The 284,981-nt window shown below is 49.8% G+C and overlaps 4 protein-coding genes, 1 non-coding gene and 1 pseudogene across 12 annotated transcripts; 3 read left to right on the top strand and 3 right to left on the bottom strand.

The window, feature by feature from the left end:
• Window positions 1-57,092: 57,092 nt before the first annotated feature.
• On the bottom strand, window positions 57,093-84,493 carry LOC113201173 (EEF1A lysine methyltransferase 2 pseudogene; annotated as a pseudogene).
• Stk25 (serine/threonine kinase 25) lies at window positions 84,158-94,790 on the top strand. The gene is made up of 12 exons (XM_026414795.2): window positions 84,158-84,312; window positions 84,434-84,521; window positions 88,437-88,667; window positions 89,333-89,389; window positions 89,848-89,956; window positions 91,197-91,354; window positions 91,441-91,626; window positions 91,757-91,902; window positions 92,193-92,307; window positions 92,521-92,592; window positions 93,620-93,756; window positions 94,234-94,790. Exons 2-12 carry the CDS (start codon window positions 84,492-84,494, stop codon window positions 94,271-94,273), a joined length of 1,281 nt encoding a protein of 426 aa, XP_026270580.1. The 5' UTR covers window positions 84,158-84,312; window positions 84,434-84,491; the 3' UTR covers window positions 94,274-94,790.
• A 202-nt stretch (window positions 94,791-94,992) lies between these two features.
• Window positions 94,993-191,719, bottom strand: Farp2 (FERM, ARH/RhoGEF and pleckstrin domain protein 2). Of its 5 annotated transcripts, XM_026414790.2 has the most exons (28): window positions 191,284-191,398; window positions 190,627-190,730; window positions 171,322-171,532; window positions 143,136-143,240; window positions 142,209-142,251; window positions 140,674-140,752; window positions 138,590-138,687; window positions 136,015-136,129; window positions 131,029-131,176; window positions 127,471-127,566; window positions 125,636-125,799; window positions 125,196-125,264; window positions 124,213-124,270; window positions 121,876-122,131; window positions 111,249-111,427; window positions 107,716-107,805; window positions 106,844-106,977; window positions 106,404-106,485; window positions 104,665-104,902; window positions 102,653-102,783; window positions 101,724-101,792; window positions 100,977-101,066; window positions 98,134-98,216; window positions 97,363-97,481; window positions 97,013-97,176; window positions 96,182-96,289; window positions 95,762-95,913; window positions 94,993-95,598 (listed from the first exon to the last, which is right to left on the bottom strand). In XM_026414790.2, exons 3-28 carry the CDS (start codon window positions 171,502-171,504, stop codon window positions 95,481-95,483), a joined length of 3,171 nt encoding a protein of 1,056 aa, XP_026270575.2. In that variant the 5' UTR covers window positions 171,505-171,532; window positions 190,627-190,730; window positions 191,284-191,398; the 3' UTR covers window positions 94,993-95,480. The 5 variants fall into 5 exon arrangements, with proteins under 5 accessions (XP_026270575.2, XP_026270571.2, XP_026270572.2 ...); XM_026414786.2 differs by lacking the exons at window positions 190,627-190,730; window positions 191,284-191,398 and adding an exon at window positions 191,643-191,719; XM_026414787.2 differs by lacking the exon at window positions 190,627-190,730.
• Window positions 141,797-141,869, top strand: Trnav-gac (transfer RNA valine (anticodon GAC)). The gene has a single exon. It is a non-coding gene; the product is annotated as a tRNA-Val (tRNA).
• A 2,071-nt stretch (window positions 191,720-193,790) lies between the features above and the next one.
• Window positions 193,791-222,660, bottom strand: Septin2 (septin 2). The gene is made up of 12 exons (XM_077791349.1): window positions 222,631-222,660; window positions 221,179-221,299; window positions 207,007-207,093; window positions 205,645-205,768; window positions 204,578-204,712; window positions 204,328-204,445; window positions 202,249-202,350; window positions 201,735-201,880; window positions 200,269-200,352; window positions 198,935-198,992; window positions 197,661-197,763; window positions 193,791-195,529 (listed from the first exon to the last, which is right to left on the bottom strand). The coding sequence occupies exons 1-11, from the start codon at window positions 222,637-222,639 to the stop codon at window positions 197,662-197,664; spliced, it is 1,086 nt and encodes a 361-aa protein (XP_077647475.1). The 5' UTR covers window positions 222,640-222,660; the 3' UTR covers window positions 193,791-195,529; window position 197,661.
• A 6,804-nt stretch (window positions 222,661-229,464) lies between these two features.
• On the top strand, window positions 229,465-283,172 carry Hdlbp (high density lipoprotein binding protein). Of its 4 annotated transcripts, none has more exons than XM_026414764.2 (28): window positions 229,465-229,583; window positions 254,405-254,469; window positions 256,064-256,176; window positions 257,885-258,042; window positions 258,860-259,075; window positions 263,522-263,728; window positions 263,853-264,068; window positions 264,652-264,858; window positions 264,986-265,093; window positions 266,192-266,296; window positions 266,529-266,607; window positions 268,126-268,265; window positions 269,380-269,484; window positions 269,667-269,780; window positions 270,423-270,509; window positions 270,614-270,745; window positions 273,293-273,511; window positions 275,093-275,314; window positions 275,393-275,611; window positions 276,014-276,152; window positions 277,119-277,264; window positions 277,816-277,920; window positions 278,165-278,299; window positions 278,945-279,088; window positions 280,325-280,510; window positions 280,801-280,917; window positions 281,024-281,152; window positions 281,290-283,172. In XM_026414764.2, exons 3-28 carry the CDS (start codon window positions 256,101-256,103, stop codon window positions 281,374-281,376), a joined length of 3,798 nt encoding a protein of 1,265 aa, XP_026270549.1. In that variant the 5' UTR covers window positions 229,465-229,583; window positions 254,405-254,469; window positions 256,064-256,100; the 3' UTR covers window positions 281,377-283,172. The 4 variants fall into 4 exon arrangements, with proteins under 4 accessions (XP_026270549.1, XP_026270551.1, XP_077647470.1 ...); XM_026414766.2 differs by lacking the exon at window positions 229,465-229,583 and adding an exon at window positions 229,929-230,025; XM_077791344.1 differs by lacking the exon at window positions 229,465-229,583 and adding an exon at window positions 230,043-230,494.
• Window positions 283,173-284,981: the final 1,809 nt, after the last annotated feature.

Below are 284,981 nucleotides of genomic sequence, written 5' to 3'. Positions count from 1 at the left end.
CAACATCTCTAGCAATTAGAGAAATGCAAATCAAAAGTACTCTAAGATACCATCTCACTCCAGTCAGAATGGCAGCCATAATGAAGACAAACAACAATAAGTGTGGCGAGGATGTGGGGAAAAAGGTCCACTCATGCATTGCTAGTAGGACTGCAAATTGGTGCAGCCAATATGGAAAGCAGTATGGAGATTCCTTGGAAAACTGGGAATGGAACCACCATTTGACCCAGCTATCCCTCTCCTCATTCTATACCCAAAGGACTTAAAAACAGCATACTACAGGGACACAGCCACATCAATGTTTATAGCAGCACAATTCATAATAGCTAAACTGTGGAACCAACCTAGGTGCCCTTCAGTTGATGAATGGATAAAAAAGTGGCATATATACACAATGGAATATTACTCAGCAATAAAAGAGAATGAAATCATGGTATTTGCAAGTAAATGGATGGCGTTGGAGAAGATAATGCTAAGTGAAATTAGCCAATCCTAAAAAAGCAAATGCCAAATGTTTTCTCTGATATGAGGTGACTGATTCATAGTGGGGTAGGGAGGGGGAGCATGGGATGAATAGACAAACTCTAGATAGGGCAGAGAGGTGGGAGGGGAAGGGAGGGGGTAGGGGGTAAGCCATGATGATGGAATGCAATAAGCATCATTTACCAAAGTACATGTATGAAGACATGAATTGGTGTGAACATACTTGATATACAACTAGAGATATGAAAAATTGTGCTCTATATGTATATTATGAATTGCAGTGCATTCCACTGTCATTTATATTAAAAAATCAATAAAAATTCTTAATTTCCCATGCCCATGTGGGACACTGATGCACCTCCATTTCTTGCATCCTCTGCTTTAGCCAACTTGAGCTTGCTTGATGCAATCATAGGAGTTGATAGAGGACCCAGTCCTGAGAAACAATGAATGGTAAAATTAAACTGTGGTAATACAAAGGAAAAGAGTAAACTGTATTGTTGCAGAAGTATTTCATACCAATAACTTTTCATACTTAAAACTTGTGGGAATGCATATGAAAAACAACTATTTTGATACTCAAAGAATAAACTCTAAAAAGTCTTCTGTTCCAAAAAAAATAATAAAATAGAATGGCTATGATTGGGTCTTACATCCCAAATAAAGATGAATGCTATATTCTGAGAATGGAACACTGAAATTTGTATTTCTCACATTTTTCTTTTCTACCTGTTGGTCTCGTTTTCATGTTTGTCCTTGTGCCCTCTGGCATGGCCATCCATCCTAGACATGTTAACTTTTGGGGGGTGGAAATGACTTTGCCCCTGGTTAGTCGTTGAGATGGCTGTCCTGATGATCAGGAGCACTCGGTAAGGCCCTGCCAAGCTCCATTGTAGCTGGTCTTCTTTCCAGGTCTTGATTAAAATTAAGAGTCCGAGCAGCAGCTCATAATAGTCATACCATAAAAAAATATACACAGAAAGGTCTCAAGTTGACTCAGAACAGACCGTGAATCTTACAGAGCTTTTTGTGATAATTATCAGGCACTCCCATGCAAAAACATTTCCTTTACAACCTCCCAGTTTGACTTAACTTTAGGAGCACTGACACAAATGCACATCTCAAGTAAAAGAGCCATTGTCTTATCTTCTATGTGTCCATGCACGGCTGTGTTTTACTCATACTCTCCTGCCAGGTGTTTAAGACCAAGGTGGTCAAAATCGACCTCTTTCCTCTCCACTGTTAGAGTCAGCTGAGATTTGTCAGGGATCACTCTTGGGGACTTGTGAGAAGCTTCTTGGCTCCTTCAGCTTTTCCTCTATCAGTTGTGCCTTCTTCCAGGTTGGGTCAGTGACTTGCTGACCACACGTGGCTTCCCTTGGAAGCATGAGAGCCATTTCCCTCTCCAGTGGTCCTCCTCTTTGCAGCATGTGCACTGGTTGGCTTTCTGTTCTCTAGGGTCTTCACTCTCCCCCTGCTAGGGAGATTGGGTAACTCACCAGAGTCACAGGCCTATAGAGGTGTCCTGTTGTTCCCTGGATCCTGGCTGACCTTAGAGAGCAAGGGCCAAAATATCAGCTTCTTTTTCCTTGGCCCTTTTACTTCCTTAACTTTGGTCTCCAAGTTTTAGTTTTAGACATCTAGCAGGCCAGTTTCACACAGTCTTGAAGTAGGAGTTCTGGGTTTTAAATTTTAATGTCTATAATTTCATAATTACCCTTTTCATTTAATTGGTCAGTATTAATCCTGGGAGTCAGCTTTATATCCTAGCATACTATAGGTGATGGTGTATTGTCTCAAATTAAATCAGGTTATTTTATTAGAAACAGTGGTTCTGCAAAACATTAGCAGGCAACATATTTAGTTTTACAAGGAAAATTCAAAATGATAGTAACAAGACCAAAAACATCCACTTTATATAATAGCTATGAACTATAATTTTTATAATCCTAAACCTGTGCTTAGTTATGTATTATATCTCTTGTCCATTTTGAGATAATGGAAATCTTTACAACAAAAATCTATTCTTTGAACATAACTTTAAATGGGCATAAGTCCAGCCTACTTTGGAGTCATCCTAACATGGAGTAGCATGAGAGGCAGAGCCCACCTTAGGTGAAGTGGGGTTTTTAACAAATAACACAACATTACATCTGAAACATGAATCAAAAAACTAAGAGAGCTCCTAAATTAATTTTTGTGGAAAAAGTAGAAAAATGCTTCCATGTTTTATCATGTCAACTTTTAAACAAATCATGTTCTCCTTATTAACTGTCAAAAATACCTTTTAATTCCTATCCCAGTATAAAAAGTAGCACAAAACTCTACATATATCTTATTGATAACAGGTTACCTTTGTCCAGTTACAGAACATTAAAGACATAAATAAGTCCCCAGTTAAATTTGCTATTTCTGTGTAAATCTGAAGGAGATTCCCTTTACAGCCCACTTTAGTCTGCAGAACCCCCTGGGGAAAGTGCTCTCCTAGGCTTTTAGAGGTGTACATGTTTAGGGTGCCTGGCAAAGCTGGCTCAATTCATGTTTTATGAATCTGTCCAGAAGAGAATGGATCCCCATTAATGCTTCTCTTTTAAGGGGTGTGTGTGTGTTTTCCTGGGGCAGGTTAACTCCTCCTTAAACAAAGTCTTGGTCACGCAGCCTCGATCATCTTTCTCAGTGTCCCTCTGCCCAAAGGGCCTCACTCACTTTTAACTCTCCCAGGAGAGCGGGCTTTGTCTCCTTTCACTGGGAGGCCTTGGGAAGGAAGTTGCTGCTCCCCAGGTGAGAATGTGCCTGTACATTTACTCCTGCACCACAGGTCCTACCCAGGAAAGGGCTGGACAGCCCGGCTTATACAAAAAACAACAACAAAACCCTGTGTCCCCCACCCCGAGTCGGGCTTCATTGGGGGGGTTGGAGCACAGGGATATTTCAGTGGGTTCCCCGCTGTCATTTGTAACCAGAGGCTCCTCTGGCCCCTTTTCGTACCCTAGGCATATTGGTATCCAATGGAGGAGCCCTTTCTATCATTTTCTTTAGGTTTCCTTGAAGATCCCTTTGCATAGGTGCCAACAAAACACAGGTGGACTTTTATTTCCATCCCTCCGAGGCACTGTGTACCATAAAGGCATTGTCAACTAGTGGTGAGGGGTTAGTTTTCCCCTCTGTCCAGTGAGGGTCACATCGACCTTACAGAGATTGTTACAGGTCGCTCTCTACAGAAATGAGCATGGCCCTGACATAGATGCCTGCATACGGAGACTTCAGTAGGCCCCGGTAGTTTACTTCTGGGGACAACAGGCAAAAACACTTTCCCGACCTTTCCAGAAGTGTCCCCTGTCCAAATGCGCCCATCAGCCAGATCCTAAAAGGGGAGACCCTTTTTGTCCCCAGGTTATAACCTAATAGTGCTGGAACCCTTTGCTGTGTCCTTTGTGACTAACAGCCTTCAGTCCCTGAATAAGATAGGATGGTTAACCTTCGGGCGGTCAGGGTGACGGGCCCCTGTCAAGGTTTTTCCCAAATGTAAAGGCCATCCTGTGAGGTCAGACATTCCAGTCCACTCCTCTGTCCCAGAGCGTGGGGAAATGCAAGTGGGAGTGGACCGGGATGGAGGTTACAGAGAGATTCAGCCTCAAGGACTGAAAGGGCACGGTCAATTAGAGAGTCACGGCCAAGCAGTGGTCTTGGTACCCTCCCAGGGCCTGGGCCTCTTAGGTTTCAACCCTCAGCCCCACACTCTCGTATCTGCTCAGCATGGACTCTGATCCGTGTCTCTGTCCAGAAGCCGTAGTTCCCAGACTAGCACACCAAGTGGGAGAACCCTGTGAGGTCCCCCCACATCCGAGGGGCTCCATCTTCTCTCATCCACACAGATCTTTCTCCTTTCATTTTTTGTCCTCTGTCACCACCCACAGATTTTATTTTTGGACCCACGAGACAAGAACCCAGAAAGAAATCAGGGAGTCCTCTAGCCCATAGAGATTCCATCTATCAGCAGGAGTGGTGAACTGAGCCTGCTACCAAAAGCTTGGTCCGCGTCCCCAATGCCAATCCAGTAATTAGGACAGTTTGGAGGAAAAAACAAGTTTTACTGCTTTGCTAGCAAAGAAGAAACACAGGGGACTCCTGAGCAGGAACAGGCTTTCCCCGAGGGGACCCAAGGCTGCGTTTCAAGGGTTCTTTGTGGGAGTTGCCATTGCCTTGTTAATTTGGGAGACAGTGATATCTGGGATCTTCTGGTGCCATCCCCAAAGTCTGGTTGGCTTCCTTCCCATGGAGAATGTGTGTTCAAGGAAAGATAGTCTGCCTAAAATGGGGAGGAAAGGCAGTCTGGTTCCCCCTGGGAATGGGGAGGCAGAGAGATAAAGGGAGAGAGGAAGGGAAAGAAGTGCCCCATTTTAACCACTGTTACAAGCCCTGTTCTCAAACTTTGGTTTTATTCCTAATGGAAAAGGGGACTGAAGAGGCAGGGCAGAGGTCAGATGCTCTTTATTAGATATGGAAGTGACCAACTAAATAATGAGGCTTGTGCAAAAGGAGTGAGAAAGCCATACATGGATAACATCGATCCTTTCCCAGTGTCAAGACGGGCCCAGGGAGGAGAGATCCCTCAAGTCTGGAATGACAGTACCTGGGAAGAGGCCAAAGCACTGATCCTTCCCTACACAAATCCATTCCCAGATTCTGACCACTGACCCCAGGCCCTCCATCTGGTCCAGTGAAGAGAAATCTCAGATACTGACCCCTGACCCCAGACACCCTCCCATTTTACCCAGTGAGACAGACCCCAAATTCCTGAATGAAAGGACACTCACAGACCACACCGCACACAAGAATCTCATGCAAGAGATTCTTTGTCAGGAGCATGGGGCAAACCAACAAGGCGAGAGCTGCAACTACTTCTAAAGAATGGATCTGTTTGCTCTAAATGCAATGATTCAGCTGTGGAACGTAAATTGTTAATGTTTAATGAAAAAACCCCTGTAGGAAAAACAGTCAAGGAAGTTTTTGAGAAATTAAATTAAAATCCAGAGAAGAAGAATTAATGTTAAGAAGACAGATTAGTGCTCGGTACTGGGCAACTTGTTCTTGTTCCTGTGCACAATGGTTTGCGCTCTTACTCTTGTTTGATTAAAATTAGTAGCCTCTCTTTTCAAGTTAGCCCCTTGCCATAACTGTGGCGCCGATTCTAGTCAGCAAGTCAAGAAAGAATAGTCAAGGTATAGGCCAATAGTCTGGGACATTTCTAACTATTATTAAAAGCTAACTAAGCAGGAACAGCTCAAAGCAAAACGCAAACTGAAAGTAAAAATGCTTGCTTATGGGTAAGCCAGGATACGTTCTTCTATTCTAATTGTAGCTACGTAAAAATTTTGTTTCTTTGAATGATTCCTGTTTTGTAACCACAAAGCACTGTGAGCCTGCCAAAATGAAAAGTATATACGAAACCTCACAAGTAAAGATGGGGATTCGGCACCTTCACTCTTGTGTCTGCGTTGTTCCTCCACCCCCTTTCCCGACTCCTCACCATCCGGTGGGTCTCCTGAGACCCCCTGTTGGAGCTGGACTCCGACAGAGCGCAGCCTGTCGGCCTCCAGAACAGCTTCATAGCCCACAAGAGGAATCTCCTGTGCTGCTTAGGGTTCATCCTCAGCTGGGTGGGGCTGATTGGTAGCAGGCACATGTTCTCACTTCAGAATCAAAACTTTGGAGCCTCTAGATAAAATAGCTCCTGACCTAAAACGCGAATCTGATGCCAATACTATGTAAACCCAGTCTCCTCCTTGTCCAGTGCCCCACTTTCCACCAGGAAAGCGGGTCCATCAGAGGGTGACTCCATTCCTAAATGAAGGCTTTTGGCTGATCCATGAAGTTTGCATCTGGCCAGTCTTTTTGTGCTGACATTTTGTTCCCTGACTAGGAATAAAAGTAAGGCGAAATTGACACTTCCCCTTCCCCTGCTGTTAAGTTAAATGACCAATGGGACCTGGAAGTGGCTGCTAAGCACTCAGCACCCCCAAGGATCTCTGGGGATGCTCAGCCACAGCTCATCAGCTACAGCTGAATCCCCAGACTGACTGAAACCACCCTACAGAAACCAACCCTCCACACCCTCTGTTTGGCTGAACAGCTGCTGGTATGCAACCTGTAACCAAGCCCAGCCCTGGGCTAGGTTTTTGCAGCCTTGCAAGGTTGGTATCAAATTCTTTAATGGTGCTGGAAGCAACATCTCTCTGACCCGCTTCTCCCCAGTCTTCCTTGTGCACCCTGCAAACCTCACAGTCCAGGGTCCTCCTTGCCATTATGCTTCTGCATCCACCACAGCCTCCTCATCTCTCGGGAGAGGTAAGACCCCATTCATCCAGTTTCTACCAAGTAGACACCACCACCTTGTGGCTAACTGGGACCCCAGGGGTCCCTCACCACAGAGATTAAGGTAAAGATGTTTCCCCGATCCCCAGTGGGGACAGTCCAGTCAGAGGCTGGCACACCAGTGACATAAGAGTGCAGAGGAGGCTTGCCCTCAGCAGTCACCTCAGTCAGGCCTGAGGTGACAAATATGTCAGTGAGTTCCCAGAGACACCCACTTGGGCTGTCTACCCATTGTAAGACCCTTCACTCCCATACTGACATAGAAATTAAATGCCTCATTGGGCTCAGCACTCAAATTTGGCCACAATACAAATTACATAATCTGCACTGATGGCTCAAATTTGAACCTTTGATCAACAAATTCTCCAAAATTTACAAATTACCTGTTACAGATTGGCAAAACTGTCTGGGATTTACAGAAGGGCAAGGCTGTCTGAGCCTTCTACCTCCAAGAATTCTTTTTCCTTCACTCAATTACTGCCCTTACCAGCGCTGCCAATCTTATGGGTTCCAGCAAGGGGCTATGGGAGGATTAGAAAATAGAGACTCAAAAATGCAGATTTTGAAGAGAATCCCAGATACCCACTGCTGACCCCAGACCCTCTCCCATTTCACCCAGTAAGACAGACCCCAAAGTTCTGAGTGCTTAAACTGACACATTCATTAATTTGTAAAGCAGACCCCAAAGTTCTGAGTGCTTAAGCTAACATCTTCACTAACCAGGTTACCTCTGAGGATAACCTATATAAGCCCAGTCCCCTCCTGGGTCCAGTGGCCCATTTTTCACCAGGAAAGTGGGTCTATCAGAGGCATGACTTATCTATTTAGCTGGGGTCAGGTGGAGCACTGCTCTGTGATGGAGAAGCAGGTCTAAAGAATTACACCAGCAATCTTTATTATGTGTGTCTCATTAATCAGATTAAATACTATGCAAATGTCATTCTTTGTACCCAGAAAGTTACAGGGCTGCAACATTATGCAGCTTTTCTGCAGCTGCATTCTACAGTTGCGATGTGCAATGTTAGGAGAATGGTGCAGCTCTCCAGAAAGTCCATTGTTCAAAGTGACTGTTAGGCAGGCAGGTTCAGGAGCAGCGAGCTGGTGAAACATTGTGGTTGTCTAGCAAGAAGGTTCCTCTATTAGCAGGAGCTGTGTGCCTGAGGTCAAGGTCGAGGCTGATCAGACTCCAGCACCCAGCCTCCTCATGGAGGGTGTTACCATAGCAACTAGGCATCCCCCACCTTTGCCCAGAAACTTTCCCAGGCACCAGGCATGCCACAGCCATGGGGCCATCTGGGACCCCGATGTCAGACCCTGCTCTCCCTTTCTCCGTCATCGCTCTCCGTAAATTACCAAATGCACCACCCTCTGTCTTTATACTCCTGCTGATACCCTGTTCCTCCCTGTCCAATTTATCAGCCAGGCTGCACCTGATTAACCATGAAAGACTTCACAGAGAAGAGGACCAGAGCCTCCAGAAGCAATTTCTAGACGCTGCTTTCAAGACTTTAACAATGGGGAAGACCAAACCAAACATACCCCAGGCCTCCCCCAGCCCTGTCCCTCTGTGGGCAACAGGGACACTGGAAGGTGGACTGTCCCCAGGGAAACCCTCTGGGAAGCTGCCACCTGAAGATGCATTGTGCACCCTTGGAAGTGGAGAAGAGAGTCAGGGGCAGTGGAGGTTCACCGGGCCTCCCCCACTCCCCACAGGCTCCCACTCTGACACACCACAGCAAAAGGGAGACGCCCCTTAGGGTTTTTAAGCCTCCAGGCCTGGAAGTGCAGCCAGCTTCCCCAGTCCCCTAATATGCCCATCCAAGGAGCCTCAGGTTACAGGGATCTGAACAGCCAAGCAGCAGGCAAATGTCCCCTACTGAGGAGACTGTCAGGGTGTAACTATCTGGTGAATCTCCTCCCTTAACTTGAATCAATTACCAAAGGGCTGATCATCACCCTCCATTCTGAGTGAAGTCCCAGCCCAAAGTCACGTAAAAGGAGCTTTTTTCCAAGCCCCTACCCTCCACTTTCCTTTGTAGCAACAATTTAACTTGTTTGTCACTGAGAGGAAGAATACGTAAACAGCCTCATTCTCAAAAGCAAGGGGAGATAAGGTTTCATGATTTTCTGCATACAAACCTGGCCTGACTACCATCCAGGGGGAAAGCATTAAAAAGCCCTAAGCCAGGGTTTCCCTGGCCAGAACCTGTCAACTTACATTGGAATGTGAATGGGGGACAGCAGGGGACTGGGACTGGGGGGAAGACCTGGGACTGGGCTGTGGCCCAGGGAGAAGATGATTTCAGGGTTCTCCTCTCTCTCTCTCTCTCTCTTCTCTCTCTCTCTCTCTCTCCCTCTCCATGAACTCATGCTAATTTGAAGCAAAAGGTAATTTATATGGCACTTTATTGAAATATTTAGTGGTCATGTCATATTTTTTAGGACTCTTGTTTTTAATTCTATATTTTTAAAAAATATTTTTAGTTGTCAACGGACCTTTATTTCATTTATTTATATGGGTCCTGAGAATCAAACCCAGTGCCTCACACAGTTAGGCAAGTGCAGTACCACTGAGCACAACCCAGCCATTCCGTATTGTTTGAGTTCATGATCTTGATTCTGTGTGCCTAAGTTAACGTTTCTGGTCAGGCCTATTTTATCCAACTACAAAGGCTTTATTTGTTTTGTTTTGTTTGTTTTGTTTTTATTCTGCTTTGTTCTGAGGCCAATTTGTGAGGGTTGCCTCTTAATCTAATAGGTCTCAATACCTGTTTGTTCTTGGCATTGATCTGTGTACATGTGTCTGTGTATCAAAACCAACATATGGTGTGCTCCTAAACTAAGATTAAAAAATATGGATCCAAAGACCTTTGATGCATGTGAGTTAAAAGGTCCAATTTGAACTGGGTAAACAAATGAGGGTAAAGGGTGTCTTTAAAGTGAATGCTGTTTGATACACTTGTCTGATACTGAAAAACACCCCGTTTATGAAAGACCCCCGTTTCCCTGTCCAAGGAGAATCACACGAAACACTGGCTGCAAAAGCACGAGGTGGTTTATTGAGACACAGGTGCCTGCGGGTGCCCAGCAGAACCTCAGCCAGAGCTTTGGTGAACTGGCACATCCGGCTTGGGGATACAGAGATTTTTATAGGGTTTGGGGCAGGTTTCGCGTGCGCGGGAAGCAACAGGTTTCTTATTGGTTTGTTTAAATCTAGCATATAAGCCACCTAGGGGGTACAGGTCAGCATTCCAAAAACCACAGGTCTGCATTCTATTCTTTCTGTTCCTGCTTATCTGTTCCTGTTTATTCATTCATGCCTCAGGATGTGGGTGCTCTGTCCTTTCTCAACCGGTTATATGGAAAGCACATCCTGCGCCTGAGCCTGTTTGTGACAAGCCCGGTATCTTGATTTCATATCTTGGCCTTAGGTAACTGGGCTAACTGGGCTAGGGTCTTTCAATACCTTTGAAGCCAGATTTAAAGTTAGGTAGTCGGTGTAGTTAGATAAATCGGGTCTAATACCCAGTGAAATCTAAAATGGAGGCCATGATGAGAATGATTCCAGGAAACGCAGGACAACTCATGGAATGTTAATGAAGTCCAGGAAAAAGTCCAAGGCCAGAGCCCATCCCAAAGAAGTGTTAATGAACAGCCCCCAGCAAACTTGAAGGTGCTGACTCAGAAGCCCTTCCTGACCAGATTACTTCTTTGGCCCACCTGTGTCCCACCCCTCGGGCCTTCCCACCTACATTCCATCACCAAAACTATAAAAAGGGGAGACAACTGCACTTCCACGGATTCCACCTCTTGGGTCCCCTTCTTCCTCTGGGAGAAGTCTTTTCTGCTGTCCTTTAATAAACTTCTAATTTCTACTCTGACCTTGCCTCGGCTGCTTCTTTGGTGTTATTCTTCAACATTGGGGAAGCAAGAACTGGTCACCGGCCAACAGCGGTAACATATTGGAGGCCCCAGACCGAGATTCTACACCGAGGTAAGTGCACGCACCTCATGTCTGTTTGAGGTGCATCTTTCTCTCTTTCTTTCTGGAGGGAAGGTGGGCACCCGACGGCTACTTAAATGCAATTAGTGCAGCCGCCACTCTTCAAGACTCGGGTGAGAGGTTTCCCGGCCTGGGCAGCTCTCAATCACCTGTTCGGTACAGAGCAGGTATGTTGGGTTCTGCCAAAGCCGCTTCCAACTTTTCTGTCTGGGCCCGGAGAGCAATTGGCGTGAGTACACAGTGTCCGGAATCCCAATCTGCCTCGGATGCGTGGAGCTGGAGGAAGGAGTTTGGAACAACTGCGGAATCCCGGTCTGGGCTACTCTCAGACGTTTCCTAAGGTTCCTTTCTCTTGAGCCCCCTTCTGACAGCCCCCAGGGGTATCTAGGGTGATCGGTAGATGAATGGCACTGAGGGAAAGCCCCAATCACATTTGCCTCCGTATGTGCTGTGCAACACTCCCAACCTCACATCCATTCCTCCTGGATGCTCCCCTTCCTTCGCAGGTCAGAAATGTGAGCAATTCAGGTTGCAGGACTGAGAAAGGCATGAGATAATTAGAAAAATCTGCCCAGGTTCCCTAGGGTGCATAGGTAACTTTCACTAGTCTGTTTTACCGCCCCAATGTTTAAAATGTGCTGTGTTCCTTTAGCTGCTAGAGAGGCATTTTTAGAATCAACTCCTCCGGTAATCTGCTACCTTACAACCAGTAGATATCCCTTAACCCTTAGGCGGTTCCTTTAGTCTACAGAGCAAAGGCAACAAAAGAGCACACGATTCTCTTTTGCAATGGGTTTTTAGTGGCCGGGAGGAAAGCAGTAAGGCCCTTAAGTCTGAATCCTCCCAGGGTCTCTGGCACAGGGCCAACTGAGACCCTAGCACTTTGCTAAAGGGGACCAGAAACCCCTTGGCAAAGCCAGGTGAGAGACAGGTTTTCTGGACTGTTTAGGAAGCCCAAGGTTAGGGAGACGTCCCTAAGGAGAACAGTTTTCTCCAGCGCAGCGTGGGCGCCTGAGTCCTGTTTTCTTCTCACTCAGACGGGAGCTTCTCTCTCCAATACGCCAGGTGCACCACTAGCCTGCGTATTGAAAAATTGGGATAGATTTGAACCTCAGACGCTCAAGAACAAGCGCCTCATTTTCTTGGCCTGGCCTCAATGCAAACTCCCTGACGGAGAAACCTGGCCACCAGAGGGAAATATCAATTTTAATACAATTTTACAGTCTGATAAAATTTACAAAAAAGGAAATGGTGTGAGTTGCCGTATGTTCAGATTTTCTTTGCTCTAAGGGATAAATTATGCCAACAGTGTAAAGTAGACTTAGCTATGATATCTGCCATGAAGATAAAAAAAATCTTGGACTCACGGAGGAAAAAGAATCAAGAGAAAAATTTGGGCTGATCAAAGTACATACCCCCTTCCCCCTTCAAGACCTAAGGCAGATAAAAACTGACTCTACTGGAAGGTTAGGAGATATGCAGATTGCCTGGGATCGGATCTATCCAAAGGAGCTAATCTTGCAAGTGAAAGGGAAACCGAGGAATTCCCAGCAGCTGCCAGAGCTATTTTCGCTTTGGGGAAATTTCCTCATTCTTTCCCTGCACTGTAAGGATTACTCCACCTGAATGCAGTAAAGTCACACTGAGACCCTTGATTTTACACCTATAGTTGCCCCTATGTGAGAACATCTGGTCCACTCATGGGGAAATCTAAGGTGCCACTGATAGGAGTCATAATTAAATGGAAGTTCAAAACCTGGAGAGATAGTTTATTATCTGGTCTGTTTTAAAGGTTATTATAGATTGTTTCTTGGGGATAATCTAGGTTAAATGTGTGTCTAAAAGATGATGTTTCATTGTAACAATCTGGTATCTAAATGAGTTTGAAGCATTGCATAATCTTGCAGTTAAAAGTTGGGGTTAGGTAATTGATTAGTTTGATTTCAGATAATTCATGCCTGAGAACTTAAATACTTAGGATAGAAAATTAAAAGAACTCTACTTCCAAGTTGGCAAGTAACTCCCAATCATTTATTTTTATTTTTTTCCATCAATTTTTGAACTGGGTAGCCTAAGAAGATTTCACTAGGTGTCCCAATGCATTAACTTGGGCAGGGATAGTAAATTATATGGTATCTGTTCCCCTCAGTGAGTAAGATTTAGGAAAAAAATGTTGAATTGGAACGTTGGTCTGGCTTATTGAAATAACATTGAATAGCAACAATCTTAAATTTTTAAAGCTTAATTTTGGATATACATGGTAGTGTGTGGTCCTTTTTAAAATTTTTTCAGGCGATTTAATGTAACTTAATACTACTTTAGGACCTTCAGAACAAAGAAAGTGACTTAATGATCCTAAAAAAATTTCTTCTGATGGTAGCTTTTATATTATTAAGATCCTATTTTCAGTTTTGTGTGAGCAAGTTTTTCTAGTGTAGGAAAATGTAAAGGTATGAAATTTTGTAAATTGTATCTTAAACTTATATCATAATTTTCAACATCCAAACCTGAAAATTGTGACTTATGGTTAAAATGCCTTAGGAATGAGGTTTCTGCTCAGAATTCCAGTTTTCCCAGTTCCTTCCAGACCTCAGCCAGGACTTAAGTTGATATGCAAATAGAAGAAGCCTGGAGCTCGGTAGGAGACAGATCTGAGGCCCAAGGGAAAAAAAAAGAGTAAAAGTGTCTTTTTATGGGATGGCATTTACTAATTACTGGCCTGTCAATTTTTTGTAGGACTTTTGCCTTTTCTTAGATTCTGTATTTTTTTTTTTTTGAGCTCATGATTTTGATCCTACAGACAAGTTAATGTTTTTCTGATAAGTTATATTTTTGATCAACTGGAGTTTTTTTAACATTGCAATGAGATTTCACCTGAGAAAGCTGCAAGGCCTTTACTATTGTGTTGTGTTACACTTGTGTTACGTGTTGTATGTCTGTATGTCTGTATGTGTGTATGTCCATATATCATGCAGTGATATGACAATTGATAGATATATGAGGAGCGCTCATGAAAAATTAAAAAAATGGATCCAAATATCTTTGATTCACGTGATTCAAATGGCTCAATTTAAATTTGGTAAATAGATAAAAAAGAGGTCTTAAATTACGCTTATAAGTTTTTCTAGGTGTTCAAAAAAGGCCCTAATAAAATGTTAAATCTGCTTAAATTCAAAAAATTTACAAGTATTTTTTCAAAATGTGAACAGAAGGAGGTTAACAGATAAAAAAAGAGGAACTAGAAGGTTCTAGGTATGGATTTAATAGAGGGAAAATGTGTTTCTGGATAAGAGTCTATATGATTAAGTAAGAGGGTTTAAGTAAGTGATATAAAAGTCTGTGTAAGTTTCTTATAAGTGTAAGTTTTTGAGCAAGTAATCTTAAAGAAATTAAACAGCTGGTTAAACAAGTGCTGTTGTTTTAGAGAATTGTGCTATGTTATTTCTTTAAAAGCTAAACTTGGTTAATATAAAAACATCAATGTAATTGGTGCCATTAATGTGTTCATATCTTCCAGGTATACAAGTCTATAAGGTAGAAGCTTTAGAAAGAGCATTATATCAAGCTGGTGTTCTAAAGTTGTATGGTAATTTTAGGCTTAAAAGAAAAACATGTTGGAAATCTATTTATATCATTTGTGTTCTATAACTGTACTTGTTATCAATAAGTTATGTAAAGTTCCATGTTACGGGCTGGGGATGTGGCTCAAGCGGTAGCGCGCTCGCCTGGCATGCGTGCGGCCCGGGTTCGATCCTCAGCACCACATACCAACAAAGATGTTGTGTCCGCCGAGAACTAAGAAATAAATATTAAAAACTCTCTCTCTCTCTCTCTCTCTCTCCCTCCTCTCTCACTCTCTCTTTTAAAAAAAAAAAAAAGTTCCATGTTACTTTTTACACTGAGATACAATTTAAATGTATTCTTAAGTTAATGAGAGCCTAATCTATGTAAAGGTTTTATTGCAGAACACAAAAGTACTTTGCTACTTTTCTACAAAAGGTTAAAAGCTTTCAGCCTTTCTTTTTTTTTTTAAAGAGAGAGTGAGAGAGGAGAGAGAGAGAGAGAGAGAGAGAGAGAGAGAATTTTTAATATTTATTTTTTAGTTCTTGGCGGACACAACATCTTTGTTGGTATGTGGTGCTGAGGATCGAACCCGGGCCGCACGCATGCCAGGCGAGCACGCTACCGCTTGAGCCACATCCCCAGCCCCATTTCAGCCTTTCTTTAATTCATGTTTTAGATGTGATATTATGTTGTGTTTGCTCAAGTTCACAACAATTTATGTAGGCTTTGTAAAATGATGTCTAAAAAGCAAAGATCAGCTTCAGAACTATAGTATTTAAAATTTATGAAGAGCCCCACCTTACTTGAGATAAGGCTCTATGTCCCATCTCATTGCATGTGAAAGTGACTATGAAAGAAGTAGGCCAGATTTCAGTACATTTAAAGTTGTGTCCAAAGGTTAGTTTTTGTCATGATTACCAGGATCTCAAACGGGGGATATACTCCACCAAAATTCAAGGTAGCTATTACATGCACTAAACGTTTTTACTCTTGATAATTTTATTTTGTAGTTTTCTTAAATGGTCTAAAGATTGCCTGTTAATGTTTTGCAAAGGTACTGATTTAAGAACACACAACCTGGGTTAATTTAAGATAAGGAGTTATCACCTACAGGAGAGAGACATTAAAGCCCAGTACTCTTAGTATAATTCTGTTGAAACTTATTTGCTGGATGTTTAAGATTAAGTTTTAAAATTAAAGTTAAATCAAAAGGGCCAAGAAAACCAATATTTGTCTCTTGCCCTCTGAGTCAGTCCAAATCAGGGAATAGGGGACTTCTCCAAAGAGCTTTGCAACTCTAGGCCACATAACCTCCTGATCAGGGAGATTAATGAGACCAATGGAGGACAGAAAGCCAATCAGTGCATTTGCTGTGAAGAGGAGGGTCATCAAAAAAGGGAGACATCCCTGATGCTACTGAGGGAAGCCACATGGTCAAGCAAGGCCTGGACCCATCCTAGCGCAAATGGCACTAGCAGCACAAATGGCACTAGCAGAACTGAGAAGCTGCTGTAAGTTCCCCGAGGACTCCCAGGGAAACTCAGCTGACTGTTAACAATAGATAGAAACAAAAGTCAGTTTGACTTGCTTCATCTTAAACACTTAGCAAAGACAGTCAAAGCCAAAACACAGCCATTCCTATGCATTTTAAATAATAATAGTTAAATGTAACTTCCATAAATAAGTAAACTGGAGGCTGCAAAAGAGATTCTCAGACAGGAATGCCTGATAACTATCAAAAGGGACTGCCAGAGTAGTTTTTAGTTTAAAGCCTTTATTTCTAACCTACACAGGTAGGCTTGGTGTTTACTAGTATGATTATTCAGCCGTAATAACAGAATTAAAGGTCTCTCTATTAGACACAGAGGTCATACTAATAAAAGGATTTTTGCAAGATCAGATGACATTAAATTATTAAACTATATCTTAAGGGAAAGGACATCTGTAACCCTAAAAGTTAAATGTTGTGTTTACATCCCTGACATTTCTGGCAATGTGACAAATATCCTTAAAGATTTACATGCTCAGATAGAAGCCATGTCCTCAGCAACTTTGTCATGGAAACAATATCTTAGCTCCTGGTTCTTGGTACTTCCTGGTGAAAAACATTGTTAGTCTTTGTCTTTGCCATCACACTCATTGGCATATTCCTGTGCTATGGCATTTATTGCTGCATCAATATTGTTCCAGTACTAATGAATTCTTGTTTCTCTTATAGGCCACCCACCACTCAAATGGCCCTCCAGCCTATTACTTCTCAATCGGACTTTTATCATGGACCACTCAATAGACCCGATTTTTTTTAAGGGGGACTCCAAACTGCTTGCCCCGCACCATCCCTTTTCAGCCTGAAGAAGCCAGAAAGATCTTATTCGCCCCCCTTCCTTACAGCAGTAAGTAGTTCCCAAATTAGAGCGGGGAATGAAGCCAGATTTAAAGTTAGGTAGTCAGTGTAGTTAGATAAATATGGTCTAATACAGAGTGAAATCTAAAATGGAGGCCATGATGAGAATGATTCCAGGAAACGCAGGACAACTCATGGAATGTTAATGAAGTCCAGGAAAAAGCCCAAGGCCAGAGCCCATCCCAAAGAAGTGTTAATGAACAGCCCCCAGCAAACTTGAAGGTGCTGACTCAGAAGCCCTTCCTGACCAGATTACTTCTTTGGCCCACCTGTGTCCCACCCCTCAGGCCTTCCCACCTACATTCCATCACCAAAACTATAAAAAAGGGAAACAACCGCACTTCCATGGATTCCACCTCTTGGGTCCCCTTCTTCCTCTGGGAGAAGTCTTTTCTGCTGTCCTTTAATAAACTTCTAATTTCTACTCTGACTTTGCCTCGGCGTGCTTCTCTGGTGTTATTCTTCAACATTGGGGAAGCAAGAACTTGTCACCGGTCAACAGCGGTAACACCTTGATTCTTATAGTCAATGAATAAATCAGATTTGACATACATGGGATTAATCTTCATAAATATATTTGTTAGAGGCATCTGATTAATTTACAAATTAAAATGCTAACTGTTAAATATAACATCAAGTACACTTCTTGAATTCCATGGGATGATATACTTGAACATTGTGTTTTCATGATTCTATGTATAAAGGGTCCAAAAATTTCAAGTTTCAATTAAAGTACTGTGAATAACAAAGTACTTTTTCTTATTAAAATGGAATAATTTGTCTAAATTCAGAAATTTTATAAGGGTTGTTTCAGAGCGTGAACCAAAAGAAGGGTCAACAGATAGGAAAGAGAAATTAGAAGGTTCTAAGTATGAAAATACATTTAGTAGAAGGGAAAAGAAGATGTTTCTGGCTAAGAGAATCTTGTATGATGAAATAAGAAACATGAGGATCCATTCAAATAAAGGTGAAAATCCAACAAGTGTATCTGTAACTAAGTTGGTCACATGTATGTGGAAGAATCAGTTAAAGCTATTTAAGTTTCTTTCCAAAGGTCAAATATCAATTATTGAAATAAAACCAAGGTTTAAAATATAGGTTAACCTGACAAAGATTTCTTAAAACATTAATTTATTATTTTTTTGAGGGAGAGAGAGAGAATTTAATATTTATTTATTTATTTACTTTTTAGTTTTTGGGAGACACAACATCTTTGTTTGTATGTGGTGCTGAGGATCGAAATCGAACCTGGGCCGCACGCATGCCAGGCAAATGCGCTACTGCATGAGCCACATCCCCAGCCCAAAACATAAATTTATTCTTAACACTATGTCAGTTAAAGTGTTATTCTTTAGAGCACCTTGTCTTAAAGGAATCAAGCTTACATAGCAACAATGGTCATTTTCAAGTATTACACTACATTACAGAGTCTACATTTTTCTTTAAAAGCTAAACTTGGGGTCATGGATCAGTAGTAGAGCACTTGTCTAGCATGTGTGAGGTACTGGGTTCCATTCCCAACACCACATATAAACAAATAAATAAAGATCCATCAATAACTAATAAAAGGGCTGGAGTTGTAGCTCAGTGGTAGAGCGCTTGCCTAGCATGTGTGAGGCACTGGGTTAAATTCTCAGTACCATATATAAATAAGATCCAAATACAACTATTTTTTTAAATAACTAATAAAATATTTTTTAAAAAAGCTAACCTTGGTTAATATAAAAACATCAGTATAGCATTCTACATACGTTCATATCTTTCAGGCATCCAAGTCTTTAGAGCAGGAGGGTTAAAAGGACATTTACCAAACTAATGTTTTCCAAACTAAAATTGTCTGCAATGGTAATTTTAGGCTTATAAGAATAGCAAATTTGATTGGTGATTTATTTATATCATGTAATGTTCTGTAACTGAACCAAAATCCTATGTTACTTTAATGGTGAATGTTTTCTCTGATAGAAGGTGACTGACTCATAGTGAGGTAGGGAGGGGGGAGCATGGGAGGAATAGATGAACTCTAGATAGGGCAGAGGGGTGGGAGGGGAAGGGAGGGGGCAGGGGGTTAGCAATGATGGAGGAATGTGATGGACATCATTATCCAAAGTACATGTATGAAGACATGAATTGGTGTGAACATACTTTATATACACAGATATATGAAAAATTGTGTTCTATATGCATAATAAGAATTGTGATGCATTCTGCTGTCATGTATTTGAAAAATAAAAGCAATTAAAAAATCTTATGTTACTTTTTACACTGGAGTAAAAAAGTAAATGTATATCTAAAAGATAATGAGACCCTAATCTGTTTAAAGGTTAATATAGTAAAACATAAAAGCATTTTGTCACTTTTCCATGCAAAAGAAAAGTTAAAAGCTCTCTTGGGGGCTGAGGTTGTGACTCAGTGGTAGGGTGCTTGCCTGGCATGTGTGAGGCACCACATTAAAAATAAAAAAGGTATTGTGTCCACCGAAAATTTTAAAGAATTAAAAAAGAACTAGAACATTTTACCTAAGATTTGTGAGGAGTCCCGCCTTACCTGAGATAAAGCTCTGCCACCCACCTTACAGCATGTCAGAATGGTTCCAAAACAGGTCAGCCTTCAGCTCATTTAAAGTTATGTTCAAAGGATTGATTTTTATTATAAAGATTACTGTGGTCTCAAACGGGATATAGTGTATAACTCCGCCAAAATTCAAGATAGCTATTGCACAAACTAAACATGTTTTTACTCTGGTTGATTTCATTTTGTACTTTCCTTGTGAACTCTATAACTATTGCCTGTTAATATTTTGCAGAGGTATTACTTCCAGAACACACAGCCTGGGTTAATTTGAGATAATAAACCATCACCTACAAAGACAGACAGGATGTAAGGCTAACTTCCAGTACTAATACGGACCCCAATTAAATAAAAGGGGTAAATGACTGTAGGTAATGCACGTTAAGGGTAAAGCTCAATTCTCCTACTTGAAGACTAGTGAGACTGGATTGCTGGATGTTTAGGACCAAGGCTTAAAGATCAAGGCTCAAACAAAATGGCCAAGAAAACCAATATTTGGCTCCTGCCCTCTGAGTCGGCCTGAACCCAGGGAACAGGGAACTTCCCTAAGAAGCTTTGCAACCCTGGGCCACATGACCTCCCAATCAGGGAGATTAATGAGACCACTTAAGAAGGAAAGCCAATCAGTGCACCTGCTGCAAAGAGGAGTCATTGGAGAAGGGAGATGTTGACAGCCACAGCCGAAGGGGCCCCAGCAAACTTCCAGCTGCCAGCAAACTTCCAGCTGCCAGCTGATTGGCTCCTCTGCGGTGATGCTCATTGGGCTGTTTCCCCGCTCTTTCAGACCACGGAGCTGCTTATTGGGGGACTTTTTTGGCTCCGCCCACGTGACCCAGCCAATTGGCCTCAAGAGCAGCAGGAGTGGGAGGTGGAGAGGCTTGTGTTGGGGAGAGGGGCTTGAGGGAAGCCGGTGGTGGCAGTTGGGCTCTGAAGGTTTTTCCTGAGGAGCTGTGTGGTTTGGTGTGTGTGTTCTAAAAATAAAGTTCGTTTCTTTTGACAAGTGGCTCCTGAATTGTGCCCAGCCAGACTTCGGCATTTGGTGGGCTGCATTGGGAATAGGGAACTAAGGGTAAGTGCTAAGGTAAATTGCTCGCCCCTGAGGGCAGGGCGAGAGGATGAGTAGCCATTCTAAGTTTCCTCTTTAGTTTTGCTTCATTTTTGTTTTAAGTTGCCTGTCCCTGGAGATGAGTGATACGGAAGAAAAACCTCTCACATCTGAGGAAAAACTATTTGCTTCTGAGGAACAGATAGGGAGAAAGGACGGATGCACATGTCAGGAGGATAGAAAGGCTGATAGAATGATTTTGTGTGGTTCCATTTTTATTTCATTCTGTCTCAGTTTTGTTTGGCGTCATCTTGTTGGGTTATATTATAGTAGAAATATGGGATCAGAAATTAGTAAAAAACAAACCCAATGAGTGTTAAGTAAATTCTTAGAGGAAGGAGGCATCCCAGTAAAATCAAGAGAAGTCAGGGCATACGTTGACACAATACAAAAATGTAGCCCATGACTTTTTTTTTTTTAAAGAGAGAGTGAGAGAGGAGAGAGAGAGAGAGAGAGAATTTTTAATATTTATTTTTTAGTTCTCGGCGGACACAACATCTTTGTTGGTATGTGGTGCTGAGGATCGAACCCGGGCCGCACGCATGCCAGGCGAGCGCGCTACCGCTTGAGCCACGTCCCCAGCCCTAGCCCATGACTTTTTAAAGAGGAGTTGTTGAATATATCACAATGGAACCATCATGGTGAAGATTTAAAAAGAATAGAAAAGAAAAGCCCAGGAAATCTGCCAGTTGGCACATTGACATTGTGCGTTGGTATCTTGTTTGCTTAGTCCAAAGCCTTCAGTTCAGACAAAGGTAGAAGAAGGAGAAGACATATTGATTCAAGTAAAAGAGAAGGTCTCTCAAGTTAGTCAGAAAGAGGAAAAGATTCAAGTAAAAGAGAAGGTCTTTCGAGCTAGTCAGACAGAGAAAGGAAGTTTAGAGCAGAAACAGCCATCAGGGGAAAAGTTACAACAGGAGACTGCTATTATCACCTTTCTATCACCAGAGGGCGTAAGTGTCCAACCAACAGCACCACCTCCATATGCTGGGAGGCACCCAACCCCCGCAGTTGATATTTGGGATCCTGAGACAGGATCTCAAAGATTAGCATGACCTGTATTTGAGGCAGGAGGGCAGTGAATTCACAATGCTTTAAATTTCAAAACAGTGAAGCAGCTAAAAGAGGCTGTAACATCCTATGGTCCTCAAGCACCCTTCACTGTAAGCATGGTCGAATCCATTACCAACTTGAACATGATGCCAGGAGATTGGGCTAATATGTGTAAAGCTGTGCTAAATGGAGGACAATACCTGTTATGGAAGGTTGCCAATGAGGAATTTTGCAAGGAGACGGCTAGGCGAAATGCAGCAGCTGGTTATCCTCAGAGAAATCTAGATATGTTGTTAGGAAAGGGACCTTATGAGGGTCAGCTTCAACAAATTGCATATGATCCTGGCATATACGCACAAATTGCTGTAGAGGTAATTAGGGCATGGAAGACTTTACAAGGACATGGAGGTTTACAAGGTCAGTTATCTAAGGTAATACAAGGAGCTAATGAACCTTACGCTGAATTTGTAGATAGGCTTATTCAAACAGCTACCAGAGTTTTTGGGAATACAGGTCAAGCAATGCCATTAATAAAACAACTGGCTTATGAGCAAGTGGATCGTTGGTGCAGAGAAGACATTAGACCATGGAAACATGAAGATTTAAACACCTATATTAAATTATGTAGAGACATTAATGAACAAGAGCAAGTCGTGGCAGCTGCAGTAAAACAGGCTTTAGATGCCAGGCCAAGAACATGCTACAATTGTGAACAAACAGGACATTTTAAAAGGAATTGCCCCATAGGAGGAGGGTTTAACAAAACTAGGTATCAAAGGAGTAGAATACTGGGTATTTGCCCACGATGTCATAGAGGGAGACATTGGGCTAATGAATGCCATTCTCAAACCACCATAGAGGGTACTCCATTATCAAAAAATGAACAAGGACCAGGTGTTTATCCATGATATCATGGAGAAAGGCATCGGGCTCCATTGCCAAAAAATGGACGGGGGGGGCCCAATGCTCTGGGGCCCAAGACCACAAATATATGGAGCACTGGAGGAACCCAGCAACCCCATCAGGGTAGTGCCCAGGACACATTGTCCATTAGATCCCTCATCAGACAAATGAGAGGGAGTGAAGGATTGGACATCTGCGCCTCTGCCAGAGCAGTACTAACTCCAGAGATGGGAGTTCAAATAATTCCCACAGGGGTAAAAGGACCTCTTCCCAAAGGCTTATTATTGGGACACCGCTCTTCTACTCTAAAAGGACTTATGATAAGTCCTGGGGTATTGATCCAGATTATGAAGGTGAAATAAAAATTATAGCCAGTTCTCCAAAGGGTATATCAGTAATTTCACCAGGAGATAGAATACCACAGTTATTAATAATACCCAGCCTACATGATAAATTTTCCACTCGTACTGTAGAAAGAGGTTCCAAGGGATTAGGCTCCACTGGTGTAGATTGGGCTATGCTTTCTTTAAATTTAGATTCTCCCCCAATGCTAAAACTAAATATTCAAGGACATGAATTTAATGGGCTACTGGATACAGGTGCAGACCTTAGCATCATATCTCATCAAGAATGGCCAAAACATTGGCCATTACAACAAGCCACTCAAACGCTTCGAGGCCTAGGAGTGGCAACTAATCCCCATAGAAGTGCAATGGTATTAGATTGGAAGGATCCTGAAGGATGTGAAGGAAATATACAGCCATATGTATTGGATCATCTTCCTGTAAATTTATGGGGACAAGATGTCCTAGATCAATTAGGTTTGACATTAACAAACAACATAAACCAAAACCAAAATGCACCCACTATTATGACTAGACAAGGTTTTAGGAAAGGAAAAAGATTAGAAAAACAAGAATAAGGTATAGCAGTACCAATACAAATAAATCAAGGAACGGACAGACATGGGTTGGATTTTCAGAAAGGGCCACTGAGACAATAAAAATTACTTGGAAATCAGAAAGACCAGTATGGGCTCCTCAGTGGCCCCTGACTAAAGAAAAGATACAAGTAGCCCATGACCTGGTCAAACAACAATTAGTGGAAGGACATATACAACCTTCTGTATCTCCCCATAATACTCCCATTTTTGTCATCAAAAAGAAATCTGGTAAATTGAGATTATTGCAAGACTTAAGAGCCATTAATAATGAGATGGTTATTATGGAATCTGCTCAATCAGGGATTCCTCAATTGTCTGCTTTGCCAATAACTTGGTATGTTTTAGTTATAGATATTAAAAATTGTTTTTTTTCAATTCCAATTCATCCTGAGGATAGTCCACATTTTGCATTTACTATCCCTGCACTGAATCATGAAGGTCCTGATCAGAGATATGAATGGAAAGTACTCCCTCAAGGGATGGCTAACAGCCCAACTATGTGTCAAATTTATGTTAACAAAGCAATCCAGCCACTTAGAAATCAAAATCCTGAACTACAAATATTTCACTATATGGATGATGTATTATTAGCACACAAAGATAAAAACACATTGCTAGAATGTTATGCCACACTTACAAACTTATTAAAAATTATAATCTAGAGATAGCAATAGATAAAGTACAATTAAATTTTCCAATTAATTATTTAGGAGTTCTATTATCCTCAACCATGGTCCGTCCACCAAAAATTCAAATACGAGTAGATCAACTCAAATCACTTAATGACTTTCAAAAGTTATTAGGAGACATAAATTGGATAAGGCCTTATCTAGGTATACCAACAGGAGAGTTGGGACCTTTATTTGATATCCTAAAAGGTCCATCAGATCCAAATTCACCCCAAATGTTAACGCCTGAAGCAAGAAAGGCATTAAAAATCATTGAAACATATATGGAAAATATGCATTTGGATAGAATTGATATAAGTTTGCCTTTATTTTTTTTAATTATACTACCAACAAAAAATATTCCTACAGGAGTATTTTGGCAAGAAAGTCCATTATTATGGATACATTTATCTTATTCTCCTAACACTATTCTTCCTAGGTATCCTGAGGCTGTAGGACAATTAATACTCAAAGGAATAAAAGCAGCAAAGGGAGTGTTTGGAATTTCTCCCAATAAAATTATTACTCCATATACTATGAATCAAATTGATGAGTTAGCTAATGAGTTAAATACTTGGGCAATAATCATGTGCAAATCTAATGTTTCATTTGATAACCATTTACCATCTAATCCTTTATTGTCTTTTTGGTCATCGCATCCTGTAATTTTTCCAAAAATGACAAGAAAAACACCTATCATGAATGCTCCAAATATATTCACTGATGGGTCAAATAATGGTACAGCAGCAATAGTTACATCTGATCAAACGTTTACATTTTTAGTACCCAAACAATCAGCTCAAAGCGTAGAACTTAATGCAGTATTACAAGCTTTTGTGATGTTTAAAGATTCTGTATTTAATTTATTTTCCGATAGTTATCAGTATATAGTTAATGCTATAGTATCCCTTGAAGATACTGGTAGGATTTCCCCTTCCTATAATGTTTTCTCTTTGTTTTCCACTATACAAAGTCTAATCTGGGTCAGAAAATATCCGTTCTTTATAGGACATATCAGGGCACATACAAGATTGCCTGGAGCCCTTAGTTTGGGCAATGATTTACCAGATAAAACTACACATGACATACATATTTTCTCTACACTAGAAGAAGCTACAAATTTTCATAAAAAGTTCCATGTCAATGCTAATACTTTACAAAAGCATTTTAAAATAACTAAGGAACAAGCTAGGCAAATAATAAAACAATGTCAAAATTGTGTGACCTTTTTACCACAAGTTAATCTTGGAGTCAATCCTAGAGGATTGATACCTAACCATATTTGGCAGATGGATGTCACACACTTGCCAGAATTTGGAAAATTAAAATATTTGCATGTTACAGTTGATACTTCTTCTGGATTTTTGATGGGCTCCCTTCATGCTGGAGAAAAATCTAAAGATATTATAGCTCATTGCTTACAAAATTTTGCCACTGTGGGCGTTCCAAAATAGTTAAAAACAGATAATGCCCCTGGTTATGCTTCTACCTCTTTTAAACAATTTTGCTCAACCTTTGGCATTACTCATATAACAGGAATCCCATACAATCCACAGGGACAAGGCATAGTTGAAAGAGCTCATCAAACTATTAAAATGTACTTATTAAAGCAAAAAGAGGGAATTAGGAAGGGGTATATATTCCCCCAAAGATAAACTTAAAATAACCCTTTTTACTCTAAACTTTTTAATTTGGATTCATCAGGACTTAGTGCTGTGGAAAGGCATATGTGTCCAAAAAATGTACATAAGCCCAAAGTACTTTGGAAGGATATTCTAACAGGACAATGGAAAGGTCCTGACCCAGTAATTGTCTGGAGTCAGGGTTCTGTTTGTGTGTTTCCACAGGGAGAACAGCAGCCGATTTGGATTCCAGAGAGATTAACCAAGGTCCTGACCCAGTGATTGTCTGGAGTCGGGGGTCTGTTTGTATGTTTCCACAGGGAGAACAGCAGCCAATTTGGATTCCAGGGAGATTAACTAAAGCAATTTCTACAGACCAAAAAGAAGATGATTTGGCTAAAATCCATAACAGCTGATATCCAAAACTCCAGTTTGACTATCCTTACATCTGCGACAGAACCAGGATGCTTTTTTCAATATCTATTTTATTATTGCCCTTTCCCACATCATGAAGTTCTATTTTGTTTTTTGAGCTTATACAGACCTAGGTTAATGTTTTGCTGATCAGTTCTATTTTTTGACTATAGAGTTTTTAAACATTGAAATGGAGATTTCACCTGTAAAAAGTTATAAGGCCTTTACTATTATGTTATGTGTTGTATGTATTATATTATGTGTGCACACTTGTGTTTTGTGTTATATGTTTGTATGTACATATGTCCATATATCATATATGATGTGCGCTCATGAAAAATGGATCCAAATTTTTTTTTTATTTACGTGATTTAAATGGTTTAATTTAAATTGGGTAAACAGTTGTTGAGGATTGTTTTAATATGTTAACAAAAAAGGAGGTTAACAGATCTGTTTGTTTACTTTCATCTTTCCTTTTCATTATATTTAATAATTCTGTTCAAGATAATGTAAATTGTTAAGAAAATTGTTTTCTTTTAGTGCCTTCTGGAATGTTACATATTTTTTTCTTTAGCCATTATTGCTAGAATTCCTATCTTCATCCCAGTGCCGGTGAAGGCAAAGATGAAACCAATCTACAGCTTCTGCAATAGCCATCACTGAACTGCTTGCAGAACTTGCCTGGACTATGTATCACTTGTATGCATTGTGAACTCACTTGTATGCATTGTGAACTATCTGTTGGTGCAGCGATTTGTGGTAGTGTTGGGGTATTTTTGCTGATGGTTTCATCAGTGGTACAATTTTTCCAAAAGGAGCTGTCAATTGGCTTGGTGTATCTTCCTTCCTTCTGCTTGTCATGGTCGTTCAGCAAAAATTTGGGGGCCAACAGAGGTGAGGCAAAGAACCTCACCCCCCACTGGTACAAAGACCTATCCATAGGTGTGGCTATATGCTGGACTGGTAGTCAATGACGGGTAAGATCCAATTGCAATGGTACCAACCTAAGACTGGAGGCTGACGCCTTGAGGTCAGCTCATCCGATAACAGGTAAGGACCATATGTACTATTGGACAACCTAAGGCAGGCACAGTCCCTAAGCCACATGCTTGTTGTTTAAACAGAGAGGGGGAGGTGTTGAGAGCCACAGCCGAAGGGGCCCCAGCAAACTTCCAGCTGCCAGCAAACTTCCAGCTGCCAGCAAACTTCCAGCTGCCAGCTGATTGGCTCCTCTGCGGTGATGCTCATTGGGCTGTTTCCCCGCCCTTTCAGGCCATGGAGCTGCTTATTGGGGGACTTTTTTGGCCCCACCCACATGACCCAGCCAATCGGCCTCAAGAGCAGGAGGATTGTGGGAGGTGGAGAGGCTTGTGGAAGCCGGTGGTGGCAGTTGGGCTTTGAGGGTTTTTTCCTGAGGAGCTGTGTGGTTTGGTGTGTGTGTTCTAAAAATAAAGTTCATTTCTTTTGACAAGTGGCTCCTGAACTGTGCCCAGCCAGACTGCAGCAGGGAGACATCCCTGATGCTTCCCAGAGAAGCACCTCATCAAGGAGGCCCTAACCCACCCTGGCAAGCAAATGGCTAAGAGGGCCAAGAATCTGCTCTACGTTTCCCAAGGGTGACCCCTGTGGGAACTCAGCTGACTCTTCACAGTGGACAGGAACCAGGTCCATTTGACAGGCTTGGTCTTAAACACCTAGAAAAACAGCTATAACCAAAGTACAGCCATACCTAGGCACTTTAGGGGAAAAAAAACAGTTCTTCTAAATAGAACTTAAGGTGTATCTCGTGTCAGTCCCATGGCCTTGATGTCCCCAAACTTTAGGTTTTTTTCTTTGTGAGGCTCATACTTATCCCTGCCTACCAAAATTAAACTGGCCTCTGTCCCTTAGTCTCCCTTATTCCTCTGACTGACATTTAACCCCACAACCAAAGTCCATCCATTCCAATAACAGCACACACCAGATGTAGGAGCTCCCAAATTTCTCCTACTCATAAGGCTAGACGAACACAGGAGCAACAGGATTAGGAACCTCTATTCACTGTAAAAAGAGTCAGCACAGGTTATTGCAGATATCCAACATATCACTGGTTTGGTACTGAGTTTACAAAATTAATTGGACTCCCTGGTATCTGTCATCCTGCAAAACTAGTCGGGAAAGAGAGCTGTTTCTATGTAAACCCAACGGGAGGGAAGAGACAAGGTTAAATAGCTCCAGGACAACCTGAAATATGGAAAATAGATCAATTCACTATTCTTGTTAATGGGTTTGTCATGCTGATTTTCATAATATGCACAACTGTGAGCATGGCTAATGGCAGAGGACTATTGGGCCCATATTCCACAGCCTGCTCACCAAGTAACATGCTTGATATTCCCCCTTCAAGCTACCTCAATGCCACCACTTTTTGCCTGGTTCTTTGTTGACTACAGGGTCCACCCAACAACTGTTGTTTAATTACTCAGGATTGTCCTCCTAACCTCCACTTTGCGTTTCTCTCAATAATTCATATTGTTACCACACCAAGCCTCAAACCTGGGTTCATCATGTCCCTGAAGAACAGGATCAAGAGGGAAGGCTCACATTTCTCACAGGCAGAGGCTTTCCTGCCTGGCAGAAAGTTAATGTTGACTATTCATTAAACAGATCCCCATAATCACATAAATTGTTACTATGGCCTGAATACGTCACACCTTATCCCTGAATCTTTCTGTTGCATTGGGGATCTCATGGGGGATTGATGGACACTCAATCTAGAGGTACAGTTCCCCATTCTTTCTTTGAAAAAGCAGGTGATGGTCCTATTTCGAGTCCCCAAATCCTTGTTTTGAAGGTTCGCCATCCTACAATTACAATACAAGAGAGAATTAGTAGCAAAGAGAACATGCAGAATGTTTAAGAATGTTTCCAGGGTTAAAGCCATTTAATTCTTTTTTAAAAAATATTTTTTTAGTGGTCAAGGGAACTTTATTTTATTTATTAATACATGGACTGAGACCCCCAACTCAGTGCCTCACATATGATAGGCAAGCACTCTGCCACTGAGCCACAACCCCAGTCCCTCAATTCTTTAAGTATTTGATCAGCTAAAGAAATAGGATCCAAAAAAATCAATCTTACTTTTTTGTATATCTTGAATATGATGATTAGAGCTCCAAAAGATCCAAGATGTTATTATTATTTTGCAAAATACCTAACAAATGGTTTTTAACCTTCTCTCATTCCCATTGGGAAGTATTGTATTTCACAGCAGTAACACACACATACTTATAGTCAGCGTGACATTCAAATGTTTTCTTGAATTTCAAAGCTGAAAGTTCATTACCAATATTTATGACAGTAGTAGCCTCTAAGACATTTAGTTTAGTCTCAGTCCTTTCGTCAATATTTATTTGATTATGAAGAGCCGTGGAAGTATTCTGAGCCAAATTATTAAGAAAATTTGCATGTTGAATATTTTGAGATATGGCCACTGAAGCTGTAACTGTTGAAGCAATAAAAGAAACTAAGGCAACAACTCCCACTATTATGAGTCTAAGAGTATGTTTAGGTCTTGCTAGCTGGGCATGTATTTTTTGTAAGACTTGAAAACCAGCATCAGTGTACCATGGCTCTGAAATATTAGCTGGAAGTAAGACAAAAGAGAGCTGATGAAGGATCATCGTTCCTTTTTCTCTATTATATCTGGTGATACAGTTAGTTAATTACATTTATTACATGTTGCAAGATATCTATCATCTTTCCTTTTAACTTTTACATTTCCAGTAATTAAAATGTAAGGAGATTGAACACAGGCCTGTAAGCCATAACAAGAACTTTTCTTACAGTTTTTGTACAAAATCTGGTAAAGGTTTGTCAGTAAAATGTAAGAATTCACCTTCGCTGAAGGTCAAGATGTTGCTAACAAATCCTCCAGGAGTCATGTTAGTACCCTTGCTCAATTGCCTTTTGTCAATTCTAGGAGACCAGTCAAAAATATACCCACTATTTCTAGACACCTTATGTTGTATTGGAAAAGTATACAATCCATCCACTGAGGAAAGGTGCCGATTTCTATTACAGAATGGTTAGGACAATGAGGTGTTTGTGGACGTTCTGGTGAGATGACTGGTTTGTTTTGAGAAAGTCCCATATTAATAACTGATATGATAAAAGGTTTTGAGTCTCCAGTAACAGTACAATTCATTGGTCTAGGTCTCCCAACAGTTGTCTTTTCCTCAAATGACACTTTGAGACAGCCAGTATGTTTATCATGGGACCAACACAAGGTAGTTGGACACAGAATAATTAAATCCAGTCACAAGATTGGTAGTAATATGAGGGTCTGTGAATCTTCTCATCATATATGAGTCATTAGCAAATACTGGGATGGATTATTCAGTCCACACTGCTGGGTGTACTAAAGGTGGGTCTGGAAAATATGTCCAATAAGTCTCTCTCTGATTCCCTTTTACCTGATAGCTCAATAGAACTAATATTGTAGCAAGCATCATCATTGGAGATTTAACTTTTTCTTGCAGCCTGAAGCATCAATTTCCTCAGGTCCTTCCATGAGGGTAGCTTCCTCATTCAGGTTCTCTGGGCCATCTTTCTTCTTCTCTTCCTTTGAGAGTTCTTTTATTTGAGGGAAATCAGATCTGGCATCTCTGGGTTGATCTTCAGTCATTTGAATCTTGGTTCTATGTTCTCCATGCCTGATGGCACATTCATGTACCCAAATAGGACAAAAAGCACCTTCAGGGAAAACACAGGCATGACCTCTACCCCACATAGACACTGGATCTGGTCCTTTCCATTGACCAGTCTGTAAGTCCTTCCACCAACTCAGCCTAAAGGGCCTGTTTCTGTGAAAGACGTGTCACACAGCTGCAGAGTGACCTTCAGAGTCACAATTTAGAAAATTTAAAATAAACAGAGCTTGATTGAGGTTGTTTTGGGGAGTCCTAGTCCTATTTCATATTTTTACTTTTTGTACTTGTAGCTTAATAGATAAATGAGCTTGTTCTACAATGTGTTGAGAGCCACAGCTGAAGGGGCCCCAGCAAACTTCCAGCTGATGATTGGCTCACAGTGGCCCCAGCAAACTTCCAGCTGCCAGCTGATTGGCTCCTCTGCGGTGATGCTCATTGGGCTGTTTCCCCGCCCTTTCAGACCACGGAGCTGCTCATTGGGGTTTCTTTTGGCTCCACCCACGTGACCCAGCCAATAGGCCTCAAGAGCAGGAGGAGTTGGGGGGGAGGTGAGAGGCTTGTGGGAAGCCGGTGGTGGCAATTGGGCTCTGAAGGAATTCCTGAAGAGCTCGTGTGGTGCGGCGTGTGTGTGTGTGTGTGTGTGTGTGTGTGTGTTCTAAAAATAAAGTTCGTTTCTACTTGATAAGTGGCTCCTGAATTGTGCCCAGCCAGACTGCGGCAACAATGGCTTGACCTTGAGGGTTGGAAAGAATACCTGTTTTGTGGTCAGTACAAAACTCTTGGCAAAATTTTTGAAAAGAAGAGCTTACGTAAGCTGGTTCATTATCAGTTTTAATGTGTAAAGGACATCCTAATACTGCAAAGGCAGCTAAACAATGAGAGATAACACATTGAGTATTTTATTTTGCTTGGGCTGTGGCAAAGATATATCTAGAACAAGTATCTATAATTATGTGTACATAACATTGTTTACCAAATTAAGGAATGTGAGTTACATCAATTTGTCATAATTTATTTGGTTTTAATCCATGGGGATTCACCCCAGATGGTAAAGATGGAGTATGTATAACACACTGGGGGCAGTGTGTAAAATTTGACAAGCTTGCTCTCTAGTAATATTGAAATTTTTATGTAAGCTAGAAGCATTTTGATGTTGCAAAGAATGCAAAGCTTGTGCACCATCATACAAAGAAATTTGCTGACAAACAGCAACCAATTGTGGGACGCCATTCTCACACGTGATCGGGTGCCTCCCGTTGAGGGTCTGAGGCACTTTGGCATATGTCGAAGTTTTTCCCGTCCCTCTCCTGATGAGAGAGCCCATCCGTGTGGGGGTGTGCCTGACCACTGACCCCGGGGACCCAATCGCTGACCCTGACCTTGGAGTGCAGCCCCCCCTCAACCTTCATTGGATGGAATTCTCCCCTGAATCTCTGGTTCCCTAATAAAAGGCTACTCCCCGGCGTGCTCGCTCTCTCTCTCCTGCTAGCCCTGAGTAATCCTTGCTGCCCTGCTGGGCGGCTAGAGGAGCGAACCAGAGAGGGGAGCCGTCTCGGACCTAGCAATAGAATTAAGGTAATTGAGTCTTGTGTTTTTATTTCGATCTCGTCTAACTAACTTTATGCCTAGAACCTCATTAATGAAACCACTGCGCAGGCCGCGTGGTAGATTTGGCGCCCACGAGGGGGGCATTCTAGATTAGTTAGATTGAGTGGGAGCGCGCTATAAAGATAAGGAAAAAAGATATAAGGACAAGGAAAAAGGAAATAAAGAAATAAAGGAAAAAGATAAAGATAAAGGAAGAAGTGACATTGGGTCACAAAAGTACCTGGAGTTATTGAAGGAAAGAGACGTTAAATTAATTAAAATGGGAAATTCAACTTCTTCTGATAAGGAAATGTACCTGACTATTTTAGACAGTATAATTAATCAGAAAGGGAAACAGATTAAGAAAACTCAGTTATTACAATTTTTAAAGATTGTAGGTGAATATTGTCCTTGGTTTTGCGAACAGGAATCTCCAAATTTACTTACTTGGGAGAAATTAGGAAGGAAGTTACAGAGAGTTTGTATTTCTAATGAATTACCTGGAGGCATTGAAAATATACAGAAAACATGGACAGCTCTAGAAGTTTGTCTTTTTAAATATATGGGCCAGAGTTCGTGGCCCCCTGAGGACCTTTTAAAAGGCATTCAACGAGCTGTTAGGTCTATTCAAATGGAGAATCAGCCTGAGGCTAAGTTAATTCCCTTTCCCTTAAGCCCTTTAAAAACAAAGGCACTAAGGGCCAAGCCAAAGGTTAGAAATGTGAACTTAAACTTGCAGCGCCATGCGGAGGATTCGGATGGCGCGGATCAGCCCGCCTTCTCGCCGCCATCCTTTCCTCCTGGCGGGGGCCAAGCAACAATATGGGGAATTCCAGGGAAGGTCGCACAGTGTGACGTCACTGGCGCCGACCAGAACAGTCCGAGATTTTTACCAGGACAGGGACAGAGATCACAGACAGCTTTCTTAGGACCTTCAAGGACAGTTGAATTAAATCCTGAAACGGGGCCAGAACAAATTCCTACTGGGATTTTCGGGCCGCTTCCTGATAATACTGTAGGTTTAATTTTGGGACGAAATAATTTGAAGGGAGCCATTGAGGTAATACCTGGTGTGATAGATTCAGGATTTAAAGAACAGCTATATGTTACTGTAAAAGCCAATTATCCCCTAAGACTCACCCCAAAGGATACTTTTGCCCAATTAATATTATTGCCTTGTGTCTCTGAAAGGCACCTGCCGGCAGATTCAGTTTCTAAGCAGCCGGACAGAGTATATTGGTCACAGTTAGTAAGACAAGAACGCCCTTTATTAAAACTTAGAATTAATAATAAAAATTTTCTAGGAATAATCGACACAGGAGCCGATATTTCGGTATTGTCTAGTCGGTTTTGGCCTAGAAACTGGCCTTTGCATGTAGCACCAGCTAACCTAGAGGGAATAGGACAGGTTTCACAGCCTGCTCAAAGTGCCAACTATCTCCATTGGGAAGATTCTGATGGGAACAGTGGAGTATTTAAGCCTTATGTGTTAGAGTCTTTACCAGCTAACCTATGGGGAAGAGATATTTTAACCAAAATGGGATTATTATTAGTTACTCCAAATTCTATAAGGTCAGTTGAGGAAGTTAATCAGAGGTATTTTCCTAGAGATGATAGGGAGACCTTTCAGGAAGAGTATCTGTTTACAAGCCAGTCTCCACGACAAAGATTAGTAAATGCTCCAAACCAAAATTTTTACTAGGGGCCCTGAGCACTTCCCCGATCCCTAAGACAGCTGAAAAAATCACATGGCTCACAGAGGAGCCTATATGGATTTCTCAGTGGCCCATCTCAGGGGAAAAACTTAAAATAATTCATAGGTTAGTTGAGGAACAATTTCAGGCTGGTCATATTGAACCAACGCTTAGTCCTTGGAACACACCTATTTTTGTTATTAGGAAAAAGTCAGGAAATTGGAGATTACTACAGGATTTAAGGGCAATAAATCATGCAATTCAGCCTATGGGATCATTACAGCCAGGACTTCCCTCCCCCACAGCCATTCCCTTAGATTATAGCTTGATAGTAATAGATTTAAAAGACTGCTTTTTCTCTATAAGGTTGCATCCTGAAGATTGTGAAAGGTTTGCTTTCACTGTCCCAGCAATTAATTTTAAGGAACCTGTTAAGAGATATTGCTGGAAGGTTCTTCCTCAGGGAATGCGTAATAGTCCTACACTGTGTCAAAAATACATTGATCAGGCAATAGATCCCATAAGTAATAGCTTTCCTGATGCATATATTATTCATTTTATGGATGATATATTATTGGCTCATGCTAATCCAGAGACACTTTCAGAAATTTTTACTCAGTTAGAGGCTTCACTTACAGCAATGGGTTTATGTATAGCTCCTCAAAAAATTCAAAAGGTGTCTCCTTTTCAATATTTAGGTCAGATAATTCAAGGACGTACAATCCGTCCTCAAAATCTTCAGATAAGAGTTAAGGAGTTACGTACCCTTAATGATTTTCAAAAATTATTGGGAGATATTAATTGGCTAAGGCCATCCTTAAAACTAACTACTTCTGAGTTAAGTCCTTTATTTCAGATATTACAAGGGAATCCTTCTCCAACCTCTCCACGTCAGCTAACTTTGGAAGCTAAGGCAGCCTTAAGGAAAGTTGAAATTGCAATTAAAAATGCACAGCTTACTAGAATAGATCCTAAAGAAATAGTGTATTTATTAATATTTCCAACTGAGCATACCCCAACAGGAGCCATATGGCAAAGATTAGGAGTTATTGAGTGGATTTATTTATCCCACTCTCCTCAAAAAACATTAATTCCTTTTCATGATTCTTTAGCTCAATTAGTAATTAAAGGTGGAACTAGGATTTTACAATTAATTGGATCTGAGCCTGATATCATAATTATTCCATTTTCTGCTCAACAAACTAACTGGCTTTTTCAAACTTCTAACTATTGGCAAATAGCTTTTGCTGATTTCCCTGGACAGATAGATAGCCATTATCCTCGTGATAAGATTATACAATTTGCATCATTAACATCACTAATTTTTCCAAAAATTGTAAGAGCTCACCCAATAGAGGGAGCTTTATCGGTGTTCACAGATGGTTCTAACTCCGGTAAGGCAGGTTTTTTCAGTCGTGTTCACACAGAGGTGATACAAACTTCTTATACTTCTGCCCAAAGAGCAGAGCTTCAAGCTCTGATCTGTGCCTTAGATTACTTTTCAAATGAGCCTATTAATATTTATTCTGACAGCTTATATGCAGTCAGAGTTACCAAAAATATTGAGACTTCAATGATTGGGTTTACTTCATCACAGGAGTTATTTGAATTATTTCATAATTTACAAAAGACAGTGCTAATGCGAAAGTACCCATGTTTCATAGGACACATTCGAGCCCATACTAATCTTCCTGGACCTCTAGTTTCAGGTAATGACAAAATTGATAAGTTAGTAGCTTTTTGTCAACAGATGTCTTCATATGACTGTGCACTAGCTTCCCATTCCTTGCACCATCAAAATGCTTCTAGCTTACGTAAAAAATTTAGTATTACCAGAGAACAAGCTCGTCAGATTGTAAGCCAATGCCCAAAGTGTGTTATTCACACTCCATCTCTGCCATCAGGGGTAAATCCCCGTGGATTAAAACCAAATCAGATATGGCAGATGGATGTAACCCATATTCCTCAATTTGGTAAGCAATGTTATGTGCGTGTCATAGTGGACACTTATTCTAGATTTATTTTTGCCACAGCACGTACTAAGGAAAATGCTCAACATGTAATTTCTCATTGCTTAGCAGCTTTTTCCGTTTTAGGGTGCCCTATGCAGATTAAAACAGATAATGCTCCAGCTTACGTAAGCTCTTCTTTTCAACAATTCTGTCAAGAGTTTAAAATTAATCATAAAACAGGAATTCCTTATAACCCCCAAGGTCAAGCCATTGTGGAACGAGCTCATTTATCTATTAAGCTTCAATTACAAAAATTAAAAGGGGGGAATAGGATTGTCACTCCCCAAAATAGCCTTAATCATGCCTTGTTTGTTTTAAATTTTTTAAACTGATACAGAAGGTCACACTGCTGCTGAGAGACAAATGTCTCCTTCAGTAACAGGCCCTTTAGGCAGAGTTCTGTGGAAAGACTTACAGACTGGTCAATGGAAGGGTCCAGATCCGGTAATAATGTGGGGAAAAGGCCATGCTTGTATCTTCCCAGAAGGCTCTTTCCATCCTATTTGGGTGCCTGAACGTGCTATCAGACATGGAGGAGATAGAACCCAGATTCAAGCGACTGAGGATCGACCCAGAGGAGCCACTACCCAGATGGAGGAGATTTCGGAAAAGGATGAAAAAAGACCAGATTGAACCAGTCGAAAAGCTGATTTCGTGGAAAGACATAAAGAAGCTAACAACCCAGGCTTCCCAAATACTTCGACGCCTAGGAAAGAACAGGACCCCAGTCTTGATGGTAGCGACAGTAATTGCCCTACTGGGCTGTCAGGTAAAAGGGAATCAAATAGACACTTATTGGACATATTTCCCAGATCCACCCCTGGTACACCCAGCTGTGTGGACTGGAGAATCTATTCCAGTATTTACTAATGACTCATTCATGATGGGAGGATTTACAGATACTCATATTACTCCCAATCATGTGACTAGATTTAATTATTCTGGCTACAGTGCCCAATTACCTTTGTGTTGGTCACATGATAAACATGCTGGCTGTCTGAAAGTATCATTCGAAGAAAAGACAGCGATTGGTAAACCTAGACTGACAAATAATTCTATTTATGGGGACTTAAAACCTAACACTAGATCAGTAATTAAAATGGGACTTTCCCATAACAAGCCAGTCATTTCTGCAAAACCTCCACAGATACCCCACTGTCCAAATAGTTCTATAATTGAGATCGGCACCTTTCCTAAATGGATGGATTGTGTAAATGCCTTTCCTGTACAACATAAGGTGTCTAAAGATAGTGGGTATATTTTAGACTGGTCTCCAAAGATTGATAAAAGACAATTACGAAGAAATTCTGCTATGACACCTGCAGGATTTGTTAGTAATATTTTGACTTATAGTGAAGGAGGTATTCAAAAAGATATTTGGCGCTTAATTGCTGCCTCAGAGTATTTACATTTTACAGATAAGCCTTTACCAAAATTTGTCGGCAAGAACTGTAAAGAGGGATCTTGCTATGGCTTAAGAGCTTGTGTCCAATCTCCTTATGTTTTAATTATTGGAAATGTAAAAGTTAAATGGATGGGTGACAGATATGTTATTGCTTGTAATAAGTGCAACCTAACCAATTGTATTACTAGGTATAATGGAGGAAAAGGAGTACTGATACTTCATCAGCCCTCTTTTGTTTTATTACCTGCTAATATTTCAGAGCCATGGTATGCTGATGCTGGTTTACAAGTCTTGCAGCAAATTCATGCTCAGCTAACAAGACCTAAACGTGCTATGGGAGTCATAATTGTTGGTGTCTTAGCACTGGTCTCATTTATTGCCTCAACAGTCTCTGCGTCTCTAACGTTGTCTCAAAATATTCAGCATGCAAAATTTCTTAATAATTTAGCTCAAAATACTTCCAAGGCTCTGCATAATCAAGTAAATATTGATGAAAGGATTGAAACTAAATTAAATGCCTTAGAGGCAACTGTTATAGACATAGGTAATGAACTTTCAGCCTTAAAATTTAAGGAGAGGCTTAAATGCCATGCTAATTATAAGTATGTGTGTGTTACAGCTGCCAAGTACAATGCTTCTCTCTGGGATTGGGAGAAGGTTAAAAACCATTTATTAGGTATTTGGCAAAATAGTAATAATAGCTTGGATATTCTGGAACTTCATCACCATATCCAAGACATTCAAAATAATAAAGCTGATTTTTCAGATCCTTCTTCTTTGGCTAACCAAATATTGAAGGAGTTAAATGGATTCAACCCTGGAAATATTCTTAAACACTCCGCTTGGTACATTATTGGATTATTCTCTTTGCTGTTAATTATCTTTTGTATTGTAACTATAGGATGGAGAGTCTTCCAATCAAGAATCCAGGAACTCCAGAGAATGAACCGCCGCCTCATTTTTAAGACAAAAAAGGGGGAATATGTGGGACGCCATTCTCACACGTGATCGGGTGCCTCCCGTTGAGGGTCTGAGGCACTTTGGCATATGTCGAAGTTTTTCCCGTCCCTCTCCTGATGAGAGAGCCCATCCGTGTGGGGGTGTGCCTGACCACTGACCCCGGGGACCCAATCGCTGACCCTGACCTTGGAGTGCAGCCCCCCCTCAACCTTCATTGGATGGAATTCTCCCCTGAATCTCTGGTTCCCTAATAAAAGGCTACTCCCCGGCGTGCTCGCTCTCTCTCTCCTGCTAGCCCTGAGTAATCCTTGCTGCCCTGCTGGGCGGCTAGAGGAGCGAACCAGAGAGGGGAGCCGTCTCGGACCTAGCAATAGAATTAAGGTAATTGAGTCTTGTGTTTTTATTTCGATCTCGTCTAACTAACTTTATGCCTAGAACCTCATTAATGAAACCACTGCGCAGGCCGCGTGGTAGAACCAATTTATCAATCTTATCACTACCAGATGTCAGAGGCCCTGGAAGATGAGTGTGGGCCCGTATGTGGCCTATAAAACATGGGTGCTTTTGAATTTGCACCATCCTTTGTAGGGTATGAAACAAATTGAATATAACTCTTGTGATGATGTGTACCCAATAATTGAAGTTTCAATATTTTTTGTAACTCCAACAGCATATAAGTTGTCAGAATAAATATTGATGGGTTCATTTGCGAAATGACTTAAGCACAAATGGGAGCCTGCAATTCTGCTCATTGGGCAGAAACAAATGAGGTTTATATCACCTCTGTATGAGCATGACTATAAAAACCTGCTTGACCTGAGCTTGAGCCATCAGTGAACACTGTTAGTGCAGCATCTATTGGTCGTGCACATACGATCCTTGGGAATATAAATGGAGTTACCAATGTGAATTGAATAATTTTATCACAAGGATAATGACTCTCTATCTGACCAGGAAAATTAGTAAAAGCTACTTGCCAAAAATTAGAAGTTTGAAAAACCCAATCATTCTGTTGAGCAGAAAGTGGAATGATTATAATATGAGGTTCTGATCTCACTAGCTGTAAAACTCTTGTTCTGCCCTTTATCACTAATTGAGCAACAAAATCATAAAAAGGAGTTAATGACTTTTGAGGAGAATGGGCTAAATGGATTCACTCAATAACTCCCAGTGTTTGCCACATCATCCCTGTAGGAGCGTGAGCAGTTGGAAATAACAATACACATACAGGCTCTGTGGATTAATTCTAGTAAGTTGGGCATTTTTAATAGCAATTTCAACTTTCTTTAAAGCCAGCTTTGCCTCTGTTGTGAGCTGACAAGAAGAAGTGGGAGAAGGGTCTCCCTGTAACATCTGGAAGAAAGGACTTAAATCTGAAGTAGTTTTAAAGATGGCCTCAGCCAATTAATATCTCCTCGTAATTTTTGAAAATCATTAGGGGGTGTAGCTCCTTGACTCTTTTTTGTAAGTTTGGAGGATGGATCATATGTCCTTCAATCACATGACCTAGATATTGAAAAGGTGATGTCTTTTGCACTTCTGAGTTGCAATGTCCAAACCCATTGCTGTGAGTCTCTAAATGGGCAAAATTTTTAAAAGTACATCTGAATTAGCAAGAGCTAAAAGTATGTAAATTATAAAATGAATAATACATGCATCAGGGAACTTTTCCCTCACAAGTGCGACAGCCTGTGCCACAGAATTCTGACCCAGGGTAGGGCTGTTATGCATTCCCGGAGGCAGCACTTTCCGGCAATTTCTTTTAACTGGTTCTTTAAAATTAATTGCTGGGACACTAAAGGCAAACTTTTTACAGTCATATGGATGGAAAGTATAGAGAAAAAACACAATCTTTTAGATCTACTTCTATCAAATAATAATCTCAAGGAATAGCTGTAGGAGAAGGAAGTCCAGATGGTGATGCCCCCACGGGCTCTGACATGATTAATAGCTCTAAGGTCTTGGAATAATCTCCAACTACCAGATCTGTTCTTAATTACAAAGATGGGTGTGTTCCAAGGGCTGAGCACAGGCTCTGAATGACCAGCTTGAAGCTGTTCCTCAACTAACATGTGGGTTATTTTAAGTTTTTCTCCTGTTAGGGGCCACTGACTAACCCAGATTGGCTCTTCTGTGAGCCAATCATTTTTTTTCTGTTGTTTTTTGGGTCAGGGGAAAGGTCAGGGCCCCTACCAAAAGTTTTGGTGGGTGCATTAATTAATCTTTGTGGAGGAGATTGGGTCCTAGGTAGGTACTTGCCCTGTAAGTTTCCCCCAATTTCCCTAAGAGCAGATCCTTGGCTAAGTCCCTCAAATGACATGATAGTATTTGGAGTTACTAATAATAATCCTGAGCTGCTTAAAATATCTCTACCCCATAAATTTACCGGTAATGCATCCAAAACATAAGGCTTGAAGATTCCAGTGTTACCCTTTTGGTCTTCCCAGTGAAGATACTGGGCACTCTGGGCAGGTTGAGAGATCTTCCCTAGCCCTTCTAAAATTGGCAGGCACCGTCTGTAAAGGCCAAATCTTCAAGATAAGACAGATTTATCGGTCCCAGTGTCTATGATACCTTGACATATTTTATGATTGATTTTAGGTTCCAGTAGGGGGCGCTCTGCTGGAATGATGGAGCCCAGTACACTCGTATGGGGACCAGGAAACTGAGGTCTTGATGGGTTGTCTGAGGAGGGCAAGGCAGAAGTACTGACTGCGCAGCAGGTCTTTTGTAGAGAGCCAAGTGGCAGGCTCTGACTTTTAGAGAGGAGTGATTTTGATCTCATCTCTAAAATCCAAATCAATCACCCCTGGCATGACTTGAATTTCCTCTTTTAAATTATTTCATCCCAAAATTGGGCCTATGGTACATGGGGGTGATGGCCCAGGGATTCCCACAGGAGCTCGCTGAGGTCCCATTGGAGGTGTTAAATCTGTGACCGTGGCTGGGTGGAGCTGGCTGGTGACAGTGAGGATCCTCCTCTTCCTCCCCACAATCTGCAGGTCAGGCCTGGGGTAGGCCCTGAAGGGGTGGAAGTGAGGTCAGAGATGGAGGTGAGCACAGCCCTCCCGGAACTGGGAGGTTTCTGCCAGATTGCTTGGAGATTCGAAATCCCGGACCAAATGCCCAGTCCTGCCACAGCTAAAACACCGCCCTCAAGAATGGCCTCTCCAGGATGGGGCTGACATACCTGTTTTAAAGCCATGGCGAGCCTGAGACCTTTCAATTGTGTAGGATCCACATCGGCACAAAGGTGAATGAATTTAGAAACTGTTGTTTCCTTCTGGTGGGGTTGGAGGGTGTCCTGACAGACTTTATCGGTGTTTTCAAATGCTAGCTGTTTCACTTTGAATTCCGAGGTGTTCAAGTCTTTGATAAATCTGTTCGCTGCCTGGTACAGGCATGCTCCAAATCGGAGGATTGTTCTTCTAATCCCTCTTTAATCAGACTAAAATCTGATTTCTGTTGATCTTGGGAAGATATTTAAACCACACCCTTTTGGCACATGCAGTGATCTGATTATAAGTGGTAGATCACAATTCAGTTGTCTCTCTAGGTCAGCAAATTCCCCAGTTCCCGTTAACATCTCCAAAAAGGCATCAAAGCATGGCCTCCTGCTCCTTTCAGCCTGTTCAGTACAATAATCCGTCCAGTGAGATCACCCAAGGAGATAATCACCCCTGGAAAGGCAGCCTCTGCCATGGAAACCCCGTCATTTGTGGCATGATGAATCAAGCAGGCTTTGCACAAAGGGTGAGTTTGGACCACAGGTACTACAAGAGCATGGGAGCTCCTTGAGAGTCTTTTTTTTTTTTTTTTAAAGAGAGAGTGAGAGAGGAGAGAGAGAGAATTTTTAATATTTATTTTTTAGTTCTCGGCCGACACAACATCTTTGTTGGTATGTGGTGCTGAGGATTGAACCCGGGCCGCAAGCATGCCACTTCCTGCACTCTTCTCAGGCCATGTTGTAGGGTGTCCGCATGGCGACTGCCAGTTTAGAGTGATTATTGAACCACGTTCTCCGGGGGAGAGAGGCCGAATTCGGATGGTGGGTGCCCAGCCAACTAGATGTGATTTTGCAAAGCCCTCCTCCAGGTCCTCCTCGCCTTCTGACTGAGTCCCCTTGTTACCGCTGTTGACCGGTGACAAGTTCTTGCAGAAGAAAATGAGGCGCTTTTTCTTGAGTGTTTGAGGGTCAAATTTATCCCAATTTTTCAATACGCAGGCAAGTGGCGTACCTGACGTATTAGAGAGTGAGGCTCCCATCTGAGTGTGGAGAGAAAAAAACAGAACTCAGGCGCCCGCGCAGGAGAAAACTGTTGATCTCCCTAATACTTGAGCCTCCTAAACGGTCCAGAAAACCCGTCTCTCACCTGGCTTTGCCAAGGGGTGTCTGGTCCCCTTTAGCAAAGTGCTAGGGTCTCAGTTTTGCCCTGTGCCAGAGACCCTGGGAGGATTCAGACTTAAGGGCCTTACTGCTTTCCTCCCGACCACTAAAATCCCTTTGAATCGTGTGCTCTTTTGTTGTCGCCTTTGCTCTGTAGACTAGCAGATTACCGGAGGAGTTGATTCTAAAAAATGCTTCTCTTAGCAGCTTAAGGACCACAGCACATTTTAAACACTGGGCGGTAAAACAGACTATTGAAAGTTACCTATGCACCTTAGGGAACCTGGGCAGATCTTACTAATTATCCCATGCCTTTCTCTCAGTCCTACAACCTGAATTGCTAACGTTTCTGACCCATGAAGGAAGGGGAGCATCCAGGAGGGATTGGATGCGGGGTTGGGAGTGTTGCATGGCCCATACGGAGGCAAATGTGATTGGGGCTTTCCCTCAATGCCGTTCATCTACCGATCACCCTAGATACCCCTGGGGGCTGTCGGAAGGGGGCTCAAGAGAGAGGAACCTTTGGAAACGTCTGAGAGTAGCCCAGACCGGAATTCCTCAGTTGTTCCAAACTCCTTCCTCCACCTCCACGCATCCGAGGCAGATCGGGATTCCGGACACTGTGTACTCACGCCAATTGCTCTCCAGGTCCAGACAGAAAAGTTGGAAACGGCTTTGGCAGAACCCAACATGCCTGCTCTGTACCGAACAGGTGATTGAGAGCTGCCCAGGCCGGGAAACCTCTCACCCGAGTCTTGTAGAGTGGCGGCTGCACTAGTTGCGTTTAAGTAGCCGACGGGTGCCCACCTTACCCTCCAGAAAGAAAGAGAGAAAGATGCACCTCAAACAGACATGGGGTGTGTGTACTTACCTCGGTGTAGAATCTCGGTATGGGACCTCCAATATGTTACCGCTGTTGACCGGTGACGAGTTCTTGCTCCCCGATGTTGAAGAATAACACCAAAGAAGCACGCCGAGGCAAGGCCAGAGTAGAAATTAGAAGTTTATTAAAGGACAGAAGAAAAGACTTCTCCCGGAGGAAGAAGGGGACCCAAGAGGTGGAATCCAGTTAGCGGGCAATGTGTTCCCCTTTTATAGGTTTGGTGATGGAATGTAGGTGGGAAGGGTTTGGGACAAAGGAGTAATCTGGTCAAGTTTGCTGTTCATTAACATTTCTTTGGGATGAGCTATCTCCAAATCTGTTGGGGGCTGTATCCTGGGCTTCATTAACATTTCTTTGGGATGGGCTGTCTTCAAATCTGTTGGGGGATGTTCATTAACATTTCTTCCAGGTGGACTTTGGCCTAGGGCCTTTTCGGAACTTTATTAACATTCCATGAGTTGTCCTGTTTTCCCTGAGTCATTCCCAGCATGGCCTCCATTTTAGATTTCACTCGATATTAGACCCGATTTACCTAACTACACTGACTACCTAACTTTAAATCTGGCTTCACCCTCAGACAGTGACTCTCTTCAGTCTGTATCTTCCGTCCATCTTGTTTCTCTCCATTTTGAATCTGCCTCACAGAAATCTGATTGGAGCTAGTTTCCACTCTGGAACACACCCCTTAGTGCTTCTCTAAGCCGCTGGGTCTGTTCAGCCAAGACTGAACTTTTGGTTTTAGGTCTTGCCCGGGGGCTGCCTGTCTGCAGTTTGTCAGCTGCAGACTGAGCAAAAATTGACTCCAGGGGTTGGGGATGTGGCTCCGTGGTGGAGCGCTCACCTAGCATGCATGAGGCACTGGGTTCAATTCTCAGCACCACATAAAAATAAAATATTGTGTCCACCTAAAACTTAAAAAAATATATAAAAAAAATTGACTCCACCCTAAGTCCCCACACAGAAAGAGAACACTGCTTGGGAGCAGGTCGGCCGTTTCTCTTGCTCCAAACTCCTAACAGCTCTCTAAAGCCCTTCAGCAGGTCCTCGGGGGACCATTGGTCCTGTTCTAGATCATCAAAAAGACACATGTCTGAAGAGGTGCAGACCTTCTGAACAGACTCTATTGTACTTTTAGACAGCTCCGCAGAGCGGCAGCTTTTATATAGACTTCTACCTAGTCTCTCCCGAGTGCGTAAATCTGGTGAATCTTGCTGACCAAACCTCGGGCACACCTTGCTAACCATCTTCAGGAACTGAGCCACCGGGGCCCTCCTGATTTGTCTTCCTCTCCGGTTGATTATCGTCTCCAGAATTATTAAATACAGTTCTTTATCTGGAGACATGGAACTGCCCATGATAATTCTTTAACATCCCTGGCTCTAAAACCCACCTAAAAAAAAAAAAAAGAAAAACATGGTTCACTAAATTTCTATGACGTGCTCTCTCAGTCAACCTGGAAATTCACCCTGGGTGGTCCCTGGTTCCTGGGGCCACCTGCTGCCCCCAACCCGCATGGGCAGCTGAACTTAAGATCACTCACGTAAATTTCCAGGGACACCAAATAAAACACACACACACACACACACACACACACACACACACACACACACACTTTACCTGTAAACAAGCTTCAGGACGGCTTCTCTGCTCTTAGCCTTGGTCCCCAAATGGGAGAGCAAGAGAAAGTCACGAGAGGGTGACAAGAGAGAGAGAGTGAGCGCATATTCAGGAGTGGGCTTTTATTGGGGGGACCCTTATTCTTAGAAAGTTCCATCCAAAAAAAGGTCAGAAGAGGAGGGTTACAAGGGACAGGTGAGTGTAATTCAAACCAAGTGGCCATGAGGCGACACGCCTCCATCTGAAGTCACGCCCTCAGCTTCCTGGACCCAGGCAATGTCCACGTTACTACAAGATGTAGTGACTAGTTAAAGCCTGTCCACTCCAGGATGGACGGCTCGAATCATTCAGTGGCTCCCCACGGTACAGGATGGACATTCTCTCATGAGGGGGACTTACCTCATGTTCATCATCATGCACTGGGACAAGGGGGAATTGTCACGTCCATCCTGAGTTTGCCCTTCTGGACTTCACATGGAAGTAGGTTTAATTCAGGAGACTTCAGTTCTGGAACTGTGCTTCCAATATGGGAAATCAAAAACTGTTATGCATCTTAACTTTTCCCCGCACAAGAATTTCACTTCACAGCATGTGTATTAAATTCTTAAGTTTTATTATCTGGGGCCATTCAAATACAGCATAATGCCTCACAAAATACAGATCATGTTACTGGCGAAAGCTGTATGTTGAGGCAGTGTGTCAATCAAACCCGATGGCAGAGCCCAGAAGGAACTGTTATGATTCTCAAAAGATCAGGAGCTACCTGGCTCCCTGTAAAATGGAAAAAACCTTGGCAGGAAACACCTTCAGTAGCATCCATGCAAGAGTTGCCAAGACATTTAAAGCACCTGACTAGACAGTTTACCAGGTGGTTCCCAGCTGGTATAGTTGGTCTGGCTGACATTATTACATCTGCCTCCAGGACAGTAGGAGCCTGACACCAAGAGGTCCAAACAACAAGTTACCTTCAACAATTTCATAAGAATTACACCGTAACCTTGCAAACTCATGCACATATCGATCAGGAAATTCTGAGCAAGGTCCAGCAACTAAAAGATCCTGTTATAGGGTAGGAGAACGAGATTTACAGTGTACTGAGAGACTCCTGTGCCATTATAATATCACTCACTTTTATGTTACTAGAGTTCAATACAATGATACTGAGTTTCAAGGGCAGAGTATGCAACCACCTAATGGAATTTGAACCTTTTCATAACGCTTCTTGGGGTATGTTAAAATGACATTCTCAGGTCCTAGTCAAGTTAATGCCAACACACCTACTTTTGATAATTAAGAAATTTGGCACAATTTAACTGCAGGAATTTCTTCCCTTCACCCTTTTAAGTACTTTTCTGCACATATATCTGGATTATTAGCCTTAACTATACAGTTAACTGTATTCTTGTTCTTGTTTTGTGTAATTTGTCAAACAGGATGGAATGATCAAACCATCAGGAGATTATGTTTCCAAGTTGACTCATGCTTGCTCCAAGGGAACCAGATCCCAGAAAATATGAGAACACCCTAAATCTGACTGGGCCTTAATTAAGAATAATAAGAAGAATAGGGGCTGGGGTTGTGGCTCAGAGGCAGAGCACTTGCCTAGCATGTGTGAGGCACTGGGTTTGATCCTCAGCACTGCATGTAAATAAATAAATAATAAAGGTACATCAACAACTAAAAAATATTTTTAAAAATAATAGAGTTCTCATTGCTGTGGCTGTAGCTCAGTGATAGAGTGCTTGCCTTGCACATGTGAAGCACTGAGATTGATCCTCAGCATCACATAAAAAAAATAAATACAGATATTGTGTTCATCTACAGTTAAAACTATATTTTAAAAGAGAATCATAGAGTTCTCAGCTATATTATATGCCAAAATCATTTTCCTAACACTAACAAGTTAGTTAATCTTCATCTTTCATGATAAAATTATTCTCCTAACACTCGTAAGCTAATTAGCCTGCATTTTATAGATTACAATTTGTTTCCCTAACCCAACAAACCAGTTAATCTTCACATGTGGGTGTCATGTTTTCCCTAGTTCAGCTTCACAGTTTCCTAATGAAGCGACCAGCTCAGCCACAACCATCCCCAGGCTTGTCCCCGCCCCCACTGCCTGACCTGGAGCAGTCAGAAAAGAACTGACGAGACATCTCTCAACCAGCCAGGGCCACTCCAAGTGAATTGGGGGGATAATAAAGACACAGACACAGAAAGCATCTTTTCTTTGGGCTCCGTGATGGCTCCTCAGCCGCAGCTCCCACGGGGTGGGGTGGGGGGCAAGGCAGGCCAGAAGGAGAGCGAGGAGCGCGTGCTGAGCCTTCTACTGGGGGAAGCCATTGAGATGAGGCAGGGGTAGGATTACCAGGGAACAGGGGAGTGGGGCTCAACCCCACGGGTGACCCTACACCTGGAGCCACGCCGCGTCGTCCCAGCAGCAGGGTGAGGCCAGGTGACTGCGACCTGCCCTGCCGGAAGGAAGGCGATCCTTGGTCCGAACCTGGTGCTTCAGCCTGAAGGGCAACTGCCTCCCAAACAGCTCCCACAACTGACATCGCTCACAGTGGTTTAGGAACTCCCCCATCTTCACTTCCAGGACTCCCAAAGAAGCCCCCTCCCAGCAGGAAGCAGCTGGAGACCTCGACGTCCAGTTTCTTCCTTTCTTTCACAGTCTGGAATATCAGACATGGAAAATGACCACCCCCATAGAGTGGTATCTGAGAAAAGGGGCGCGAGAAAGAACGCCACACAGTGACGGCATCGATCTGTTCCCCATAGATTCTTTCCCCTGACCAGACGGGCCCAGGGAGGAGAGATCCCTCAAGTCTGGAATGACAGTACCTGGGAAGAGGCCAAAGCACTGATCCTCCCTACACAAATCCTCTACCAGATACTGACCACTCATCCCAGATCCTTCATCTGGTCCAGTGAAGTTAATCCCCAGACACTGACCACTGATCTCAGACCCCCCCATTTTTCCCAGTAAGACAGACCCCCAATTCCTGAGTGCCCAAGCTGACCTGCTCACTAATCAAGTCACCTCTCAATATAACTTCTATCAGCCCAGTCCCCTCCTCTGTTCAGGGCCCATGACTCCATTCCTGAATAAAGGCTTTTGGCTGATCCGTGAAGTTGGCATGCGGCCGTCTTGTTGTGCTGAGCCTCTTTACCCCCTTATCTACAGCACAGGCACTGCCCAGGGCTGGTGCTCCTGACTGGCAGCGTGATGGTCTGAGGCTGCTGGGAGCAGGCTGAGACACTGGGACTGCCAGTACCGGGTGGAAAGGATTGAGATCTTTTTTTCTTTTTCATTTACCAATTTATAAAAACACATTTAACAGACTCAAATATATGTTAATTATGGAATTCAAGAAGCCAAGAGTATTTAAATTCATATTTATTGATGTTTTAGTATTTTTAACTTTGAAAATTATTAGTCAGATGTCTCTTCTAACAAACACATTTATGAAGATTAATCTCATTTATTTAGAACTAATTCACCCATTTCCATCTTAGGTTACTCATGAAAACCAAGGTATCAAACAAGTCCAGTTAACACTTATTAAATCACTTATTTAAACCTTTTATAGAAACCAACACCGATTGGTGGCCCCTAGGAAAACACGTGGGGTAGTGATTTCAAGGGCTCTTTACTCTTACCAACTCAGATGGGTTCTTTTTGTTTAAGTTTTATTTCCATCACGTGAACTGAAAGGCATTTGGTCCATTCACTAAGTCTGTGAGTTCTCATTTATCCCTAAGGCAGCGTTGACACCGTGAGGCGATTAGACACAAGCCCACGTACAGACACAGCTACAGCACACAGGTGTGCACATATGCAGAAGACACAGGAAGCAAAGATTTGGTGGCTCTTCACCAGGTATTCACCAGGTTCCTACAGTAGGAGGCAAAGGAACCATCCTAGTTAACCCTTTAGAAATTAAAATAGAGCCTGTCCAGACCTAACCAGCATGACCCGATGTGGAGAGGACCTGTGAGTTGGGCACCTCAGGAGTAGGGTCTGCACCCAAGGTTCAGGTGGCCACTGTCCTCCCTGGGGCAGATTTACTCCCACCATCACCGCTGTTGGCTTTCCCTGCTTGGGACTCTTCAAAGGGATCTTTCCATCGTCCTTCCCTGCCCCAGGCCTAGAATTTTTATTTACTTATTTTAATGTGGTGCTGAGGATCGAATCCAGGGCCTCACGTATGCTAGGAAAGCCCTCTACCACTGAGCCACAACCCCAGCCCCAGGCCTAGAATTTTTTTTTTTTTTTTGAGAGAGAATTCTTCAATATTCATTTTTTAGTTCTTGGCAGACACAACATCTTTGTTGGTATGTGGTGCTGAGGATCGAACCCGGGCCGCACGCATGCCAGGCGAGCGCGCTACCGCTTGAGCCACATCCCCAGCCCTGGCCTAGAATTTTTATTCCCCACTTTTTAGAGGTTCCTGTATTTGAGTTTCCACCGTGTATTCAGCCCCCCTTCGTTGGCCACCCCGGACCCCCTGTGCTCCTGCCCACCCGCCATCCTGCTCTCCTGGGTGTGGGCTCATGTTCCTCAGTCCCACTCACCACCCCTGGGACATCCTGATCTCCAAGGAAGCAGATTTGCCTACCTTGGTCCGTGCAGGGAGTGACTGGTCACCACGGTGCTTGCTTGGCCTGTTCCCCATGTTGTGGTCCACTGTCAGCCGCAGAGATCTCGGGTTTCCTCCCCCACTCCAAGGCCACTGCAACAGGCAGCGGATGTGTCTCCTTAAGGAGGGAGACCCCAGGACCCCCTCGGAAAAGTATGGAGCCCCATGTTGGGCCCCTCCTGGGAGCCTCAAGAAATCAAAGAAGGGCAGCAAGGCAGCACACCTGGGCGGGCAGTCCCTGCTCTGACCCCGATGCAGCACTGCCCCTTGCTCTGGTCGGGTGAGTTCAGAGCTGTCGTCTATGCTCTGGGTCATTTTTAAATTGGGGAGGGCAAAAGGAAGGGCTGTAGTTAAGTGACTGCAACTGGATCTCACATTCCAGCTGAGCCTAAAAACTGTGTCCTGAGAGTGGACCACTGGATTCCGCTCACACCACAAAACACTGTGTCCTGAGAGTGGACCACTGGATTCTGCTCACACCACAAAACGCTGTGTCCTCAGAGTGGACCACTGGATTCTGCTCACACCACATCACTGACCTGCTCCATTTCTGTTCTCCCAGTTCCAATTACTTGATTGTGTGTTGACACCAGGACAGTAAAGTCCACCTTCTTATCCATTTATTGTGCCCCCGTTCCTAGTTGGAGGCAGGGTCTGTTGACTGCCCCTCAGCTGCCACCACCTCCTGCTCCTGTCCCTCCTCCCACCCTTTTTACCTTTTCCCAGCGTAACTTACTTGGCAGCACAAGATAGCAATTCTTATACAATGTGAAACTCTTCTCTTTGCTTTCCATTTTTCTTGGGCAATGTACCTTGACAGCGATAGATTGTCTAGATATTAGTGACCACTCTCTAACTTGTGCTGAACTAGGGTCATTTTGACCCACTTCCCTTCTTCCAACCTGGAAAGTCCTGTGGGAAATACCCATGTGCCCACTGCATTGTCTCGCTAACTGCCCAGTCCAGCTTCTGGACCTGCTTCTTACAGCTATGTCAACCCAGATGTTGTTTTTGCCTTTAAATATCCTAAAATGCTCAGGCTGGGGGCTGTTCCTGGCGGAGACAGTTACGGGTCCTGCGGGGAGTGGCCACTGGCTGGCCAGCTAAATAAAGACGCTTCAATTTGGACGAAACGGGGACTTGGGGTGTTTTCTGAGTGACCTGCCCCCAAACATCTGGGACCCTGGGCAGTCTGACTTCTCCAGAGAGGGTCCCTACTTGGGGTAGAGAGCCCTGTTGGTCCCATGGCGTCCTGGGACAGAGCCAGGAAGGGGCAAGGCCACTGTCAAGGGTCCCTCGTGTGGGACAGGGTGGATGGGGAGTCTCTGTGTGGCCCAGGGGCTCTCCTCCCACGTGGGGCCCCGATGACTCACCTTGGCAGGGTCAGAAGGCGGTCTGGGGGCGCAGGTCAGTGGGGCAGTGGGCAAGGCCCCCACAGCCAGACACAGGAGAGTGGGGAGGGTTTGAATGCCACCCTCAGGCCCTGGGCTTTCTCTTCTCCCTGGGAACAGGTCTGGGAGGGGAATCCCCGACCCCGGATTTGCTACCAGGCAGGTGCACAGATGGGTGCCTACGGCTGAGCTGTCTTTGAGGCTCCTCCATCACAAGGGGGTGCCCATCGACCTTGGCTCTGAAGTCCAGTGGTCAGGGCCCCTGCCCCCAGGAGAAGGGCCTGTGTGGAAACAGTGATCAATGGTAAGTGGCATAGGGTCTTCAGGATGTCCCTGAGATGGCTCAGCAGCTGCAGCCGGCAGAGAGGGTCCCCATGACCAGGGAGTCTCCCTGCAGGAGCCCACCCTAGAACACGGGGGTCCTGGGCCCTCCCGCCAGCCTGCAGTGGCTGGACCCGAGCCTTGGGCTCTCCTCCCATCACCCAGCCCGATGTCCACTTCTTACTACTACTGGCTTGGTGAAAGGCCAGCCGTCTCCTCTCTGGGCCTCAGGCCTCAGCATCTCTGGGGTCCACAGCTGGGATCCCTCAGGCCCAGGTTCTCCAGAGAGGAGCATTGACCTGGCTGCCCCCCTGACTGTGGGAGGCCAAGGAGAGCCCCCTGTGCCTATTTCTGACCCCACGGTCCCCCGTGGGCCCTGACACTCCAGAGTCGCCGGGCTTCTGTGCTTCACACTAACCACGTCACTGTGCCGGGGGCAGGTGAGCCCTGGAACCTGAGTCTCTCCTCCATGTCTCTTACCGTCCCCACACCGAGGCGGAGCAGAGATTGCCAGCAGAACTCTGTCCCCGGCATCAGGGTCACAAAGCGGTATTACTGGAGGGGTGGGGAGCAGCCCACCCGTTTGCCCCCAGCTCACCAGGTCCTATCTGAGGGCCCCTTAGTGTCTGCTGTGCAAACGACGGGGACACCCATTCAGGCCCCTGGGACCACATCCCCCTTCCCTGGCCCCCTCCTCCGTTGGTCCTCTGGACCTCACCTGCTTACCCAGTCCCTCCTGGCCCTGTCCAGCGTGTGAATCCCACAGCTGAGTCCACCAAGGCCACAGAGCAGTTCAGTGTCCTTCCAGGAGCGTGGGCTCATGGCCCTAGTTATTGTCTGTGTCTTCGGCCTGGACCCCTCTGCAGCCTGGACTCCAGGCCACGGCTCCCTCTTCCAGACCTGGCACGCAGCAGCCCCTCTAGTCCAGCTGCGTCCTCCTGGTCTCTGTGTTCTCTCTGTCGGCGTGTTTGGAGCTGGAAGGATGTTTGTGATGGGAAGTAAAGGTCAGAGACAGAAGCTGACGCTGGGCAGACTGGTCCCTTGAGGAGCACTCTGCTGAGTGCCCTGTCCCTGACTGAGCCTGGGCCACAGGTGTGACGTGGAAGGAGAGGCTGCAGACCTGGGGTGACAGGTGTCACAGAGGTCAAACTAACCTACCACCGTGGCCCCCCAGGAACCCTAAGACCTCCCCCGGCCTGGTGTGTCCCTGGGGCACCAACCCGAGGGAGCACAGCGGAACCTCGGGCCACACCCTGGTGGTATCTGGGGAGGGCCACTAGCACCTTTCCCAAGTTCAGGGTCAGCGAAGAGAAGACCCCAAGAGGCGTTGAGACAGAGCGGTGCCTCGGCACCAAGGTTCCAATTATGAGGGCACCAGGCTCCGGGGACCTGAGAGCCCCACCCTCCCTGGGTCTCAGCTGGAGTCGCTCTGAGAACCTGGGCCCTGACTCAAGAAGAGGCCTGTGTGAGCAAGCGCAGGGCGGCAGGCCGGGCAGCCGAAGTCCAGCCCATCCCAAGCCTGCGGTGGTCTCCTTCAGCACAGGGAGACGCCTGTCTGTCCGCCCTGGGCCTCCCGGAACCCCTGGGGACAGAGCTGCTTCAGGGGGTGAAGGGGCTAGTGCCCCACAGGGTCTGCCTCCCCATGACAGTGGCTCCGCAGGATGGTGGGCCTGCCTGTCAGCTGTGGTCACACTGCAGAGGTCCACACAGCGTTGACTCCTGCAGCTAGAGGCGCAGCCTCTGCATTTCTGACTTGGAAGGCTTGTTCTCAGGGCTCTGGGGCTTGGTGATGGACTGAGGCTGACATCCAGTGGGGGAGGCAGCCGGGCTGAAGGACAGCATCTTCCTTCCTGTGATGGGAAGAGGCTCTGTCGGTCACTCTTGTAGTGGACCCTGGCCCATCCTAGAAGCAGCAGAATGTGACTTCAGGCATAGGAATGCCCTCCGCAGCTCCAGGGCTCCTTTGTGGTATCACCCCTGTGCCCTGTTGGGGACAGAACGTTCCATGGACACGCCCTTTGTGCGTCCCCTTCTCTTGCTCTGCCCTTGGGTGAGCCTCCCTAGATGTCAGTCGACCTGCTGACAGTGGACATCAGGAAGCTAGATTCAACCCCCTGAAACCTGACCCCTCGCCTCATTTGAATGGCTTCTCCCCAATAAAAGGGTCAGTACTGCATGCTGTCCCCTTCCTGTGGATCTTGAGGTCAGAGGAGCCATCACAGGACCCCCAAGAAAAAAGTCTCTCTGTCTCTTGTGTGGTCACTTCACGTGGCCCAGACCCCTGGAGTGACCCTGGGTGTTTGTGTCGTAAGGAACGCGACAATTCAGGTCAGCAGGGCCTTCTGCGGCCATCCACAGGGGAAGGTCGACACCTAACCTGCTCCAGGTCCTCACCACAGTTCTTGTGTGAAGGTGAGTTCTCGTGGAGGCCCAAGTGGGAACATGGACCTGCAGAGGGATCTTTTTTTAGATGGTTTCACCATGTTACCCAGGTTGGTCTTGAACTCATGATCCTCCTGCCTCCATCTCCTGGTCCAGCAGGGGTTTAGGTGTGTGCCCCGGCACCAGGTTCACAGGTGACATTCTAGGAAGTGGGCACACTGCTTTGCTTTCCCTCCATTCATGATGACGAACTTCAGTACTGTGCCCCCACCCTGAGTGACCAGCCCTGGAGCTGTCCCAGGGGACTCCCACTTGCCCATGAGGTCTGGTCCCCATATCCTGGGGGCGATGGCTGATTCTGTGTCCATTTTGCTGGGCCAAGGGTCACCCTGAACAGGCACTGCTGTGTCTGCTGGCAGGGTCCTGGAGCAGAAGAGCATCTGACAGCGTTGAGCTGACCCCTCACCATGCATGCGGCACCGTCCCTCCTTTAAGGGCTAGCACAGAACCAGAAGGCAGAGGGAGGAGATGTTCTGTGTGGACTGGGATGTCCATTTCCCTGCCTGAGATATCTGTGTGGCTAGTTCTTGGGCTTCCAACTTGAACTGACTTGACCCACTGGCTCCTGAGGCTCCGCGTGCAGGTGATGTCACGGGTCTTGGGGCTCCCGGCCACGTGAGTAGAGTTCTGGGGTCCGTGTCCTCTCTCCCCTCCCTGCTCTGTACCCTCACATGCCGCAGGACAAGGTTTTGGTCAATGAGACCACAGGTATGACGTGGTTCTGTGACACTGTCTCCCGGTGACACTGGGGCAGGCCAGCTTGTCTAAGTACCTGCTGTGATATCTACGCCCCGGTGCCTTGGCCTGACCAGGCGCTTCTGCCGCAAGCGACCTGGGTCATTCCAAGACCCCAGTAGGGCTTCCTGGGTCCTCATGCACTTGGTCTCCCTGTCCAGCTGACTGCTAGGCTTCACAATTGCACGAGGGTAAACTAGAACTGCTGTGGCCCACACACCGTGCTGAGAGCTGGGTGGACAAGGCTCTCACCGGAGGACGGCGCTCCTCTTCCGGACACAGGGCAGCTGGGTCCTACGCGTTCTGTTTCTCTGGAGAATGCACTTGCCCGTGCCTGCTGCCCCAGAGCCTTGCTTCGTTTCCTGTTTTAATGATTCCATTTGGGTGTGGTTTCGTGTCTCCTCTTGCTTTTTTGAACTGGGGATGGAACCAGGGAGCTACCTTGGAGCTGCAGCCCAGCCTGCTCCACCTGTTGGAGACGGGGTCTCTGCTGGAACTCCTGCCTCCGCCGCCCGAGTGGCTGTGACTGCAGGCGTGGTCTCTGTGCCTGGCGGGACTCAGGTGGTGGACACGCCACCCCCATTCTCTTCACCAAGTCATTCTCACGACAAAAGTCTAAATGTTAATAACATCCAATTTATAACTGCTTTTTTTTCTTTTTGTTGCAGTAAAGTATATAATAGTTTATATGTGAAATATAAATGTGAAATCTACCATTTTAACCACTTTAACTCAGCAGCACAAGTAAGTTAATGATGTTGTGCCGACCAGCTCCGTGACCTACAGAGCTTTCTCATCACGCCAAACCGCAGTTCTGTGCCCGTCAGGAGCCCGCCAGCCGCCCGGGCCCTGGCGATTTCCAACTACTTCCTGTCTCCAAGTCTGCCCACTCTGTGTGCTCTACACAGGGGTCACCCGATACTTGCTCTTGGTGTCTGTCTAATTTCACGTATGTACTGTCCCCCAGCCATCCCTATGGTAGCACGGTCCAGAGCTTCATTATTATCATTTTTAAATTGTGCTGGGGATTAACCCGGGAGCGCTTACCCACTGAGCCACATCCCAGTCCTTTTTAGTTTTTGTTTATAGATAGGGTCTTACTGAGTTGCCTATTGTCTCACTAAGTTGCTGAGGCTGACTTTGAATTTGCAATTCTCCTGTCTCAGCCTCCCAAGCTGCTGGGATTACAGGTGTGCACCATTGTGCCCAGCTTCAAGTTAACTGACTCTTTTTTTTGCAGTGTTGGGGTTTAACCTAGGGCCCTGAGCATGCGAGGTCAGTGCTCTGCCACTGAGCTGTACCGCCAGTCCTTCAATGGAATTTTTTAAAGTGTTTTAAAATACTATTATTATTATTATTACTATCATTATTATTTTATGTGGTGCTGAGGATCGATCCCAGAGCCTCACATATGCTAGGTGAGCTCTCTACCCCTGAGTCACCACCCCAGCCCCCCTTCAATGTAATTTTAACGGGTGAAATACATATAACATGAACTTTACCACCCCGACCATTTTTAGGTATACAGTTTAATAACATAAGGACTTTGACACTCTTGTGCAACAGATCACCCAACCATCCATCCTGCCACACTGAATTTGTGCCCCACTCCTCAGCCCTGGCACCCAGTACTCTACCCTGACTCCACAGGGCCTTGCACAGTGGAGCCCTTCTGTGCCTGGCATATCTCACTCAGCATAGCGCCCTCCAGGTCCACCCATGTCGTCGCCTGGGTCAGAATCCCCTCCTTTTTATTCTTACATAAAGTGTTTATGTTGCACTTACGATATTTTATATAATGCTGAAAATCATGCTATCTAGACATGAAGAAGTTAGTTCCATTTATAGATGGCAGAACCAAGGCGGAGGGCTCATGGTCACCAACCCAGCACCGACAGACGGCACAGTGTCTGTGGCTCACGGTGCGTGACCTAATATGATGTCAAACTGCCACCTCCTGGTCGAAGGCTGTTTCCAGCCACTGTGATCACTTTTTTTTTTTTTTTTGTAAATTTATTTACTTCTTTTAAGTTTTTAACTGTTTAGAGTTACAGGGGATTTTTTTAAATCAAAAAGAAAAATATTTACATTTCAAATACAAAATATTTTAGATTACTGTTGGTTGCCTACATGCTCATGATTCCCTTTTTATTTTTTTTTTTTAACTATGCTGTGTAGCTTCTTTAAAAAAGCTACCTGAAATTGTCCTAGGAGAAGTCTCAGGATTTGTGCAAGACCAATGCTGCTACACTGTTTCCAGATCTGCTTCCAAAACTGAACCTGGGTGTCAGCAGCTCTTCAAAAATTTTATATCCTTCACTGAATTCACTTAGCAACTCTTCCTTGGTCCAATTACATGGAGTTATTAGGAAAAAACCTTCTACTCTTAACCCCCCGGAGAGAGATTTCACATACTGCTTCCTCTTCTCAACTGCATTGTCAGGATCAAGGCTGATGGCATCAAAAGTTCCTTGATCAATACAAATATGAAATCCAGACAGCTTTGTGGAAAGATTCAAACAGTCTTCTACCTTCCAGTTCATGTTAGATAACCCTTCTTTATAATATTTCCAGAAAGCTGGATTGCAGAAGGAGAATCATCAATTCCAGTAATATTAGAAAGACCAAATTTTGCAAGTTCAACCAGGAAAACACCATTTCCAGTCCCAATATCAAGCACTGAACATCCAGGGGAATCTTGTGTTTCTGCATCCACTTTATCAGTCGATTCATACTCTCTTCCCCAAACCAGATTTCCCCTGTATCTCCACGATCTTGGAAAGTCTGCAGCTCTCTCATAGACAGCATCCCAATGCCCCGGGTCCCCAGTGCTGACGGGACCAAGACACCCTTCGCGGGACTACCCTTTTGGGACCGCGCCGCCACAGCGCCGGCCGCTGCCATCAGCCCCTGTTGTGACTTTTAACATCACATCCCTGAGCACTTGTCCTAAACCTGGGGAGAGTCAAGATGAGAGTTTCTTTCATAGCTCAAAAGAAAAACGGCCGAGGTGTTGAGACACTTCAATTAAAGAAACAGATGTTTCAGAATTGGCAGGTGGAAATGGCAGCAATTCGTGTGGCTTTCTTGGTGCTTGTAACTAGGAGGAAACACTGTTTGATTTCGCACTTCATTTCAATCCCTGTAAAGAAACCAGAAGTAATTTAATTCTCTCAGTCTGGTTCTGAATGCTGATGGAGTCCACGTGGTTTCTCCCTCGCCGGTGGGTGGATATCTGGGTGCTTCTGTCTCACGGCTGCGTGACCACAGTGCACAAGTGTCTGAGATCCTGTGGTCACTGTTGCACACACCCCCAGGGCCAGAGTGGCCGGGTCCCGTGGTGATCCCGTTTCTCCGGTTCTGAGGACTGTTTTCCAGGGGCCCAGAGCTCTGTGACTGGCAGAGGCTGCTCCTTTGGTGGCAGCCACCCTCAGGAGACCAGGTGGTGCCTGCTGGCTGCTGTAGGGAAGGTGGCGCCCAGGGCCCACCACGCGAGTGTGCTCCTCCCTCTGGTGATCAGAGGTACTGAGCATCTGGGGTACTTGTTGGCCATTTGTTTATTTTCTTCAGAGAAATGTCTATCAAACTTCTTCACCCATTTCAAATTCGGGTTTTATGTTGTGAAGTCATAGGAGTTTCTTAGATATTCTGGATCTTAAACCTTTGTCAGAGAAATGATTTGCAACACTTTCTCCTATAGCTTCTCTTTCTCCTCTCTTGAGAGTATCCTGTGCTGTACAAGAGTCCTGAACTTGTGAGTGTGTGTGTGACAAAGGTCTTGTAGGTGAGCAGAAATAAGATCATGATAACACTGTAACACAAGCCCCTACGCCTTCTCTGGAGTTGTGACTTCTCAAAAAGTCTGACTTGGATGGGTCTGACTTACCTGTTTTGGTTGCTTGGGCCTTTGATGTCATATTTAAGAAACCAACTCAGCCATCGGCACACACCTGTGGTCCCAGTGACTCTGGAGACGGAGGCAGGAGGATGGCAACTTAGCAAGACCCTCTCTCAAAATAAAAAATAAGTTGTTGTGATGCCAGAGGCCTGGAATCCCAACATGAGAGGCTGAAGCAGGAAGATGGCAAGTAAAGGTCAGTCTCAGCAGCCCACAAAGTAAAACATAAAAAGGGCTCAAAATGTGGCTCATGGCAAAGCACCCCTGGGCTCAATCCCACAACAACAACAACAACAACAAATCAAGAAAGGAAGCCATCGCCAGGAAGAAGCGCGTTTCCCCAGGAAGCGTCACGTTGCTTCCCTATGAGGTGGCTCTTGGCTCTCGCTTATGTTGAAAGTCTCCTTCCAGTCCACAAGGATGCCCAGTGTCCTCCTCAAACCCTGTGTAGTGCTGCGTTGTACTCCAGACCGACTGGTGGTGGAGTCTGTGAGAGTGGCCGTGTGGCTGGAGTGTGTCTGTCCTGCCCCACACACTGCCCACATTGTGACAAATGGAAAGACCTCCACCTTTCTGTCGTGCAGAGTGGAGGGCATGGTGGCCACCCTTCCTGGGAGACTAAAAGGTCCTATGTACTGCCAGCCAGTCATGTGGGCATGCCTGTGATCCCAGCAGGCCAGGAGGCTGATGAGAAGGATCTAAAGCCCCAGGCCAGCCTCAGAAATTTAGCAAGAAGGTTCTGTCTCAAACAAACAAGCCCACAAAGGGCCGGGGGTGTGGCTCAGGTGCAGAGTATCCTGGGGTTCAGTGCCTGTAAGAGAACTCTGGGTGGTTCTATGTGCACAGGCTTCTACCCATGGCCCATCCATGGGCAGCGTTGGGCACTCAGGGAGGAAGACAAAAGGCAGAGGGCCTGAGAAGAGTTCCTCACCTCTGACTTCCATAACGCCACGCGTGTCACCTTCTCTGAAAAGTCCCAAGGGAAGTCCCCACCCCCCACAGTCCAGGGCTGCACAGATGGTGCCAAGCAGCCGAGCTGGGGTCACATCTCTGTTCCAAACAGTGCTCCAGAGCCCCAGCGCCCAGCGCAGACACAGAGCTGGGGAGGGGAACGTGGCCAGCAGCTCCCAGTCCTGTCCCGCACGGTGGTGGGCACCGGGTTCCCTCGGGGGGATGGGCTCACTGGGAATAAAAGCTAAGAGAGATAAAATGGTGAAAAGAACACAGAACACCGAGAGTGGTTTCAAAAGCAGGGGCAGAAGAGTCAAGCTGACCAGACGGATCGAGCTTCTCCAGAACCACTAGGAGGAACCGTCCTAGCAGGGCAGAGGACAAGGTCACATCAATGGGTGACCTATTACTGTGGGAGGGCCACAGAATGTTCCCCGTGCCAGGCCTCTCCCTCCCTGGCTTCCATGCCAGAGAAGGTCCTCCCGTTTTCCATGGATGGCTTCCCACATAGTCCCCCTTTTCACTTTGAAAATGTCAATGATGAGCCCTTATTTCAAGTTACTTCAAATTCCTGGATTCTTGTTTTGGGGGTGTGACAACCTATTATCATAATACAAAAGAGACTAGTAGCAAACATTTCATTCCAATAATATACCTGCAGAGTGTTTCTGCCTGTTTCCAGGATTGAAGCCTTTCAATTCTTGAAGTATTTCATCAGCTAGAGAGGAAGGATCCATAAGGTAGATTTTGCTTTTTGAAGATCCTGGGTGTGGCAAGGTAACTCTATAAGATCCAGGCTATTATTACTGCTCTGCCACATACCCATTAGATGATTTTTAATCAATTCCCCATCCCAAAGGGAAGCATGATACTTGGCCGCAGTAACAGATGTATTTATACTCAGCATGGCTTTTAAGCCTTACACTTGAGAGTGGAAAGCTCATCGCCAATATTTATGACCATATCTTCTAGAGCATTCAACTTTTCATCAATGTTTATCTGATTATTGACGGCTTTGGAAATACTTTGAGCCAAATTATTAAGAAAATTTGCCTGTTGAATGTTTAGAGATATAGCTACTGATGTTGTAACCATAGAAGCAGTGAATGAAATTAAAGCATCCACTCCAAGAATTATGAGACCAAGACCAGACTGCTTAGGTCTGGTTTACTGAGCATGCCTCTGCTGTAAACCCTGACCACCAGCACGGGAATACCATGGTTCTGAACGTCAGCTTGTAGTAAGACAAAGAGGGTTGGTAAAGGACTGACATTCCTCTCCCTCTGTTAAATCTAGTGATGCGATTAGATTGCATTTTTACAGGCTACAAGATATTTACATCCCTTTTACACAAGATATTCATCATCCCTTTTCTTAACTTTTACATTTCCAGTAATTAAAGCACAAGGAGATTGAACACAGCCCTGCAGGCCAAAGCAGGAACCCTCTTTGCAATTCCTGCCTACAACGTTAGGCATAGAGCTATCTGTATAATGTAGAACGTCCGAGACTGCAACTAAGCACCAAAGGTCTTTTTGGATACCACCTTTGCTGAAGGTTAGAATATTACCAACAAAACCTCCAGTGGCCATGGCACCCTTATGTAATTGTCTTATGTGAATTCTTGGAAGCCAGTCTAAAATATATCCACTATTTCTATAAAGCTTTATGTTATACTGACAAGACATTTGCCTGTTCCATCCATTTAGGAAAGGTGTCTATGTTACTGCGGCCAAATATAATACTTCTCAGTGTGATTGGGAAAAGATTAAAAAATCATCTAATGGGTATTTGGCATAGCCATAATAATAACTTGGATCTTATGGAGTTACACTGCCACATGAATTGGCACCTTTGGGGTCAAATCATTGCAGAATGATTAGGACAGTAAGATATTGGTGGAAGTTCTGGAAATGACTGGCTTGTTATGAGAAAGTCCCATTTTAATAACTGTTCAGACATATAGTCTTGAGTCCTCGGGCCTCAGTACAATTGGCTGGTCTAGGTCCCCCATGTATTGTCTTTCTCTCGAACGATACCCTTCAACAGCCGGCATGCCGATCATGCCCACATACAGGCAGTTGTACACTGTCACCAGTATAATTAAATTCAGTCACATGGACGGGTGTAATATGGGTATCTGCAGACCACCTGGCAAGTGAGTAAGTACTGAGGCAGATCCCAGCCCACGCAGCTGGGCGTCTAAAGGTAGATGTGGAAAACAGGTCCCATCGGTTTCTCCATGGACCCACTTACTGGCAGCTCGACAGAGCCACAGGGCCACCAACACTGTGGCTGGAGGCTTAGTCCTTCCTGGGGTGGAACCACCTGATGAGCCTGTTGCATCAGATTCCTCAGTCGGTTCCATGATGGCAGTTTGGAGATGCAGTCTCTCTTGGCCCTCTTCATCCTTTTCCTCATTTCTAGCTTCCTCTTCCTGACATCTCTGGATTGATCTTTAGTCGTTTGAACCTTGGTTCTAGGTCCTCCAGGTCTGATGGCACATTTGGGTACCCAAATAGGACAAAAGCGGCCTTCCGGGAACACCAGCATGACCTCCACCCCACATTACGACTGAGTCTGGACCTCTCCTGTGTCCTGTCTGTAGATCTTTCCACCAAACGTGGCCCACGGGACTGTTGCAGTGGAAGACATGTGTCTCCTGGCTGCAGTGTGACCTTCAGAGTCACAATTTTAAAAAATTAAAACAAACAAAGCATGATTAAGGTGATTTTGTAGGGTCTTACTTCCCCCCTCTTGTTTTTGTAATTTCAGGTTAATAGATAAATGAGCTTGCTCTACCATGGCTGGACCTTGAGGATGATAAGGAACACCTGTTTTATGATCAATGCTAAATGGATAACAGAACTGCTGAAAAGAAGAACTAGTGTGAGCGGGAGTGTTATCAGTTTAAATCTGATAATGAGTATTTGGCATAGCAATAATAATAACCTGTGAAGGGCATCCAATGCTTCAAAGCAGGTCCGCCATGCCAAGGAGAAATGACATGTTGAGTATTTTTTTTAACATGGGCAGTGGAAAAAATAAATGGAGAATAAGTATCAATGATATCTTGAACATAACAATGTCTGCCAAACTGAGGGAAGTGAGTCACATCCATTTTCCATAACTGCTGTGGTCATAAACCCTGGGATCAACCCCAGTCGATGAAGATGGAATATGGATAACACATTGTGGACAATGATGGACAATTTTACGAGCTTTTCCCTAGTAATATTGAATTTTTTTAATGTAAACCAGAAGCGTTCTGATGATGTAAATAATGTGAGGCTTGTGAACAATGATATAAAGATATTTGTTGACCAACAGCAACAAGTTTATCAGTTTTATCATCACCTGATACCAAAGACCTGGAAGGTGAGATCGTGCTCATGTATGGCCTATGAAACATGGATGGTGACACATTTGAACTGAATTTTGTAAAGTATGAAACAAATAACTCTTGTGATGGTGTGTTTCCAATATTCAATGTTTCAATATTTTTCATAATTCCAACTGCATATAAACTATGGGAATAAATATTGATTGAAAAAAAAATTTTAAAAAGGAAAAAAAATATTGATTGGCTCATTAGCAAAATGAATTAAAGCACAAATGAGAGCCAGAAATTCTGTTCATGGTGCCGAAGTATATTATATCTGTATTATCTCCATATGAGCATGGATATAAAACCTGCTTATCCTGAACTTGATCCATCAGTAAATACGTTAGTGCTCCAACTATGGGTTGACCCAGGGAGAAAAATTAATGTAGTTACAAGAGCAAACTGAATAAGTTTATCATGAGGGTAATGGCTTTCTATTTAACCAGGAAAATCAGCAAAAGCTATTTGCCAAGTATTGGAAGATTGCCAAAGCCAACTATGCTGTTGAATAGAAAAGATAACAATAATATTTGGTTTTGAACCAACTAACTGTAAAACTTGTGTTCTTTGTTTAATAACTAGCTGATATATAAAATCAGGAAATGGAGTAAATGACTTTTGAGGAGAATAAGATATGTGAAGCCATTCAACAATTCCCAATGATTGCCATATTGTTCCCATGGGGGTATGAACAGTTGAAAATGTTAATAAATATACAGGCTCTTGTGAATTGATTCTAGTAAGACGTGCTGTCTTTTTTTTTTTTTTAAAGAGAGAGTGAGAGAGGAGAGAGAGAGAGAATTTTTTTTAATATTTATTTTTTAGTTCTCGGCAGACACAACATCTTTGTTGGTATGTGGTGCTGAGGATCGAACCCGGGCCGCACGCATGCCAGGCGAGCGCGCTACCGCTGAGCCACATCTCCAGCCCAAGACGTGCTGTCTTAATGGCAGATTCAACTTTTGTTAAGGCCCTCCTTGCTTCTGCTATAAGCTGATGAGCAGAAGATGGAGAAGGATCTCCCTGTAAAACTTGAAATAAAGAACTCCAGGCTGGGGCTGTGGCTCAAGCGGTAGCGCGCTCGCCTGGCATGCGTGCGGCCCGGGTTCGATCCTCAGTACCACATACAAAGATGTTGTGTCCGCCGAGAACTAAAAAGTAAATATTAAAATTCTCTCTCTCTCTCCTCTCTCACTCTCTCTTAAAAAAAAAAAAGAACTCCAATCTGCAGTGCTCAGTTTTAAACCTGGTTGCAGCCTGAAAGGAAGGCGACACTGGCACAGAGTGACCAAGAGATCTCTATTGTGGCATTGTGGTGTGTCTGAACAGGGAAAGGAGAGAGGCGGGGGGACAAGAGGGAGGGAGAGCAGGAGGGGGTCCCTGGAGGAGAGAGTATTTATAGCTAGGATCTAATGGGGTCTCTGGGTCTGTCAGCTGCCTTGTTGGTGTACAGTGACTGGATCATACAATAGTTGCTAAGGGTGTCATCTTGTGCCTTCAGGCAGACTGGCCAGGGGCTAGATGTGGGTTTCTGTTGCACCAGATGGATGGGGGTCAGGTGTTCAGCCTTGAGTGGGGTTGAGTGTTCAGACTTGAGGCAAACAAGGCTAACTTTTTTTTTAAAGAGAGAGAGAGAGAGAGAGAGAGAGAGAGAGAGAGAGAGAGAGAGAGAGAGAGAGAGAATTTTTTTAATATTTACTTTTTAGTTTTCGGAGGACACAACATCTTTGTTTGTATGTGGTGCTGAGGATCGAACCCGGGCAGCACGCATGCCAGGCGAGCACGCTACCACTTGAGCCACATCCCCAGCCCACACCTAGAAACTTTTGACAATCATTAAGAGTATGTAAACCATCAAGTCTTATTTGTAGATTTTGTGGATGCATTGTGTGTTCTTTGACTAAATTACCTAAATATTGAAAGGAAAAGCCTTTCATACCTTTTCATGTGCTATGCATAAATCCATTGCAGTAAGTGAAGTTTTTAATTGAGCAAAAATTTTCAAAAGCACACTTGAACTAGCCAGAAGAAAGTCATCCCTGGGACAGATGATATATGCATCAAGGAACTGTCCACATATGGGAGCTATAGCCTGCACAATGAGGTCTTGACACAATGTTGGACTTTTGGTCATTCCTTGAGGTAACACTTTCTAGCAAAATATTTTAACTGGCTTTTTGAAATTTATAACTGAGATGCTAAAAGCAAATCTCTTACAATCATCTGGATGCAACTGTATAGTGAAAAAATCTTTTAAATCTATTAGTATTAATTGATAATCAAGAGGGATAGCTGTAGGAGGGGAAGTCCAGGATGTAAGGCTCCCATGGATTCCATAATATGATTAACTGCTCTAAAATCATATGATAATCTCCATTTACCAGATTTTAAAAAATTAAGTTATAGATGGACACAATGCCTTTATTTATTTATGTGGTGCTGAGGATCAAACCCAGGGCCTCACATAGGCAAGTGCTCTACCACTGAGCCACAGCCCCAGCCCCATGGCCAGCTTTTTTTTTTTTTAACCACAAAAATTGGAGTATTCCCCGGACTAAGATGAGGCTGAATATGACTGGCTTGAAGTTGTTCTTGAACTAAAATATTGGCTACTTGGAGTTTTTCACCTGTCAGGGGCCATTGGTCAATCCAGCAAGATCAACAGACAGCTGATTAATTTTCTCTGTTGTTTTCTGGGCCAGGGAAGAAACCAATTACCCCATTAAGAATTTTGTTTGGGTGAATTAGATAATTTAAATTGTCTTTGTTGAGAAGACTAATTTATAGGTAAATACCCTTCTTGTTGATTTCCTTTTAATCCTTTAGTGGAAATAGATATTTGATCAAGCATTTGAGGTGACACCATAGATTTAGGAGTTATTAATAATACTCTTAGGGTCTGGGGTTGTGACTCAGTAGTAGAGTGCTTGCCTAGCATGTGTGAGGCACGGGGTTCAAGCCCCAGCACCACCTAAAAATGAACAAATAAAATAAAGGTATTGTGTTCATATATATATATATATAAAATACTCCTAGGCTATCCAGAACATCTCAACCCAAACATTCACTGGTAAAGTCACAAGGACACAAGGTTTTAAGAGTCCTCTCTTGCCACCCTTACCTTCCCATTGGAGGTACTGAGCGCTGACAGGTCTGTCCATTCCTTCTAGACTAGCAGGTGCCGTATGCAAAGGCCTTATTTGCTCCTGTATCTATTATGCCCTTAAAGTTTTTATACTTAATTCTAAGATCCTGTAAAGGGTGCTCCTGGTCACAAGCTGTCTGTGGGCTGTGTGTGGACTATGTCACACATTGAAGCCTCCTAGGGGAGAAGTCTGGCACTGAGAACTCCCTGGGGCCCTCCCCACAGGGATTGACAGCTTGACGCAGGTGAACTTCCCCCTCAAGCTCTGCCAAAATCCCATTCAGCACCTGAGATGGGTGTGACCTGCCAAGATGTCAATCAACCTGCTGACTGCAAGACATCCCAAAGCCAGACTCCACCCCTGAGACCTTACCCCTGCCTTTGATGTACCCCCTTAAATAAACCACCAGAGCCATTTTGATCTATCAGGGGCTTCACTTCTGTATATATTCATTTTTAAAATATTTATTTTTTAGTTGTAGTTGGACACCATACCTTTATTTTAATTATTTTTATGTGGTGCTGAGGATCGAACCCAGGACCTCACACATGTTAGGCAAGCGCTCTACTGCTGAGCCACAGCCCCCAACCCATATTCATTTTTGTATGTATTTCTGAGTGTTTGTGTTTTATTTGTTAATTATTTGAAATATTAAGATTTAGAGTGGCTATTTAGGGTGACTTGGATTCCTCTGGGCAGAAGAACCCTCCAATAAGACTTTGGTCATCTTCCACCTGAAACTCTTGCTTAACAAATTGAGCCCAATAGGCTCTGTCCAGGGACCCGGAGTCTGAATTTGCCAGGTCTGTCTGATGAATCTTTCCCTGCAGAACAACAAGGCAAGAAAATCATCGTGCAATTTTATCTTTTAGAGAAAGCCGAGTAATGGAATTTGTTTGAACTATAATCTTAAATTCCCCACTAAAATTTACATCAAGAACACTGGTAATAACTGAGTTCCTTTTTGAGTTACATTGCTTCTTCCCAGTATTAAACCTACTGTATCTGGCAGCAGTGGCCCATAAATTCCTGTAGGAACAAACTGTGGACTCATCTCTGGAGTCAGTAGGAATTCTGAAGCTGGATGGAGCTCCAAACTCCTGGTTCCTGAACAGATTAACCGTGAGGTTGAGCCTGCACATAAGGAGTCTGGGCTAGAGGGAGGGACCCCGACCTGCAGCTTACACCCACTGTGGGCAGGGAGGTAGCATCAGTGGAGTGTTGGCATCAGTGGAGGTAGCCTGTTGACCACCTGCTGGGCATGCCATTCCCTTGCCTAGTGGTTGCCCCCCCCCCCCGCCCGATGGCTCTGGCAGAAGCCTGGCACATCTCTTTGACTGGGCAAAAGCCTGCAATCTCTGGCCCTGTTTTCCCAGAGTTAAAACCCTGCCTTCCATCACGGCTCTCCTTTGATGGAGTCCGTAGAACCTGTTTTAATGTGGTGGCTATGGCTGATCCCTGCAGATGTACCTGCCTGACACTGGCACAAAGGTGGATATAATCAGCAAGGCAACTGAATCACTTCTTGGCAAACTTTATTAGCATTTTCAAAAGCTGGAGGTTTGGGGCTGGGGATGTGGCTCAAGTGGTAGCTCGCTCGCCTGGCATGTGTGGGGCACTGGGTTCGATCCTCAGCACCACATAAAACAAAATAAAGATATTGTGTCCAACTACAACTAAAAAAATATTTTAAAAAAAAGCTAGAGGTTTAACTAATACCTCAGAGTCCTCCGAATCTCTGATCATGCAATCTGTGGCTTGGTATAAATGTGCCACTGTTACCACTGTTGGCCAGTAACGAGTCCTTGCTTCTCTGATGTTGAAGAATAACACCAGAAAAGCACGCCGAGGCAAGGTCAAAGTAGAAATTAGAAGTTTATTAAAGGACAGCAGAAGAGACTTCTCCCGGAGGAAGAAGGGGACCCAAGAGGTGGAATCCGTGGAAGTGCGGCTGTCTCCCCTTTTTATAGTTTTGGTGATGGAATAAGGGGGAAGGGTTGGGACATGGGTGATCTGGGCAGGAAGGACTTCATTATCACTTCTTGGGATGGGCTGTCTCCAAATCTGCTGGGGCTGTTTCTTGGGTTCCATTAACATTTCTTTGGGGTGGACTTTGGCCTAGGGCCTTTCCTGGAGTTGTCCTATGTTTCCCAGCATGGCCTCCATTTTAGATTTCACTCGATATGATATTAGACCCAATTTACCTAACTACACTGACTACCTAATTTTAAATCTGGCTTCATTCCCCCCTCTAATTTGGGAACTCCTTACTGCTGTAAGGAAAGGGGGCAAAGATCCTTTTAATTCAACACAATTTCCTAAATCTTACACACTGAGGGGAACAGATACCATATCATAATTTACTATCCTTGCCCAAGTTAATGCACTGGTACACCTAGTGAAATCTTTTCAGGCTACCCAGTTCAAAAATTGATGAAAAAAATAAAACTAAATGATTGGGAGTTACTTGCCAACTTGGAAGTAGGGTTCTTTTAATTTTCTATCCTAAGTATTTAAGTTCTCTGGCGTGAATTATCTGAAATCAAAAACTAAACAATTACCTAACCCCAACTTTTAACTGTAAGATTATGCAATGCTTCAAACTCATTTAGATACCAGATTGTTACAATAAGAAAATCATCTTTTAGATACACATTTAGCCTAGATTATCCCCCAAGAAACAATCTATAATAACCTTTAAAATAGAACAGATAAGAAAAAATCTCTCCAGGTTTTTAACTCTCATTTAATTATGACTTCTACATCAGTGGCACCATAGATTTTCCTGCGAGTGGACCAGATGTTCTCACCTAGGGGCAACCAGAAGTGTAAAATCAAGGGTCTCAGTGTGACTGACTTACTGCATTCAGTGTCCCTTCTTTTTAAGTAGACAGAGATGGAGCAATCCTTACAGTGCAGGGAAGAAATGAGGAGGTTCCCCAAAGCGAAATGGCTTTGGCAGCTGCTGGGAGCCCCTCAGTCTCTCCTTTTACTTACCGGATTAGCTCCTTTGGATAGATCCGATCCCAGGCAATCTGCATATCTCCTAACCTTCCAGTAGAGTCAGTTTCTATCTGCCTTAGGTCTTGAAGGGGGAAGGGGGTATGTACTTTGATCGGCCCAAATTTTCCTGTAGAGGTAATATATTTGGTTTGCCTGTTGGGGCAGACGCAGGGAGGCCAGCAGATGGAGATTTTGTGGGTCCTCCTGAGTTTTTCCTCAGTGAGTCCCCAAGATTTTTTCTCTTCATGGCAGACATCATAGGTAAGTCTACTTTACACTGTTGGCATAATTTAGGATTTTCCCTTAGAGCAAAGAAAATCTAAACATACGGCAACTCACACCATTTCCTTTTTTGTAAATTTTATCAGACTGTAAAATTGTATTAAAATTGATATTTCCCTCTGGTGGCCAGGTTTCTCCATCAGAGAGTTTGTATTGAGGCCAGGCCAAGAAAATGAGGCGCTTGTTCTTGAGCAGCTGAGGTTCAAATCTATCCCAATTTTTCAATACGCAGGCTAGTGGTGCACCTGGCGTATTGGAGAAAGAGAAGCTCCCGTCTGAGTGAGAAGAAAACAGGACTCAGGCGCCCACGCTGCGCCGGAGAAAACTGTTCTCCTTAGGGACGTCTCCCTAACCTTGGGCTTCCTAAACGGTCCAGAAAACCTGTCTCTCACCTGGCTTTGCCAAGGGGTTTCTGGTCCCCTTTAGCAAAGTGCTAGGGTCTCAGTTGGCCCTGTACCAGAGACCCTGGGAGGATTCAGACTTAAGGGCCTTACTGCTTTCCTCCCGGCCACTAAAAACCCATTGCAAAAGAGAATCGTGTGCTCTTTTGTTGCCTTTGCTCTGTAGACTAAAGGAACCGCCTAAGGGTTAAGGGATATCTACTGGTTGTAAGGTAGCAGATTACCGGAGGAGTTGATTCTAAAAATGCCTCTCTAGCAGCTAAAGGAACACAGCACATTTTAAACATTGGGGCGGTAAAACAGACTAGTGAAAGTTACCTATGCACCCTAGGGAACCTGGGCAGATTTTTCTAATTATCTCATGCCTTTCTCAGTCCTGCAACCTGAATTGCTCACATTTCTGACCTGCGAAGGAAGGGGAGCATCCAGGAGGAATGGATGCGGGGCTGGCAGTGTTGCGTAGCCCATACGGAGGCAAATGTGATTGGGGCTTTCCCTCAGTGCCATTCATCTACCGATCACCTTAGATACCCCTGAGGGCTGTCAGGAGGGGGCTCAAGAGAAAGGAACCTTAGGAATACGTCTGAGTGTAGCCCAGACCGGAATTCCGCAGTTGTTCCAAACTCTTTCATCCACCTCCACGCATCCGAGGCAGATTGGGATTCGGGACACTGTGTACTCATGCCAATTGCTCTCCGGGCCCAGACAGAAAAGTTGGAAGTGGCTTTGGCAGAACCCAACATACCTGCTCTGTACCGAACAGGTGATTGAGAGCTGCCCAGGCCGGGAAACCTCTCACCCGAGTCTTGAAGAGTGGCGGCTGCACTAATTGCATTTAAGTAGCCGTCGGGTGCCCACCTTCCCTCCAGAAAGAAAGAGAGAAAGATGCACCTTAAACAGACATGAGGTGCGTGCACTTACCTCAGTGTAGAACCTCGGTCTAGGGCGTCCAATATGTTACCGCTGTTGGCCGGTGATGAGTCCTTGCTTCTCCGATGTTGAAGAATAACACCAGAAAAGCACACCGAGGCAAGGTCAGAGTAGAAATTAGAAGTTTATTAAAGGACAGTAGAAAAGACTTCTCCCGGAGGAAGAAGGGGACCCAAGAGGTGGAATCCGTGGAAGTGCAGTTGTCTCCCCTTTTTATAGTTTTGGTGATGGAATGTAGGTGGGAAGGCCCAAGGGGTGAGACACAGGTGGGCCAAACAAGTAATATGGGTAGAAAGGACTTCATTATCACTTCTTGGGATGGGCTATCTCCAAATCTGTTGGGGGCTGTTTCCTGGGTTCCATTAACATTTCTTTGGGGTGGACTTTGGCCTAGGGCCTTTCCTGGATTTTATTCACTTTCCATGAGTTGTCCTATGTTTCCCAGTGTGGCCTCCATTTTAGATTTCACTCGATATGATATTGGACCCGATTTACCTAACTACACTGACTACCTAGTTTTAAATCTGGCTTCACCACAAGCCCAAACAATTCTCTGGTCCCTGTTGGATTTGACTGAAATCTAGAGGTTTTTCTCCTTTATTAGGTAAGTCTATCCATGCCCTTCTGGCACATGCATTAATCTGATTATAAGCTTGCAAATCATAATTTAACTGTTGTCCAAAACAGTAAATTTTCCCATCTCAGTCCATATGTACACCATAATAATTCCATGCCTTCTATTAACTTCTGCCTGCTCAGAGTAAAAATTCATCAGTTAGATTGCCATAGCAAATAATCACCTCCTGAAAGACATGCTTTTGCTAGCGTGACCCAGTTATAAGGCAGCAAAATGTCACTACATATAGATTCTATGAGGCTTTGAAGAAAAAGGTGAGTTCAGGCCATATGATGAAAAAAATATTATTTTTTTTAATGTTTTAAAAGAAATGGCAGTATGAACTGGTACACATTGGTTTGGGCCACCTATCAGCTTGAAAATTGGAAATAGTTTAAATCCTGAGATATCTTTTCCCTCCTGTAAAGTGGTTGAGACCACATTGGAGTAGGGAAAGGTCTGTGGCTGACAGGTTCAAGGGTGTAAGCCTTGGTCTTCCCCAAGGGAGAGTGGTTGGGGCAGGACCATTTAAATGCGGTGGTCTGCTTCTAATTCAAGCACTTCCTCTGAGAATCCTCTTCCATGTCTCTCAGCTCTGGCACTTTCCCCATCTCCATCTCTGGGCCTCTCTCTTCCTAATGAAATTTGATCTGGGCTGCTTCTCTGCCTTTTGGGGCTGTGAACAATGAATTTTGCTCAGCTGTGCCAGCAGGCTGTATTCTGACTTCCCAGTTACAAACCAGATGTGACTTTTCTTTGCCCTTAACTTTTCTGCCTGTCTTAGGTGTGTTAGGTTACCTGCAGACAAAGAAGCCCTAGGTGCTGAGCAAGCCTGTTCACTAGGTCTGACTTTTAACTGCATCTCTAAGGCCTGTAAGTAAGTGGCCCGTAAGTAAGTCTCCCGAAGACCATCAACCAAAATCTTGGGCAGAATATAAACACGTCTCTACTGCAGCCCTATTTTTTTTTACATTTTCAATCATATGTAAATCAAGTGATTCCCCTTCACAGAACCATGGGCATATTTCCCTAATCTTCTTAAGAACTGAGTGAGCTGTGATCTTTATCTTTTCCCTTTTGATTTATTATCATCTTCAGAATTTCAAAATAAATTTATTTCTCTGAAGACAAAGAGTTCCCCATGCTTAACATCCCATGATAAATAAACTTTTCTCTCTCCTTTTTCTCTTACTATACTAATTGCTAATTCACAAGCGAGCTTTTCCTGTGAGAGAGAGACACTCACTAGTTACCTTTGAATTCCTCGAAATGAGGATTCTTGTTCCAGGCACCAGTTCCTGCCCAGGTCCCAAGAGGGCGGTGGGCCTGGGGTTTCCCAGGGGAGAATGGGCTGGCTGGGAAGTAAAAGGTAAAAGAAATAAAACAGCGAGGGAAACGCACACAGAGAACACAGGGGCAGGAGGGGCAAGCTGATCAGAGTCATGGAGCTTCTGGACAAAGATGGAGCCCAACCTGCTCTATTCATACTGGGAAACAACAAAGGCCTTCCCTAGAACGTTCTTTACCAGAATAGGATAAAGGTGGGCTGCTCAGTTCCTAACAGGACATGCCCATCTCCAGTACAACTATGAGGAACCTTTCTAGCAGAGCAGAGGGAAAGGTCATATCAGTGGGTGATCTACTGTCATGGGAGAGCCACAGGAGGTTCCCAATGCCAGGCCTATCCCTCCCTGGCTTCCATGCCAGAGAAGGTCCTCACGTATTTCATGGATGGCCTCCCACAAGCAACGAACCCAAAAATAGACTGTCATGGTGGTTTGAATGTTTATCCTTCAAAACTCCTGGTGAGTGTAATGGCCATGGCGAGAGCCAAGCAGAGGCAGGTGCTTTAGGAGATGATGGGAAGCAGCCCAGACTCATGCCCATGGAGCAGGGGTCTGCCGTGGAGGGGAGGGGTCTGTCAGGCAGCAGGGGTCTGTGGATGGAGGGGACAGTCTATAATGAGGTGTCCAGACCCCAACAGGGTAGGTTCATTCTCAGGAGGTCTGAGCTGCCTGGGAAAATAATAAGTCCAAAATAATCAGTAAGAAATAAAGACAGGCCAGAAATTAGATATAAAAAGAGGAGCACCTCATGGATCTCCCAGTTCTGATAGGAGCTGGAGCTAAACAATTTTAAAAGGCCCTGATTTTTTTTTAAGGGGAGTCCCTCAAAGGTAGGGATGAGGTTTCAGCAGGAGGAGTCTTGGTAGTCTTTGTTTGGTGCCTGCGTCTCTGTGTGGTGGGGATCTTGCAGGAAACAGGTTGATTGGCATTTTGGCAAGCCACACCCATCTCCAGGAGGCTATGTGATTCCAGGGTCACTCTCATATCTAGCTATGCTTGAACTTGAGCAGTGCGCTAGGTAGGACACCACATGAACCAGGCATTCTCAGAGCAGTGGATTCCCACTGGGAGTTCCAGATATCAGGCTTTCCTGCCCAGTGGCTTAGTCCATATGTAGTGGCACCCCCTTTCTCCACAGAAAGGTCTTAATTGGGCTTCTCCACAAATCTTCACCATGGCTGTCTTTAGAACTGTCAACAAGAGTCTGCAAAAGAGTTCAATGTAGACAAACTTCCTATTTTGGTGTCGCCCTCCACCTCACGACCAGCACGCTGGTTTCATACAAGAGGGTCACAGCATAGAAGTTAACTAGTGAGATCGAAATAAACAAACAAGACTCAATTACCTTTTTCTTTGACCAGGTCTGAGATGGCCCTCCCTCTAGCTCTCACCTCAAACCACCTGGTGGGCCAGCAAGGCTTACTCAGGACTAGCAGGAGAGAGACAGAGAGCCCGCCAGGGAGTGGCCTTTTATTGGGGAACAAGAAATTCAGGGGAAAATTCCATCCAATGAAGGTCGAGGGGGGCGGCATTCCAAGGTCAGAGTCAGCGGTCAGTCACACCCCTACACAGACAGGCTCTCGCACCTGGAGAGGGTGGGGATTAGCTCCGACACAGTTTGGCTAGAATGCCTCACACCCAATCAGGGAGGTGCCCAATCACGTGCGAGAATAGCTCCCCACATCGCCCTGTTTTATTTGGCCACTGGCCGAGAAGAGACCAGTACTCCAGGTGCTGGACACCCCTTACTAGTTTTCCACAAACATATCCAGTATAGTACTTTGAAGAAATGTGCAAACAAGGCCTCTGGCCTTGAGCTGGGCTTCACTGAGATGTCTACATTTTTAAGTTACAACTGGGCTCCATGGTAACAGCTGGCAGGGGGAGGAAAGAAAAGGGAGAAGAAGCTCTCCCCTTCTCAGATGTTGTCCTTGAAGGGTTAACTTGCCCAGAACAATGAAAGAAAAAGCTGCTTTTATGAGAACTTCTGAGCCCCTCCCCTTACATGCTGGGTATAAAACTCTGAAACTACTGGTTCAGGGGATTGATTGATTACAGTAAAACTGTGCCCTCTGAACCTGGCTGCAGTCAAATAAAACTGTTTCCTGCTATCTTCGGTGCCTTGCCTCATTTGTCCCTACAACACATGCACAGTTCACGGATGGCTCCCAGTAGTGGTCTGTCATGGGGAGCAGGGTCTGTCACAGAGCAGGGGTCTGCTAATGGAGGGGTCTGCATGGAGCAGGGGCTGTTGAACTCTGCCTGTTCTTCTAGGCTTCTGTCATAAGATGACCTTCTGTGCAGGGGATGTCTATGCAGCACTGTGGCCTTGGACCTCCCAGCCCCCGAGCTGTGAAAGTTGAGTTTATTTTCCTTATAAATTGCAGAGCACAGATACTGTGTTTCAGCTGATCTTGGCTAAAGGTGTGAGGCATCAGACAGGGAAGGACAGTGCTGTGAACAGCAGCACTGGGAACCTGTATGTCCACACACAGAACAGTGGGGTGCACGCTCAGCACCCCCCCCATGGCACCCACATGGAACCCTAGCACTCCCAGAAGTGGTCACAGAGCTCCTTGGTGCTGGCCTGGGCAATGTTTTGGGTAATACCCTGAAAGCTCTGTTGACAACACAGGCTAGTGGAGCTCCATTAAGTCAGAAAGGTGCCCAGCAAGGAAACAGCACAAGGAGTGTGCCGCCCGTGGGCAGGAGAGTAGCCGAGACCACTGTCTGAGCCTCATGGCCAGGCTGCCTGGGCAGTCATCAAACAGCCTCCACATTGTAAGAAGTGCTTCTCCCACAGGAAGTCCGCCTCTGTACCCATTAATAGTTACCAGCATAACATACCTGCAGCACAAGATAGCAATTCTTATACAATGTGAAATCGTTCTCTTTGGCTCCCATTTTTCTTGGGCAATAATTGATTAGATGTTACTAACCACTCTTTAACTTATACTTTATTAGGGGCACTTTGATCCATTTATATTTTGATTATGATTATGGAAAATCCCATAAGAAATACTGAATGAGAACAAAAGTATGATGAAGGACGTTGCATTGTCTCGATAATGTCTTTATTCAGCTTCTATACTCCTGTTTGCTGGCTTGCTGGTTGCTATGTCAATCTGAATGCAGTTTTTGCCTTTACGTATCCTAAAATGTTGAGGCTCAAGGCTGTAAAAAGAAGTCCTGGCTGGGCAGAATAAAGACTTTTCAATTGGACAAAACTGGGACTTGTGTGTTTTCTGGGTGACCTGCCCTACATCATCATAAAGGGCCAATGACCAAAGCAGGTAGTAATTCACTCACTAAGAGAAAAAAGCAACACAGTGAGAAATGAACAAAGTCCCTGAACAGTAACTCATGAAAGGCATCACTCCAAGGGTTCTTTGTTCTTGTTTCTGATAAAACTTCTGCCATCAACTTGTTGCTCCTCTTTGAAAAATCTGGTTTTTGCCAGGCATGGTGGTGCAGACCTGTAATCCTGGTAACTCAGGAGGCTGAGAGAGGAGCATCCCAAGTACAGGCAAGCCTCAGCAACTTAGTAACCATGTTTCTAAATACAAATTTAAAGAAGGCCTGGGGGTATAACTCAGTGGTACAGTGCCCTTGGATTACATTACCAGTAACCTGCAAATCTGTCTTCCCCTCCTGTGGTCCTGTCACCCGGTGCTGGTCCTCCCCTCCTGTGGTCCTGTCACCCGGTGCTGGTCCTCCCCTCCACTGGCCCGGTCACCTGGTATTGGACTCCCTTCTGCTGGTCCTCCCCTCCACTGGTCCTGTTACCCACTTCTGGACTTCCCTCTGGTGGTCCTGTTACCCCATGCTGGATTTCCCCTCTGCTGGTCCTGTTACCCAATGTTGGACATATCCTCTGCTAGTCCTAGTACCCAATGCTGGACATATCCTCTGCTGGTTCTGGTACCAAATGCTGGACTTCCCTTCTGCTCTTCCTGTTACCAAAGTCTAGACTTCCCCTCTGGTGGTCCTGTAATGTAATGATGATCCTCCCCTCTGGTGGTCCTGTTATGCAATGATGACCTTCCCCTCTGGTGGTCCTGTTATGCAGTGATGATCCTCCGCTCTGGTGGTCCTGTTATGTAATGATGATCCTCCCCTCTGGTGGTCCTGTTATGTAATGATGATCCTCCCCTCTGGTGGTCCTGTTATGTAATGATGATCCTCCCCTCTGGTGGTCCTGTTATGTAATGGTGACCTTCCCCTCTGGTGGTCCTGTTATGCAGTGATGATCCTCCCGTCTGGTGGTCCTATTATGTAATGGTGACCTTCCCCTCTGGTGGTCCTGTTATGCAGTGATGATCCTCCCCTCTGGTGGTCCTGTTATGCAATGATGATCCTCCCCTCTGGTGGTCCTGTTATGCAATGATGACCTTCTCCTCTGGTGGTCCTCTTATGCAATGATGACCTTCCCCTCTGGTGGTCCTGTTATGCAATGATGACCTTCCCCTCTGGTGGTCCTGTTATGCAATGATGACCTTCCCCTCTGGTGGTCCTGTTATGTAACGATGACCTTCCCCTCTGGTGGTCCTGTTATGCAATGATGACCTTCTCCTCTGGTGGTCCTGTTATGCAATGATGACCTTCTCCTCTGGTGGTCCTGTTATGTAATGATGATCCTCCCCTCTGGTGGTCCTGTTATGCAATGATGATCCTCCCCTCTGGTGGTCCTGTTATGCAATGATGATCCTCCCCTCTGGTGGTCCTGTTATGCAATGATGATCCTCCCCTCTGGTGGTCCTGTTATGCAATGATGATCCTCCCCTCTGGTGGTCCTGTTATGCAATGATGACCTTCTCCTCTGGTGGTCCTGTTATGTAATGATGATCCTCCCCTCTGGTGGTCTGTTATGCAATGATGATCCTCCCCTCTGGTGGTCCTGTTATGCAATGATGATCCTCCCCTCGGTGGTCCTGTAATGTAATGATGATCCTCCCCTCTGGTGGTCCTGTAATGTAATGATGATCCTCCCCTCTGGTGGTCCTGTTATGCAATGATGACCTTCCCCTCTGGTGGTCCTGTTATGCAGTGATGATCCTCCCCTCTGGTGGTCCTGTTATGTAATGATGATCCTCCCCTCTGGTGGTCCTGTTATGTAATGGTGACCTTCCCCTCTGGTGGTCCTGTTATGCAGTGATGATCCTCCCCTCTGGTGGTCCTGTTATGCAATGATGATCCTCCCCTCTGGTGGTCCTGTTATGTAATGATGACCCTCCCCTCTGGTGGTCCTGTTATGTAATGATGATCCACCCCTCTGGTGGTCCTGTTATGTAATGGTGATCCTCCCCTCTGGTGGTCCTGTTATGCAGTGATGATCCTCCCCTCTGGTGGTCCTGTTATGCAATGATGACCTTCTCCTCTGGTGGTCCTCTTATGCAATGATGACCTTCCCCTCTGGTGGTCCTGTTATGCAATGATGACCTTCCCCTCTGGTGGTCCTGTTATGTAATGATGACCTTCCCCTCTGGTGGTCCTCTTATGCAATGATGACCTTCCCCTCTGGTGGTCCTGTTATGCAATGATGACCTTCTCCTCTGGTGGTCCTGTTATGTAATGATGACCTTCCCCTCTGGTGGTCCTGTTATGCAATGATGACCTTCCCCTCTGGTGGTCCTGTTATGCAATGATGACCTTCTCCTCTGGTGGTCCTGTTATGTAATGATGACCTTCCCCTCTGGTGGTCCTGTTATGTAATGATGATCCTCCCCTCTGGTGGTCCTCTTCTGCAATGATGACCTTCCCCTCTGGTGGTCCTGTTATGCAATGATGACCTTCTCCTCTGGTGGTCCTCTTATGCCATGATGACCTTCCCCTCTGGTGGTCCTGTTATGTTGATGATCCTCCCCTCTGATGGTCCTGTTATGTAATGGTGACCTTCCCCTCTGGTGATCCTGTTATGCAGTGATGATCCTCCCCTCTGGTGGTCCTGTTATGTAATGGTGACCTTCCCCTCTGGTGGTCCTGTTATGTTGATGATCCTCCCCTCTGGTGGTCCTCTTATACAATGATGACCTTCCCCTCTGCTGTTACCAAATGCTGGTTTCCTTTTTTTTTCCAAATGACCTTCCCCATTCCTGTTACCGAATGCTGGTTTCCTCTGTGGTGGTCCTGTTACCAGATGCTGGTCTTACCTTCTGTTGTCCTGTTACCAAATGCTGGATTTTCCCTCTGCTGGTCTTAGTACCCAATGCTGGTTTGCCCATCTGGTGGTCCTGTTTCCAGATGCTGGTCTTCTCCTCTGCTGGTCCTGTTAACTGATGCTGATATTCCCTCTGGTGGTCCAGTTCCAAATGCTGATCATCCCCTCAGGTCATCCTGTTACCAAATGCTGGTCTTCCCTTCTGGCGAGTTATTGAATGCTGATTTTCCCTTCTGGTCCTGCTACTGAGTACTGGTTTTCTCTCTGGTGGTTACATATAGAATGTTCTCTTTATGTTGAGGACATGCAGTTGCTCTGGGTTGAGTTTAGGTGTGGAATCATTTCCATTAGTGCACACAAGAGCCTTTGGAGGGTGAGCCCTCATATCTTTCCTATTCTGGGAGGCCTCGTGGTCATAGTTTCAAAGAGGCTGTACACATGACCACTGCAGGAGGAGGCATGGCTTGTCAACTGTAGATAGAGATGTGCTCCAAGATGAAGATCTGTTATTCCAAGAGTTCTTACCTGCAGAGTAGTCCAAATGTGTCTCCCTCCCATGAAACTCCAGTGGCAGAGGCAGCTGCCCACATCATTGTTCTTGTTCTCAGTGGCTGAAAACTAATGGTGGCTCTGGACTTTGCTGAACTTAGAACTAGTGCAGTTTCCCTGTCTCTTTTCCTCCTACCAAATGCCATCTCTCTCTCCTCCTCCTTCCTTTCAAATGGTTAAGGTTGAAAATCTCTATGTTCTTTTCTGAAACCAAATACTCATCCTCTGTCTACATTCTAAATGCTGGAAATCAGAAGTGTCTGCACGGCTGTGACTGGACAGAATTCACTATGGAGCCTGCTAGGATGTACTTCCTAAGGAGGACTTCAACATGACCTCCTTGGTGGTGGTGTGGCTCAGTGGTTGAGCACCTGCCTAGCATGTGTGAGGCCTAGGTTCAATTCCTAGAATCACAAATAAGGTAAAATTATCTCCCATCCCTTGTTTCTTCCCATACTGTGATTTTGGTGCTTTCTCCCCTTGAATCCAGGTGGGCTTGCAATAGGCCTAATCCAGTGGCAGGTCACTGGAGAACCATGCACCTTTCCCCATTAGAATGCTAGCACTCAGCAGCCTTTGCTCAGACCAGGATTGTGCCCTGTCCCAAACCCACATGGTAAAGTCCTGTCTTCAATGTGGCTGTAACTAGAGGTGGGGCAATGTGGCTGTAACTAGAGGTGGGGCATGGGAGGAAGGAACTGAAGTCAGAGGGTGGAGTCCTGATTAGTGTTCTTATGACAGTGTAAGCTCATGTGCAGGCACTCAGCCATTGGAGGAGGCACCCATGGGGGCAGGATCACCCTGACCGGGAGCACCTGGATCTTGGATCTGCCAGCACCCAGAACTCTGTGAAATAGATTTCCATTGTCAAAGCCACCCCATCTGGTATGTTGTTAAAACAGCCTAAGCTAGCAAACACAATTTCCCTACTCTCCTGCCCCACCATACTGTGAGGAAGCACAGCTGTCTTGGAGAGGACGTGAGGCCCCATTCTCAGCCCTGGCCAGGCACCCTGCCTCTAGCCAGCTTCAGAATTATTTGGAAGTGGACTCTGTGGTGCAGAAACAAGCCAGAAATGGAAGATCCATGAGCAAACTCGATGACAACTGTTGTGAAGCAATAACCGATCTATGCTGCGAACTTGTTTCCCTGAGGACTACAAAGGTGAAGATGTCTGCAGAGTGGCCTTGGGCTTGGCAACCAACACTCTGCCTCTAAATGCAGATAGTTTTTGCATTATCTGTGCACACCCAGTGTTGCTCCAGAGCAGTGCTGCCCTTGGCTCCCACTCCTCTGAGGACCTCTTTGGAAACCTTCAGGCTCTTCCTTGATCCCTGTGCTCCTGTGTCCACAACAGCATGTGCTGCCGTGTGCCCTGGCTTGCAGCAATGTGGGGTATCAGTGAGCTTTCTACCCAGAGGCCAGTCTTCTAACTCTCGGAAACACGTTAAGATGTCTTTGTACTTTCTTCTCCTCTGGAATTGCGACCAGATACTAGCCTTCAACTATTTTTTTTTTTTTTTAAACTGGAGACTGAACCCAGGGGCACTTCACCACTGAGCTAATCTATAGCCCTTAATCTTGAGACAGGAAGTCAGTAAATTGCTCAGGCCCTTGCCAAGGTGCCGAGGCTGGCCTCCAACCTTCGATCCTCCTTTCTCAGCCCCCTGCCCCTGCCACTGGGGTTACAGGCATGCACCTTCATGCCTGGCTTAGTCTTGAACTTCTAAGTGTCTATGTTTCCCTGTTTATTTTTTGAGTGATTCCTATGATTTCGTCTCCTCACATTACTGTCATCCTCTCCAGTCCACAGCTGGGTCCAGCTGACAGGTTCCTCATGTGGTTGCAGGCTCAAGAGAGGCTCCTGCCTCAGTCTCCCAAGCAGCTGAATGAAAAGGCACACACCCTCATACCTGGCTTAGGTCCTCCTTTCAATTTATGTTGGTCTCAGGGGTCCACATTGGAAGTCTCCCTAAATATTCAGTGATCCTGGGGCTGGCGGAGAACACTTGTCTGGCAGGTGTGAGGCACTGGGTTCAATTCTCAAAACCACATATAAAGAAATTAAATTAAATCCATCAACAACTAAAAATATTAGAAAAAAAAAGTATTCAGTGATCCTTAGCTACATGTTTAAGAACAAGGTGATAGGAAGCAGGTAAGGAGCTAGCATTCCAGAGTGGGTCTTGTCAAATGCTGGGCCTTGCTGTGGGAAGGCTGGGTGGGCAGTCCACTGTGAGGCCCACCCAAGTGCCACACTTCAGGGGCTCTTTGGGGACAGTGAGTCTCTCTCTGGATGCCTCCCTGCCTCACTTGTGCTGTGTGGTCTGACTCACACTTAGGCATACACACACATTCCTGGATCCTCTCTCCACCTTTCCAGGACCTGTACCCGGCAGAGGAGACTCCAGGCCAAGGTTCCTCTGGCTTTGTCACTCACCTTTGCATCTGGACATCTCTGGCCCTGTCTCCCTTCTAATACCCTTTCTTGCTCCCCTCTGACAAGTGAGCAGGCCCCCAGTAAGGAACAGGGAACAGCAAGTGCCCAAACTATCACTCTGGTGCAGAGGGGCTTGATTCTAACCCAGATTGTGCTGTTATCCCTGGGACTTCTCCCCTCCCTGGGCTTCATTTCTTTGTCTGTCAAACAAAGAGGGTGGCCCAAGTACGGTGTTCTCAGGTGGCTCACCCTGACCCATTTCTCTCCAGGGCCGAGTCTCACCTTTGCACACATGGTCACCTGGATCCTCTGTAGCAGAGGACACACAGGCTGTGTTCAATCCTGGCTTTACTATGTTCTCACTGTGGTCTTGAGGGTATCACTTTATCTCCTGGAATCTCAGTTTCCGTGTCAGTTGACTGCAGCTCATTACCTGTCCTGACTAGGAGTGGGTCCCCGCCCCAGGCTGGCCCAGGGCTGGAGCTTGACCACGAGTGTTCTCTCTCCCTTCTAAGGTCAGCCTGTGCCAACAATAAAAAGAATGGTCTTTTCAGCACCTGCCAGGCTGGCCACTTGTCATTCTCATGAGCCACAAGGCAAGAACCATTTCCCTATTCCCCAAAAGGAAAGCGAGGACACCAGGAAAAACTAAGACTTCTTGGAAGTTAAAGATGGGATTGTTGGGCTGGGGATGTGGCTCAAGTGGCAGTGTGCTCGCCTGGCAGGCGCGCAGCGCTGGGTTCAATCCTCAGCACCACATACAAATAAAGATGTGTCCGCCGAAAACTAAACAATAAATATTTTAAAATTCTTTCTCTCTCTCTCTCTCTTAAAAAAAAATTTTTTTAAAATGGGATTGTTCAGGGGCTCAGGTTGTGGCTCAGCAGTCGAGCACTGGCCTAACAAGTGCAAGTTGCTGGGTCTGATCCTCAGCACCACATAAAAATAAATAAATAAAATAAAGTTATGGGACTGGGATTGTGGCTCAGCGGTAGAGTGCTCGCTAGCACGGGTGGGACTCGGGGCCGATCCTCAGCACCACATAAAAAATAAAGGCATTGTGTTGTGTCCATCTACACCTAAAAAATAATTATGTTTTAAAAAACGGGATTGTTCGGTCTGGGAGTGTAGCTCAGCAAGAGTGCACCTGCCTAGCATTGCAAGTCCCGGAGTTCCATCCCCAGCACCATTTGCACAAGATTGCTAAAAGAAAAATTCTATATGAAAGCTGAGAGAGACGAAATTGAAGACTAGAAGTATAGCATCAGCGAATATGAGCAACAGGCGAGGCCCCAAGGGTGGAGGGTGTGTGGCCACTTGCCGCCAGCAGATGAAGTCTGCGGAGTCCCGGGGAGGGCAGGGCCCACGGGTCACACCATCAAAGCCGTGGCAGGCACCTGGTTACAGTCACTGAAGGCACCTCACCGACAAGCACTCACGTCTACCGACAAACGGCCCAAGTCCCTGCCTTGCGCTGGCACGGTGGTGGGCACAGATCCGCTGGCCGGGAGGCCACTTTCTCTTGGGAAGACAAGCCACGAACAGAACAACGTCAATTGCAGGGGGGCGGGAGGTGCAGAGCTGGGGATGCACGGTGCGGTCCCGCATGCACCATCAGAGAGACCCGGGCGCAGCGCGGGGAGGAAACGGGGGAAGGAGCACAGGCCTGCGCCCGCCGGGCCGAGGGCCGAGGGGAGGCCGCCGCACTCGGGCCTGGGCCCCACGGGACCTCGCTGGGTGGGGGGGCACCACCCAGCCGTGGGTCAGGCCCTGAGCCTTACCAGCAGCAGCCCGTCTTGGAGTCCCAGGTGGGGGCACTGAGACCAGAGGGGCCAGGCACTCGCCCCAGGACAGGCCGTGCTGGGCGGCTGCTCTCAGGCCCGGGTGCGCGATCCCGGCGCCGGCCGCGCTGGGGCTGGGGGGAGGCAGGCGGACCGTGAGGACGCGGCGGGTTCCCAGCCCGAGCGTCCGTCCCGGAGGCCCGGCGGGCGCCCGGGGGAACACACCGACTGGGCACGCGACGCGCGGACCGCGGGGAGCGTCCGTCCGCCCGCTCCTCCCAGGAGCCCGATCCCGTGGTCCGGCGTCCCCGCGGCGCGCCTGCGCTTCGCCCCTCCCGCCCGCCGCGCAGCCTGCTGGGACTTGTAGTCCGGCGGCTGCCGGCCCGGACGCCGGGACTCGGAGTCCCAGAGAGCCGCGCGACCGCCACGACGCCTCCGCTGCCGCCGTCTTCTCGCGGGCTAGGGGCCCCGGGCGTTCCGGGAGAGCGAGGCGGCGCTGGGAGCCCGCGGGCGCTGCGGAGCGGGCCGGGAGGCTGGGATGGAGCCCCCCGGAGGTGGGCGGGCCGCGCCTGCCGGGCGGGGAGGCCGGGGCGCGGGCCGGGCGGAAGCGGGCGGAGGGAGGCGGCCGGCGGGGCCTCCCGGCCGACCCCGCTGACGAGCGGCCTGCGTCCCCAGGGGCCTGAGCGAGCGGGCCGAGCGGGCCTCCGGGCCGCGGACCGACGGCCGCGCGGACATGGCTCACCTCCGCGGCTTCGCGCACCAGGTGAGGCTCGGCGGCCGCGCGTGCGGGCGGTGGTGGTGGCGGAGGGCGGCGGCCGCAGGCCTGGCGGCGCGGCCCGCGGCGGAGGGGGCCGGAGGTGGCCCTGCGGGCGCGCCGGTCAGCAGGTGCGGGGCCGCTGGTGCGGAGCCCGCCGGGCACCGGTGCCGGCAGCGAGGCCAGGAGGCCGAGGCGCCTTCCCCGCCGTCTGCTGCTGCGGAGCCGACGGGACAGGAGCGTGGCGCGGCCGCGGGGCCGAGGCAGTTGCCGGCCTCCCGCTGCGTGGCCGTGGCCGCTGGCTCCCAGCGCCCCGCGGGCGGCCCGACCCTGGCGCCGTGGCCGCTGGCTCCCAGCGCCCCGCGGGCGGCCCGACCCTGGCGCGGTGCGCGCTCGCCTGCCGCGGACACTGCCCTGGGCCCTCCGCCGTGGGCCCTCCTCCCGGGGCCGCGTCCTTGAGCGCTGGGCGTGCGAGGCACAGGAAGCGCGCCCGCCACCTGGGGCAGGAACTGGGTCCCCGCTCCTGGGAGGAAACCGGGAACCGCCTGGAAGCCCGAACGGCACCCGCGGCCAGGGTCCCTAGGCCAGGTGGGGTCAGACGGCGACGGGGCTTGCTGACCTGGGCGGAATTAAGCCAACGATTTTCCTTCGGTTTTGCCATTTCGTGTCTGGTAGTTACATGTTGGAGATCCTGGGAGAAAAACCCATCTTCAGCCTATTTGTAAGAGCTGCAGGATCAGCTTCTGTGGGTCACAGAATGACACGGTGGAACTGTGTGCTGCCCTGTGGAGGGAGCACGGGATGCTGGTGAAGGGACCGCAGAGGCAGGGAGCACCTCTGTCCGGGGCCAGTGGCTCCTCTCGGGTGTGAGATACTTGTGACATTGGCAAGAGACCTTGTGGGTGCTATGCTGGCACTTGGCCTGTCGAGCAGCCCCTTGCTGGGATAACAGGGCACAGTGCCCCCACAGCCTGGACTTACTCCCTCCACCTGGCCAGTTCCTGCCAGGTGGTAAGCACCGAGCCCTCCCTTTTGGGTGGTGGCAGGAGTGTCTCCCGCCATGTACATGGGTTGCTCCTCATGACTGACAAGACAATTGGCACACAGGCAGAGCCCCCCAGACCTGGCCACCCCAGGGCTGATATGGAGAACTGGGGTCTCTATTGCCAGAACTAGTTGAGTCTCTGAGCAGTCCATCATATCCACCATCCTGATGAGGAATCATATGCCCCTGAATTGTGAGTTGCTTAGCCTTGGGAACAGGGCTGTTCTTATAATGAAGTTATAGGGTCAGCGTATAATTATAGGGTCTTCTGCTAAGACTGACTGACCCACGGCATTGAGCACCCAGAAAGCAAGGCATGTGGGGCTTGAGGCTGCCACCTTCCCTGCTGAATCCAGAACTCTGCTGTGGCATCTGTACTTTCTTCTGCTCTGAGGCAGTAGAGTTCTGAGTGCCTGGCCTGGGGGTGCCCTGGACAGACATGACTCTGGGCCCTCAGAGGGGGCAGGAGCAGAGCAGTAAGACACTCTGAGGAGAGGGAAGGCCCTGAGAGTTGGAGGGTGATGGTGCCCCACCTTTGCCAGGTTTTCTTCTCAGGCCATCTTAGAAGGCAATGGACTGTGTCTTCAGAGTGACAGGGGATGTGCGCCAGGCAAGTCCGAAGTCTCCAGGACAGCTTCAGCTCCCTCATAGTGTCTTGGGATTATGCCAGGGTGGGTTTGTGATTGAAGCAGAAGGATTGGTAAGGCATCATCGTAGAGTGCCAGGGAATCATTGGTGGGCTCATGGTGGGGGCGGAGAAGGTGACCTTGGGCCTGGTGGAGGAGAAGCAGAGCTGCTGCTTAGACCTGGTCTTGGCACTGGTATTCAGGACTGAGCCAGGAACAGGGTGGTCCCCACCCAGAACAGAACCACCTACCCATCAGCACCCGCTGGGCGGTTGAGTTGGTGCTGAGCCCGCAGACCTCTAGGGGTCTTTCCTTTCAGATAGAGCCTGGGTCTGATTTGATCTGTGTTGCCCACCCCTAGGCTGAGAATAGCCTAATAATCAGCCATGATCTCATGGACTTTTATGGCTCCTTTTTCAAACATGTCAATAGGAGTGGAGATGTGGGGGCAAATGCTGCCTGCCCAGGCCAGCACAGCTAGTGGGACCCCAGGGAGCACTCAGCTTTCTCTGCCTAAGATACCTCAGTTGGGACTTTTAGGACTTCATGGTGTGCACTGGCTTTAGGACTGGGCAGTGAGGAAGATCACTAGCTGGACTGGTTGCCTCTTAACTACTCAAGCCAGAGAACTGTGGACAGCTCAGCCAGCCTGCTTGGAAGGATCAGGAGGCTGCCATGCTGAGCTGCTGTTCTTGTCCCAGGGCTCCTCTCCCTCCCTTCTTTCCATTCCCACTGGGCACACTCTGCAAAGTTCCTGTCATCTGTGGAGCCTGGTGCCTAGAAAGGGGTTACAGAGTGGCAGCTTCTGTGCTTTCCAGGTGGTTCTCTGTGCTGTGCCCGCCCTCCCTCCTTGGTCACACACCCTGGGAAGGCAACTAGTCGACAATTTTAGATCGAAACGTCGTCTTAGACGGGACTCAGTCTGCCCAGCACCAAGGCAGCTGTGGTGCACAGGTGTCTGCTCTTGGAGGATGGGGCTTCTTTCTCAGAAGCATGGTGAGCACACCCCTCCAGGACAGGCCCTTTTGTTAGGACTGAGAGGCTAGCACTGGAGTGGTCAGTGGCTGTGGTAGGACAAGGTGTGATTCTGCCTTTTGGTACCTAGCCACCTGTAATAAGGTGCCATTGGTGGGGAAGCACTTCTAGTGCAAGTGAGACCTGGGCCGGGCTAGAGTACGTCAGACAAGACTCAGGGCGCCACCCTCAGCCCTGGTTCAGCCTCGCCCAGGCCCCCAGCCTCCTGGGCCCTGGGTGCACTGGTACTCTAGGCGAGCTCCTCACCTGAGCCTGTGGAGACAGCACTGTCAGTGGGTTGTGGTACACAGTGTCCTCGAGGCCTAGGACATCTCATGGAAAGAGGCCAGGGTGTGCCCAGTGGCACCCTGGAGGACTCTGCTCTGTCCATCCTCTGCACAGAAGACCAGGAGCCATCTTTGCCTGGTGTGCTCAGGCAGCCCTGGCTCAAAGTCCAGAGTGTGGTTTGGGCCTTCTTTTGGACACGGTCTCTGCTGGCCTGGTGCTGACCCTTGGAGTGTGCTGGGCTGTGCACAGAGCACCTTCTGCACTGTTGGCTCAGCAGCTCTTAGGCTCTGTCCCCATCTGAGGACTGTGAAGGGAAGCCATTTGTGTTGGTTGGATGTCCAGAATCAAGCACCCAAGAAAGCATTGGCGTCGGCTCAGTGCTTCAGGAGGGGACAGGAGTGCCGAGGATGTGTTTAGCCCACGCTAGATTTTTAATTTTTGGGGGGGGGGGGTTACCAGAAATTGAGCTCAGGAGCACTCGGCTACTAAGCCACACCCCCAGCCCTGTTTTGTCTTTAATTATTTAAAGACAGTGTCTCGCTGAGTTGCTGAGCGCCTTGCTTTTGAGCTGGGATTACAGGTGTGTGCCACCACACCTGACCTGTGCTGGATTTTTAATTTTTATGGGAGTTTATATTTTCTAGGGAAGTTTCAGGTTTGTAGTAAAACCAGTGAGAGTTTTGGACCAGGCCCCACCTTATCTTGTTATTGACACTGATCTTTGGTGTGCTACATTGTTGCGACTTACAGACCCTACCTTGTCTAAGACCCATCCTTTCTCCTTGGAGAACAGAGTTAAATTAAGCTTAGATTTTCTGAACAAGGGATAAAAGAAGAAACCAGAGAAGAATAGAGGTGAGCTCTCCTGGGTTCCGTGCTGGGGATGATGCCCCCACCTAGCAGGGTGGTCTCTGACCTGCTGTCCACCCTCTGTCCTGTGGGCCTCTGCAGCACTCTCGTGTGGACCCTGAGGAGCTCTTCACCAAGCTTGACCGCATTGGCAAGGGCTCATTTGGGGAGGTGTACAAAGGCATCGACAACCATACTAAGGAGGTGGTGGCCATCAAGATCATCGACCTGGAGGAGGCCGAGGATGAGATTGAGGACATCCAGCAGGAGATCACAGTGCTCAGCCAGTGTGACAGTCCCTACATCACCCGCTACTTTGGCTCCTACCTGAAGGTGCCTGTGGGGATACGGAGGGGCTTACATGCTCTGTGCCTCTCATTGTTTCCTGAGGCCCAGAAGGATGTGCCTGATGTCTTGTGGGCCGGTGGGGTGGGGGGGGAAGAGTGAAGCAGGTGCTGCTGAGTGCCAGGGTCCCCTCCAGAAGTGCAGGGAGGCCTGAGAGTTCAGCAGACCAGGCCCTCCAGAAAACGTCATCTTGGGGCTTGCAAGAGAGGAGTAGAGTCCACAGGGTCAGCTGCTCTGCAGTGGCCATAGTGACCCAGGTGCATGCTGTGGGCCCTGCTAAGAGCCCTCTGTGGGACCCCTGCAGGCAAAACTCAGAGCCCAGGCTGGATGTGCTTCTGCTGGGCCTGCTGAGGACCAAGCCTGATAATGTGGCTACCTGGCATGCCTGGGCTGTTGGTGAAGTGGGCTGACACTGCTCTGAGCTCTCGTCTGTCTGACATGTGCCTGAACCAGGGGCGTCATCAGAGCGGGGGTCTGGCAAGGCCACTAGAACCCTTCTGGTTTGGCATTCCTGCCAGGGACTGGTCTGGTACAGCCCTTTGTGACCCAAGCCCTAGCTGACTCCTGGTTAGGGGTGGTACTGGCCTATGGACCCCGCACTTAGGCACGCCCCTCCACTTACTGCCAGGCACTCACAGGTTCTCTCTGCCTAGGGCACCAAGCTGTGGATCATCATGGAGTACCTGGGCGGGGGCTCTGCACTGGATCTGGTGAGTGCAGCTACACAAGGCAGTGTCCTGGGACCCACTGACCTGCAGACCTTGAATCAGGGGCTTCTGGGGGCCTCCTCTTTGGTGTCTGAATCCATTAGATGTTAGGAATGTGAACCACTACTCACAGTCTTGCTTAGTTTGGTGCTAAAAGGGGTTCTGGGTCTTAGCTGACCTGTGGAGTCATCAGGGTTAGTGTCCTCAGGCAAACAGGCTGCAGGGTGAGGAGGGACCAGGCTCTCATGTTTCCAGAAAAGGCAAATGTAGTTTTACCTTCTTTAAAAGGAAAGATTCTGCTCCTCCTTTCCCTCATTTGCCCTGACCAGCATCTGATACTTGTTTCAAAAGTACTTAAAGAACACAAACTCCCAGCCTTCTGCAGGGCTACCCCTATTCCTCTAGGGGCATGGGTTTGGGTGCGGGTGGGGCTGAGGTCCTGCCTTGCTGTCTTCTTCCAGCTGAAGCCAGGCCCACTGGAGGAGACCTACATCGCCACCATCCTGAGGGAGATTCTGAAGGGCCTGGATTATCTGCACTCAGAGCGCAAAATCCATCGAGACATTAAAGGTCCTGCAGGGTGGGCGTGGTTCCCCTTCTGCCCTGGGCTATCCTGACCTTGGAGAAGTTGGGTGTGTGGGGCATGTGGCCACCCAGAGGCTGAGCAGTCCAATCTTGCTCAGCTTTCAGAGGATGCTAGTGCTGGGGATGGAACCCATGGCCTTGTCCCTGCTGGACAGGCACTCCACCACTGAGCTGCATCCACCACAACAGAGCCCTTTCAGTCACACATCCTCACGTGTGAAAGGGACCAGCTGTGCACCAAGTGTCGGGCAGGCTGGTGTAAACTAAGTGTTTGTCTTTGTCTGTGGTCTGGGGTATGTTTGTGTGACCCTTCTTGCTAAGCCCAGTTGAGCTGGTTCTGTAGGGAGGTGCATGCTGAGGGTACTGAGACTTTCTTTATATGGTGGAGATGCTAGCAGAGTGAGGGGCCTCCTGCTTGTCCCATGTCAGCTGTTCTTTGGGTTGGGGTCACTCACAGGAGCCCACGGGGGAGTTGCTTTGTTTTTGGAATTCGTCATAGTAAAACCAGATTTTTTAGACTAGATTCTCTGCTTCTGTTGGTGGGTGGGCTGCAGGCCTCTGCAGCCAAGGACTCCTGCTTAAGTCTCAGCAGCTAATTGCAGCAGGGGACGCCTGCTGGCAAAACCAGATTCTTCTCCACTACTGTGTAGCTTTTAATGGTGGGCCATACCCTCCAGCAGCAGACCCCTGCAGCTCACCGCCAAGCCAATTTCTTTTGGGGTCCTTGTCTTGCAGATTAGAGGAATTAAATCCACAGATGAGGAAGAGTAAGCGCAAAAGAGTAGAGTTTATTCAAGTGAGAAGAAAAAGAGGCAGAACTCCCACAGGGCAAGCAGGACATGTGCGGGTTGCCACTTAAACCTACAGTCTAGGGGATTTTATAGCTTCTCACGGGGCATTGATCCAACCGTGCTCAACAGGTATGGGGATGTCCCCATCCCCCGGGAAAAGGAGTTGGCCAGAACATTTGGAACATTTCCGCAGGTTGACCTCAGGGAGTGACCACCTTTATGTTGAGAAAAAGGCTTGACATGAGCCTCTCATTGAATAAGAGCCAGACTCCTGGCTTGTGGGCTCCTGCTGGCAGTGCTCCAGGGCTCAAGGTGCCTGGATTGAGGGTGGCAGGGAGGACTCGGGTCCCCAGGGCCAGGTCCCCTGGCCCTGCACAGGGCTTCCTGGACCCTTGTGGAGCCCAGGGTGATGCCCACTACCCTGTGTTGAGCAGCTGCCAATGTGCTGCTGTCGGAGCAAGGTGACGTGAAGCTGGCGGACTTCGGGGTGGCAGGGCAGCTCACAGACACACAGATCAAGAGGAACACGTTCGTGGGCACCCCCTTCTGGATGGCACCTGAGGTCATCAGACAGTCGGCCTACGACTTCAAGGTGGCGCAGTAGGAAGGGAGGTGGGGGGGCACTGCAGCCCCACAGGTGCCTCATGCTGCCACTGTCCCGTGTGCTGCCCTGTCTAGGCTGACATCTGGTCCCTGGGCATCACGGCCATCGAGCTGGCCAAGGGGGAGCCGCCCAACTCTGACCTCCACCCCATGCGCGTCCTGTTCCTGATCCCTAAGAACAGCCCGCCCACACTGGAGGGCCACCACAGCAAGCCCTTCAAGGAGTTCGTGGAGGCCTGTCTCAATAAGGACCCCCGTTTTGTAAGGCCTGACCCCCGCCCGGCCCCCACAGCTCTGGGGCACTTGTGGAGGGAGGATGTGGGCTCAAGGTGGTCCTCTGAGAGGGGGTGAATGGCGCCTACTGACTGCCCGCCCTCCCTCCCTCCCGCAGCGGCCCACAGCCAAGGAGCTGCTGAAGCACAAGTTCATCACTCGCTACACCAAGAAGACCTCCTTCCTCACTGAGCTCATTGACCGCTACAAGCGCTGGAAGTCGGAGGGGCATGGCGAAGAGTCAAGCTCCGAGGACTCTGACATGTGGGGCCCCACTCCCCAGAGCTGCCCGCTGCCTTCATGCCCCATAGGCTTGGGTGCTTTGGAGGGAAGGGGGTTTCCACTCGAGAAGCAGGGCCTGGGCGGCTGGCTGGGGCTGGGGTCTGGTGTCGGGTTAAAGGGAATGGCCTGTTGGGTCACCTGCATGGTGTGGCGTGGTTAGAGCTACCCACGTCGACTTGCTTCCGGGCTGCCTCAGAAAACATGAGAGGCACTTGAGACCCTGGAGGTCCCTCCCTGCACCTGGGTCATTCCTGACTCGTCCCTCTTTCTAGTGATGGCGAGGCTGAGGACGGGGAGCAGGGCCCCATCTGGACGTTCCCTCCAACCATCAGGCCGAGCCCACATGGCAAGCTGCACAAGGGGACCGCCCTGCACGGCTCCCAGAAGGTCTGTCCTGGCCTGGCCCTGGGGGCCGTGGCCCACCCCTCCACCCCACCCCATCCAGCTGTGTCAGAGCCACATGTGGTAGGGGTACAGGGTGGGCTGGGAGTGGGGCTCCAGGGAGGTCAGCCTCCACAGGGCCCAAATGAGCTGCTTGAGGAGGCCACAGTGGGTTGGACTGGAGCATTGCCTGACCCCACCCCATGTCTCTGCCCTCAGCCTGCAGAGCCTGTCAAGAGACAGCCAAGGTCCCAGAGCCTGTCCACGCTGGTCCGGCCTGTGTTTGGAGAGGTGAGGGTAGGGCTGGGCTGGGTCCCCCAGGGCCACGGTTTTGTTCCCAGACACCTGTCCTGAGCACCTTTGAGTGGGGTCCTGACCGGCTAGAGCTGGGGTTTCCTCCTGTTGGTCTCCAGGTCTCTGGCAGCTGATGGTGGTTAGGCTTATGGGTCGGGATTCATAGTGGAAGGACCACAGACCACTGACAGTGCCCTGGAAAGACCCTTTGTGTCCCCAGACCTGCTGAGGCCCTCTGGCATCCCAGGTGGCTTTGAACAGGATGCACATCCTATGACTTTGTGACACACAGCAGACAGGGAAGGATTGGGGTAGTTCAAGGTCAGGGCCACCTGAGAGCCATGTGACTTCTGGTGTGTCTTTACACGTGTCACCTGCTGGTGGCAGGTGAGAGCCATCTCCAGAAATAGAATGTAGCCAGGACCCCCACCCCCAGATCTGGACCTGGGACTTAGGTGGGCTCAGACCTGCCTTCCCAAGAGCACCAGTCACCACCCCTGGGTGACAGCAACAGGTGGAGTCCAGGTAGGGAGGATGGGACACTGGTGAGAATACAGGAACAGCCGGGGCAGTGACTTGAGTCACATAGGTGCAGTCTCTTGCGTGTGTCCTGGGGAACTGGTCCAACCCACAGTCCCACGGCAAGGTGACCTCGGTAAGGAGGCCCCTCGGGATTGGAGGTCCCATGATAACTGCTGCTGTGGCCCTAGGGTCAGGTTGGGGTGTGTCGCAGACCAGCACACTGCCTGGGTCTGGCCCTGCTGTTCCCATGGTGGCTGGGTGGCGTGTTTTTCCATCAGACTGGACCCATATGACTGCGTTTGTGACCACAGCTGGGAGGAAGCCACATATTCCCTCCCGAGAACCAAGGCCCAAGACTCCCTGGAGCACAGCGGGAGGGTGGGCCTTGTGGAAGGGCAACTGGAGTCCCTCGGCGGGGAAGGCCACACTGCCACCCCTAGCTTGCTGGGGACTCAGTGCGGGTTCCAGGTGAGGCCCCCAGTCAGGCCAGGTTTCTCTGCAGCTCAAAGAGAAGCACAAGCAGAGTGGCGGGAGCGTGGGTGCCCTGGAGGAGCTGGAGAACGCCTTCAGTCTGGCTGAGGAGTCCTGCCCTGGCATCTCCGACAAGCTGGTGGTGCACCTGGTGGAGCGAGTGCAGAGGTGAGCTGCCCAGGGGGGTGGCCTTTGCCCTTTCTAGTTTGTGCTCATGGGTCTGGAGAGGCCAGGCGGGTGTCTGGCACCCAGAGTTCAACCCTTAGCCCTGTGGTCTGATGTCTGGGACAAAGTCCCTGGCCCAGGGGCATGGCGTCATGCAGCTGACCTCTGACCTCCCCCGTGGCTTCCTGTGGGGCCTGCTGCTGAGGCCTATCTGTGGTGTGCCTTGGGACAGGCCGGGCCCTCCCAGCAGCTGCTGGGCTGGGTTCCAGGTTCTCACGGTGGCGCTGCAGGCACCTGTTCCCTGCCCCTCCCTCCTGGAGATGCCCACCCCCGCACTCTTGGGGGCTGGGTCTGTGCCAGTCCCTGCCGCTCCCAAGACCTGAGGCACTGCTGCAGACTGCACCGAGAGCCCCAGGGCCTGGCCCCGGAGCATGTCTGTCTAAGTGGCCAGGCAGTAATGTGATGGCCCTTCCTCCGCAGGTTCTCTCACAGCAGGAACCACCTGACGTCCACCCGCTGAGCACCGGGTCACTCTTCATGGAGAGCCGGTGCTGCGTCTCTGTCCTGAGCTGCAGAAGGTCCGTGCTGAGCTGGAAGCCCCCTCGTGCTGTGCTGTGACTGTCAGGGCATGCCAGCCTGCAGGCCTCACCACCTGGTCGTCCTCCCCCTGCTCCCTACCCTGTCCCCCACTCTCCTGGCCTGGCTGAAGCTACACCCAGCAGCAGGGAGCCCGTGGAGACCAGGCAGCCAGTGGGGCTGTCTTGGCCATCTCGGGTTTCCCTGAGCTGGCCCAGCCCTCCACATTCAGCCCTAGGTGGCCAGACCAAGGAGCAGAGCGGCCGACAGCTCTGCCTCCTCCCCGCTCAGGTGGGCAGGAAGTGTCAGGACACCTAGCCTGGGACACACCGTCCTTGGAGTCATGGTGACCATGTGGCCCTAGACCTGCCTGTGGTGCCAGGCAGGTGCTGTCTCCTCATGAGTATTTGTGTCATCAGACGTGTTGTTTTTTAAGAAAACCAAGTTTCTTGTTCCCTTCAGTGCTGTGAGGATACGTGTTGAAGGCCCTGCCGCTCTCTGTTGTTAATAAAGACCTGGCCCTGCAGTCGTGCCGCGGGCTGGCCAGGCCAGGCTCCTCCGCCTGTCTCCCCAGGCCCACCCCGGTGCTGGCCTCCCTTCTCCCTCCCTGGAGTCAGAGTTCCGCACGGCCCACTGGAGAACAGAGAAAGGCAGAGGGCATAGGCGGGTGAGAAGATGCTGTTTATCTTCAGTCACAAAAGTTAACAGGTGGCATGTGACTCCTCCCTGGCCAGGGGCTCAGCTCTGCTGTTCCAGAGGCCCATGGAGTAGAGACTGGTCAGCTCCGCTAGACTAACCTTGCAGGGACCCCTGGGCCAGCCTGGGGCCTCTGCAGGGCCTGCATCCAAGGCCTGACTGATGTGGATGGGGCTGCAGGCAGGTGTGGGGCTATCTGCCTGGTTGTTCAAGGCCTGCCCTCAGATGGGGCCCTGCCCCACACTCCAAGCAGGGTTTGAGAACCTATGAGATGGAGACATCTGTTTCCCAGCCATCCACTGGCCTGCACTGCATTGTGAGGGGAAAAGCCAGGGTGTCACTGAGGCCTCCAGTGCTGTTGGTGCCGCCTCCTGCCTGGCAGGAAGCTCTGGGGCCCCAGCTGGGTCTGCTGTCCACAGCCCTCCACAGCAGGTCCTGGTCCAGGCCAGATGGGTTCACTCTTCCTCCTCCCTGACTGCCCCTTCAGACCCTGAGGCAGCATATGGACAGTCCTGCAGGAATCTTGGAGGCCGCTCAGGTGAGGTGCCGGCCCTCTGGATCACCTCCATCCACCTGCAGGGGGTCCTGCTGTCAGACCTGTGGGCTGGTGCTCACACACCCTTCCCACAGGCCCCCAACATGGAGTGAGTGAGTGGACAGCAGGGCCAGCTAGGAATCCTGCCAGCCCTCCTGAGCAGGGCACAAGGAGACAGTGATGCTCCCACTGTGAAATCACCTCTCAAACGTATACTTGCTCTCAGCCCGGAAGAAGTAGATGTGGGACTTGAACTGCAGCTTGAAGACATAGTCTTTGTGGATGCCATCAGCTTCCGTGGCGACACTCACACTATAGCCCAGCAGAGGGAGGCTGGCCAGGGGGTGGTCGTCCTGGGAGACACATGGGGTTCTGGAGACGGCTTGTACACACAAGCCGCAGGCCAGGAAACTAGCCATCCCTGCTCCCTCCCCCAGAGAACCCAGGGGTGCTTTGCCATTGGGCGCTGATCTCTACTTAGAGACCAGTCCAGGCACGTTGCTGAGGCTGGCATGGCACTTGCAATCCTGCGGCCTCAGCTTCCTGCATTGTGGGGAACCCAGGCAGGCCAGGTGAACACCCGAGCGCCACCTGGGCCCTGGCTCTGTTGAGCACACCTACCTGATGAGTCTTATAAAAGAACAGACAGAAGTTGGTGAAGACCACCCAGAGCTTCTGCCAGCCGTCACCATTTTTGAACTTTCTCAGCAGATACCCTGAGAGTTGGTTCTGACAGCAAAAAAGACAGAGGGGCACGTCAGCCAGCAGCCCTTCCCACCTGCCTCCCACGTCCAGGCTCCTACACAGGGACATTAGCAGGACACACAGCCTGGGGACAGTGACCCCAGCATTCAGACTGTCCATAGATTCGCCCAACAGCAAGGAGAGGACAGGGCGGGGTTGGGGTGTGCTGTGTCTGGAAGGTGCTTCCGAGTGCTGGAGGAGGCGCCCACCCCCAGGTCAGGACCAGGCCCTGCCCCTCCTGCCCCAGGTGGCTCTGGGGCCTGTGTTCCACAGACAACTTCTGGAGATCAGCAGGGAGCTTGCCAGTTCAGGGGGAGGAGGACCCTGCTCTGATATACTGACAATGAAGGGCCAGGCCTCAGAACCTGCCATGTTCTGGCTCAACCCAGGTGACCTAGGGGAGTCCCTGGGCCCCAGCCCAACAGAAAGGAGGAGGTGGACAGCGGTCAGGCCTGGGGAAGGGTGGGCCAGAGTCCAGAGGGGGCTTTCCTCCATGAGTGCACCAAGGCTGCTGCCCTGAGGCTCTTCTGGGGTCACCCCCAGGACACAAGTAGAGGGGTTCAACTGGAGGAGAGGTTTCCCAGCTGACCTGCCAAGGACGAAGCAGGAAGCAGCTGGCTGTGGCCAGACCTGGTCACCTGGGACCCTCCTGAGGGCCTGCCCTTGTGGCCCAACCCTGCACTCGGGGAAGTCTTACGACAGCCATACCTCGACAGCGGCACTGTGGTCAGCCCTGGACACACTCGTGTTGCGATACCAGCACACGTGCATCATGGTGTTGGCCCGGTGCTGGACCTGCCCCTCCAGGGAGCCTCGGGTCCCCCGGGCATCTTCTTCAGACTCCTGCTCCGGTGAGATCTCATCAGAGGACCCTGAGGGGAGCCAGCAGTGTTGGGTGCCTCCCTCCCCAGGGCAGCTTCGGGAATGGGCTGTGGGAGAGCTGGGTGGGTGGGTCTGCCTGGTGGAAGGGAGCAGGCAGGAGGCCAGCAGGTTGATGGTGACCAAGGAAAGCCATTTCCAAAAAGCTCCCGGGGGCAGGGTCCTCGGTCATGACTCACTGGGGGCTTGCGTGCACAAGATGCCCCCTGGCAGCTCCGGGGACGGGGTGCTGCTGCTCCTGGCTGCTTGAATGGCAGCATTCAGGTCCAGCATCCACTTCTCCCTTTCCTGTCGCGTGCTGCAGGGCGGGAGTGGGCTCTGCTCATTCCTCCTGGCTCAGGAGGCCAGGGCAGGTGGGAGCACCTGTCCCAGGCCTGTGGGCCCAGAGCACTGTCAGAATTAGGGAGGAGGAGGAGGGAGGGCAAGCCCTAGAGGATCTGAACTGGGCTGGTTTGTTCCAGGAACAATGTTCTGACAATGATTCAGCTGTCGCTTCCTATGGGGGATGTGCCCAGGGCAGATGCCTGGCTGCTGAGCAGGAGGGGCTGCTCCTGAGAGCCCCATGACCAGGGAAAGGTGCCAGAGTGCCTGGCACAGGCATGCTGCCAGGTCTCCCCCTCCCCCCCCAGCCATTGGCACTTCCCCTGGGCTGGAGGTCCCAGAACACTCGTGCCATGGGAGACCAGCCACCATGGAGACCTGCTGGCTGGCCTGTCCCCCTCAGAGGCCCACCCTTGATGAGCATTGCAACACCCAGGGTGCAGGGAGTCAGGGGCAGCACTGTGGCTAGCCTGCAGAAGGTTCCTGGAGGCCCTGGGCACCCTGGGAGAGGACGCTTCTCTGGCTATAGAACTTGGAAGCAGAGCTGGTCTCCATGAGAGAGAGGAGACAGGTCACCCTCCCCTTAGCAGGGAAACTCGATGCACAGAGGGGACACAGGAGGCCCTTACCTGGCTGCCACCACAACTGTCTTCTGTGCTGCATAAATGGTGAAGCAGTGAGGAGCAGCCCATTCGCTCTCACTCTCCTCCACCTGTGGGTGAGAGGAGGCTGGGGTGGCACCACCAGGATGGGCCGGTGAAGCCCAGACCTGAGGATGGCACCAGCCAGGGAGCCCCTGCTGTCCAAGTCTGCGTGGCCACAAGGGACGTGACAGGTGGCAGCTGGTGTCCCCACCCTATGTAGCTGTCACCCAGGAGGACAAACTCTGGACCAGAGGGCACTCAAGTACTTACCGGTGGGTCCAGCACTATCAGATGAAAATCAAGCAAAGGAGAAGCGTTGAGCTTTTTCACTGTCAGGAAGGAGCTGCGGCTCACAGACCTCACAAGGTCAGATGCCAAGAGGAGCCTGCCGCAGCTTCTGGGCAAGTGACCCCAGGACATGATTCCAAAATGGACATCACCAGGAGAAGCCTGAGAGCAGACACAGCCACCCTCCCAGGAAGGCAAGGTCACCCAGGGATGCTGACGGTCTACACCAGGGGCTGGGGACAACGTCCATCCCGTCAGAAGGAGAGTAAGAGCAGTCTCCCAGGCTGAGGAGCACACCCATGCCACACCAGCACTGTTGTCACTCCTGCTGGGATCTCTGGACAGGCAAGTCATCAACGTGACTGACAGTGACTTTCTCAAGCCAGGGGCCATCATGGAACAGGGGCACACGGTGGCTGGCAGGATGGTGACCACTGACAGCACGGGCCACAGCCTGGATGGGGATGTGGCGGGGGAACAGCTAAGGGATGGCGTGACAGGGATGGGGTCTGAGAGATGCTAGGGGACAGCATTGATGGGCACAAGGTGGGTGGGGGGACAGGGCAGAGAACAGGACAGCTTGCCAGAAGGAGCCAGGGCATGAGAGCAAGTTCCCGTGTGACACAGGAGAGGGAGGGTGGAGGGCCAGTCTGTTGCCTGTCAAGGCCACCAGCAGGATGGAGTCAGCTGGGTAAGGCAAAAGCAGACTGCAGACTCGGCCAAGAGCACGTGCAGCCTGAAGCCTGGCCAGGCGGCGACCACAGGCTGCCCAAGGAGCCAAGAGCTCACAGAGAGCAAAGCTGTGCTGAGGGGCAGAGGGCCAGGGGGGTGCCCATGGCTGCTCAACCTGCCAGAGGGCAGCAGCAAAGGGGTGGACGTCCGTGCCTGTTGCTTTTTTCCTCTGGTGCTGGGTGTTTGACTGGGGGGGGGGGGGGCACTCTTCCACTGGGCCAGCTCCTCCCTCACTCCTTCTCCTGCTTTGAGACAGGACCTTGCTAAGTCACAGAGGCTAGCCTGGGACTGTCATGCTCCTGCTCAGCCTCATGGGTGGCTGGGATGCCAGGCGAGGCCATCGTGCCTAGTGATACTGCCCTTTCTAAGGCTGTGAGCAGACACATGTTCAGACCATGTTAGTGGACCTGGCCACCAGGGTCCCTGTCCTACAGTGACAGGCAGAGACGCACCAAGACCTTGCCAAGTGCCCCCCACTGTGGGACCTTGAGGATGCCCTAAGGTGTGGGAGAGCCCCACAGTGCTGTTCACCATCCTGGAGAGCCAGCTCCGCCTGGTGCCCGGGATGGGGGGCCAGCTAAGTGCGCTTGGTGTGCTCCCAGTCAGCACCGGCCCCACTGTGTGCGAGAGGACAGAGTGTGGGGAGAGGTTTGTGCTGCCATTGGGCAGTGACTCGGGCCATAAGCCTCCTGCAGGAGGGGCCACCTTGTGGAGACTAGCGTGGACACGTGTGGCCCCTGGAGGGCCAAGTGTTGAGAGATTTTATCTTACATTGTCAGTTATCTTTTCTATGATAAAAGTGTTTTATTTGTTTAAGTCCTAGGGCTTGAACCCAGGGGCACTTTTATCACTGAGCCACACCCCAGCCCTTTTTATTCTTTGAGACAAAGTCTCACTAAGTTGCTGAGGCTGGCCTAGAAGTAGTGATCCTCCTGCCTCAGCCTCCCACGTGACTGGGTCAAAGTATGGTTTAAAGTCAACTCTAAACCAATGGACCCAGTCCCCGAGCGGCCCCTGGTGGGCAGCAGGCCTCACACACCTACAGCAGGGCTGCCTTGGGGCAGAGCCATGAGCCTGGGTGGCGCAGCAGGTTCTGCAGGTGAGAGGTCACTGCAGGCAGTGTCCTGGGCTGGGTATGTGCTCCTGGCAGAGCACGGACATTGGCTGCTGGTCCTTCCCACTCCCAAGACGGAGGCGGGCGCACACGGAACCCACAAGGCAAGGGAGCCTCCAGAGCCTGTGACTGACTGTGCCAAACAAGGCTCTCGAGAGTCAGCCACCAAGAGCACTGGACCAGGCAGATGCTGACCATGTTGAAATGAGGCCTTTTCCTCTTGGCAGACAGTATAGCAGCATCAATGGCCAGTGGCTGTCCCAGCCCAGGAGTGTGCTAGGGGTGGGCGAAGCACACTGGTGACATGGACAGAAGCACCAACAGCCTGGTGTCCAGCCAGGGTGTGGACACACAGCTTGTGACTGTTGGAAGGGTGTTAAGGGCAGCTGGGCGGCTCCCAGTTCTGGAGGAAGGCTGTGTATGCTGTGTGTGTGTGTGTGTGTGTGTGTGTGTGTGTATAGGCAGTGGCCACCAAGGCCCGCTCTGTGCTGGGAGCCAGGACAGGCTGCCCTGCCAAGGGCTGAAAGACCCACCTGGAGGGCCGAACCCTGGGTCATTGAGGAAGCCCAGGTGCCACGAAGGTTTGAACCAAGAAGAGCAGCCCAGCAGGGCTCAGCCCCTGGGTTTGCTGCCCCATGAGACAGGCAGGGTGTGGGCACATCCCTGTGCCCTGGGCCAGCCTGGGGTCACTCACCAGCATGCCGCGGAGTGGAAGGAGACCCCGGATCCGGAAGTGGCTGGTCCCCGCTACACTCTTGCTTGTGTACAGCAACACATCTGAGAACTGAGGACAGGAAGCCTTAGACAAGTGACTGATAAATAAAGAGACAAAGTTTTAATGTCTTCATGGTCAGACTCTAGTGGACTTTAGGTGGCTACCATGTGATCATCACTCAGGGCAACCTGTCCTGGCCCCCAGCATAGAGGCTGAGTGCAGGAGGTGTTTTGGAGGGAAAACACTTTTTTTCATTCATTTGACCCAGCAGCACAGGAGCAGGCTGCCTGAGGGCCGAGAGCAAGGGCTCTGGCCGGTGCTGACAGGCAGCTCCCTGTCCCATGGTGATGTGGGCATCCCCAGCTGGATCCGGAAGCAGGACAACAAAGGAGACCTGGTGGGAACAAGGACAGCTGGCGGGTCCTCAGGCCTCACGAAGACAGTGCTTGTGGGTCAGCACTGAGTCCTCCTGCTCGCTACCAGACTGTAGGACACCCTACAGTCACAGGGGCCTGGACTGCCCCCACCTTTTGGCTTCTGATTGCCCGGAACGAGAACAGAAAGGGACTGGCCTGGAGGCCTCCTCCCCCTTGGGACATCCCCAAACCCCTGCATGGCCAGGTGCACAGGCTGCTGACAGTGCAGCCTCCCTGCAGAGCAGCACCCATTCCTCTCCAGGTGTGACTCAGGCTGGGGATGCGGCTCCAGTGGGCACGGGGCACCTACCAGGAAGAACATCCTCTGCTGCAGGCCCTTCTTGGTGAGCTTGTGCAGGCAGCCCTCCCGGATGAACTCCTGAAAGACAGCCACGGCACGCGCTGAGCCCCCTGGGCGAGGCCCTCTGGCAGGGCCACCCCACCTTTCAGCAGCCCGACAGAGCGGAGCCAGAGGCCGGGCTGCTGCATTCACTGCGGGGCACACGAACGCCACACAGCCCTGTCAGGTGGCCAGCAGCTGCACTGGGAGGTGTGCGTCGAGTCTCGAGGACACGTCCACACGTAGACCCCCCCACATGTGGGTGTCCACAGCAATGTCCTGCAGAGGAGGCCTGCACATAGGGCCTCAACAAGGAATGAGGCTCAGACACGCTGCAGAGGGCAGGAACCTACAGGAAGGGCCACTAAGTGGCCCCATCACACTGTGCGCCTAGAACAGGTGCCCCAAGACATCATGGCAGTGCTGCCAGGGATGGGTGTGGGACCGGGAGTGCAGGGACCCTGTCTGACCTGCCACAATCGTCCTGCATGGTCACCACATGATGCCCGGTGCCCCTGGCTGCCTCCCATGCAGCTGCTCAGCATGCTGTCAGACTGGGCATGTAGCCCGCTACCGGGTGCCAGGAGCACAGCTGACCATGGTGCCCTCTGACTGACTCTTAGGGCCATGCTGTTAGGAAGTTGCAGCAGGCGCACTGTGTGGCCCCGACCTGCCCACCTCCCCTTTGGCCCCCTCGTGGTGCCTGTGGTCAACCCTTCCACATGACAGCTCCTAGAGCGGGGTGACCCACTGCCCGGGGCTGCGCACACTTGCTGGGTGCCGAGTGTGTGCTGAATTAGTGAACACACTGAAGACCGCAGACCTGCCCAGCTGCAGGGAGGCCGCTGGGCTCCCTGGACAAACGCTCAGGTGGAACACAGCAGGCAGCTCCCACTCACCCTCCCGGGGGCGACGAGCCTGTCCACGCCCACCAGCTCCCGCTGCAGCTCCATCAGCTTCTGCAGGTTCTCCAGGCGGGTGAGGCTGTGCTGGAGCGTGGTGGTCACCTCTGTAATGGTCTTCAAGGCGTCTGCAAGGAGAGGGTCCTAAGCGCAGGCTCCAGAGTGGTGTGGACGAAGCCCCCCACTACTCCCTTGTGCGGAGTCAGCATATAAAAGGCAGTTTTAATCCGGGGCACGTCTCCTCAGCCCCCTTCAGGGACTATTGCCCATGGCCACAGGCACCTGCCCAGCAGGCACAGACTCCTGAAACCTCAGCATGCTCCCCCAACAGGGCCGGCCACCACCGCTGCTCAGTGGGGAAGAACAGGCTTTAGGAGTGTTCCTCAGGGAGAGGTGCCGAGGGACTCTGCAGCACGTCAGATGGACGCCGGCTAGACACCACAACAAGAGCAGCCACCCAGTCAGTGCCGGCCAGAGCTGCCGCTGACCTAGTCCTGCTCTCTGGCTACTGCTACCAGGAGCATGGTGATACCCGTCCCTTATAGGGACCCCTCCCCTTTGCAGGAACCTCTTCCTGCCTGGCCACAGCCCTCAGGGTCCCACCACCTGTGGCGGGACAAGGTCTACAGCCTCACCCAGCTCCTCCCCACGGCTGCCCACACTTCCCGAGGAGAGAGCCGGCTAAAAGGGAGGCACTGGGGAGGCCGTCTCCTGTCAGGACAGGGACAAGCAGCAGGGGTGCCAGCATGGTCCTCAAGTGTAGGGCCCATAGCTGGCATCTGCACTGCCCACGCTCCCAGCTCCTCCCAGTCAGCTTGGGCCGGCCGCAGCTCCCCCCTGGCCTCTTTAGCTCTATAGCCTCTATAGCCGGGTACAAGGCGGGCTACATGCCCAGTCTGACAGCATGCTGAGCAGCTGCATGGGAGGCAGCCAGGGGCACCGGGCATCATGTGGTGACCATGCAGGACGATTGTGGCAGGTCAGACAGGGTCCCTGCACTCCCGGTCCCACACCCATCCCTGGCAGCACTGCCATGATGTCTTGGGGCACCTGTTCTAGGCGCACGGTATGATGGGGCCACTTAGTGGACAGAGGCCATGGTGTGATGGGGCCACTCATGTGCTCATACACAGAAGCTCAGAGGCCAGGCCTATGAGCCTGCCTTGGACAGGACCCAGAGGCCGCCCTGCTCTCAGATGCTGTATCTAGAGGACACAAGGCTGAGGGCTAGGACTGTTGCTTGGGCTCTGTGCTGCCCTGGGGCTGGCACTGGAAGCTGCCGGAAGCCGGGCACACACTTCAGACCCGGTCACTGTGCCGCCCCAGCAGCCGAGGGCCAGCACGCTGTAGCCCTGACAGGTCAACACACTGCACACTCTGAAACCACAAGCCGCTTCTCCAGCCCCAAAGGTGCCCAAGTTCTCAGGAAGGCCCCGCAAGGCTGCTGGTCCACAGGCACACCTGGGCCTGCTCTCCAGACACAGCCAAGAGGGGGGACTGTCCACTCCTGCAGCCTGTTCCCCTGGCTCATCAGGAGGCACCTACTGACGTCATGTGGCCAGAAGGAAACGCCCGGCGTTTTCCATCTGCATTGTCGTGACAATGGTGATTTCCTACACTGGATCTAGGCTGGATCAGAAGTCGTGCGTGTTGGTGAAAGGAGTCCATGTGCGTCACCTGGCTGTCACTGGCCCAAAGCTACAAGTTTCAGAGCCAAGGCTTCCAGGACAGGAATACCCACAGGAGACAGGCCACTCTGCGGGGTGTGTGGCTGTGCACCTTTGGTGGCTCTGGGGCCCTGGGTTAGGCTGTCCCCTTGTGGCCCCACACCCCGTGGCTCTGTGCTGTTGACACTTGGGCTGGGAAGGGCCTGTGGTTGGTGGAGCAGGAGGAGGGCTACCTGCCTGTGGAGGCCTGCCCCCATCCCCTTCCAGCTGCAGAGAGGACCACTGACCACTCTGTGGCTCTCCTGGGTGGACCAGCACAGGGGCCTCTCCTGCCCCACTCACCGTGGCAGTCGGCATGATCCCGGTGGCCTGGTGGGTGGTGCTGGCACAGGCGGCTCAGCAGCAGACGGTAGCGCACCAGCCGCTGGAGGGGCTTCAGCAGGAACGTGCTGAGAGGCAGGTAGCAGACCTTCTGGAGCTCGAACTCTTGGTAGAGCAGCTCCAGCTTCCTGCAGCGCTTGGTGGCCTTGTCCAGTTCTGTCAGGACCTCGTCGTGCCTTTGGAAGTAGCTGGTGAGCTCCTGTGGAGACACAGAAGGGCAGTGTGCAGGGGAGAGCCCCAGGGCCTTTGCAGGCCTTCACACTCCACCCTGACCTGCTGCTCCACAGTGTGCCCGCTGCTGCTCCATGCCCGTGCCCACTGCCCACATGCTTCCTGTGGCCAGTGGAGGATGGCAGGGCTGCACTGACCTGGCAGGGCACAGCAGGTGAGTGCTGGCAGGGATCAGGAAACCCCATTCAAGCTCCACCAGGCCCTAGTGCCCCACCCAGGAGGTCCCAGCGTGGGGCTGGAGAGGCCAGTTACGTTTTTTCTCCAGGCTGAGAGTGAACCGGGGCGCTCTCCCGCTGAGCTGCTCCCCAGCCCTCCACAGATGCACTGTGCCCTGCCCCGGCCTCCCAGCAGCTGGTCGCCTCCATGCCTTACCTTTTTTCTTTCTCCCAGCACTAAGGACTGAACCCAGGGCCTCTCCCACTGAGCTGCACCCCAGACTTTTTTCCTCCTGAGACAGAGTCTCACCAAGTTGCCCAGGCTTGTGATCCTCCTGCCTCAGCCTCCATGTTGCTGGGATCACAGGCGTATGCCACCGCTGGGCCCAGCCACACCTGGCATCTTAATGACACGCCAGTGCACACAGGTTGTGACTGCTACACAGACCAACAGGTCAGACTAGACCAGTCCTCCTTCTAGAGGGCTTCAGTGGACATAAAGACAACCTGAGTGGTCTAATGAACTCGACTACCAGATGTGTGCCTAGTTCAATTTCCAGGTAATGCCAGTGCTGAGGGACACAACTTCCTGTTAACCTGGCACAGAGGCCCACCAGGGTGTCCGGCAGGAGGGCCAGGGGCAGGCTACAGGGCTTCAGATAGCCAGTGCTGGCTCTCCAGGTGCAGGTGTGGCCAGAGCCCCGGCTGCAGAGAGCCCAGGGAGCCCGACTGTGGTGCTGCCTCCCTGTGGGCAGCTAGAGGGACAGGGCCGGAGAGCCCCTCCCCTGGTGGAGCTCACTCGCTCTCAGGAGGACACCTGAGACAGGAGCCTGGCAGCCTTCAGCCTGGCAGGGCTTCAGCGTCCCAGCCCTGGGTGTTGGGGGCACCCTGGACTGCCCAGGGTCTGCCATGGCTGTTCTCCAGGAACACAGTGTGGGAGCTGCTCTGAAGAGGGGTGTCCTGAGACGAGGCCTGTCCTTGGGAGGGCCAGAGCTGCTCGTGTCCCGGGACGAGGGGCCCGTGTCCAGGAACTCACCTGGGCGTCCTGTGGTGGGGCAGTAGCCCCAGGACCGCGGAGCTTGAGGGAACCCTTCTGAGGATGCTGTCCTGAGGGTCCCTGAAGGGGACCCTGCTGTGGAAGAAGCCACTTGGGGGACCCTGTCCCAGAAGAAGGCTCTCTTGAGGGGCGCTCGACACTGGGTGCCCCACTTTGAGGGAGCACACGGGACGTGCCTGAGAGGACAGGGGATGGGGAGAGGCTCGGGCTCCCCGCAGTGCCGGGGACAGCCTGAGTCTCCATGGAGGCCTGCCTACCTTGAGCTGGCGCATGGCCGGAAGCAGGACGTCTCCGATGCGCTGGTGGTCACCTGGCGTGTTGGTGCCGGGGGGAACCTCCCTGGAGGGCAGAGGCCTGTGAGGAGGCTGCATGGCCAGGGGCTGAGAGGCCCAGGGCCTGGGCCTGCAGACACTGAGGCGCCTGCCTGGAGTTCTCTGGACGGTGTGGCAGGAGAGCAGGGCTGCACACTGCCCGCCCCCAGGGTCCACGCACACTTCAGGGGGGGACGGCCCCTTGAGACAAGTCCCTGAGTGGGGAGTCTCTGAGGGCAGTGGTAGTGACCAGAGCATGGGCCACGGGGTGCAGAATTCAGGGTGTAGGCATTGCCCCTGCAGGGCCCACAGCCAAGGTCCAGGGTGTGCAAGGGTCTAGGACCCGGGAGTCGGGAGATGGGGGGCCGGGCAGAAGGCACTGTTACCAGAGTGCCAGCCTGTGCTCCACCTCGCGCAGGAAGCCTCTGTGGAACTTGTAGACGGGGTCGATGCTGGAGAAGAGCAGGGTCATCAGGGCCGCGGACATGGCACCCTCCTTGGCCACGGCGCTGCGGAACCACTGTGGGAGGAGGCGGGGCTGCTGGGGACCGAGAGGCCAGGCCTGAGGCCCATCACCATGGGCGCCCAACACGGGGTTCCACCACTGCCCGCGGGCTGGGCTCAGCTCCAGCCCTCCTCTCCACTGACCATCCAGCTTTCAGAGTATCAAAGCAATTCTGGGCCAAAGTTTCAAAAGGAGGCCTTCCCCAAACTCTGGCCCAGGGCTTGGCTGTGACTCCTCCAACCTCTCCTCAGTCCTGCAGACTGAGCCCAGAGCTCACACGTGCATGGCCAGTGCTCCAGCACCACGCACACTCCCAGACTGTCCCAGCTTTTGAAGTGGGTGTGGTGGCGCAGGTTTGTAATCCCGGAGACTCAGGAGGCTGAGACAGGAGGAGTGCAAGTTCAAGGCCAGCTTCAGCAACTTAGGGAGGCCCTGTCTCAAAAGATAAAAGGGTCTGGGACATAGCTCAGAGGTTAAGTGCCCCTCAGTTCAATCCCTAATACCAAAAAGAAAAAAAAAATTGAGACAGGGTCACGTTAAGTTGCCAAGACAAGGCTTGAAATTGTGATCCTCCCTCCTCAGCCTCCAGAGCCACTGGGATTCAGGAGTGGCCACCACACCCAGTGACATGTGTCTTCAAGCACATGTGCACATCACATGGTCGTCAACAGGTGTTTTTCAGGATGGAGCCTCTGTGTATGTTTAGATTTAAGAGGTTAAGAAAGTCACAGTGACAAGGACAGAGGCGCATACCACAGTGAGCACTTCTAGATCCTTCAGATACGTCCGTTCTGTAGCAAGAATCTCCTTGGCTATGAAATAGGCCTCGTCTTCTGGCATGAGCTGAAAGAAGCAGAGGCGGCCATGAGCCTGTGTCTGAGGGATGGCCAGCCTTTGACTGCAGGGGCCGGGGTTGTGACACCTGCTTTCTTCTCAGCCCCGTCATGGGTCTTGGCTTGGATTCTTGCAGGGAATCCCTGCCAAGCACCACAGGCACAATTCGGCCCCGGGGGTATCTCCTCACATGGTTTCTCATTTTGTGTTATTCTCCTGGAGAACAGAATTGCTGTTCAAGCCTCAGTAAGCTTCACAGCTGGGACTCATTCCGGTTGGTGATGGGATTCCTGTGGACATGCCGTAGCCGTGGTGCAGCTGGTGGGCACAGCTGTGGGTGTGTTGAACAGTGTGCATGAGGGTGAGAGAGACAAAGTCACTGAAATAACCAAGCAATACCCTCTACAGCCTGAACGTGGCCCAGGGGCTCCAGGTCTCCGCCCGGCCATCTCCTCCTGCGTGCTGGCTCTGCCCCGAGCCTGCTCAGCACACCTGGCCTTGGGGTGCCGGGTCCCATCCTGGGGCCCCCCAAGCTGACAGCCTCTGCTGGCCCTGCACAGTGCCTGTTTTCACAGCTCCTCTTGACCACAAGGTTCCTTGGGTGGACCACTCCTCACCCCCTCCAGGCAGGCACCTGGGATGTACCTCGAGTCCCTGCCCACCAGGAGCTGGCCACAGGAGAGGAGCAGCACTCGGAAATGATGAGGGCGCCTCACGCCCCTGCAGAAGGTGCATGGAGACCAGCAGGCCCAGCAGGTAGATCCTGTGCTGCAGGGAAGGGGCAGCTCCAGGGCAGCCCACGGAGCAGGCCAGAGAGGAACGTGAAGGGGCCGTTCGAGGGGCTCCTGGGGAGGCAGGCCATCTGCCTTCTGGGTGGGCTGGGAATGCACTCGGGCCCCAAGGTGTGAGGCGAGCAGCACAGAGGGCGGAGCTGTGGGGGCCTCTACACCAGCCCAGGGAGGGGACCAACCCAGGTGGGATGCACAGCAGGCCTTGGCCTAAGCCAAGGAGAGACCAGACCATAGAGGGAGGTCCACGTGGCTTCAGAGCAGCAAGAGGGTGCAACACAGAAGCCAGGTCCTGCAGAGGAGGTCGGAGCCATGTCTCCTCCTCTGTGCACCTGCCTAGTCCCAGGTCGGCTGTGACAGCCTTCAGAGCCCGGGGACGGAAGGCGACAGGTGTGTCCACCTCAGGGGTGCAGCACCCCAGGGAGGGGAGACCACAGCCCGCAGAGCTGGGCCCTCCCTGCCATCCTCTCCTCTCAGCTCTTCCCAGGTGCCTGGTAGCCAGGTGTGGCCCTGGTCCTGCCATTTCCCTCTGGAGGCCCCAGCCACTCCTGGGGTGCTGGCCCTTCTCTCCAACCCCCCAACCTTCACACTGTGTTTTTTGTGCTATTAAAATTGACTCATTCAAATTAAAATTCAGTAAAATCTCTTTAAAAAGTCCTGTCACCACTTGGATTGCTACGTACCCTGGGGTCAGCTCTGTCCCCAAGAGGTCCCACCTTCCCAACAGGGATGCCAAGGTTGGATGCCCCACAGCTGAAGGTCCTGTGTCAGGACACCTCTCAGAGGTGACGATAAGGGACTCCTCCTCATCGTCACCTCTGAGAGGGGTCCATAAGCAATAGCCTGACTCCCAGCCCCAGCCCAGCTCCTGGCCCTGGGACAGAGATGCCCACACAGTCCAAGGAGAGTCACTGCTGGGCTTCTCTCCCCAGTGCCACCCCACTGCAGGGATGCCCAGGGGAAGGTGGCCTGTGGCCCATTCACCCATGGAAGCCCAATCAGGGGCAGAGAGCACTGGAGCCACAGGGGTCTGCCCCCGAGCCACAGGCCAGCCGGCTCCCAGCCAGGGGCACGTGGGTGTGCAAGGGCCTCTCAGGAAGCAGGGTTCCCACAGAGCCTTGCCACCTGCCTCCACAGGAGGTACCGCACAGCCTCCAGCCCCAAGGGCCAGTCCTCACCAGTCTCCACCAGGAAGGCGGGGGGGGGGGGGGGGCGGCGGCACTGGGCAGCCAGGGCCTCCTGACACAGCTCAGCAGGCAGGTGCACACAGAGGCTTGAGCAGGCTGGACTCTGGGAACATGTCTAACCTGTATTCCCTGAAGCTGCTGGCCCTGTGGGAGAGTCCCCATGGAGTCTGGGCCAGCCTCCCCTGGACCACACACCTTGCTGGGACCCTGGTTCTCAGGACCAGCACAGAGGGCCTTCAGGAGCTGCAGGCACACCTGGGAGCTGCATCGACCTCATGGCCCCACAGGCCAGCAAGCCACTGCCCTGGGGACAGTGTGAGGGAAGGGCACCCACATTGGAGATGGGCCTTGCTGTGCAGACCCAGACATGTGGAAGGGCACCCTGCTGTCCCTGTGGAGAAGTGGCCGCGGCAGACCCAAGCCAAGGGCTCTCCCTCTGAGGTGGTCCTGTGCCCCATCTCCTGTCCTGTGGTGACTCCAGGCTTCTCCTCTCTCAGGGCCAGGCCTGTGGGCCCAACACATCATCACCCTACAAATCTGAAGAGTCTCATTTTGTGACACGGTAAGTGACAAACTAAAGCTGTTTCAAACACACATTTTCTCCAAGCCATTTTTGTTTTTGAACCAAAGAAACATTGAAATAAACATGTTGTTGAGTTTCCAAAGTAAACAAATCAGCTGTCCACAAGAAATCCCCTCACTGCCCACACCAGCTGTCCATGGACATCCAGCAGCCTCTCAGAAAGCATGGGCATCTGCCGTGGTCTGACTGCCGGGGAGCCTCAGGCCCCCGCCTGGAAGGTGCAGGCACTGTCCCTGCATCCCCAGCCCTTTTAAAGCCCAGAGGCCTTGGGCCGGCAAGATGGCAGGTATGAGCCACTACACCTGGAGGATCCCTTGTCCCCCAGGGCCAGCACCGTCCGGAGCTCACTGCTTTAAGCTCATTTGTCCCTAGATCTTTCTGGTGTGCTCACCTGCAAAACTGCAGCCCTAGGTGGGCCCAGCTGACAGCCTCCCACAACACTGCCCCAGCTGCATGGGGAGGCCAGGAGAGTGGAGGCCGCCCTGGCCACTGACAGTCCTCCTCAGCCCACGATTCAGAACTCCTCTGCTTGCTCACTGTCTACTGCAGACCCAGTGTGCATCCTCGGCAGATACCCACGGGGCAACGCAAGCCTCAGTCTGCCCACTGCACTGCCCACATTCCCTCCCCCACTTGCCCACCAGGCCTCACCTCCGAGAACAGCCTGACCCCGGTCAGCCCCCACCATGCCGAGGTCTTCTCCCAGTGACTCCACCATCAAGGTGGCAGGAGGAGGAGAGGCTGGAGGGTGAGGAGGGCAGGCAAAGTTCCCAGGCCCCGCCTGGCAGCCAAGACTCTGCAGCCAGAACTGTGGTTGAATGAGAAAGGGTGGAGAGTCCCGGGCAGATCCCAGCCCCGTCCAGCAGAGCTCCGTCCAGCAGCTCCCCAGCCTACCTTGTGCAGAGGTTCCTCCTGGTCCTGTGTCTGGGCTCCAGCAGCCTCACTGAGGGCAGGGCTCAGGAGGGGGCCCAGGCCCTGCTCGGCTGGGCCCAGAGTGACCTGCAGTATGGGGTGCAGGCTCAGGGGGCTCCTCTGGCTGGAGGAAGAAGGCTGAGCACCGTCCACAGAAAGGCCTGGAATGAATGGGGCAGGTGAAGTGAGATGAGAAGGCTGGGCCCTCGTGCGCGAGAGGCCTTCTGGAGAGAGTGGGGACGCCTGTCCTGAAGTGAGATAGAGCTGGGCAGAGGGCTGATGGCCAGAGAGAGGTGTGGACCCAGGGCCCTGAGCAGGTTCCAGGGCCTCTCTCTGCTCTGGAGATGGACTGTGATGGGTCTCCCCAGGAGGTCAGCACCCAGGCCAGAGTCAGAACCATCCCCCAGGCAAGTCTGGGCCAAGTGCATCACCATGCCCACCATCTCCAGTGGGGTTGTGCACGGGCCCAGCTTCTGGGGTTTGCATCATGAAGACTTTGAGGCTCATCCCGCAACAGGCAAGGGATGCTTCCCCACCCGCTGCAAGCTGTGCTTCTGAACAGAGAGGCTCAGCCTGAGCCCAGTTCTAGGGAGACCACTGAGGGGCTCTCTTCCTCAGTCACTGCAAAATAGAGGTTTCCTTTTTGTTTTAATTCTCAAAGGTGTGTTCCTACTATTTCCTACGGGAATATCAGTAATTAGGTGCCAAATTTTAAAGATTTTTATTTTTACTTTTTTTGGTATCAGGGATTGAACTCAGGGGCACTTGGCCACTGAGCCATGTCCTCAGCCCTATTTTGTATTTTATTTAGAGACAGGGTCTCACTGAGTTGCTCAGCACATCACCATTGCTGAGGCTGGCTTTGAACTCATGATCCTCCTGCCTCAGCCTCCCGAGCCGCTGGGATTACAGTTGTGCACCACTGCGCCCCAGTGAAGACCTATTTAAAGCAGGTTTCACAGGAGAAATCTAAATGATGTTTAGAAGTCACCAAAGGTAGGGCTGGCTTGTGGCTCAGTGGTGGAGCACCTCATTAAAAAAAATAAATAAATAAGGGTATTGTGTCCACCTACAACTAAGCATCTATATATTTTCTAAAGTTACCAAAGGTAGACCTGTGTCACCTCCAAGGAGGTGCACTGCCACGGCACCTCACTATGAGGGTGGGTCAGCTTGCAGGACGCTGGAGAGGGGCCCCTGCACCCCACCCACGCTGGCCGCCAAGCCAGCCCTCCACTGAGGCTGGAGCCCAGGGCAGTCACCGAGTGCCAGTTTCTAAAGCCAGTCCATGTTTTGTTAACGCTGCACATGTAACTGAGCAGGGCAGCTGCCTGGAGGAGAGCAGCGGCATGCGCAGGTGCACTGGCTGCCACACGGCAGCGCCCCAGGGTGCCGCAGTGCAAGAGGAAGGCCTCACTTCCCATTGACAAACGCAGACAGCTGGAAGACCTTGCCCGCAGCGAGGAGTCCTTGGAACTTCTCTCTGTGACTTCCACAAGACACATTTACACACAAGGAAACGCTGACAAGGTCTAGTCATTATCACCATATGAAGTTACCAAGGACCAACTTATCAGAATGTGCTTTTATTATGCATTTAGTTAAATATGCTCATCAGTATCAGTGACCTCAGAGATGCTGTCACTCCTGGAGTCAGAGGAAGTGGTGCTCATGCCACCCTGCAGCACGGTCACCTCTGTGCTGCGGAGACGCCTTTCCTCTTTCCTAAGCCGCACCATCTAGGATCTGTGCCCCCAATCCTTGCCCCTGATTGGACAGAATGGCATTATGAGGTCGTCACCTTAAGGAATTAGAATTCAGAGAAAACTCTAGATGCTACTAATGACTTATTGTTTTGGTGCTGGGGTTTGAACCCAGGGGCACTTAACCACTGAGTCACATCCCCAGCCCAGTTATTTTTTTATTTTGAGACAGGGTCTAGCTAAGTTTCTTAGGCCCCGGCTAAGTTGCTGAGGCTGGCTTTGAACTCACCATCCTCCTGCTCAGCCTTGCTGGGGGATTACAGGTGGGCCCCACTGCACCTGGAAAGCCACAGTATTTTGTACTCATCACTTATGAAAATAAGTCAAAGCTTACAGGTGTGGTGGTGCACACCTGTAGTCCCAGCAACTGAGGCGGCTGAGCCAGGAGGATCCCAAGATCCAGGCCGGCTTCAGCAACCTAGGGAGACCCTATCTCTAAGATGTAGAGAGACTGGGGACGTGGCTCGTGGTTAAGTGCCTGTGGGTTCAACCCCCACTTTACTCTGCACTGGGTTTCCCTGAAGGAAGTTCAACCAAGGGAGCTGCAGACTCGACTGTGTCTGAGTGGACTGGGCGGGTGTGGCCTGGGCTGCTGGCTGGGTTGGCAAACGGGCTGCAGCCAGCATAGGGAAACAGGGTCATCGCAGCAGAAAGCAGCCTTTAATGAAGACGTCCTCGTGGAAGGACACCCCCCTGCAGAGTAGACTCTTCATGCGGAACACACCACCTCGGGTTCTGTGGAGGCCGAGTCATCATAGGATATTATTGTGGTAAAAACTTTCTATTTCACAAAACTTGTCAACTCGAAATTTAGGGAATGGATGAAATGTATCACAAATGCCATTTAACATTTAAAAAAATTGTTTGGCAAAACTTATAAATCATACCTACTTCTGATCACAGCAACACACACCCCAGGTGAGGAGTGCACCTATGGGGAGACACTTGTCACCAAGAGGTGGTGGGTGTGTGCCTTCCCAAACACAGGCCATGCAGTGTGACACAGGCTCTGGGCACCATGTGCCCAGCACAGCGTCGTCGTCCCTCGAGCTCTCTCAGCCGGAGGTGCCACTGCATGGCACCCAGGAGGAAGCAAGCCAGGGACGGTGGCTTAGCAGCTGCTCTCCACCAGTGACCAGTGACTGGCGACGGCCGAGGCAGACGTAGGCTCTGCCCCTGGGGCCTGTGGGGAGGCCCCTGTGGGCAGGCCCCTGTGGGCCCACCTGTAGGCCCACCTGTCTGTGAGCCTGCTCCTCACAAACGCACCCCAACGCGTGGCTAGCTGGAAAGTGTCTTAAGAAAACTTCCAAAGGCCGAGTCTCACTTTGGGTACCACAGGGTTTGTCAGCCTCTACTGACATGGGAGGGCCGACGCCAGGCATTTGTAGGAGCAGCTCCCCATCCGAGCTCTGAGAGGCAGGAGGACAGTTGAGAGGTCACGTGGACAGCAGTGGGGGCCTGCTGAGCTCTGCCCCTGCTGGGCGCTCCCTGAGGGCCACGCTGCGGGTGGCAAGGTGGGACAGTCTTCAGAGGACACTTGCAACTGTCAGCAAGGAGCACTCCGGCTGTGTCTTCTGTTGCTCTCTCAGCATCCACCAGAGAGTCCTGAAGCACTCCCGTCGTCTAACTGGAGACGCCAGGGGGGAAGGGGTCCAAAACCCGAGGGCGGCACCCGGGATCTGCTCTCGACCCACAACGGTAGGTACACTCTCCTTTAAAATTCTCTACCAAGCAATCCTTGAAAGTATGTGCCGCTAGTAGAGAAAGATCAGCTCCTGTTTGGCAAAATTCAAGGTCAAGCTGCAGGTTAATCAGAGTGGGTGGTGCCAGCCACAGACACGTCATCTTGAACAGAGCCGGCTGATCCCAGGAGAGGAAGGCCTGGCGCGCAGGTCCTGGGAGTCAGCAAGGGGCACGTTGGCTTCCCTCTTGGGCTGTACTCAGAATCTGGGTCAACTGTGAAGGTGAGATCCATCCGGCTTCCCACCACCTCTGCCAGCCCCCGTCCACAGGTGGTGGGAGGAGCTGCACCTGGTGCCTCTTCCCAGAGCTGTCTGCAGCCAGCGGAGGTGGGCTCCAGAGGGGCCAGCTGCTCAGGGCAGATGCTCCCGTGAACACCTTGGCTGCTCCTCCCCATTCTGTTCTACATAAACAAGGCTCTTTCCTCATGAAGACAGCAACACATTCTTAAGAACCTTCAGTTGCTGATTTCAGGGTGATCTACACCCACGCCACTCTTCATAGTGCCCCTGGCCGCCCCACGGCCTTCGCCCTGCTCCCTCAGCTGCCCTGCAGGGTGACCACATTCCCCTGCAGCTTGCCAGAATCGCCATCAGGACTGGGGCCACCTTCAAAGGCCAGGTGCACCCAAGCCCTGCCCTCCCCGTCTCCCGTCCCACCCCCATCTCACTGCATCGACTGCAAGGGCATAGCCCGGGAGAGAGAACTCAGCTAACCAAGGGGCCTCCGAATCCTCCCCCACGTCCTCAGGTCGAGGCTGGGAGGCTGGGGTGTGGCCGAGGCCATACAGCGTGCATTGCACTAGCAGAGAAGTGCCTGTCAGCTCCTGCTGGCACTGTGCCAAGCAGCCCAAAGGCCGCCCGGGACACTACCCAAAGGGGCAGCACAACCGTGCAACCCACCTGGGCAGGATGGGTGCCCCAGACCCGCCCAGCAGAGCCTCCTAGAGAAGCAAGGCCTGGCTCAGCTCCAGCCACAGGGTGCAGGCCCTGGCCAGGAGGCAGGGAGTGCGCCCTGGGGCCACCTCACCTTTTCTATAGTGGAGCCAAAATACTCACTCACATTCTTATTTTATACTGTTCTTTCAAATAAAGGGATCTGGTGCAAAAGGAAGGAAACAAAGAACAAGAAATGGAGCAGGCATGCCAACCTGGAGCACAGTCGGCCCTGGGCAGCCGTCCAGACCCACTGCAGCTAGGGCTGTGGGCTCCTGTGCCCAGGCGGGGGCTCCAGGGCTTTGGTATTTTTGTCCTAATAAAACCACCCAGGCAGGGGGTGGGGGAGGCTGGGTGGAGCTCCGTGGCAGCGCCCTGCACCTGGCCCTGGTTCCACCCCCACACTGAGGGCCTCCTCCTCAAACTCTGAGAAGTGCCCTGTGACCAGAAGGGGACGAGGCGTGTGGATGGTGCTCACCAGGAAGAGGTGCCTCAGAACTCGCGGCTGCGAGCAGGGCCTGCACGTCACCATTTGCTGTGGTGCTTCGAGGGAAGCCGAGTTGGGACGGCTTTGAAGCACTTTCTTGAATCAAGATCTATCCAGGGATGTCCTTCTAGGGGACTCACTTTTCAGGGTCACTCTCCTGACCGGGAGCAGCAGGCACTGGGCAAGTTAGCAGGGAGCAGACCCACGTGGCAGGGGCCTGAGCTCCTGACCTGTCCCCTCCTCGGCAGGCTGTGGGGTCTGGAGTTTTCCCAGACCATGAGCTCTAACCTGTGCGAGCTGTCCCCTGGCCCTCTTCCCACGAGATGCAGAATACAGACCTGAGGCTCCAGGTGGGCTGTGTGCCTCCTGTCCCAGTCATGGGTGCTCACTGGCCATGCTGCCATTGGGTGCCATGTGCCTCGAGCCCCCAGGGGCAGCCACCACTGCTCAGATGTGGCGCCAGCAGCTAGAGCCACGGTGTGAGCACCAAAGGGAAAGGGCAGAAGCCTGTCCCCAGGGGTCTGCTGCCCCGGCTGCAGAGGAGGAGGGCAGGGTGTCCCTGTGCACCCAGGGCACCAGCAGGAGGCGAGGGAGGACAGCTCCCTGGGGGCAGCAGAGCTTGCTGAGAACCCCAGGGCTGCCCTTGGGGGCAGGTTCCCGCTAGCCACCTGGGCCTCATGGGGGTCAGCACACTCTGTGCAGGACGTGTGCCTCTGTGGTGCTCACGGACCTGGAGTGTGGGGTGGGGCTCAGCAGACCACAGCTTCCTGTGCCCACCCCTTCACAGGGGCCAAGCCTAGGGCGGGCCAGAGCAGAAGGCACTCAGAGAGAGCAGCCAGGGTGCCGCTCGCTCGGTGCTCTGCAGCCCAGGGTGGAAGGAGACATCGTCAGGTGGTGGAAACGCGCAGCTGTTCTAATCCTAACTTAACATGGAAGGTCTTTAACTCCTACAGATCAAAATTCTGATTAGCGGAGAGGAAGCTAAAAAGCCCATTTTAAAATCCGTAGTAAATATTTCCTTGTTTTATTGAATGAACAATTTTAAGTTCTTAATTAGTACATATCTATAAATTTATAAATGGCAATGTCAACGGAAAAGGGATTTTATAAGTACCACAAACCAGACAACAGAAGTTCTCTTTAAAGAGTGAACGGTCCAAGTGCACAAAGGGATTCTGGCTCCTTCCTCTCGTCTCCAAGGGGAATGTGAAGGCTCGGGAGCCAGAGGAGGGCCTGTGGGACCCTGCAGGGAGGGCGGGTGGCGTCTTCCGTGCCCACAGCCCAGCCCAGTGCCACAGTGAGGGCAGAGCAGAGGAGATTATGGCCCCCAAAGCAAGAGCCAGCTCCGAGCCCACGTCCTCAAGGACATTGGTGGTTCTGTGAAGTGACTGTCCTGTGGTGGGTCTCATTTCTAATGTCCCACGAGCGGGGCAGACACTGCATGTCAGCATCAAAGGCACATGGAGAGGCATTTGAGGGCCCTGTCAGCACACAGGGGGCCTCAGGGCCGCCCTTGGGGCTGCAGAGCAGTGAGCAGCCACGTTGGACAGCAGAGTACTGGTACAGTGGCAGTGCAGGAGTGACCCCGGCCCAGGAGGGAGTCGGGCCACAGCAGCAGGCTAGAGGCTCTGCACAGGGTTCCCCTGGGTGCCACCCTGTGTGAGCGCTCTGGACAGCACGGTGTTGACTGGAGCAGGGGACCCTGGCCCTAACCCTAAGAGAGTTCCTCTGTGACCTAAGAGGGCACACACCAGTATCTGTGACGTGAGGCCACACAGCACATACCACGGCAGGTTTCCAGCGCAGCTGGTGGCGTCCACAGGTCACTGCTGTTGGACTGGAAAGTAAGTTGGCTCACACGGAGCATCTGGACTTCGGAGACGCAGATATGAAGACTCGGTGACTGACAACATGGACTTTCCACCGGAAGCAAAGTGTACCGTGGGGGGAGGACTCGCAGGCAGGGGGGCACTGCCTGCTGACAGGGACCCGAGGGTCATGCCTTTCTGCATAGATGCTCCGGCTGTGACGGTGCCTGCCCCGGGCCTCCTGGGAAATGCCAGGACAGCCCTTGGCAGGTGCCTCTGTGGCTGCAGGTGGGACCTGACAGCTATCCCACTTTGAGGCTCTGCATGTGCCCAAAGAAGCCCATGGGCCAGGAACTGCCAAGAGGAAGGTACTTCCACCTGTGCGCAATGAGCCGGCTCCGGGCGCGACTCCAGGCCACAGGCCCACCTGAGTGTTCAAGGGAGCACAGCCGTGCTGTCCAGAGCAGTGTGTGCCACGGGGGTTCTGTCCTGGGCTCTGTGGGAGGGCGTGGCGGGAGCTCGGAAGGCCACCCAGCAAGGCACACAGGGCTGCCCTCTGCAGGAAAAGCTGCAGCAGGCTCAGCGTCTCAGATACTGCTAACCCACAGGGTTCAGGACTCAGTTCTGAGAGCCACACCCACCAGTGCTGTGCACACAGGGCCTGGGCACTGGGGAACGGTTCTGGTCGGCACAGTGCCCTGTCCAGCCACCAGGGGGCTGGTCCAGGCTGCAGACCACAGAAGAACCACTGGCCTTTCCCACAAGGCACCGGGAACCTAACAGCCAGATGCAGCAAGCAGATCCTGTTTGGATACTGGTTAGAACCAATTAAAGGCTAACAGGCATTTTAGGTGGAGATGCTGTGTGTGGTCATGTGGGCAACTGTCCTCTTTCAGAGTCGCACGCAGGAATCCTAAGGAAGGTCCGCAGCACACCAGGGACTGTCTCCTCCTCTTCCTACTTCTTTTCCTGCCCTGGGGATTCAGACGGGTGCATGCCAGGCAGGCGCTCCACCACTGAGCTACACTGCCAGACAAGGGTCTTCTCTAGAGCGCAACAGGGACGACACCGAGGAGGGAGGGAAGCACGGCCAAGAGTCAGCAGTGCCACGAGCCACCTCCTGCTTTTGTATATTTTGAAAACTTCCTAACTAAGAAACTATCTCCAGAAAATCGGCTCCTTAACAGAAGACAAACCCAACAGTGAGCCTACTTCCCAGGAGGCCTGGAGAGCAGCTGAGAGCTCTCTGGAGAGGGCTGGCCTGGCGGTGGCCCTGCTGCCCGCACAGGGCAGCCCCGGGCCTGGTGGCAGGACTGGCCCACACCCACCACATCTGACCTGCTGCAGCCACCAGGGCAGGCTCCACAGAGAGAAGGGAAAGACAACCTGTGTCCCGTCAGCACCAAGGCGCACATCTGTCAGGCAACTGACCAAGAGGAGAGGCGGCCGGCAGCCTCCTGTGAGCACGGAGGTTGAGGAGGAACTCTGAATGCCGTATGTGTGAATTCTTCCCTACTGCACACACTCAGGGCCTATCTTTGAGCCACACACTGGGGAAAAAGCAGTTGTCCTGAACACTCTTGTTCTAAGTAGTGCCTGGCTGCAGACCTGTAGTCGTCCACACGGGAAGCCACACCCAGCCTCAGAGTGTCACCCAGACAGCTGACCCCAAGGGGGCAGAGTAAGCTGGAGCCCCACACTGCAAGCTCCAGCCAAGTGGACGGGTAAAGCTGACGGCCAGGCCAGGTCCGAGGAAGCTGCTCCTGGCTAGGGCCTGTCCAGCATGGCCTAGGACCGCAAGACCGACTCAGTCAAGACACCCGACAGCCTGCAGATGCCAGAAATGTGTCTCTGCAAAAACAGTCGACCACCCAGGCAGAGGACTAGGGGCTCCCACACGTGGAACACGATCGTCCCAAGTTTCCATGGAACATTTGCAGAAAAATCAGAAACTTAGGTAGGATCAGAAAGGATACCCACTGCTAACAACCCCAAGATGCAGCCCCCCAGCTGTGGACTGGACCTCCTCCACGCTGCCCACGTAGGGCTGGCGACGGGGTGCACGGCAGGGGGTTCTCCGGAGCCCACTGAGGGACGCACCAGCCCTGGCCTTCACAGTGGTATGCACTGGGGTGCCCTCCGGCAGCCCGCAGGGCTGCTGAGACCATTGCCTGGGACACTGTGGCTGCTGTTGTGGGAAGAGTGAGGCCAAGCCCCATGTGTCGGGGCGTCCCTGCATCTCCTTATCTGAGTTTGGTGCTGGGGATGGAAGCCAGGGCCTCACGTGTGCTAGACAAGCGTCCCCCGAGCAGGCCCACCTGAGCCTGTCCCTCCTGTCCAGAGCGTGCCTCCCAGCACACCTGCACTATGACCCTCAGGTCTCACGGCTTCTCCTTGCTGCAGCCATGTCCTCTGTCCCCCCCCAAAGAAGACCAACACAAGAGGACATTCTAAACCAGTGTCCCTGCAGGCCTCTATCCAACCACAGCACTGTCTGGTCTCAAGTCTTGGCACTGGGACAGTCTCCAGGACGCCCCTGGCATGTGGGAGGCTGTGGTCTCCACCCACCTTTTCCAAGGTCGGGGTCCGGCAGCATTCACAGGGGTACCACAGTCCACCAAGGGCCATCATGAATCAGAACTGCGTGACCTTCAAGGGTGTAGCACCAGCTTCGACTTGAGCCAAGAGCACTCAAAACCCAAGACCCCAAATCCACGGAGGCTAAACCAGGCGCTCGTCTTTTTAAACTGGTGCCTAGCTTTCACCATCGGTGCTGGGGGGGAGGGGGGAGCTGTGCGTCTCCGACATGTCAGAGTACAACAAATCAGGAATTAGGGGGAAAACCCAAAACGGGACATCTAACATCCAGTCCACCACTCCTGTGTCTGAGCCCCACCCACATGGGGGGCGGGGGAGCCGGGCCTCCCTGTGCAGGGGTCTACAGAGGCCCAGGTGGGTTTCTATCTATCTGCTCTCCTGCAGTCAGGCTCTTTAAGTTGTTCTGCACCTCAAAAGGGACTCTCTCCCCACGGGTCTGTGCAAAAGGGTTGCTGAAAAAGAGGCTCATGTCCAGGGGGGCCTCTGCCTCAGAGTCCCATGAGCTCGAGTCTGTGCTGCTGGAGTCCTCGGCCGCTGTGGGCGGGTAGCTGAGCTGCTCTAACTGGTCGATGATGTCAGAGAACTGGAAGGCCGAGCTGGACTCGGAGCGGACTGAGCAGGCTGGGAAGTTAACCATGGAGCTGGCCTCGGACTGGCTGGCCGAGCTGGCCGTGTGCAAGGACAGCACACCAGGCGTGTCGCTGAGGGAGCTGGTCTCCGTGGGGCGCCCCCGGCTCTGTGGGAGGCAGGCACGCACCTGCACTCCAAGCAGCTCTGCAGCATCCGAAGTGCCACTGAGATCACTCCCTTCTCCAAACTCCAAACTGTCTTCCACGCTCGCATCTATTGCCTCGGCAGACAGGCTGTTTGGGCTGGACCCAGCAGACGGTAGGTGCTGGAAGGACACAGGTGCAGGGGGCTGGGCAGGGACCTGGGGCTCCTGAGGGACTACAGAGCTAGGCGGGAAGGAAAAGGCCTCAGAGCCTCCAGCAAAGAAAGAGATGTCTGTGGGGTCGTCGTCTATGAACTCCTCAGACACCTGTAGCTGCGCGTTTGTCAATGTGAACACGGGGCCTGCCCCACGGCACTGCTGGCCACACGGGTCCTCCCCCAAGGACAGGAGTGAGCCTGTGGGAAAGGCGTCCCCAGCACTACCATTACCACCAGTGGCTCTGAGCCCAGCCCTGGCCCTCCCTGCACCTGGGTCCACGGCACTGAGACTCCACCCCACAGGGCAGACAGAGCCACGGCCGCCCACCACACGACAGAGCCCCACACCTGGAACCAGCTGGGGCTCGGGGGGCCCGGGCGGGGGGGCTGAGGGTAGGCCGGGGCCTCCAGCTGCTGCTCTGCGGCTCCGCTCAGAGGCTGCACGTTTGGCATCGGGAGCTGGGGGGTCTATAAGGGGGCTGCTGCTGTCCTTGAAGCTGGGCAGGCCAGGAGGGGACCCCGGGGAGGAGGGGAATGGACCCCAGGAGACATTTGCTGGAGACAGGGAGGCAGAAGTCTTCAAGCCCTCGGCCAATGAGATGCTCTGCAGATCAAAATCGAGAAAACAAAAAGGAGCACATGAAATTACCAGTCACAGTTAGAAGTGGCAAAGCCAGCTGGGCCCTGCTTGGGATACCCACGCACTTCTCACCGTTCTATGGGAAGGGCGACCGGTCACACCTGCCGCTTAGCACAGAGCAGGGGTGATGCAGACTCACCATCACCTGCTCATGGTCCCTCATAATCCCCCTTTGTCTCTCGTGACATGTGACATCTATGTCACGCTGTGAGTACCCCTCTGTGGCGTGGGGACCCTCATCACCTGAGGCTGCCAGCACAAGGGTCTGGTGCTCACAGCTCATGGTGCCACTCGGCCAGCAGTGCCACTGGCACAGTGTGACACCAGGTGGCCAGTCCAAGTCCACAGTCCAGGAGGGGACTTCCCCTCAGTCCTCCCACACACCACAAGGCTGAGGGCCCCGGTCAGGAAGGCATCCTGCCCCCACCAGGGCAGAGGGACCTGGGCATCCCGAAGCCATGGCTCCCGCACAAGTGGGGAGTGGCCCACAAGCAGGGTGAGGATGGCCACAGGGGCGATGGAGGGATGGCCATGCTGCCCCTGGCACGCTGCTTCCTCTTCTCATGTCACTCAGCTCGCCACCCTGAGCTGCAATTGTGCTTGGAGAAAACCCTCACTCCAGTACAGGCACAGCCCAGCGTGGGAGGCTGGAAGGAGAGTGGTCAGTCAGGAGGTGGACCGTGCAGTGTGTGCCAGGCTGGGAGGTGCAGCCACACCGGGGGCACTCGGGACGGGCAGCACAGGAGGGTGTTTCCCTGGAGGCCTGGCACCTCCCTGAATGTGGGCAGCACTGTCCAACAGGCAGGAAGAGTGAGCCCAGGGGGTTCAAGCCACTGCTGCTGCTCTGCCCGGGTCCTGGGCTCCAGCTGCCCTCTCACCAGTCCTTTTCTAGGGAGCCTCTAGGCCTTCAGGCCTGGACTCCACATCACTGGCCCCTGTGGCTCTCCAGCCTGCAGTGGCCAGCGTGCTCCTGTGAGCTGCCCTGACCCATCTGCTTTTGTGGCCATACATGCACATGTCCCCTGGAGGACACGACGAGCACACAGTGTGCCTGTGCTGTGACACGGAGCAGGCATGTCCATGAGATCAGTCTGTCTCCCAGTGCCTATCAAGCCACCTTTCTTTTTTTTTTTTTTAGTTTGGATTGAACTCAGGGGGAGCTTGACCACTGAGCCACATCCCAGAGCCTGTCTCTAAATAAAAGGCCTGGGATGTGGCTTGGTGGTTAAATGGCTAAGTGCTTAGACCTTGATAGATCACTGAGGCTGGCTTTGGACTTGCGATCCTCCTGCCTCAGCCTCCTGAACTGCTGGGATGACAGGCGTGGGCCGCACCTGGCTCATCCTTCCCTCCTCTTAATCATTCAACCACATTCAATATTCTCTTGGTTCTTAAGAGAACTCAAAGCTTGAATGTCATTTTAGACTGTTCACACTTGAAATTAAATTCAAACTTTATAAAGTAACAATTAAAAACATTCCTTTTTAAATCCAACTGATGTAACAGGAGTTTCCAGAGGGAGACACCTGGAAGAGCAGAGGCATGGATGTGGAGCAGCGTTTGAGCAGAGCCTCAAGACACAGGTGCACACGCGGCTGCCGACAACCCCGCTTAGAGTCAGCCACAGGCCAGCCGCGGGCAGCTTGGGCAGGCACACTCAGGACCCCCTGGAAGGAGCAGGGCTCCACGTGCAGCCCTTCAATGCATGCAGAAATCAACACCCAGACACACCATCACACTGTCCTCAAGCAGGGGATGGAGCAGCAGCTGCTGCTCCTTGGGACGTCCCAGCCACATCCTTCTGGGAGGTGTCTGTGCATGCCTGCACGACAACTAAACCTGGGCTGGGAAGCCACCAAGGGCTGTGCAGGGTCCCAGTGGGAAGGACACTGAGTGGCAGAGCTCCAGGCGGGGCCACCCCTGGCTGAAGAGTCCCAGGGCTGGAGCTGCAGGGCCAACCACTGTGACGACCTGAGCTTCTGGCTACGCAGGTGGTTTTCCAGAGGGTAGAGGCAGGCCCCAGGTTTTGGCCAGGGACGACTAACCTGTTTTGGCAGGTCTGCAGTCAGAGCACGGAGGGATGCCTGGGTCTTGCTGTGCCATCTGCAAACAGAATGGGCAGTGAGTAGCCTCCCCTCCCAGGCCTGCTCCCACAGCAGGGCAGCTCCCACAGAGCAGCAGCTCCCACAGAGCAGCAGCTCAGCGGAGAGACATGCCAGGCGTGAGGAGGGCATCAAGACCTGGTCCAATCCCCCACACAGAAAGAAAGAAGGCAAGAACAGCTCAGTGGGCATGAAGCTCAGACTGGCACTTAACAAGAAGTGGGCAGGATACAAGGAAGGAGAATCAAAGCAAAACAGCACCCCCAGGAGGGGGGGTCATGAGGCCTCTCCCACGGGTTTTCAGATCTGAGTCACTGCGCTGTGTAAACCGCTCTACGTCAGCTCAGCTCTGCACACGAGGAACCACACGTAGCACCTCTCTATATACACACATGCACGTACACGGGTACGACAGCTGTAGGGACTACAAAGCTGCCTTTTTACAGAAACTGAAACAGGAATCAAGCATCAAAAAACCTATTTGTAGCTGGGTGCAGTGCGCACGCCTGTCAACCCAGCCTGTCATCCCAGCAGCTCAGGAGTCTGAGGCAGGAGGATCCAAAGTTCAAAGCCCGTCTCAGCAACTTAGTGAGGCCCTAAGGAACTCAGTGAGACTCTGTCTCTAAATAAAATATAAAAAATGGCTGGGGATGTGGCTGAGTGCTTAAGCACCCCTGGGTTCAACCCCCAGTGGGAGAAAAAAAAAATTGGTGAATTTGAAATGACTTTTATTCAGATAAATATTAAAACTATTAATTTAAAAATATTTTTTTTTAGTTGCAGATGTACACAATACCTTTATTTAATTTATTTTTTTTGTGGTGCTGAGGACTGAGCCCAGTGCCTACCACTGAGCCCCAGCCTCGGCCCCTGACATGTTAACTTTAAAAGCACAGACTTCACCTCCTGGAGATCCCAGGGCTCACCTTTCATATGGCGTTCTCCTCACCCCACCGTCTCGGACGTACTCTGCCAGCTGCTTCTGAGTTCTCCCACTGTGAACAAAGGCTCGGGTTCTCAAGAAAGAGCCAGCAGTGACCACAGGCCTCTGTCCTTGCTCGAGGACAGGCGTGTGCACATCTTGGAGTCATACTTTATAGTAAGCGTGCGGGTCTTCCAGGCAATGTTTCTGTCACGCCTGTTTTCTTTTCATCTGTGGTGCTGGGGACGCACCCAGGCCTTGCACGCGCTAGGCAAGCGCTCTGCCCCTGAGCGGCGCCCCGTCCCACTATGCTGATAAGCTCCGTCCAGTCACCGTCTCTCATGAGAACCTCCTGCGTGTGGCTGCTCACTGCCTGTTCTGTCTGCCCGGCCCACCTCCCTCTCTACCTGGGGCCGGCCACCCTGCAGCCCAGGGCAGCCCTACCTGTATCGGAAGGAGGAGCCCCGGCTGAAGAAGACAGCTTTTGCCTTTGGCTTGGGCTGGTCAAGAAGTCTAAAAAAGGTGTGGTACTCCACACAGATCTTCCAGAAGTTCTTACACTCATCTCTGCTCCCCAACAAGAATTCTAACGTGTCCTGGTAGGGTCCCTGGGAACAAAACACAGCAAGCAGTTCAAGCAGCAAACCTGACGATAAGGTACTGGACAAGAGAAGGTAAATTCAGGAAGCAGATCACACATCAGGAAGTTTCAAAATTAAAAATTACGAAGGTTTTTTTTCCCTAAAAATTGAATATAAAGGCTTCTAGTTTTGCTGGCTTTGTCCAGTGGAGAAAGCCGTAGTGCGAATCTTCCCTGTGGACACTGTGGAAGAAAGCCCTGCACCTCACCTGCCCCCATCCCGAGGCACAACACACATCCAAACCCGAACCGCGGGGACGCTCCACGCCAGGGTCCCATAGGGAAGCCACTGCATTCTCCTTCACAACTGTTCTTTAGGATACATTCCCAGAAACCAAATTCCAGGCCTGAACACAATTACTGTCCATAAGCACCATAATAACTCCTCTATTTAGTCTTAAAAATCAAGGTGCTGAGGGATGCAGACGTAACTTTGCCAAGTACAGATACCAACATGGCTCTGGGCCTTGAAACACCAGGCTATTCCAATTACAGTTGCGTTGGTAACCTGAGCAAGTCATTATCTTCTTTCTCTACCTTCTCAGAATAACTGCAAGAAACAGGTGTGTACTCACAAGAAAAAATAGCCTTTTATTTGCGTTCTGTTTTCCAGTGCTGGGGATGGAACCCAGGGCCTCACACATGCAGGGCAAGTGCCCCACCCTGCACTGCCCCCCAGCCCTTCTCCCATTTATTTTGAGACAGGGCCTTGCTAAGTTGTGCAGGCTGGCCTTGAGCTTGGGGTCCTCCTAGCTTCCTGAGTAGCTGGGATGACAGGCGTGCACCACCCAGCTAGAGAGCTACACAAGCACCCAACAGTCCATCGGCCTCAGGCTCCGTCGCAGCGGATGTCCACTCAGCCCCAGGCCCTGCTGGCCGCGGCTCTCTTCTTCTGACTGGTTCAGAGTGTGCCTCAGCTGGCCTGGCGGGCAACCGGCTTCAGCCCAGAGGGTGCAGCTGGTCTGCTTCTGTCCCCAGTTTCCTCAGTACCCCGGGAACGTGACAATCTGGACAACTCTGAGCAGTGCTCTTTCCTCACCTCTCAGACTGCACAGATATTTGCTCTTTCCATTTTAAATTCAGATGGAATCGTTCCTTTACTGACTGAACTCTAAGGAAAGGAGTACTTATCTCCTGAAAATCAAGGGTTCTTCAGTCAGAGCTATTCGGAGGTCAGCTGCTGATTTAAAGGCATGTGACAAGACCAGGGCTGCCCTTTGATTCCTCTGGACAGAAGTTCTTACTCTGAAGCCAGGCACGGTGGCACATGCCTGTCATCCCAGTGACTCGGGAGGCTGAGGGAGGAGGACTGCAAGTCAAGGCCAGCCTTAGCAACTTAGCGAGACCCTAGGTTCTCTGCTTCCCTGGAGCCTTTGGCTCACTCTGGACAACGTGGACTTCGGCTTTGCCACCTGCAGAATGAGGCAGTGGTGCCCTGGACATGTGCATTCTCAGGCCTCCTTGGGCAGTGAGTCTGAAGCCCCAGGTGGAACCGGGGGGTGTGTGGCCTGTGGGACAGATGGCCTCATGTCTCTAGGCCCCACCTGTCCTTCAATGCTGTGTGCAAGGCACTGCAAGGATCTACGAGGTATTTTTTAAAAAATCTTTCAATAATTTAAAAAGTGCTCAAAATACTTACATGGACCTCCGGGTGGAGTTTGATAAGAAACCGTTTCCTCTTAAAGCTCAGTTTACGGACCTTGGACCAGTTGAAGGTGTTGATTTTGGTGGTTCCCTGAAACAGACAGACAGGTGCAGTGGCTGTCACCCAGCAGACTCTCCTCCTCAGGCAGCAGAGAGGGCTCAGGGCGACCAGGATGACCCTGCAGCACAGTGGCCGTCCGACACCCTCCATGGCCTGGGGAACAACTGCGCACACACTGACTCTTCTGTGTCAAGAAGACAACCTGACTTCCTGGATGAGGCTTCATGACAATTTCACCAATCAGTGCTAACATGACAGGGGACAGGGTGCTCGGGCTTCTTGGCTGAGCTGAGGAAAGCCTGAAGGGCCAGGCCTGAAATGGAACAGGAGCCAAGGGGACGCCTGGTGTCCTCATCCTCAGACATGTGAGCAGGTATACAAGTGTGCAGCTTCGAGACGGCTCCAGAGGGCGAGCCAGCAACAGCCAGAGAGCAGAGTGAGCCTGCAGGGTGGTGTGTGAGGACAGTGGCACATGTCCTCGTGACACCAGAGCCAGCCCAAGGCCACCAGGAGCATACGTGGGGTAGACATTTATTGAGTCTCAAAGAATCTGTCCAGAAAGTATTTATCTAGCCAGAGCTCTCTGTGCCACTGTCAAGCTTTTCAATGAACTTGAAAGGTCCCAAAGCAAGATCTAACAAAAACCAACAAGGACACTTTGCCAACACTCTAGTTTCTACACTAACACCAGTTAGCCTTCCTGCAACTATGGGGGAAGGCGGTGGGATGAGGAGTGGACCCTTCAGAGACAGCAACACCTTCACCTTCAGCTGCAAAGAGCATGACAGACAGCTGAAGGCCAGAGGACAGGGCACGCTCTGTAAGACTGCACCATGGGGAGAGCCCAGGACAGGCCCAGAGGGCGCCCCGCAGGCCGGGGGCTGGGGACTGGGGGAGCACTGCAGCAGGGTGGGGCTCTCCTCTACTTTTTAAAAAATACATTTTTTTTTTTTTAGTTATAGATAAATGCAATACTTTTTCATGTGGTGCTGAGGATGGAAGGCAGTGCCTCCCATGTGGGAGGGGAGGCGAGTGCTCCACCACTGAGCCCCGCCCCAGCCCTTTCCTGTTCTTTCCTCCACTGCTGGGATGGAGCCGGGGCCTGGCACACGCCACACACGCCGGGTGAGCATTCCCCACTGAGCTGCACTCCCAACCCTTCCTGTTATGACACAGGCCTCAAACTGGCCACCTTGCCTCACCTCCCAGGTAGGATCACAGGTGTGTGGCCCTGGGGCCACCTCTGAGCAGGGCGGGCATGGAGGCTCTGCCGCTGGAGGCCTCCCTGGGTGCCTGCCTGCCTGCCTGCCTGCCATCACCTCAGGGTTTCTGTTTCCCTCTCTCCTGACTTTACTCTGCCTGGTGGTGACAACTCCCGCTCTATCACTCTCCTCTGCCAGCATGATCCCTAGTCCTTCATCTGGAAGCACCTGCTTGTCACCTTGCTCTTCCGAAAGCATCCTGCTCGTTCTTACTCGGTTTTCTGAAAACGTGACATAATGACACACCAACGAGGTCTGAGTTGAGACTCGAGCACTCCGCCCCCACCCCCGGCCCCTCCTACCTTCCTGCAGCCTGCCGCAGCGCCCACTGCTCGGCTGCCCAGGGGCTGGGTGTGGAGAGTGCCGTGCCCGCCTTCCCACAGCCTCGCACCCAGAATATGAGTGTGCACCATTCATTTAACCGGCCTCTTGGGTTAATTCCCAATATTTCAGGATGACAAACAAGGCCAGAATGAAAACTATAAAATGGATTTCACACTTGTGCCCAAGGAAGACTGCTTCTCTCAGCTCCACACAGCAGGGAGCAGGGTTCCGTCTGCCAAGCTCTGACAGGGGAAGGCTATCCTTGGTGGAGTTCTGCCCGTCTGTCTTGCCTTCCCAGTGCCAGCTCCACTGTTCTGAGTGAGCTAGTACCTCTCTACCAGAGGGGCTCTCCCCAGCTGCCCGCTGCTGGGCCGAGTGCAACAGGCTCTCGGGGAGCAGGCTTGAGGCCTTTCTGGCAGGGCCTGGTTCAGTGATGCAACTCAAGGGCTTCCAGAGTGGCTGGACATCCGTGTGGTCGTGAAGGGTCTCCCTGGACTGCTTATCAGGGAAAAGAGACAAACCAGCAATGCCACAGAGGAAGGACTAGAAACACCCCTGCTGAGCACAGACGGCCCAGGCACCTGACGGCGCCCCATGCTGAAGGGCAGGATGAGGTTCCATGGGTCCAGCTGGTAAGGCACCCCCAAGTCTAGCGGGGAACAGAGGGAGTACATCGTTACAAAGAAGAAAAACATGCTCTCCCATGCTGCTGAGGCCAGACGTCATGCCTGGTCCCAGCTGGACCCTGTCCTGGAGGGAGCAGAGCATAGACACTACTGCGCTTGTTGACCAACTGGAAAACAATGGTGTCCTGGAGAACAGAGGTGCACCAAGGGTGTCAGTGACGGCTGCACATGGCACCGGGGCAAAGGGCGGCATGTGCTGAAGGGGCGAGGGTGCATGCCACTGACTCTCAGACGCCTCAGAAAACACTGCGTCCAGGCGTGGTGGCCACCTGTCACAATCTGGGAAGTTGAGGCAGGAGGACTGCAGAGATCAGCCTGGGCAACTTAGTGAGGCCTGTTTTAAGATATAGAAGGCTGCAAGTGCAGCTCAGTGGTGGGGCAAGGAACACGACAGAACGAGGCCATGGAGCCACGCTGTGGGAGGGCGGGGGGTGCAGGCAGGGAGCCCCGCAACCAGCAAGAAGGCCCAGTGCTGGGCTGGGGCTGTGGCTCAAGCGGTAGCGCGCTCGCCTGGCATGCGTGTGGCCCGGGTTCCATCCTCAGCACCACATACAAACAAAGATGTTGTGTCCGCCCAAAACTAAAAAATAAATATTAAAAAAAAAATCTCTCTCTTAGAAAAAAAAAAAAAAAAGAAGAAGAAGGCCCAGTGCAAGCGCTCGAGGGCAGCCAGATGGAGCCCACAGGGCTCTATGCACCTGTCTGCAGGCCGGAGGCACTCAGGGCCGTCTCAGCAGGGCTTCTTTGCTAGTGGCTGTCAGTGCAGGCCCAGCACCAATGGCTCAGCTCCTTCCAGGCTCCTGGACTCTCTGGTCCACACTCCAGGGGGCTGAAACCCGGGGGGCCTGTTGTGTCCCCACTGTGGGCCTCCCTGAGTACTTTCAGAGAGGTGCTTCCCCTCGGCCTCCTGTGAGCAGACCCTGGTTCTCTCGGAGCACAGCACCGGCTCCTCTGCTTCCCACCTGGGCTGCAGGTGCTCTGCACACAGACGACCAGTTCCCAGCCACCGCATCCTGGCAGAGCTGCCCACAAAGAGCCAGAGCTGTGGTTGGGTGGGACTCTCAGGGGTGAGCTTTGGTTCAGCATTAGGATAAACAGGAGCAGGGAAGGGAGTGGGCGACCCTGGGAGGAGGCCCCTCAGGCACACACAGAGATCCACCTACAACACAGCAAACACCCCCAGTCGCTCAGCCCCCGCCCCTCCTGTGCCCGCCACCCACCTGGAACACCAGGACACCCATGTGCGACACTGCCAGGTTAATCTTGGTCCCCTCCCTGTCGGAAGCTGTGTGGAATCTGATACCATACATCTCCAGCTTGCGAGCAATCTCCAGCACCTGGAAATCCGACTCAGCAGGCGTCTGGCCCCTGTAAGGAAGGACACTGGATGGCATCACTGAGACCCTGGGTTTCTGCAACAGCCACACATATGAAAGAAGCCGTCCAGTAAACAGAGAACACGAAGGCCAACCAGCAACCAGCAAGGAGGTCCTGCAGCTTCGGCCTCTGTACCCACCCCACGGGCGATGCGCAGGCAGAGCACTGAGCTCCCCACCAAGCCTCTCCCTAGTAGCAGAGTGCTCCTCAGGTTCACTGAGTGCTGCAGGAGGGACAAGGTCACATGCAGCCATCAAAATCAAGTCAGAAAAGAGGTCACTGATGACACCACTGACTCATCAAGGCCAATTTCATGTTTTAAGAAGGTTTTTTCATAATGTACACTTCTAACTGCTACAATACACTTCCATAAAGACCAAGTAACAAAGTTGAATAAAAATATCATTCTCAGGCTGTGGCTGTGGCTCAGTGGTAGAGTACCTGCCTTGCATGTGTGTGGCACTGAGTTCAATCCTTAGCACTACGTGAAAAAAAGTAAATATATTGTGTCCATCTACAACTACAAAAAAAGTATTTAAAAAATCATGCTCTAGGGCTGGGAATGTGGCTCAGGCGGTAGCGTGCTCGTCTGGCATGCGTGAGGCCTGGGTTCGATCCTCAGCACCACATACCAACAAAGATGCTGTGTCCACCGAGAACTAAGAAATAAATATTAAAAATTCTCTCTCTCTCTCCTCTCTCACTCTCTCTTAAAAAAAAATCATTCTCTAAACAATTGGCTTTATTCATATAGTCTTCCAAAATGTCATCTTTGCCCAATCCAAGGTGCAGGTGATGTCACCAAGAAACACTGAACATGGTCCTCGGGGAAGCGAGTGGCCTCCAGGAGAGCCACGTTCACATGCATCTTGGCTGGGGCCAAGGAAGACACAACTATTGGCAAGCCACAAGAGCCCATGCCCACATGTGGGAGCGCCTGGGACCCCACAGCCCGCACCCACATGTGGGAGCTTACCTAACAACTCTTCCTTTTTGAATCTTCAAGGAACAAAGTGACTATGTGGGTTCTCTGCCATTGTGACTTCTGTTCCAGGACTATGCTGTGGACACTGACCACTGCCTTACCTGTTTATAAACCCCAATCACCACGAAGAGAACCCAGCACAAAGTGTACTGCATTTTAACAGGTACCAATTGGAAATACTAATGATCTGCAAAGCCACCAGGGAACATTTCCCACCCCTCTTCCTTTTGTTGTGGAACTAGGGACTGAACCCAGGGGCATTCTACCACTGAGCTACACTCCGGGCTCTTTTGAGACAGGACCTCGCTAAGTTGCCCACACTGGTCTTGAACTCGCAATCCCCCTGCCTCAGCCTTCAGAGCTGTTGGGATCAGAGGCGTGTGCCACCATTCAATGCATAGGTGGACAACCACTCCACCTATGGTTGAGGAGCCAGGGGTTTCGTAACTATGCTTCACTATGCAGTTCTGTACTTCTCACAGGAACCGGATCCACAGCCAACTGCAAAACCCCCTCCCGCAGTTTCTAAGATCCAATAGAAATGTGGTAACATCAAGAAAAACCCATCTGGATATCTTGTCCAGGCTTATAAAGGATTTCCAGTGGGTTGAGGAAGAGCCATTAGAATCCTGAGACAAAGTAAGAAACTTACTTTGATTAAAATAAAGGTATACTATTTTTTAAAAAAATATATTCTTTAGTTGTAGTTGGACACGATACCTTTGTTTTTATGTGGTGCTGAGGATCGAACCCAGGGCCTCGCGCTTGCTAGGCGAGCATGCTACCACTGAGCCACAATGCCAGCCCAAAGGTACATTATTATATATATTTTTTTAGTTATAGATGGACATAATGCCTTTGTTTTATTTATTTCATGTGGTGCTGAGGATCAAACCAGTGCCTCACACATGCTAGGCAAGTGCTTCACCACTTGCCTACAAAGCCCCCCAAAGGTTCACTACTGTCTTTAAAACTTAAGCTGGGCTGGGGCTGTGGATCAGTGGTAGAGTGCTGGCCTAGCACGTGTGAGGTGCTGGGTTCAATCCTCAGCAACACATAAAAATAAATAAAGGTATGGGAAGAAAAAAACTTGAGCAAATAATGTTATAATTTGAGGTGTCCCCTGAAAGCTCACGTGTGACACAATGCAGGAATACTTGGAATTTAGGTGACTGTGAGAGGTGTGACCTAAGCAGTGGGTTAATCCACTGATATGCATTAACTGGGTGGTACCTGTGCAGCAGGGAAAGGAGTCACTAGGGGACGTGCCTTTGGGTTTCTCTTTTCCTTCTGGTTGTCAGTCTTGAGTTGTTTCCTCCTCCACACCTTCCAATAATGATGTTCTGCCTCACCTCGAGCCAGAGCTATGGCGTTGGCTGACCTTCTCCCGAGCACCTGAAACCATGAGCTAAGTACACTTTTCCTCCTCTAAGTTGCTGCGGGGTTTTGGTCACGGTGATGTAAAGCAGACTCAACAGAAACTGGGACCAGGAGTGGCACACACTGGAAACTGGATCAGAGCCATTCCATTTATGTTTTAGCTAAGAACTTGTTCACATTTTGTCCATGCCCTGAGATTTTCTGTGAGACTGAATTTAAAGTTGATGAAGTAATTAATCTGCAGAGGAAGTTTCAAGGCAGCACGGGTAGGTGGCATGGACACTGCTGGCAGCTTTCAGCCAGGTTTACTGTGATAGGCAGAGCAGAGCAGGAAGATCTGAAAAACTTACAGTCAAGCTAGAAAACTGGGGCTAAGAAGGTGTGGTCAAGAAATCACAGCACTGAAGATTCGCTACGACCTTTACCAAGAAACAACAGGAAAGGTGATGTAGGGCATCTCAGGAACTGGCAAGAGAATGCCCACTTCAGGCCCGAGGTTGTAAAAGTGATTCCTCTGACAAGAGACCCTGGGCACCCTGCTTGCATGAGGGGCCTGGAAATCACTGCACTGTGTTCCGCCACCCAGGCACTCAGGTTACTGCAGCCTGTCTCAGAAGGCGTGGCTACTGCCAGGTGGCAGAGCCTGGCATCAGTCATGTGGTGCTGGTCCTGCAGAACTGCAGGCCAGGGAGAGTGCAGCAGGGTGGGAGTCCCTGAAGGCCGCCTCAGAGAGGCAACGCATGAAGATGTGGGAAGGAGGCTGAAGCTCAGTGGAGACCCCCAAGGTAAGAGGTGCTGGCACCATGGGATGTCTGCTGAGGACAGCATCAGGAATTGTGCTGCGTGCTGAAACACGCTCCCAGCATCCTGAACCCATCTGTCCACTGGGATGGGCTAAACAGTGCCCAATCCACTCTTCCTCAAGGTCTCCAGACCCTGCTCTGTGTTTTTCGGCAGGGAGGAGTAAGTCCTGTATGGGTGACGGCCTCCCCTTGGAGAGGGCCTCAGGGTCTGAACTCACAGTAGCGACACCTCCCCTGCCATCAGCTGGGGGAAAGCCACGGGGCACCCGGGGCAACAGAGCCGTCAGAGAAGGCAAGTGGACACTGGGCTACCAGCACTGAAGACACCCAGGCAGCCTGCACAGTGTACCTAGGGCAGGGCTCTGCGAGCTCTCACCCGTGACAAAGGGTCAAGGACAGGATGTACCATGTGGGTGTCCATGGACACGTGAAGTACTGGCACAGGGCCTGCTTGCCACAGCACTCTCTCTGATGGCAATGGCTGTGCCTTCTCCATCAGCTGGCATGCTAACTATGTCAAAGCTGGAACCGTCCCCCCTCACCCTTTCTCCCAGGCTATGGCTGGGCCTGATGGCCGCCTCCACTGCTGCATGCCCAGCCTTCAGAGGGCCTCCCCACTGCCAAGCAGGCTCTGCCTGCGACCCGAGCTCAGGGACACTGGGGCTGTGCTTGCTGTGCACTCAAATTCTCACCCAAAGAAGTGCTTCTCTGATCTGGAACCTGCCGTAATGCCAGGCACACCAAAGGTCTCCCCGCCCACTGACTGGTCACAGGCATGTGACCCACAACACCTCACAGGGTCCACAGTCCAAGGGAGCTGTTCACACTGACCCAGCAGTGCTGAGACAGGGAGGACTGCAGCAGTGCCTGGCACTCAGACCCTGCACAGGGGGTGTGAAGGCCACCGCCAGGTCGCAGGGCAGTGTCACCAAGGCTGCGGTGCAACATTCGCCTGAGGGCAGGAGGAGTCTTCCAGAAGGCAGGAGGGTCCTTAGGCCAAGTCCCACAACGACTAGGAGTCAGAGCTCTCAGCCCCCAGGGCCCTTCCCGCTCAGCACCCTCCACATGCCCTACATTCTGTCTCAAGAGGAAGCTGTTGGAGTAGGTCAAAGAGTGGTTTTTGGCATGACTGCCACCAGCAATGTGCGCAAATGCTCCTTCTGTCCCATGCCACAAATGACAAGTTGCTTCAGGATGAGGATCCCGCCTGGCCCTGGGGGGCTGCTCCTGGATGAGGGCCCCGCCTGGCCCTGGGGGGCTGCTCCTGGGGGGGGGGGAGGAGGGCCCACCTGGCCCTGGGGGGCTGCTCCTGGATGAGGGCCCCGCCTGGCCCTGGGGGGCTGCTCCTGGGGGAGGGCCCTGCCTGGCCCTGGGTGCAGCACCCCTGGCCAGGTCCCTCTAGGAAGCAGAAGTCCCAATCAACAGAGTCTCTACTTGCCAGCCTCCTATACAAGCCCTGGGGTCCTCACCCTGAATCAGCAGGGTCTGTGTCTGAACCCAGTCTAGCTGTGACCTGTGTCAGCAGAGCCACCCTGGGGCCACTATGTGTCCTGAGGCTGGGAAGCAACAGGTGTCATTCCTTTAGAATCCCACAGAAGCCTGAACAAGGACCCCTTCTGGTTACGTGCCAGCAACCGTGACTGCAGTGACAAGGCACTTACATGTGCCTCCGATGGAAGTCCAGGATCTTCTCGAGACAGCACTCCTGGCTAGGCAAGTACTCGTGGTCCTTGAGGTGTTCTCGATCCAGGGTCTCATCGTAATCTCCTATTTCCGCTGAGACGAGACGATGGAAGTCAGTTGTTCAGATTATGAAATAAAGTAACAGACAAGCATTTGTACGTGCACATGCACAAACCAACAGTAAGAAAACCCACCCTAAGTCTGTAGTAAGATAATATATTCCTGTTTTTTCCCCCTGGTATTGGGGATTGAACCCAGAGATGCTTTACCACTGAGGTACATCCCCAGTTCTTTTTTTTTTTAAAATTTTATTTTAGTTGTTGATGGACCTTTATTTTATTCATTTATTCACATGCAGTGCTGAGGATCGAACCAGTGCCTCACACATGCTAGGCAAGCGCTCTGCCACTGAGCCCCAGCCCCAGCCCCAGGTCTTTTTTTGAGACAAGGTCTTGCTAAGCTGCTCAGGCAGCCCTCCAACTTGCCATTCTCCCATCTCAGCATTCTGAGTCATTGGGACCACAGGCGTGTGCCATTTTGCCTGGCAAAATGATATATTCCTAAAAAAACAAAATCGGTACCTTAGTTTTCCAAATATTTTATGTTGTCCAACTAAGAGGGCAGGTGGAAGGAATTTTTCCTGACTCTTAAAGAGCAAAGATTGGTGAAGGGTTTCAAAGAGGCTGATCATGAGCCCCGAGTCTGTGTGCTCACTATTTTTTACACCACACTTCATAAGTAAACTGTCTCATGGCCAGTGTGACCAGGTTAATGTATGTTATTTGTTTCAAGATGATGTATTTTAAATCACTTTTTCCTGAAGGGCTTCTCAAATTTCCTAAGAAATAATGTCTGTGATTTCATGTTACTTTAAGGCCATAAATGTTTTTTTTTTAAAGTATTTATTTTTTAGTTTTCGTGGATACAACATCTTTTTTTTTATATGGTGCTGAGGATCGAACCCAGTGCCCCACGCATGCCACGCAAATGCGCTACCACTTGAGCCACATCCCCAGCCCCCATAAATGTTTTTGGGTGCAGTATTACATTCAATCATTTCAAGCAATACATGCTTCTGAAATGTTCTAAAACAATCCTGAATTCACAGGATGGTTGCGAGCACAGCACCAACTGCCTACCTGGAGCCAATGGAGAGTGAACCACCCACACTGTGCCCATCCACGATGCCAGTGGGGACATTCTGACTCACAGCACAGTGCGGCCAGAGTGTCAGCTAGCTGCCTCTCCTAAGTGCAGGCCCGGCTCACAGAGCACAGCTTGCCCCGTCTCTACAGCAGCAGCCCTGGTTCAGAGCACCCTGCTACAAGGCAGCACCCCTGGGAAAACTGCAGTGGGCCACTGTTGATGTTGGCAGCCCAGCCAGACCACACAGAGCCCTCTACAAGTGCTTCTAGCCAGCAGCCAGGAGGAACCACCCAAGTGCTGCCTGTCAAACAGGGTTTCGGGCCCAGTGAAAAACTCAGACTCAGTTTGAGATTCCCTTTGAGAGTGTGTGGTGGAGTCCGTATAGGACGGCCAGCCCCAGCAGGGCATGTGTGCCTGAGGAAGGGCGGGGACTGCAGATAGCCCCTCACTTACTGACCCCACAGTTCTTGCAGCCATACATGCCAACCGTCCTGCACTCACAGCTCAGAGACAGGCGTGTGTGAGGCGGCGGTGCTCCAGTGGGCAGCAGCATGGGCACGCCCTCTCCAGCTGACAGGTGGCTCTGGGGCCTTGTGGCACATGTCTGCTTCTCAGGACCTCTTCCCACTGCTAAGGGACCCACCACCCTTCACACACCTTGCCTATCTCTTGCTGGTAGGGGACACTGTGGAAAGGCCTGCTTTCTCCTCCACCATTAATGCTTCCCTCCTCCCAGAGGACTGTGGCTGGCTCCCAGGAGGCCCCTCTCTGGGTGTGCTGAGAAGCTGATTGATGGTCTAGATCTAGACTGAAGGCACACTGTTAAAATGCACAAAGCCACAGGTGAGAGGAGACTCAAGAAGGACTGTGGCTGCAGAGTTCGGCCTCCAGCCTCGAGGTGGAGACATCTGTTAGGATGTCTTCACAGAAGGTGACCCTTGGCCACCGAGAATGAGACTCATGGGCTGGGGCTGTAGCTCAGTGGTAGAGCACTTGCCTGGGCACATGTGAGGCGCTGATTTGATCCTTAGCACTACATAAAAATAAATGAATAAATAAAGATATTGTGCCCATTTACCACTAAAAAAAAAAAAAAAAGAATGTGACTCAGAAGGCTGGGGCAGGTGGCAATTTAGCTAGACTCTGTCTGAAAATTAAAAAATAAAAGAGGCCTGAAGATATATCTCAGTGGTGTAGCGCTTGCCTAGCCCAGGGGAGGCCAATGGTGAACACAAATTCCTCAGCACTGCAAACAAATAAGAAAAAAACAGAATGAAACCAAGGTGAAGCCGTCATTCTTTGAGGTGATCGTGCATGTGCAGCAGCAGCTGACCGTGGCTCGTCCTGAGTGCGGGGCCTAAGACCTGGCCGGCACAGCTGCGGGGGTGGGCAGTCAGGGGCACTGACCCTGCAGGAGGTGGGCTGTGAGCAGGGCCGCTGTGGTGGCAGTGCAGGCCAGGCGCTCTTCCTGGAGGTCTCTCTTGAGTTGCAAGGCAAACAAGTACCTAGAAGGGAATTCAAGACCAGAGAGGTCAGCTCCAAATGTCCTCTGATGGCAGGAAAGCAAAGAGGCCCCAGAAGCAGCAGTAACCAGCAGGGAGCAAAATGCAGGGCCCCCAGGAAACAGGTCACAAAAGGCCTTATGGCAACAGGTGGCCCCAACCAAAGGTCAGATGACAGATGGGTTCAGTAGACTGAACACAGCTCAGAGGACACACAGAAAGTGCTGAGCACACAGGCAAAGCCATGTCCAAAAGGAACCATGCCCTCCAGGCACACCACAGACCCACAACCACACTGTGTGCAGCAATGCCTCCAGCTAGGACGTCCACAGACTCATGGTATAAAACTGTACTCACAGTCTTGGGTGAAATACCAGAAATATACAATTAAGACACAGCTTAAAACTATGACTGGGAAAATATTTAATAGACTGATAATATGTGTCTCAGCCAGCATCTGAGAAACAAGCACTATGAAATACAACTGATGATAATGTGAACAGAGAAAGCAGTTTGAAAAGATTTCCATATTCACTTGTGGGTAATGACTGAGCATGTGTTAAGTTCCAGGTCCTGGTCTCAGAGCTCGAATGCAATGGTGAACACTAATTCCCTCCCCTCCCTGGAATTCACCATGCAAACAGTGCAAGCCATTAAAATTTCCTACATTCTCTTGCAATTTACAATTTGCTGCCTTTTAAACTCAGTAGTTCCGCTCCTACAAAATTTTTCTAGAGTAATATTCTTGGAGTTCAAAAATGACAGCTCTTTGCAGCATTTCGTCAGAGAAAAACTGGAATATGAGAATGACTGAGTGAATCCAGGTGCAGCCTGGGGGCTCAGGCGGAAGGTCGGCCGCGGCTGCCCGTCTGCCAGGTCTGCGGTGTGAGACGGCACTCCCCGGGTCCTGCCACGCGTCAGGAAGACTCCTGCCAAGCTCTGGTACTTACCTGGAGAGTGGGCTCTGTGAGCAGGACAGAGAACTTTGGCTTTTTATTCTACATACTGTGACGTGGAAAAGTTTTCCTTTTGTCAAAACCATGTACTTTTTAATAAATAAAAAAAGGACTGACTGCTTAGAAATGAGGCCAAGGGAAGCAAAGGTCAAACTGACTCCGGGTCTGACTGCTAAGGTTGAGGCCAGGGCTCTCACTTAGAGAGCACTTCCTGTTACCAACAACTGTTAGGAGACCTATTTCAGAGCGAGTCCCTCCAGAGACTCAACAGGCTGCCAGCTACACTCTGTTCACTCACAGAGGCACTCCATAGCCCTGCAGTGGGGTCTCCTCAACCTCAAAACAGAGGCGGAGGGCAAGAGCTCTCTCCCTCTCCTCGCTGTGACCGTCCCGATTCCCAGATGTCAACATGACCTCAAGAAACCTTTCAGAGTTTCTGAGATGCTGTGGGTCCAGCCGGGACTCAGGGCAGAGAGGCGCTCTGCTGCTGCTATGACAAGGACCCCGTCCTCTGTGACCTGCAGCTGACCTGGGGCTTCAAGCTGGCTTTTAGGTCCTGCTTTAGTTCTTGCTCTCTCCGCTCTCTCTTTTTTTAACATACAGTGGAGGAAAAAAAAAAAAAAAAAAAAAGCACAAGAAAGGAGTTGCCATCTCCTCACTGACCAGATGACTACTATTCACACTGTCTTTCAATCATTTCTGCAAAAGAGCCACCTTGAATTAAAGGGAGCAGCACAAAAGAAACGGCCTGACGCTTCTGCTCCATGCATCTGCAAGGCCTCCCAGACTGAGCTGCTCCCTAGCCCACGGGGCTCTGGTTCATGCCCTCCAGCCTTCCTTCTCAAGTTCCCCCTGCGACCTTCCTTCTAAGCCTGCTGTACATCCAGGTCTGTGCATGAGTCACTGTCACAGCGCTGCTCTTCACTTTCTGTTTTTATGTGTGCACTAACTCATCCATTCTTGATCATTCATGGTAGAGAAATAAATACAGGACCCCGGGGGCCGCAGCTCCAGTGCAGAGTGAGCTCTTCACCTTGTATATTCTTCTTGCAACTGACCAGGATCAGGTGGGAAGAATTTCACAGCTAGGCGAAGCACTGCATTCTTTGGTCCTATAAAAAGAAACTTTTAGATTTCACAAAAGCTGATTTTTGTATTAATTCTCTTTCCATATATTACTGTGTAATTGGGTGAGTGCTTTAAAATGGGCTGGGCTGTTAAGCATTTTCTCCTCTGGTAGGATGGTATTAAAGCATTTCCTGTGCATGAGTATGAATCCTAAGCACCAATCACACATACTGAAGAGAAATTTAAAATCTTTTATTTCCCTAAGCAGAGATTATTTTATAAATCTTTGGAAACTGCCCATTAAATTGTGGAATATATTCCTGGGTAGGTGTGTTGTTCAATCCCCAACATCATTAAAATTTTTTTTTTAAATCCCTGTTTACATTTTAGGATAAAAATGATGAAGTTCAAGTGTTAATACCATTTTAATGCAGTAGTAAAAAAATTTTTTTGAAATCCTTATATATATTAATGAAAGAAAATGTTACTACCACTTACTACACTGAACTAGAACTGATTTTTGTAAGGAAAAGGCATAAGATATAGCTGAACTGAATGTCTTTGTGCCACAGAAATTTAATAGTAAAACAGCCATGCGATTTCCACCACAAGAGCAGCTGCTCTTTCACTCGGCGGCCGTCACCGACCACTGTCGCCAAGTCTCGGGCACTGTCTGTGACTGCACACACCAGATTTCTCCTCCACATGTGCCTACTGGTGTGTTGTAGCTAGCTGCACATGTGGTTGGATGTATGGTTGTATGTTTGTACATGTACACAATATAATAAGGAGGAGCCATTTGCTAAGACACTAGGGAACCTAAACAGCCTTAGCTCATCTGTGCAGGACAAAGTTACTTTCACACATCCTCTTGTCTTCAACTTTGAACCAGAAAAAAATAGTTATGGTGATTCAGAAAATTAGAGACTTTATCGTATATGATATATATAAGAACTGAGGACTATTACTGTATGCCTTCATATTTAAATTTAATAAGGAAACTAACAAAAACAATTATGCTCACAATTACAATTACGTTTATCATTATGGAACAGTATTAACATTTTATCAAAATGCTACCTATGGGCTGGGGATGTGGCTCAGTGGTAGAGCTCTTGCCTGACCTGCAAGAAGCCCTGGGTTCAATCCCCAGCACACCAAAATAAGTAAGCAAGCAAGCAAGCTACCTAAGAGAGGCACCATAGTGCATTTTCACAGCCTGTGTACAAAGTACATGCTTACTGTTTTACATATTAGCCAAAATTTAAGATACCAAACAATATATCCTATAACTTCCAATGTGAGGTGGTCACCCAGGACCACCTGAGACAGATGTGTCATCCCACCCACCTCTCCTCTACAGCTGGAATCAAGAGCAAAGTGCTTCTAAGCTCATCTGCCGTGGAGTGACACAAGTGTGTGGACACACCTGGAGCCTCAGCATTCTATAACAGGGCATCTGGTGACCACAGTCTTATGAGAGTTACACAAAGGACTTACTTCGTACTTGCCTAATGATGGGTTTCATAGGTTCAAGCCAAATCTAAAGAGAATTTAACAAAAGAGAAAAACTCGATTAATGATTTTCCTATTTAATAAGTGTATTTTGTATCTTGCTATAAAATACAAAAATACTTATGATTAAGAGAAATTTTTATAACAGAGATATTTTGACTCTACTCCCTTTTTATAGAAACCAAATCTCGACAAACCATGGGAAGCTCAGCAATGCCTGCTTCAAGAGCGGGGGGACACTAAACTGCAGTCACACTAGTCATCTCTCCTGAGCCCAGCACTCAGTCACTGTGCTCAGGACAGGCACCAGTGATCACCTCGGGGATGTGGTCAACACCACATCGCATTCACGGACCACAACCCCCAGAGGGCCACCGCATGAGACAGGCCCTCTGTGGCACCAGAGCAGAGACCCTCGGGCAAACACAGCCGTGCAGGGACAGCTGAGGGCCAGACCCAGAGCTAGAAGCCGACAACAAGCTTCCTGAACGGAGAGGTTGATGTGGGTCTCTTTATGACGGTCGCATCTAAGAACACTGGAGGATCACACTGTTTAAGGTTTTGTCTCTTAAGTAAAACAAGGCAGAACCAGTTCAATTTGTTCAAAATTCACTTTCAAAATGTTTACTAGGCAGATGCATCCAAGGCTGCTGTGTAACTTGGCACACAGTGCTGTAAGCAGAGTGGGTTTAGGGAGGTGTGAATTCAGGTTCGTTAAAGCCGGACATGCTCTTTATGGCTAAAGATAAAGCACTTTAATAGCACAGCTCTGATAAAAATAATGTTCCAATAATCCAATAGCTTGCCTTCATCCTTACAGAAGGTTCCAAAGGCTCTATGGCACTGAGTACGTCATAAACATCCTGTCACACAGTCATAGCCTGTTTCCAAAAGCAAATCAAAAGCACATACCCATTGGGACTGGACGTTCTGAAACTCCAACCCGAAGTAGTCGCACTCAATCAGGTTCAAGCGCTTCCACACCTGCATCAGCAAGAGCTGGCCAACACACTTGGGCTGCGGAGAGGCGAGAAGAGCCTGAGGGCCAGGGGACAGGGACAGTCTGGAAAACTGGCACAAAGCTACAGCTCTCACACGAGGCGCAGGTGGCCCTGCTGCACTTCACCTGCGTATGAGCAAGATTCACACACACCACAGAGCACACGAGTCTGCTGAGGCATCTGTGTTTATCCACTGATAGCAAAATAAATGTACAGCTCAAAAGTCCTTCCATTTTACATTCTTACTGTGTTTTTAGTTGTATTTCTCTGGCATATAATGATTTCTAGTTTCAGTAAATATTTCACCAAATAATTTTGACATCTGCTCAAAAGTAGAGTTCCACAGTCTCTGTTTACATAGGCTCCCAGTGAATAATTTACCATTTGACAGCATTTTACATTATGGAGAAGAACATGAACTGTTCAAAAACAAGGTGGGGCATGTCAGCTCTCCAGAAGAAAAATAAAGTGATGTCCTACTTTATACTATTCACAAAAACAAACTGCAACGACTAAAGACTAAAATAAAACAGAGCAGCCTGTTTCTATGCTCCTGGGGATCATAAATCATAAATAGGTGCAGTCTTCCTAAGCATAGCCCAACAGGAAGACCAGCAGTCTGCCTGCCCAGAGCTCCTGAAAAGGAAGATGTCTAACAAAGCTACGATCTACAATCACACTGAAAAGACAAGATGGTCCTGTTTCACTCTTGGTGAAGAAACACAACAGTTGTCAGGCATTTAAAAAGGTATTAAGCCCCTGTGACAACAGGATCAGCTACAACAGGGAGACCTCGTGTGCCTGTGAGAAAACAGCCCCACACAGAGCTGGGGGTGTAAGTTAACATGACCTGGGGAGGGGGAACGTGAAAATACTTTTCAGAATTTCAAGTGTTCATTCACCTTTGCCCCAACAACTCCACTTCCAGAATGTTCCCTACAGATATTCTCATAAACTGCACAGAGCTAATTCCATAGGACAAATTCAGCAAAGGGCTGGTGGAGTAAGTGCTAGCCCAATCATACTGGAAAAGGGTGCAAGCCCAGAAGAACACGGAGCTCTCTGGGGCTCATGGAGCACAGTCCACCACACAGGCTGGCTGAGAAGAGAGTCCCAGTCTGCATTCCCATGGGGTGCAGGTGACAGGACCGTTTTCACACACACACACACACACACACACACACACACACTAGAAATAACTGTAATGGCTATACACTAAATCTTTAAAGTAACCACCATTATAGCCCTGAACAGACAGAGGTGGGAGGCCAGGGGCCTCTTGTTTCTTCAAGTCTGTCATCTCTGAATGAGGAGGAACACATCATTTTTACAACATCATATGCCAGATGGATGTGGCGGTGCCTGCCTGTGACCCCAGCTACTCTGGAGGCTGAGGCAGGAGTATCCTGAGTTCTCAGGCCAGGTGGGCAACTCAGGGAGACCCTGTCTTGAGACAAAACCAAAAAACAAACAAACAAATAAAGAACCCAAGAGTCCCATGCCAGTGAGGAAAAGGCAGATCTCTGTCGCTCCCTGAAGTTTCACCCCAGATCCTGTGACCCAGTGCTCATGTTCCTAAGAGGAGACTTCCTGGGAGGAATGAAAACCTGCAATTCCTCGTTACAAAGAATTGTAACAGTGAAAACCTCCTCAAAAAAGACAGTAAAGACAGTGGGAGATGAGCTAGTGACCTTACAAATACGTTAGATCTGATTTCATTTTTGGTACTGGGGCTTGAACCCAGGGTGCTCTACCACTAGCTGCACCCTTAGTCCTTTCTGTTTTGGGACAGGGTTTCACAAATTGAGAGACTGGCCAAGAACTTGCTATCCTCCTACTTCAGGCTCCCAAGGACCCGAGATTCTTCTGGGTCGATGCCACTCTGATGCGGTGGGCATCTCAGAGGGGTACACCAGTGCTCCTAGCTCAGGAGATGCAGCTGCACCAGCCCTTTCAGATTGAGCACCAAACCTCCAGGGTTGGCTGGCCAAGAAGAAATCATGGCTGAAACCAACTCCTCCCAGGAGAGATTGGACAACTCCAAATTTTTTAGGGCTGGGGATATGGCTCAGTTGGCAGAGTGCTTGCCTTGCATGCACAGGCTCTGGGTTCTATCCCCAACTCCACAAAAAAACAAACAAACAAATCCGTACAGAAATTAAAGATAAGAAAAACGCCGACAGCTCATGCTTCAGACCAAGGGCTAATTTCTTCAAAAAACATGGAAATGCAAGAATCCCGAGTAAAGATCTCACCTGAACTGCAAGGTACAAAGTGCCCTGACGGCTGACCGTGGGGGGTCCTGGGAGCTGGAGCAGCCAGTGGGCGCCAAGCTCCGCCACTCTTCCTCACAGGCTGCTCACCGACAGCCTTCAGGTACACACAGGGAGTGGTGGAAACAGAGGCGCGGAGGCTCCAAGAGCATAACCAGAGACCCACAGGTCCAGGTCACACTGAGGTTCTTTTTTTGGTCTATCACGTTGGCAGAACCTGAAGGGTGGGAAACAGGTGTGCTCACATGGGGCTGGTGAAAGAAACTACATCTTCCAGGGAGCCAAAGTCACACACCCTCATCTCACAGATCATGCTCTAACAAGTACCTCACAGGTGCAAAACAATGCATATAAAGAAACACGTGTTATGCCAGGGGCGGTGGCGCACACCTGAGATCCTAGCAGCTCGGGAGGCTGAGGCAGGAGAATCATGAGTTCAAAGCCAGCCTCGGCAAAAGTGAGGCGCTAAAATGTTCTGTAGGGAACATTCTGGAAGTGGTGAGACCCTGTCTCTGAATAAAATACAAATTAGAGCTGGGGACGTGGCTCAGTGGCTGAGTACCCCTGAGTTCAATTCCCAGTACCCCCTCGGAAAAAAAAAAAAAGAAAAGAAAGAAATATGTGTTACAATAAGGGTTCTAATAGCAAAGGATCAACGTACTCTAACTCTACCAGTATATGACTGTCTAAAAATTACTGAAATCAGACAATGCTATTCCAGACAGAATTTTAAAAAGTCAGTCTGCTGTGTGCTAAAAGGGGAAGGATTCTTGAATATACCAAAAGAAGAAAAGAAGGGGCAGAACAGCACGTATGCCACCGTGTGTGACAGGGGCACATTGGTGAGCATGTGTGATGTGAGGGAGGGAATAAGTTGCACACAGAAGTGTGTGTGGTGGAGTGTGTGTGTGCAAAGCTGGGGCATGGGCACGCACGTGTATGTGCACAGGCGCTCTCTGCAGGAACCACCACAAGCCAGCAGCAGCCCGGGTTCCAGAACCCAGCTGTGTGCACACCTGCCTACACTTCTCCCCCCTGTCCCGTGGCACGGACCAGACCTGTTAGGTCTGGGTAAAGGCAGGCTGCGTGCTGGAGGAGGGCTGTGGACACACCAGGTTCTGCACAGGGTGGATGAGGCAGGTGAGGGTGAGGGTCAAGAGGGGCCGCAGCCTGCAGAGGGCTGTCAGGCCACCAGAGGGAGGGCATCGACACTGGGAAGGGACCCTGGCCTGGGGGCCAGAGGCCTGGCTTTGCCCATCAGCAGGCTTTGGGGAATGAAGGCCTCCAGGAAACAGCTGGCACACAAGCCTTTCACAGGAAAGGGCTGATGCCAGATTGGGGCAGGGAGGGGACAAGCTGAGCGCAGGCAGAGAAGCCCTCAGAGTGAGAGGCCATGTCCAAAGGAGGGAAGCGCTCCTCACTGGCCAAGTCTGGGGCCGCCTGAGCATCACAGCAAGCAATGGCAGTGCTGTGGTTCAGATGTGAGGCGTCCCCAAAGCCCAGGCGTGAGGCGGGGTGAGGCGGTTCAGAGGGGCAGAGCCTGGGTCAGGAGGGCCTTACCTAAGCAGTGCACTGCTCCCTGACAGGGAGTAGCTGGGTGGTGACCACAGGCAGGTGGGGTCTGGCTGGGGGTGGGGGTCCTGGAGGCGTGCCTTGGGGTGTATATTTTGTCCTTGGTCAGTGGGGCTCTCTCTCTGTCTCTGCTTCCTGGCTGCCAAGTGCTGAGCTGCCTTCCTCCCCCACACCCTCCACCATGACGTGCTGCCTCACTCGGACCCAGAGCATGGAGTCAGCGTCTGTGGACTGAGACCTCTGAAATTCCGAGCCCAAATAACTTTTCCTCCTCAACTGTTCTTGCCAGCCTTTCGGTCACAGCAGGGAGCCAGCTGACTAAAGAGGCAGAATGAGTGGAAACCCACTGGGCAGAACAGGGACCAGAAGCCCACCTGATGTGAGAACTGGTTCCACACTGAGGGCAGAGAGAGGGTGCAGGGCTCCAAGGGTGCTCCCCACTGGGGAGAGGCCTGTCCAACACATCCTCACCAGGCGGCCAAAGCCTGGTCAGCACCAGAGATGGGTCAGACTCAAACCCAGTGCTATGTAACTAGATGAATGAGAACCCAGCACCCTTTGGTGCCACCCCTGCCAAGGGTGCACAAGCTGGTCCAGGTGCAAGGAAACTGCGAATCCAGATGGTCTCACCCAACTGCTGTGCTCCTTGTACTCATCAGCTTCCCTTTACTATAACAACATACCAGAGGCCGTGCACCTACAAGGAGAGGAGATTCGTTTGGGCTCACAGATTTGTAGGTTCTGGTCTAGGGGGTGGGTGTCGCGTTGCTCAGAGGCACTGGCCAGGCAGCACGCGGAGCGGCAGTGTGTAGTGGAGCAAGCAGCTCAGCTCACGACCAGAAGCAAGAAGAGCAGGAGGAAGGGGCCCGTGCTCAGCCTCCCCCTTCAAGGGCACCCCCAGGCCCAGGCCCTCTCCAGGCCCCACCTCACACAAGTCCCGCTAGCTTCCCACATGGGGCTTTTGGGAGGCACCCAGCAATGAGGGTGGGGACATCAGGGCTGAAGGAGGCCAGGAGAAGCATGGGCCCCTGTACTGCGTCATATCGATGAAGAGCCTTCGATGAGCCTTATGTTGGCACAAAGTGCCCTTGAGAGTGTCAGGCACAGGGCTGGCAACTCACTCTGGAGTGGCAGAGAAGAAAGAGTCTTTGGCTCTTGTTGCTTTTTTTCTTCAAGTTTTAAACTGCTTTAAAATTCAGAATACAAACACTTAAAAATACAGAATCTTGGCCTTCAAAATAAATAGAACCTGTGTACAAAATATTCAAAATAAGTGAATTTAGAAAAGTTGAAGGGTCGCTCGTGAAGAGCAGTTCTATTCTATAAACCACTATGCTGAACACCACATTTCACTGCTGAGACAGTGCCCCCTCCGTGACACTGGGATCTCCCTCTGTATCAACGGTCATTTCTCCCCAAGTGACTATCAACCCAGTGCTGTTCCAAGGAAAACCCAGCAGCTTGTGTCTATGGAAACTGACAAGCAGATAAAAAACTACTCAAATCCCAAAGGCCTCAAACATTGGAGAAGAACAGATTTGGAGGACTTCCACTATCAGATACCAAGATTCAGTGCCCAGCTGCAGGAAAGATGCAGTGGTTCTGACGTGAGCACAGGGGCCAACAGGCCCGCCACTCCCGCAGAGGACAGGGAGTCGGCCCAGGAGGACGAGCTGACGAGCACGCTGGGAACAGTAGGGTCCACTACACAAGAACACGCACCCTGCCTCACACTACACATACGTCACCCAACAACCCACAGAGGAATCCCACAACAAGGCCTAGAGAGACAGACACTTCTCCAGCAGGACACGAGGAACATGGCTACAGAAGAAAGCGCAGAGCTGGACTCCCTGGCGCTACAGACTCACGTGCGTGAAGACACTGTGCAGGTGACAAAGAGCAAGCCACACACCTGAAGACATTCGTGGTGCAAAGTTCCAACAGAGGCCAGGCAAGGGAGCGCCCACCTGTGACCCCACACCTTGGGAGGCTGAGGCACGTCCTCCTGTGCTGACCTCCTGTCCTCTGTGGGGGGTGTGGGGGGGGCCTGTGTCTGGCCCCTGTGCTCACGTCAGAACCACTGCATCACTGCTGCAGCTGGGCACTGAATCGTGGAAGTCCGCCAAATCTGTCCTTGCTGATGTTCGAGGCCTTTGGGTTTGTGCAGTCTTTTAATCTGCTGTCAGTTTCCAAGTTCGAGGCCTGATTAACTTAGCAAGGCCATAAGCAATAAGTGAGACCCTGTCTTAAAATAAAAAATAAAAAGGGCTGGGATGTGGCTCAGTGGCAAATTGCCCCTGGGTTCAAACTCTAGTACCCCCCCCCCAAAAAAAAATCCAACAAACGTCATATAACCAATATAAAGATCTTATAAATGACAGGAAAAGACAGCCAGCCCATGTAAAGGCAACTGGGCAAAAAGACCTGAACGGATACTTCACACAAGAGGTACTCAATGGCCACTAAAAAGGAGAGTGAGGAGACGACACCAGGGAGATGCATGTGGAACCCTGAGGGGACCCTGGGCGCCTCCAGGGTGCCTAAAGGAACAGGTCCCACCAATGTGGGCCAGATGTGGGGCCACACAGGGCTCACACTCTGTCAATGTTGAACATCCAGAGTGTGATGGAATCTATTCACAGATATGCCCTACTGCTCCGTCCTGGGTGGACACCTGTGCTGTGGCCTAGATGTGAGGGTCTCCAACAGCTCCCTGGGAGACAATGCCGCCCCTCTCAGAGGTGAAGTGACTAGCTGTAAGAGTCGGGCCCCAGTCCATGGACGACTCACTTGACAGAGATTAACTGGGTGGCCACGGGAAGAGGTGGTCCCTGGGGCATGGCTTTTGGGTGTGTGCTTTGTCCCTGGTAAGCAGGCTTCCTGATGGGCCACATCCTCATTTTGGGCACAGAGGGATGGAGGGGAGAGACTGTCTACAGTCTGCAGCCTCTGAAACAGTGAGCCCAATGATCTTTTCTTCCTCTAAGTCGTTCTTGCCAGGTCTTTGGTCACAGCAGTAGAAAAGTCAACCACAGGGCTGGGGATGTGGCTCAAGCGGTAGCGCGCTCTCCTGGCATGCGTGCGGCCCGGGTTCGATCCTCAGCACCACATACCAACAAAGATGTTGTGTCCGCCAAATAAAAAATAAATATTAAAAATTCTCTCTCTCTCTCTCTCTCTCTCTCTCTCTCTCTCTCTCTCTCTCTCTCTCCTCTCTCTCTCTCTTTAAAAAAAAAAAAGAAAAGAAAAGAAAAGTCGACCACAACACCATGGAGAGACGTGTCCAAGAATGTACGCTCCCAGCAGTGCAGAGCTGGAACACACGGCAACGCTCACTCAGAGCAGAAGGGAAACTGCGGCTTGTCGTTCCAGCAGAGACTCCCCAGCAATGAAGACACCACTGCCACTGACAGTTACGTTTAGTGACGTGGAAAGCAGTATGGAGACTCCCCAGAACACCTGGAGTGAGACCACCGTCTGACTCAGCTATCCCACTCCTTGGTTTGTTCCCAAAGGACTTAAAATCAGCATACTATAGTGAAGCAGCCACATCAATGTTCAAACAGCTTAATTCATGATACCTAAGCTATGGAACAAATCTGAGTGTCCTTCAACAGATGAATGGATAAAGAAACTGTGGTACATATACACACTGGAATATTATTCAGCCTTTAAGAAGAATCAAATATGGCATTTGCCAGTAAATGGATGAAACTGGAGACTATCATGCTAAGCAAATAAGCCAATCCCCCAAAACCAAAGGCCCAGGGTTTTCTCTGATATGCGGATGATGCTAATTCACAATAAGGGGTGGGGGGCTAGGGAAGAATAGAGTTACTTTGGATTAGGAGTGAAGGGAGGGGAGGGACACTGGGTAGGAAGGATAGTAGAATGGAGTGGACATTACCCTATGTGCACATGTAACTACGCGACCAGTGTGATTCTACATCTTGTACAACCAGAAGAATAAGAAGTCATACTCCATATATGCATGATGCAAAGTGCATTCTACTGTCAGGTAGAACTAATCAGAACAAATAAAAAAGGATTAAAAGAGAGATTAAAGCTGTAGCCACTTTTGTGGGGTGGAAACTGACGCAGCGGGCCCCTGGGAGCCCAGGCTGCTCCTTCATCCAGGTGGGGTCCAGGGTTGTAGACACACACCCAGCAGCACTCGCATGGTATGTGCAAGTGCTTGTGTATTCTACCTCAGTAGGAATATGACTGAAGCTGGGCGTTCTGGTGCACACCTCATGTCCTACCTACTCAGGAAGTGGAGGCAGGAGGATTTCCTGGGCAATACAGTGAGGCTCTTTTTTTTTTTTTATCTTTTTTTTTTTTTTTCTTTAAAGAGAGAGTGAGAGAGAGGAGAGAGAGAGAGAGAGAGAGAGAGAGAGAGAGAGAATTTTTAATATTTATTTTTTAGTTCTCGGCGGACACAACATCTTTGTTGGTATGTGGTGCTGAGGATCGAACCCGGGCCGCACGCATGCCAGGCGAGCGCGCTACCGCTTGAGCCACATCCCCAGCCCACAGTGAGGCTCTGTCTCAGAATGAGAATGAAAATAAATGTGATTACAAGGCGGGGCGGGGAAGAGTCTTTGGAGTTCATGAAAATTGATCCTCCACCTCCCACACTACGGCCTGTTAGAGTTTCTGTGCTCCAACTTCACCCCTGTTGATGGGTCCAGAAATCTCAGCTCCTCGAGGGGCGGGCTCCACTGCGGGACAGTCTGCTGGAGAAGGGTGCGGGCTGACTGTCTCTCCAACCCTCACTACTGCATCAGAGTCGTCTAGACAGGGAGCAGTCTGCTGAGGCCCTTCTGTGAGTGGACAGAAGGCAGTGTCACCGAGGCGCCCTGGAGAGGCAAGCCAGTACAACACCTACACCAAGGAGGCCTCCTGCGTACACAGGCCGCCTGGCACAGATTTAGCTGTCCAGGGAGGAAGGCCTGGTGTCCTAGGAAAGCAGTAGTCCTCAGGGGACCACACCAATCTAGGCACATTTTAAACAAAACATTTTCTTTTCTTTTTTTTTTTTTTTTTAATTTTTAGTTGTGTTAGGGAGATGCTGACCAAACCTAGACAAGACCACACTACAAGAACAGGCTTCCTAGTGACCACTTGGATTTCACAGCTGGACAGTGACTGCAGCAGAGAACATGCCTTTGGTCTTTGAGTGTGCTCTCGTCTCCAAACCAGATGTGCAGCTGTCTGGCCGGAGGGCTGGCCACCCTCTGCTCACAGTGAAGAGGAGGGGTGTTCTTGAGTGGCCAGGCCACCCTGCGGACATGAGAACAGGCTCTGGAGCTGCAAGCCCAGCTCGGTGGGTAGGATGAGCCAGGGTTGTTTCGTGTGAGGATACATTCTGTTCTCACAGGGGGTCATGAGATCAGGTAGGGAAACTGCTCCTGCCCATGAGCTCACCCACAGGACAACAAGGGCATCACCAGAAAGCATCACCTGACCCCCCCAGAGCTGGCTCATGCCCTCCTGGCGACAGTTCCCTAAGCACTGGTCCTTGAGCATGCCAACTTCCTTCTTAAAGAGGGTGTACAAGAGGACAGGCCAACAGGCAGAATGGAGAGCCCCTGGGGTCTGGATGGCACCCGGAGACCCCTCCTGCCTGCCAACACGTCTGCACACAGAGGCTGGGTGGGAGTCAATGGTGTGCAGCTGGCTAACGTGTGCAGGCCTTGGTTCAGTCCTCAGCACCTTAGAAACAGAGGACACAAAGCGCAAAGCCCACCACCTTTCTCATTAGTGTGTATGTGGCGATGGGGACTGAGCCTAGAGGCTCTCGACCACTGACCTACCTCCCTGAGCCTTTTTATTTTTTGAGATAGGGTCTCATTAAGTTGCCAAGACTGGCCTCAAACTAATGATCCTCCTGCCTCAGCCTCCCAAGTAGCTGGGATTACAGGTCCATAATGTATTTTAGAGGTGCCAAACTCTCAAAATATTTTTCAACATTACTTGCCTAAATGATTTTTTAAACATATTTTTATTAGATTTTGATGGACCTTTATTTTATTTACTTATAAATGTGGTGCCCCATGCATGCTAGGCAAGTGCTCTATCACTGAGCCACAACCCCAGCCCTCCTATTTTCTTCAGAGCAGAACCTCTGCTCAGGGTCGTCAGGGTCACAGTGCCTACTAGTGGGAGGGGTCTTCCATGCTTCTCTGAGCACCAGCCCACTTGGCAGCTGCCCTTCTCCGAGGTGCGTTTTTGGCATCTATGTCAAGGACCAGATGACTGAACCTGTGGTCTGTCTCCGTGACTTCTCTCCTGTCCCACTGGCCTATGTGCCTCTTTCACGCCTGCACCGTGCAGTTTTGTTGCTGTGGTGCTGTGGTGTCACTTGAAGTCAGGTACCGTGGGGTCGCCAGCGTTGCTTTTTCGGGTTAGAACTGTTTGGCTATGCTGGGTCTCTTATTCTTCCAAGTGAATTTTAGGACTGTTTTCTTCTAGTTCTATGAAGAATGTCATTGGTATTTTGAGGCACTCCCTTTAACTTTTACAGGTGCCTTAGGGCCTGGACTATATGTCATTAAATGTCACGATCGACTCTCTTCTCAGTGTCACTTAAATCTGTCACAAGTCCATTTTTACCTCCTCACATCTTCCTACAAGTTTACCTTCTGTTCCTAAACATACAGAAATTCAGCCTCAGTGGGACGGTAACACCCGTCTCATTCTCCCACAGAGAAAAGATCAGAGGAAACAAGAAGGCCCGTGGACGGAAGCAGACAGGCTCCCGGCCAGCTGGGCACTGCCACCACTGACAGAAGCTGGAAAGGAAGAAAAGACCAGCAGTCCCCACCCGCTGCCCACTGGACTGCCCAGCCTCCCGGGTCAGAACTAGGTTCAAGTATGGGCTGGGGAAGAAGCAAAGAGCATGGCATACAAAACTCAGGTTGACAAAAAACAACTTTTTGCTAAATATTTCCATTTTTTTTAGTTGGTCATGGCACTGAAGGGCTTCTGCAAGTTCAGACATAAAGCATCCTGTTAAAAACTGACACCCACAATAGCGCCATTACAGACTGCGTGCAGATGGAAGTGGCCACGGAGCCTGGCCGACAAAGTGCTCCTTTATCCTTTGTCTTAAGAGTGCTGTGGGAAAATTCTTCTGAAAACAGCCTGATTCTGTCCTTTGGCTTGTTTATTTCATGTGCCCATTTATAGTTCATGTGCCAAGTGGCAGCTCCTTCATCTCCCCTCACAGACTTTGCATCTGTACTGTTAGCTTCCCTACACAAGATTTCCCTTGTCTAAAAATCAGATCGACCCAACTGGCTTTTGAATATACTATATAAGGAAAATAATGTCAATACAGTGGGACGGTAACACCCGTCCCATACTCCCACAGCAGAAAAGATCAGAGGAAACAAGAAGGCCCGTGGACGGAAGCAGACAGGTTCCCGGCCAGCTGGGCACTGCCACCACTGACAGAAGCTGGAAAGGAAGAAAAGACCAGCAGTCCCCACCCGCTGCCCACTGGACTGCCCAGCCTCCCGGGTCAGAACCAGGTAACCATAGCCACATTCATTCTGGATTCTTGGAAAGGTCACCAACGTTGGTGGCAGGCATCTCTCTCTCATTCTGGTGCATTTTCGACACAGGTTCTCGCTGGTCCTAAGATACCAAGCTCTGCTCCAGTCTGCACCAAGGGCCAAGGACTGGTGCTGGCTATGGAAGCAGGAAGGTATGAAGGGCTACGTCTGCTTCTGGGAAGGGACACCCAGAGAGGAAGAGGGATCTGCTCTTAGACTAAGAGACCAACTGGCACAAGTCATCTCCACGATGACGAGACAAGGCAAACCCGAGACTGCCTGTCCAGGGATCCACCGGTACCCTTCTTTTTTCAACAACAGTTTCTCTTAAAACCACCCACAGAAACAACGCCACTTAAAATTCCTAAATTGGAATCTATTCATTTATTTATGCCTTTCCATCCCAAATCCAAGTTTCCTGGCCTTGCTTGGTGATATAGAGCAGGGCCATGCAGACACTCCTCTTCAGCCAGCTGGCCTGCTGGCACCAGGGAGGAAATGCCACAAGAGGAGGCTTCTCCCGGTTTCTGGGGCTCCTGGCACTCCGGCCAGTTGTGTGAGGAGAGGTGCTGGTCCCTCATACCTGTCCCCACAATATCTCAGTGGACTCCTCTGAGCCTCGCCTTGGGGCAGCTCTCGGCATCTCTCCCACACCTGCATTCTTTAGCATCTCCCTTCAACCCTTAGTAGCTAATCTGGTTACCGGTCACGGGTTATTAAGTTTCCCAGTTCAAATTACTGGTCGTTACAGGACTTTGAAAGCTTCAATGAGCACATTCTGGAACACCCCATAGACTATACAGCCTTCACATCTTTACCTTGGAAAGAGAGGCTCCAATGTAACAAAGAAGCACCCAAGGTGCAGAGAGTCCTGTCCTGTGCTGTCACAGTGCAGCCGCAGCTCAGGGAGCTGATGCCTGGCATAACTGAGGAGGCTTGGTGCAGAGGAGCAGCAGCCAACGGGAGGCTTCAGGCACCTGCGTGGCCAGCTCCCTGCCTGCACCCCAGACTCCTCGGCAGGAGAGAACCTTGCCTGCCAGAGGCACTCCCACTGGAGAGAGTAGGCCTGCGAGCCTGTGAGGAGCTTCCTAGAGGGGGAGCCAGGGTGCAGGGGGCTGAGACACCGTGGAGACCACTGTGAGCTGTTCTCCCATTAGCAAGAGACTGCTGAAAATCTCCCCACTCAAGCAAGGGCACATCAAAAAGGACACTCCCATGTGACAGAGGCCCAGTGTTAGCACAGCTGTCTTCCCTACGTACACAGGCACGTGTATGTCATGTGCCAGCAGTTGGAAAGCAACCTGTCATGAGCTGATATGCTTGGTGGATATGTGGCTTTTCTTTCTTTTTTTTTTTTTTAATTGGTAGACCTTTATTTTTTGATACGTGGTGCTGAGAATCGAACCCAGGGCCTCACACATGCCAGGCAATTGCACTACCTCTGAGCCCAGCCCCAGCCCAATATGTGACTTTTCTTCATTCTCATCCTTCACTTGGCATCAAGGAAAAGCAAGCAAAAGGGCAGCTTAGCTTGGAAGTGAAACCTCTAAGGTAGCTGGCCTCTTGGGGAACTCCTGTCTTTCTTCCTTACCCGCCATGACTTGTGTGCACTTGTGAAAGCTCTTACACAGAAAGGGAACCTGTCCACCAGCACGTCCTGGCACTGGGTGCAGTCATTCTCAGAAGGGAAGCCTGCGGCACAATCACCCCATGGTCTTTAAGGGAGACCAACACTGGAACACTGTTTGCAGAACTATCCAGGGACTAAGTGGGCAGACCGTAAGCCAAACCCTAACTGCAGACTCCTCCCTGAAGAGCAGAGAAGGAGCCGAAAACACACCCAGAAAGTCACCGGCACCGAGGACCAACTTGAGCTGGTACCAGCAGTGTGGAAAGATAAGTGGACACATTCTTCCACATATAGAAGCAATGGAAGAGACTCCCAATGTGTCTACAAGGATTTCCAGGAAAGGGGGCGACACAGGACACTGGGAACATGACAACCGTGAACACAGGGAGGTACCTATTTTAGAAGAAGTGTAAGCTGCTGTATCCCCAGTCGCCTGCTGGAATCATTCAGAATCAAAAAGGAGAACAAGAAACAGAAAGCAAGCTCCATTTTCAACAGAACAAGGAAACTCCTCTAAATCCTGAATCCAAAACTGGGGGAGGCCACGTGCATAGAGAGAGCAAGGCAGGTGGGGACAGGGACCCAAGCAAGACACCAGGAGCAAGGTCTCAAGGCGCCTGAGGAACATGCATGAAGGGAAAAGGTGCCACCTGGCCGGGGGAGAGCAGGATAGAGGGGATCTGCGAGGGCAACAGGGGCCCCGCTTGGCTGGAGAGACAGTAGCCACCCGAGGAAGGGGGACAGACCAACACTCATAGGTGGTTAAAACCCGCCAGTCTCGCTGCGGGGGGAGGGGGGGCTCCCTGGAACAGCCAACTCACCAGCAGCCCGCCTACTCAGAGACAGTGCACACCTTGCTCCCTTGGAGGCTGAGGCAGGAGGGCTGCAAGCTTGAGGCCGGCCTGGGAAACCTTGGGAGACCCTGCCTCAAGACAAAAAACAGAAGGACTGGGGATGTGGCTCAGCGGTAGAGTGCCCCTGGGATAAGTCCTTAGGAGGCAAAAGCAGAACAAGCACCGTGGATACCCAACACCACCCAAGACAGTAGGAAGAAACAGGGAACACTACTGTCAGATGACCACTCAGCAGAAACACCGCTGACTGGGGCCGGAGACGGGACCAAGCTTCCCCTTGAGATCAGAAACAACGCACCACCTCACTCTATTGGCGGCCACAGCGAGGGACTTTTAGGCACTCTTCACTGAGCTACATGCAGACAGGACACTGCTAAGTTGCCCAGGCAGTGCTCAAACTAGTTGTCCTCCCACCTCAGTCTCCCAAGTTGCAGAGATCCCTGGTGGGTACCGCCTGACACACATTTTTTATTCCGACGAAGACCAATTCATCTTTCTTTGTCACTTTAGATTTTGGTGTTACATCTGTGATACTATGATCTAACCGTGATCTAACCTGAGGTCATGAGATACACCCGGTTCCCTCAAGAGTCTTAAGCTGTAACTGACCCTGGGCCACCACCTGAGCAGCCTCTGTGCATGGTGCACAGCAGGGTCCACACTGGCTCTGGGGTTGAGCCTGTCCTCCTCTCGGCACCCGACTGTCCCCACACTCTTCCTGAGAATGCTGGCTGGCACCAGCATGCATGCCATCTGTGCACCCTCAGTCATTCCCACTGCCGGGCCTGCATGGCCCTCCTGAGGCCCGCCCCCTGCTGCCTGGACTGCACGGTTCTGAAGCAGGTTCTGATAGGAGAAGCATGGGTCTCCCAACTTCCTTCTTTTAAGACCATTTGAATACTAGATTTTGGCTATCTCATCCACCTCCTTATAAATTAACATCCTTATAAATTAAGGATGACCCGTTAGGTCAACTTATCAACTTCTGAAAAAAAAGCTAGTTGTGGTTTTAGTGGTGACCATGTTGAACGTGTAAATCAGTTTGGGAGTATGACCTTCTAAAGTCTATCAAGTTCTCTGATCCACGAACCCTGTCTTTCTACTTATGTACACTGTGTTAATCAGCTGTATGTCACTGTGATCAAAATGCCCAAAAAGATCAGCTGAAGAGTTAGAGAAGTGTACTTTAGGGTCATGGTTTCAGAGGGTCAGTTCATGGCCGGCTGACTTCTTCCTCTGAGCCCAAGGTGAAGCTCATCATGGTGGAAGGGTATGGCAGAAAAAGCTACCCAGGGGCTGGGCTGTGGCTCAATGGCACAGCACCTGCCTGGCAGGCACACATGAGGCACTGGGTTCCAACCTCACCACATGAAAATAGATAATAAGGGTATCACGTCCATCTACAACTAAAAGAAAGAGCTGTTCGGTTCACGGTGACTGGGAAGCAGAGGGAGGGAGGAACTAGGGGGTAAGACATGATCCCCAGGGGCTGGGGCTGTGGCTCAGTGGTAGAGTGCTTGTCTCGAAAGTGTAAGGCACTGGGTGTGATTCTCAGCACCGCATATAAATAAATAAATAAATAAATATCCATCAACAACTAAATTAAAAAAAGAGAGAGAGAGAGAGAATCATCCCCAAAGCCTCACCCCAGGGACCTCGTTTCCTCAAGCCAAGCCCCATCTGCCTACAGATACTGCCCACTTGGTCCATTCAGATTAGGTTCAGACTGAAGGTTCAGAGCAGCTGGCAACAGAAAAATCGCCTGGGCATACTAGGTACACTGCTAGCAGATGAAGCAAGGGACCTGGCTCTGACAGAATGTATGTCTGGATTTAGGCCCAAAAGGCACAAAGTGAGGTTGAAAAAAAAGAGAGAGACATTTCACAAGAGGAAAGCAGTGCTCTATCTGCATCAAGAAGACACAGTTATAAAGATCTCGGGACCAATTAGTATAGTGTTGACATTCTTAAAATAAAAACTACGGGAGGTGAAAAGAAAAACAGATAAAAACACATTCATAAGAGGAAGCTTAGTACTCATGTAACTAAATGAATAAAGTAGTTCATGTGTGAACATACACAGGGTATGGACAAGGATACAAAATACCTCCAAGGTCAAGAGCATGAGGTGAGCAAAAAGGGAGTGTTACTTCTCCTTCCCTTTTTTTTAATGTTTGCAGTGCTGGGGATTAAACCCAGGGCCTCACACATGCTAAGAAAGTGCTCTGCAGCTGAGTTACACCCCAGCCCTTTTTAAAGAATTTTTAAAGTTTTGAAACAAGGTGTCACTAAGTTGCTGAGGCGGCCTTGAACTTCTGACCCTTCGGCCTCAGCCTCCTCAGTAGTGGGGATTATAGGTGTGCACCAGTGCTTGACAACCATCATCACACTTAAAGCAGGTTGCTAGTATTTTACATGTTTTTAAACAGCATACTAAAGTGACATGGCTACATCAATATTCGCAGCAGCTCAATTCACAATAGCTAAACTGTGGAACCAACCTAGATGCCCTTCAATAGATGAATGGATAAAGAAAATGTGGTGTGTGTGTGTGTGTGTGTGTGTGTGTGTGTGTGTGTGTGTACACACACACACATACATACATACAATGGAATATTACTCATCAATAAAAGAGAATAAAATCATGGCATCTGCAGGTAAATGGATGGAGTTGGAGAATTTTATGCCAACCAAAGCAAGCGAATCCAAAAAAACCAGGGGTTGAATGTTCTCCCTGGTGGATGCTGATCCATGAAGGGGGGAGGAGGCAGAGGAAGAACGGAGGAACTCTGGATTGGGCAAAGGGGAGGGTGGGGGAGAGCTGGGGGTATGGGGATAGGAAAAATGGTGGAATGAGGACATCATTATCCTAGATACATGTATGATTGTACAAATGGGACTCTATATCATGTACCACCACAGAAATGAAAAGTTGTGCTCCATTTGTGTACAATGAAACAAAATGCCTTCTTCTGTCATGCATAACTAATTAGAACAATTTTTAAAAAGCTGTAAGACTGATATTATTATTATCATTTTATTTTCGATACTAGGGATTGAACCCAGGGGTGTTTTACCACTGGGCTAGACCCCAGCCCTTTTGATTTTTTATTTTGAGACCAGGTCTCTGAGTTGCTTAGGGCCTCACTAAGTTGCTGAGGCTGGCCTTGAACTTGTATTGTCTTGCCTCAGCCTCCTAAGTCACTGAAACTGGCAAGACTGACATTATTTAAGCCGGAACAAATAACTGTAAAGCTGAGCACCCTGGATTTTATATGAGTTTGCTTTAAAAGAGCTTGCTGAGTGTTTTTGGCATCATGTTCCAACATTTTTTCTAAAAGAAGAGTAATGTCCATTGCCTTAAAGTCACTTCTTAGTTGACCTAATTGAAAACTGCTGCAAAACAAAAGATGTAGCATTTATTCTGCGACTGTGTTAGGTTTTTTTTTGTTGCTGTGACCAAAATACCTGACACAAACAAAGGAGGAGAGGTCATTTTGGCTCCTGGTTCCAGAGGTTTGGGCTCCCGCTGGCCGGCTCCACTGCCTTGGTCCTGAGGGCCTTGGTGTGGAGGTGAGGCAGACATGGGGGTGACTAGTGGAGAAGTGCTTCTCAACTGGTGGCAGCTGGGGAGCAGAGAGAGGAGGGGCAGGGAGGAACACCCTCCCAGGCACACCCTGGACCTCCTTCTCAAGCTGAGCACCACCTGCTACGTTTTCCACCACCTTTCTAATCCATTCAGACTATGAGTCTATCAGACGGATTAAGACACTGATAAGGTCCAAGTCCTCAAGAACCAATCATTTCCTAAGTGTCCCCTCTCTGAACACAGGAGACTTTGGGGCCACACTACAGACTCTGACCACGCAGCTACAAACATCCGCCCCCACATGTTTCAATATCAACACATGCAGAAATTATTCTGATGTATTTCCAAGTGTAATCATGAGGACACTAAGTTATGGATATCTAAAATTAGAAGATAAAGAAAAAATGGGCTTTTCCTAATCAGGAACACTGTTTATTCTGAAGAGACCCGAGAGTCTCCCAGGACTGATGACACAGGTCTGGTCACTGGAGTCCAGGCAGGTGTTTAAGACTGTGGCCTGAAGAGGAAGGAATGTCTTCTGGATTTTCAATGAATCTGGACTTGAAGTAGGTCTAGGGTTTCCTCTCCGCCACAGTGGAAAGAGGCTATTCAACAGCACACACAGGGCACTGCCCATGTGTGCAGGACAGCCAGCCCTCCTTCATGACCACTAGAGGTGCCCACAGGCCTTTTCCATGTTTCTCCTTATTGATGAGTCAAAGTTTCTAAAAGCAAAAGTCCATGATCACTGTACCCACGAGCTGAGGTCCGATGACAGTCTAGAGGAGCCACCTCCTCATCCAAGCAGCAGAATGCTCCTGACAAGGTGTTTCGCCTCAGAGGTCGCAATGACAGCTTCACGGACGGGGATGGGGGTGCTCCTCACGTGTGCGCCACAGCAGGCTCCACAGGAGCTTCACCCAGAGCCCAAGAGCCCTCCTGTCGGCCCCAGGACCACGCAGCCCCCACAAGCTCCCCACCACAGGCCACGACACTCAGAGCTGGCCTTCTCCGGCTCCTCAGAAACCTGCACCAGCAAACCCTGAAGGCCCCACCTTCAAGACAGCTCCCAGACACGGCTGAATCACCACTGCCCTGCACCCACCCTCCAGACACTACATCCCGGGTCACCTGAACGTTGCCCCAGGCTCCCCTCTTACCCTGGCCTGGCTCTGACACAAGCTGGCCTCCTCCATAAAGCCCCTGCCCTCCTGGACCCCACTACACTGGTCTCTTGCGAGATGCTGGCCACCCATGGAAGCACCTGCAGGTTCTGTTCCAACTCCTTCAACATTCTTCTACAGGACAGGGCTCCAATGGCCCCTCCCAGGTCCAGCTGCTGGGGCTTCCCTCCTCAGTGCATCCCCTCTGCTTTCTTGATCCCCAAGCACCCAGCTCTGGGTACCGCTCCCCACTACAGAAACAGCACAAGAGACATGAAGAACCCCTGGGCCAGCAGACACCTCCACATACCCCTGGCCCAAGGCCGGCTGAGGAGCACAGCTCCCTGGCTCCAGTCACCTTCAGATGTCCGACCTCAGTGTGCTTTCTGCACCTGCTACCTTCATCCTTTTACTTCAAATATAACATATTTACTATCATCCCAACTCTTAACTTTGTAATCTTAAATTCAAATACAAGGTGGTGCTCAGCTCAGTGGGGAGTGCCTGCCTGGCACGTGTGCCCCACTGCACCTCAGCACAACACAGAATGAATAAATAAAACAGAGGTATTCTGTCTATCTACAACTAAAACATTTTTTAAAAATATTTATTTTTTAGTTTTAGGTGAACTCAGTATCTTTATTTTACATTTATGTGGTGCTGAGGATCGAACCCAGTGCCTCATGCATGCTAGGCAAGCACTCTACTACTGAGCCACAATCCCAGCTCCAAAACATTTTTTTAATTAAAACAAAACAAAACTATTAAGGTACTCATGGGGCGAGGGCATGGCTTTGGCCCCTGCATGACGGGGTGGGGCGTGTCGTTCCCCTGTGCCAAAGGCTCAAAGCCACCCAGCCCACGAGGCAGAACCTGTGTCAGATACTCTCTGAAAGGACATGATCAAGAGCGTATATAAAAACTTATTATAGAGAAACTGAAAACAGAAAATTACATAACTATTAAAAACCTTTAAAAGAACAATTACATAGAAAAATGTTCAGAAGATAATTTTAATGTTTCCAAAACTACAAAACCAAGTCCAGTTTAAATCCACTTTTGTTGAATTCATCCGTGTGACGGTGTCAGAGTTGGAAGGCCCTTGGAAACTTGGGGATGGCTGCTTACTTCATCAGCCGCCGTGGCATGGGCCCGGGAGTTTCTCTTTTCTCTTTTTCTACAGTCAATGCACATTACTTGCGGTCCTCCTGCCTCAGCCTCCCAAGCTGGGGAAACCTGACCAAAGTGGTTCCACAGGAGCCAGGTGCAGTGGCACATACCTGTCATCCCAGCAGCTTGGGAGGCTGAGGCGGGAGGACCGCAAGTTCAAAGCCAGCCTCAATAAAAGTGAGATGCTAAGCAACTCAGCGAGATCCTGTCTCTAAATAAAATACAAAACAGGGCTGGGGATGTGGCTCAGTTCAGGTGGAGTGCCCCCCTGAACTCAATCCCCAGTACCCTCAGCAAAAAATGCGAGGGTATGAGAGAGTACAGGGATTCCATTAGGGCTCGCGGCCTGGGCAGGACAGCTGACACCAGTGCCTCCCTCTGGGGCTGTCCACAAGATGAACTGCACCCAGCGCTGGCATGCTCGAGGGACGGCCACCCGACAGACAGGGCTCCTGGGCACACCCTCGGCAAAGGTGCCACAGGAGCCACATCCACTGAGTGCCTGGTTACAGGCTGTCCCGGGATGGCACCCCCGATCATTCTATTCGGAGCCCACCTCTTCATCAGCCAAAGAAGCTTTATGATCTGACACAGGCTGCCTGTGCACTGGGGTTTGGTGGGGGGCTGGCACGGAGAGCTCCGATGCCACCACCTAGAAGCTAAGACTCAACGTGGCCACGTTGCTGTCAGGTACCGTCTGCCACATTCCTAGCCATCTGGGTTAAAAAAAAGATCAATTCTCCACGACCAAATAACAGGTTCTGAAATCGAGCACAGTCACATAATAGCAGTGTAGCCTAGACACCCACAAGAGCTCTGGGGTAAAACCTGCATTACCCCCACATTTCAGATACCGGATTACTAGCTTTTCTTCCTGAGGTCAGACCAAAATAAGTTCTGAGGCAGCCTATTTTCCATACTTAGGACGCTCGTGCTGGAGCGACAATGCTTCCTGGCCACAACCCTTCCGGGCCACGAGGAGAGCACGGAGGTTTCCTGCCTGGAACCTGTCCTCCTGCTTGACATGTGCTGACGTTAATGTCTGAAAGAAAGAAAGGAAGAAACAAAGGAAAAAGAAAAGGAAAGTCCCCACTTGCTAGTCCTCCAGGCAGGATCTCACCCACCCACTCAAACTGTCCCTTTTTGGGGTGTGCGAGATCAGACCCACAGTCTCACTGAACACTACCCTGGACGACCCCTGCATCCCCAACTGTTCTCTTCGTCACTAAACACCACTTGTGCCATACTAACTTTCCTGACTCCTAAAAGACTGCTGTGGTTTGTTTAGATAGGAGGTGTCCTCCAAAAGCTCCTGTGTGAGACCAGGCACTGCTGCACTGCCGGCTGAGCTGGGTGGGGACTGCAGGCAGTGGGGTGTGGCCGGAGGAGGTGGGTCCCAGAGGTGTGGCTCTGGGGTGTACATTTTATCCCTGGAGAGTGGAGCTCTCTCTCCCTGCTTCCTGACTGCCCTGTTCTGAGCTGCTTTCCTCCCCAACACCCTCTACCACGAAGTGCTGCCTCACCTTCAGCCCAGAGTTACGGAGTCAAAGTCTATGGATTGAGACTTCTGAAATTGTGAGCCTCAAATAAACTTTTCCTCCTCTAAAACTGTCCTTGTCAGGTGTTCTGTCCCAGCAGTGAGAAGCTGACTACACCAGCGACGTATGAATTGGTGACAGTATACCTGCCTGCACATCTGCCCTGAAGTCTGGAGAAGCCTTCTCTACCTGGGGACTTGGGCACCCACTGAACCTCTCCTTCCATCAGTGACAGGGTGAAGACCCTCACACCTGATGTGGCTGGAGCTGAACACGCTTCCACTGCACGGCTTCACACACAGGACAAGGCACAGGGAAGCCTGACACAGAACCCCAGAACTGCAGTGCAGAAACAAGACTTGAGCTGAGGCCAAAGTGCAATGTTCAAAATGGCAGAACCATTTGATCCACTGAAACAAATCAAGATTTTACTACATTTACTACCAGCCACCGACTCACCTCTGGGTTGCCAGTATCCCATCAACAAATGTCAAAAGTCACTTAAGACACAACTGAAGCCTGTATCTGCACCGGGGCTGCAGCCTAAAACCATCATGGACCTCTCTCTCCCTTCCTTTAAGCCCCTGCAGTAAACGCACTTCCACATACATACAAGCATTTCAGACTGGTCACGCCCATGTCAGAGACCACGACGTGTGTGCTCTAGGAGCCTGTACCCCAAGTCTGTCTCCATACATGATTCACATAGATGAGAGTCATCGTAGCTAAGTGAGAGCCAGTGGCTATTCCTTACAAATGAAATAAGTAGTGATTTAAAATACAGCATCGATAAATAAAAGTTCTTCAAGTCTGCATGACAATTCTCAATGAAGGAAGTTCAGAAGCCCCCTGGGTTAGACAGAGTAAATGAAGGGAAGGGAGCAGGGGGGACAGGAAGGCAGTAGGATGCGTGGGACACACCTTTCCCATCCTGGCATATGACTGCATGACCAGGGTAACTCCACATCATGTACCACCACAGAATGGGATCCTAATTAGAGAAGTCACACCCCATGTTTGTACAGTATGTCAAAATGCACTCTACTGTCATGTACATCCAAAAAGACCAGACCAAAAAAAAAAAAAAATCACAGGGAAACAAAAAGAAAATCCCTGCTCTTGGGGAGACCACCTCCACAGGGTCCCTGTGAACACACCAAGCAGCTTCTCCTGAGTCTTCCTGATGGTGGAGTGGGCAACGCAGCAGGGTGAACCCCACTCTTACTCAGTCTATCCCAGTGACCCCCTCCAGGACAGCTTGTGTGTGCCAGACAAGTGCTCTGCCACCACGTCCCATTCCAACCTCAGGCCACCAAAATGATGCAGTTCTCATACTTTGGCTCCAAACCCTCCTTTTTTTATCCATTAAAAATAGCTTTTAAAACACCATCGCAAACCACAGTAAGTTATATTTCATTCCCAGCAGGATAGCTGGAATAAGAGAGTCAGAAAATGTCAAGTATGGGCAAGAGAGTGGAGAATCTGAGCCAGTTGCAGTGACACACACCTGTCATCCCAGCAGCCTGGGAGATTGAGGCAGGAGGATCACAAGTTGGAGGCCAACTTCAGCAAGTTAGCGAGGCCCTGTCTCCAAATAAATAGATAAATACATTAATTAAAAGGCTGGGGATGTGGCTCATGAAGTGTCACTGCTCTGGAAAGCAGTGGGGTCCTCTAGGGTCAGACTCAGGGTCACAACACCACCAGCAACTCCAACCCTAAGTACCCCCTAAAGAAATGAAGACTCACATCCACATCAAGCCTCCTGCATGGACCCTCACCACGACGTCCATCAGCTGAGGAAAGGACAGACAAAACTCTGGGTATCCACACGGAACACTCTTCTGCCATGAAAAAGAATGGGCACCGGCACAAGCACCCATGCCGCGACCTGGGCGGACGTCTCAAGTGTCCGTCCCAAAAGAACATGACCATGACCCCACTCGGGCAGTCACTCAGAAGAGGGAGGGCCAGAGACCAGCGTAGATCACGGCTCACCTAGAACTCAGGGAATGACGTGGATTAACAGGTGTGGGTTCATTTTTGAGGAGATAAAAATGGTCTAAAATTGTGAAAGTGGCACATTTCTGTTTAACACCACTGATTTGGACAGTCTATGAGTAAGTTGTAGAGTATGCAAATTGATCTCTATAAATTGTTATAAAAATCCCACTCACACTCAACTTTACCTTCTAACACAAAAGAACAGAACTTAGCTTCAAGCCGTCTCTGGCACTCCGCTGCACCTGGCCAGCCCCTCAGCACCCTGGCGGGCTGCATCTGCTGGAACTGTGCGCACCCTGCTGCTGTACGTCTTGGGGACGCACCTCCCCAGCCCTCACCGTGGGGAGCTGGAGCGAGGAGCAGACTGTGACCTGAGAGCATGCCTTACTGAAGCCCTGCGAGGACAGCGAGGCTCCCACACCTGAGGAGACACCAGAGAAGCCATGCGCTCTGCAGAGGGGGCAAGAGCCCCAGCCCAGAGGGCCGTAGGTCACTCTGTATTTTCACCACAGCAAAAGAGAAGCATTAAAAACCACTAAATGTTGGTAATTCCCAGAGGAAAGAAGGGCCTTTAACTAAACTTTTAGTAACAACCAGCAGGTTCTGTACAATCCCACATGAGCCTGGTTCTTCTGACTGGTGTGTGAAGCTAATTTTGTCCAAGTGTGAAGTTAGCACATCTCCCCAGAATACCATGGCTGCTCAAGACTCAAGAGACAGAAAATCAGGTAGACAGACCATGAAAGACATGCACACAACAACTGAACTATGGAGGCAATCTAGGTGCCCTTCAACAGATGAATGGATAAAGAAAATGTGGTATGTCTACACAATGGAATATTACTCAGCCATAAACAGAAATGAAATCATGGCATTTGCCAGTAAATGGATGGAACTGGAGACTATCATGCTAAGTGAAATAAGCCAACTCCAAAAAACTAAAGGCCAAATATGTTCTCTCTGTTATGCAGATGTTAAACCACAATAAGGGAGGGTGGAGAAGAGAGAATAGAAGTTCACTGGATAAGACAAAGGGAGGGGATGGGGATGGGAAAGACAGTAGAACGAATGGGACATCACTTTCCTACGCTCATGTATGAACACCCGACCAGGGAAACTCCACCTCATGTACAGCCACAAGAATGGGAAGGGACACTCCACATATGTATGACATGTCAGATGCACTCTGCTGACATGTGTAACTAAAAAGAGGTACACAAGGCCAGAAAGTCTAGAAACAGGGCAAAGTTGGACCCTGAGGTGAGAGCACACTGCTGCGCGGAGACACTGACGACACTCTAGCAGGAAGCAGGGAGCAGGCCTGACTGCAGTCCCTCCCTGGGCACACACAGATTAAGCGCAGCACTGCTCCCCACACTGAGGACACGTGTGGACCCACTCTCCCAGGCTGCCGTCTAGGACAGACAACATGCCATAGGACACGACGTCCTGCTGGAGACTGACCTGCCCAGCCAGGGGTCTCACTGCTGTCTGCCCACTGCCCTGCAAGCCCAGCAGAAGGACCACCTGGTCACAGCCTGTCTCCTGGTCCAAACATAAGGAGAGGGCAGTGAGGAGCACAAGTGAAACTGAGGACAAGCAATGGTGGGCAGGGACGGAGGCCCAGGTCAGCACCCCGCCTCGACCCAGAGATCTGTGTCCAGGGCAGACACAAACCTGCTTCCTGGACAGGCACTTGGACCCTGAGGACAGCCCACCCAGTGTCCCAGCCCTGCCTCTGCAGCAGCTCTCCTGTACCACTGGCAACAGCGGGTGCTTAGGAGAGGGCCGATTCCTGCCATCTGGTCAGGTGACTCCGTGTCCCCACCTCTCAACCCTGTGCAGGCCTCTAACTTGCTGAAGCCAATTCAACAGGATCAAAGAGACACTGAAGACTTCGACACTGAGCCCCCTCAGCACCTGCGGCTCCCACTCCTGCACTGAGAGCATCTCCAGGCGTATGGGGCGCACCCAGGCCTCATGGCCAGCCAGACCAGCAATGGCCACCCCACCCGATGGACAGGCTAGAGCGGGAGTCACTGTCACTTTAAGCCACTAAGTCTTGGGTGGTTTGTCACTGGGGAGGACAAGGCACCTGGAAGCAGAATACGACTGACTTATAGTAAGACGCACTGAGCTCTGGCTCCCCATGCAGCGCTCCTCAGCTGGTAACAGTGCAGAAGTGCCTGTCCAACTCAGGGCTCGGGGACAGCTGCTTTTCCAAGGGAACTCTCTAGTTTCTGGTGACCAGTCAAGTATGTCAAATACCAAAGATGATAGTTATATTTAATTAATAGAAACAATTATTTCAATTTATAACTCAAAAATAAATGCATGCTTTTTCCTTTTAGATCCTAGTTTTAGTTGATACAGACTATTAAGCAGGACAGAAAAGATGTTTTCAAAGCAAATCCTAAATAGTGTAATTATTTTTCTTTCAGTTTCTAAAAAAAATTTTAACACACATGTAATCAAGCCTAGACCTTAGTAAATAAATACCTTTGCCAGAGGGATGGCTGAACGGTGGAAATTCTTTCAAACATTTTGACTGGAAAAGATTTGGGAGGCTGGTGTCGTGGCCATGCCTGCAATCCCAGTGACTCAGGAGGCTAAGGCAGGAGGATTGCAAATTTGAGGCCAGCCTCAGCAACTCAATGAAGCCTTATGCAACTTAGTGAGACCCTGTCTCAAAATAAAAAATAAAAAGGGCTGGGGATGTGGCTCAGTGGTAAAATGTCCCTGAATTTAATTCCCAGTACCAAACTAAATAAATACGTAAGATTAAGATTTGGGAGCCCATGACCTATTTCAAAGGAGAATGATCCCAGAGCTGCCGGAAGTGCACCAGTGCTAGCCTCCAGAGTTCAAAGGTCATCATTCAGCAGACTTTTGTGATGGGACAGTCACCACTGCCCTAATAAAATGAGATTGGTTTTCTTCCCAGATACAACCTTAATACACCAGGCAAGGTGGCACACACCTGTAATCCCACAGACTCAGGAGGCTGAGGCAGGAGGATTTCAAGTTCGAAGCCAGCCTCAGTAATTTAGTGAGGCTCTAAGCACTTAGTTAACCCTGTCTCAAAATAAAAAATAAAAAGGGCTGGGGAGAGAGTCGGTGGTAAAATGCTCCTGGGTTCAATCCCAGTACTCCCCCTACCCTGAAAGCAAACAATCAAAAACAGCAACAAAATTTAAACGAAAAGCACTTGAGTCTCAGCACTAGCCACCTACCATCCAACACTCCTCAAGGGGAAGGGTTCCAGGGAACACTGGCCCAGGTGCCAGCAGAGGACAGCCTGCGGGCTCTCTCCAGCCTCCCAGCCCCGCCTCAGCTCTCTGCAGTAGAGCACTGCTCACGGCCCACCGTAACTCAGCCCGCCTCTGACTTTCTGTGCAGCATCCTGACTCAATAGACGCCTCTAGCACAGACACACCTCCTGAGAGAAGTCAAGATTGTTCTCTTGCTTGTATTTCTGTGGCATTAAAAATAGGAAAAGCTTTTAAAGATGTTACTTTAATTCAATATACAAATACTAGAAAAGAGAGAATGGATTTCTGTATTACAAATGAAAATACATTAGCAATTTTAAAAAAGAACATCTGTCCTAATATCACTTAGAAAAGCAGAGAAAATGTTTTCTAACATACCATATGGGTCCAAAAGAAAACAGTAAGCAGGGCACAGTGGCACATGCCTGTAATCCCATTGATCTGGGAGGCTGAGGCAGGAGGATTACAAATTTGAGGCCAGCTTGGGCAACTTAGCAAGACCCTGTCTCAAAATAAAAAAGGGCTGGGATATAAATCAGTGGTACAGTATACCTGGGTTCAATCCCCAGTATCACACGCCCCTCAAAAGGAAAAGAAAATAGTGTTACTGAAGTGTGTTTGTGTGTGTGTGTGTGTGTATAAAAATAAAATATTTACATATATATGTGTTACTTAAGTACATATGTATATATATAATTTTTTTTACTATGTCCAGTTATTTTTGCCAACATTATCAATACAATAATTAGGAAATTTTTTCAGAATAAAAAAAATTTTATTGCTGACCTGGAAAAAGAAGTTATATGCTAACACCATGATAACACCTCCTGTATGCTGGGCTCTCACTTCCCACCAGCCTCCTGAGAGGAGAAGCTGAATCTGCATCCAGATGTGGATGTGACCCACCCAGGCGGCCAGGTGGGACCGGTCCACATGGGAGCAGCCTAAGGGCTGCAACTGTGCCCTTCAACAGTCTCTTTAGCCAGCCTCTCAAAAGAGGAGAGTGGAAAGACCGAATCCTAGTGGAACTTTAGTTGAAAGAAAAAAAGAATACCACTTTCACACTTCAGGAAAACTCAGTTTCAGTATTTCCAAGGACTTCACTGAGTGTTCACCAAAGCCACTCTTGGCCAGCTTGATAAATGTACAAGACCCAGTGCCTGTCTCGCATGTGCAATGCCCTAGGATAACTCCCCAGTACTGGGCCGGAGGGGGAGTCAGGCCTAGTGGAGATATCATTCCAGTGTCTCAGCAGGCTGAGGTAGGAGGACCCAACTTTGAGAAAGCCTGGGCAACTTAGCAAGACCCTATCTCAAAAAATAAAATAAAAAGGGCTGGGGATTCTAGTTCAGTGATAGAGTGCTTCTGGGTTCAATCCCCAATATGGCAAGACAAACAAATACACCAACAGAACAGCAGAGCAGAGCTGACCAGCACTGGCCTAAGAAGGCCTCCGACATACACCCCTTACCTCGGTGTCAAACGTCTCCACAGTGTTGTCCAGCAGCTTCACTCTGATGTGCAGGTGCTTCTCCTGCATTCTGGGTGACAACTTCTGCCCTGGTTCGAGGGTGCTCACTCCCATGGGGGTCTGGGTACTCAAGCGTATCCCTGCAGACTGCAGGACTCTGTACGTTCCTTCTATCTCCCCCATTCCTCCTCCGTTAAAAATGAAGAAAATGCTAAATAAAACAAAACACAGCAGAGAATTGCTACTTTAGGTATTATTAAAACAATGTAAAAAACAACCATCAGGCACATGGGAACCCGAGTCTTCTTTTTTTTTTAAAGAGAGAGAGAGAGATGAGAGATGAGAGATGAGAGATGAGAGAGAGAGAGAGAGAAAGGGAGAGAGAGATTTTTAAATATTTATTTATTTTAGTTCTCGGCGGACACAACATCTTTGTTGGTATGTGGTGCTGAGGATCGAACCCGGGCCGCATGCATGCCAGGCAAGCGCGCTACCGCTTGAGCCACATCCCCAGCCCCCGAGTCTTCTTTTTTTTAAATTTATTTTCTGGCTGGACACAATATCATCTTTATTTTATTTATTTATTTTTATGTGATGCTGAGGTTCGAACCCAGGGCTTCACACATGCTAGGTGAGCGCTCTACCGCTGAGCCACAACCCCAGCCCCTGAGTATTCTTTCTTTTTTTTTTTTTTTTTTTTTGTTTAAAGAGAGAGTGAGAGAGGAGAGAGAGAGAGAGAGAGAATTTTTTAATATTTATTTTTTAGTTCTCGGCGGACACAACATCTTTGTTGGTATGTGGTGCTGAGGATCGAACCCGGGCCGCACGCATGCCAGGAGAGCGCGCTACCGCTGAGCCACATCCCCAGCCCCCTGAGTATTCTTTCTGCAACTTCTGCAAGTCTTGAATTATATCAAAACAGAGTTAAAAAGATTATCTTTGAGCAGGACACGAAGGCACACACCCATTCCAGTTACTCAGGAGGCTGAGGCAGGAGGATTGCAAATTCAAGGCCAGTCTGAGCAAGTAAGCAAGACCCTGTCTCAAAATAAAAAACAGAAATGTGTTGGGGATGTGGCTCAGTGAGGGAGCTCCTCTGGGTTCAGTCTCCAACACCCCTTGCCCAAAATGTGTATATATAAATATATAGGGCTGGGGTTGTGGCTCAGTGGTAGAGCACTTGCTTAGCATGTGTAAGGCACTGGGTTTGATTCTCGGCACCACATACAAATAAATAAGATAAAGGTCCATCAACAGCTAAAAAAAATATTCAGTAAATAAATAAACATTCACACACACACACACACTTGGGCTGGAGTTGTGGCTCAGAGGCAGAGTGCTCTCCTAGCATGTGTGAGGCCCTGGGTTTGATACTCACCACCACATAAAGTAAAATAAAGACATTGTGTCTACCTATAACTAAAAAATAAATATTTTCAAAAAATTTTATACGTGTGTGTATATACATACACACACACACACACACACACACACACCATATCTATCTATATGTATTTTACTCACACACATGAAAGTGCAGTATAAATAACAAACGTAACTCTCCATCATATTTCTCAGGTACTCTGGAAGCCAGGTATGTATATTAACTCACTGAACACCTGAGACCCAATTAACAAGTGACATCTTCCCTAACCATCTTCAAAACATCTTCTATTAATTTTAGTAACCTTTTATAAATTCTATCTCGGATGTATCTCAGTAGTAGAGCACTGGCCTAGCATGCACAAGGTCTCAGGTTTCACCTCCTCCTCTGCAAAAAACACACACTCATGAACTTCCTACCCCCACTGCCTTGCATGCCAACTAAGTTGCTGCAGGTCTCCTGGCCTTCTCCTCTTTGTCAAAACAAACCTAATCAAGGGCTTTTTACACTTGCATCAAGTCTGAAAAGCCTGTGGCTCACTGGCGACCAACTCCTACTGTGCACTTAACCCTGTCCCACAAAGCCCCCTTCCGACCCACCTGTGGGAGACAGGCACATGTGCACTGCATTCATCAAGCAAGAGCACACCACTGGGGAAGTGGAAAGACAGCAGGAGGAAACTTTCCCTCAGGCACGACATCTCGGATTCCCCCAGAAACTGCTCAAAGGCTCTGGTTCCTACGGATATATCCTCATTTAATAACAATAAGAAACCCTGTAGAATGTCCTTTCTTAAGAGTTGGAAAATTCAGCTCAAAAACTGGCGGAGGGATTGGGGGATGTACCAAGGGGTGCCCACAGAGGGGAGGCTCAGGAGAGCATGTGAGGTGTCGCTGGCCTTTCTGCTCACTTTTTCTGTGCTCCTAACATTGCTCTTTTGTCTGTTATATGTAGACATTTTTAATATCTTTATTATTTATTTTTATGTGGTGCTGAGGATTGAACCCAGTGACTCACATGTGCGAGGCAAGTGCTCTACCACTGAGCCCCACCCCTGCTGTTTTCTTTTTTTTTTTGTAGTTACAGATGGATAGCATGTCTTTGTTTCTAACCCAGTGCCTCATGTGCGCGAGGCAAACACTGTGCCACTAAGCTACAGTTCCAGCCCCTAAAACTGCTCTTAAAAAAAAAAAAAAAAAAAAGGAAAAGCCCACCAGGGAACACAGAAATGACAGAGACACCCAGGCTCTTGCTCTTCCGCAGCACGTGGGAAATCAGCACGTGGCTCCCTGCAGAAAGCACAGCCCCGATCCACAGTAAAGGGTGGTGCGCAACAAAAACCCATCTCCCTTGAAGACTGAAGGTGCTCCACCAGGAGGATCAGGAGTCAAACTTCTAGCCTGACCAAAGAAAGCAGACCACCTGACGTTTTCTCCAAATCTGTCCAACATGCCTAAGACCCTCTGGTGTTAGGAAGGAGTGTTCACGGTTGGTAACGACCTGATGGACTCTCTAGCTGATCCCTTGGCCCTGAGCAGCATTTCTGCTTCACTGAAATGTAGAAGGAGGTGGAGCCTTCTTTCTTCTTTTTCTAAGCATGACTAACATTTTTTAGAATAAGCAACTAAGTGAGAAAGTTGGGAAACAAAGTCAGTCTTGTAGTCCATGGCAAGGTCAAAGAGCTGATTGGAAAAACAGGTGGCCAGGCTGACGGCAGGTGGGGCACCCACACCACCTCCCTGTACCTAGCTCACTGTCAGATGGACGCCAACAAGGCCAACCATTACAGAACCACGGAACCTGATGGGGACATGGCCCTCAGCACCAGAAGGGGCGTCGTTAACTCCAGGTGCTGGTGCTTCTGGGGCAGCTCACCAGCACTGCAACAGGCCCACAGGAAGGGCACCCGTGGACAGCAAGGGCGGAGGCCACCACCTGGTAGTGGGAACCTGGGAGCCAGAGCACCCCAGTGGGTGAACTCAGCCACTTCTCCATGCCCAGCCCCAGCTTTTCACCTGGAAAATGGCAGGGGAGGGAAGGGCCCATCAGATCCTTTTCAACTCTAAGGGTCCAAGATTCTGTTCTAGCAGCTCAATGAGAAAATGAACTAAAAGTTGATGTGTCCTTGATTCCAACTAATAAAATAAACCAAATAAAATCATGTGACCACAGCCTTTCAACCCAGCATATGCAACAGTGCTGCAGAACAGGAAGACTCCTTCCAGCCAGCCTCCACAGCGCAGCAGGAACACCCAGCCAGGCGGGTTCCAGAGACATGGTCACGTCTGCCAACATTACCATTCCACTTTCACTCCCTAGTTTCTTTAATTGCCCCAACACTAAACTGATGTGTTTATGTCCTTTAGCACATTTTAGAGCTACCCACTGAGAAATTCTAACTGTGAGAAACAAAATTCTAATACTGAAGAATAAGTTTTAAAAGCTGAAATGAGTCCCGATAACTGGGGGGATCTCAACACTGTCTGGAGGGGCAAAGCCAACATGTGGGCGTGAGCATCTTCATCCACAGAAGCAGTAAGATCTCTACGTTGTCTGCTGCTCTGTGAACAGCAAGGAACTAAGCCAGGTGCAAGGCATGTTAGTGTCACCCAAGGAGGACATATGTATTCATATGCATAAAACTATGGAAGAATAGGCCAAAAACTAACAAAACTGGCCACCTCCCTACGGAGAAGGAAAGGAGCAGAGATGGTGAGCTGAGGAACTGTCTTCTTTAATAAACTGTGTTTAATAGTTCTGACTTAGGAAATTCATAAAAGTTCTCAGTATTTTAGAAAAGCCCTAAAAACCTAACGAAATGAAACCAAGATCCTCAATGTATAATAAGACAGTAGCTAAATTACCAAGAAATTCACCTCTTGTGGCCTTAAAGTTCAGCGACCTCAGTTCCCATGGACAGTGAGACACCCTAAGGAATGAGTGTTCTTCCAGGTCACCCAGAGTGTGGTGGTTCTATAAGACAAGTGGCCTGCTTCCTCAGCAAGTGGAAAAACAGAAGGGCAAACAGACACTATCAGAGACATATGTGCAATCACTATGTGAGTACGAGTCACTATTTAAATGCTGAGACCACTCGGATGCTAGATGACATTCAGAAGTTAGTGTCACTTTCCACCTGTTTCACTGGTCACATGGCCATGTAAGGGGGAAAAGTCCCTATTCCTTAGAGATAGAGACAAATTCAGGATAAATGAACTGTTCTACTCAATGAGTTGGGGATCCATGGATGAGGTATGTGGGATGGAAGGCTGCCATATGGTGACGATTGAGAATGGACACATGGACTGTGGTACACTCCTGTACTTCTGTGACTCTTTAGAAGCAAAACAACAACAACAACAACAAAAAAAAAGACGAACAAAAACAAAACAAAAACCCCAAAAACAATTCCAGCAACAATTTGATGTACACACACAAAAAATGAGAAGCTCCAAACTAATAAATGCTGGCCCAGTCCCACACTTTCCATGGGAGCCGCTGCCCAGGGGATAGTTGTTCGCTGGTGGCTACACCCCCAATCTGTGAAGGCGAGACTGGCACCCACAGCTCCATACCCAATAGGCTACTGTGGAGGTTTTTCAAGATGAAAACACATCCAACAAAAACTTCAATTTAAAGAACTGTTGCTGGGCGTGGTGGTGCAGGCCTGTAATCCCAGTGGCTCAGGAGGCTGGCACAGGAAGATCAAGAGTTCAAAGTCAGCCTCTGCAAAAGCAAAGCGCTAAGCAACTCAGTGAGACCCCGTCTTTAAATGAAAGACAAAATAGGGCTGAAGATGTGGCTCAGTGGTCAAGTGCCCTTGAGTTCAATCCCCAATTACCCACCCCCCAATTGTCCTTCTTATTTCCATTTTATTTCAGTTACTGTATTTTCACTAAAATTCCTATTTGTTTTTGTTCTTTATGTCTCCTGTTTTTATTTATTTAATCCTGTCTATACTTCTATACTTCCTATGTTTCAAGAGTAGCTTTACTTCTTGGAATATTCTAATAGCTGCTTAGAGGGTTTTTTTTAGCTGGGTGTGGTGGCACACACCTGTTAGGAGCCACAGCAAAAATATTGATACAGGCACCTTTGGATTTTATTGACTGCCAGCCAGCAATTCACATTCATATGGTAATTGGACTCATGCTGTTCAGCTGGGCCCATTTCAAGACTCAGGTTACTCATGTCACTCTTGTAATGGGAGAGTTCCCATTGGTTGGGAAAGGATGGTAGGAGGGTGTTCCGGGGGAAGGGGAAACCCCCCCGGCTCAGGTAGAACACACACGTGGCGGACCCACCTGTTAGGGGACGCACACGGCCTCTCTCTAAATAAAACTTTGTCTCAGTTTGACTGGCTTGTGTTTTTGTGCCCAACCGGGTTGCAAGATTGCAAGCCCGTGTGCACTGACAGCTCAGCAGGGGATCGCTCAGCAGGGGTGCCGCAGGCAGTGCTCGGCAGCAGGAGCGGGACTCAGCCGGCCCGGGGCCGGGCAGTTTGCGGCATTTTGGTGGCCCTGTACTGGGAACGCCCAAAACTTAAAGGTGAGTAATATCACTCGCCCCTAAGGAAAGGCGACAGAATGGGTATTTCTGTTTTGATTTATTCTGCTCTTATTTCAGGCTCTCTAGCCTTACAATTTTTCCAGACGAGTTGGGATAAATGGCTGACTCAAGGTTTGAAGTTATTCGGCCCTGAGAGAGAGAAAATTGACATAATCATTTTCCTCCTCTCCGTTTCTGTTTCATTCTGTTTTGGCTTTCTTCTATCCTATCTTATTGGGTTACGTTACCTTTATAGTAGATTAGAATCTAGTAAAAAACAAACCGAAAAACTGTTAAGTAAATTGTTAGAGGTCCAGGCCATGGCAGAAAACATATTAGGTCAAGCAAAACAAAAGGTCTCTCAAGCTAGTCAGATAGAAGAAAATTTGAACAAGGCAAGCTCAGGGAAAAAAACGGTCGTCAGATAGGGAGGCTGCTACTAACTCCGTTCCACCACCAGAGGGCATAATTCAACCAACAGCTTTACCTGCCTCCATAGATGATGAACGGAATCCTGAGGCGGGACCCCAAAAACTAGCATGCCCTGTAATTGAGCAGGGAGAAGAAAAAGAACGAGTTTACCGTGCCTTAGATTTCAAAATAATAAAACAATTAAAGGAAGCTGTAGCAGCCTACGGCCCGGCCGCTCCCTTCACAGTCAGTATGGTCGAATCTATTACCGGCTGGAACTTAACACCAGCAGATTGGGCTAACGTGTGTAATTCTGTGCTAAATAGAGGACAGTATTTATTATGGAAAATTGCCAATGAGGAATTTTGCAAGGAGACAGCTAGGCAAAATGCAGAAGCAGGTTACCCTGAACGAGGCCTGAAAATGTTACTGGGAAAAGAGGAGTTTCAAGAACAGATGCAACAGCTCAGATATGATCCTGGCGTATACGCTCAAGTCGCTATAAATGCAATTAAGGCATGGAAAACTTTAAAGGGACAAGGGGATTTTCAAGGTCAACTATCTAAGATAATACAAGGAGTTAATGAGCCCTACGCTGACTTTGTAGCTAGACTTATTGAAGCAGCCTCTGAGACATTTGAAAATACAGAACAGGCAATGCCATTTATAAAACAGCTGGCTTACGATCAAGCAAATCGTTGCTGCAAAGAGGTCATTAGACCGTGGAAACAGGAAGATTTAAACACATATATTAAATTATGTAGAGACATTAATGAACAAGGACAAGTCATGGCAGCTGAAGTAAAACAGGCTTTAAGTACCAAGCCAAAAACATGCTATAATTGCAATCAAGAAGGGCATTTTAAAAGAAATTGCCCCATAGGAGGAGGGTTTAACAAAGCTAGGTATCAAAAGAGTAGAATCCCGGGTATTTGCCCACGATGCCATAGAGGGAGACATTGGGCTAATGAATGCCATTCTCAAACCACCATAGAGGGTATTCCGTTATCAAAAAATGGACAAAGACCAAGTGTCTACCCACGATATCGTGGAGAAAGGCATCAGGCCCCGCTGTCAAAAAACGAATTGGAGGGCCCAATGCCCCGGGGCCCAAAACCACAAATATACGGGGCAATGGAGGAACCCAGCAGTACCATCAAGGTGGTGCCCAGGACGCATTATCCATCAGATCCCTCATCAGACAGACTAGAGGGAGCGCAGGGTTGGACATCTGTGCCTCTGCCAGAGCAGTATTAACTCCAGAGATGGGAGTTCAAATCATTCCCACAGGAGTAAAAGGACCTCTTCCCCAGGGAACAGTAGGCTTATTATTAGGACGCAGTTCTTCTACACTTAAAGGACTTATGATAAGTCCTGGGGTAATTGATCCCGATTATGAGGGTGAAATAAAAATCATAGCTAGTTCTCCAAGAGGTATATCAGTAATTTCATCAGGAGATAGAATAGCACAGTTATTAATAATACCAAGCCTACATGATAAATTTTCCAGTTGTAATGTAGAAAGAGGTTCCAAGGGATTAGGCTCCACAGGTGTAGATTGGGCTATGCTATCTTTAAATTTAGATTCTCGCCCTATGCTAAAATTAAATATTCAAGGGCATGATTTTAATGGACTGCTGGACACAGGCGCTGACCTCAGCATCATATCTCGCCAGGAATGGCCTAAGCATTGGCCATTACAGCAAGCGACCCAAACGCTTAGAGGCCTAGGAGTGGCAACTAATCCCCATAGAAGTGCAATGGTATTAGATTGGAGGGATCCTGAAGGATGTGAAGGAACTATACAGCCCTATGTATTGGACCATCTCCCCATAAATTTATGGGGACGAGACGTCCTAGATCAATTAGGATTGACATTAACAAATAACGTCAATCCTAACGCGCCCACTACTAGGGCAAAACAAGGCTTTAGAAAAGAAAAGAGATTAAGAGATCAAGAACAAGATATAACAGCACCAATTCAAGTAGATCAAGAGATAGATAAACATGGATTGGGTTTTCAAAAAGGGCCACTGAGACAATCAAAATTACTTGGAAATCAGAAAGACCAGTGTGGGTTCCTCAGTGGCCCCTAACTAAAGAAAAGATACAAGTAGCCCATGATCTGGTCAAACAGCAATTAGCGGAAGGACATATACAACCTTCCGTATCTCCCCATAATACTCCCATTTTTGTTATTAAAAAGAAATCTGGTAAATGGAGATTATTACAAGATTTAAGAGCCATTAATAATGAGATGGTTATTATGGGACCTGCTCAATCAGGGATTCCCCAACTGTCTGCTTTACCAAAAACGTGGCATGTTCTAGCTATAGATATTAAAGATTGTTTCTTCTCAATTCCAATTCACCCCGAGGATAGTCCACATTTTGCATTTACTATCCCTGCACTGAATCATGAAGGTCCTGATCAGAGATATGAATGGAAAGTACTCCCTCAAGGGATGGCTAACAGCCCAACTTTGTGCCAAATTTATGTTGATAAAGCAATCCAGCCACTTAGAATTCAAAACCCTGAACTACAGATATTTCACTATATGGATGATGTGTTAATGGCACATAAAGATAAAAACACATTGCTAGAATGTTATGCCACGCTTACAAACTTATTAAAAAATTATAATCTAGAGATAGCAATAGATAAAGTACAATTAAATCTTCCAATTAATTATTTAGGAGTTCTATTATCCTCAACCATGGTCCGTCCACCAAAAATTCAAATACGAGTAGATCAACTCAAATCACTTAATGACTTTCAAAAGTTATTGGGAGATATAAATTGGATAAGGCCTTATCTAGGCATACCAACAGGAGAATTAGGACCTTTATTTGATATTTTAAAAGGTCCATCAGATCCAAATTCACCCCGCATGTTAACGCCTGAAGCTAGAAAGGCATTAAAAATCATTGAAACATATATGGAAAATATGCATTTGGATAGAGTTGATATAAGTTTGCCTTTATTATTTATTGTATTACCGACAAAAAATATTCCTACAGGGGTATTTTGGCAAGAAGGTCCATTATTATGGATACATTTATCTTATTCTCCTAATACTATTCTTACTAGATATCCTGAGGCTGTAGGGCAATTAATACTCAAAGGAATAAAAGCAGCAAAAGGAGTGTTTGGGATTTCTCCCAATAAAATTATTACTCCATATACTATGGATCAAATTGATGAGTTAGCTAATGAGTTAAATACTTGGGCAATAATCATGTGTAAATCTAGTGTTGCATTTGATAATCACTTGCCATCTAATCCTTTGTTGTCCTTTTGGTCTAAGCATCCTGTAGTTTTTCCAAAAATGACAAGAAAAACCCCTAACATAAATGCTCCAAATATATTCACTGATGGGTCAAATAATGGTACAGCAGCAGTAGTTACTCCTGATCAAACTTTTACATTTTTAGTACCCAAACAATCAGCTCAAAAGGTAGAGCTCAATGCAGTATTGCAAGCTTTTATGATGTTCAAAGATTCTACATTTAATTTATTTTCTGATAGTCAGTATGTAGTTAATGCTATCGTATCTCTTGAAGATGCTGGTAGGATTTCTCCTTCCTCTACTGTTTTCTCTTTGTTCTCTGCTATACAAAGTCTAATCTGGGATAGAAAGGATCCATTCTTTATAGGACATATCAGAGCACATACAGGATTGCCTGGAGCCCTTAGTTTGGGTAATGAACTAGCAGATAAATCTACACATGACATACATATTTTCTCCACAATAGAAGAAGCTATAAATTTTCATAAAAGGTTCCATGTCAATGCTAATACTTTACAAAAACGTTTTAAAATAACTAAAGAACAAGCCAGACATATAATAAAACAATGTCAAAATTGTGTGACATTTTTGCCACAAGTTAATCTTGGAGTCAATCCTAGAGGACTGATACCTAACCATATTTGGCAGATGGACGTCACACACTTGCCAGAATTTGGAAAATTAAAATATTTACATGTTACAGTTGATACTTCTTCTGGATTTTTGATGGGCTCCCTTCATCCCGGAGAAAAAACTAAAGATGTTATAGCTCATTGCTTACAAAATTTTGCCACTGTGGGTGTTCCTAAACAGTTAAAAACCGATAACGGTCCTGGTTACATCTCCAAGTCTTTTAAACAATTTTGCTCATCATTTGGCATTACTCATATAACAGGAATCCCATACAACCCACAGGGACAAGGCATAGTTGAAAGAGCTCATCAAACTATAAAAATGTACTTATTAAAGCAAAGGGAGGGAATTAGTAAGGGGTATATATCCCCCAAAGATAAACTTAAAATAACCCTTTTTACTCTAAACTTTCTAAATTTGGATTCATCAGGACTTAGTGCTGCGGAAAGACATATGTATCCGAAAAATGTACATAAGCCTAAGGTACTTTGGAAAGATATTCTAACAGGACAATGGAAAGGTCCGGACCCAGTAATAGTCTGGAGTCGGGGCTCCGTCTGTGTTTTTCCACAGGAGGAACAGCAACCAATTTGGATTCCAGAGAGATTAACTAAAACAATTTCTACAGAAAAAGAAGATGATTTGACTCAAATCCATAACAGCTGATATCCAGAGTTCCAGCCTGGCTATTCTTGCATCTGCGACAGTGATTTACCACGGTGCCTTTTTCAATATCTATTTTATTATTTGCATTTTTCCCACATCATAAAGTTCTATTTTATTTTATTTTATTTTATTTTACCTTATTTTTTAAGCTCATACAAACCTAGGTTAATGTTTTTCTGATCAGTTTTATTTTTTTGACTGTGTTTTATTTATTTATTTTTTTTAACTGTAAAGTTTTTAAACATTGCAATGGAGATTTCACCTAGCTATAGCTACAAGGCCTTTATTTACTATTGTCTTATATGTTCTATGTTATGTATGCTGTTTTGTGTTGTATGTCTGTATGTGTGTATGTCCATATTTCATTTATAAGGAGCGCTCATGTATATATAGATACAAGTATTCAAAAAAAAAAAAAATTTAGTCACGTGACTTATATGGTTTAATTTACTTTAGGTAAACAGCTGTTATTAAATTTTGTTTTTAAAGGTGGTTAACAGATATGTTTGTTTACTTTCACCTTTCCTTTTCATTATATTTCATAATTCTGTTCAGGATAATGTCTCTTTAGCAACATGGCCATAATTCCCATCTCCATCCCAGTGCCGGTGAAGACTAAGACCAAACTACAACTTTTATGATAGCTATCACTATAAACTGTATAAATTGATACATCAATCAAAATAACTCAATAAGACTGCTCAATCAAGGACTTAATTTACTTTGGGAGGAAATGGACATATTGATAGACTCCTCCAATTTGAACTGCTCAATCAAGGACTTAATTTACCTTGGGAGGAAATGGACATATTGATAGACTCCTCCACTTTGAACTGCTTACACAACTTGTCTGGACTATGTATCACCTGTATACATTGTGTTCTATTTGTTGATACAGCGAACTGGTAGTGCTAAATATCTTAGCCGATGTGTCACCAGTGTTTCCAAAGGAGCCGTCAATTGGCTTGGTGTCGTGGCAATTCTGCGTCTTTCTCCCTTCTGCTAGTGATGGTCTGATTTTGGGGGCCAACAGAGGTGAGGCAAGAACCTCACCCCCCCACTGGCACCAAGGTTAAATTTGGGGGCCAACAGAGGTGAGGCAAGAACCTCACCCCCCCACTGGTGCATAGGCCTATTACACAGGTATGGCTATATACTGGACCGGTAGTCAGTGACGGGTATGATTCGGTTACAGTGGTATCAACCTAAGCCAGGAGACTGACGCAATAAGGTCAGTTTTCCCATGACGGGTAAGAACCATATGTGAATTGGACATACCTAACAGGCACGGTCCCTAGCCACATTTGCCTGTTGTTTATTTAAACAGTAGGGGGCAGATGTTAGGAGCCACAGCAAAAATATTGATACAGGCACCTTTGGATTTTATTGACTGCCAGCCAGCAATTCACATTCATATGGTAATTGGACTCATGCTGTTCAGCTGGGCCCATTTCAAGACTCAGGTTACTCATGTCACTCTTGTAATGGGAGAGTTCCCATTGGTTGGGAAAGGATGGTAGGAGGGTGTTCCGGGGGAAGGGGAAACCCCCCCGGCTCAGGTAGAACACACACGTGGCGGACCCACCTGTTAGGGGACGCACACGGCCTCTCTCTAAATAAAACTTTGTCTCAGTTTGACTGGCTTGTGTTTTTGTGCCCAACCGGGTTGCAAGATTGCAAGCCCGTGTGCACTGACAGCTCAGCAGGGGATCGCTCAGCAGGGGTGCCGCAGGCAGTGCTCGGCAGCAGGAGCGGGACTCAGCCGGCCCGGGGCCGGGCAGTTTGCGGCACACACCTATAATCCCTGCTACTCAAGAGGCTGAGACAAGAGGGTTGCAAGTTTGAGGTCAGCCTGAGAAACTTAAGGGGATCCTGTCTCAAAATAAAAAGTAAAAAGGGCTGGGGGTGTATTTAGTGGTATAGTACTCCCAGATTCAATCCCCAGTACCAGAAAAATTAAATAAAAATAAAGAATATATATATATATATATATATATATATATATATATATATATATATATATATATATTGTAGCCTTAACAAGTTATACCACAATTCAGCATCTTAAAACAAGCACTTTCTATCATCTCATGATTTCTGTGGGTCAGAAGTCTGGGTGCAGAGGGCTCACCAGAGTTTTTGGCTCAGGGTCTCAGGAGGCCAAGTCAAGGGTCAGCTGGCCAGGGGTCCTACCTGGGTGCTCTGAGGGAGAATGCCCCGTCAGGCTTGCTGGGTTCTGTGTGGGTGCAGGAATGAGATCTCTACTTCCTCCTGGCTGTCAGCTGCTGGTCCTTCTCAGACATGCCTCAGTTCATAGCCCCTTCCATCTTCCTCCATCTCTCTGCCATCTCTCTGGCAGAAGGGTCTGCCAACCAGCTGGAAACAGACCCTGCTCCTAAGAGCTCGTGCAATCACATGTGCCCACTGGACAGTCCAGGCTGATTAGTTACAACTGTAAAGTGCTTTTGCCATGAACAGTAAAGGAGGTAAAGGTCACAGGGGTCACAATCCTGAAGACCACCTAGTCTGACACAGATCAGCCCAACATTCTTATCACCTATGTTTTCTTAGGAAAAGATTATTTTCCTGGTTCTTTTTTTTAAATATTTTTTTTTTTTAGTTGTAGTTGGATACAATGCCTTTATTTTATTTATATATTTTTTATGTTGTTCTGAGGATCGACCCAGAACCCTGCACGTGCTAGACAAGCGCTGCACCGCTGAGCCCCAGCCCCTTTCCTGGTTCTTTGTATGTAGAATACTCTGGACTGTGCCCTGGGCCTTTTGAACGTTCTGCTGTTGGACACTGTGGTTCTCATTTAAAGCCTATAGGAAATGTTGGTATTCATGCTGAGCAGGCAGTTGGCCTGGATTGGTTCAGGTCACAAGTGCCAACCAGTCTTCTGTGGAATGCGGTCTCAGTGTCACCCAATCTTCACAGCCTCAGCAGTATTCTCAACAATGTCCCATTTGCCCAAGTGGCCAGCTGGCTGCAGGGCAGTGACCTATCTCTTGGTTTTCTGTTTCTAAGCTGTTTTCAGGGTGAGCCCACCCCCCACCTCTGCACTGAATCTCTAAGTTCCCAGAACTTGTTCAGGGACCACCTAACCCAACCCCGTCTCTCTCTCCGGTCTCCCTGGGTACTTCCCAGTCCTCCTGACAAAAATCTGGGACTTTACTTAACCTGCCCTGACACACTCTTTTTGTGACTGCACCTTGCCTGGGAAAGAACCGCAGGTGGGAAGAAAGGAAAGAAGCAACTGCCACAGTACCTGGCAGGAGGCCAGGAGGAGGAGGGCGACCAACGTGGCTTTCTCCCCCTGCTCTGCTGGAAGTCTTCCCTGCGGCCTTCCCAGTCCTTACAGCCCGAGTCCCAGCCAGGGCATGTGGAGGGGGACGGAGCTCACGATGGGGTCAGCCTTCTGCAGCGTTGCTCCTCGCAAGTCCAGGAGTCAGGGCTCCTCACTGGGAGGGCAGGGCAGAGTGTGCCTCCCACCCACGTGCATTTTAAGACGTGTTCATGGTGGTGGTCACTGGAAGAAGGGGATTTTGCTCCCTTCTTCCCAATTTTCTCTTCCAATTGCCTTCAGTGATGGTTGGGAGCTGCCACAGGGGAACCGAGCACCCCTTCACCACTGTGTGTGTGAACTGTGGGCGCTGAGTGCACAGGGTGGACAGAACCAACGTCGCTGGGTCTTGCTCTGGTCTTTTCGCTGGCTCTGCCATGATCAATCCCCACCCAGCTCATGAGACGGGTGTGGCCTTCCCAGATGTCAGCTGACCTGCTGACAGCAGACATCATGAAGCTAGATTCAATCCCCTGAAACCTGACCCCTCGCCTCATTTGAATGGCTTCTCCCCAATAAAAAGGTTCAGCACATGCTCTCTCACACACTCTCTCTCTTTCCATGGACCCCTAAGGTCAGAGAAGCTGTCCCAGGACCCAAAGGTATCTCTGTCTTTTGTGTGGTTACTTTGTGCAGCCCAGTTCATCAGGAGTGACCCTGAGTGTTTGAGTCGTGAGAAAAGTGACAAGTGATAAGTCTGTTACTTGAAGCCAGATGGCTTCTTGCAGATGCTGGTAGCACGTGGCTTCAAGTCTAAACTGAGGGGTGCTACCTACATCATGCTCCTGCCTACCTTCCAGGGGAAGCAAGAGTAACCGCCATGTCTTTAACACTCAGACAGTAGGACTTGTTCCCATTCAACATACCTCTTATTAACTACTACGGAAGAAACTGGAATTGTAATGATAGAGGGAATAGATTTAGTAAAGCCTCATACTTTAAACTATTTCTAAAATCACGCCCCTTTTCTGAAACATATTCTCACTGGATGCTCTAAGATACAATACGTGCCATCATTCCAAACCACACTGGGCTACCTGGCTTCAAGCACAGGCATCTGAGTACAAGGCCAGTCTGGTTTGGGTCCCAGGCTTCACACACAGGCTCCCCCGAGGTCTTGGGGAGGCCCTGAGTCAAGCTCCACAGCAGTCACCCTGACTGCCATCAGTCACTCGCAGCTGCCTTTGTCCCTCTTCCCTGTATGCCAGGTAGTCTGCAGGGGAGCTAAGGGCACACTGAGGGGGAGCACATTTATGCTGTACGCAGTTACCTCTGTGCACATCTAAGGGATTACCAGTGTATGAACTTTTGGTTGACAAGGGTAACTTAGAGGATGAAACGTTCAGTTTGGTTCAGTTTCAGAGGTTTAGCAGATGGTGGGCCAACTCGATGGCTCTGGGCCCAAGGGGAGGCAGAAAAACATGGTAGAAGGGTGCTGCTCTGCTCCAGGCAGTCAGGGAGCATAGAAAAAGGGGGAGGAGCTGTAGGAAAGGCGAGCCCCTTTAGGGCAGCTTCTAGTGACCCACCTCCTTTGGCCAAGCCCTGCCTGCCCACAGTTACCCCTTAGTCCATTCAAATTAGGATGGACTGATCAGATTAGAGCTCTTACTCGTCAATCATTTACCCCTGAATATTCCCCCACACATACAGGCACTTTTGGGGAACACCTCACATCCAAATCTTAACCACCAAGGATACTGCTATCAATCACCCCGTACACCACCAGGGCTTCATTCATTACACGGTGCAAGGCTGGGGTCCTGAGGTGACATGAAATGGGCCCAATGGCAACTGGCAGGAGAAGTGCATGGGCAGTGGAAAAGAAGCCTGGGTGGACTGAATGCAGGAGCCAGATGCTCATCTGTGGACATCACCCTCCTCCATGTGAACTGTAGCATACATGTCAGTTCTCCGTGGGCAAAACAGCGGTCTTTGATGTACAATTACCAGTACGTCTTGGATGTGCATTTTTTTTCTTCAATGAAATTGTGGAAAATGAAATGAATCAACTATGTTTCTGGAACTCAAGATTTTAGAAGTTACTACAAAAAACAAATGTTCTATATATATGAAATAATGCCTTATGCATCCTAACAATAATAAAACCTCATCAACTCTGTTGGAGGAGTCAATGAAGTCTGTTTTCTTACTGTCATACAAAAAGGCTTCTAGTAACCCGGAGCCCAAAAAAAAGTATAATAGAAATACATCAGTTAACTATCAGACACTTTTCAATTATATCTGTATTACTGTTCAGCTTTTTCAAAACTGTACTAATGTATTTTTTCTCATGCTAAACAATGCGTATTTTCTAGACTAATTTTTATTTGCAACTTTATATTTCTTTTTTAAAAAGACCACCCCGCCCCACCCTGCCAACTGTATGTTTCATACAGGGCCCAGAAACCTGATAGAATCTGAAATGCTTTTAAACATTTACTGAGTACCTCTTCTCAATCAAGAAGGACTAAGTGCTTAGGTGTTGAGGGCTACAGCCAAGTCTGGAGTAGGGATGGCACCTGGCATTTTGCCAGAGGGAGTGGTTGAGAGGTGACACCAGCGAGCCATTGGGATGATGATGGTTAAGTTAAGCTGTGTATTCAGTTGTATATAGACCCCTGCTGTCCCCCTGGGGGGGCGCCCGCTACTTTGGAGTTCTCCCTTTAGAGTTCTCCCGGGGATTCCTGGGGAGTTCCCATTGGTTGGTGAAGTTCCTCTGGAAGGGCCAGGTGGGTGGCCTGCGTGGGAGTTCGGGCAATAAAGTAGTTCCTGTTTGAACCTACAAGTGCCTCGTGGAGGCTCCGTTATTTTGTGCCCAGCCAGACTGCAGCACTTAGGGATATAGGAGCTCCTAACAGAGTTCCCTCCAGTACAGTGGGCCAAGGTAAGGCAGTTGCTGAACCCGGAGGAAGCACTGGAGAAAGTAAAGCAAGGGTGGCAGAGAAAAATCCGGCAGGTGGAAAGACTGGAGGAGGCCTCACCAAAAAGACCACAGGAAAGGCCTCAAGAATGTCCTGGCACTGCTGATGGCAGCTACCACATCCTGAGGGACCACCCCTGCCGGGAGCCCATGCCAAACCCTCTACTTACAATCTTTCTTACTACTGCTCACAAGGACTGCACAGTTGGCTTTATTCCCACAGCTACAGCTCAAGGAACTCAGGCTCAGAAAAGTGAATGTCTTGGTGCATACTCAGCTCCACCAGGAGCCTCAACCCCACTCATGGAGTGCACTGGGCACCCCGGGAGATGTGTTTAACCAGAGGCAAGTGAGTGAGCCACCAGGGCCACATGCCCACTGCAGTCCCAGACAGCCAAAAGAAAGGGGAAGGGGCCACTGCTAGCCTGGCCTGCACTGGGAACAATGCAGCGGGTCTGGGCCTCACAGGGATTGGGAAACCAGGTAGACAAAGGGCTCAGTGTGTGCTCAGGCAGGTGAAAGGCTGAGTGTGGTGGGGCCCCGAGACAACTGAGAGGAATGGGGCTGCAACCTGAGCTGGGCTGTGAGGACTCCAGTGGATCAAGGGATGGAATCTAAGACATGAAGCAGGGTTTGCACCTGGGACGTGGCTTCTATTTTGAGAGGCAATCGGGAGGACGTGCTGGCCAAGGGAGAGAGGAGGTGAAGCAAGACTCATCACTGTACGCTACCACATTACTGTGCCCTTCTGCTTCTGAATTTTAAAATAGCAATAAACTAAAACACCAGTTTAGGGGAAAACAACCCTCTGACTAAAAAGCTTCTTACATCCCTAACTTCCTCCTGATCTTATCTATGTCCTCACATATTTTTTAGAACATAATAGTTACTGTATACCCCATTTTACTTTTTAGGTTAAGGCTTAATTTTAAGCACATTTCTATGGATCAAAATGGTTTAAATTTTGCTTGGAGGAAGGACAGGAATGGGTTTGTCAAATTATGTTCATTGGTCAAAAAACGCTGGTTCGTTTATCAGATTGTTTTCAAAACTGGGATTCGCAAAGCAAAATCATGGTCACATACTGCTAGTTGCTCTCCACATATTCCAGACTAGAATCACCAACATAAACATTCCCCAGAAAACTGCCAAGCACTAGACTTTACCATATTAAGTTCTGTGGGACTCAGCTTTTAAACCCCCTTTGTCAAGGATGAAACCAGACCCCTGCAATGACAAAGATACTAATAAATGACTTAACACATCCTGATCTTTTTTTTTTTTTTTTGGTACTGGGGATTGAACTCAGGGTCACTCGACCACTGAGCCACATCCCCAGCCCCATTTTGTATTTTATTTAGAGACAGGGTCTCACTGAGTTGCTTAGCACCTCACTTTTGCCAAGGCTGGCTTTGAACTTTTGATTTTCCTGCCTTAGCCTCCTGAGCCACTGGGATCACAGGCTTGCGCCACGGTGCCCAGCAACACACCCTGATCTAAACAATGGAGTTCTGCCTGCCAGGGAGCACTAGGTTGTATGTACAATGCTTGTGGTGAGTGAGTAAAAGGGGAAGCAGGTGAACTGATAGGTGAGTTGGTGAAGGGAAAAAATGCACAGAGTGAAAATGTAAGCCATATAAGAGAAATGTGTATTGTCTGGTGTGACCAGAGGCAGGCCTCTTTGGAAAGAAAAAAAGGAAACAGAATTCCTTGGGACCAAGTGGATTTAAACAGGCTCTTATGGAATGATCCATGCATTAATCTTTGCTTTGGCAACTGCGTTCCTATCTTCCCTCTAAGCAAGGTAACTCAATTCTATTCTTTTTCAATGTTTTTTTTTTTCCCTTCTCTTTTGGTAAATAACCAGGGTTAACCAATTCTACTGTCTACTCAGATGATATTTTTCACAATTACTGACATTTATTAAGCATCTACTATGTGCCCGGAACAATGCTTATAGATTTTTAAAATTGACTCTTACTCTTCACAAAGACCCTGTGTGGCAGGTAAATTTTGCACTAATTTTATGGATAAGGCAGGAATCAATGAATATATCTTATGTCAACTTCCTCTTTGGGAAAAGAACTGATAGAAAGGAACCTACTGACCTATTAAGAACATCCCTGCTATGTACATGAGCAGAAAGTTCTGCAGTTCAGCCAAACGCACTGTCAGCATCCAGTTCAGGAGTGGCAGCCAAGTGGTGACCAGCCTGGGCAAAGGAAGGGCACAGGAGAACCAGAGATGGGTGTCGCCTGGCTTTGCAAACAACCCAAGGTGCCACCCTAATCCTGCCAGTCCACTTCTCTGAGCCTCCCTTTCTGGTACTTTTAAAAAGGATCGTGAAACCTGGGCATGTCTCCTGGGAATACTTTAGGCACCACTTCTACACCTACCCTACGGGGTTCGGGACTCACGACCACTTACTTCGCCAGGCCCAGAACTGAAGGTCACTTCCCCTATGCGTCCCCACCCCAAACACCCTCTGCCCCATCCGTGGCACTGAGAAACCGCCGTCGACCCAGGCCACTGGAAAGTCACTGGCGTTTTCACAGCGGTCCTCGTGGTGGCCAACGAGGGACAGAGCCCTGCTTGGGAGACTGCGCCCCGGAACGCAGGTCTCTCCAGGGTTTCCTTCAGGGACACCTCAACCCCACTCACAGCCACACGCAAGACCCACGGAGCTCGCGCCGGTGACCCCGACGTGGCGACGCGGGGCGGGATTCGGTGCCCTCCCACTTCTCCCTGAGGAGGCGCCCGCTTACGAGTCTGCAGTCAGCCGCAGGAGGGAAGGCCGCACGCCCTGCGGGGCTCCACCCGGGCTCCCGGCGGTGCTCCCGGGGGCCGCAGGTCCGCGGCGCGCGGCCCCGGGGGACAGCACGGCCCCGGCCCCGCCCCGCCCCGCCCCGGGGACAGAGCGGTCTGGCCCAGGGGACCCCTGACGAGCCGCCGCGCCGGCGAAGGCCTCAGAGACGGGCGTGGACTTTCCCCGGCGGCCCGCGGGCCTGCCGAGGGCCTCGAGCCTCGGCCTCGGCCGCCGTCCGCTCAGCCAGGCCTAGCCGGCCGGCCCGCCGCCCAGGCCGCCGCCCTTCCTCCGTGCCTCCCGCGCGCGCCGCGTCCTCACCGGGCCTGCCAGGCCTGCGCCGCCGCCCGCCGTGAGGTGGCCCGCGCCAGCGCCGCCCGCTCCCGACCGCTCAGCCGCCGCCGCCCCCGCGCCCCGCGCCGTCCCGCCCCCGCTGCGGACGCGCAGCCGATTGGCCCGCGGGGCGCCGGGGCGGGGCTCCGCGGAACACGACGAGCGCGGCACCCAGTTCTGATGGGTCAGGCGACGGGGAAGGGGCGGGGCGAAGGGGACACCGCGGTCGGCCGCAAATCTCGGCAGAGCGTTGGCTGGCTGGGCGGGACCTCCCCCAGAGTGGACTCGGGCCTGGGCGGGGCCTCGGCTCGCTGGGCGGAGCCTAGGCTTGGGGAGTGGACTCGGACCTGGGCGGGGCCTCAGCTCGCTGGGCGGAGCCTAGGCTTGGGGAGTGGACTCGGACCTGGGCGGGGCCTCAGCTCGCTGGGCGGAGCCTAGGCTTGGGGAGTGGACTCGGGCCTGGGCGGGGCCTCGGCTCGCTGGGCGGAGCCTAGGCTTGGGGAGTGGACTCGGGCCTGGGCGGGGCCTCGGCTCGCTGGGCGGAGCCTAGGCTTGGGGAGTGGACTCGGACCTGGGCGGGGCCTCAGCTCGCTGGGCGGAGCCTAGGCTTGGGGAGTGGACTCGGGCCTGGGCGGGGCCTCGGCTCAATGGAGAAGTTGGCGCTGGGCTGCGGGTCTCCTCCCGCGAGACCCTCCTAGCTTCCCCACCCTCTTCCCCAGCTCTGGCCGCCAGCCTCCTTCCTAACATAGTCCCGGTGCACCCCTCTGGGGCCACTGGACGGTGGCCCGGGGATAGTTGGAGCCACTGAAGGGCAGCACAGAAGACAGGCCGCGCGGCGACGGAGGCCTGAGATACTGCCACGGGGAACTGCAGTCGCCCTCTGGCCTTGGGATCCCCACCAGGGCGTAGACATGGAGACCAGACCCTCAATCTTCTATGCCTGCGACTCACAGCAGCGCTCTTCTCCCTGGGGATTAATTGAATTAACATGGCAGCCTTCAAGATCTTGCCCAAACTTGCGGCTGTCCTCGCACTTAAACAATCAAGGGACTTAATCCAGGGGCGACCTGCAAGCTTCAAGTGAGTGCTCCGGCTTTGTGAGGGAAACCCAACCATTTCCCCCAGGACAAGATGGGAGGAACGAACCCTGGCTTCTAGCGAGGCAGCCTCGGGGTCCGAAGACCTGAAGGATGCATGGAAATTGCTGAGCGGTCGGATTACCCCAGTGTCCCCCATGGCCAGAACCACTGCTCCAACCTAGTGACATAGCTGGCTCTGGCTGTGCTGGCAAAAGGGAAGGTGAGGAAGGGGTGAAGGAACCAAGCAGGCAAGGATCTGGAATGGCCAGAGCTTCATTACTCGGGGGACTCAGCGTGCCACTCAGGAGGAATTGGCAGGAGGACAGGGGCCGAGCAGGCCCTCAGATAATGGGGGTCAGTGAGATGCCCATGGGGCTTGAGGCCTGGGCTTGGAGGCACTCAGCCACCCAGACCAGGATCAAGTCCAGGTTTCCAAAGTTTCCTTCAATAAAGTTGTAGTGAATTCACAGTATATCTCTTAAAAACGTACAAGAGCCAGGTGCAGTGGTGCAAGCCTGTAATCCCAGCAGCTCTGGAGGCTGAGGCAGGAAGATTGTAAGTTCAAAGCCAGCCTCAGCAACAGCAAGGTGCTTAACAACTCAGTGAGATCCTGTCTCTAAATAAAATACAAAATAGGGCTAGGGATGTGGCTCAGTAGTCGAGTGCCCTGAATTCGATTAAAAAAATAAAAAAAAATTGCCATAGAAATTTCTTCTTGGATACTTTTCCAATAGTCACCTATCTCTACAGTTAGTAATAGTTATTGCTATATCTTTTAATTGATACCACGTGTCAGTGACCACTTATCCATCTTATCAGTGCTAATTCTTACCAGGTGATCTCCTACTGTCTGTACAGACGATCTGATCACCTTAAATAGTTCCTGTGCAGTCCACCTTCTTTTGGGCTGGGATCTCTAATGTGAAGTTATCCAGTGCAGATGCTGTTGATAGAAATCAGCTTCATGATTTATACACAGATGCTTTGGGGGCTTTGCATAGTCCCCCCAAGACCTCACGCCTTCCCTTGTAAAGAAGCAGTGATGAGTACTACTCTCAATATTTAAACAATAGTGCTTTATTTTAAAAAAAGGTTAGTTTAAATGCATACAAAATTGCTGTGTAAATTGATCTCAAAAATATTTCTATAGGTAAGATCTCAGTAAGAGCAATTATCTAGTAGAGAAAGTGTATGTTTAGATTTGGACAACAAAATAAAATGGGATTCAAAAGAGTGACACCCTGTAGACCTCCTGGCCCACACCCCACCATCAGGTGGCACCTAGCACTAAGCAGCACTTTGACCCAAACACACAGGGCTTACACTGCTTGAAAATGCTTTTAGTAACTTTTTCCATAACTGTCAAGATAATCCAGATCATCAACTGCCTTCCAGTGGTCTGGAACTGCTCGTGATAATGTGAGGGGCAAAGCAGGCGAGAAAACGGAGCGACCTCCTGCAAAACACCTTCATAACCATCGTTTTGACTATCACATCTTATTTTTTTTCCTGGCCAAAACAAAACAAGCCCTCCCCCCAAATCACTCTCTCTCATCAAACACCTTCTTCAGTTCAACTCCTCCTGTTGCAGCAAAATGAAAAGACTGAGCTGGCTTGCTCCCTCCGTAACCGTCATCTCTTGTCCCACCCCTCTGGAGTCAACTCTCCTGGTGCTGGGAGAAGTGGAGAGAAAGTGTCTGCTGAAGAGCCCCACTGGCAGCAGGAGGAATGGGAAGGGCAGGAAAGCTAAGGCCCCACGCATAGCAGGACACCCAGTGTAACTATGGTGGACACCTGTCTAGCAGCCTACAGGACAGACTTAAAATGCCTTTCATTCTAACCACAAGATGAAGGAAAGATGATGGCTGAAAATAGGTGAGACAGTCATAACGACCCCAATTAACCATTGCTGAGGTGGGTTATTTCACACTTGCAGTAACAGAAATACATGAAAGTGCAGTATAAAATTTCTAAAAATTGGATTCTTTAAAAATTTTTTCTAATTTAGGTGAGAAAAAATAGTTTTCTGACTCTCACTGTGCCAAGAAGCTTGCAGCAGCACAAAGCTGGGGTTCGCTGCTGTGCTCTCCACAGGGCAGCCCAGCAGCGTCTCCAGCGCCTACAGGACAAGTGTCCACAGGGGAGTTCCCTGCACAGGTGTTAAAAATGACCTAGCATCAGAATCCCAAGTGCTCTTCCAACCCACGCCTAAAGCCTGTTTTTAGAAGTTGTTCAAGTGTAAACGTATCTCGTTAGGTGACTCTGTTTTCTACTTGGTTAATAGATAAATGTGCAGATTAACAGTATTGAACTATAGCAGCAAAACTGGTTTTAGGTGTTTGTTGTGCACAAATATAAAATGAAGGAAGAGTCTCCATGTGGAGCGACTGCACAGCTTTCTGTCACAGGCACACGTCTACCACCAAGGAACACTCCTGGTAAATCTGAATGTTCTAGATGTCAAGAGTGCTCATCAATGACTAATCAGGCCAACTAAATCAAGGGAATTCAATATTAATTACACACTCTGATACTTGGAAATCAATTCTAATATTAGTGGTTAGTTAAGGAAGAAAACAAAAGTGAGCGTTTACCTCATGAAGTATAAAGTATAACATAGCAGTGAAATACAAATGTTAAAAGTACTTCATACAAAACACACCAATAGTTTAAAAAAATTAAATTCTCAGGCACAGGTGTTGTAAATGTAGATGGGCACCCTTCTAAGGATCTTATGGAAAGTTGCGATGTGGCATTCATCAGGAATGTGTTCTTCTTTGTATCCAAGAGCGTTTTCTGGAAAAGTAAAACAGATTTAAGAAGGAATGAAGCAATGCTTGCTGCTTTGGTCACAGACAATACTATTTCTTTGCACAACAAAGGCCACAGATTGAGCAAAAGGATGGGCTTACAAGACCCAAGAGAGTTATCTAAATCAAGATGTCAATACGCTGAGCGTGGGGAAGCACTCCTGTAATTCTAGCAGCTCAGGAGGCTGAGGCAGGAGGACCACAAGTTCAAAACCAGCCTGGGTAACTTACAAAGGCCCTAAGCAACTTAGCAAGACCCTGTCTCAAAATAAAATGTAAAAAGAGCTGGTGGTGTGGCTCAGTGATTTAAGTGCCCCTGGGTTCAATCCCGATACAAAAAAAAAAAAAAAAAAGGCATTTGTGAGATGCTTGGAACATGGAAGCACTGAAAAACTGAAAAATACCCAGAAATGAAAATGTCCACGACCTCATAAAGTTTCTACAAGGGAAGAGACCACAAGCAAGCACTGTCATTTCCTCCTGCTCAAGGGAGTCACTCCTGGAGTCCTGGCTTCTCTCCATGAGTCCTCGCTCTGGTCAGGTGCAACCCTGGTCACACAGAGCCAGCTTTTGGAGGCAAGAGCCCCGTTCTAGTGAGGTGCCAGTAGGCTAGGCACGTCAGACCCTTGCAGCAGTACTGACTTGAGACTCACAGAGTTCCCCAGGTGATGAGAGGGCAGCGACACCCAGCCAGGTTTGTGTGGACAGACACTGCCTTTACAGGAACTTGTCAAGCCAGTCATGCTGTCTTTTAATATACCTGCTGTTCAACAGACCTTCCCCAGGAAGCTGCAGAAGGCAGGGGCACTGCTTCAGTGACCAGTGACCCAGTAAGTCCTCCTGGCCCTTCTGTGGCCACCCATCCTTCTGCTGTGGAGGTCTGGGGAATCCTTGCTTTCTGTCTTACCTACACACGTTTCAGCTAATGTTATGGTTTGAATGTGAAGGGTCTCCCAGAAGCTCACAAGAGACAGTGCAAGAGGGTTCAGAGGAGAATGACTGGGTTGTGAGTATCAGCGCCATAGGTGAATCAATCCCCTCCCAGACAGGGATCAACTGAGTGGTAACGGAGGTGGTGGATCCCTGGGGGCATGGTTTTAGAGTATGTTATCTGGTAAGTGGAGACCTCTCTTTCTGCTTCCTGAACACTGTGTGAACTGCTTCCCTTGGCCACGCTCTACTGCCATGATGTCCTGCCCTACCTTGAGCCCAGAAAAATGGAGCTGGCCTTCTATGGACTGAGATTTCTGAACCTTGAGCCCATTTAACTTTTCCTTCTCTACAGTTTTTGTTGTTGGGTCCTTTTAGTCACAGCAGTGAGAAGCTGAATGAACAGCTAAACTCCATGATTTGCCTCATGCCTCCAGGATGAGGTCCTGAGACTGCAGCGAAGACTTTCTCCCTAATGTCCAGCTTTCTTCCGAAGATCTCTCCCACCTCAAACTCATTCATGCCCTGCCTGTGCCATCTGTTTGTCTCCATGTGATTTTCTTTTTGGGACCCTTAAGCCTTTATCTGATGTTGCCTATCATTCCTTTCCTCTGTGAGCTGATGGGAGTGAACCTCTGCCTTTCTAGTCCTGAGGGCCCTGGTGTCTGCAGGATCCTGTTTACTAATTACTGATGGTTGAACAGAGCTGCCTTGAAAACCTAGAGGCCAGCCATCCTCGGCAAGGGGACCTTGGTCTATCTGCGTGGCTCCCCACACCATGGCCCAGCCATCCTTAGCAAAGGCACCTCAATCTATCTGCAAGGCATCTTTACTTTGGATCTACACGAGCTGTCTTAACAACACTTGACACTTTTTATACCCTTAAAGACAGATTATCAACATTAACAAATTTTTAATTGTATGACTAATGAAAGTATTTACAAATTTTCTTCTGAGTCACATTTGTAAGCTCAGAAAATATTAAACAGCTTTACTAGATGGCAGGTGGCAGTGCACTTTAGAAGCACTCCTTTCTTATTTAGGGCTAATGGTGTTATCCATGTAAGACTTCAGGAGGAGCCTGTCATATTCAAGGTGAACCAACAGTGAGATCCCTCAGAAACAGGTGCCTGCTTTCCAGGCTGACGGACACCAGGGACTCTGAAAGGTTACAATGCACACGTCACCTCACACGTGGTGCCCGAGCGCCCCGCTGTCCCCGTCACCGCCTTGCATCTGCATCTGCATCTGCGCCTGCATCCTCGCAATCATTTCTTGCATACGGCGGAGCTAGGGAGACAGTGCAAGCCAGACCCGTGACTGTTCAGTCTTTCAACATTACCTGTGCTGTTCTGTGGTTCCCCAAACACTAGACGTGTTAAGACGGGGAATTCTTACAAACCAGCAAAAGGACCAATAGTGTAACAGAAAACCATGTAAATAATAAAAGAACACAATTCAAGGAAGATGCAGATATTATCAACAGAGCAGTAACTTAAGAAAAATAAGGCAATGAGATATTTTTTAACCTAAAAGGTGGGTCAGTGGGGTATGGGAAAGAGTATGTTCCTCTGAAGGGCAAGGAGGTCAGAGCGATGAAGAGTGGACTTGTCCGTCTTGATCCTTACTGATTTTCATCACTAAAACATTTACTCAAATTTTCTTCAGGTAACTTTGTGGTGATGGCTGCAATATTTAACTATTTGATCCACACTGGGTTGATTTACCCAAAGATGCGAGTCTTCTGTTTTCCAAAGGCCAGTCTATTGTGGCCAAACCTCTACTGAACACCTGCACTCCACTCTCCAGCAGGCCTGGGGCACCTTTGCCAAAGGACATGCTGACATCCCTCATTTACCTCTAGATGCCATGTGGGTGGCCAAGGCTCATCTGGGCCTCTGGATCAGTAAGGCAAGCCTCTTGTCATTAGTCCAGTTTTCAGAGAGCTTCCCGAACCTCCCATGCGTATTCTTCAAAGCAAACATGAGGATGACTGAATCGGCCCTCACTCGAAGGAGAAGAATGAACACAGACAGCCAGGCCACAGGCTCTGACAGAGCTGAAGTCAGAGGTCAACTTGGAGCACTGTAACCCTGTACTGTCTTCCCACCTACAAACCTGCACGTCTATCATAGTCTTTAAAAATCTTCTCAGTAAAGTTTTTCAATTTCTTTCCCCAGAAGTCCTACTTATTTTTTCTCAATTTTTTGATAACTAATGCCAGTGGCAGTTTTGTTTTATTTTCTAGTTACTATTAATGTATGGAAAGAATTATTTTTAAACATTTCATAAAAATCAGTCACATTATTATACTGTTTCTATGCTTTTTAGCTAAATTACTAGATGCGATTAAATACATAAAGTGGGTATATTATACATTAAATTATAACAAACTAATTACAGATGATATTTGGATATAAACCAAACTGCTGCAGTTGTAAGAAGAGCATTTTCTACTTACTTCAGCTTCCTTTTCCAGCAAGATCTGATCTTTATTCATGTCCTCGTTCTCCACTTTCCTAAGAATGGAGAGAAGTGACAATGGTATCATCTAAAAATTCACTTTAGAATTCTGAGAAACACCTACTTGATTTTATATATCTTTATCATTTTTAAAAATCAAACACATAAAAAAAGGGAACAGGAAGAAGAAAAGCATAAACGCCAGGAGATGAGAAGCTCAGGAGACTCCCTGCCCCAAGCTGGAGTGATGACACGTCTCCTCTCAAGAACACTCCTGCAGAGGTGCAAGGTCGGTCAGTGTGTTGAAGGAGCAGGACATGAGCAGGTCAGAACTGGCCCACGGGATGGAGGCCGCTCCCTCAGTACACAGAGGCCCAAAGCCCAGTAGGAGAGGCCTCTCCACCGCTGCCTCCTGCCTCTAGAACTTTGATTAATAACTGGTTCCCACGTCAAAACGATAAATGAGATCTTAATATATACCTCATGCATGCTCACAATTCTTCGTTAAAAAGAACATATTTTAGATGAACTAGATACACGAAATATTTAACAACTGCTATATTTCCACTTATTTGTTCATTAAACTCTGTTCTAAGCAGAAAACGGAGCTGCTTTAGAAGTACCACCAATATAAGCTCTGGCCTTGAGAGAGACAGAGAGAGAGAGAGAGAGAGAGAGAGAGAGAGAGAGAGAGAGAGAGAGAGAGAGAGAGAGAGAGGGAGGGAGGGAGGGAAGGAGGGAGGGAAGGAGGGAGGGAGAGGGAAGGAGGAAGAGTATATGCACTGCTGGGGATTCAATGCAGGGCTCTGGGCATGTTAGGCAAGTGCTCTATCACTGAGCTACATCCCCAGCTCTTTTTAATTTTCATTTTGAGACAAGGTGTTGCTACGTTGTCCGGACTGGCTTTGAATTCAGGGTATTCCTCAGTCTCCCAAGTAGAGATTAGGGGTGTGTGCCCAGCTATTTTTTTCCTCTCCCTTCAAGGCTAGAAAAGCATGATTTGATTAAACTAGCAGCAACTCCATTGAATAATTTTTTTTTTGTACCAGGGATTGAACTCAGGGGGCACTTGACCACTGAGCCACATCCCCAGCCCTGTTTTATTTAGAGGAGTATCTTGCTGAGTTGCTTAGCACTGCACTTTTGCTGAGACTGGCTCTGAACTTATGATCCTCCTGTCTCAGCCTCCCCAGCTGCGGGGATGACAGGTGTGCACCACCGCACCTGGCTTTCCCTGAACAGTGTTTAAGTAGGAAGCTTATGTTGCTTAGTGAAAGCTGAGACACACCGCGGGGGGGGGGGACAGCACTTCAGGGGAGACAGTGGGATCACCTGCCGCCTCTCTTGAGCCTCTCGGAACGGAAGTTTTCATAGTGAAGGTCCTGGGTCACCTCCTGGAGGTCCTGCATGTGAGTGCTGGAAGAGAAAAGGCATACACAAAAGTAGCTCATGCCAGCCTCAGGGGGACCACACCCCGCTCACAGCGCCCTGTGGACCATGTGGTAAGGGTGCACAAGGAAACTGCTCACCCAGCACAACAGCACCCTTAGACCATGTCGTAAAGGTGCGTAGGTTGCTGGAATCTCCCAAGGAAACATGGCTGTAGAAATGTCTAGTGAGGTGTGGCTCTCCTCTGCTACCACAGTCAACAGTGCACCAACACCCAAGAGGCCTGGTGTGCCCTGCACTGTCCTCTGCCATAGGGAATGCTAGTGCCTACAGGAGTTCATGGTCACTGGAGAGACCAGATGCAGAGAGGTAGAGGGTTTTAGGTGGATGATGTCCAAAGTAGAATGCATATTCTAAAAGATCTCTAGGAGGAACAGGCAATTGCTCTTTTATCAGAGTAAGATCCCCTATTTTTCTTATGGTGAATGGTACTTTGGCCCAATTTTTCTAAGCACTCAGAGCAGACATTCCCACTCAGTCCTGTTTACGCAGGATGGGGGGCTCACTCTGAGAACACACATCAGTGCTGAGGTGGGGATTGTCTCGCTCTGTGCTCAGGGTCCATGCCCCACAATGGGGGTCCACAGAGCCCAGGGCTGGACGAGTGTTCCCCGACGACTCACAGTGCATCGCATCATTCTAAAGACAGCCTGGATGGTCAGAGCTCACTGGCTTCCACTTGCTAAAAACTGCTATGCTGAGACAGAGGAGCACACACACCAACGTTCAACTCACCCAAACCCCTCTGAAGCCTTCTAATAGACACAGATCTTAAAAAAAACAGAAGGCGGCACCAAGAAGGGGTGACCTAGAAATGCTGAGCGCTGCTGTCCTGCACATGCTTCCACACGGGAGCTCAAACATCACACTGCACCCACGAGCAGGTACAAGTACACATTAACAAAAAGAACTGCATCTCCGGCAAGATGCTTTCATTCAGGAATAACGGTAATGGACATAGGCGTAAAGCCTATTTCTCTAGTCAAGTGTACTGTACTTGTCAAATGAGAAGAAAACGCAATACTCAGGGGGCCACCTAGTATGACTCAGGAGCACTGGGTGCCAGCTGGGTCTGGGGTGCTGCCCAGCACCCACCAGGAGCCTGACCATCTCCCTGCCAGAGCTGAGGACACGCAACCATAGTTTAGGTCCAGTCTCCCATTAGCATTAGAGATCTGGGGATGGTGGAGAGCACAATGGATAGATACTTAGATACATGTCACTGAAGAGGCGAGGACACACAGTGTGGATGCACAGCCCATGCCGGCTGCAGCTAGCGGGGGCTGTGTGCACCCACCGGGGAAGCACTGCCCCCTGGCCCACCTTGCCAGGGGACACCCAGGCCTTACATGAGCATCGTCCGCAGCTTCAGAAAGTCGTTGTGCTCGGGGTTCTCCACCTCCACCACACCCCACGGGTAGAGGCGCCCTCGGACCTTCTTGCCTTTGGCTTCGATCAGCTGGTTGGACCCCACCACAGAGAACGGGATGCTGGCCTGGAAAGTGACACGGCAGACAGGCTGTAGCAGGGAGCCCAGCATTCGCTGAGAACACAAGAACACCAGCAGAGACCTGTCCGTCCACTGTCTACGACACGTTCACCTGGGAGCTAAGGGCACACATGCTTCATCTGGTAGAGTGTCAGACATTTCCCACGTGAGACAATCAGAAAACAAACCTGCAATGACACTTGCACGCCTGCAGTGGAAGCCATGTCTAACATATTGAAGCAAATGAGTACTGTAATTGGCCCAACCCAGACACTCTCTGAAGGCGAGCCTGCCCTCTGCCCACTCTCTCCTCTCACTGCAGGGACCACAGGACACAGGAGCTGCTATCAATGTGCCCTGCAGCCAGCACTTGCCTTGAGGAGTCTTGTCTGCTCTTTAAAATCTTCATCTTCATCTGACTCTGCATCAGGTAAGTGATAGATTTTGATGTTATGTTCTTCAATTTCATCCAGAATCTGAATGGAAGACAAAACCAGGTCAAGTCTAATTCATCACATTAGAAATATATCAAAATTATCCAAATGTCAATAAGAACCAGAATGGTTAAAGTTATTCTGAAACCATTTTATCAACATTTAAAATGGTCCTTAGGTGTGAAATCTTGCAATCTGACCTATCAACCAGGCCTACAGGAGAGGAGAGATGGGGCTGGAACTGAACCAGCAGTCATCCCTCAGTCTCAGTGAAGAACCAGCACCCTGTGGCCACTGTGTGCTGGGCACGGCCCCAGATGCCACAGGCCTGCACCACCATGGCCAAGTACACACGAAGCAGCCTGCCTCCTCGTGGCTGGACTGGCTCTTTGATTTCAGAAGGATACAAATCCTTCTGTGGCTTGGGTCTTGTTATCACAGATCTTGCTCTCAACACACCATCTTTCCCAACTTAACTCCAGAGAAGACTCACCTCTGTACACCCTATACTTGACATCTTCCCCTTTCCATAAATCCCTATTCCTAAGTGGGACGAACTGAGCAGTCGGCATGGACTTGCTCTCCTTTTGGTCCAGCCCTGAAGATCCCACTTGCGGCTCCACGCTGGCCTCCTAAGGCCAAGACTCACACTGGACAGATGAGATGTGAGAAAGACTGAACAAGAAGACCATTTAAATTGGAGGAGAGGCGCCAGGAAGCGATGTGGGGGTGTCTACAGGCAGAGAAGCAGGGAGGGCAGAGCTTAGCAGTGCAAAGTGGACTCCTGGCTGCACAGGAAGAGGCAAGATCCCTGGAAGGACGCAGAAGCCAGAGATGATGTGATCCTAGGAGAACCCAGGACACATCCTGGAGGGATGGCGGTCAGCGAGCAGGGAGGTAAGGCAGGCCGAGAGCACAGCAAGGCGGCAGCCAAAGCCAGGGAGGGAGGCTGCCAAAGCCACGGGGCAGGGCTGGAGAAGGGCTGCAAGAGAGTCCACCACAGCTGGGGGAGGACCAGAGGACTGGCAGAGGTGCAGGAACTCATCTCATCTCAGGCCCTCAAGGTTTCAGGCACAGAACTAGGGATGAGAGCCAAAGCAATCTAACCCTGACACCCCTCTCCTCCAGCTAAAGGAAAGTTAACACAACAATATAGAGAAGGTGTCAATTCCTTCACTAAAAATGCTCATTGTTAAGCCAAAAACATCTAAGTTTTCAGGCGCTCTCCCAAAGCCCAAACATTTCCTAAAAGACTGGTAGGTACTTCAGATGATACGGAAAAGGGCAACAGCACTGACCACATACAGCTTACAATCTTATTGTGGCAAAAACATACAGTCAAACTAGGAGAGATGATTTGAACACGCCAATATCTACAAATCCTGAGACTCCCTGAAGTCAACGAGAGGGCACCAAGAAGACACCGGTGGACACTGCACCCAGCACAGGACCAGCAGCACTCAGGGAGATGAAACCCACAAGCTCCTTGTCTGAGGTGGGCCAGCAGACTCCCCTGGTCGTCCACCACCCCCGCTGGGGTGAGCACACAGGGTGCTTTGGGAGAGTAAAGGGCTGCTCACTTGGGGGGAAATCTGCCATCTCATGGAAATCCAAGTTCACATTCAATTCCCACAGAGCAGCTGGGTGCTGGGCCCTGGCAGGCAGAAGCTGACGGGGCACTCTCCCTTCCCCGGAGGAACCGTCCTGCTCGGACACACCCTGGTGTGGAAGCACTGGAGAGAAGGCAAGAGCTCCACCTTTAGCCCAACACTGGGGGGTTCTCCTTGCACCTAGCTACCTGCCACTCACCAAGGGCATTTTTACCTAAGAAAATCTAATAAACTGAAATGTGATACTTTGTTGAAGGCAAAATGCTAGAAAACAAAACAGCAAGCATCAGGTGTGCTTTGAGTCCTGTCCCCAAGACTCAGGGCAGATGCTAGAGACGCCTCCTGCTCCCACTCCCCGGCCCCCGGCACCCACTGTCCCAAGCAGCAGCCAGGTCCAGGTGGCACTCACCCTCTTCTTCAACCGCTCCCGCTCCTTCAGAGTGAGAGTGTCGGCCTTCGCAATGACAGGCACGATGTTCACCTTGTTGTGTATGGCTTTCATGAAGGCCACGTCCAAGGGCTTCAGCCTGCAGGAAAGAACAGGGAGATCACGACATTCTTTCTCTCAGAGCCATCTCGATCCCTGTACTGCACACACAGTCTGCGGGCGACGGCACACTTGTGCAGGGAGCCGAGTTTCCTCGGTGGGCGTTATTTACCCATGGCCAAAAGGTGAGATGAAGTAGAAGCAGCAGTGCACCCTGTTATCAAGGATGTGCCGCCTGTTCAGTCCACTCTCGTCATGCAGGTAGCGCTCAAACTGCTCGTCAATGTACGAGATGATCGTCTTGAAACTGAAATGCACACAGAAGCCAGCAGCCCCTGACTTCAAAGGGAAACAAGTCTTTCTCCCCCTTCCACCAAAGACACCGACCCAAAAATTCACGTTTAAATCAAGAGCACAAGACTGGACTCCTAGATTCGCCAAAGGAGGTTTCGGGAAACTGCCAAGTGTAAACTCCCTTCAGTACCAGGAGTCAACAGCTCGAGAGGAACATGCTCAGTGGGGTCTGAGGGTGGCCCGCGATGCCAGGGTCTGCTGACCCTCCCACAGGGTGATGAAGACGGGCTGAGAAGCTGAGCAAGCAGGAGCAGGAGGCATGGGGTCCCAGGCAGGATGACGTCACCAGCTCAACAGGACAGCACACCCACAGGACACTGAGACGGGAGACTCCTAATACAGGAGTCAGGCTTAGAGGAGCGAGAGCCGAGGGCGTCTGCACAACCAAGGTGGATTCTCCACACAGCACAGCACAGGGCACACCATGCTCGTCCTCCTGTGCCTCACCTCCCTGTTGGTGAAGACAAAGCCCACCAGCACCTACCCACAGGCACAACTTTGGCAACCTGCAAACAGTGTCCCGCTTTCCATATGGAAAGGTACATGGTGACCTCTTATCCACTGCCCACATTCAACTCAAGGCCCTGCCCTGGTGACAGCTGGAGTGTTGCTCTTGCACCTCAGATCCCACTAGGTTGCACAGAGAGAAACCTCACTCCCTAGAAACATCCTCAGAAGGTTAAAAGTTTAAAAGTCAGCATTAAATAGTTTTAAGTCTGCACTGAATGTTTTAAACTGCCTCACTGCTTTATGAGATAGAGCTACCGGAGCCACTCACTAACCACCACTCCCTAACGGCATCTGTGAACGCGGGCACAGAAGGAAGACCAGCTGGCAGTGCATGGTGCAGGACCCCTGGGCTATGAGCCCTGTGTGGCTGCATACCAGTCCCTGCAGTTGATGGCGTCCCCATAGCCAGGAGTGTCCACCACTGTAAGGCGCAGCTTGACTCCACGCTCTTCAATCTCAACAGTGGAAGCCTCAATTTGGACAGTTCTTTCAATTTTCTCTAAAAAAGAAAGAAACTTAATAAAGAAAATACCTTAAAAGCTAAGCCAGTATGCAAAGAGGAGAAATTACCTGTTACCAATGTTATTTTAAGTAATTTGGAAGATCACTCAATCTCTTTGGAGGCAGGGGCTCAGAGGTAATGCAGAGACTGTCAAACAGTCCCAGAGTCAGCAAGGGAAATGGAATTAAGATTGCCTTCCCTCCTTGGGAAGGTTAAAAACACCAACACGGGCCAGGTGCAGAGGCACACATGTATAACCCTGCTATTCTTGAAGCTGAGGCAGGCTGCAAATTCGAAGCCAGCCTCAGCAACTTAGTGACACCCTATTCCAGAGCAAGACTTAAATAAAAACCACTGGGGATGCAGCTTAGTGGCAGGATGCCCCCAGGTTCAATCTCCAGCGGTGGGGGGTATAGGAGGGGAGGGGAAGCAAGAGGATGGCAAGTTCAAGGACAGCCTGGGAAACTTAGCAAGAATCTGTCTTTAAAAAAAAGTGGGGGTGGGGGGATGATTCAGGGACTAACTCAGTGGCAGAGAGCTTATTTTATTTAGCATGTGCAAGGCCCTGGGCTCAATCCTTGCGCCACACTACATAGACAAATAGAGACAATATTAAAATGGTTAATTTGGGATGAGTAAGAGTCGGTGAGAGGGCTGCATCCTTCTTGTGGCTGCCCAGGACCCAGGCTGACTGTGGGCTCCTCTGTTCGCTGAACAAGCAGTGATGGATGCTGCAGCCAACACTGAACACTCAGATGCCAACAAGTCAGACACCTGCTGCGACAGGGACTATCCACATATGCAGCATTTTTAAAAAATATTTATTTTTTAGGTGTAGATGGACACAACACAATGCCTTTATTTTTATATGGTGCCGAGGACGGAACCCGGGACCCGCCCGTGCTAGGCGAGCGCTCTACCGCTGAGCCACAACCCCCACCCCAACATATGCAGCATTTTAATGACATAAAACTTTCACTTGGTCCTCTTATCCAACAACATGGGCAGGGACCGTCTTTTACATTCACGGGAGGGACACATGGGTGTGTGTCAAGCACCCACACAGCCAAGGTGGCAGGGCCTCAGGTGCAGGAAGCTACCCCTAGGTGGAGTTCTCCTTGTGTTCCAAGAAAACATTAGAACAGAACATCAAAACAGAGTTAGAGGTGAAGTGTTCATGATGCACTCTTCAGCACATTCACAGAGCTACAGTGAGCACAGAGGAACTTTTTTACCTGCAGCTCCAGGTATGATTCTTTCCGGGTAGAGATCAGTCAGGAACAGGCTGTTGATGAGAGTCGACTTTCCTAGACCCGATTCACCTTTAAATGGAAAGCAGAGCCTGGTCAGGACCTCCTCCACAGTGTGCCACATGCTTCTGGAGGGTGAGCACGGGGCAGTCCTAGACTGGTGCCTCAGGACCACCACCCTGTTCACACCGTGACCAGGAACCAGGCACCACCACCCCTCGGGCCCACAGAGGGGGAAACCCAGGCTCAGGGACAGGAACTTGCCCAGCTCAGGGAGCTATCCAGTTTGGATTGAGGTCTATGGGATTTGAGAACTGATTAGAAACCCAATTTCACCTCTTCACAAATTTATGGACTATACTTTGGAGTCGTTCTTTCTTTTGTGATAAACAGAATGCAAAGCAGGTTTCTGACAGGGAGCTCTGCTGACCCTCACAGAGCACTTGAGAAGACTCTGACACACCTGAACCACAGTGCCCCTGGCACTCCTGCTGCAGGGCTGGCCACCTGGCAGGTTCCCTGGCACACACTCCCATGTGACCTCCTCCGGTCTGACACACACCCCCCTTGCTGCCTCCCACCTGGCTTCCTGACCCGCTCTGCTTGAGAGACAGTACCAGTTGAGACAGTACACGCCCTCTAGAACGCCCAGGTTAAGGAGCCCTCTTCAGCTACTCAGAATGTTTGACATTTAACTCCAAAAAAATACAAAATACCAAAAATTAAATTTTATACTGGAAGGAAGTTCAAATCCAATCGTTCATCACTGGTTGTCACCCAAGGCACCATTCTGCAAGATGCGTGCTTCTGAGCTTGGCATGACATGTACCAGTGCTGGACCTTCCCAGGCCCCTGTTGAACTGGCCTCTGCTCAGTCCTGCACAGCATGGGAGAGGAGTACAGGTCTATTTTAAAAACCATTACTGGGAAAATCAAGGGAAAAGGTGAACTAGAAATGTGTACATACACAGGATTTGGACTGTGTTGTACATGGCACTTTCCATAGGAGACAAGGACAGAGCTAGAGTTATGTGCTCAATATACCCAAATAAAACCCCACACCACCAACTAAATGGCCAACAGTTACTCTTAGCAAACCGCTTGGTGATCCTTCTACGTCACATTCCATGTGAAGAGATGTTATCAATATTTACTGAGAGGCACAGTTCCAGGCATGGGGACAGGACAGGGAATGGGACAGAGCAGTCCCTGCTCACAGAGCTTGCAGTTCAGTGGGGCAGACGATGAACAAACAGAACCACCACCAACAGGCGCCCAGCAGAGGAAGGCACAGCTGAGAAGGATGGTGCCCATGGAAACGAGGTCTGAGCAGAGGAGCCCAAGCTGCTGCTCTTGGGAAATGCTGCCTGTGGAAACCTTCACTTACGGGAGTGTGTGCATTCCCCTCGGCACAGTGGCAGACATCTGCTCCTGGGCCAAGAGCATCATGCTGCTGCTGGGCCAGCCGGAGCGTACCTCACTCCACCTTGGCCACGAGCTATCACAACAGGGGAAATAAGACACATCAGGAAAGATTTAGATCAAGGTAGGCCCATCGCCATCCAAAAACAATCACAAGACAGTGGGGTCCAGCAGTGTCATGTTCACGTACAGAAAAAAGCAAAGGCTGGCCGGTGGAGGCGCTCCCAGTCTACAGAACGGCTCCTGTCTGCACGAACCAGGACACAGCAGCCCTGGGCCAAGCGGCACCATGAAGAAGACACAGAGAGGAAGAAAGTCCAGCCTTTCAGTCCCACCAGGCAAAACATCACCAAAGTTTTAGATTTAATTTTAAGTCTTTAAATCTTAAGGAATCTCTCTTCATGTTAGTTTCTCGATTTTTGACCAAAATGATTACCAAGTGGCTTTCTCGAACGATACGCCAGGCCTTTCCCAGGAGGCTGTTCCTGCCACGCCACAGCCCCTCCATGAGCTGGGTGCAGGGGCAACGGGGTGCAGGCCCACAGCCGCGTGTGCTTCTTCAGAAGCAACTCCCCGCGTGCAACCTGCAGCCACACCAGCCTCCGGCTGCTTCAGGTCCGTCTCCATGTCCTCACGCTGCCTCCAGTGCTCCCTCCAAAATCCTCTTGTGAATTTGGTCATATTAACTATTGATTTGGTCACATTCACCTATTGATTTTTTCATCAGGCAAAATTTAGCAATACACTTTATCTTTTTAATCTCACTTTTCTGTTTTTAAAATTTATTTCTTACATACGTGACAATAGAGGAGTGCATTACACTCATAATTATCCATTCACAGCACAATTTTTCGTAACTCTATAAAGTATGTTCACACCAAATTATGCCATTATACATGAGCTCTCTTATTTTTTTTTACATTATGATTCTTAATACACCTTTAAACCACAATTTTTCATATCTGTTTGCACACAAGGTATGTTGACACCAAATTCACATCTTCGTACATGTATTCTGTATAATGATGACTGTCTCCTTCCATTATCCTTGCTATTCCCCTTCTCCCTCCCACCCCTATTCCCTATCTAGTGGTAATTTTCCTCCCATGCTCTCCCCTCCCTACCCTACTTTGAGTCACCCCCCCTTATATCAGAGAAAACATTCAGCATTTGTTTTTTTATGATTGGCTAACTTCACATTAATCTTCTCTAATGTCACCCACTTCCCTGCAAATGCCGTGATCTTATTCTTTTTTAGTGCTGAGTAATAGTCCATTGTGTATAAATGCCACATTTTCTTTTAATCCATTCACCCACTGAAGGATATCTAGTAGGCTCCACAGTTTAGCTATTGCGAATCATGCTACTATAAACATTGATGTGGCTGTAACCCTGTAGTATTCTGTTTTTAGGTCCTTTGGGTATAATCCGAGAAGAGGAGTAGCTGGGTCAAATGGTGGTTCCATTCCCAGCTTTCCAAGGAATCTCCATATGCTTTCCAAATTGGCTGCACTCATTTGCAGTCTCACCAGCAATGTATGAGTTTACCTTCCTCCCGCCCCATCCTCACCAACACTGTTGTTTGTCTTCATAATGGCTGCCATTCTTACTGGGGTGAGATGGTATCTTAGAGTAGTTTTGATTTGCATTTCTCTGCTAGAGATGGTGAGCATTTTTCCGCATATTTATTGATTGATTGTATATCCTCTTCTGAGAAGGGTCTGTTCAGGTCCTTGGCCCATTTATTGATCGGATTATTTGTTTTTTTGGTGCTTGTCTTGTCGAGCTCTTCATATACCCTAGAGATTAGAGCTCTATCTGATGTTAAGGGTAAAAATTGAGGGGTAAAAATTTGTTCCCAGGATGTAGGCTCCCTGTTCACCTCACAGATTATTTCTTTTGCTAAGAAAAAACTTTTTAGTTTGAATTCATCCCATTTTTGATTCTTGGTTTTAATTCTTATGCTATAGGCGTCTTATTAAGGAAATTGGGGCCTGCCCCAGTTGATGATGATTAGGGCCTACTTTTTCTTCTATTAGACGCAGAGTCTCTGGTTTAATTCCTAGATCCTTGATCCATTTTGAGTTAACTTTTGTGCATGGTGATTCAATTTCACTTTGTTGCATATGGATTTCCAGTTTTCCCAGCACCATTTGTTGAAGATGCTATCCTTTCTCCAGTGCATGCTTTTAGCACCTTTGTCTAACGTAAGATAGTTGTGATTTTGTGGATTAGTCTCTGTGTCCTTTATTCTGTACCATTGGGAATGCCTTCAGTTTTTCTCCGTTTTAGAATGATGTTGGCCTGAGGCTTAGTGTAGATAGCCTTTACAATGTTGAGGTAAGTTCCTGTTATCCCTAGTTTTTCTAGTGTTTTGAACATGAAGGGTGCTGTATTTTGTCAAATGCTTTTTCTGCGTCTATCGAGATGATCATATGGTTCTTATCTTTAAGTCTATTGATGTGATGAATTACATTTATTGATTTCCGTATTTGAACCAACCCTGCATCCCTGGGATGAATCCCACTTGATCATGGTGCACAATATTTTTGATGTTTTTGAATTTGATTTGCCAGAATTTTATTGAGGATTTTTACATCTATGCTCATTAGAGATATTGGTCTGAAGTTTTATTTCTTTGAGGTGTCTTTGTCTGGTTTTGGAATCAGGGTGATATTGGCCTTGTAGAATTAATTTGGAAGTACTCCCTCTTTTTCTATTTCCTGAAATAGATTGAAGAGTATTGTTATTAGTTCTTCTTTAAAGGTCTTGTAAAACTCGGCTGTATATCCGTCTGGTCCTGGGCTTTTCTTGGTTGGTAATCTTTTGATGGCTTCTTCTATTTCCTCACTTGATATTGGTCTGTTTAGGTTGTTTATATCTTCCTGACTCAATCTGGGTAGCTCATATGCCTTAAGGAATTTATCGATGCCTTTACTATCTTCTGTTTTATTAGAGTATAAGGTTTCAAAATAATTTCTAATTATCTTCTGTATTTCTATAGTACCTGTTATGATATTGTCTTTTTCATCCCATATGCTAGTAATTTGGGTTCTTTCTTCTTCTCTTCCTTAACATGGTTAAGGGTCTGTCAATCTTATTTATTGTTTCAAAGAACCAACTTTTAGTTGTGTCAATTTTTTTCAATTGTTTGTTTCAATTTCATTGATTTCAGCTCTGATTTTAATTATTGCTTGCCTTCTACTGCTTTTGATGCTGGTTTGTTCTTCTTTTTCTAGGGCTTTGAGATTAGTATGAGGTCATTTACTTGATGGCTTTTTCTTCTTTTAAGGAATGAACTCCATGCCATGAATTTTCCCCTTAGTACTGCTTTCACAGTGTTCCAGAGATTTCAATATGTTGTGTCTATGTTCTCATTTACCTCTAAGAATTTTTAAAATTTCCTCCTTGATGTCTTCTGTAACCCATTGTTCATTCAGTAGCATATTGTTCATTCTCCATGTGATGTAGGAATTTTTCTTCCTTATTATATCGTTGATTTCCAATTTCATTCCATTATGATCGGATAAAATGCACGGTAGTATCTCTACTCCTTTGTATTTGCTAAGAATTACCCTGTGGCATAATATATGGTCTATTTTTTAGAAGGATCCATATGCTGCTGAGAAGAAAGTATATCCACTTGATGTTGGTTGATATATTAATTGTGTTATTGAGTTCTACAGTTTCTTTATTCAACTTTTGCTTGGAAGATCTGTCCAGTGGTGAGAGCAGTGTGTTGAAATCACCTGTGATTATTGTGTTGTGGTCTATTTGACTCTTGAACTTGAGAAGGGTTTGTTTGATGAACACTGTTTGGGACATATATATTAATAATTGTTATGTCTTGTTGGTGTATGGTTCCCTTGAACAGTATGTAGGGTCCTTCTTTATCCCTTTTGACTAACTTTAGCTTGAAGTCTACTTTATTTGATATGAGGATGGAAACCCCTGCTTGCTTCCGAGGTCCATGTGAGTAGTATGATTTTTCCCAACCTTTCACCTTCAGTCTGTGTATGTCTTTTCCTATCAAATGAGTCTCTTGTAGGCAGCATATTGTTGGATCTTTTATTTTTTTTAATCTAGTCTACTAGCCTATGACTTTTGAATGGTGAGTTTAAGCCATTAACATTTAGGATTACTATTGTTAATCTCACTTTTCTTAAAAATTAAGCAACCATCCCTCGTAACTGCAGGTAGGACAACTTAATGCCAGTCTTCCCCATCTGACGGGAATCTCAGCCTCATGGTCACCAAGTTCTCTCAGGGGCAATCTGCCACCTGGCTCCTCTCCTATGTCTTTACACAACTACACAACTTCCTCCTTGTTTCATAACTCCTTACAGACTGCTTCCCACATGTGCATCCTTGCGCCTGCAGATGCTACACCAGTCCATGAACCTCACTTCTTTAGACCTCTGCCACAATTTTAAAAACTGTTTCTGCTTAACATCCTTGTTTTCAGTCAGCTGGGCTGGTGTTTTCCCAGTGTACCATTTTTCCTGGGCCACTAACAGGATGATTTAAAAGTTGAAGATCCTTGTGGTTAGCTTTGTAGCCCTATTCTTCAAACTACCCATCTCTTCCTCAACCCAAAAGTGCCTGCTTGCTTTTAAACCAACCTTACTGAGGTAAAATTCACATTAATACACCACTTAAACTGTAGTTGGATTAGTAATGACAAGGTACATGCTTGGATAACCAAACTCCACTCAAGGTATGGAACACTTCCTCAACCCTCTAGAGGCTCCCCATCTGTCTCAGCCATCTCGATTTCCAGGGCCCCTACAGACAGATATCAACCCACTCTGTCACTACAAGGGGCTCTGGTCATTCCAGAGCCTCACATAAAGAGAAGCCTGCAGCACAGCCTCTTTGTGTCTTACCACAGCGGAAACTCATCCCTGGACTGTGCCTAGTCGTCTGCTTCTTTGTACTGTCTGTACTTCTTTGTTCTGATTATGAACACACCCACTTGTCTGCTGCAAGAGACACCTGGGCCCGTTCCCGTCTGGGGCTGTGAGAGAGTCGTGTCAGTGTTCACATACAAGTCTGTGATGTGGGATGCAAAGTGGGATGATTGCTTTTTTGTTTTGTGGTCCTGGGGATTGAACTCAGGGCACTCAACCACTGAGCCCCATCCCCAGTATTTTATTTAGAGACAGGGTCCCACTCAGTTGCTTAGCCCCTTGCCTTTGCTGAGGCTGGCTTTGAACTTGTCATCCTCCTGCTTCAGCCTCCCAAACCACTGGGATTACAGGTGTGTGCCACTATTAGCAGGGTTCCAGTTGCTCAATACCCGTGCCAACGCCTGGACTGCCAGCTTTGACCTCTCCAGCCTTCTGTGGGCAGGGGTGGGAGGCCACCTGCCCACGAGCTGAGCATCCTCACTCAGCCTGGAGTACAGGGTGCTGATCTGGCATCACACGCCTTACACTATGCAATACAAGTGGCAAAGTAGTTTGCCCTAGCTCTGGACTTGGGCATTACTCAATGGGATTGGACAACCCCCCTTGAAATCTTATCCTCTGTCTTATTGGGTAAAGAACATTCTATCTAAACTCCTTTTGTGTCCCCATATAAAAAGAAAGAGATTCTGGGTGCATGCTCTATTCCAGCTGACCCTCAAGGTTGCCGAGCCATCCTAACCTCAATATGAAAATTTCTTCTGTGTCCTGTGCTTCTCCACCATTTTCTTAGCTTAATGTTGAAGCCTGCTCTTTTGAACCCAGTTCATCTCGTAGCACAGGTCGAGAGTGAGAGGTGGGGGTTGTGCCTCACTGTGGTGTCCATGTGCAAATCTAGGCATGGGCTTCCTAGCCAGCTGGTCCTCCCTAGTGAACTGTCTGCTCACATCTTTTGCCTGCCTTCTTCATCTGTTGTGCTGAGGTGTAAAAGATTTCACACATTCTCCACACGAATCCCTTCTCAGATGTGGTACTATGGACAATCTCTAAATTTACGGCCTGACTTTTTCTCACAGTGTTGTGAATAAATTAACAAAGCACAACTGATTTTTTCTTCTTTTGTGATTGCTGTTCTTCACATCCTAAGAAATCTACTTACCCCAAAGTCATAAAATTATGATTGTCCATTTTCTTCTAGAATTGTTAGTTTTGCATTTAAACCTATGATCCCTTTCAAGTTAATTTTCTGATTGCTCATCCAGCTGTTATCTATTTCACTTTCTAGTCACCACGGCATCTTTGGCCTTCCACATGTATCTCCTGCCAGGTTCAGCCATCTCCACGTTCACCTGGCCCAGGCAGTCCTGATCACGGCCGCTAGTCTTGATACCCACAGGGCATGTCCAACTCTGTTCTTTCTCTAAACTGTTTTGTTTACTCCAGGTCCCCTGCATTTGCATTTTGACTTTGGAATCAGCTTGTTCATTTCTATTTTTAGATAGTTTAGTGGGACTTTCATTGGGATCAAACTGTCTCCATGCACAATTTAGAAAGAAAAGGTCATCTTCACAGTGTTGATCTACAAGATCTCACATATTCAGACTATCTTTAAAATCTCTCAACAGTATTCCCAGTACACATATCCTGCTAGATCTACCACTAAACAGCACAAAATTTTTATGTTATTGTAAATGATACTGTTTTTAAATAGTTAGCTAGTATTATCATGGTACTGACTTTTTAAATTCATTTTTAAATTGTTTGCTGGTAATACACAGAAATAAAGTCTATTTTTATATGCTAAACTAGTACCTGAATCATCACAAAAATTTACTTAACAGTTCTAGTGGTCTGGTGGATCTCTTAGGCTTTTTTACATATACAAATCACATTATATACAACTCAAAAAAGAGGTTTTACTTCTGGTTTTTCATGCATAAGAGTAAACATTCCCATTTTAGTACATACCCTTAACCCTAGGTTGAACTGCCTTCCCTTTTATTTCTAGTGTATTAATTTTATCCTTTAACACTGTGAATCTTACAAATGCACTTTCAGATGACACGATTCTTTCTTTGTACACCATAGACAACACTGACTTTCTGACAATAAACCGGGTATTGCTGTGGTGAGCTCCATTCATGTACTCAGTTCTCCAATAACTTACTTGTTTGGAAATAATCTCTTCCGATGGGATTGCTGTATTAGGGAACCACAGGAGCATAATACAGATTTCACATCTGCTTCTGCACAATTTCATTAGTGAGAAGCCAGGGAAACCCAGAAAACAACACCCCAGGGCCCAGCGACCTCCATCCATGGAATGCCGTCAGCCACTCCAGAACCCTAGAGCCACAGCTCTCCATGGGGTCCAGACCCTGCCTTTCTACAACACCCATCATCCACAGCTGCACTCTCCACAGGCACTTCCACAGGCAAACGATGGCACTTATTCAAGACACAGTGGCTCACTTGGCAGAGTCGGCTCCAGTCTGTTCAAAAGTACTTGTCACTGTGATACCACAGGGTGAAGACTTTTAAGAGGTCACAGGGGCTCTGCCTCAAGAATGGATTGATCCCTCAGTCCTGTTATACAGTGGTCTATCTTGCCAGGTGGTGCCCTCTCCCACGTGACACCACAGCAAGGTACTCCCTAAATGTGGCCCTCTGACTTTGGAATTCCTAGCCCTCTTATAATCACCCAGTTGGCAGTATTGCTGTAAGAGCAGAAAATGGTCTAAAATACCATTAAAGGTATAAAACTGGCACCACTTGACTGGGTTCCAATCTCGTCTTCCGTGTGTCGCTGATGAAGCCTGTGTGTGCTGTGCCCCTGTTTGGATACAAGCTTGCATTCGTGCTGGGTGGCCTGGAAGTTCAAGGATGCCTCTTTATACACTGCTGAACTTGCCACGACCCTAAGATGTCTCTGTCAGTGTTAACTGTAATGGGATAATGGGATAACATGAGATGGGATATATTTCCTTCTTACCTGTTTCTGAAGTTTTATGAGACGTACACAATTTCTACCTCAAATGTTCAGCAGTAAAGCCATCGAGTCTAGAGTTTCTTCTGGGGAATGTTTTAAGATAAGTTCTACTTTTTTGGTATATAACTACTTGAGGGCCGGGGCTGTAGCTCAGTGGTAGAGCGCTTGCCTCGCATGTGGGAGGCACTGGGTTCAATCCTCAGCACCACATTAAAAAAAAAAAAAAATAGAGCTTTAAAAAAATTATTTTATTCCTTGTTTTCAGTTCTGTCTTTCAGGGAGGTTTCTGTTGTACCCGATTATTTATTGGCAAGGTTGCTCATGTCCTTCCCATGACCTGTTCCACGACTGCAGGGTCTGCAGACTTTGTCTTCACTTCTGTCTTCATAATTTGGTTTCTCTCTGCTCAATCAAGTCAGAGTTGATCCTGGCATCAATTTTCACCAATCTGGCTCTAGGTCACCTTAATTCTCAATACTGTCTCTCTTCTCTTCCATGTTTCCTGCTCTTTATTATCTCATTCCTCTTACTTACTGAATTTAGTTTGTTCTTCATTTAAGTTTATGGTAAGAATTTTGGTGGTTCATTTTAACCTCCTTTTCTGGTTATGCATTTGAAGTCACACATTTTCCCTTAGGCACAGCTGAGGTTTAATGCCACAAATGCTGATATGTTATTTCATTTTTCTTCAGCTTAATAATTTTCTGATGTCACTGGTCATCACCGAACATACTTTTGTTAGTCCTTCACAAGTCTGCAGATTTTCTTGAGGTCCACACAAAACACCCCTGGTGAATAAGCCATGTCCCTGCAAAGGACACCTCAGAGTGTCACCTGGACCATGCTGCTGACACACCATTTAGGAATTGTATAAGCTTACTGGTTCTGTCTGACTTAACATGTTACTAAGAATGTTAAAAACTTGTAGATTCATGCCTTTTTCCTATCAGATTCTTCAGCATGTACATTAGAGCTGTTATCAGGTACATTCACATTTACATGTTTTTTTTTGGAAACGACTGATTCCTTTATCATTAGGGAACTCTTAAGGTTGCCCTATTCTACTCTCTCTTGATTACCTACTTACCTGCTTCCTAAGTAAACCTCCTCTATGCCTTTAACTGGCGCAAACTCGAGTTTTCTCCCATCACGCAGACCAAGAACCCTGCTGGTTCTAAGTCCAGTGCCCCCTTCTCTCTGGGAACTCCTCAAACCCTTCTTCAGAGACTGGTCTTCTCTGGTGACATCTCTTGGTGGCCCATGCGGGGAATTTTGGAGGCATCAACTTTGTGCAAGAAGGTTCAGGATAACAAACAAGCACGTGGACACCTATGAGCCATTTCCAAACTGCACCTACTGGGTGTAAGGCGCACAGGCTCTAATGGTTCACAGGAAGAGTGCACACCTGGCAGTGCTGCGGGGACGCCCCATGCCCACCTGCGCAACAGGTGAGAACCTGCCCTCCCTGACCACTGCTTCGCAGACGCTCTCCACCTGCACACACAGATACAAAGGAAGACTGCGGGTGTGACCCCTGAGGAGGGAAAGTCCAGTGCCCTCAATCCAGAGGGTGGGGTGAGAACATGCTTGGGGTCCTCCCTCCCAGCTGACTTCACTGCCGTTCCTACAAGGAACTTTCTTCGTAGGAACTGTCTTCAGTACTTTTACTTTAAAATTTCATTTACTTAAAAAACAAAGACCCGCCTTTCCTTGTGGCTGCACAGCATTTGCTGAGCAGCCAGGTCTTTCTTCCTGACTGTGATCTCTGCCTGTGGCGCCCCCTGCTGTCCTCACGTGCTGTGCCTCCTCGTCTTTATCCTGCTTTGTGAGGCATCACCAACTTCTGACAACTTGTACTGGGCCATGTGGTGGGGGCTTTCTTTCTACTTATTTCACTGGTGCTTGCTGAGCTTTTTTGGATCCAGGACAACATGCATTTATAATTTTCATCATTACAGACAATGCCCAGGTGCTGTTTTTCCAGGGTTTCCTCCCCCACCTTTTCTGTGACTTCGGTCACCTGTGAGTCAACTTGCTTGTCATGGGCCACAAAGGCCGGGAAGCTGTGCTCCACGTGCTCTGGGCTTTTCTGCCTTTAGCTCTGCTCTTCTGTGCTCAGACCTTTTAGTACTTGTTTCCCTCCAGTGTGCATCATGTGCTCTCAGGCCAGGCTGAAATTCTCTCATACCAGATTTTTCTTTCTTTTTCACATGCTAGGGATAGAACCCAGGTGCCCGTGCATGTGAGACAAGTGCTCTAACACCGAGCTACATTCAACCCAGATGTTGTGATTTTAATCTCTTGAAATTTCATCTGGTGCTTTTTACTACCTTCCATTTATCTCAGTATATTCTTGTTTTTCTTAAAGTATAGGGGTACTCTTAAGAGTTCTCACAGCTAGTGGCACACAGCAGGAGGAATGATCATGAACTTATCACAACAAAAAAGGTTTCTGATTGTCATTTCTACATCTGGTCATCTGTGGATCTGGCCCTATTGCCTCATTTTCCTCCTGTGAACTACCTTTTTTGCTTCTCTGACAGCCAACAGTTCTTTATTGGACATTAACTACCATGAACGGCACACTGCATGTATGGTGTGATGCCTCTCTGTGAAGGCCTTTGTCCTGGCAAGTGCTCGTCCTTGTGAACCCTGACACTCTCAGGCTGTTGGTAAGCTGTGTCCTGGAGAGCTGACCTCAGCCTTCATGTCCAGCCAACCCTGTTCCTAAGCAGGAACTCCCTGGAGCCTATCCTTGGTGCCCTGGGTGTGTGGTAAGACCTCTCCACTCTGGACAAGTGGAACGCCCGTTTCCAGTCCACTGCAAGCTTTCTGGTCCTGTGCAGCTTCCCGCCCAGCCCACAGTCTCTGGGTAGTTGCATTTCACCACGTTCAGCACTGGTCTTCAGCCACCCACTGCGGCTCTCTGGAGCCCCTTTTCTTTTGGGGAGTTCTGTCTTGCTACATCAGGTGCGAGTCACCCCAGCTCCCCTGAACTGTGCTCTGGCTCTTTAGATGTTGAGACTATTGTGTTCTAGATTCTCACCCCCCCCCACAGCAGGGCCAGGGTCAAGGGCAGACGGCTGCAGTGCCTGCACAGTCCCCATGATCTGCTTTCCTTCTTGCAGGATCGACCAGTGCGGGCCCAGCCTCTTGTGCTGTCTCCTAGTTATTCAGGGTAGGAGGACTAACCTGCTCATCTCAGTTAGAACTCAGTTCTAACGGAGCCACCAGTTCTCACGAAGTTTCATGACACAGCTGTGGCTGCTCATGTGCTGTTGGTGGCTGCTTTCCCACTTCAAGGGCAGAGATAAACAGCTGTGCCACACTGCATGGCCACAGAGCCCAAGATGTCTACTATCTGGCCCTTCAGAGAAAGAGACTCCTAGCTCTTCAGTTACTACCACAGCCAGAGGCAGCTCCGCCTATTTTTGAGTGTGACACACCACACTACATTTCTCTTCTCTACCAGAAACTTAAGTTTACATCATTATTACAATCATGAAACTGAGTTCCTAAAACATGTTGAGACACTCACTTTTCTTCTCCAAGAATTCCACAATTTCTTTCACTTCAGATGCATGAACTAATAACTCTAAGGAATACTCACTTGTCCGTTCATGAGCAAAGCTTTTTCCAATGCCTACCTTAGTATTTTTGATAATTTTGCAGTCACCAAGAATGAAATAAAACATGATATGGTTAACAGAATTAATACATTCAGCCATGTCCAAGGACATGCTGTAATACAACACATAGCATTGTCCATAAAATATAATAGGTAAATAATACAATGATATCTGACTAACAACAACAAAAAAAAGAATGTCAAGCAACCACTTAATTTCAATGAAATTTTAAGAAATAAGGGTTTTAATTGTGCAACAGAACTGTTACTTGCTTAAAATACATCCACCAGTATAATTTTAGGAGTTAGTAATTTTTTAACAAGAATTAAAAACAGTTCTGATGGATGAGTACAGCAGCTATCTGCTAACATGTAATAATGACTACACATCTAGGAGGCTTTTAGACCCATAAACATTTTAGATTTTTCTGGATGAGAATTTCAGAGTGGTTTAGGCTCTTTCATGAGGAAACAGTCAATGTCAGCAAGATGCAGTCCTGCAGCTAAGTTTGCCTGGGGCTAGAGTGTGTTTCCAAGGGGGTCCCCCACACAGCTACCCAGACCTTAAGTTCCCCGCCTTGCAGTCTCCTCTATGAGCTGTGTGAGTGTCCTCAAAGCCCACAGTGGCTTCCCCTGGAGCCAGTGGACCCAAAGACGGCAAGCTGGGAGCACGAGGCCTTTTACGACCTAGTATAAGAAGTCACATCCCTTCATTTCTGCAGTGACCTCTGCCTATATAGGTAGTTGGGGGGTTGTGGGGAGATGGGTCATGAAGACAAGGAGTTAAAGGTCACTTGAAGCCATTTTGGAAGTCAGCTGCCACAATGAGCAAAAACCAGACACGGTGCCACAGTAAACCAGCTACTGGGGAGGCTGAGGCAGGAGGATGGCAAGTTTGAGGCCAGTCAAAACTTAGGGAGGTCCTGTCTCAAAATCATAAAAAACTTAAAAAGAACTAGGGATGCAGCTCAGAGGTTGAGTACTCCAGGTTCAATCCCCAGTACTGCAATACTCCCTGCCAAACCCCCAACACTCATATGTAAAGAGATGAAAGAAAAATGATAACTCTACTCAAGCCAAAATTTTCAAGTGATTTGAGCCTGCCAACAAAGGAATCCTCCTTCTATTCTAGACAATGCTGTTGCTATACCCCATGGCTGGGAAGAGGAACAGCTAATTAATTAACACTGAGGTATAAATTAGTTTCTTACCAACCACCATCAATGTGAACTCAAAACCTTTTTTCACTGATTTCCGGTGAACTTGATTGGGAAGATTTGCAAATCCAACATAGCCAGGAGTTTCTGGATTTATAAACTGAGTTGGTTGTTGCTAAAACAAGATTTACATAAAAAAAGAAGAAGAACTAATAAATAACTTGATTGTTTTTCAGATATAACCACTTAGACCTACAACAAATAAATAGGTGACAGTTCTAAAAAGCCATTTCTCAGAAACTGGTATCATTCACTTATGATCACTAAAAGAAAAACCAATAACCCCTTAGCTATATGCTAACCTGAAATGAACATTTTGTTAATCAATATTCTGCTTATGAATTCAGCAACACATAAAAGGTACAAGTTTATTAATTCCTCTGAGTTGCAATTTCTAAGTTGAGATAAATGGAGTTACAAGAAAAAAAACCAATCAAGCTTACAAAGAGTACTAAACTGAGTGGTTTCATTCAGCAGATGTGGCTACAGAACAATCTCCAACTAGACCCTGTGAGGGACACACTTATGAAAGGGAGACAGCTCCTCTGCCATCTTCCCTGCTCTGTGGGACACAGCATCACCACAGGCCAGGCTGGGGACCCACAAGTGGGATGCTGAGTAGACAGCGTCAAAGACCAAGAAAGAAAAGCGCAAAGAGCATGTGAGCCTGCGCAGAAGCACCAGTGCTCCTAAGGGACAGGGCACCAACACAGAGTGCACAGAGAGGCAAACGGCAAGCCAGGGCCAGGCAGTAGCACCCTGAAGATGAGAAGAAGTTTCTAGAAAGACACAACTGATTTGTTAATTGGAAAGACATGAAGCAGTCTCTTAGGATTACATTTTATAAACTGCATTCACATGTACATAAGTGGAAGTAAATATACACAGATTTTAGTAGTGTTATTTTGCTGGGTAGAAAAATGGCTGATTTTTTTTTTTTGCTTAGCTGTGTCCCACACAGATAATACTTTTATAAAAAGCAAAAACTGATTATGATTTTTTAAAAAACCTGAGAGCAATGGACAACAAGAGGCTCAAAGCCAGAAGGCAGGCAGAACTGATACTGTGACTTTAACCACAAGTTCCGTCTTTCTCAGCATGTGTCTTAGAATTCACTTACCTTAGGCTTTGAGCCAGCTCATCAGGGCTGACCTAAGCCAAATCATCAAGTCTAAGAGCTCCATCAAGCTCAGCATGATAAACTACCAGAATTTAAAATCACTATTTGATTAGTCCGCTGGGAATGACCTAAGGAGGTAAATGGATTGTTATTGCTGTGTTCAGAAAAAAGAAACCCGAGAAAAGAGACAGCTCAAAACTCTTACAATGACAAATTAGACTTCTTTATCTCAATGAATCAAACATGTAAGTCCTGACTGTAAAAAGTTTGAAAAAATAGATCAGTTTCTCCTTACCATGTGTATATATGATAAAGCAGGATCTTACCTTAGACATCTTTCCTGGTGTCTCCTCTATCTGTTAAAAACAAAACAAAACCCACCTCAGTGTCTGCACACGTATACCACACAAAACCCACCTCAGGGACTGCACGTATATACCATAGATGCTTCTCACGGGCCTCAGATACATCCCCAGAATCATGAAAATCACCTTTTATCACAGAGGTAAATTAGACTTAAATGTCGGACACAGATGAAAGCAACCATATGCAGCATGTACACGTGATCCATTCCACATTTTCAATATTAAGCTTTCTTTTTAGCACTGGCTGACTACATGCTAGACACTCTAACTCTTCGCCACCCAGGGTGCAGAGGTGCCGAGCTGCCGAGTGAGCAGGATCGAGGCACCCAAGTGCTGGGGAGTCCACAACACTTTTAAAGAAGTCTAGAATCTGTAGACAAATCTTAGAACCCTTGAAGCATTGGGAAACACCAGTGCTGTTGGCTGACCTTCAGAAACAAGGTCAGGAGACAGGCCTGCAGTCCAATGCGATTCCCTCTGAGGCCCAGAAACAGTACAAAGTGCCTTTCACTTTGCTGTTTTCCCTCCTTTCCCTAAATCATGAATATTGCACTCTCCAAGTGTCTCTTCTAAATGGAAACATTCCCAAGCATCTTGGAAGAAATGAGGTCCCCAAATACATGCAGTGCATTTGGTCTGGTTATTCAAGGTAATAGAGCAGTAAGATTCAAGAGCCCTTGAGTCTATGGGAACGTCTCCTAGAACGCCTAGGGTACAGTCTTGCTTATTCTTTTTAGAGGCCCACTATATGCCTTGGTCTTGGAAAACCTAGGAAAGCTCCTTAACAGTAGACGTTCCCACAGGAGAAAAAGAGACAGATGGAAGAAAAAAATAAATTTTCCTAACAACAAAGATCAGACTTTATACATTAACCAACTATGTGAAACTGTGTAAGAGAGGTAAATTAAGGTCTCTTGAGTGGAAAGGATAGTCTAGAAAAATTCTAGTAGACAAGAACTGCAAAGAGTAACTACCTCAGCAAAACCTAAGGTTGGAAAAGGAGTAGAGGAAGAGGTGAGGGTCAGATAGAAGCACACACATTAACAGAAATGACCACCTCGACTTCCAACAACAAAAACTAGTGTCTGATTAGGAAAGAAGAGGAAAGCCATTGAAGAGAAATAGAGGAGACCCGCCATATTAAGAGAAAATAGGTAACAGACAACAACTTGATCACCCAGCAAAGATAAGGAAAAAGAACAAGAGCAAACAGAACCAACAGCAACCCTCAATCAAGACAAAAGGGATGAAATTAAAAATATCTGCCATCAGTATAAATGTAAAAGAACCTCATTTCTCCTTAAAAAAAAAAAAAAAAAGGACCTGTGAGTGATGTAACTCAGTTTTAGAATGCTTGCCTAGCAAGTGTGAGGTCCTGGGTTGACCCCCAGCACCAAGAACTTTAAAGTTTTTACAAATCAAGAGGGCTGGGGACGTAGCTCAGTGGTGAAGCCCTTGCAGCAGGATGGGAGGTAGATTGGTTAGAACAGAAATGTGCTTAAAACTAAGGACCAGAGAAAGGCTGAAAGACACCACACCAGGGCAAACCCGAGGAGCGACAGGATTAGCATGAGTCAGGCAGGGTTCAAGGTAAAAGAACTAAACAGCAAAGACAAGAACACAAAGTTAAGTTAATAAAAATATAATTTGAATGAGGAAACATCCATGGGCCTTTCTCAGAATTGGATAGATTCAGGGAACACGGGATGAGAGAGGCAGAATGGACTGCGAAATCCCACAGACACACCTGACTTAGCAGAGGACGCTGGACTCAACCAAGAAAGCATCTGAAAGAATAAAGTAAAACTTTAAAAATTGGGGTTTACACGTATTAGAGAACAGTGAAAATTGAAGAGAGGACGCATAGGAATGGTAGGACAAAAGGTGGCACGGAGGGAAAGGCGGCGGAAGAAGGGGTGTGCTCCTGGCCCTGGAAAGGACTGGACAACCTCCCAGAGCCAGTGTCACCCAGAGACAAGACTAGGTGGAGTAAGAGCTGATTCTACAGCTCAACACAGAGCAAGTACCACGGCCAAGCCCTGCGCAGGAACGGAAGCTTTCCACTGTACTTTATGAAGGCTGCATGGTTTAATAACAGATCCAGAGGGAAAGGGAGGGTGAGGGAAGGAGAGAGGAAACAAAAGAAGCACCTTCAGGAAGGAAGGGGCTGACACATGCCCAGTGAATCTCACTCATGAATATCAGAAGTTAATCTCACTCATGAATATCAATGCAAAAATTCTAAAGAAAATATTTGCTAGCAACTGGATTCCAGAAACATATCAAAAGGTCCCATCACTGGGGCTGGGTGGTGGCTCAGTGGCAGAGTGCTGACCTAGCATGCATGAGGTACTGGTTTCGATTCTTAGCACCGTATATAAACAAGTGAAAAAGATAAATATATATAAAAAACAAAAATATATATACATTTTTTAAAAAGGCTCTATCACTATAAGCCATCACAACAACAAATTAAAGAAAAATTCATGGATAAATAAATATTGATGAGGTATACAATAAAATTCAGCAACCAATCCTAATATAAAAAATAAAGAAACTACTTAAATATAACTCAGGATTATTTCCCAAAACCAATGTCAAATGCTATTCCCTAATGCTAACCTACGTGAATCACAATTAGTAACTGAGTGTGAATGTCCATCACTATCACGAAGCTGGGCCTTTCAGGAAATATAGGCAGCATGGAGACCCCCCTCTTCAAACCCTGATTTTTGCGATCAAGCCAGAAAGATTTCAGACGTGATTCAGAGTTGACAGGAATGAGTTTGTTGAAGGGGTAGGAAAAGGGAAAGGACCCACTCTTGAAGGTGAGTAGGTGCTCTCAGAGAGAAGAGGGACAATGTGCTTCTCTGCACTCCAGTTTTCCTGGGGTCCCAGAGAAGTTTCCAGAGTCCTGCCCAGGTCCACCTCTTGACTTCTGACTTTTAAGTCCCCACTGCCAGGGCAACTGTAAGTCCCCTTGGCCCATGCTGACCAGCTCTGATTGGATTCTTCATATATTCTTACAGATTTTACAGTCAGGAGGAACTGATCCTTATCTCCAGAGTTTCTCCTGCAGACAGGCAGTTTGCTGAGGAATGGGACATGTCCTGTCCACTGAGGCCAGGCAGGGCTGTGGGCAAATTGCTTCTTGGAAAAGAAAGCATGCGGTGTTCAGCACGGTGGGCCCATTTTCTGGAATATTCTTTTAACCTTGAGTTCCCACCATCCTCAATTGTCTGTCCCTTAACATTTTCTACACATATTTTTAAATACTTATAAAAAACTTCAAGGCATAATTCAACCCCCCCACACGTGCCACCCATTATCCAGATTCAAAAATTACCAATTCAAGGCCAATCCCAGTTCATCCACCCTCACACTTAGTCTTCCAGTCCAGGACTACTGTACAGTCAAACCTAGACCCAGCATTTCACTTATACTTTGGTATGCATATCTAAAAATAAAGGCTCCTAAAACGACATATCTGAGGAAATAAAAGCTTTTTAATGTAATCAAAAAACAGTTATTCATATTTTTCAATTGTCTGGACATTTTTTTTCATTTTGACAAGAATCTAAATAAGATCTGGATATTGCAATTTTACCATGATTATTTAATACTACTTCAGTGAGTTTTGTGAATGCAGTGAAATAAGGTGAAAACACAAAACAAAAACTGTTGCTGACAGGACTGAATACACAGAAAACACAAACACTGGGGTTAAAAAAAATAATTCTAAGCCAGGCATGGTGACACATGCCCATAGTCCCACCTGCTTAGGAGACTGAGGCAAGAGGACCACTTGATCCTGGGTTGGAGGCCGGCTTGGGTAACATAGCAAGAGTATGCCCCTGCCCACTTCCAAAAGAATTTTAGAATAAGATAATTCAATAGGGTGTCTAAATTCAAGATGGATATTAACTAAGTCAAGTTTCTCCCAATACTAGCAATAAATAAGGAATGTAAAGAGGGAAAATGTCATTGACATCAGAAAAATCAAACATAGACATAGGAACAAGTTTAGGAACAAGAGAAAATAGGTCCTATGTGAACCAAATTATTTTCCTTTTCCCCAGATTATCATAATTAGGTCTAATTCTAAAAGGAATCTCTAATGATGGGCTTTGTTCTTAAGGGAGCATGTAGCCGACCTTCCCATTCCTGTGGAAGTACAGATCTCTGCAGACAGAAGAGTGGCACCTGCTTTACCAGCTATCATACCTACCCAACCTAAACCAAGACCCTGTGACAGGAAGACCAGAGCCTCTCTTGGACCCTCGGGCGCTGGTTTTGGCCACTGACCACCTTCATTTGCACACCATTCAGACCCTGGCCTCATGTTGCCCTTGACCTCTACTCTGCTCTTCCAGGGAAAACGGTGACTTCCACTTCTGTCTGGTTCCTCCATATCAAGACCTTCTCCCGAGACACAAGTATGAGAAAATGGAGGAAAAATGGAGAACACACTATTTTGTGTCAATTATGAATTCCAGGCTACAAATTCTTAGAAGACATTCAACTCTGCTGTAATGCTATGAAGCTTCTCTTGCTACCTCCTATTTGTTTCACATTAATTTTTTTTTGAATCATAGTTTGGATCCACAGAGGTTTTCTAACAATTTAATTTATTAACTTAGTAAAACAAAAGCTGAAAAGGAACTGAACCTTTGGAGCACCTGGTTTTCAGTGAGAAGGCTCTGATCTAGTAACAGACTGCTGAGCACTGTAATTGATTAAAACCTCGGGTACAGACCAATGGGATCCCCCAACTCTCAAAAACGTGGTCAAGTGAAAAAGTTCTGTTCTTTCACACTATGCTCATTCCAGATGCTGAAAGCTGTTTACAAGTTCTTTATCCTTGCCTCACACAGAGCAATACCCTCATCCAAATTTGCATATAATAAACCAACTTACCCAACAAGGGATCAAAAACAAAGAAAACTACCCTGGCATTATAAATTCTTATTTTGCAAGTGGCATTTATATTAATGAAATACTCACAAATGAGAATTATCATTCATTTATATATGTTATTCTTATACTTGTGTACATCACCCCAAGTTCACAAAGTGATCCCCTGGCTTTCAACACAGGACTTCAAAGGTTCATCATTCCCTATCCAAAGGACTTAAAATGTTTCCACATTTGGATCCCTTCCATCTGAGGAAGGCATATGTATTCTAGTACCCTTCAATCAAGGGAACTTTCTGTAGAAACTGGCCCAACCACCAGCACAAAGTGGAGTAAGTACAGGCAATATCAACAGACTCCCTCGGCTCTTCAGCCAGATTCGTTTTGGTGCACCCTTTTCTCTGCGAAAAAACAACTTTCCCATTTACAGAAGACTCTATTTTTGGAATTCAGAAGAACCCGAATCTCAGGAATTTAGGTCCTACCCTCTTTCTCTAGGTCACCCTGCTAAATGAAAACGAAAAGCTGATCTCACATGAAAACTCTAAACTGTGGCATTGATGAGAGAGATCAGAGTGGAATACTGAAAAAGTACCAGCTAGACATGACCAGTATACACTGTCAGTGCCATATAGGACCCCAAAAATAACCACTAAAAATAACGAACCTCGAACTAGAAGCACCAGAAAATTGCTTTCTTAGCCCCCCCCCCACGTCATCGTAGTATTCCTTATAATGACAAAACTTCCTTATCTTACTTGATAACCTACTACGTGCTGGTCACCGTGCTAGGCAACGTGAGGGTGACCACTACCTCACAGCACCGGGCAAACACCTATGCAGCCTGCAAATCCAGCACAAGCAGCGGGCAGGAACACCAGGCGAGCGGGAGGCACGGAAGGCGGCCAAGGTGGGGGCACCGGCCGGCGGCGCGGCGGACCGTGGCAGTGTGCACTCCAAGTCCAGCGCGGCTGCGTCGTGGGTCTGCGCGTCTGCAGAGCCCACGGGGTCGGGCGGTGCCGAGGCGAAATGGAGCCAGAAAGCTACGGGAACCAGGCGTGGTCCGGACTTCGGTGCCCTGGCCCGCCCGGCTCAGCGGCCTCCCCACCGGGCCCCCATCCCCGCTGTCTCCTTCGGTGCAGGAGGCCCTTGGTCCAGCGTCGCCGGTGCCGGCGGAAGCCACCGCCGACAGGCCCTGCTGCCTCTCGGCCAACTTATCGGCCACGTCCATCATATCGGCGCGACGGGCTCCGCGACCCTGAGCTTCGCAAAGGTCGCGGGGTGGCCGGCAAGTCCTCCACATCTCCAGGACGAAATGGCACCGTTAGAGGGACAAGATGGCCACAGGACCGAAGCGCCCGGCGGACCCGGCTCCGCGGCCTCCCTCTCTACGCTCGTCTGCTCGCGGGCCCGCCGGGAGGCCCACCCTCGGGGCCGCGCGGGGGACCGCGGCGTCGCAGGCTCGCCGCCCTCGGGCAGGGACCCTCCCGCCGCGCCCCTCCCCCGCCCGGCACCCGCAGCAGACCGGCGCTCGAGCAGGGGGAGCGGAGCGCCCCGCATCCCCTCGAGAGGGTCGGCCCGTAGCTCCAGGCCGTGCGGCCACGGGACAGTCGGGCAGACTCACCTTCCGATCCGCCAAACCGCAGAAGAGGTGCAGACCCAACGCGCCGCCGACCGGACCCGCCCCGCCCCGCCCGCCCGCGCGCACGCGGATTGCGTCATCGAGCCGCCCCGCCCTTGCCAACACCTTCCTGGCCAGAGCCTCCCGGCCTTCCTCCCCTCCCCGGCGCGGCCCCATAGCGCAGGCGCACAAGCGTCCGCGGCGTCCGCCTCTGCGCAGGCGCCTTGCCCCTCCCACGGCGGTTGGCCATATAGAGGCTGGGGGCGGGGGGAGGTCAAGCGTAGCCTCTTCTCCTTTACCAAGATGGCGGCTTGTCCCTGTTTCGCCACAGTTCCTACCTTATGAGCTTGGTTTCCTCACGCTAATAAGAGTGGTACAGGTAACGAGAATCTTCGCCTTACGGGAAACTGGACTGGGAGAAAGGGCGCTTCTCTAGAAGGAGCCAGGTGGCCGCTGAGGGTAAGGGCGGCCGGGGACGGGCAGGTGGCGGCGTGAGTGCAGAGGGCTGACGGGGAGGGGGCCTTCGCCTCTATCCTCCCCTCCAGGAAGATGGCGGCAGCACCGAGCTGGCAGCGCCGAGAGGGGCTGGGCTGGGGCTGGCGAGCCGCTGGCGGGCTCCTCTAGCCGCCGCCGCGGCCGTCTCGATGGCACGTCGCCGCGCCGGGATTGGCTGCGCATGGGTCATGTGGGGCGCGGCCCGCGCACACCATAGAGTCGCGCCCGTCCCGGGGGACGTGGCCTTCCTGCGCCAGCCGGGGCCCGCGCCCCGCGGGGAGGGCGGAGCCGGCGCGGTCCTCGCTTCTCCTAGTCAGAGGCGCTAGGTGAGACCTGCGGTGTGCTCAGCGCGCTGGCTCGCAGCGGCCGGCCCAGGGTCCAGCGGGGATGTGCTTTCCTCTGCCGCGTGTGGCCTACGGCCCGGGCAGCCGTCGGAGTCTCCCGCCTCGGCCTGACGCCAAGGCCGCTGTGCAGGAAGCCTCCCTGCGCGCCCCTGACCACGAGGAAACCCTTCCTGCTTCACTAGCGGGTGCCAGGCGTTGAGACCCGGAGCTGTTCTGACACAAGGCCCGTTGCGAGGGTATTTTTGTGAGTGGCCCCCTTTCAAGGGGGCCAGGTGCTTAGGGTCGCTGACTTAGAAGGGTCAGCTTTGACGTGGTGTTTGCATTCCGAGTGAACCCAAAGAGAAACTGACGCGTTTTGCGTATCAAACAGCACACGGGCGAAGAAACGTTTGGAGTAACCTGTAGAGGCCGTGATCTTCACTTGCAGGATGACTCGTCCTTCAGTTTTGGGGTTTGTTATTCGTACATCTGCAGTTTCAAAACTACCCCACGATCTCAGGCAATGACTTCACACATTTAGTGTCTTCAGTCGCTTTCTTAGCAGGCAGCTTTCTTAAAACATCTTTAAGATAAAGTCACAAGATAGTTGAGCTGTTGATAGTTTAATGTTCCTTGTGGAGACAAACCTGAAATACTGAAACATTGGATGAAACCTAGCGCCTTTGTGTATATTTTAATTATTTCCAACACTCAGAGTGCCCCAGGATAAATTCATTAAGTGTGTGATACAGTAGAATGCTCAGAAGTAGTGTTTTAAAGTAGCTCAGAAAGTTTTGGTTAAGAATAACCTTCATCTCCAGGGGCTTTCCTATAATCCCAACTGCTCTGGAGGCTGAGGCTGGAGGACCATCAAGTTCAAGACCAGCCTGGGTAACTTAGTCAAACTTTGTCTCAAAAATAAATAAATAAAATAAAGCTGCCATCATGTGAATTCCTATTTCTCTGGATCCAAAACATCAACAGTTAACCTGTGAGAATTTAGGACTCGGGGAAAATGGAGACTACTTTCTCAAGCCTCAGTGACAACTTTAGAGGGTCCATTAACTAATTCACAATAATGGTGAAACTTTCCTGATACTGTTAGTTCTGCTATGAGCCAAGGCTGTGTAGAGGCTTGTCTCATTGTACCTAGAATTACTAATGCTGCCTGGGGAGAGTGCCAGTGTAACACAGAGTCCCTGTCACAGCCGCAACTCCATCAGGCAGGTTGATTCTTAGTGGCCTGATGAGAGACTTTCTTGGGTCATTAAGTCTCTGACTTTGTTGTTGTAGTCTTGTGGCTGTCTGCCTAAGTCTCAGGGCTCACTTCTTTAGTCACTTTTACTGAAAAAGTGATTACGTGATACTTCGGGCTAAAGCAATGTTTTATTTTTTCCTCCCTCCTAATTTCTAGAGTCAGACATTTTACAGGTAGAATTTCTGGTAGGCTGTTGTTTGGGCAGATATGCCCGAGTTCCTCGAATACCATTAAAGAAGAGCCAGATGCTTTCTGAAACATGTCTGGGCATCTGTCATTGTATTAGTCATCCTTGTTGGTGCTTGCTGTGAGGTTGGTAACAATATGTTGACCGTGTGTATGCTCCCTTACTATATTTAATTGACATTCATACGAATTTTAAAATTCTGACATGACTTTTTTATGCTCATATATGAGTACAGGACCAGTGTAACTCCACACCATGAACAACCACAAAATGAAGTTACACCCCATATACGTATGACATGTCAAAATACCCGGTTCTGTCATGTATGACTAAAAAAAACAAAAGAATAAAATAAAAATCGTTTCAAATCAAGATTATATCTTCATATGATTTAGTGTCAAATACACAATAGGGGCTGATAAGGAAAAGGTTCTAGTGTCCTTCCCCAGTCTCATTCCCTCATTCCTCCCTTCAGAGGACCCTCTTCGCCTCCTCATGGACTCCCTGGGCCTTTGTTTCCAAGTCTGAAGAGCAAGTTTGCTTAACTCACTTGCAGCTCCCACCTGTTTGACAGGAGAGAGTGAATGTGGAGTTTCGGGCTTTCTTTCACCCCTTCTTTCCCTGTGCAAACAGATCATGGCTCCCCAGAGTGGGTGTGTCCTCAATTTGGTGAGTTCAGTGTGTGTGTGTTGGGGGGGGGGGGTGTTTAGTGTTTATATTGTGACTACATAGTGCCATTCACAGCTAGGCCAAGAGGTGTAATAGGGTTATTTTTATTTTCCTGCATAACGTTTTGTTTTCCCTGGAGTTATGAGTTTTGTTTGGTTTTTGTTTGCTCCTTGCTTAGTTTTCTACATATCGCTAAAGTCTCTTTCCAAGGAATTTAGTGCTTTTATCTGGTGAAAGGCAGTGTTCTATTCATTTCCTTGTGCATTGGTTCTTCCAGTGCTTCTAAGCACTGCAGCCTTGGCTGCCTGGACTGCCTCACGCCACCGCAGCTCCCTGCGTGTTGGGACCTGGGTCTTCTGGAGCCCAAGTTCTGCCGTCTTCACTGTCACCTTGCTGGAGCACATGCTGGCAACCCTGAGGGCAGCTGCAGGGAGGTGAAGTGCCTAGGGCTCACGTGTCTTCAGGTGCTGTGTTCTGCCTTGTGCCTGCGCACAAACCTAACATGGTTTTGTCCTCTGCACCATGGTGGCTAAAGTCTTAGGCCATCCTGAGTGTGGAACCTTCATGCGTGACTGTTTTTGCAAATGTCAAAAGCTCTCTCTGGAATTAAGAACACCAAAAACAAGATTCCTTTGGGGTCTGTTTTCAGAGTCTGCTGACTCTGGGCCTCTTTATTTGGAATTTTGTGTTCCTGATCCTGAGTTTCTTAATTCAGCACTTTGACTTCTTCCCCTTTGCTTTTTCTTTCTTTCTGAAATTCTGTCAGATTCCTGATTGGCACTCTTAATTTTCATTGGTTTTCTATTCCCAAATTATAAATTGGTGGATTATAGTTGGTTATGTATACGGGGCACAAAATGATCCTTATGAATACAATCTGGAATAACAGAATTGAGCTAATAAGCATATCCATCGCTCCACAAACTTGATTCCTGACAGTGAAAGCTTTGACATTTACTGTCCGTGATTTTAAAATGTTAGATACATTATCATTTACTGTGTTCACCACATGCACCTCCACACAGCCTCTATTGAGGCTGTGTGCCCTTAGTTTCCCCTTTCTTTCTCTGGAATGTATTCTCAGATTTATAGTCCCTTTGCTGAGTTGTTCTCATTTTGTTTCTAAGAGCTTTCCCTTGGTCCTTCCATTTCTGGTTCATAAACTATCTCTGTTTCACAAATGTAATGTGTCCTATGTCTCTGTGGATTCTGAGTTTTTCTTCAAGCTTTCCCCGAAGTCACTGTTTGCTTCAGGCTGCTCTTTGTTTGTTCATTCATTTCAGGGCTCTTCTGGGTTCTCTGGTCATGTGCTTATGCCTGGTGCATGCCAGTGACCCCTGAGTGTGTAGTCATGGCTTGTGTGTCATGGCACCCTCTGCAGAAACCTCTGCTGGACTGTCTCCTCGTAGCTCTCATCAGCTTCTTTGGGTCTCCACAGGCTCCCTGGAGGGATGCTCTGCCTGTTGCTTGTGTTAGGGGGCCACATGAGGGGGGGTGGGGGTCTGAGCACCAACCAAGAAAGATATTGCTGTCTATGTCCAGAGTGGATCCCTGTCCACTGTGACTGTTGACCCCAGGTCAAAGATTCTGTTTCCCTTTCCAGAGGAAGCAGTAGCAGTCTTTGACCAGAATAGGAGAGGGACAGCTGCTCAGTATTGCAGTTTGGTGTGAATCTAGAGGCTTTTTGCTTTTTAAGTTCTTGATGCTGTTTTCAGCGTGCATTTTCCCTACTTCATTAGTGGTGTTGGCCTTCCATATTGCTGGTGTAGGTTTCAGCCCTTTCAGGTCTGTTGCCAGCTCCAGTCTCTCTGGTCTTTTAAGGCTCTTATCTCAGATTTTTTTTTTTTTTTTTTTTTTGTCTTTCTGTTTCTATCTTTAAAAAGAGGATCTTTGACTGTAATTTCAGAGGCACTTTGGGTGGAGTGTAGGTGAACTGGGGATCTGACAGCTGCTGCCTCCTCTAAGAGTAGAGCAGGTGTGCCCTGCTGTGCTGTCATGGAGGTCCCATTTTAGTGTAGGGAGAAAGGCAGTCAAGGGGCCAGCAGACGTGGCCTTGCAGGCGCAGATAAGGAAGGAGGAGAAGGAGGTAGAACAGCAGAGACACAAGCTGGGTGTCGGCCATTCAGAAGGCCTGCAGTGAGCAAACAAGCATGGTCAGTCATCTGGGGAGCGAAGCAAGGGCAGCCATGCATCCAGCACATTGACGGAATGTGGGGCTCCAGGCGGTGGAAGACTGCAGAGCAGAGCCAGGGGCAGCAGGAGTGCTGGAGGTCGAGGACGCAGGCAGGCAGATCTCAAGGCCCTTGGTGGATGCTTCTGCAGCAGGCTGACCAGTAATGGTGCTGGAGGGTCATGTGGGAGGCAACCCTGGGCCAGGCCTTTTGAAAGCGTTCTCACTCTTCCCTTCAGCCATAAGGTACCATGACCCTCCCTTGCCAGAGAGACCTGAGCCAGGCTGCATCAATGGGTAGCAAAACATGACTTTTTTTTTTTTTTTTTTGTGGTGCTGGGGATTGAACCCAGGGCCTCATGCATGCAAGGCAAGCACTCTACCAACTGAGCTATGTCCCCAGCCCAAAACATGACTCTTTATATAACCAAAATTCCTTTTTGGAGAACTGCTCCCTTAAAACAGGATGGTTTGATGCTGTCAATGCACCAGAACTTGGGCAGACTTGGGGATCTCAGATGGTTAGCCTACTTTGTCTACCACCTGCGTAGCTGAGGTCATGTTTCTCGTCTGGCTGACCTTCCACAATGCCATTTTGAGCTTACAACTTGGGTTTCATTTAAGACATTGGGCTTCTGTTCATTCCCACTGCTGTGTTGGCTGACTGGATTTCTCTTTGTCTTCAGTATGTGTCCTGGAACATGCTTGTAGGAAAGGGGGTCGAGCAGTTCAGGCTTCATGTCAAGAAATGCAGATGGCCAGTAAACTGAACAAGATTTCAGTCTCACCAGTGGTCAGGGAATTGCCCTTCTGGTGTTCCGCCCACATCAGACTGATGGACAGTAGACAGGACCATCTGGTGGTTGTTCAGAGAACAAGAGCAGGGCTCCTCAGAGGCAGTGACTGAAGATGGTGGAGCCCATGCAGGGCAGATTTACTCTCGCAGTATGGATCCATGTATTGCTGGAAATTGTATGTCCAGTAATTTATCCTGTAGAAATCATATGTTCAGGGCTGGGGACATGGCTCAGTGGGTAGAGTGCTTCCCTCACATGCACAAGGTCCTGGGTTCAATCCCCAGCACCACAAAAAAAAAAAAAAAAGAAATCATATGTTCAGGAATTTATCCTTGGAGGTTCAGGCCCAAGTGAAAACAAATTTTCTTCTAGCCTTTTTTTTTTTTTTTTTAAAGACTCAGTTTGACACAGTGGAAAGAAGGTTGACTTTGAATGAGGTAGACACTAACTAGCTGCTAAGCCTTAGCAAGCTGGATAATCTCTAACCTCTTTTTTTTTTTTTAAGAGAGAGAGAGAGAGAGAAATTTTAAAATTTATTTTTTAGTTTTTGGCGGACACAACATCTTTGTATGTGGTGCTGAGGATTAAACCTGGGCCGCACGCATGCCAGGCGAGCACACTACTGCTTGAGCCACATCCCCAGCCCTCTTCTAGGCTTTTTTTAAATTATTATTTTAAAACATTGAGAAAAGGAAACAAAAACTCAGAGGTCCCATTAGTAGGGGATTTTAAAAATTATGCTTACTCCATTCAACATGCAGTTTTTATGAGGAAAAATTTTATGTAAAGTTTGTAAAGATGGCCATGCCCTATTTTTAAATGGATGTAGGTGTGGCAGGTGGTGAACAGTGCAAATAAGATCCTGTTTTTATTGAAGCCATGTATTAATATATGTCCAGAAAATATTGAAAAAAGATTTAAAATTATTTTGGAGATATTTCTTAGAGGACAGCTTCCTTGGGTCTGCAGGGAGGTGAAGATTGCCAATTACGTTTTATGGAGTTCTATTTTATCATTTTTATACTAAAAATCTCATTTCTTGGGGCTGGGGATGTGGCTCAAGCGGTAGTGCGCTCGCCTGGCATGCGTGCGGCCCGGGTTCCATCCTCAGCACCACATACAAACAAAGATGTTGTGTCCGCCGATAACTGAAAAATAAAAAATTCTCTCTCTCTCTCTCACTCTCTCACTCTCTCACTCTCTCACTCTCTCTTTAAAAAAAAAAATCTCATTTCTTGATAAGCATCTCTACAGCAAACACCCTGTGGTATTAATGTATTAATTATATCAGTATTAAGCCAGCATTAATGCAGCCCTGTCACATCCAGGCCTCCCTCAGTGCCCGAGGCCTCATGCAGGGTAAGGACAGATAGAGCTGCCCAAACTTCCAATCACTTGTTCCTGCACGTGTTTTAGGAGGATAACCAGGGTAGTGTAGATGGCTGAAAAGGTAATATTCTGAACACTCGTCCTTCAACTGACTTTTGGGTGAATTATGTCAGGCTCCAGAATGCAGATGCTCTTTTTAAACTCTGGGGAACCGCTGAGTGTGGAGATAATCCAGTCTGGAGGCTGGTGTCAGCATACTGCTCTTAGGCCATCATTGAATGAATATCTCATATGCTTGGTCTGTGTGCCTTCTGTGACCCTGCTAAGTATTGAGGGCCTGCTGTCCTTGGCCACTCCTGTGGCTGAGAGCCATGTTGCTCAATGGCATATAGTGCCATTTTCCACAGCAGGTTGAGTGATGCCTCTTTCCACTTTTCTGCTTTCTTTACTGGTCATTTTCATTAGCATAATTCTTTTGACCTTGTGGCATCCTCTCACTGGCCATGGGTTAGGCTGGGGACTGCAGTTATGCCAGGGAACATTGGTTCTTGTTCTTGGTCTGCCAGGTGAGAGAGGACCTACCATAGTGTTTGGTGCTGGAGGAGCCCTGACCTCTGCAGGACTTGCTGTCTTCCTGGACAGTGCAAACAGGCTCTTCCTGCATAGCTAGCTTGCTGGCTGGACCAGCCTGCATGTCATCTTCTCTGCTGCAGATGCTGTTCTCAGTGCCTCCCAGGAGTGCTCTGGGTACATGAGTGGTTGTGCAGGCGTTGGCCTGCCCAACACTTGGCCCTGGTGCCTGGGGTTGGTCACTGGGATGGGAGGGCTCTGGGGGTCAGGCAGATGAGGGTGTGTTGGCTGAGCTCCCCTGTCTGGTGTTCTGGGTGGGAAAGCTGTCCTTTGTGGCTCAGTGATAGCAGCCTGGCAGAGCAGCCCTGGAGCTCAGGTCTACAGGGAGCCAGCCAGCAGTAGGTTGCCATGCAGAGGTCTGGGGATGCAGTGCAGAGGGCATTGGTCCTGCCGCAGAGAGGCGAGGGAGAAACAGTGGCACAGTAACTATTAGAGAAGCAGTCACTAGAAGAGGCTGGATTTGGGTGTCCTTGGTGGTCACCTGCTAAAGTGGCTCTGCTCCTCGGGGTTCCCCTTCCAATGGAGTGTGTGGTTTCTGATGCCTTGTAATATAGAGCAAGAAACTTATTGCCCCATCTAACTTTTTTTAATATCTTTATTTTATTTATTTTATGTGGTGCTGAGGATCAAACCCAGCACCTTGCATGTGCTAAGCAAGTGCTCTACCACTGAGCTGCGACCCCAGCCCCCTAACTTTTTATTAATCAAAAAAAAAATTTTTAAATACTGTTTACCTTAAACAGTGTAAAATATATGTGGAAAAAAAAATACTGTTCACCTGTCAGGTAACTTGTGGCATAATGGTGCCTTGGCTGGATGCACTGTGCTCCTGTGCTCTTGGTGCAACAAGCAGCTTCTCAGTGGCCGGGCATGCTCCACATCCTGGCAGGTGTGGTTGTGTCCCCTGTCCCCTGTATGTGGCTCTTGATTTCACATTTAAGTAATAAGCTTTCTAATAATATCTGTACTTAGCTCAGAGATGTTTCAAGTGGAATTATAGGTTGTAGTTGGTTTTGACTTTTAAAAATTTTAAAAAAATTAATTAATTAGATGGTCTTGAAGCAGTGATATATACATCAGTGTGTTTGAAAGGCCAATTTGAAGAATAGTTTTTTCGTTTTGAAACAAGGTTTCTATTTTGATTTGTTTGCTTGTGCTGGGAACTGACTTGCCAGCCCTAGAGACCAAAGTTCCCTGTTGTGTTGCCTACACAGTGAGCTCAGCAGGTCTGTTGGGCTCTGCCGGGGCTCCCAGGCTACCAAGAGACAGACCGGGGACCCAGTTGGGTCTTCCTAGTTCACACAGGTGGCAGAGATGGTCATGGTTTTGTCCCTTTAAGATTGGTAAGTGCAGGGAGGAAGAGATGGTGTTACTGGGGAGAGTCAGCAGTTAGACTGTAGCTGGGCCTCCCTGGACTCTGTGAAGGATGCTTTTACCTTTGAAAAACATGTGCGGGGTGTTCATGGATGCTGATTAACTGCCAGGATGCTGCCACCTGGAGAGAGTGCATGTGTGCAGGACTCTATGTGAGAATTGCCCCCCCCCCCCAATCTTGATTTCTTTGGGGTTCAGCTGTGCTTAGTTTCAGGGCCAGATCTGTATGCAGGAAAGACAGGTGAAGGGCTGATATGCTGGCGGCTCTCTTCTCCTCCATCAGATCTTACCTATCTTTAGATTCTATTGTCCGCTGGGCTCACGGCTCTGCTGAAGGCTGCTGTCGCCTCTACAGAACTCCTTGGTGTGCATGAGGAACCTCCAGCGTGCACTGGTGCTTGCCTGGTTGCCTGCTGTCTTGAGGTGGCAGGGGTATGTGCAAGGACAACCACCATGGGTCGTCCAGTCTGCAGGCTCCCTGAAGGGTGGGTCTTGCTGTCTTTGAGGGCAGTCTGCATGAGTCTGTAACACTGGGATGCGCCCCCCCCCCCCCCGGGTGACACGTCTGGGATTCAGCATCTTAAAACTTCTTGTGGAACATCACGTCTTCCCTGCTCCTGGGAGAGGGTGGAGGGCCCTTCACGTGGACCCTGACATTATCTCAGGTGTGCTGCTCTGCACATCTGGCTGTGCTCTCGGTGACTTCCTTGGCACATTCTGATGGTTTAAATATCTACTTTCATGAACTTGGCAAAGTGATTGGGTGACAGACTAGCTCCTTGGGGTATCTGCACATTACACCACATAAAACATGGGTGGAATGCACATTGGTCTTAGTGCCTTGAACCATGACTGGGTTTCCACTTTGAACGTGAATGGCCATTGTTCTTTGCCATCCCTGTGAGAATGCATAGTGTCCTGCCCCTAGCTACCACCTATGTTGAAGTGCTTAATTCCGAGTTAAGGTGTTCAGTTTTTCTGATGATAAGTAGCATGCGTCCTCCGTTAATTCTTTTGATTATTTGAACTCACTGGGCTTAGCAGAGTGGGTGCATCATTCTCCCCGTGCAGCACCAAGGTGCTGTCCTTGCCCGCGTGCAGCCAGCATGAACATGCTTACTGCCTGCTCACTTCAGAGTCCCCCTCTCCACAATGTAGAGTTGTCTGTTAACATGTCGTTGTCACATCTCCTTGGTCCCTTGCACACTGGAATGGCTCCCAGGACTTCCCCTTTGGTAGGATTGGCCTGCTGTGGCCCTTTGACCATACGTAGGGTTTGTGTCTGTTGGATGCGGGTTCTTCTCTGCAGCCTGTAAGGTGGCCCAGCGTTGCTCACTTCAAGAAGGTGATCCCTGCCAGGCCTCTGCACTGTGAAGTCTTTGTTCAATATGTGGCGGGAAGCCCAGCCTTCAGTTCCTTCACTTGCATCATACCGATTGACTCCAGCTTCCCATTTCATTCAGTGGGTAATTGTCTCTTACTGTCATCCTTTTGTTTTGATATTTCTCAAGCTAGCCCATGTCCTTCTAATGTCCCCATTACTCTCTTCTTGCACTCTGGTACCTCAGCCTTTCTGGGCCCTTTTGTCCTTTTCCTATTCCACACCTGTTGTCTGCCTCTTCTTCAAGGAAGCCTGCTTCCTTTGGTATTTCATCCTCAGAGAAGCAGGGTTGTTGGAGCCCTCTCAGCCAGCCGAGTTACAGTGTGTGCATATGCCTGTGTGTGTGCACATATATCCACATATACATGTGTGAGTGTATTTTTGATACACTATTTCTTTTTATATTTCTGTGTCCTGAAAAACACAAGTTCATTCCAGTAACCCTGGTTTCAACCTGTGCTCTTTGTGTTTCTCCCTTAGTGGTCAACTCCCTTTTCTTTTCTTTTTTTTTTTTTAAGAGAGAGTGAGAGAGGAGAGAGAGAGAGAGAGAGAAAATTTTTAATATTTATTTTTTTTTTAGTTCTTGGCGGACACAACATCTTTGTTGGTATGTGGTGCTGAGGATCGAACCCGGGCCGCACGCATGCCAGGCGAGCGCGCTACCGCTGAGCCACACCTCCAGCCCCGGTCAACTCCCTTTTCAACAGTGACCAACCTTTTGCAGGCTGCCCACAGCAGCAAACTATGCCCTTCCAGGCTGCTGCAGGGACTGTCGCGTTGCTGTTAGTGACAGTGCCTAGTGTCCTGCACATAGCTATCCCTCCTTACTGGTGCCCACTGGTGCTCGTCCTGGTTCTGTGTCTGTCACAGTGCACCCAGGAGCTGCCTTGTACTGTGACACCTGTCCTTCTGTGTTCTTCTATAGGTTCTTTTGACAAGTGGCTGTTTTTAAGATTGCTAAGCTGCTTGTGTATTTTGTGTTACATGTTTTTCGGTCAACTTCTGACTGTGCACACCCTCACCAATTGAGTGGTCTCTCCCCTTAACAGTTGCAAACACGGCATGATGGGGCCAGACCAGTGGGTATGCCCAAATCCCAGCAACTTAGCCAGACAGAGTTTCAAGATAAGCAACGCTAGGGACTTATTGCAGTGGTAATGTGCCTCTGGGTTCAATCCCCAGTACCACAAAAAATCAACGGAAACTGCATACTCACTGAATTCATTTGCCTTTCGAGGCTGGACATCGTTCATGTGTTTGGGGCAGTTTGTATTTACAGCAGTCCAGTTAATTATCTGCCACTTATTTGTCTGTGTCCTAGCCTATTGAGGTGTTTTTGAAATCAAGCAAGAAAACGCCACTTATACCCTTCTGTATTAGCTGTTCTTTTCTGTATAAAGTTCTTAAGCTCCAACATGGTCATGTGAATCAGCATCTTCTCAAGTTGATTTTGCAGTTTGTGTCATGATGACACTTTGCACCCACCAAGTCACAGGTTTTCCTTTTCAGTCTCCCAGGTCTTCAAAGTTTGGTTGTTGGCATCCAGATCTCTAATCTACTCAGATTTATTTTGGAGGATGGCGTGAGGTAGGGATAATTTTTTTTTCCCTTGGAAAATGGGTAGCAAGTTGGCCCAGTTCTGCTCATAGACATCCTTGTTTTGTTTAATTCTAATTAGTTATATGTGGACATCCTTGTTGATTAAAAATGGTACTTGTATCAATCAATAACTTATAGGTATACATGGGTCTGTTTCCTTCATTGATTTGCCTTTCTTAGCCAATAACACTAAGTGTACTGGTTAACATTATTTTATAGTATACTTTCACTAAGTTTAGGTAAATCCCACACCTTTTCTTTTTTCTTTATTTTTCCTCTCCCACCACCCCGCCCCAAATTTTCCATACTGGTTTTGTTTATAGTGAATTTGAGAATCTTTTTACAGTAAAAATAATGATAATAAAAAATCCTGGGCTGGGGACATAGCTCAGTTGGTAGAGTGCTTCCCTCACATGCACAAGGCCCTGGGTTCAATCCCCAGCACTACATACACATACACACAAAAAGAATCCTGCTGAGATGTTGTTGGTTTTGTATAACTGCTATAATTGATTGCCACAGACTTGGTAGCTTACAACAACAGAAGTTTGCTTCCTCACACTTCTGAGGCTAGGAACCTGAGATCTGGCAGGCCGTGCTTCCTCAGGAGACTTCCAGGAGAGGCTGCTGTCTCCCTCCACCTTCCCTGTAGCCATGTCACTTGTCTCTGGCTCCATCTGCAGGACTTTCTCCTTCCCGTGTCCTCATGCCCTTTGTCTCTCGGAAGTACCCCAATAACCCAAGGTTGTCTCGCCTTAATATCTTCCACTTATTCATGTTGGAAAAGACCTTTCTTCAGATAAGATGATGGGAGTTCCAGGCCTGAGGACCTGACATCTTAGGTGGCCTCAGGAAGCCTCTCAGGGTGAGATATAGAAGGGCTTGAAGGAGAGCAGGCATCTTCTACAAGCCTTCTGTGAGTGTGTCCCTGCATTTGTGCGTGTGTGTGGCACTTTGGCCGATGTTCAGAACTTCCAGAGCTGTTAGGACTTCATAATGTTAGAGGGTCTCATAGTACATGGTCATCTACAATCAATAGGATTTGCCTTGCTTAATTGTGTCTCCTTAGATTCCATGTTTGGCACTCAGTTACAGATGGATGTGTATTTACACTCCTTTTAGTTGTAAGAATGCATTCCTGGTATTAGGCCATTGCTGCATCCCTAGAGCAGAACATTGCATCATGGTATGTTGTGATGGACTGGGCTAGTTATGTTTGTAAAGTGATTTGTAGTTGGTGATCTTCTCGAAGCATTTCACTCGTTTGGGAGGCAAACCATTGCCCTTCCTCTCCTCTGGGGAGCCCTCCTTTCCACCAGGCACAAGCCATGTTTTTGAATAGAAACGGCTCAGCTGCATGAGTGGATGCTGGTTGGCTGTGGCTCATAGACATGCCACATCCCCTTGGCCCCTTGACTACAGTTATTGGTCCCCTAATGGGCTCAGAACCCAATTACTGCTACTGAGATACAAAAATAATTTGTGAGGCCCTCATGGGGCAACTAAGCTCTTTATTTCTTTAGGAGCTCCAGAAGATATAATTACTACCCTTTGTAACGCTGTTTCAGAACCAGGAAAAGATGATACTGTATCGTTGTGATCTGTTGAGTTCTTTACTTGGTCAAACTAGAGAGTTAAATGCTCTTTGATTGCTTTTTTCAGAGAAACTGATTTGGGTTTGAATTGACCACTCTGTTGTTCTGCGAGTTTTCATCTTCCCTTTACCAATTTTTTTGTTAATCCACTCTCTTCCACATTCTCTTTCCACTTTGCCTTGTGTGCTCAGTTTTCTCATCTTCTTTCTTCCTCACAGTAAGACTTAGGAGTCTGACTCACCCTCTGAGTAGAGCTCTAGCAGCATCCAGTGGACGTGGGCAGGGAATGCTCTTTGCTCTTTTTCTTTTTAAGACCTTTTCAAAACTTTGAAACAACAAAAAAAAAAACAGAAAAAAATAATACCTATCACCCAGCCTTAGCAATTTCAGTATTTTACAATTTTGTCTCTCCCAATGCCCCACCCTTCACCCCATACTTTGTGTTTTTGGTTTGAGTTAAGAGCAAATATTAGACTTTATATGACCTCTGAGTACCTCATTGTGTATCTTTAGTAGAATGAACTTTAAAAAAACCCTAACCACAGACTAAGGATGAAGTTCAGTGGTAGAGAAATTGCCTGGGTTTGATCCCCAGCACCACGGGGGAAAAAAATCATGACCACAATACCATTGTCATATCAAAACAATGGATTGTATTTTGTAATACCATCTAATATTTATTCTATCTTCAGGTTTCTTCAAATGTCACACAAAATAAGTATATTTACACTTTGAAACAAAATGCAAAGGTCTTCATGTTGCTTTGGTTTAAGCCTTTTAAGTCTCTCTGAGGCCCTCTCTGAAAAGCTGAAACAAATCCCTTACCTTTTTTTCTGATTTTGTTTTTAATGTCATTTAAGAAAGCAGTGGGGCCTCTGTGCTGTGGGAGGCACTTCTGGATTGGGCTGACTTGTCCAGAGCTCTTCAGGGTGCTTCCTGGGAACTAGTAGCCAGGTCTGATTGTCCTTGTTCTAATGGAGGGCATCAAGAGCTGCACAGTAGTGCTGTCTCCTGCTGTGATTGGCCATGGGGTGAGAGGTCTGTTCTTAGGACTGGTCAGAGATGCCGGGTCAGCAGGGATTCCATCCTTCATGGAGTTGCACATCAGTCAATGTCCTAATAGGTCCAATAGGCGTTTGTGTGTTATTTTGTTCATTATTTTGTTAGTGTATTTTCTATTGCAGCCATTCACATTAGGGTCAGGGCGTCACTAGGACTGGCTCCTTCTGAGGGCTGTAGGGACCTCAGCATCCTGTCCTTTCTCCAGTTTGTAAAGGCCATTCTTTCTCCATTAAAGCACATGGTGTAAAGGATAAAGGACACTTAGGATTACATTTAGACCCCATGCATAATTTCAAGATAACACCCCCATCTTTAGATTCCTGATTTGTCTGTAATACTTATAAATTCTAGGAATTAGGACTTGGATATCTTTGGACTGTACTGTTTAGCTCACAGTTGGCAATTGCAAGGAGAAGATTTTTCTAATTTTATTTCTATATTTATTGATTGGCATTCTTACAGAAGGGCAGTTTCCTTTGTCAACTTTGGTTTCTTCTCCTGGAGAGGAAGAAGAAACGAGTGTTCTGTGGCTCTTTTCTGCAGTTGGGACTGGCTGGGGATCAGATAGTTGTGCCCCAGACCACTACAGCTGTGTTTGGGGGCTGTGCTAGCTAGTCCCTGTTTTCTGGTCTGTGGCTGCTTCCCTGCTCTTTTGTCACAGCAGGACAGCCCTTCCTGACCATATCTGCTCGCACCTAGAGTCCCCTGTGCCTCAGGGGCCTTGGTTCCCTCAGTGGGGATGGTGATGGCCCCCACGGTCTGCAGCCAGTAGCACTCACTGCCAGTGGGCTGCTTTTCACGTAAACATCTTAGGAAGCCCTTTATTTATTTATTTATTTATTTTTAAGAGGATTTTTTAATTTTTATTTATTTTTTTAGTTTTCAGCGGACACAACATCTTTGTTTTTGTATGTGGTGCTGAGGATTGAACCCCGGCCGCACGCATGCCAGGCGAGTGCGCTACCACTTGAGCCACATCCCCAGCCCTATTTTTTTAAAGGAGAAAAAAAAAGTACATCATAAGTGTAGATATTTGTAATTCAAATAAGAATTTATAGGGTTTTTGTGTCAGTGTGTATCTTACACTGAGAATCTTTTTTTTTTTTTTTTTTTGGTGCTGGGGATTGAACTCAGGGCCTTTGTGTATGCAAGGCAAGCACTCTACCAACTGAGCTATATCCCCAGCCTGAGAATCTTTGTTCTTAATGATATAAGCTTGATTTCCACATCACCTTAGAGTACAGTAAACATGCAGAAAGCTATGCAAGTCTTTGGAGTATGTACCACAATGAATTTTCACTGGCTGAATTCACTTGTATAGCCATCATCAAGATGAAGGTGTGGAGCATGTTTTGCTTTATTGATTTAGAGTCTGATTTTCTGTGGTTTATGTAGTTGTAGCAGTAGAGCTGTGCAGCATGGTATATGCAAATGAGTGTGCTTTCCTTCTGTTCCTTTGGATTTAGACTTTCCTCCAGCAGTGAGATTGCATCCCTGAGCATGGTGGTCCTGGAAGGGACAGGCACCAGCACCCTAGTGTTGTGTGCTCTGTACCCTGGAGAGATACATGCACCTCTGCTTTGCTGTCTCAAGGAGGTGGTGCAATGTGTGCCTGCTCGTTGACCTTGTGCCCTGAGGAGGTTGCACAGAGTTGTAAGGCGGCATCCTCTTGTGCTGAGTGTCGCCTAACTGGTGGACAAGCTATGGTTTACTCATTCCAGCTCCTTCTAGAATTGTCTTGTTTCCATACTTATCAGCTATTCCTGTCTGTACTCTTGTCCTCCTAATATTCATTCTTCAGGGCCAGGGATGTAACTAGGTGGTAGAGCGCTTGCCTAGCATGCGGGAGACCCTGGGCTCTACTCCTAGTAGCACACACACACACACCCCCCAGTTGTAATAATAAATAAAATTCATTCTTCAGTTGCTGACTAGATCACCTTTCTGCCCGCGCTGAAGTTTCCTGCACCCAGCTCCCCCAACCTGAGGCCTAGTATCTGCCCATGGTTGCTGAAAGGGCTCCTTCCTCCCTGGTTGCTGGTCCTCACTGTGCTGCGGCTTGCTTCCCTCCTTGATCCTGTGAAGCCACAGGGAAGTCTTTCTCTTCTTTCTTTTTATGTGGCTCTGGTTTTCCCCTAGGAGGGATTGTAGTCTGCTCTTGGTCCACCCAGACTTCTCACTGGACAGATAAAACATCCAAGTCCTGCTCCTAGCAGTATATCCATGTTTCTCCTAAGTGGCTGCATCCTGGTCTGAGGCAATACCTCAGCAGCATCAGGCAGAGAGGGGACTCTGTTCTGCTGTGGTCTAGCTGCTGCACTGTGTTTGTGCAGTTCAGTGTTGAATCAGCTCTTCCTGGAGATGTGCATCTCAGGAAGGGGTTTAGACTCTTCCTTTAGCAGTGAGATTGCGTCCCTGAGCATGGCCCATGGAAAGGTGATCCTAGAAGGGACAGGCACCAGCACCCTGAGTGTTTTGTGCTCTGTACCCTGGAGAGAACACTAGACATTTGGTTTCTGATATTTGTTTCCATCTTTGTAGAAGAGTGGTATGTTCCTATTTGGATAGGACAGATCCCAAGATTAATCTTTCAGATTCTTACGTATTTCCACCCCATGGCTTTAGCCAGCTTTGTACCCCTAGCAGAATTCTGTATAAACATGAGCTAAGTGTAGCTCATGGAACTTTGTGGGGGAAAGTGGGAATAAAAGAATCTTCAAGTATAAATTGTTGCACTTGATCAAACTTTTTATTTTGTTTCTTGTAGTTGAATGGGATTTATAGTAAAGAAGATTAGAAGTATTTCTGTAATTGTAGAACTAGGGGAAAGCCCTCCCCTATAGCCATTCTGCCCCAGTCCTGGCCTTGCTGTCCTCCTCTTCCCAAAATACCGTCACAGTTGAGGCAGGGACCTGGTGTGAGCATGATGCGAGTGGTGCCTATGTCCAGGAGCTGCTGGAAGCCCCCTTCCCTGGATCAAGGTGGTGGTCTATCTGACCAGCTAGGCATAGGAGCCCCTGAGGAGCCGTGTGAGAGGAACAGTCTCCGTGAAGCATCCCTCTTGGGTGGGCTGTGGTTCTGCCCCCTGGTTCTCCAGGCACCTGGAGGTGAAATATGTCTGGACAGGGCATTGCTGCCTCTTCAGATGTTCACAGACAGTTCTGGTGATGGCTGTCCCCACCCTTCATGTTCCCAGCCTTTCTGCAGTCACCAGTCCCTTGCAAGGACACTCACAGCAGTGAGATTCGACTTGAGTTCTTGTTGAGCACATGGTCTATTAAAGCAAAGAAAATAGGTCTCGAGACTGTCTTACTGCATCTCTTCTGGGAAAAAGTCTCTGTTGAGAGACAGGGGCACTCAGCTGCCTTGGCTCCTTACAGACCGCGTGCCAGCCACATGTGCCTGCTGGAGCACACTTTCTTGGATGGGAAGCGTGTGGGTGGGCAGTCCAGGTGCTGCTCCCCATGCTCCTAGTCTCCCAGTCAGCAGCACAGAGCCACATCTGGCCTGCTGGGCAGCACCAGGTGCAGGTCCGAGAGGCCTGAGACCTCCAGCCTCCCACTTGAAATGGGGCTGCTGGTTGTGTCTACTTGTTTTCTTACAAAAACCAAGCTTATAAGTCTTCTAGGATTTTTGATGTTCGTTTTCTTTAATTGAAGTTGTTCAAGAATTTAAGAAACTTAACAAGCAGTTAGAATGTAAAAGTCTTTGAGATTTTAAAGATTTCCCCAGTGGTTGTCAAAATTACATCCCTGGAGGACCCAGAGCATGGCACACCAGGAGGCAGTCTCTTGGTGGGGCAGGCATCAGTGGGCTTGTTCCCCGGAGCAGAGAGCTGGTCCTTCAGTGGGTCACCTTTGGAGGTCAGTTTTGACACTCTTTCTGTGCCTCTTGTGCATCCTGTCCTCCACTGACAGACGTCACAGATGTGTCTTTCAATTGTGCAGAAATGCTACATTACACATACCATACATGTTAGAAATCCTCAATGGGAGTTTTTGGGTCAGAATAGTTATATTTTGAATTTCTACATGTAATTGACTATGTTTTCAGATGCTTCTCTGCCCTGACTTCCTACCACTCTCTATGGGAGACCCCACTGTGCCAAGCCCCCCTGTCTCTTGGTACTGACTGCTGGAGTACGCTTTGGTGTGGAGCACTTTGCCCTCACAGACTCTCTCTTGTTTTTTGGAATAGGTGAATGTTTTTGTTTTATGTGGTACTGAGGAGGGAGTGCTGAATGAGTGCTCTCCCACTGAGCCACACCCCAGCCCTTTTCACGTTTTGAGACAGGGTCTCGCTAAGTTGCTGAGTCTGGCCTCCTCCCTGGGATTACATTCATATGCCATTGTGTCTGGTTTAGCTCAGGTTCTTGAGTCTAGTTTCATTTGTCTTGATTTGAAAAAAAATTTTTGTATATGTGTGTGTATGTGTGTGTGTGTGTGTGTGTGTGTGTGAGAGAGAGAGAGAGAGAGAGAGAGAGAGAGAGAGGAGAGAGAAATGCTGGGAGTTGAGTCAGAGCACCCTTCCACTGAGCTGCACCACCAGTCCCCATCTTACTTGTGGAATTCTGAACTTCCAGCTTCGCTGGGTTGATGTGGATTCCATTTCAGCCTGGTATGAGGGATTATTCCTTCTCGAGTTTAATTTCTCAGTTTGGGCCAAGTGTTCCTGGACAAAAGGGATGGTGAGGATTTGAGCCCAAACCTTTGTAGAGTTCCCGTCCCCTGTCTCTAGCTTCTGAGATACTCTAAGCTCCCAGCCCAGGCTAGGTATATCTGTGCTCAGTGGGATTTTCTGTTCTCTGCCCCCCACTTCTTTTGAGGGTACGGCCCTTTTTGAGGATCGTGATTTGGCAGGAGCGGGGGGCAGGTAGGAGGCTGTGTCTTCTAATATTTTACCAAGAGCAGGTCAGAAGCTTATTCCCTGTCCCGTTAGTGTTGAGAACACAAACCACAGACCAGTGTTCGCCTTTTGAGATAGCCAGAAAGTCTAGCATCATCTGGTCTGAATATCGCTGGATGTGCAAGTCCTAAAGTCCACTCTCTACACTACTGGCTTCAGTGCACTACAACCAGCTGGGAAGAAGAGCTGGTTATAACTGCCAGCACAGAAGCAGCCTGGGGTGTGTGTCACAGGTTCAGTACTTGGTGTTACAGTACCTTTTGTCAGATACCTGTTTTGTGACCATCTCTTCAGTGAGCCAAGCAGGTGCCAGCTTCTCCGAGCGTGGACTTCCTAGGACCACTGGAGATGCCTAACAGTGAGCCTGCCGACTGCTGAGGCTTGTCCCCTTGGCCCACCTCGTCTCCTCCTAGTGCTGGACCCTCAAAAACAAAAGGGCAGCGGACACCACGTTTGTTGTCACTGCTGCTGGCTGAGCCAGGGGAGGATGCTCTGCAGCCTCAGGAACAACGCAGATGCAGATCCGAGTGTTCAAGTCTGCCTTGGTGCCAGGGGTCACCTGGGCCCCATGTTACCTGGCAGCATAGTACTGCTTTCCAGGCCGCCTGGCCTCACTCTGCCTCAGACAGGGTGGTCTCCCCTCCCGGAGTTACACCAGGAAGTGCTGTGGCATTCATGCCAGTTATCCTGAGTTACCTTGACTTCTAGCGCATTGACTCTCCTTTTTCCTGTCCAGGGCATCTCACACTTGGCCCCAGCACAGTGAGAGCTCTGCCGTTGGCTTTCCCAGCATTCCTTACTTTTCCTGTTAGTGAGGAGTCTCTTGGTGCTCCCTAACCCTTGGCAAGCCCTGTCAGCTTTCGAGTGGACCATACAGCACATAGGAGGCCACTGTGGCCCTCCCAGGAATGTCAGGGTATCCTGCCTTCTGCTGCTGGAAAGCCCCACCCTTTTCCCTCCTCCTGAGCAGCAGTGCTCTCACACTGTTGACCCCTCCCTGGGTACCTCCTGAACCTCAGCAGGTTTGCGCTCACAGCCACCTCAGCACACTGAGGGGCACGCTGGCGTCTGCGTAAGCGTCTTCAGCTGTCTGTCATTTAGTAGACGCGGGGTGCCGGACTTGTGAGCTCTTTGCCCACTTGAGGAGAAGCCCCGCGAGGGCAGGGGTTCTGCTGCCCCCGCCCCCCCACCCCGTGTGTCTGCCGAGTGGCCACGCCGCAGGCACCCGGGCTCTGCTGGTCCGTGGAGGTAGGGCCCTGAATCTGCGCGCTACGAAGGAAGAGGGCTTCACGTTTTTGGAGGGGATTGAGTTGGCGGCTGAGGAAAGGAGTGGGCTGTTTCCTAGAAGTGAGGGTGTGGAGGAGCTGGACCTGAGGGCCGAGTGTGGCCCAGTCTCCGGGACTCTGACCCCTCTCCCCTCCTGTCCTCCCGGCGCCGGCCGGCCGGGAGGAGGGCCGTGCGTGCGGGGAAGTCCGGAGCCTGGGGCTCTGGGCGCAGCCCCCGCACCCCGCTCCCTGGCCCTGCGTGCGCTCGCCCTGCTGGGCCTGGCCGCGTCGCCGCCCGGGCGGCCGGGCCAGGACTCCGGGGCGCGGGGACCCCGCGGCGGGCGGGGCGCGGGCGGCCGGTCTGACGTGTCTCGGCGGGATTGGAGCCGCCGCCCTATATAGCAGCGGCGGCCCGGGCGCCGCGCCTCGAGCGTCCCGGCTTCTCGGTAGCGGGCGCGGACCGACGCGCGGACGGCGGGACCACGAGTGAGGCCGGGGGCGGGGGGCGCGGGCCGGGACCCCGGGACCCCGGGACCCTGACCGGGTCTGCGCGTGCCTGCCCGGGCGGGGCTGCTACGTGTCCTTGCGCATGGCCGCCGCGCCGGCAGAAACTTTCCCAAGTGCGCTTTGGCGGCTGGGCCTGGTGCTGGGGGCGCGGGGCGCGGGGCAGGGAGGCGGGGGGCCGGCTGCCCTGGGCCGCCCGGCCGGGCCGCACCTCCACCTGCCGCGCCGAGCAACGTGGTGGCGGGCAGGCAGCTTGCTCCTCGGTTCCTCGGCTCGGGCTCCTCGGCCCAGCGCGACCTGGACGCGCCCCAGGGTCCGCGGGTGAAAAATGCATTACGGAAAAATACCGAATTTGGATGAAAGGCCAGGAGGCCGAGTGGGATACTGTCCCTTTAAGCCTGTCCCCGCCCGCGGGCGCTCGTGGCCTGTGGGAGGGACGTGCTGAGGTGGCATCTGCGAAAGTTCCTCCGCTGGCCGGGTCTGACTTCCAGAGCTGGGTAGAACGGCGCCGGCCTGCCTGTGCACCCTGCGCCCCCACTGCTTGCAGACTTGGATTTCGTGATCTTTCAGTGGAGCAGGACTTTATATTTATTCTGGAGTTTGTGGTCTTGGGTACTTTGAAAAATACGTTCCTTGCGAGACTTCAGAGGACGTGAAAGTAAGCAGCTTTATCTCTGCTGGAGGGGGTTGGTGCTTTCCCCCACCCCGCCAGACACCGTGGCTGGTCTCAGCAGTCTCTGACACAGAAGGCCCTCGAGGCATGGCTCAGGAGCTCTCTGCAGACGCCTGTCCCTTACACAGATAGTTGGCACTCAGATACTTCCTTGTTGAGAAGTAAACACAATTCTATGGTTAAATCCTTCCTTGCTGTCTGCTTGTTAGCCAGGTTTCCAGCCAGACCTCCCGGGATCTCCCAGCTGTCTCCCGTGCCTTCTCACTTCCATCTCCCTTGTGGCCCCCACTGGATGTTCTTCCACCCCCTTTCTTGGGATAAAGGAGGAAGCTCTTGGCTTCTGCCTTTCTTCCAATGGTTCTGATTCTGTTAGCTGCATGCTTGGATTTTGAGATGTGGCTTTTTAAAAAATATTTTTTTAGTTGTAGATGGACAAAATATCTTTAATTTTTATATATTTATTTATTTGTATGTGGTGACTTTTTTTGCTATGACATTCACATCCTTGAAAACAAAACTTTAAAGTGCAGGTTAAGAATAGTTTGAGGTTTGCATTGGGTAGAATTGATTTCTGAAGGACCCCAGCTTCCTGTGGAAGAAGTAGTTCAGAGCAGTGCTGGTGCTGAGGGCCTGGGGCCCTGTGAGGATCCTGAGGGAAGTGGAGTGAGGAGAGAGAGGAGGCCAGTTCTCTGTCTAACCCAAAGGGAGAAGAAGTCACAGCTTTCCCCATATCTTGACGCTGGACCTCAACAGCCACCTACTGGATGGAACCAGAGCCCTGGTTATTAAACACATCCCTGCTTGTGATCTATTTACCTCTAGCTCTGACAAATGGTTATTTGAAATATGAAGGCTAGGGCCCCACGGTGTCCTGTCAGACCAGTCTGGAGGTTTGTGGAGGTTCTTCTGCTGTCCTTGGCAGCCGACGGCCTTTGCACACTGGGGAGTTCTGGGACCCTGCTCAGATTCTCCCTGGAAATGGCTCAGCTGCGTGCAGGCTCCTTTCTCACCCACTTGGACATGGGAGTCCACAGAAGGGCTAGATGGGATGGACTTCCAGACGGTGTGGAAGAGACTAACAGTGGACACAGCTGGGACCCACCAGGCACAGCTCTGTGCTGCAGTCGGTGAGAGCTAATGTGACATTGCTCAAGCTTGTGTGGCTGTCACAGGCACTGAAGATGTGCCCAGTCCTGGAAAGCAGGGTGATGGTCAGCGCAGCACCGACGTAAGCATGTGGGTGTAATTTGAGGTCACAAGGACCAATCTGGCTTGGTAAGGTGTGGGCGTCTGGGCTTAAGAAGTGGAATTGGATGCAGTTGTATACTCGTAATGCCAGCCACTTGGGGGCCGAGGCAGGAAGGGGCTGCAGGCTCCAGGACAGTCACAGTGACTTAGCAAGGCCCTGTCTTAAAATGTTTAAAAGGGTCAGGGATGCAGCTCAGTGGTAGAGAGCTTTCCCAAGCATAAAGGAGGCCCCCTGGGTTTAATCCCCACCACTGAAGAAGGGAGCAAAGAGACATCAGAGCCTGAACCAGGATGACCTCATGTGGGAGTCCAGACCGGTCGACAGCAAAGCTTGCAGGAAGATTGCAGGACGGGTGGGAGCAGGGGCCAGAGGCATATGTCCAGAGCACCCCATCTTCTTAGAAGGGCTCTGCATGGACTGGCCAGACCCTGGGAACCTCAGGGAACAGGTGTGACTCATGAACATTCTACTGTTCATAATTTAACAGGTTTTCTCCTTCACTTTAGACTTAAAGATTTATAAATTAGAATTTTGTTGGTGCTACTTTTTTTTTTTTTTTAGAGAGAGTGAGAGACAGAGAGAGAATTTTTTAACATTTATTTTTTTAGTTTTTCAGCGGGCACAACATCTTTTTTTTTTTTTGTATGTGGTGCTGAGGATTGAACCCAGGCTGCATGCATGCCAGGCGAGCACTCTACCGCTTGAGCCACATCCCTAGCTGCGATGCTACTCTTATATAAAATATTCCCAATCAGTTTGTCCCCCCTCCTTCAGTTAGGGCACACCTGTGTGGCTAATGTGAGGGCTCCCTGAGGGACTATGGCCTCTGGCCTATGTTTCAAACCCTGGGCCTAAGTCGCCATCGAGTCCCCCTCCTCTACTGGAGCCTGGGACCCTGATTCTCACTTCTCTCGCGAGTCTGTAGTTGTTCTCTGGTCAGACAGAATGGTCCTGTTTCTGCTGTTGTTTCTCCTCCTGGACTCGGGCTCACACCTACCGTAAAGCCCACTTTGTGAGTTCAGGAGCCCACGGGGATGTATGCAGTCAGGTGGCCTACCTGGTGGGGTCGCTCACCCACAAGCCCCCCGCAAGGTGTGGAAGCTGTGACTCTCACTTCACAGGGTCCTTCTTGGTCCTCCCCCAGTGGCCTTTGAAGGTTCCTTCCAGTCCTGCGATTTTATGACCTGGTTTCTAAATCCTCAGTGGATTAGAAGGGCCTGAAGGACTTTCACAGGATAACGGCAAGAACAAAGGGACTGCAGAGTAACTGAGAATTCTTAAAAAGACAGGAGCTCTGGGTTACCTGGAAGCTCAGGAGCCCTTAGGTCCCTCTTCTGTCCTGTGCCATAGCCCAGCATCACACCCTCCTGACCCAGAGGCTCTGAGGGTAGAGGAAGGGCGACTGGCCCTCAGGAGAGCCTGTCGATTTTGTGAGAATATTCCTGCAAACTGGTTAGATCTAAGTTTTGACACTCGGTGGCCACTCCCTCAGGTCCTAGAAGAGGTGCAGTGGGTCAGGTTTCATGTGGTGTTTGGGTCAAAACTAATGGCCTAAGAGCAAAGCTTGCAGCTTGCCTGAGTATTGGTCTCAACAGCCACGTCGTAAAAAAGATTCTGGCCTTTCTCACTAGAAGATGCTCGGATCTTGGCTTCAAGATGTGAATAAGTAACTTTTTTCTGTTTTTTTTTTTTTTTTTTTTTTTCTCTCTGTTCTCTCCATCGTATCCCATCCCAGTAAAAGCTGGCAGGCTGACAGAGGCGGCCTCGGGACGGACTTTCTGGCTACCGACCGTTTTGCTGGTAAGTTTGACTCTACCACCCAAAGTGTCAGGTGCTGGGCAGGTGTCTCCAGGGCCCTGTGTGCCTTCTGTCCTCGGCGGCGCCTCTCCTGAACGGCCATCTCTGTGACTTACCTCTCAGCATCACAGTCTGAGGCACATGCTCTTCAGAGGTGCTCTCTGCCTTCCATCTGTTTTCAATCTCATTTTCTTGCATGTGAATTATATTTGTTAAGAATTATCGAAATTTGGGCTGGGGATGTGGCTCAAGTGGTAGCGTGCTCGCCTGGCATACGTGCAGCCCAGGTTCGATCCTCAGCACCACATACAAACAAAGATGTTGTGTCCGCCGAAAACTAAAAGTAATAATAATAATAATAATAAATATTTTAAAAAAATTTCTCTCTCTCTCTAAAAAAAAAAAAAAAAAAAAGAATTATCCAAATTTGGATCTTATTTTGCTTTAGGAAGCAGAACTTAATTTTCCAAACTTGGGCAGAAATCTTTGTTGTAAAATTTATGCAAAACCTTGTTCCTTCATGATAAGTTAACTTGGCACTCCTGTTTTCTGCAAAGGTGACGCATGTGAGACCCTGGGTCCAAGCGTGTGGCAAAAACGGCCTTGCTCGTGTAGCAGGGTACTCCCTGGTGTTGGGCTAGGAGAGGGAAGCAGGCACTCCCACCTTAGAGCTGCTGTCCTACTGAGGACTGTGCTTTGAGCCAGGCTCTCCCCTCCTTTGTGTCTCTCTGATACCTGGGAGACAGTGGAGGAGAAAAGTCAGTCACAGGTGTCAGGGACATTCAGCACCATATATGCACCTGCTGGGTGACCACCACAGAGAATGGAGGCGGCTAATTCCTGCCATGCCTGGGACTCTGGAGTGGCTCTTCTGGGCCCTGAATGAGCACCTGGGTATCCTATGGCTCTTTGTAGCAACTATCCAGAGCAGCACCCTGTAATGTCAGGAGGCACACAGTGAACACACTGACAGATGAGTGGAGAGGTCCAGGTAGCCTGAGGAGAAAGATTCAGGTGCCATCTGTGCCAGGGAATGGGCCAGCCAGGGACAGGTGCTACCAGTCCCAGGGCTCTGAGTGAGGGATGGTGCAGACTCTGGGTGGCCGCTCTAGTGGGGAGGTGGGTACAGTCTCTCCAACCCTGAGCAGCTCTTTGCCAGAGCTTTGTTCCTTGATAGAAGGCTCCCTTGGGAGGACAGTTGACCAGCTGTCCTAAAACCTGCCTTACTCCTATTTTTTCCTGTTCTCCCTTGGTGAGAGTTTGGGAATCAGTTCACATCAGAGATTACAAAGAAAATAAAAGTTGTAGTTTTAATGCAAATGAAAATAAAACCCTAGTTAAAACTTTGGTTAACTGGGCTGGGGATGTGGCTCAAGCAGTAGCGCGCTTGCCTGGCATGTGTGCAGCCTAGGTTCAATCCTCAGCACCACATACAAAGATGTTGTGTCCGCAGAAAAATAAAAAATAAATATAAAATTCTCTCTCTTTCTCTCTCTCTAAAAACAAAACAAAACAAAAACCTTTGGTTAACTGTCTCAGAGGCAGTTGAGTGTCAGCTTTGACTTTCCCTCTTTTTGACTCCCCTTTCTTACTGTAGTGGCTTACCCGGATCACGTGTGGGTGTGAGATCAACCATGAGCTCCGTTGCAGTTTTGACACAAGAGAGTTTTGCCGAACACCGAAGTGGACTGGTTCCGCAGCAAATCAAAGGTGATAGCTCCTTTGGGTCTCCTCTTGCTAACTTCCTGGCAAAGCTTGCCACATCCCACGTCTTTCTGGAAGGGTCTTTGCCCTACCCATTCCATGCACTCTGTTTTGCATTGCTGGGTGTGCAGGTGTAACTGGCCAGGCACAGGAGAGGCCAAGCCTTTGGCAGATTCATTGAATTGAGCTCTGGTAACCACCGGGATCTTTTTTCAGAGTTGCTGTCCCAGTTGTGCGCACCGCATCCTGGCAGTGAAGCACAGAGCTCTGTGCTGCACACTGTGCTGGAGACGGGATGCCACACCCCTCAGAGCTCCCAGGGCACTCTGGGCTGGGGAGGGGAGGTCATCCAAACAGCTGTGTCTTGCTTCCTACCCACGGCAAGTGAAAAGGAATGGGCGAAACTGATTTAAATGTATTTTAACACAATGTGTTGGGCTGGGGGTGTGGCTCAAGCGGTAGCGCGCTCGCCTGGCATGTGTGCAGCCCGGGTTCGATCCTCAGCACCACATACCAACAAAGATGTTGTGTCCGCTGAGAACTAAAAAATAAATATTAAAAATTCTTTCTCTCTCTCTCCTCTCTCACTCTCTCTAAAAAAAAAAAAAAAACCCAATATGTTATAAAATATCCATTCCAACATTTCTTTAATGTAGAAGAAAAAGAAAAACCTGACATTTCATGTTTTTTCTTTTCCTTCAAAATTTGGTGTGTATTTATAACTATAGGACATTTTGATTTGAATACTAAATTATATTAAAACCCTTTAACTGAATTAAATTTCTGAAAATTTTCTATTAAAGAGCAGATCATTTTACTCCAAGTTGTTAAAGACATTTTTAAAGTTTTTCAGTAATTGAATTGTTACTTATTGCATTTAAAATTATTTAAAATTTAAAATCCCTGCCTCGATCCTGCTGACCATACTTGGAATGTCCGTTTCTAGTGACCATCAGGGGATGGGGCCCTCGGTACTGCTGCTCCCCTGGTTCTGAATGCTTGGGGCCTAAGGTCTTTCTACTTAGTGCGTGTGTCTGCGTTTGCGCACCTGTACACTGGGTACTTTCCTGGGGCCTTGCTCTGGGAGCTCAGGAGAGCCCAAAATAGCCATGCCCTTGCTTCCACAGAGATCATGCTTAATGGGACAGAAACATGAACAGAGACCACAAGAGCCACAGTGATTAGGGACACTACCTTCTGCAGGTCCTACTGTTCCTGCTTTGGGTTGGGGGAGATCAGAGAAAGTTATTCCCACTGGAATTGATTTCAGCACTGTGTACCATGGTGTAAAGGCAGCTGGAGCCCATCTCGAAGGTGGCTGCTGCAGACCATGCTGGGCAGCACTGTTCTGTTTGCTCTGTGCCGGTCACAGTCAACAGTCATGATGTCAGAATCTGCAAACATCTGTGGCAAGTTCTGCCTTCAGGGGCTCACTGGCCCCAGTGTGGGAGTAGGGCGCATGGTCACCATGCTGACCATTCATAGGAGACCGCGTCGAGGTGGGAAGACTTAGTGTCAGGGATCGGGAGTCTCTGGCCCAGTCTGGCTCACATACTGAGAGGGGCTGATGACTGCTGGGCCTTTCCTCTCCTGGGAATGAGGAGGTGGCGGATATTACTCAAGCAGTTGGCATCTCGGTGAAGGTGTCCACTGGAACCCTCCCAGTGTGTTCACTAAAGTCATCTCTTCCTCTAATCTGTGATGGCTGGTCCAGTGGCTACTTTAAATTCAGAAGAGGAGAGCGACCCTCCCACCTATAAGGATGCCTTCCCCCCACTTCCTGAGAAGGCAGCGTGCTTGGACAGTGCCCAGGAACCTGCCGGAGCCTGGAGCACCAAGATCCGGCCCATCAAGGCCTCCGTCATCACTCAGGTGGGTCTGCCTGCTCCCTGCTGTTGGTCATGCAGGGGACAGCAGTCTCATGGAAGGCAGGCACCCTCTTCACCTCGCCGTACCCCATGCACTGCCCCCACTATTGTCTAGTTCTCATTCCCACCTGCTGGAGCTGACTACCTATCCACACCAGCAGTGCCTTCAGGTGCTGGTCTTGCTTCTCCTGAGCTGCACATACCCTCCCCTCTGTGCCCTGACTGTGAGCTGTCGGTGGGCCTCAGCTTACACAGGAATCCATGTCTGCCCATGGTGGGGAGTGACCGCCCTGCCTTGACAGGCATTCTCCCTCTGTGCTCACAAGCACCTGGCCACCCTTCTTTCCATCACTGCCAACAAGAAGTTGTCCTGCTAATGATCTTGTTGAGTGCCACTTGCTGTGGTCCCAGTCCCCATAAACCCATTGAGTCATTAAGGAGAATCTGTCCTAATTTAAAACTTGTCAACTTTTACCATAGGGATCCAGACAGTGCCCTTGACGTGCACCCTTCACCCGTGTTCTCCCCACCTCCTGCTGCCCCCTGCTCTCTCCTCTGCCCAGCCATCCCCAGGTCCTGCTGTCCATTCCACCCATGTGGCTGCCTCCCTAATGGTCAGCCCCACAGGCTTCCTGTTGCTTGTCTTCAGTCCTTAGTGCAGTGGTGTAGCTGTCTTCTGCCCCAGAGCACAGCCCCTGAGAGTCACTGGCTGCCCTGGGGCAGTGCTGCTCGTGAATGATCAGGGGTCCCCACTTCCTCGTGGTCGCACTTCTCTTCTTTGACATCTTAACCTCCCTCCACTTTTGATTTTTCCTGAGCAGGTGTTCCACGTGCCCCTGGAGGAAAGGAAGTACAAGGACATGAACCAGTTTGGAGAAGGTGAACAAGCCAAGATCTGCCTTGAGATCATGCAGAGGACTGGCGCTCACCTGGAGCTGTCTCTGGCCAAAGATCAAGGCCTCTCCATCATGGTCTCAGGGAAGCTGGATGCTGTCATGAAAGCCCGGAAGGACATTGTCGCCCGATTGCAGACTCAGGTGAGTGTCCCCAGCTCCTGGTGCACCTAGTCCCTCTCCAGATTCTTCTACCAGTGGAGCAACTCAGTCGTTTGGAATTGGAACAGCAACATTTAAAACTCTTGATATTGCAATAGAACTGGAATACCTACCATTCAGGCATTTGAGTGGATGTACTGAAAATGTGAAGGCTTATCCCAGAGTTTGAGATACTGTGGGAAAAAAAACATAGGCTTGCTAGATGGTGTAGAGCTGCCATCTCCGACTTCGCCTGAGAATCAGCTAGCATGTCTGTGTTGGTACACTCTATACCCCGCCCCAGATTGGGAGTTCCGATTTCAGATACTGTCTTTCTTGTTTGTTGTACTGGGGCTCAAACCCAGAGCCTCTTGAGTCTGGATCTTGCCGAGTTGCCAGGATGGCCTGGAACTGGTGATCTGCCCGGATGCCAGCAGATTGTGCTGGTTTTAAACCCATTCCTCTTCTTGGCACTCGTACTGGAATTTATTTGGGAACCAGTGGACTAAGTAAATCTGTGGTACACTTTCCCCAAGACCAAGGTGGAGAGCCTCTCTGAGGCAGGGTCTTTACATGACAGCTTCCATGCTGGATGGTTGGTTCAGAACTGGGCTCCTCCTGCCTCCGCTGTGGGAGCTGGCTCAGGGATGCCATAGTTTGTAGGGGTGTGTGGCCCTGTGCTGCCACAGGCTCAGCCACACGGGTCCCAGAGATAGTTTCAGACTCCCAGTGGCCTCATGGAGTTACACAGGTCAAGGTCACAGAGGTGGAAATACTCTAGTAGTTGAGCATTGTGCAGAGAGACTCTGAAGTGTCCATTGCCGTCTGCTTGTCACAGACATTTGCGCATCTGCTTTGTGGCGGAACTCCCCATGGGGAACCATCGTGTGTATGGGCCGTGCAGAAGCACTTTTCCTGGTCCACACCCTTGCTGTTTGCTTGCTTGCTTGATTTACCCATGCTGGGGCTGGAACCCAGGGCCTCATGAATGCTAAAAAGTACTCTACCATTGAGCCACACTCCAGCCCCTTGGTCATTTCAAAGTGAACCTCATACACATTATTTTACCTGCAAATAGTCTACTGTGTGCATATAACTTCTTTTGAGGGGCTGGGGATGGAACCCAGGCCCTCTTGCTTGCCAGGCAGATGCTGAGCCACAGTCACTGTGCCACGAGCTGCCTTAGCAAGGTTGACGGAGGTCCTGGCACACTCACGCCTGTGCATTGCCTCTCGCTCTCTCCTCTCCTCCAGCCTTCGTTTTCACGTCAGTCTCAGTCACAGTCTACACCAGCACTGGAGCTCAGTGTCACGAGTCTTAGCCTCAGTGGTACACCTCATCCCTCTTCAGTGCCACTGATGTGTGGAAAGGGCTTTGTGCTGCTGCCCCTCACAATTGGCTGGGGCTGGTGTGAGGCCTGAGGTGGTCTGTGTGCCCTGCGTGGTCCCTGAGTCTCCCCATTGGTCTCTGGCGGCCTAGTTGTCTCGTTTTTCCTGGTACTGGGGATTGAGCCCAGGGTGCTCCACCACGGAGCCACATGCCCAGCTCTTGCTGCGCTTTAGCATAAGACAGGCTCTCACTTGGTTGCCACCCTCCTGCCTCAGCCTTTGGAGTCCCTGTGATCCCAGGTGTGCCCATCACTGTGCCACAGCTGCCACGTGAGTGGTGCTGCCACCATGGGTGGTCCCTGCCTTGCTTTCTTTTCTGCATCAGCCCGTCCACTGGGTGGCCCTCTGGAGAGGAGGGACTATGCTTTGCCACGCTGGGCAGGAAGTGCCTGGTAGGCACTGGGTGCCTCTCCCCTGCTCGCCTCTCCAGTGGTGATCAGGCAGGAGGGGCCGGCTAGAAGTGCCTCACCTAGCAGGCCGCCTTCCCTCAGCACTCTGAGCTCCTCTGCTTTCAGCAGAAGGACATCTTGGGCTGATCTTGGAGTCTCCTTCCCAGACCTGGAGTCAGCTGTTTGTCCTTGAGCCTGTTGGGTGGGACATGCAGGTGGAGACCTAAGAACGGGGACTCATGAGAGAGGAAGGTCAGGAGTTCGTACCATCTCTAGTGAAGGGGAAATGGTATGGTTTTTAAATTGCAGTAATTCTTTTTTCTGGGTTTTCCTATGTAGTTAGGTGCATTTGTTTCTGTTTATTTTCACTTTTTAAATATCATTTCAAGCTGGGTGCAGTGGTGCACACACCTGTAATCCCAGCCATACTGGAGGCTGAAGCAGGAGAATTGTAAATTCAAGGTCAGCCTCAGCAACTTAGTGAGACCCCCATCTGAAATAAAATCTTCACAGAGGGCTGGGGTGTGGCTCGGGGCAGAGCCTCTTCAGCAGGGGCAAGGCTCTGGCTTCAGTCCCCAGAACCACAAAACACAAAAGTAAGCAGTGCTTCAGCACGTATCTGACTGCAGTGCGGGGCCTGCCAGTCAGGGCTCTGGGGCTCTAACCCCGTCCCTACCCTCTCCAAGGTGGCTGTGCCTGCCTCCTCTGTGGCTTGCTCCTCTTTGCATTTCAGTGAGAGGTGCCTGCACGCTGCTGGCTTTACTGGTTTCTCCAGGCTCTGCAGGTTTGAATTGTGTTCCTGGGCCACTTCCTGCTTGGTCCCAGTGCATCCTGGGGTGGGATCCTGCAGGAGGATGGCCAGCCAGCCAGCTCCTCCCCTCAGAGGGAGTGTGCACGTGCCCATCTGGGCAAGCAGAGAAGGCCTGGGCCCCAGGACCTGGGGTGGGCCAGTCTGAGAGGTAGTCGAGCATGCTTTTCATTTGCAATTTTTTTTTTCTGTCAAATGTCTGTTCTTTAGCCTCTTTTGGAGGGAGAGGGTACTAGGGATTGAACCCAGGAGTCTTGATCACAGAGCCATGTCTTTTTTATTTTATTTTAATTTTGAGACAGGGGCTGGGATTGTAGCTCCGTGGTAGAGCGCTTACCTAGCATGTGTGAGGCACTGGGTTTGGCATCACATGTAAATAAATGAATAAAATAAAGGTCCATCAACATCTAAAAAAAATTTTTTTGATTTTTTTTATTTATGAGTCAGGGTCTCACTAAGTTGCTCCTGCCTTGGCCTCCTGGGCGGGTAGAGTTACATGCATATGCCAGAGAAATGTTTGTCCTTTAGCCTTTTTTGTATGAAGTTGTTCATTGCACTCAATCTTCAGGATCTACTATATTTACCTGAGCAGAGCAAGGTGATGCATGTCTATGAAGCCAGCTACTCAGAAGGCTGAGTCAGGAGGATTGAATGTTCAGTGCCAACCTCAGCAATGCAGTGAGGCCCTGTCTCAAAACAAAATAAAAAGGGCTGGGTTATTGCTCAGTGGTAAAGTTCTTGCCTAGTGTGTGCAAGGCCCCACGCCTAGTCCCCACTCCCACAAAAAAATCTTAGTCATTGATGAAAATTACAAATAAATTTTTCAGACTGTCATTCAGTTGATCCTAGTAAGTTTTGCTAAGTGAATATTTTATTTTATGTAGTCACATCTATTATGTGTATTATTTTGCGTCATTGTTAGGAAAGTTTATTTTGTTTACAAGTCATAAGAAAGATTTCCGTGTATTCTTCAGGCCTGCGTAAGGATGTTCTTTCATTTCACTTCTGGGTCTTTCTGGGATGCATCTCAGATGGGGTGAAGGGTTGGTTGGGTCACCTCTTCCCATGGGCTGTCCCTGCATCAGCACCAGTCTTAGAGGACTGTCCTCCCCAGGGCCTGGAGGACTACTCCTGCCATGTCCTGAGCGCACAGAGTCCAGCTCTGCCTCTGGGTTTCCAGTCCTGACCCTTGGTCTGTGTCTGTGCCGAGGTTCTCCTGGCCGTGGCATGTCTACACCACTGTCACCACCCTACCCTGAGCTGCCCCTCCTAGGGCTTTCTTGTGTGTCCTGATCTGGTTTGTGTTACCCTGTGAGCGTTCTAGTCTACTCTGATCTCTTAAGGGGTGATTTCCTGTTTATGTGTTTATGTTTAAATCAGTACCAACCTTTTTTATTTGATTTGTGGTGCCAGGGATCAAACCCAAGACCTTGGACATGCTTTGCAAGCGCTTCACCACTGAGCTACCTGCCCAGCCCTGTTTCCCAACTTATAACACACACGTTCTACCTGTTTGCATCTGGGTGTTCTTTTTCTCTTGGTTGTGCTGGGTATGGAGCCCCAGGCCTTGTGCATGCCAGACAGCTCTCTACCAGTGTATTGCAGCCTTTAAACCTTCATTGTTTATCTAAGTTAGGCTGCTGATTCCAGAGTCCAGAAGTTGATAAAGCAGTGCTGGGCCAGCTTCCCGGTCTGCGGCCATGGGCCTATTCCTGCCCTGCCTTTGTTGTGGGCTCCTGCCTACTGGCCTGGCCTCATGCCATTCTCCCATCTGGGGAGGGTTTGGTGGGCATTCCAACCAGAGAGTACCTTGTTCACAGAACTGCAAGCATTCTTGTTTTCTTTGGTTTGCTACCTGCTATAGGCCTCAGCAACTGTTGCCATTCCTAAAGAGCACCATCGTTTTGTGATTGGCAAAAATGGAGAGAAATTGCAAGACTTGGAGCTAAAAACTGCAACCAAAATCCAGATCCCACGCCCAGATGACCCCAGCAACCAGATCAAGATCACTGGCACCAAAGAGGGCATTGAGAAGGCTCGCCATGAGGTGCTGCTCATCTCTGCTGAGCAGGTGAGGCCTCCCTGCACCCTGCCTACCTGCCCAAGGCCAGCGTGACTGCTCGTGGGCAGCCACTCCTGTGTGAACCAGTGGCGCTGTTCTCAGGTGTCCTCACCAGTACACCTGTGCTTTCCAGGACAAGCGTGCCGTGGAGAGGCTGGAGGTGGAGAAGGCCTTCCACCCCTTCATTGCTGGGCCCTACAATAGACTTGTGGGTGAGATCATGCAGGAAACAGGGACGCGCATCAACATCCCCCCTCCCAGTGTCAGCCGGACAGAAATCGTCTTCACTGGAGAGAAGGAGCAGCTGGCACAGGCTGTGGCTCGCATCAAGAAGATTTACGAGGAGAAGGTGTGCAGAGGTGGAGCCCATGGGCAGGACGGACAGTGGGGTCCAAGGGTGGAGGTTTAGCCAAGGCTTCATCTGACCCATGTTCTGTTCTCTTTGGACACAAAGCTCAGTACCCCTGTGGCCTGGTTAGGGCTTGTTGCCCCACACACACACACACACTGCTGGCCTGCTGCAGGGTAGTTGTCCTTGCAGTCCTGTCCATGTGTGCCCTGTCCATACTGATAGGTCACCTCCTACGGTGGCACATAAGACTCAGATCTGTTCGTGTCTTTGATGAAACTATAACTCAGATTGACCAACTTTGAGGTCTGAGACTCGCTCCCTGGTTTTGGGAAAGGACTTGGAGTTCTTAAGTCTTCCAGGTCCTAGTGTTACCGTCCAGGGGTGACCTGGCTCAGGGATGTCCTGTTTTTGGAAAGTGAGTTTCTGGGGAGGGCCCCTCATGGTCCCCACTTGATAGACATTGGCACTGGTAGTCAGGGCCCTCGGATACATTACCTCTGCTGCTGGCCATGGAGGTCTGTCCACCTCCTGCTTCTGCACCTTTCCCTCTGACTACTGCTGTGGCCTCCCTCCCACTTAGAAAAAGAAGACCACGACCATTGCGGTGGAGGTGAAGAAGTCTCAGCACAAGTATGTCATCGGGCCCAAAGGCAACTCCCTACAGGAGATCCTGGAGAGAACTGGGGTTTCTGTGGAGATCCCCCCCTCAGACAGCGCCTCTGAGACGGTGATCCTGCGAGGGGAGCCCGAGAAGCTGGGCCAGGCGCTGACTGAGGTCTACGCCAAGGTAGCTGCCAGAGGGGTGTGCCCAGCTGGGGAGCACACGCCCACAAGCCCCCAAGGCGCAGTCTGGTTCTTTTGTAGCCTGACCTCAAGCTCCACAAACCTGCGAGTCTGCTCCCCTGTCTCCCCAGGCCAACAGCTTCACGGTCTCCTCAGTGTCCGCCCCCTCCTGGCTTCACCGGTTCATCATCGGCAAGAAAGGGCAGAACCTGGCCAAGATAACACAGCAGATGCCCAAGGTGAGGGGGCCTTATCCCCTGTCAGGTTTGTCTGACACACCTTGTTGCCGTTTGTCCTGTGGGTGCCTTTGAAAGGCGGGCACATTCTCTCGCTCATTCGTCCTACTGGACACAGCCAGCTTTTGAGGCTAGCTGTGGGATTGCAGAATAAATCTGCTGTTTGTAACCAGGGACAGAGTGTTGCTAGGTTTGACAAGTGTCTTCAGAAGCTTGCCAGTTAATAATCGTGCTGTATAACCTCATTAAAATAGTTGGAAGCGTAGCACTTCAGACAGACTCTTACGTATTAATTTCATGGGCCTTTTCACCCTCTACAGTGCTGTCCTTTGCCAGAGGGGAGACAGGCTGGGGGTGCTTCTCAGTGGCAGAGCACTTGCCTGCCATGCTGGTGCAAGGCCCCAGGTTTTTTAAGTTTATTTTTTTTAATATCTTTATTTTACTTATTTACTTTTATGTGGTGCTGAGGATCGAACCCAGGGCCTCACACATGTTAGGCAAGCACTCTACCACTGAGCCACAACCCCAACCCAAATAAATAAATTTAACCTGCAACCAAAGGGGAGACCAGAGCCCCCGGGAAGCTGGAACAAAGCAGCACAGGGCTGCTGTGGCCCCTCACGCCTGCTCTGTTGCGTTGGCGTCCTGCATGCTGGGTCCTGGTTTCGCCTTTCCTGGCTGTGGACTCTGGGTTCATCCAGTGCTGGTGGGTGCACTGTCAGGAGGGAGCAAGCCGCCCCACCACCTGAGCTCCGCCCCGTACAACTGAGGTGGAGCTGGCCCTCCAGAAGTTCCCACGGGGTGGAGTGCCAGTGGTGTTCCTGTGCTCAAGTCGGTGGTTCTGGGCCAGCACCGCAAATAGGAAAGGAGAGGGGAAAGCTTACCAGACCATGGTGTTTGTGCCAGGATAGTCCCCCACCCCATCCCTCTGCTCTCTGTAGTGGGGGTGGATATGACTGTCCGTCACCTGTATTTTTGTGAAGCAGCTTGGGGTCATCTGCTGCCCCCACAAGAGTGCCCTCTGGCCCTCTGGGAACAGCGGTGGCATGGGGCTGAAGTCACTGCAGCTGCACGGTCCCTCTCCTCACTTGGGTTTGGTAGGTGCACATTGAGTTCACTGAAGGTGAGGACAGGATCACCCTGGAAGGCCCCACAGAGGACGTGAGTGTGGCCCAGGAGCAGATCGAAAGCATGGTCAAGGACCTGGTGAGCACCCCCGGAGCAGCCTGTGCTCGGGAGCCGGGGCCCTGTGGGTGGGCTGGGCGAAGCACATCTCCTGGGGATCGCCTCTCTAGTGAGGAACAGTCCTGAAACAGTGAGAAGCTTGAGTCCCCAGGGAAGAAACCTGCATTTTGAAGAAAGGACTTTCAAATAACCAGCAAATCCCAGGGACCAAAAGTGTTCCTCTCTGCTGACCTGCCCTGTGCTCCTCCCACAGGTCAACCGGATGGACTATGTGGAGATCAGCATCGACCACAGGTTCCACAGGCACCTCATCGGGAAGAGCGGGGCCAACAGTGAGTGGGCTGGGGGTGGCACACTCCCTTAACAGCGGGCTTGCTGCGCTTGGCCTTTCTGGCGAGTGCTGTTGTCCTGGCCAGCTCATTTCCCAGACTTCCTACCCATGTCCACCACCTTGGGGAGGCCACAGGTGAGCCCTCAGTCACTGTCCGCCCGTTGTCAACACTGGAGAAACATCTGGGTCACACAATAGGGACAGCACAAGAGTGCAGTGACTTGGGCACGTGTTGAAGGAGCACTTGGCTACCATCCAAGATGGCCTCTGCAAGCTTTGTCCTGTGCCTGGGTCACCGCACCTGTCTGGGAGTGGCTCTGGGCCCCAGGCTTCACCTTGAGTGTGGAATGTGGGGTGTACACACACCCTTCCTAGTTGGCAGAGGGTCCTTCCTGGGCCTGCTTGTGACTGGCATCAGACAGCCTTTCTCCATGGCGAACAGCTGGAAGCCTGCCTGCCACACTGGGGCTTGGAGCTCGGCATCCTCTCTGTGTTCTGGGCCGTGTCTGTGATGGGGACGGCAGTCTCAGGTGCAAAGGGTCCTCGGGTGGTGTCCACCTCTCCACACCGCTGTCCTGCGCACACCACAACCTCAGTTCTGAGGTTTGCTCTTGGGTTTGGTTAAGAACTCCAGGGAGGTTCAGCAGTACAGTTCTGGCGACGTTTCTGGTTTGTGCCACCTGGGAATGGCAGAAGCTCTGAGCACAGCATGGTCAAAGAATCGCATCCATTCTGTCTTGTGATCCAATTCCAGACCCTCACTTTTTATTTTTCCATAATCTAAAATCTGCTGCCCACTTCTCTGTCCTGCTGCTCTTGACCCACACCCTCCCCCTCCCCCAAAAGAGCCAGTTCTTCATTCCTGTCCCTCTCACAATTGCACAGCATGGGACATCCATCCAGAGCCTTCTGGTCTCCCAGGTGCTCGGCTTCTCTTCACTGCACAGAGGGCAGGGCCGGCCTTGATGCTTGGTGGTTTGGCTCCCCCAGGGTTGGGGACCTGCATCTCCAGTGAACACCATGTTCTGTCCAGAGTTGGTGGCAGCAGGAGAGTGGCCTCCCAGTTGTTTTGTGAGGACAGCAAAGCACTCTGGGGTCCCACCACTGTGGTCAGTCGGCGAGCGTTTCGGTCTTGAGCTAACGCATGTGATTTTTTACTTGAACCATCAGTTTATTACCTCCTGGGATCTTGTAAATATTCTAAAGCCCCAGCCTTACCCCAGACCAGCAAACCTCCAACTCCATGGTCCTGGCACATGTGAAGCCTCAGGGCAGTGCCAGCCTGTGGGTGATGCTGGGAGCTGGCCCGCACTGGAAACCTTGCAGTCCAGCAAAGATCATGACCAGCTCCCGGTGCAGATGGTGGATGCTCTCGTGTTGGAAGCTTGTGGTCATTTGGGGTTAGTGGGAATAACTGCTGAGGTTATTGAGGCTTGGCCCTGTCCCTCCTCGCTTTCTGGTGTCTGTAGACCTCGGAGCTTCTGTATCCAAGCTGCCCCATCTTCTTTTGTGTCCCAAGTCAACAGAATCAAAGACCAGTACAAGGTGTCTGTGCGCATCCCTCCTGACAGCGAGAAGAGCAACCTAATCCGCATCGAGGGGGACCCTCAGGGCGTGCAACAGGCCAAGCGGGAGCTGTTGGAGCTGGCCTCTCGCATGGTGAGTCCCCAGGAAAGCACAGGCCTGTGTCTGGCTGCCTGCCGCGCGGGGGGCAGGTGGTTGCTAGGGTGTGTGGTCCTGGGTGGGAGTTGCCACATCCTGTGTTGGGCACGCTTTCATGCTGCCAAAATTACCAGCATGTCTCCCTCAGCCCCAGCTGTGCTGGAGAAGCACAGGCGCACCCCAGGACCCCAGGTGGCTCTCACTCAGGGTGTCTGCCCAGAGGGTTTCCGCCCACAGGCAGAAGTGCTGGACTCTCCCACAGAGCACTCTGGCCTCTATGAGCCCAGTGCACACAGCAGCAGTCCTCAACTCGGCTGCACATGGAAGTCCTAGGGCCTCCAAGAGGCCAGAAAGACAAACACTGTAGTCACTTACCCCGTTTGAGTAAATGAACTCGCCCGAGACCCAAGTGCAGAGCCTCACTTTGGAAGGCTTCTGTTTTATTGGCAGTGATTCTAGTGTCCTCAGGTGTCATCCAGGTGTGGCCCACCCCCTGCCGCCCTCCTGTAGTTCCGAGCTCTGTCTCCAGCCCAGTGTCCCTGCTTCTCCTCACCCTAGACCTTCCCCAGGGCACCTTGCTCCAGTGTCTCCTTCCTACTCAGGACCACTGAGTTCTGTCATCGGGTGCCAGTCTGGTCCGGCCCCTGCCTGGACTTGATCTCCACTGGTGCCCTGCTGGCTCCCTCGGGTGTTTCCAGGAGGCTGGAGCCCTGGGGTTGGTTCCTTGGTCTGGGTAGGATGTGTCAGGCATCCTTCTCGGTCTCCCCCTGAGCTGCCCTGTGTTGGGAAGGGATTGCCCCCGGGCATGCGGTGCCAACTCCCCTCTGCCTTGTAGAAGCAGGTGCCGGTGCCCCACTGCAGGGCCTTGCCCCTACCTCGGTAATTGTACCATCAAGAAAGTGACACTGCCAGGTGACTCAGAGTGTGACATGATTGGAGAGATGAGGCGTCCTGCAGCGGGCAGTCTCACGGCTGCTGCTCCAGGGTGCCCGGGGCACCCCTCGCCCACTGCTGGGCGACAGATGGGCTGTGCAGCAGAGCCCAGGGTCTTGTGTCCACACTCAGGCGGCTCTCTGTCACCAGGGGCTTCATCCGTGCTCATTGTTTTTAGGAAAACGAGCGTACCAAGGATCTAATCATTGAGCAGAGATTTCATCGCACAATCATTGGGCAGAAAGGTGAACGGATCCGTGAAATTCGCGACAAATTCCCGGAGGTAAAAGTTCCCCAGAGGCATTCCTCCCCCCCCTTGTGGTGCTGGGGATTACCTGGGGGCTCACATGCTTGGGCAAGCGCTCTGCCCCTGAGCTGCACCCCAGATCTCCGGGACTGCTCTCCGGCACCTAAGGAATGCTCAGGACCTCTGAACCTGCTCGGTCTCCTGGTTGGTTGTTCCAGGTTATCATCAACTTCCCAGACCCAGCACAGAAAAGCGACATCGTCCAACTCAGAGGGCCCAAGAACGAGGTGGAAAAATGCACCAAGTACATGCAGAAGATGGTGGCCGACCTGGTAGGCCTTCTAGAGGCCTCCCCGTGAGGCAGGGCTGGACATGGCCTGGGGCGCCTGCCCCTCAGACTCCCGACTCTGCCCCCAAGTGCTCTGTGTGGGGAAGGGTCTGCTCTCTCAGGGACCTGGACAGTGAGATGGCACCTCCTAAATGCCTTCATGCTCAGACCACCAGTAACTTTGAGAACATCTTATGTGGAGTTGAAGTGGGAGAGGGACTGAGGGGAAAGCCATGGCCTGGTGCTATCCACGGCTCCGGCCCTGGGAGGTGATCGTGAGGGGGGCTGAAGGGTACTGTGCACTGCTGCCTGGCTGCTGGTCCCCAGGAGCACTGGGGGCTGTGTGCTGCCCTGTTGTGGGGTCCAAGCACCTTCCTCACCCAGCTCCTATCCTGGCATGTAACACACTCCACCAGCCAGTATGATGGTTAGGGCCCCTGGACAGACCTGGTGGGTGCTAGTTGACCAACCGCAGGCTGCTGTAGACAGGGACTTCAGACCAGTTGGCTGTGACATGCCAGGTGGTTAGTGGCCAGACACTTGGTCTTCCTATGAGGGCAGATTCTGGCGCTCAGCTAGGCTGGGAGGAGAGCAGGCTCCAGGCGCATGTCTGCTGGCGGTGTCACTGCCATGTCCTGTGTTGCAGGTGGAGAACAGCTATTCGATTTCTGTTCCAATCTTCAAACAGTTTCACAAGAACATCATTGGGAAAGGTGGTGCAAACATCAAGAAGGTGACTGCTGTGGGAAGGCGGAGACGGGCCTCCCCTCCAGGCAAAGTGTGTAGTGCCCCTGTCTGGGAGACCTGCAGTCTCTCAGCTTCGCCTCCCTCTCCTAGATCCGTGAGGAAAGCAACACCAAGATCGACCTTCCCGCGGAGAACAGCAATTCTGAGACCATCATCATCACAGGCAAGAGAGCCAACTGTGAGGCTGCCCGGAGCCGGATCCTGTCCATCCAGAAAGACCTGGTAACAGGGGCTCCCGGTGGGCCACACGCAGGGTGGTCAGCAGTTCTGCCTCTTATCTGTTGGGCGCTCATCACTTAGCCCCATAGCAGTGACCTTGGACCCAAGCCCTGGTCCTCTTGATCCCGTGAAAAGCGTCATCTGAACAGGCATACCATGTTTTCTTCGGCTTCTTTAAAAAAAGCAGTGTACGATCACTCACAGCGTCGAGTTTGTTGGTTCTGACGTGCACTCCCAGGAAACCAGCACCACTTCAAGCCAGGGAAGGTAGCTGCCACCCAGGCGTGGCCAGGGCCGGCCTGCAGCTGCAGTGGTCAGGTGTGCAGGCTCTGGGGTCTGCAGGGTGGCTCATGGTCCCCCTGTGTGGCAGAGCCTCAGTGGTCTGCAGGGTGGCTCGGTGTCCCCCTGTGGTGGAGTGTCTCCTCTTGCCGTGGTGGTGATGTCCACCGTAGCAGCCCCTCCCCTCCTTGTTCTGGTCTTGATGGGTTCTTTCATGCGTGCTGGCCAGGTCACTAGCACACAGCTTCCTGGTCCTCTGCTCTGCCTTTTCCTGCTTTCTGCCTCCGCCCCCTCGTTGAGAACCTGACAGTGTCTGCACGTCTGCTGTCCACAACTTGCTTCGTCAGGGGAATCTCTGAGCTGTGGTTTGTCTGGTCAGTCTGATCCAGGGCCACGTCTTGCACATGGCGTCCTCCACATGCTTGACCAGAACATTAGACTGCGTTTCTAGATGCAGTAAAGCCCAGGTGTAGTGGAGTCCATCATGCCTAGTGTGTTTGGGGTCAGTGTTGTGTGGCTGTGGCCCTGCCCACTCCCTTAACCTTCTCAGACCCTCGGGGCCTTGGCCCCCGACCTGTGGCTGGCTCTGAAGCCCTCTGCCCCTGCTCTCCACGGCACCCTGCCTTCCTGTCTCTCCTTCAGCCTTCTGTGCACAGGTTCCCAGTTCCCGTCCATCTGCGAACAGAACGGGTCCACCATGAGAAAACCAACGCAGGGGACCCCGTAGAGACACCACAGGCAGAGGCAGCTGTGGGTCTGGCCCAGGGCAGCACTGGCCATGTGCTAGCCTTCTGGGGCTGCGGCCCCATCTACTGCTCCCCCGGCTGTGTGCCTGCAGCTTCCTCGTCCTGTGCCCCATGCCTCACCAGTTCCTTTTCTTTTAGGATTCTCTTTTCCCCGCTGCATTGGCACATTCAGGGTGGCTCTGGAGATCCAACCCGGGGTCTTCAGTGTGTGCCCTCTGTGACACAGTGGGCCTCTGCCCCTGCCTGTATGGTCACAAGACACCCCACCCCCACCCCCGTGCATCATTGACCTTTTGGTTTGACGGATTGTTTTTAAGAGACGTAGGTAATGTGTGCTTCCCCAGTGCACGCTGTTCCTAGAGCTCCCGGTCGCTTGTGCCTTCTGTTCCCTCCGGTGTGAACACTGACCCTGGTGTCCCCAGAGTGTGTCCGGTGCCTAGTCTTTCCCGCAAGGTGCCGTGTTGGGAGTGGGCTTCTGGGCCTGGTTCCTGTCAGGCTGCCAGCTGGCTCCCTGTGTGGCGCATTCAGTCTGCCCGGGCGGCAAGCCTGTCCTCCAGGATCCCAGCTGGTGAGTGTCCCTCTGGACATCAGTGGGTCTGACTCCAGGAGCTGAGTCTGAGTCTTAACGTCTTCTGTGTCCTCAGTGCCCAGCTCAGGCAGTCTTTTTTCAGGCTGCAAACCACAGACAGTGCAGGACACCTGCCTGGTGTCTGTGGCCTGCTGGTCCCGTCATCTCTGTTTCTGGGTTGTTTTCTGTTCTCTTTGTCTTGGGTTCTTTTTACCTGTTCCTTTGAAAGCTGGTGTGTTTTGCTGGGTATTTTGTATTCCTCTAAGTATTTTGAGCTGTAAGTCCTTCAGACAGTCTGCACCTTTGGGGACTCGTTCTTCAGTCTTGTTGGACCAGATCAGAGCCAAGCTTGGTCCATCCCCATCCTGCTTCCTAGAGCTGCACCTGGCCCAGGAAGCCAAGTGCAGGGGTGGCTCGGTCCTGAGCTGGGGGCCGTTGCCTGTTTCTCCCAGAACCTTTCCCTGCTCTGGTGTCCTCGGGGTCAGTGTGTGGGTGGCCACCGGGCCTCGGGTTCTCTCTGCTGCCCTCACTGGGCCATAGCAAGTGGGGACGGTCATGCAGCTCCTGTGTCTGCTTCCTGGTGGAGCTGGTAGGCAGGCAGGGGTCGCTCCAACTCTGTTGCTCCATGCTTGCTCCTCACCCCTCGGCACGTGGGATGCAGGTCATGTCACATGGCGCTGAGTGTGTCCTGCTGCTGCACTGCCAGTGCTCAGGTGTGGGCCTGTCCTTGTGCAGCCTCTCCCAGGCCGGCCCCGTCCTCCCTCCACAGTGCAGTGTGGGCCTGCTGTCCCCCAGGCCGGCCGCGTCCTCCCTCCACAGTGCAGTGAGGCCTGCTGTCCCTGCTGACCCCCAGGCCGGCCCCGTCCTCCCTCCACAGTGCAGTGAGGCCTGCTGTCCCCCAGGCCGGCCCCCTCCTCCCTCCACACTGCGGTGAGGCCTGCTGTCTGCCCGTTGCAGGCCAACATCGCCGAGGTGGAGGTCTCCATCCCTGCCAAGCTGCACAACTCTCTCATCGGCACCAAGGGCCGCCTGATCCGCGCCATCATGGAGGAGTGCGGGGGCGTGCACATCCACTTCCCTGTGGAGGGCTCCGGGAGCGACACGGTTGTCATCAGGGGTCCCTCCTCTGATGTGGAGAAGGCCAGGAAGCAGCTCCTACACCTGGCGGAGGAGAAGGTGAGCCCACGCGCGTCCCCTCCTGGGGAGCCCAGCACCCTTTCTCCATGGCCCATCGGGAAGCAGCTCCACAGCCAGCCCTGGCTGAGGGCTGAGCCTGGCGCCGTGGCCACGCTGTAATCCCGGCACCCAGCAGGACAGCAGGCTCCAGGCCAGCCTGAGCAACTTGGTGGTTCCTTGTCCCAAAGTGAAAAGTGCTGGAGGTGTGGCTCAGTGGTGAGTGCTGGGGTTCATCCCCAGTGCCACAGAGATTAGAGGGGGGACAGGGGGCTCCACAGGAGCCACTGGGTTCAAGTCCCACGACTGCAAAAAGATAAAATAAGAATGTGTGCGCGCGCGTGTGTGCGTGCGTTTCGTGAAGAGTCTTAAAGGGGCTGCATCAGTGGCTCCACTGCACTGGACAGGGTGGGGTCCTGTTTGTCTTCTTGTGGAAGTCCACGCCTGCTTTTGAGGCCGTCCTGCCTTGCTGCTGGGCTGGGTCTGCCTCTGGGTGGCCTGGCTCTTGGGAATGGCCTTTGTCGGAAGGGTGGCAGCTGCTCCCCTGCTACGTTCTTCCTGCTGTGGCCCAGCCTCTGGTCCAGAGGGCCCCTGGGTCCTGATCACAGGGCTGTGCATCCCCCCGCTCCTCCAGGAGTCTGCTGAAGACACTGGTGTCTGACAAGGGCACAGGAACTGCTTTTGCTGGGCCCTGGTTTTCTGGTTTGTTTTAACCTTTACCAGAATTTTAGGAAGGAATAAGAAATTCTTCTAACAGTTTTCCCCCATGGTGTCTTGTTGTTGTTGTTTTGGGGAGAGGGGTTCTGGGGGTTGAACTCAAGGGCTTTTGATCATTGAGCCACATCCCCAGCCCTGTTTTGTGTTTTCTGTAGAGACAGTGTCTCGCTGAGTTGCTTAGTGCCTCGCTTTTGCTTGAGGCTGGCTTTGAACTTGAGATCCTCCTGCCTCAGCCTTCCGAGCTGCCGGAATTCATGTTTTGTTTTTAATTGGTACGCCGTCGTTGTGCATTCTCATGGGATCGTTGCTATGAGTTCGTACACACACACACTGTAACAATAACTTGGCCACTTCTACTGCCCAGCACTCCCCTCCCTCCCAGCCTGGTTTCTTAGTGTCAGTGGGGCCTTGTTCTGCTGTGTAAGGTCTCTGGCTCTTCGCTCACTGTGCTCTTGGTGATAGTGGCTGAGTGGAGCTGGGCATGGCTGCTGTGCCTAGGCCACGCAGCAGCCCTGAGTGCAGGAAGGTGGCCCTGGACCTGGGGCGATAGGGAAGCAGGGTTCTGTGGTGGGACTCTCCTGACGTGCACATCTGCTGTGCCCATGCGCCCAACCCCAGGGCCTACATGGGGCCAGCACCTCCCACTGCACAGTCCCACACCCAGCAGGTCCAGATCAGTCCTTGCTGGTAAGTGGGGCGACCAGGGTCCCAGTCTGCACCTGGCTGCCATCTTCCGGTGGCTCTGCAGAAGACCACGAGTGCCATCCATCTGAGTGTGTGTGCCCGTTGAGGGGAGATGCTCCTGCTCACCAGCACCATGGCCAGTGTGGCAGTGGGGGCTCACACACTGGGGGTTGGTTTCTGCAGCAAACAAAGAGCTTCACCGTGGACATCCGAGCCAAGCCAGAGTACCACAAGTTCCTCATTGGCAAGGGGGGCGGCAAAATCCGCAAGGTGCGTGACAGCACGGGTGCCCGCATCATCTTCCCAGCCGCTGAGGACAAGGACCAAGACCTGATCACTATCATAGGAAAGGAGGACGCTGTCCGGGAGGCACAGAGGGAGCTGGAGGCGCTGATCCAGAACCTGGTAGGGCACGGGCCTGGGTGTGGGGCTTGGTGCCACTGGGTGGGGCTTCACCTCCCCTTCCTCCCTCTCTGCACCAAGGATAACGTGGTCGAGGATTCCATGCTGGTGGACCCCAAGCACCACCGCCACTTCGTCATCCGAAGAGGCCAGGTCCTGCGGGAGATCGCAGAGGAGTATGGTGGGGTGATGGTCAGCTTCCCGCGCTCTGGCACACAGAGCGACAAGGTCACCCTCAAAGGTGCCAAGGAGTGTGTGGAGGCAGCCAAGAAGCGCATTCAGGAGATCATCGAGGACTTGGTAAGGCCCAGAGGCTGTGGGCTGGCGCTCTGCCCGTCCCCCACTTCCCTGCCTGCCACCCAGCACGCCTGCTATGTAGTTGTCAGGGGCCACGTGAGGGAGGCCTCTGAGGGGAAGAGGGCACCAGGGCGAGTCCCTGGAGCAGCCACCCGAAGCACAGGCTTTTTTAAAGCCGCCTCTTGAGCTGTCCCTGTGCACCCTGGAGGCAGTACCCCCAGGGACCGTATCTGTGGGGCATCAGTTGTGGTGGACTCAAGCTGCAGCACCCATTTAGAGGGAGGATGGGCCCTGCCGCCCTGCCATGGGGTCACCTCGGAAGAGCGGGCGTAGGTGGCAGGGCACGCTGAGCGGAGCTCAGGGACCGACCCAGCTCTTCTGTCTCTGTGTTTGTGTCCACCTCAGGAAGCCCAGGTGACGGTGGAGTGCGCCATCCCCCAGAGGTTCCATCGATCTGTCATGGGCCCCAAAGGCTCCAGGATCCAGCAGATCACTCGGGATCACAATGTCCAGATCAAGTTCCCAGACAGAGAGGAGAACCCAGGTGGGTCCTGCAGTGCGACGGCTGCCGCCCAGGGTGGCCACACAGGCTGGCGTGCACTTCCCTGGCGCCTCTGCCCTGCCCCTTGCTCAGTGCTGGTGGTGCTTGGACCCCAGCCGTGGAGCCCTGATCTGGAAGGTGGCCCAGGTCAGCCAGCGCTCATGGGGGACAGGGCTTATGGGCAGCCATGGGCAGCTGGGGTTTGCAGGGTCAGCCCTGAGACGTTGTCTGGGTTCAAATGTGTGTGGGCAGCCTCTTCCCCTGCTGCACAGCACAGTAGGCTGTGTCCCATCTGTCACCTGGTTGTGCTTGGGGACCTGACAGTGGGAGGAGTGCCGCAGGATGTGCACCCTCTTGTGGACTCGTCCTCGCGGGCCCCGTTTGGCCTCAGGACCTTGCAGCCAGCTGCGTTCACTCAGTGTCACTAGCGTGACACCCACAGGGCCTGTCACATGCAGCCATTGCAATCCCCCTACCTCACTTGGGCTGCTTTGTGGAGGAAGCCAGCTGAATCCTGTTGCCTGTGTGTCCACAGTCACACCTGGACGGCCAGCTGCACAGACCCGTCCAGGTCACAGCCTGCGACCTTGCCCACCCCTGCATCCACGGAATTTCCACAGCGGGTGTCCCTTAGGTGGCTGTGACTGGCACACCTGGTCCCACCTGGTCTGTGTTCTGCGGACGGGCCCCGTGCTCCTGGCCTCCCGCTGCCTGTTCAGAGGCAGCTTACTGGACCAGCTGTGTGGCCTGTGCTCAGCTGCACACGCAGGGCTGCTCGTACTCTCACACACTGCGAGCCTCGTCCACTCCTGTGGTGTCTCACAGCCCCTGTGAGACCTGCCGTCTGCCCTCCCTGCCCAGACCTCGGCTTGGAAGATGAATGGACCTTCCCTCCCTTTCCCACGCTCACATAGCAGGCGCTTGACAAATAGCAGTGACAAGCAGAGGTGACACCTCTCCTCTCCCCAGTCCCCAGCACAGAGCCAGCTGTCCAGGAGAACGGTGAGGAGGCCGGGGAGGGCAGAGAGGCTGAGCCTGGCTCTCCACGGAGGTGCGACATCATCGTCATCTCTGGCCGAAAAGAGAGGTGTGAGGCAGCCAAGGAGGCACTGGAGGTGCGTGGCCTCCCCAGGGGCTGGGCAGCTGCCCTGGTGACCAGGGCACTTGGTTTCTTCACTGTGGCCCTGAGGTGTAAGCACAGGGCCCCGGCATCACGGAAGGAGCAGCCACCTCAGGCTCGTTACGACCGTGAGTGGTTGTGGCGTTGAACATTTATTGAGTGCCACCCACGCTGGTCCTGGTGTGAACACTGTGACACCACGGTGTATCTGCCTCAGAAGGACAGGGACTCCAGCTGTAGCGCTCACCTGCAGAGGTGATGGGCGCAGGGCAGTAGCTGTCAGACCCAAGTGGGGCCGGGCAGGCGACCCGCCGTCAGGAGGATCCCACAGGGACCTCGGATGTGTAGGAGCCGGGCTTGGAGGCTGCATGCCCTCCCTGGGGGCCTCAGGCCTGCTCTTCAGGAGGGCACTGCCAAGGCTGAGCCCTGTCCTGTTCCTGCTTTCCATGGGTCAAGGTCTGGTTAGCTTATCAGGGCACAGGGCAGGAGGGACAGGGCCCTGAGCTCAGGCCCTCTGCTCTCGGCCCAACCTTGCCCTTCCCACAGGCTCTGGTTCCTGTCACCATCGAGGTGGAGGTGCCCTTTGACCTTCACCGTTACATCATTGGGCAGAAGGGAAGCGGAATCCGCAAGATGATGGACGAGTTTGAGGTAGAGTTCCTTCCAGGCTGTCATGGAGGTGGGCTGCACACGACAGCTCCCTGGGGACGTGCAGGGGATGTGCCCACGGCTCCAAAGCGCTGCCATCCCTTGGGGACCCTTGGCATCACCTTCTTCTGCTCTAACCTCCTTCCTGCCCTCCCTCTGGACCCCCCAGCCTGGGCTTGTGACCTGGGGCCAGCTGCTGACACCTGCTGCCTGGCCCCAGACACCATCCCTGCTCCCAACTATACAGGTGAACATTCACGTCCCAGCTCCTGAGCGGCAGTCTGACGTCATTGCCATCACCGGTCTCGCTGCTAATCTGGACCGAGCCAAGGCCGGGCTGCTAGAGCGCGTGAAGGAGCTGCAGGCTGAGCAGGAGGACCGGGTGAGTGGGGCCGGGCAGGATGCACCCCCAAGGGACCTGGACCAGAGAGCCCTGTGGGAGGAGCCAAGGGCCAGGCAGTCTTCCCCGTTACGACAAGAGTTGGACCACTGCATTAATTTGTGATTCCAGGAGAAACATTGTGGTGCCTCAGGCCCTGTAAGGAATGTGGCCAGCAAGCCCAGGACTCCCTGCTGTGCAGTGGGGCAAGACTCCTCCTCGCCCCAGGCACAGTGCCACGTGCAGGGTCTGAGCGCCACCTGCATGTGAGAGGGTGGTCGGGGGCCTGGAGCAGATGCCACTGTGGGAACAGGGCCCACCATAGGGACGGTTGCCGCTCACCCGGGGAGTGTGCTCAGGCCAGCCCAAGCTCCCGGGCCCTCTGTCCTAGACGTGGCGGCTGCCTCTTCCTCGGCTTCTCCTTAAAAGTCCAGTGGGTCTCTTCACATCAGCCCTCAGAGCCCGGCAGGCCAGCCCGGGAGAGTGCTGATCAAGGGTGCCAACCCCAGGCACCTCGGCTTTCTCAGAGCAGCCAGCGTCTCTGTGCTCGCTCTCAGCTGTGGGTGGGGGTCAGGCCTGGATCACTGGCAGAGGGCACTGTAGCAAGGTGCGTGTGGCTGAACGGCCTCTGCCTCACTCTCTTTCTAGGCTCTACGGAGTTTCAAGCTGAGCGTCACTGTAGACCCCAAATACCATCCCAAAATCATCGGAAGGAAGGGGGCAGTGATCACCCAGATCCGGCTGGAGCACGACGTGAACATCCAGTTTCCGGACAAGGACGATGGCAGCCAGGTGAGCGTGAGCATGGTGCTGGGACTCAGTGGGCTTCCCTGACCTTGCCGTTGACCTGGAAGCAGTAGCCAGACACGCTCCAGCCAGGCGCCCAGCTGGGGTCAGGGATGAGTTCACAGAGCAGGTCTGAGAATCTGATCTGGCTTGAGGTGTGACCACATCTCTGCCCCTCGACACGGGTGTCCCTGGGGACCTTGGGCGTTTCCCTGTGCCCACTTGTTCAGTCTTGGCAGGCAGGAGCCCCAGCAGGTCCTTCTTAGGCCATCATGCTTGTCCACCAGCTCCTAGGGCCCTGGGAGCAGGTGGACCTGAGACACCAGGGTGCAGCTCCTCTGTAGCCTATGGCCTCCTCACTGCTGGCTCAAGACGAATCAGAAGGCAGATCCCGCTCCCACCTCCGGCACTGGACTTTCCTGCCTCACCCTCAGGTCCATTTCCAGCTTGGTCCTGCCCAGATGTTGGCCATCCTGCCCTCAGGCTGGGCCTCTCTGGGTGGCCCCGGCTGCCCTGCGAGATCTCTGCTTGCTGGCGTGGGCTGGTTCTTCTAGCACACCTTGGGCCCAGCAGGACCTGCCCACAGAGCACCAGCAGCAGCTCACCAGGCCCTGCCCACCTCAGCATGTCCAGCAGGGCCCCCTGCCCTCCCTACTTCTTATTCCACTGGCCCTTGCATTCCTGGCTCCTGGTTCTGACTGCCCTGGTGCCCGTGGGTTGGCTGCCACCATTTTCCCCTAACTACCAGTTTTCAGGTTAGATGTGGAGCTCAGCCGCTCTGGCCAACACCCACAAACTGCAGGTGGAGCAGGCACAGCTGTCCCCTGCTGGGCGTGGCCAAGCTGGGCTGCTCCCGTCAGGGACAGATCCTGCCTCCCTTGCCCCTTCCCGCTGGTTCTGTCTGCCCTGGTGTCCCCTCCAAAGTCTGTGGTTCTCCGCTGGGTCTGTCCCTCACTGGGACCAGTTCTTCCCTGTCCTGAGGACCAGCACTGCAGCTCCTCCTCTGCTTCCCATCTGCCCACTCTTCTGGAGTCCACACTCCTGCTGGCCCGTCTTTATCAGCAGTGTCCTTTCTGGTCCTGTGTTGGTTGTCTGGTGGACACAGTGCTGAGTGCCCTCAGCCTCCTTCCTTCTGGAGCTGATGCTTATTTTTCAGGGCAGTGTAGACGCCTCGGCCCTCCAGCCGCTGCCTCGGGAGCCCAGCAGGACGCCCCCTTCTCTGACTGCCTGCTCCTCTTTCAGCCCCAGGACCAAATCACCATCACAGGGTACGAGAAGAACACAGAAGCCGCCCGCAACGCCATCCTGAAGATCGTGGGTGAGCTTGAGCAGATGGTCTCTGAAGACGTCCCGCTGGACCACCGTGTCCACGCCCGCATCATTGGCGCCCGAGGCAAAGCCATCCGAAAAATCATGGATGAATTCAAGGTGAGTCCCCGGAGTGGCCAGAAGCCCGGGAATGAGAAAGTGCACATCCTCCTTGGATGCCCGTGGTCACCGACTCCTGCGCCCCACAGGGCAGGGCACCTGCAGGCTGGCAAGCCAAGTGGTGCGTTTCTCCAACATGGTGTCTCGGGGACCCCATGCCCCTGAGCCCCCCCCCCCATGCAGGGGGGGACGAGCACCGAGAGCAGGGACGAGCACCGAGAGCACCTTCACCAGGACACTCCTGGAAACGGGCCTCCCTCGGCCCCTGGGCTAACATGTGCTCCTTCCAGGTGGACATCCGCTTCCCACAGACTGGAGCCCCAGACCCCAACTGTGTCACTGTGACAGGGCTCCCGGAGAACGTGGAGGAGGCCATCGACCACATCCTCAACCTGGAGGAGGAATACGTGAGTCGGGACCCGGGGAGGCAGCCAGGGCAGCTTTGCGGCAGTGGCCCTCAGGTGCTGCTGGCCTGGGCTGATGCCTGATGAGACGCCCCTCCCTGTCCCACAGCTGGCCGACGTGGTGGACAGTGAGGCTCTGCAGGGCTACCTGAAGCCCCCCGTGCACGAGGAGTCCAAGGCCCCCTCCAAAGGCTTTGTGGTGCGGGACGCGCCCTGGACTGCCAGCAGCAGTGAGAAGGTCAGCGGCCTCTCTCCCTCTGCTCCATGGCCCTGGGGCGGGGGGCAGGGGGGATGGGCCGCCGGCCAGCTGGCAGGCCCTGGAGGCCATGTGGGTGCCCTTGGACCCCAGGCTGAGGCTGCTTCTCCTCTCCACAGGCTCCTGATATGAGCAGCTCTGAGGAGTTTCCCAGCTTTGGGGCTCAGGTGGCCCCCAAGACCCTCCCTTGGGGCCCCAAACGATAATGATCAAAAAACAGCACCCTCTCCAGCTGCTGAGCAAACCCGCCACACAGTTGGTCTCGGTCTGACCCAGCGGCAGGGCCCCAATTGCTGACGCTCCCCCCTCCCGAGGTCTCGCAGTGAAGCCTGACGGCCGGCCCTGTCACCACCTCCCCAGGCCTGGTCGTCACCCAGCGGGCTCAGGGGCTGCCCCTGGGTGGTGCCCCAGGACAGGTGCCACCATGTTGAACACTAAGCAGAGGTCATTGCGCATTTGTGGTAAGACTCCAGCTTCCTGGTCACCCAGCATGCGGTCAGCACTGACCTTCACCAGAGCTCCACAGCAGCGGCTCGGAGTCGACTTCCTGTGTCATGACCTCAGGAAATAAATTTCCTTGACTTTATAAAAGCCAAACGTTTGCCCTCTTCCTTTCCCACCTCCCCTGCCCACTGCCTGTCCCCCGGACCCTCTTTTTGGTGGACTGCAGCTGGCCTCTGGCTGAAGGGTCTGCTCAGCACAGGGAGCAGGTGGGAGGAGTGCCTGGCTTAGACAGCGGGAGGCCCAGGGCAGCCTGGGCCCTACGCCGCACCCGTGAGCCTGCTTCAGGTGCGACAGTACCAGGGCTCCTGGTGCCTCCTGGGCTCCGGGGTCTGTGGGTGAGCCTAGAGGTGAAGCCGTGTGAGTGTGTGCCCCTGGGCCCTGTGGCTCGCATCCAGTGGAGATGGGAGCTTGACACTCCACTCCCCGGCTCCGTCTCAGCAGTCTTCTTTCTACCTCAGCTGGTGTGTGGGGGTCTTGAGCAGGAGCCCGGCTGCGGAGCTGGGGACAGGAGCTGCGTGCCAAGGCTGGCGCCCTCCAGGGGGCGCTGTTCCTGCGGTGGAACTGCCCCCAGGGCCCAGGTTCCCAGTCCTGGGGCAGGTTTCACTGTCGCTGGGCCAAGGAGTAAAGCAGGAGGACCGCAGGACTGGGTGCTGAGAGCTGCTGGCCAAGGAGGGCCTGGGCGTGACAGGGGCCCTCCGCTGGCCAGGCTGAAGGGCCCTCAGGAGGGAAGGTGGTCCCCGGCAGCAGCGTCCGGCCCAGCCACCCTGTGCCCCTCCAGGCCTTCTCTGGAGGTGCTGGGCCCACTCACTCCAGTCACTCAGGCTTGGCCATCTTGAACCCCAAGCTCTGGGACTGCCCAGAGCTGCTTCTCCCAGGTCTGCCTGTGGCTCCAGGAGCTCAAGCCGCCTCGCGTGCCGTTGACAGGCCAAACCCAGGCGGGGAAGGCCTCTGCTTCTCCAGAGGCCAGCAGCCTTCGGTGGGTTGGGATGACCTGGGGCAGGAGGCAGGGACTCTGCCTTCCCAGGGGCGGGGAGGCCTTGCAGGGAGGGCTATGGCCCTCCGTCTGCATGTGCTGGGGCGCTTTCCCGTGGAGCCCTGGGCTTCCTGGCCCCCACACCACCTCTGGCCTGCCCTGTGCTCTTGCTTCTTTCCTGCAACACCCTCCTGCAGGGCCCAGCCCTCCCCTCCCAGGAGACGGCCCTGTCCTCACAGGGCGAGCCCGGCATCTCCATGTTGCTGAGTTCCGTCGACGCAGGTCCTCGAGCCGCTCAGGGTCCCGCACCCCTCTCCCTTGGTTGTCATAAAGACTGAGATGACTGTACCCATGCCACGGGAGGCCCTTCCTGCGGCTGAATGTCTTCCTGTTCCGTCTCTGTAGCTGCGTTCATCCCTCGGCCTTAACTTTTGCCATTTGGAAATGATATGCAAACACCTGTAAAGGCTCGTGAATATGGATGACACTGGAATTTTATAGATTCTAAAATAAAAGCCGGAATCAGATGCATTGCGTGTTCTCGTAACTGTGGTGGGTGGCAACATGCTGGGTGGTCCTCCCAGCGAATCCCAGCACTGAGCACTGTCCCCACCTCTCCAGAGCCACAGTGGGGGAGCCGGCGCTGCCCGCACCCCACCCAACTGCTTCCGCTAGCTCAGGGTGCTGCCTGCCTTCTCTGCACCGGCACTCCCAGCAGGGCCCCCAGCACCCAGGCACCAGGGGGCCCAGCGCGAGGGTGGCCAGGAGGAGGTCACTCCAGCCCCCACGGGGTGGGTGAGTGTGAGGAGCCAGTGGCACCCCTGCTGCCAAGAGGACAGGCCCCCACCTGTGACAAGGACCTAGGGACCCAGTGGTCCCACTCCTAAGCTCACTCCCTGCAGCTGGGCCCACGCTGTGTGTGACCAGTGAGGCAGCCCAGTGAATGGCCACCGAGACACCCACACCCCAGGAGGCTGCCGTAAGTGAGGGGGCCCCGCAGCCCCCGTGGTGGGTGGGAGAGCCGGGGTTCCAGGCTCTCGTAGGCCCCGGCCCACCCGTGCTGGTCCCGACAGCGCGTCCACACGAGATCCCTGTCCGGACGGCAAGCTCTTGGCGTTCCTCTAAGTCTGCCTTAAGATTTGAGCTGAAGATGGCCGTGACAGAAAGAAGCACCAGCCGGTCGCAGGGCCACACCTGTGGTCCCAGTAACTCAGGAGGCTGAGGCAGGCGGGTGTTGAGTTAAAGGCCAGCCTCAGTGACCTAGTGAGACCCTGTCTCAAATTAAAAGTGTGGGGGTGTGGCCCAGCAATGGAGTGCCCCTAGATTCCACCCTCGGCGCTGAAGCAGAAAAGCAGGTCAGCGGAGCCTGGTGCTGGCTGGGTTCTCCACGCCCCCAGCACCCGCGCCCCCAGCACCCCTGGCGGAGGTGAAGAGGCGAGTGGACAACTGGCAGCTCACTGCTCAGCACAGGGCCCTGGTCTGAGGCCAAGGGTTGCCTTGGCTGAATGACACGTGGCTGAGGACCTTGTGTGTGAAGAAGTGTTTCCCAGGGGGACGCATGGCCAGGTCCCCGGACACCCCAGTCCCACTCAGTGCCCTCCCGGAGTCAGCCAAGATGGGCCCGTGTCCACGGTGTTTATTCAGCACCATCTGTCATGGCAGAGGAAGGGACCTCAAAGGCAAGTGGACAGAGGTAGGAAAAGCGGGCATCACAGCAGCTGGCCGAGTTGGCAGAGGGCCAGCAGTGCCAGGTCAGAACTGCCCAGGGAAGCCACCCCATGCATGAGCCGGAAAGGTCTGCGAAGACCGCTGAGCACCACAGGACGCACTTCGTCCTGTGTCCTGGCTCATGGGGCTTGTGAGGGCAGAGGGGCACCACGAAGGCCACCCCTGTAGCTGCAGGCCGCTGGCCTCAGGGACCCTGAGGGGTGTCCAGCGGGGCCCGTGACCTGGGGGACAGGAAGCGAGTTGTCTCCCTGGCGTGGTTAGAGCCCAGGACAGGCGCGGTGTCCTGCTCAACACACCCAGGCCCATCAGGGAGAGGTGGCCAGGGTCCCCCCTCGGGCGAAGGGGCAGGCTGTGGATGGACAGGCTGGGTGGAAGCGCTCGCCCCACACACTGCCAGTGCCTGCTCAGCCAAGTAATGCTGGATTCACCTTGAGCTCCCCGGCTCTGGGATATTCAAGACGTGGCCAACACAGGTCACCAGTGCTGGGAGGAGAAGGTCCAACCCCAGCCCTTGGCAGAGCCAATGCCCAGAGCAGCCTGCAGGGCGCAGGAGGCCTGGGCTCCAGCACCTGCTCCGCAGGCATGGCCCACCACCATGGGCTCCAC

This window comes from Urocitellus parryii, chromosome 1, assembly GCF_045843805.1.
Source record: "Urocitellus parryii isolate mUroPar1 chromosome 1, mUroPar1.hap1, whole genome shotgun sequence".
NCBI lineage: Eukaryota > Metazoa > Chordata > Mammalia > Rodentia > Sciuridae > Urocitellus > Urocitellus parryii.
The sequence above is the reverse complement of the archived record's forward strand: the minus strand, read 5'-3'. Positions and strand labels throughout refer to the sequence as shown.

Bases quoted from the DNA above. Each gene is read 5' to 3' on its own strand.
- Hdlbp (XM_026414764.2), top strand. From the start codon at position 256,101: ATGAGCTCCGTTGCAGTTTTGACACAAGAGAGTTTTGCCGAACACCGA. The intron at 258,043-258,859 runs GTGGGTCTGCCT...TTTCCTGAGCAG, and splicing joins AGGCCTCCGTCATCACTCAG to GTGTTCCACGTGCCCCTGGA. The intron at 280,511-280,800 runs GTGAGTCCCCGG...TGCTCCTTCCAG, and splicing joins AAATCATGGATGAATTCAAG to GTGGACATCCGCTTCCCACA.
- Stk25 (XM_026414795.2), top strand. From the start codon at position 84,492: ATGGCTCACCTCCGCGGCTTCGCGCACCAG. The intron at 89,390-89,847 runs GTGAGTGCAGCT...GTCTTCTTCCAG, and splicing joins GGGGCTCTGCACTGGATCTG to CTGAAGCCAGGCCCACTGGA. The intron at 89,957-91,196 runs GTCCTGCAGGGT...TGTGTTGAGCAG, and splicing joins AATCCATCGAGACATTAAAG to CTGCCAATGTGCTGCTGTCG.
- Septin2 (XM_077791349.1), bottom strand. The intron at 204,446-204,577 runs GTAAATAACGCC...TCTTTCCTGCAG, and splicing joins ATCTCACCTTTTGGCCATGG to GCTGAAGCCCTTGGACGTGG. The intron at 202,351-204,327 runs GTGAGTGCCACC...TCTTCCATTCAG, and splicing joins GGGAGCGGTTGAAGAAGAGG to ATTCTGGATGAAATTGAAGA.
- Farp2 (XM_026414786.2), bottom strand. From the start codon at position 171,504: ATGGGGGAGATAGAAGGAACGTACAGAGTCCTGCAGTCTGCAGGGATA. The intron at 127,567-131,028 runs GTGGGTGGCGGG...TGTCTGTTTCAG, and splicing joins TGGGTGTCCTGGTGTTCCAG to GGAACCACCAAAATCAACAC. The intron at 104,903-106,403 runs GTAGGCAGGCCT...GTGTCTCCACAG, and splicing joins CGGCCATGCGCCAGCTCAAG to GAGCTCACCAGCTACTTCCA.